At 32.7% G+C, this 283,513-nt stretch overlaps 5 protein-coding genes, 2 long non-coding RNA genes and 1 pseudogene across 8 annotated transcripts; 5 read left to right on the top strand and 3 right to left on the bottom strand.

Annotated features, from left to right (window-relative positions):
- Window positions 1-10,223: 10,223 nt before the first annotated feature.
- On the bottom strand, window positions 10,224-12,801 carry LOC141904314 (uncharacterized). Its single transcript, XM_074792894.1, has 5 exons — window positions 12,766-12,801; window positions 12,632-12,680; window positions 12,278-12,580; window positions 12,099-12,179; window positions 10,224-10,309 (listed from the first exon to the last, which is right to left on the bottom strand). The coding sequence occupies exons 1-5, from the start codon at window positions 12,799-12,801 to the stop codon at window positions 10,224-10,226; spliced, it is 555 nt and encodes a 184-aa protein (XP_074648995.1).
- Window positions 12,802-89,055: 76,254 nt separating this feature from the next.
- Window positions 89,056-93,354, top strand: LOC141904313 (uncharacterized). The gene is made up of 3 exons (XM_074792893.1): window positions 89,056-89,129; window positions 89,198-89,933; window positions 90,028-93,354. The coding sequence occupies exons 1-3, from the start codon at window positions 89,056-89,058 to the stop codon at window positions 93,352-93,354; spliced, it is 4,137 nt and encodes a 1,378-aa protein (XP_074648994.1).
- A 12,234-nt stretch (window positions 93,355-105,588) lies between these two features.
- LOC141904684 (uncharacterized) lies at window positions 105,589-106,316 on the bottom strand. Its single transcript, XR_012619178.1, has 4 exons — window positions 106,239-106,316; window positions 106,054-106,158; window positions 105,842-105,985; window positions 105,589-105,772 (listed from the first exon to the last, which is right to left on the bottom strand). It is a non-coding gene; the product is annotated as an uncharacterized LOC141904684 (long non-coding RNA).
- Window positions 106,317-109,018: 2,702 nt separating this feature from the next.
- Window positions 109,019-111,748, bottom strand: LOC141904624 (uncharacterized). The gene is made up of 11 exons (XM_074793245.1): window positions 111,710-111,748; window positions 111,545-111,597; window positions 111,367-111,437; window positions 111,178-111,266; window positions 110,998-111,072; window positions 110,762-110,831; window positions 110,573-110,686; window positions 110,113-110,181; window positions 109,723-109,764; window positions 109,579-109,620; window positions 109,019-109,476 (listed from the first exon to the last, which is right to left on the bottom strand). Exons 1-11 carry the CDS (start codon window positions 111,736-111,738, stop codon window positions 109,384-109,386), a joined length of 747 nt encoding a protein of 248 aa, XP_074649346.1. The 5' UTR covers window positions 111,739-111,748; the 3' UTR covers window positions 109,019-109,383.
- Window positions 111,749-117,547: 5,799 nt separating this feature from the next.
- On the top strand, window positions 117,548-229,128 carry LOC141904223 (DNA-directed RNA polymerase III subunit RPC4-like). Its single transcript, XM_074792786.1, has 9 exons — window positions 117,548-117,758; window positions 133,608-133,838; window positions 135,287-135,453; window positions 146,394-146,521; window positions 163,687-163,816; window positions 172,636-172,749; window positions 176,933-177,021; window positions 198,816-198,965; window positions 228,831-229,128. Exons 2-9 carry the CDS (start codon window positions 133,621-133,623, stop codon window positions 228,966-228,968), a joined length of 1,134 nt encoding a protein of 377 aa, XP_074648887.1. The 5' UTR covers window positions 117,548-117,758; window positions 133,608-133,620; the 3' UTR covers window positions 228,969-229,128.
- LOC141903278 (uncharacterized) lies at window positions 141,357-142,193 on the top strand (annotated as a pseudogene).
- Window positions 229,129-240,256: 11,128 nt separating the features above from the next.
- LOC141904698 (uncharacterized) lies at window positions 240,257-241,876 on the top strand. 2 transcript variants are annotated; one of them, XM_074793326.1, is made up of 6 exons: window positions 240,257-240,320; window positions 240,449-240,690; window positions 240,794-240,971; window positions 241,216-241,442; window positions 241,538-241,709; window positions 241,789-241,876. In XM_074793326.1, exons 2-5 carry the CDS (start codon window positions 240,610-240,612, stop codon window positions 241,571-241,573), a joined length of 522 nt encoding a protein of 173 aa, XP_074649427.1. In that variant the 5' UTR covers window positions 240,257-240,320; window positions 240,449-240,609; the 3' UTR covers window positions 241,574-241,709; window positions 241,789-241,876. The 2 variants fall into 2 exon arrangements, with proteins under 2 accessions (XP_074649427.1, XP_074649428.1); XM_074793327.1 differs by lacking the exon at window positions 241,789-241,876 and having other exon boundaries at window positions 241,547-241,584.
- Window positions 241,877-269,993: 28,117 nt separating this feature from the next.
- On the top strand, window positions 269,994-270,629 carry LOC141904693 (uncharacterized). Its single transcript, XR_012619179.1, has 3 exons — window positions 269,994-270,029; window positions 270,149-270,219; window positions 270,494-270,629. It is a non-coding gene; the product is annotated as an uncharacterized LOC141904693 (long non-coding RNA).
- Window positions 270,630-283,513: the final 12,884 nt, after the last annotated feature.

Below are 283,513 nucleotides of genomic sequence, written 5' to 3'. Positions count from 1 at the left end.
TAAATAAATGGATGATAAAGTTGATAATATTGATATTATTCCTCATGATATAAATAAAACTAAATTAAAAACATATTTAGAAAAACAAATATTAGAATTTGAAAGTGACTTAAAGATAAAAAAAGAAAAAATATTTAAAAAGTAAAATTATATATTATTTGATTATAAGTGGTTCGGTTACAATTAGTTCTGTAATAACATTTTAGCAATATTCAGTCCATTAACACCTTTAGCTATATCAATTGGCGTATTAGGATTAAGTTCAAGTGTTTTAACTGGTATAAGTTCAAAATTAAATATAAAAAGTAATAAAGAAAAAATTAAAACTAATATAAAAGAAATTAATAAATTAAAGAATACACTAGATTATATAATAAGTTTAAATGGCCATATAACAGTTGAAGAACAAGATAAATTATTAAAAGAATTAGTTAATTATTAATTTTTTAATTATATAAATGGCAGATAGTTTTCCAAAAGCTTTCCAATATAATAAATCAATTAAATATAATATTCCTGCAATAGATTTTAATAAAGATATTACATATAGAAATGAAGTTTTAGATTCATTAACTAAATTTATGTTACTGAAACTAATAATTTTAATGCAAAGATGGAAAATATATTTCATGTATATTTAATTAATTTTAAAAAATTGAAAGATGAAAAACAATGGTTATTAAAATCTAATATGAAGTATTGGCAGAACCAATTAAATTTTGCTGTTTATTGTGCAACAACAGGATGTGGAATAAGTTGGAATGATAATTTGAATAATTCTAAATATAAATTAATTCAAAGTTTATTTAGATTTCATACATACTTTCAAATCAGAATAATATTAAATGAATTAGAGTGCGCTTTACCAGGATCTAGGTATTTTAAAGAATTAGATAATAATATTAATTTATCAAAGTTTTATAAAATTTGTAATGAATTTAATATAGATATAAATAATTCTGATTTTAGAACAAAAATTGGAACAATAAGATCACTTCCTTGCCCTAAAAAGATTGCAGAATATTGTGCACTTCCCATACCATCTAATAGTTTTTATAATATCTATAATAATAAATTAGGTTATGGTAAAATAGAAACTTTGGAATTAGAAACACTAAATTATAATAAATTACCGACATTTTATGATAATTTAAAACAAGAAAACAATAATGGTTGGGTTTATTTCATTTTAGAAAATAATGAAGGTTTTACAAAATCAGGTATACAAAGAATAAATCAATCTATTAGAACTTATTTGATATGTATTTTAGGTCCGCAAGTTGAAACAAGATCACCGATAATTGGAAATTTAAATACATCATTTGATACACAGAAACAATTCAAAGTATTATTTGAAGATTCAATTCATAATGATAAAAATAGATCGATTCCAGAAAACATTGTAAGATATCAAAATTATTTAGATAAATCACATATTAGATTAAATTATTGTATAGGCCCTAATCTATTTATCATTTCTAATGATTTAGTATTAAAGATGGGAAACATAATTGGTTATAATAATCAAATTAAAACTGCAACAATAAATAATTCATTTGGATTAAATGATATAAATAAAAAGATTATCACTGCACCAAAATTAATGGAAGGTGAAAAAAATAAAAAACACATTCAATCGACAGAAACTAAAACTAAGAATATTAAATTAAATAATGATTCTAAAATTAAAGATTACAATACATCAGAAAATATTAAAACTGATATTATTCAACATGATATAATTAAACTAAATGATGATAATAAATCCCATGAAAATACTAAATTAGCTATAACTTGTATAGGAATTGTAATCGGAGGAATATTATATTTTAAATTTTAATTTTTGTATTATGTAAATGGCAGAAGGTGGAGAAGATATTCCATTGGAAGGCATGGGAAATAATAATGAAGGATATATTGATGATGAACCACAACCCAATTTTGATGAAACAAGTTTTAATGATGGTAATGAATCAGCATATAATTCTAATTTAGCAGATAGTGGTTCTAAAGCCCCATCAACAGAAGAAAATGATAAAAGAACAAGAAAGAGAATACCTACTGAAAATTTAGACCCAGGTTTAGAAAGAGAATATATTGAAGATAATGAATATATTCATAAATTCAAACCTGCATTTGAAAGATCTGGGTATAATATAAATGATAAAGTCGCCAGATTTTTAGTAAAAAAATTAAAACTTTTTAAAGGTAAATATTATCATCATTTGGATGGTGATTATCATATTGATATCACTGATCAAAGAACAAAACTAAATAAAATATTAGCGGAATCAACTTTGAGAAAATTAGGTCCAGATAGAATTAAGAGAATAAGTATTAGTAATGAAATAACTGATGTTACACGAGAAGAAAGAGATGAAAATATAAGAGTATTTAGTCAAAGAATTGATGACTTATTTGAAACAATCAAAAATAATTTAGAACCAGAAACAACTTCTGAACAGAATATAACTTCCAAAACTAGTAAACCTAAATCAAACACTGAAGTTCAAACTGAAAAACTTTTACCGAAGGGATTACTTGATGCAACAGATCAACAATTAGAAGATTTAAATGTATTTTCTAAAAAAAACAATTAGAGAAATAATAAGTATACGAAATGAAACTGATAAAATAACGCGCGAAAAACATATTAGATATAATAAAATTAAACCTTTAGAAAATAAATTATTTGACACCAGAAAAGAATTAGAACAATTAAAATTAGATAGAGAATTTAAAGTTATTGAAGAAATTGAATTTAAAAAAAGAAATGCATATTTAGAAAAAGAAATTGATGATTTAGAATATAACATAGAATTTCAGAAAGAAAAAATAAAATTATTATTAAAATCATATGATTATTGTATTAATAGATTAAAAGTTGTTGTTAAAGAGATAATACTAAAACCAAATTCTGACATATCATTGAAAGATAGAATAAAATTATTATTTAAGTTTGAAGGAAAAACAATTCTTTCAATTCTAACAGCTGTAACTATGTTATTTACAACAATTGATTTAGCAATATCAAATTCTTTGAAATCTACTCCTACTCCCAATAAACCGGATAAACCCCCAGATAATAATTCAATACAAGATAAAGTTAAGGATGGTTTAAAGAAATTAGCAAAATATTTATGGGAACTATCTAAAAAATCTGCTGCAGCATTGCCAGGAATTATTGCATCAATTGTTGGTTTTATATTGAAATCTGCTGGGAATATTCTTAACTTTGCTGCTGAACATATTATTTTATTTTTAATTACAGTTGTAAGTGCAATTATTTTTGGGTTAGTAAACATAATCAAAAATAAATAATTAATTTTTTTGTTAAATAAATGAGTGGGAGTTATATCAATCCTTCTAAGAATCATAGAATATCTAATGCTATTAAAGCAGAAAGATCTCATCATATAATTACTCATAACCCTTCTAATATTAATCCCGATGAAACTTTATATGTTAGAATTCCTAGATTAACACAAAATACTTTTTATGTTCCAAATAGTATTTATTTATCAGCCGATATAAAAGTAATCGGTAATAATAATAATTATGTTGTTGATAATGTTGGAAGATATTTGATTAAAAAATTAACTATAAAGATTGGTCCAGAAACAGTTTTCTCATTAGATGATTATAATTTATTTATGCATTATAAAGATTTATGGTTAACTAAAGAAAATAGAAATAATATGATATTTCAAGGAATCCAATCAGAAAACCAAAATAAATTAAGATCAGGAGCTAATGACGCAATAGTAACTCGTACCGCAGATAATTTGATAAAAAAGATTTATGGAAGCAAATATAAAATTCCATTAGACTTTGAATTGATAAATAATAATGCACCTTTATATAAATACGCAATTCAAGAAGACGTTATATTCGAGATAACATTTGCTCCTGTAAATGAAATTGTAATATCTAGCGTTAATAAAGATATGAGTTATAAATTATCGAATATATGTTTAGAATATGATACAGTAACTGATGAAAATATTTCAAGTATAATTCAAACTCAATACAATCAAGGATTTTCATTATTATATGATTATATTGATAAATTTAAAACTGTAACTATTAATGCAAATGATGAAATTATTAATGAGAATATTAACTTCCCAAGAAGATCTATTAAAGGTATATTAATATTTTTTACTATTGCAACATATACTAATGGCGAAATAAATGTTGATAATTATTATAATCCTGAAATAACAAAAGTAGAAATAACTATCGAAGGAATAGCAAATAAAATATTTTGTCAAGGAATGAGAATGATTGATCAATGGCCAGAAATAAGAAAACATTTTATGAATGAAAAAGTGAAATCATCTGAAAATTGTAATATTAATCAAATTGATTATTATACCGGTAATAAATATGCATTATGGTTAGATTTTAGAACAACAGAGGATAATTCATTACATGGTTCTGGAAAAAAACTACAGAACACTAAAGATGGAATACAATTATTCATGACAAAGAAAAAAGGAAGCCTAAATTTCAAAATGCACATTTTTATTATATCTGACGCGCAATTAAATATTGTAAGTTCACAATTAGATAGTGTTATGTATTAAAATTTTAACTTTAATAAAAATATATATAATAAATGGAAGGAGGTAAAGTATATAAACATATTCCATACATCGATACACATGAAAATAATGATGGTTTATATTATGTAATACCTTGTAATATAGCTTTGATATTTGATCCTATTTTCAAAATTTATAAAACTAAACTAATAGAAATCGATAATAATAAAAGTGGTGTTGTTGATAATTTAAGTAATGTAATTGATAATCATGTAATACCTACTACATCTAATAATGTAATACCTACTACATCTAATAATGTAATACCCTCTACATCAAATAATGTAATACCTACTACATATAATAATGCATTAATTTTTAATGTTAGTAAAAATAGAAATTATTGTGATTATTGTAAAGGTGAATTTTCAAACGCTCCATGAAATTGGAATAAACATATGAATACAAATTCACATATTACTAATGTTATAGAACGTGTTGGTTTAAGAGAATTTATAGAACACCCATTTAGATATGTTACAAAATTTGTTTCAAATAAAAAAGTAAATGGTAAAGAATTATATGAAGATTTTTTATTAGCAACACCTAATAAAGATGAATTAGATTTAATTGATACTAATGAAATATTAGGATCAAACGCTGTAAATGAAATATTAGGAGCAAAAACTAATAAAGATAATAATGAAAATACAGGAAAGCACATTGATAATAAAGATAAATTTGATTGGATGAATAAGCATAACAATGAAACAACTATTGATGATTCGGTAAAAAAGGTGAAAAATAAGTGTAAAAATAATAAAGAATTAGAAGAAGATACGGTAGAGAATTTGAATAAATTGTTAGGGTCTGATAGTGAAAGTGATTCAGAAATTGATTATCGAACACTCAAATAATAATAAAGGTTGAAAATTGTATAAAATAATAGTAAATAAAAAAGGGGATTTTAAGTATTTAAGGTATCTAATAGGGTATCAGGTATTAGGGTATCTAATAGGCTATCAGGTATTAGGGTATCTAATACATAGATATATAAATAGTTATTTTATAAATTTTATATTCATAGGGAAATTGTTATCTCAGTAATAATTTTGAACCTTTATTATTCTTTAATTTATTCATATATTCATCATGTAATTCAGTAGGTATTATTTGATTTTCTTCCAATGATTGTTGTATAGATTTTCTATCTTTATTGTAGAATAAAACTAGAAATCTTATATTCTCCCTAAAGTCTTTAACAATTGAATTATATTTTTGATTTAAAACCCATGTTGTTATCCCAAAATGTCTCCCAGAGAAAGCTAGATAACATAACTCACTTTCTCTAACTTTTGAATCATGTAAATTTGCGCAATCATCTACAATGAATAATGTATTTGATCCTTTATAAGTATCAATTGCTATTTTAATTCAATTATCTAAATTTTCTTTTACTGTTTTAGGATTTAATATAATAAACTTTTTCATCTTAACTATATCTCTATTATATGTTTTATTCATTTTATAAGTAGGACAGAATAATATTATATTATCAAAATGATTCTTATAAATAGTTTCTAACAAATCTAATATGAAATGTGTTTTACCACAATTGGTAACTCCAGTTATTAACATATTATGCGGTTCAAATATAAATAAATCTTTATTCATTTATTCTTTTAATTTTACTAGATAAAATCCATTCATTAAATTTATCATCATACCCTTTATATTTCACCAAAGAATACTTTTTTCCCTTAATAGTTTTTGTTTTCAATACTTTTTCTATTTTGTATTCTATTTCATCTGGATTTGGTACAAGTGATAATTCTTGTTCATAGAAATAACCTAATATTTCTGCATCTTTTAGATCTTCTAATTTATAAACAAATGGTTTAGTTAATATTATCTTTTTAATCTTGAATATTTCTTCAGTAAAATTTGGAGTATAACCTTTATAAAATGTTTTTCTATATTTAGATATTCTGACGTGTTGTCCTATTTTAAATTTAGGTTCTCCGAAATCATGTGTAACAAATGCTCCATATAAATTATTCCAAACTATTTCTGAATTATCTTCTTTTTTAGCTTGTATAGGTTTCATATTTATAGAACTATGTTAAGAATTATTAAACCCTTTCACCAAATCATCTAACACATCGATATATTTACATGTTTCATTAGCAGTAAAATATTTCCACATTCTAGTTTTCAATGTTTTATTAAATCTTTCTACAATAGATGCTTTTTTATCTGAATGTGTTGAAAAATAATCTACATCGTTATCAGATAATAGTTTTTTGAAATGTTTGTTATAAAATTCCTTACCTTCATCAAATTGTATCTTATCTGGAATAGCTTCTTTAAATATAGATTTAAAAGCATTTGTCACTTCTATACCAGTTTTATTTTTGATTGGAATTGACCATGCGTATCTACTGAATATGTCTATAACATTTAATATCCAGAAATATCCTTTGTTGTATTCCTCTAAGTTCTTCATGTCAATGAAATCTGCTTGCCATTGTTGATCGATATATGAAACCATAACTTTTCTTGTTAAATAAGTTTTATCCATTTTCTTGTGGATTTGATATGCTGGTTGATTTTGTAACCATGATTTCAATTCACTATATTTTGTACCACCATTATTAGATTTAATTTTATTCCATAATTCTGAAATACTAGAATATGATACTTCACTTTCTGGGTTATAATATAACTCTCTTAAATATTGTTCTTTTTTCATCTTATTTTAATCCATTAATAATAATTTAGATTTAGTTTCAATGACTTTATGATTTGACTTATTTTCTGGTATGATAGGTTTATTGTCATTGGAATCATCTTTATCATCAGATTTGAATTTTGATTTATATATTACACCGGAAAATATAATAATTGTGATTAACCCAATTGTAATATATAAGTTATTATTTCTTCCAGCATTAGAAGAATCAGATGGATTATTATTTGAATCAATATCAGATAAAGTCTGTGATTCATTTATATCAGTTAATTTCTTTTTCTTAGCTTTTTTTAATTCTGAAGATCGTTTACCTAATTCTCTTGCCCATTTAATTTGTTTCTCGGATCTAGCCTTTTTCTTAACTCCACCACTCATTTATTTTAGTTAATTTTTGTTCTGATTCATTTTCTGTTTCGACGTTTGGTTGTAGTACATCTGTTTCGTTCTTACCTGATTTATATTCCATAGGTTTGATATTCGAAAATGTTATGACGCCAGTAGAAATTAATGTCATAACAGATCCTAATTGAAATGAAGCATATCCGACCAATTTTTGTAATTCAGTCATAACTAAGTAGTCATTTTTCAAATCACTATATAATTTATTTTCATCATCAATTGGTATTAACTGGTTACATAACTTAGAATAACATTTGACAATACCATCTGAAATAGAATCATTTATTCGGGCTAATCTTGCTTCTTCATAAATCTTAAAATAATTCATTACTTTATCTGGTTTCATAGCATCTAATTCTTGAAAAGTTATTATTTTTCCCAAGAAATCCTTAGTTTTTCCACCGGCAATCAATAGTTCTAGATGATGCTTACAATATGAATAGTATTCATAATCTATATTACAATTAACTTGAGCACAATAAGTTACAACTGTATCTTTATTATCACTTATACCCAAATCATCTAATGTCTTTTCAATATCAATACTATTCTTATTAGATTTCTTTGACATTTACATTAGAGAAAAAAAGCAAAAAAAATATTATAAGTACTATAAAATGATACTAGTATCTCTTTGGGTTAATACTAGTTAGTTAAAGGTAAAGAATTTTAGTATTAGTTATTGTTTTTATAGTATTTTTTATTTGTGATATAAAGTATTCTTTTTTGAAAAGAAAGTATTAAAAAACAATAACTAATACTAGCTAGTTGAAGATATGTAATTTTTATTATATTTTATTTAAATTCTATTATTCTTTAACCACTCATTAAAGACTCAACGTATTGTTCATTATTTGGATCATTGTTCCATTGATCAATAAATTTCTTTGCCTTTGTTAACTGTTCTAAATATAACTGTAAATCTAGTTTATTAGATTTGATTTGATTTTCTTTCTTTTCTAAAGGCCTTAAATTTTTCCAACCCCAAATAAGTTTTTTATTGTATTCATCATTCATGTTAAATTTAGATATTGGTAACACGTGATCAATATGGTAATAATCCCCATAATTATCTATATTCATTTTATCATCGAATTGAAATATAATCCATGATTTGAGAAATTCATACAACCCAACAAATTAGATAGTGTTTCTGAATGTGTTTCTTTGTTGAATAATTGTGTTAATCTAGATCTTAAGCATTGTTTCAATCTAAAATTAAGATCTGTTTGATATCTTTCTCTCATATATTCTGCCATATAATAATTATAATGTTCTATATTACCTTCTCGATATTGTTTGGTATATAGTTTAGTGCAAGTTTTACAGCAATATTGAAAACCATCTTTGCTAATCTTACGCTTACTAAATTCTGTTAAAGCTAATTTATCTAATTCACACTTAGAACACTTCTTGTAATATATATTTATAACACCAGTGTTATTTGTAATATTGATAGTTTGTGGTTGTTCTGGTTCCATTTATTATATGTATTTTTTACTAAATTGGTTAATATTTTAGAATCCTCTTCCATTTCTTCGACCAACGTCATCCTTTTTCATTCCTCGCTGCTTTTGATAAGTCGGTTTCGATTCCTTGTTATCTAAATAATACCAGTTACAATATCCGCGTCACATGCGGGCATACAGGAGCGTTTTTGCTTAATGCGCATGCGTTAATCATAATTATATATTCATTCTATAAATTCTGTAAAATAGAAACAACACATGCGTTACATGCGTCACATGCGGCCATTGATGCCGGGTTTTGCTTAATGCACATGTGTTAATCATAATAGAAACAACTGAACACATAAGATATCAAAACACATGTGCACTAGGCAAGACCGGGCATTCAGGCCCGATTTGGATCAATGCGCATGCGCTAATCATAATTATATATTCATTATGTAAATAGAAACAACCGACATGAAATATCAAAACACATGTGCACTAGGCAAGACCGGGCATTCAGGCCCGGTTTGGATCAATGCGCATGCGCTAATCATAATAGAAACGACCGAACATAAAAATTCGCCAATCAGATTTACACAATACATTATACAAATATGTTCAATCGTTTCTTCCAATACATCATTTGATTTCTATGAATACAATTTATAATTACAAGCATTTTTTCAATTGCCGGTAAATATTTAACTACATCAACAAATGTTAAACTTAATCATTGGAGTCTTAGTGTTTTTGAAATTCTTAAATAGTTTCTTCGTCGATCTTTTGGCGATTCTATTGGTTTGATATCCATTGCTGTTGATTCCTCAGTCAGAAAGAGTATCTTGAGTTTCTCTATCACTTCTTGATGCGTATGGCGTTTTATTAATCTATAAGATATTAGCGGCAACTCTAGCCATCTAAAAGATATACTAAATACACTTAAATATATCTAAAGGTTTCATATTTAATAGCCCTAATAACTACAACAAACAGTACTTACATTTAAATTTAGAATTGTAAACTATAAACTCCTAATTTCGTTTCGATAGATAGAATATCCTGAGCACAATGTTACAGCGTCTGTTCATTTCCGGGTCGATTTCTAGAATGAACACGCCGTTGATCATGCCACGTCATCTGGTTCCGGCGCGCCTTTTCTAGAATATTCCACACGTTTCTGATTATGACATGTCATCTCTATTCAGAGTTCCAGCACACCTTTCTAGAATTTTCTCTGCACGTTTGTAATATTATGAGTCATAATGTCTCGGCGTCATAGTAACAGCTGTAACAGCTGTGAATTTATAGATTTATTCCATAGCTCTTTACATGGAATGTATATAGGTTCAAATAGAATCATGTTCTAGTATAAACAGCTATGCATTATTTCAATCACACTTTACTAACAGATAAGTCATTTCGGATCCTTGATATCAAATTCCTCAACGTATTGTTCATTATTTGGATCATTATTCCATAATTCAATAAATTTCTTTGCCTTTGTTAACTGTTCTGAATATAACTGTAAATATTCTAGTTTCAATTTATTCTCTAAATGTGTTTTATTTTTATTGTGTCTTGCTTTTTGAGATTTATCTATATTGATTTTACATGTTGGACAGTAGTACTTATTTGCTCCCATTTTAATATCAAATTTTTTTTTAAAATTGATTTTAGGAGTTCAATGATATATAGGTTCAAATAGAATCATGTTCTAGTATAAACAGCTATGCATTATTTCAATCACACTTTAATAATATTTTAAGAGTAATAGGGGTAATGGGCTTTCATATCAAAGGTTGAATGGTCGAGTTCATTAAAAACATATATTAAAAGTAATTTAAAACTATAATATATTTTCATAACCGTGTGTATTTCAGTTGAATAATAGAATAATTATTATTATTTGAATATATTTGATTATATGAATTTGTGTATTGTAAATAAATCAATTGGTCGCGGAGCGGAGCGGTAGCGAAGTGGAGCGACCAATTGACCTATGCTTTTTAAATTATTGATATCTTAGAATAAATATTTAGTTATAATATAAAATGCACACGGTTATGAAAATATATTATAGTTTTAAATTACTTTTAATGTTTTGTTTTTTAATGAGCTCGACCGTTCGACCTTTGGTATGAAAGCCCATTACCCCTATTACTATCGCGATAATCTGAAGTGAAAATGGAAAGTTACGCAAAAGAACCTCTCGCTTATAAAAAAAGAAAGAAATATCATGCAGATCCTGTAAGCATATGAGATAAAATGTGACAAACTTTCATTTTGGAGTATTAGGCCACACCAAAAGAAAACCCTGTTTCTCGGGCCCGACCGACCCGATATTTCGTCATTTCAAATAATTATTTTCGAAATAAAATAAAATTGCCTACCGACCCTATTTCAAAATTGTGGATGAAATAACTATTTTCAAAAATATTTATGTGGCCGACCGACTACAAAGCTCTCCATTCTCGTAAATATTTTTTCTTTTTCGTGAAATCGTGATGTCGGCACCGAGACGACATGATAAAAATATCTTATTACATCGGATTTAACAATTTTATTCCGGATATGGTACTTGTGTGCTCAGACAACGTTGCTAATCAGATATTGATGGCGACCTTGGATTGTAAAATTCCAGGAATTCTGTATACAATATATTATACGCCTATTCAAGATTTTGATGTTTTTCTTTTTGTAAACAGTTTCCAAGTGTGAAATATAAAACAAAAACATCAACTTCCCTTCATTATTGTGGTCGTCTAGCTGCTAAACATATTTATACTGGAAATTTGGTCCCGTAAAAATTATTTACGGCGACCTACCCACTGTCAGTAGAATACCCGAATTTTTTTTTCTATAAAAAGAAAAAAAAATCCCTACCGACCTACCCATTTTGGTGATTACCCCGCCCGAGAAACAGGATTTTTTTTGGTGTGGCCTTACCTGTAATGTTATGATCTCGTTTAGATAACCACTCATCCCATGCTTTTTTTCTATGGAAGCTGCATAAACGCACTTCAGAATCTACAATAATGTAAATACATGAATGCAAAACTTTTAGATAATACGATATTTGCACTGAATGCAATATGCATTATCAAACAATATTTTCAGTTACGTACCAGGGAAATGTGCTTCGACAGCATTAATTTCAGCTCTTGAGAAATCCGTGAGAAAGTCCAAATGATACCATTTTGGGTTCCAGGCTTTTAATACACCAGGAGCTTCTTTGATACTATCTTCACTTTCGTGTTCCGTAAGGAAAGTTCCAACAACAGTATAATTTACATTCGTCCTCACGCAAATGAAAAACAAAGGTAAAGCGTATTTCAATGTTCTATACGTCGCATCCATTAGACATAAGTCATTACCATACCGTGCCATAAGTCGCTGTTGCCAGGAAGATTGATAACAAAACAATAGGTCTTCCCGATTGTTTTCGACAATTTTTGATGGACGGAAGTATTATCGATCACCATCTTTTGACCATTGGTCAACGAGCCGCTCCACACTTTCTTGATCATTCTGAGAATAAGGTAGAGAAAATTACCAGCTAGCAGCCTTACAATATAAATAAGTCTTCAGTAAATCCAAGTAAAAACCATCTTACCGAACTATTTTTGAAAACCTGCTTAGCATTAAGCATTATATTACGGATATCATTTGGGTTGGAAAGTACCGTCTACGTGTACGGTCAGGCTGTGGAACTCCACGAAAAAGTTCTTTTTCAACGAAACTATTTAAATTTTCCTCACTCCATCATGCGTTAATTGTATTATCTTTTCCCGTACGTCTTGATCAACTGGTTCTCTTAGGAAAGCAGCCTGAAATAGCAAAAAGCATTACGTTTCACCGGTATATGATGTTGAATGCAAAGTTTTGAAATCAAGCTTATAATTCAACTGCGAAGACCAAATGCTACCTGTCCGAATGTTGGATGGTTTGTATGGTTCTCCGGTTCCGGGAACCGTACATGGTATTCAACTAAACCCACAACATTATCAATGTTGTCTGATAAGTCCTTCTGAAGTTGAGATGATGCACGTCTCCTTGAAAGGGGAGAATCATCAGCAATCTGGAACAAAATTAGATAGGCCTTTAATCTGTGCTTAGAAACACACTTCTTATGAAGACTCGTCGTAAATATTGAATAAATTCACACTGGGTCAAACCTTGATGTAGGGGAACTTCATGATTTGACTGATATGTATAGTCGCTTTGCAGCCAAGCTTCTTTGTAGGTTGCGTCTTTTGATAAAAACATGATCTGCCATCTGAAATAGATTTTTTTAGAAGAGGTACATCAATTCCAGGGACAATCAATTCCTTAAAGAGCAAACAAATACATTGGCTTATCTTCTGTCAACTTCCATTACCATTTTTCGATCTTGCTCCTCTTTAGACCTCTCCTTTTTCTTTACATCACGATCAATTCCCATGTGGCAGCTCAAGACCATGGTTGCCATAAACATAAAAGGGGTTCCATCAAATATGACGACTGGAGATGTCTTTGCTTCAACAGCAGGCGATTCCCACTTCACCAACCTTTTTTGTTTTTCAACCACGTTTTCCAATCTAAAGATATCAAGTTTGCTACTTCAAAGAGATTTTAACATTAACAATGACATTGCATTTTTATTACCATACGTCAAATTACAAAGATACCAATTAGAAAGAAGGTAGGCCTCAGTTACAGAGTAGTTAGCAGTCATAGTGTGACTAAGCACGGTGACTGACTGATGAGGGGGCGCAGTGGTCATCTCAGTCTTATCAGGTCTTACGTCCAGGGGGTTTATTTAGGGTCCAGATGGTTAAGAGGTCTCTGGAGGGGAGGATCGATCCAAAAGGGTAAGAGTTACACGAGTTTGGGATCTTGTACTGGGCTGGGGGTCCAGGTCCGGTAGGTACAGATCTCGGATCCTGCTCACTGTCTAAAAAATTGAAGTGCTAAGCGCTCCGGTTGCTAAGGGAATTTCAGCTATTTTGAACTCGTTCGATCAACGCAGTTCATTGTTAAACGATTAAACGATCCAAGCTTGGTCGAAATTTCACGAAATAAATACATTCTGAAATCACCCGATCCAAAAGTTGCCGGATTTTAGTTACTTCGCTGCCGGATTTTAGCGTGACGTAATTCTATTGTTTCTACCGATTTCCCCATGAACTGCAAACCGGGCGTACTCTGACGTCATTTTGTCTGTAAGTCAGATTCGGTTAAAAAGACACTTTCTTGAATCCACATATACGCGTTTATCAAAGGGACGTCCTCCGGGCGCCTTCGGCGCCCGTCGTCCGTCTATAAAGTGTAGAGACAGAATGTCTCTGAATAAATATTCTGAACCGACGTAAATCTCGAAAATGATTCAAGTTGATAAGGAAGAAAATATTTATTTGTAAACTGAGACTTATTTCTTAATTATTCAAAAGGAAATTTATCAGAGTTTCAGTTTCACACTCAAAGTTTCAGGCATAGATCATTAATTAATGTAGATGTAAGAAAACATTTCAATATTTTCGAAAGTTGAATACCAGTAGGTCTTGATATTTCGTTTCCACAATAAGACACCGAAAAATATCTGCCTGTCACAGTTGTTTTTTGTTATCTATAAGTGGTTCAACTCCAGAATAGGTCAAAATAGTTCCATCGTGCAGGGTTTTCTTAAATAAGGGGAGTGGTTCGGTTTCAAATTGCCGCCAGAAACCTGATTGTCGACCATTTCTCGGGTCGGCAATCGGCAATCGGCAATCAGAAACCTGATAGTCGGCCATTTCTCGGGTCGGCAATCGGCAATCGGCAATCGGCAATCAGAAACCTTTGCTTTGTGATTGATACATAATCCTAAATTTACAGTGTCTACTGCTAGACCCAAAAATACATGCAGCAATGGCTGGCATCGTGCCACGAGCGCCGCCTTTTTTGCAGAGCAGGCAGGGCTCGAATCCCGCTGGACTCAAATATTATATTTTTTTCACACAGATTACATCGTACTCGCCAACAAAATCCTGCTGCAAGATACGGAGCTGCAAGATACGGTTACGCAAAATTCTTTAAAAGAATCGACCGAAAATATTTCATGCGGTAAGTGTCACAAATTATGTATTGATCAAAGTTATCGAATAATCGCATTCTAAATGTAATCTGATTTATTTTTGTATTACAAATCGATTGTATGCTCGTTGATTGAATCTAAACATTGTCGGATGTTTCATTAAAAGTCAACTTAATCCAAACCACGCACGATCATAAATTCATTTCTCGTTCCAGAAAACAAAGCGAAGAAAAGAAGATTTACCCAGCAGGATCTCCTTAATGAACAAGTTATGTTCATGAAGGCCAAAACAAAGAAAATGGAAATGGAAATGTCCGTCTTCGAAAAAGAATCAGCATTGCGTGTTCGCCTGTTAGAATTGAAGATAAAACACTTAGAAAAAGAGGAATAATTGTGTATAAAATAGTGAATTTGTTTGTTTATTTTTCAAAAGTTTTATATATTTCATATATTTGTTAATTCTGTTATCAAATAAATTGCCTCAAAAGTTCCATTCTTTGAAATAATTGTTACATGTTCTCTCTTGTGTTAGCAGCATTATGTTGAGGATGTTGGAGTGTCAGTCGCTGAGGGAAAAATGTGGAAATTATCCCTGTTGGTAAAAATGTTGTATTCAAGTCTATGGAAAAGATCTTTTTTTATTCTAAATTTTTGATATAGTTGAAGTGATAAATAAGTACTAATCCTAAACTCCCTCAATAGTTCATGCTTCCGTCGATATGATTCTAAATCCGAAATTCGAATACATTTTTTTAGAATATTAACCAAATTTCCATACCACGATCATTTACAGGGTTATGTAAAACCCCAAATGAAAAAAGATAGTACTTTTTACGATTAAATTTAGGAACTAATATGTAGATAGATATTGTATTATTACTTTTACACTATATCTCTTCATAGAAATTTCCAAACTGCGATAATATCACCACAGAGTATTTGAAAAGTTTGTGAAATTAAAATATTTTGTTGAATTTTGCTCCGAATTCAAATTTGGAGGAATTTTACCAGGGGATACTACTTACCAGTTACCAAATTTAATATTATCAATAACCTCTAACATTTACCTAATTAGTGTCGAAAACTTGAAATTTCTAATACGTGCACATTTTTTTGATGATTTGATACTCAAGTCTGCATTAATTGTATGACAGAAAACTCATGGCATTGGTTATTGAAATTGTCCAATCATCTTGTCCAATCATCCACACACTCTTCACCAATTACAAGTAGAACCGAATCTTATTTAAAAATAAGTGTTTGTGATATATGTTCTCATATGTAGCCCTTGTTCGTCAGCGGCAAGTGCAACATGGTTTTCATCTACTACTAGTTCATAATTCACTGCATCTTCATCCATGAAAACCTCTTTATTCATTATTGCGAAATTATGCAATAGGCCTACTGCACATGCTGTTATAACCTTGCATGCTTTTGTAGGAGCTAATCTTAATTCACCATGTAAACAGTGAAATCTTCTCTTTAGCCATCCAAATGTTCTCTCTATAGTTGACCTGGTTTGTTTATGAGATCTATTAAAGTTATGTTGTTGCAGTCCATTACAATTCAAGTATGGTGTAATGAGGTGTTGTTTTAAGGCATATCCACTATCCCCAAGCAAGTGACCTTTGTAAGGGGTTCCATTCAAGTATCTAAAATATAAGATTATAATTGATTAATTAAAATACATGGATTTTTTATATTGAAGTTAGAGTAGACATTTTCTATTTAGATACCTATTGCATTTTGCGAAGTTTATTAGGCTTAAATAACCAATCGGGGCTATGCCAACAACGGCAGAAGCAACATTAAGCACTTTAGTTAAATTCAACTCCTTGTAGGCCAATATTGCTTTTACATTTACTACGCGGCCTTTAATTTCTCAATACGTTACCTGGCAAGCGAAGAGGCTCTGTAGATGAAGCTATCGTGACAACTTCCTGGCCATTGTGCAACGATATTCGTAAATAATCCTGAAAATGAAATGAATATTCTTAAAGCATAAGCTAAAAAGTATGAATATCTTACCAAAATCCCTCCCCCTCCCTTAGCCTGAGCTCAGACCACTTCCAAAATCTTCTAAAGTATATATTTCGAATCTTGTTATTTGCGAGTCAATTAAATATCTATTTTTTGTACCAATAAATTTGCGGTCTGTAAATGTATATGCTTACATATCTTACTATAGATATTAAACTTACCATCGGCATTGCAAACAGCCTGCACATTGATACTATGGTATCCCTTTCTATTAACATAATCGGCTTCATTCTCATTTGGTCCCTGTATTCGTATGTGCGTTCCATCGATGCACCCAATTAGGCTATACCAGGAAATTGCGATAAAAGATAAAAGTCCGCTTTCGTTTTTGCGATTTCAATATTTGACGTGGGAAATTTTATAAAATCATTCTTCAACGAGCATAGAGCATTGGTCACTTCGCTTATACATCTTGACACCGTTGATTTGCTCACCCCAAAACTATCAGCAATCACTTCTAAGAAGGATCCACTTGCGTAAAAGCGCAATGCTATCTGAAGTTTGTTTTTTGGTTAGGCCTAAAGGTAGACCACGTTTCGAATCTCTGTCACCGAGATGGTGTGATAACAGACCGTTAAGTCGCTCAATGCCTGCTAAACTAAATCTATATCGGTGGTAGCATTCATCATCTGTTAAAATACGGTCTATCCTCGAGGAATATGACTTTTCCTTAGCTTGTCGCCCAGCCATCAAGTAGAAAGCAGCCATTTTAAACTCTGAGTTAAGGATTTAACTCTAGTCTGACCCTGGGTTAAAATTTAACTCTTTTTTCAAATTTTAACCCTAAGGTCAAATCTAACCGACAACTATGGAACGGATTTGACCCTAGGGTTAAAATTTGACGGGGGGTTTTTAAATTTAACCCACAACTATGGAACCGGGTCCAGATGAACTTAAATTCAAATGGAAGAACATGAGCGCTAAAGCAAAGTGTATGAATTCGGAAAGAAGGAAACTAGCACACAAAACTGGGGGGGGGGGGCCACCACCTGAAAATTTGATAAAGAACGTCGACGAGACTATGGAGAAAATCATAAGCACTAACGAGAACAGAGAAGCTTGGGTCGGAATAGATGCAACACTTGACTTAGATCCTCCCTTGACTTAGATCCTCCCATGTCACTAAGTCCAGAAGGTAACATATCTTTATTCACTGACAGGGTCAATCATTTTTGTTTTTAACTTTGCTTTCACCCAACAGCATATCGTCAGATCATAGCTTGATGACGTGCTACACTTTGACCTTTGACACACATGCGCAATGGCGTCTAAATTTCTTCCTGGAACCGAATCCAAGAAAATATAAGATTATAAAACTTACGGCTTGGCAGTTACATCACAGACCCAGCGTTGCAAATTACTAATCCACATATAATCATTCTGATAATCCAGTTGGTCTCGTGCTGCGAGTATTTTCCGCACATTTCGTTTAAAAACGATAGTTTAGCAGACACCATGTGCCAAAAAATGGCTCATGGCCGGCTAATTTATGCACCGTCATAGACGTGGACTCGTTAGGTTCGAATCCCAATTTTGAACAACAGTCGGGAGCATTTTAAATTATGATGTATTGATTAATCAATCACTTTTTTCTGTTAAATTTTAGTATCAAAGATTGAGACGTTACCGTCGAACCCGATTACTCTAATGGGGGATGACGGGACCGTATACGAAGTCACCGAATCATTTTTGCCATTACCGGCAACTGAAACCAACGTTTCTGAGATGCATGTTCAAGATATAAACACTTCCGATAATATTGGAACAATTCCAAATACCGGTACGTATAAATCTGGGTAACGAAATAAATGCCAAATAAAAAATAATCTATCATTCGATACGTCATATATAGAACATCCATCACACATGAAAACATTTATATTTTAGAGAAAGCCAAGAAGAGGCGCTATACACAACAGGATCTTCTCAATGAGCAGGTGAACTACATGAAAGTAAAAGCAAAAAAAGTTGAAATGGAAATGCGACTCCTGAAACTGAAAATTAAATAACTATAGAAGGAAGAGTAAAGAAGATGTATTATGTCGTTGTATTATTTATAGATTGTTTCAATTTTTGAGTACAGATTTCGAAATTCAATTAAAAAAGGTGTTTGTTACGTATCGTCTCATGTGTGCTCCATGTAGATCTTCGGGTTCGTTTAATGGCTGCAGCGGTTCCTCCTCGTCGTATACAATATCATTGTCATCAAAGACTGGTTCTTTCATGATAATTGCTAAGTTGTGCAATATGGCACAGGCTGTTATGACTCGGCATGCCTTGCATGGATCCAGGCGTAATTCTCCATGTAGACAGTGAAATCTGCGTTTCAGCCAACCAAAATGATCTTTCTATGGCGCATCGTGTCCTCTTGTGCGATCTATTGTAATTTTCCTGCGGTTGACCTATAGGATTGCCATACGCAGTTAGCAGATATCGCTTCAACGCGTAGCCGCTATCTCCCAGCAGGTATCCACCATTGCATGGGTTTTCATCTAAGAACCTTAATATCAAATCATGAATATATGTGCACATACATTTTGACGCAGGATTCTGTTATGTACTGGGGGCATTGCTCACCTTCCGAGACTTGACGATCTAAAGATGAAACTATCATGGCAGCTGCCAGGCCAACGGGCGACAAAATCAACGAACAATCCTGAAATAAAAAGAATCTATTGACAGAACAATTAGTTTTGTTGAAATTATTTTCGATTTTAAATTAAAGTCCAAATAACCAGCATACAGCCATGTTCTTTTTGTCTTGTCAGTTTCTATACGTAAGATTTTCTCTAAGCAAGAGGGAGAGGGCATACGCGCATACACACAGCATGGGGGTTGAAGAATCATGTAACTAAAATATTGATAATAATTACTTATAAATATTGATCCATGAGCATTTGGCCCAGGGCCTACGCTAGATTGCTTCATTTCGACTCTGTAAACGGTCCTGCATGCAATGATGGATAGAAGCAGGGAACTTTTTATGTTTTTATGGGAATAATGATACATCACAAACAAGGATCAAGGGCCGGCACCGTACTGGTAAGTTAAATTTTTTGATTCTCACCAGTGAGAATCTCTCTAAGAGAGGGGTTTGCATTTGTTTCTGACAAATTACTTAGATGGTACACCGCATTGAAAAGAAAAAAAGTCACTACGCGCAGAACATTGCCAAATCGGACAGTATCGTGTTAATTTCCGGCCTTGAACTTACCATCGGCATTACACACACCCTGTGCATTTATCGAATGAAAACTTTTTCGGTTCACAAAGTCTCTTTCAATTTCATTTCTTGGAGCTTGAATACGTGTATGTGTTTCATCAAAACAACCAATAACACCGGGGAAATTTCCGACTTCATAAAAATCAGATTTCGTTTTTGCCAGTTCTGCTGGGCCTCTCGGAATATTGATAAAATCTGCTTTCTTCGAGCAAAGTGCGTCGGTTACACGAGTAACAGATCTCGAAACTGTTGATTTCGATACACCAAAACTATCTCCGATTACCTCCAAAAATGAGCCACTGGCATAAAATCGAAGTGCCATAAGAACTTGCAGTTCGACAGTCAAAGGCAATCCACGATTGCACGTTTTTTCTGCCATCAATGGTCTACATATTTCAACGATTCTAGCTCTGCACACCCGTTCTTGTAAAGCGATATAGCATCCGTGATTTCGAGTTGATTTGTAATCCATCGATATTCTTTATTCTTGGCTTCTCTACCCGCTAATAAGTAGAATGAAACTCTGAGTTAAGCATTTTAATTCAGGTCTGACCCAGAGTAATAATTTCACCCTGAGATAAGGAATTTGACTCTTGAGTTAAATTTAAGTAATTTTTTTCCATTTTAAACTCTGAGTTAAGCATTTTAATTCAGGTCTGACCCAGAGTAATAATTTCACCCTGAGATAAGGAATTTGACTCTTGAGTTAAATTTAACACACAACTGTGGAACCGGATTTAACTCTGAGTTACTTTTACCTCTGAGTTAAATGTTAATCAAGAACTGTGGAACCGTCAGATAAATTGTTAATGATAACGGCATCTCAAGTACCGTACCGTACGTAGTATTGGCGACGCCCTTGAAAAAACATCGGGTTGGGCGCCAGTCTGGTTAAATCCAGTTTGAGAGTCGGCCGTGATAATTGAGGATTGTCGATCACCAGGCATATGACCACTTAAGCCCTAGTGCATTATATACCATTATTTATGAAAATAAATAAATTAATTAAGCTAGTGTTGTTAAACTGCATTCATTCATTGAGTTGCAATTCATGAACAGTTAGTGAAATTTGCCCTTTATCTAAATTGAACCCTAAAATGAAACAATTGATTTTTGCGACGATGACTATATAGAGGGGTATCCAGTTTGGGACGATGACAATTAACTACGCAGCCACCCATGTGTGTGTGTCAGGATCGTTTAAAATCGCTAGAACTTCCACTATTTCACCTGGATTAGGATTATCAGATTGCTGGAACAGAGTCAAGCGCACGACGATACGAATTGTACAGATATACAACTAGAGTAATTAGAAAAGTGGGGTTTCAGATCAGAGGGCGAGAGGGCGAGACACCACTCATCACCACAAGTAATTTTTTTCCTAACACTCATCACCACAAGTAATTTTTTTTCCTAATAAATGGGGGAGAATGAACAACAACTAGAAAACAATAATGTCAATAAAAATCAATATTATTGTCAATATTGTAAAAAATACATCGATACATCTCATAAAACACGACATGAAAAAACTGCAAATCATTTAAAAAATGTAATAGATTTTGAAACTCCAGAAAATTCCAATGAAAGAAAAGAACGATTAGAAAATATGAATGTGGATGAAATAAAATGTGAAGTTTGTAATGAATTTATAGTAAAAAGGAATTATAATAGACATCTCGAATCACAAAAACATCACCAAAATTTGAGTAATAATGTTTTAGGAAAAGATTATTTTGATAATAAACCTCAACAAGTAAAAGAATCAACTTCAAAAACAAAATCCATTTCAAATAAACCTTACATGGAAAATGTTAGAAATTATATTGATTCACTAGAAATAAAAGATACAATTGAAATCTTAGAAACATTACATAGTAAAATTGGTCCTGCAGCTATTATATTTAGATTCTTTAAAGGTACAACAATAGAAGATTATAGTAAATTTAATGAAATAATAGAAAAAATACTAGATTTGATAACAGATGTTGAATATCCAAAAATTAGTATCTCTGGGAAAGTAAGTTTTATAAAGTCAGAAGAAAAATGAATTATAATATTCAAACACTCTCTGAAGAAATAATTTCAAAAACACAAATAAAAGAGAAGTTAGAAAAAATATTAAATGAATTTAAACGTCATATTGAAGAAAGATATTTTGAGGGTTCTGGCTTAACATTGAATGAAATTATATATTTAGATTTAAATGTTTATAATACAAAAAGAAATAAAACATCAAAAAGTAATAAAATGTTTAAAAATGATTCAAACTTTATAACAGAAAAAGATATGAAAGCATCAAGTTATATCAAATTACCATTTATAACAAAAGCAGTAATAAATATTCAAAATGAAGATAATAAATGTTTTCTATGGTCAATTATTAGTTGCTTACATCCAACACAGGAAAATGTTTGTAGAATAACAGATTATCGGAAATATGAAACATTATATAAAATTGATCAATATCCAGTAACTATAAAAATGATTCCTAAAATAGAAAAAGTTAATAATTTAAAAATAAATGTATTCGAATTAATGCAATTACCAAAGACAAAAGGTGAAAATATTAAAGATTATACATTGGAAGCTTTATATTTAACAGAATATTATGATGATGAAAATGCTATAGATTTGTTATATTACAAAAAAGATGAAAATGAACATTATATGTGGTTAAAACAAATTGATTTATTCTTTAGAACAACAGAAAGTGATCATCATCGTAAAATTTATCTATGTAGAAAATGTTTATCTAAATTTATGACTGAGAATACATTACTAAAACATAAAGAATTATGTGATAATAAAGATTTTTGTAAATTGATAATGCCAACAGAAAAAGATTATAAATTGAAATTTACTAATCATAAATTTAAAAATATTGTTCCATTTGTAATTTATGGGGATTTTGAATCGTTGAATAAAGAATTAACTGATCAAGATAGAAAAGAAATATATAACAAAAAGCAATTATTAAAATCAATGGATAAAGGAAGTGAATTAAATGAAGATATAATTCAAGACCCACCAATTATAAATACAATTAAAAAAGTTCATCAAAGAGCTGCTGCTTATGGAATTTACATAAAATCAAATTATCCCGAATTATATGAAAGTCAATATATTTCTTTTAGAGGTGAAAATGTAGTTAATGATTTTTGTGATAAAATGATTGAATTAGAAAGTGATTTTACAAAATTATTAAACAAAAATAAAAGAATAGTTATAACAAAAGATGAAATTGATTTTAATTATGCAACTCATTGTTGTTATTGTGAAAAACGTTTTTATTCATTTGATAAAAGAGTTAGAGATCATGATCATTTAAATTCAAAATATCGTGGAGCTGCTCATGAAGATTGCAATTTACAAGCTAAGAAAGTTAATTTCGTACCAATATTATTTCATAATTTATCGGGTTATGATACCCATCTATTTATAAAACAATAATCGGGAAAATTGGGTGCAATTAATCAAGAAATAGAAGAATATAATACTATGAATGGTGTAAATGTAAGAAAATATGATTTTAAACTACTAGCTAAAACATCTGAAAATTATATTTCATCTCAATTTGGTTGCATTAGATTTTTAGATTCTTATAGATTTCTAGCAAGTTCATTAGATAATTTATCAAAAAGTTTAGTTGATAATGATTTTGTTATAACTCGATATTATTATCCAAATGAACAAGATTTTAAATTATTGAGATATAAAGGCGCAATTCCTTATTCATTTTATAAAACACATGATGATTTTAATGTAACAGAATTATTAAAAGATCAATTTTATGATAAATTAAAAGAGGAGTATGTGAAAGACGAAGTTTTTGATAGAACATTAAATATTTGGAACCATTTTAATATGAAAAATCATGGTGAATTAGTTGATTTATATTTAAAATCAGATGTTATGATATTGGCTGACATATTTGAAAAATTTAGAGAAGTTAATTTGAATCATTTTAATGTTGATCCTTGTTATTGCTACTCTAGTCCTGGTTTAACCTGGCAATGTGGTTTAAAATATACAAATGTAGAATTAGATTTATTAAAAGAACCAGATATGGTTTTATTATTTGAAAAATCAATTAGAGGTGGAATTAGTGGTGTTATGGGAGATAGGTATTTTAAAGCAAATGATGAATATAAATTATTATATATTGACGCCAATAATTTATATGGTTGGGCAATGATGCAACCTCAACCATATAAAAATTTTATATTAACAGAAGTTGAAAATGGTGATAAAACTGATTGGGAAAGCGCAATTATTAGTTTAAAAGATGAAGCACCAATTGGTTATTTCTTTGTAGTTGATTTAGAATATCCTGAAAATATAAAGTTTAAAACAAGAAACTTACCTTATTGCCCAGAACATTTAACTGTAGATGATAGTTATTTAAGTGAATACCAGAAGAAAATAAAACCGAAAGATCATGTTTTTACAGAAAAATTAATACTTACTCAAAATAATAAATACAATTATATTGTTCATTATAGAATGTTAAAATTTTATCTAAAACAAGGAATGAAATTAAAGAAAGTACATAGATATATTGAATTTAATCAATCGAAGTGGTTAGAAAAATATATAGATTTCAATACTCAACAGAGAACCATATCAAAAACAGATTTTGAAAAAGATTTCTTTAAATTAATGAATAATAGTTTTTATGGTAAAACATGTGAAAATATTAGAAATAGAAATGATATTGAATTAGTAAATAATTCTGAAAGATTAAGACATTTACAATCAAGTCCTAGACATTTAGGAAATAAAAGGTTTGAAGATTATTTAACAGCAGTAAAATTAAAAAGAACATCATTAAAATTTAATAAACCTATATTTATAGGTTCAACTGTTTTGGAAATATCAAAATTACTAATGTATGATTTTTATTATAATGTTTTACAACCACTTTTTGGGGAAAAGCATATTGAAATATTATATTTTGATTCTGTAACGGCTGACACCCCAATATTATTAAAATGTAATAATAAAATATTGGTAAGAAGAATTTCAGAAATAATTCCAAAACAAAATGAATGTTATATTTCATATGGTGAAAAAGAATTAATACAAATAAATGGATTAATGGATGTTTGGACGAGAAATGGATGGAAAAAATTAAAGAATATTATTGGACATAAAACAAATAAGAAAATCTATAGAGTTAGAACTAAATTAGGGTTTGTTGATATTACTGAAGACCATAGTTTGATTAAACAAAATGGTAATGAAATAAAACCAACTGATATAAAAATTGGAGATGAATTATTACACAACAGATTTTACCCAAGAATGAATCATATGTCATTTGATGAAATAATTGATAATATTTATAATATAGAACCCGAAACATTAGAAGAAAAAGAATATTTTATCAAAGGATTTTTCATGGGTGATGGTTCAGCAGGTGTGTATAATTATGTTAGTGGAACTAAATATTGTTGGTATTTATGCAATCAAGACTTAAAATTATTAGAAAGAATTAAGAAATTCTGTGAAGAAGTTTTTTCACATAAAACATTCAAAATCATAGATGTTATGAAATCATCGCAATGTTATAGAATACATGTGAATAATCCTAAAGATTTTGCTATAAAATATAATAACGAATTCTATATTCATGCAATAGTGAAAAGTAATACTTCAACTAAAGAAAAGATAGTTCCAGATTATGTATTAAATGCAAAAAATAATTTAAGAAAATGGTTCTTCATTGGATTCTATGCAGCAGATGGTTCAAAAAGTTTCAAAACAATATCTTTAGCTCAAAAAGGAAAGGTTGCTATATCAGGATTAAATATATTATGTAGTTCATTAGGATTTAATATGAATATAGAATTAATTAAATCTAAACCAAATTGTTTTAATTTAAGACATGTAGAAAAAGAATTAACAGAAGAAGTTAAAGATTTATTTGAAATATATAACCCAACAGATTATGTTTATGATTTATCAACTGAAGATGGTACATTTAACTGTGGATTTCCATTAATAGCCAAAAATACTGACGCCTACATACTAAAAATCAAGACAAATGATATAACAAAAGACTTAAAAACATTAAAACATTATTTTGATTTTAGCAATTATCCCAAAGATCATGAACTATTTAGCAATGATAATAAAAAGATTCCTGGTAAATTTAAAGATGAATTAGGAGGTGATGAAATGATTGAATTTGTTGGGATAAGAAGTAAAATGTATAGTTACAGAACAAAAGATCATGAAGCTAAAAAGTTAAAAGGAATAACAAAACATGTGGTTGATAAACATATAGAATTTCAAGATTATATAAAGTGTTTATATAAATCAATTGTAATGAAACACAAGATGAATTGTTTAAGATCAGAAGATCATGAGATGTACATTAATGAAGTTGAAAAAACTAGTTTAAATCCATTTGATGATAAAAGGCATATTTCAGATGATGGTATAAAAACATTACCTTATGGTTATTAAAATGGATCTATATCATCAAACTCGAAATCACTATTGGCTTCTTCATTTTCATTTAATTGTTCAGGTTCTTCTTCCATTCCATTTTTCTCATTTAAATAAAGTTCTATCTTGTTCCACATTTCATCTCGCTCTCTTTGTTTCTTTTTGTTTGTTAATTCATCAAATGGAATTATTATATCGATGTTTAAATAATTTACAATCTTATTTAAAAAGAATTCATAATTTATTGAATCTGTTATTCTATTTTCCAAATGATACATTAATATTTGTTTAAATATTTTTTTTATATTTTCCATATCTTCTTCTGTTAATTTAGGTTTTTCATAATAATCGTTAAATAATAAATATAAATACATTTTCTTTTGTTTTGTGTTAAATGTTGGTGGAATAATTGTTTTTATAATATCTTTTTTAGTTATTTCACCATTTTTATTTTCTATTATTTTCATTTTTTCAAGCCATTGCATATATTCTGGTGTATGATCTTCCATAGAAAATATTTCAAAAATTTCATCTAGATAATTTAATTTTGGATCTATGAGAAAATTTCTAGTTTTTTCTTCACCCCATAAATTCTTTTGCCATCCACAATCAACACAAAATAACACAGTACCTTCTTGCCTTAAGGTCGCATAAATACATTGTGGGCATTTTTGTTTATAATTTACTGGTAATAGATCTTCATTAAGCTCTTGGTATTTTCTTACGTTTTCTTTTTTTTTATTGTTCTATTATGTAGATTTGAATTACTTGTTGTAATAATCAATTTACAATATTTACAATAATATGTTTTTCTTGTTAATTCATTATATTGTTTTTCTAACTTTTCAACTGTTTCTTCATTATCTGGTAATGTTTTCTCATATTTCATTTTTTCTAATAAATTATTTTTTCTTGCATTGAATTCAGTTTCAAATTTATTAGAAATTTTATCTATATGTACTTTACGAAATTGATGATTCTCCCAATCTTCTATATTTTCAGGGTTATATTTTATTCGACAAGGCTCACAGAAATAATCTTTTATATTATCCTTATCATAGAATAAGAAAGGTCTTTTCCAAATAATTTCAGGATCAACTTCAACAGAATTATTATTACTTTCGTAACTATCAACATTAACTATTAAGTTATTATTTTTACACTTCTCTAAATGTTTTTTGAAATAATTTCTAGAGAATGTTTTATTACAATTTGGACAGTTTATTTTAGGGGGTTTATAATTTTCATCATGTTTTTTCATATGTCGAGCCATATTACTTTTTCTTAGAAGTTCACCACAAATTTCGCATGCTATCTTCACTTCCATTTATTAAGGAAAAATTTTATTAAAATTAATTTTTAGTGATGAGCGGTAATTTTTTATGTTATAAATAATGGTAGAATTAAAAGAATACAGAATATTTATTGATTCTAGAAAACTTACAAATTATAAATCACATAATTTACTAGTTCAATTAGATAGAGAATTTAAGAATTGTGTAGATTTAAAATTAGTTAATATAAGTTTATGTAATTCTTTTCATAATATATCAAATAAAAGTCTTGATCATTTAGCTTTTAAAATTCATGTTAGAAATTTGAATAAATGGTTTCATCTTTATCTAAAACCAGGATTATATAATTTAGAAACATTAGCGCAAGAAATTAATAGAAGAGCTCGTTTAAAAATGGGTGCAGCTGCTAGATTTGAAATTAAATTTATCAAAAATGATAGTTCGAATAAAATAAGAATAAAGTTAACTAATGAACAACATAGATTTCTAGTAAGAAAACCTTTAGCTAAACTGTTTGGAATTCTCCCGGATAGAGATTATTCAAGTATCGAAACTTATACAAATTTAATGACTTTTACACATTTTTATATTTATTGCAATTTAATCGATCCTACAAAAACATTCGAAGCAACTAAAGATATAACTTGTAATTCTAGTATATTAAACATTTTACCATTGAAGAATGTTAAACAATTTGGAACGCAAATAAATTATAATTTAACAGAATGTGATTTCAAACCTTGTATTCCTCATTTTAATAATTTTAGATTAGAAATTAGAAATCATAATGGATACTTAATTGATTTGAATAACTTTCCTGTAATTTATGAATTAGTTATAAGATGTAAAGAGTAATTTTTCACCTATATAAATGAATATAACTGTTGGACCGAGTATATGTTTTGGGTTTGATTTTAAACGTGAGAAAGAAATGAAATTTAACATTAATGATGTAATTACACATATCAAAAATATTGCATTTTCTAATGAAACAACATTTGAGTATGAAACAACAATTGATAAAGAAACTTTTAATGTAGAAAAGATTACCGAATCTTTAAGATTTTATGAATTAGATGAAGATTTTATAATCGATGATATTAAAAAAATAATAATTGAAATATATACAAATGAAACTAGTAATAAAATAAATGTTGAATTAATCATAAATAAGTTAACTAAATATTTTGATGATAGTAATTTTTTTGATAAATAAATGAGTGATAATAAGTGGATAATAACTGGATTATATAATGGCGCATTACTATCAGTTGGAACGGTTGGTTATTCAATGGTATTAAAAAAAGTATTCAAAATGGGAAGTGTTAATGTTGATAGATTTGATATAAATGATATTTTAAAGTTAACATTAGCAGTTACTTTATCTAATTTAACTATTGATTATTTGGAAAAACAAAAATATATTCCTCCCATATAAATGCATAATTTTTTTTGCTAAATAAATGGCTTCTGCAATTATAACTATTATAGGATCGGCAATTGTTAACGCTTCAGCATTTACTGGTGGTGGTTATTTATTTAAACATATTGATAAAAATAGTTCATTAGGAGAACAAAGAAGACATAACTTAGCGTTAGGGAAATACAATAAAGCTGCAGAAGAATATAGAGAAAAGAGGCAAAACTATATGGATTACATCAATAAAGAATTATATGATCAGAAGATTTCACACAGAGATTTTCAATCAGTTGATGATGCAATGAGTTTATATAACGCAGTAACAAATAAAGAAAAATTACATCTATACAAACCTAAATTATCAGATTATTATACCCCAAGTAAAGAACAACAGAAATATGAAATAATTTGGATTTTAGGTGGAACAGTTATTGTTATATTTGTTGCTTATAAGTTTACTAATTAGTAATTTTTTTTGCTAAATAAATGGAAGATAAAGTTGATAGTATTGATATTATTCCTCATGATATAAATAAAACTAAATTAAAAACATATTTAGAAAAACAAATATTAGAATTTGAAAGTGACTTAAAGATAAAAAAGAAAAAATATCTAAAAAGTAAAATTATATATTATCTTATTATTAGTGGTTCGGTTACAATTAGTTCTGTAATAACATTTCTAGCAATATTCAGTCCATTAACACCTTTAGCTATATCAATTGGTGTATTAGGATTAAGTTCAAGTGTTTTAACTGGTATAAGTTCAAAATTAAATATAAAAAGTAATAAAGAAAAAATTAAAACTAATATAAAAGAAATTAATAAATTAAAGAACACACTAGATTATATAATAAGTTTAAATGGTCATATAACAGTTGAAGAACAAGATAAATTATTAAAAGAATTAATAAATTATTAATTTTTTTAATTATATTAATGGTAGTTTTCCAAAAGCTTTCCAATATAATAAATCAATTAAATATAGTATTCCTGCAATAGATTTTAATAAAGATATTACATATAGAAATGAAGTTTTAGATTCATTAACTAATTTAGAAATTTATGTTACTGAAACTAATAATTTTAATGCAAAGATGGAAAATATATTTCATGTATATTTAATTAATTTTAAAAAATTGAAAGATGAAAAACAATGGTTATTAAAATCTAATATGAAGTATTGGCAGAACCAATTAAATTTTGCTGTTTATTGTGCAACAACAGGATGTGGAATTAGTTGGAATGATCATTTGAATAATTCTAAATATAAATTAATTCAAAGTTTATTTAGATTTCATACATACTTTCAAATCAGAATAATATTAAATGAATTAGAGTGCGCTTTACCAGGATCTAGGTATTTTAAAGAATTAGATAATAATATTAATTTATCTAAGTTTTATAAGATTTGCAATGAATTCAATATAGATATAAATAATTCTGATTTTAGAACAAAAATTGGAACAATAAGATCACTTCCATGCCCTAAAAAGATTGCAGAATATTGTGCACTTCCCATACCATCTAATAGTTTTTATAATATCTATAATAATAAATTAGGTTATGGTAAAATAGAAACAAAGGATTTAGAAACATTAAATTTCAATAAATTACCGAAATTTTATGATAATTTAAAACAAGAAAACAATAATGGTTGGGTTTATTTCATTTTAGAAAATAGTGAAGGTTTTACTAAATCAGGTATAGAAAGAATAAATCAATCTATTAGAACTTATTTATTTGTATTCTAGGATCACAAGTTGAAACAAGATCACCGATAATTGGAAATTTGAATACATCATTCGATACACAAAAACAATTTAAAGTATTATTTGAAGATTCCATACATAATGATAAAAATAGATCGATTCCAGAAAACATTATAAGATATCAAAATTATTTAGATAAATCACATATTAGATTAAATTATTGTATAGGCCCTAATCTATTAATTATTTCTAATGATTTAGTATTGAAGATGGGAAATATAATTGGTTATAATAATCTAATTTAAACTGCAACAATAAACAATTCATTTGGATTAAATGATATAAATAAAAAGATTATTACTGCTCCAAAATTAATGGAAGGTGAAAAAAATAAAAAACATATTCAATCAACAGAAACTAAAACTAAGAATATTAAATTGGATAATGATTCTAAAATAAAAGATTACAATACATCAGAAAATATAAAAACTGATAATATTCAACATGATATAATTAAACTAAATGATGATAATAAATCCCATGAAAATACTAAATTAGCTATAACTTGTATAGGAATTGTAATCGGAGGAATATTATATTTTAAATTTTAATTTTTTTTATTATGTAAATGGATGTAGAAGGTGGAGAAAATATTGGAATGGATGACATGGGAAATGATAATGAAGGATATATTGATGATGAACCACAAACCGATTTTAATAAAACTAATATTGATAATGATGATGAATCAGCATATAATTCTAATTTAACTACACCTCAATATATTGACAAAGCACGTTCAAAGATAAGTATTGAAAATGAAGTACCAGAAATAACAGAAAAAGAATACAATTATAATGAAATTATTCATGAATTTAAACCAATATTAAAAAAATCTGGTTTCAATATAACAGATAATGGTATGGATAAATTAGCAAAAGATTTGAAATATTTAAATGGTGATTATTATTGGAAATTGAAAGGCGACTATTATTTTAAGATTTCAAATCTTAAAAGTAGCAGTAATGATAAAATAATAACACAATCAACTTCTAATTTATTAGAACAATCTAGAATTAAGAAAATCAATAATGATGTTATAACTGATGTTACAAAAAAAGAAAGAACTGTTAATTTTAAAGAATTTAAACAAAGAAATGCTAAATTTTTTGATATAATTAATGCAAATTTAAGACAAAAAAAAATTCCTAAAGAAGTTATTAATTCCAAAACTAGTAAACCTAATTCAAGCGAAGTTCAAACTGAAAAACTTTTACCAAATGGATTACTTGATGCAACAGATCAACAATTAGAAGATTTAAATATATTTTCTGATAAAGCAATTAGAGAAATTATTAGTATAAGACTTGCATCTAATAAAATTGCGCATGATAAAAGTATAAGAGATTTTAAAATTAGAACTTTAGAAAAAGAATTAACTGATAAAAATAAAGAAATAGAACAATTAAAGTCTGATTTAGATCATCAAGTAATTGATGAAATAGAATATAAACAAAAAGAATTACGTTTAGAAAAAGAAATAGATGATTCAAAATATAACAAAGAATTACAAAAAGAAGAAAGAGATACATTGTTAAAATCATATGATTATAATATTAATAGATTAAAAGTTATTTTTAAAGATTTGTTGATTAAACCAAATTCTGAAATATCACTAAAAGACAGAATAAGATTATTATTTAAATTAGAAGGAATAACAATTCTTTCAATTCTAACAGCTGTAACTATGTTATTTACAACAATTGGTTTAGCAATATCAAATGCTTTAAAATCTACTCCTACTCCCACTCCCAATAAACCAGATAAACCTCCAAGTAATAATTCTATACAAGATAAAGTTAAAGATGGTTTAAAGAAATTAGCAAAATATTTATGGGAACTATCAAAGAAATCTGCTGCAGCATTGCCAGGAGTTATTGCATCAATTGTTGGTTTTATATTGAAATCTGCAGGAAACATTATTAACTTTGCTGCTGAACATATTATTTTATTTTTAATTACAGTTGTAAGTGCTATTATTTTTGGGTTAGTGAATATGATATCAAAAAATATCAAGTAAACCATGATATCAAAAAATAAATAATTAATTTTTTTTGTTAAATAAATGAGTGGGAGTTATATAAGTCCTTCGAAAAATCATAGAATATCTAATGCAATTAAAGCAGAAAGATCACATCATATAATTACTCATAACCCTTCAAATATTAATCCCGATGAAACTTTATATGTTAGAATTCCTAGATTAACACAAAATACTTTTTATGTTCCAAATAGTATTTATTTATCAGCCGATATAAAAGTAACTGGTCATGATAATAATTATGTTGTCGATAATGTTGGAAGATATTTGATTAAAAAGTTAACAATAAAGATTGGTCCAGAAACAGTTTTCTCATTAGATGATTATAATTTATTTATGTATTATAAAGATTTATGGTTAACTAAAGAAAATAGAAATAATATGATATTTCAGGGTATTCAATCGGAAAACCATAATAAATTAAGATCTGAAGCCAATAACGCAGTAGTAAATAATAGCGTAGATAATTTGATTAAAAAGATTTATGGAAGTAAATATAAAATTCCATTAGACTTTGAATTGATAAATAATGATGCACCTTTATATAAATACGCAATTCAAGAAGATATTATATTTGAGATAACATTTGCTCCTGTAAATGAAATTGTATTATCTAGCGTTGTTAAAGATATGGGTTATAAATTATCGAATATATGTTTAGAATATAACACAGTAACTAATGAAAATATTGCTAGCACAATTCAAACTCAATACAATCAAGGATTTTCATTATTATATGATTATATTGATAAATTTAAAACTGTAACTATTAATGCAAATGATGAAATAATTAATGAGAATATTAACTTTCCTAGAAGATCTATTAAAGGTATATTAATATTTTTTACCATTGGAACGTATACTAATGGCGCAATAAATGTTGATAATTATTATAATCCTGAAATAACAAAAGTAGAAATAACTATCGAAGGAATAGCGAATAAAATATTTTGTCAAGGAATGAGAATGATTGATCAATGGGTAGAAATTAAAAAACATTTTATGAATGAAAAAGTAAAATCATTTGAAAATTGTAATATTAATCAAATTGATTATTATACCGGTAATAAATATGCATTATGGTTAGATTTTAGAACAACTGAAGATAATTCATTACATGGTTCTGGGAAAAAACTACAGAACACTAAAGATGGAATACAATTATTCATGAAAAAGAATAAAGGAATCAAAAATTTTAAAATGCACATTTATATTATATCTGACGCGCAATTAAATATTATAAATTCACAATTAGATAGTATTCAATATTAGAAATATAAAGTTAAAATTAAGGATATATAAATGGGTGGTAAAAAAACTCCTAATACTAAAGAACAATATTTAAGAAATTTATATTACAACCCTGAGAGTTCGGTTGCTTATTCTTCTACTAAAAATATATGGCGTAAAGTAAAACAAGATAAATTAGATAAGATAATCCCACAAAATTTAGTTAAATATAAAGATATAAATGAATTTATGTTAGAACAACCAACGTATACAACACATAAAAAAATTGTTAGAAAATATAAAACTCGTAAAACTATGGTAAGTTATGTAGATCAACAGTGGCAAGGAGATTTAATTGATATGAAAAATCTTAAAAAAGATAATAATGATTATTGGTGGATATTGAATATAATTGATATTTTTAGTCGTTAAGTATGGAGCTTCCCACTTTATAGAAAAGATGCTGCACAAACATCACATGTTTTAAGAAAATTTCTTTCAGGTGGTAAACTAAAACCAGAAAAAATTCAATTTGATGATGGAAAAGAATTTGATAATTCATTAGTTCATGGACTTTTAGATTTTCATAATATTAAATATTTTTCAACAAAATCGGATAAAAAAGCAGCAGTTGTTGAACGATTTAATAGAACATTAAGAACAAGAATGTGGAAATATTTTACAGCAAATAATACTTTTAAATGGATTGATGTTTTACCAAAATTGATAGAAGGATATAATAATTCTTATCATTCTTCTATTGGAATGAAACCTATTGATGCTAGAAAACCTGAAAATGCTGAAATTGTTTGGAATAATTTATATGGAGCATTTCTTGTAGATGATTTTGGTGAACCTAAATTTAAAGTTGGTCAAAATGTTAGAATTTCTAAGTATAAAAAGATATTTGACAAAGGATACGATCGAAATTTTACTAGAGAAATATATAAAATAAAAAAGGTAATAACAACAAAACCATATGTCTATAAATTAGAAGATTTAGATGGTGAAGAAGTTTATGGATATTTTTATGAAGAAGAATTAAGTTTAACTACTGAAAATGTAGAACAAGAATATAAAATTGAAAAAGTACTAAAAACAAAAACTGTTAAAAGAAAAAAATATTCTTTAGTAAAATGGGTTGGATGGCCAGATAAATTTAATGAATGGATATTATCAAGTAAAATTAAAAATATATAAATAAATAAGGAATTATTTATATTTGAGCCTCATAATATGTTAATTTCTGGTGTAACAAATTGTGGAAAAACTTATTTTATATTAAATTTATTAGAAACTGTTTACAAAAACTATTTTGATAATATAGTATTATTTTGTCCAACATATGAATTTAATCAAACTTATGATAGAAATATTACTAGAAATAATAAATTTATTATATTAGATCCTAAAACAGTAAAAGAAAATTTAGATAATTGTATAAAAATAGCAATTGATATTTATAAAGGATCAAATACATTATTTATCATAGATGATTGTGCTAATCTACATGATTCAAAAGTTAGAGAAAGTGAGTTATGTTATTTAGCTTTCTCTGGCAGACATTTTGGGATAACAACTTGGGTTTTAAATCAAAAATATAATTCAATTGTTAAAGACTTTAGAGAAAACATTAGATTTCTAGTTTTATTCTACAATAAAGATAGAAAATCGATGAAAAATGCACTTGAGGAAAATGATATTATTCCACATGATTTACATAATGAATATATGGATGAGTTGAAAAATATTAAAAGATCAAAATTACTATTTAGATTACAACACCCATTTAAATATGAATTTATTTAAATTCAATTAGTTTGTTAATCTAGTTGAATTCTAGTTATTGGTAGTTGTAACAAAAATCAAATAGATTTAACAATATTTTAACTAGCTTGTTAATCTATTTTAATTCTAGTTACATTCTAGTTGAATTCTAGTTGTTAGTAGTTGAAACAAAAATCAACTAGATTTAACAAGAAATAAATAAAAACAACAATATTTCAACTAGCTTGTTAATCTAGTTGAATTCTAGTTACATTCTAGTTAAATTCTAGTTGCAACATCACATAATTAATTTTTTTGTTATATAAATGGGAGGTGAAAAGAAAATAAAATCTAAAAATGGTGATGTTTCAATTGAAAAAACTTTAGATGATTTAGGAATAACAGAAACAAAATTAACTCCAGATGATGGTGCTTTAAATAATGTTACAACAAATAATAATTATGAATATTATCTTTACTGTAAACATCAATTAGAAATATTAATAGCATCTGGAAAATGTAAAAATTTTGTCGGTAAAAATTTAACTTATAATGAATTAGATACAATGAAATCAGATGAAATTATTAGATTATTTAAGATTTATGAAGCCGCGAGAACAGCTAGAATTAATGACACGATATCAGAAAATGTAGTAAAAGGTTATAGTAAATTATGTAATTATATACTACCAATTGAAAATGAAAATAGATTATATTCCGATTTAAAAAATGATTATTTAGTTATGACTGAATTAAATAAATGGATTGGATATTTATCATTTCAATTAGGTGGATTTATGACATTATTATCAACTGGAGTTATAACATTTTCAAATATTGAAAGTAAAAATATTTCTATAATAAATGAGCGAGGTGAAAGAAGTGAAGGAATTAACTGTGAAGAAAAAACCGAGAACTCAGAAACAAATTGAATGGTCTCGACAATTAGGAATTAAATCACAAGAATATAAAAAAGCTGTAAAAGAAAAAATAAGTAATAAAAATGTTAATAAAAATGGTGAAAATATTGTTATTTCTACTCCTTCTGATAGTAGAATATTTGATAAATATTTATATTTTACAGTTGGATTTGTAATTGTATTCATTTTGATTGGGTGTAATTGGTATAAGAAATCAAATAAAATTCATGATATTAGTAATTCTGAACCAACTGCTATCAAAAATGAAAGTACTTCTGAAATTCCAAAATTGATAATAAAAAAAATGGATTAATATTTTAGAAAAAAAGCAAAAAAAATAATTGAATATCACCATATCACCGTACGGCACCATCTCACTACTTTTGTCTATCACTGTGGAGCAATTAAATTGTCCAGATAAGTCATTTCGGATTCTAGATATTCATTATTTTTATTAATTTATTTTGTTTTTATTTGAATATTTGAATTTGAATTTGTTAATCAATTAACATAGTAATTGATTACTAATTTGATTAAAAATTATATCATAATTAAGTTAAAAATACATAATTCATTTATCAGTTTTCATTCTTACATTCTTTTCATTCGGAATAATTTATAATTTCAAATTTCACATATTTTTTTAGCACCAACAACATTTACTTAGGTGTTTTAGCTAAGTATATAAGGTAATTCATTCAACCACTGGAGTAGCTCTGGCCAGCAGAGGCATTTTGAAAATGCACCTTCGTCCACTCTCCGGGTTTCTCCTTCGGTTTCGAATTTCGAGGTTGGTAGAAATTACATTAGGCGCCTTTAATATAATGTGATTTCTACCAATCATTGAAGGAGATCCCGGTTGACGTGGGTCGCCGGGGGTGTAAGTAGAAATGACGGGGGATAAGCGTCCCGTGGCGCCTTTCAATAATGGGATGCTTATCCCCTGAAAACTCTGTAGGTCGAGGATAGGGCAATTTTGCTAAAACTTACCGTAAAAACATTGAAATATTCCTTTTAATCACGAGAGAATGATGACTATCCTCCTGTCGTCACGGCCGAGCTAATTTAAATAAACCTCGTTTTCAGCAACTAATGAAAACGCAGTAATTCAATACCGGCTAACTGGCTTGTGTGTTATATGTACTGCGTGCTTATTATATAACAACAGCGTTGTGCAACACCTGTTTGATCGATCAATATTCAAATGAAACACTCTCTTATAATAACATGTAACAGATGTACTGTATGATTGTAGTTGTTTATAAAACGACTAAGGTCATTTTGGATTCTAGATATTCATTATTTTTATTTTTTATTTAATCAACAATTTCCAAATCATGATGACCGTCTTCATTTTTCCCATGATATATTATTTTAAATCCTACTAAATCTTTCAATTCCTCTGTACTCAATGAAACCCATTTATCGGGTAAAAACACTTTAAATTCTCGTGATGTACTAACATTACAGTAGCTTAAATTAGCTGATACTTTCTCTCCATATTTAGTTTTTATCTTTTCTAATTTCAATATTTTATGTTCAATTTCTTTTGTAACATCAACTAACTTTTTTATTTCAAATTGTTTTTTTGCTGGTTTTATTCTGTTATTTATTGTTGCTAAGAATGCTTTTCTATCTCCCATTTATAAGGAAAACAAATTACTTGTGGTGATGAGTGGGGATTACTTCCCCTGTATATAACAAACACGCTATTAACTGTTCTCACCCAAGCCTCACTCTATTTATCCAAGTACAGTTAACACACGCGCAGCTGTTGTTACGCTCACTCACTGTTTATGTGTGTCACAATTTTACTACGTAATATTTCTAAAATTTCAATTGTATCTTTTATTTCTAGTGAATCAATATAATTTCTAACATTTTCCATGTAAGGTTTATCGATGTATTTTTTACAATATGGACAATAATATTGATTTTCATTAACATCACTTTTTTCTGTTTGGAACTCACTGTCTCCCATTTATTAGGAAAAAAAAATTACTTGTGGTGATGAGTGTTAGGAAAAAAAATTACTTGTGGTGATGAGTGGTGTCTCGCCCTCTCGCCCTCTGATCTGAAACCCCACTTTTCTAATTACTAACTAGCCGTGCACCATGACTGGGGTCCTGATTCCTAGACTTTTCATTCGCCGCTAACTTTAACCCGACCCTCGACGTCATGATACCTGCCGGTCTGCTCTCCTTCTCAACCGCACCGAAGAGATAACATATATGCTATTTTTCCAACCCTCGAACTCATTTATTTTAACTTATCCAATGAACACAATTCCCATAATGAACGATATTTAATTTTGTCTAAATAGTAATATACAATGTAAGCCGAAATATCATCTTTCTTATTTATATTCTTTATCATTATTGGTACATTCAAATTTAAACACACAAACTATTATTAATTAAAATAATAAAACTCTTTAATATTGCTTTTTAATATTACTCATTAATATTACTCCTTATTATCGATTTATCAGACTAAGGGTCAGCGAGTGTTTCATAAGTTTATTTCATAATTGCTCATTTCCACGAATTCTTCTCATGACTACAGCGCCGTGATTACCTTCAAATGATTTAGAATGCTCGTCTGATACAAGTATAAATGTTTCAGACAAACAACCATTAAGGCGGATAATGTATTATCGTACATAACGAACAAAGCGTGTGTTCTCCCAGGACATGCCAAGAAACCTACGTATACAAATCGTTTGATCTTTTTGAAAGTACAATTCAGCTGCGGATCATTATACTATGACCAAGAATAATCCCTTAATGTCTCGTAAATCATAAGTACTAGAGGCTAGAGAATGAAATGATAGACAGGAAAAACCCTAAGGAAACCCGGGATAAGACATGAAGTGGATTAATCAGAAGGAAAACTCTAAAAAATAATGAGATAAGAATTACGTATACTCATTTTCTATTATAAACTTCTAAAAATATTCTATTATTTACAGTTTCATTCAGTATAATTCTGTCTCACATACATTAATCATTCTAAACACTTAGAAATATATACAAACTTGGAAAAAACGATATATTATCACAAATCAGCACATTTTCTTTAACGCAGTCTCAAATGTTTTGTGACTTTCTCAAAATGTATCAAAAATTTAACTAATTTTTAGTTCATAAGTCCTCAAATATTCATAAATGAACAGTTAAAAATTGTTGAAACATGTCGACTCTGCCGTAAAATCATGGACTCTAAAACGATTTCGTTTTAGAGTCCATGGGCAGTCCTATCAAAAGTGGCGTAAATTTATACAAGCGAATAATTTGTTGTTTCCAAAGGTTTTTTGTTACCGGCTCGTCTACACGGTAATGGTAGAAATTCCCCGGTAAAAATCCCCTAAGAATACCAATTAAAGAGTTTATGATTTGCTGCCGCTGGTATGTTTTCGTTTGTATTGCAAAATTAAGTCCAAAATAACTGGAATCGTTTTAAAGGATTTCTGTGAAAATTTTCAATTTTTCCCCACATGTCAACAAGTGCCTTTCAAATCAAGATCGATTCCTCATGCGTAAAAACGATTGAAGCAATTTTTGCAGTTTTATTTATCTATAATTTGATACGTCAAGATTTCAGTTAAAAGGGCAACATCATCGTTTATGTTAGCGAAGCTTGGTATACAAGCAAGCTGACAATAACAAGCCACTGAATTTTATCGGTTTAGGCTTTGTATAGCTCATTATCTATAGAAAGTCAGTGATTAAGTCCTAAGTAAATATTGCTCAATTAAAGAGAATTCATTATGACAATGTACAAGTGATGACAGGCCTATGAGGCACCCGTAAATCAAAAATGTATTTCACGAATTTTGCTGTGCGATGCGATAAATTGTTGAAACTTTTTATTTGAAATATCTTTGAATTACTATTTGAAATTTGAAATATCATTTTACCAGTGCGATAACTTTTAGTATTAGTTTAGTATTAATGAAGTATTTCAATCTTTGGATAAACGTTGGAAAATTGCCGCTAAATAAACATTAGAATTTGCAAGTTTTGTAGTAACTTTGAATTGTTAATTTTACTAGACATTGGTGTATGATGAATATCACGAACAACGAAACATATATCTCATAAAAACGTTGATTGTCTTTTTCAACTTTCATCATTTCAATAACAATCAATCGATTTTTAAGTCGATTTAATTACCAGGATAGCGACTATATGCGTTTGTGCTTTTAATCAACTAGTTTCCGAATCCGTAGTATGTCAATCAAATAATAATTTTTAAGTCGAGAAAAAGTAAGATGCATTCTATCAACTAATTTCAATGTAAAGACTATAATGCTTCGTATATGAATCAATACTAAAGCATTCATACCGCAGACCACTAAATCTTAAGCTTGATTGTGAGAGGTGTTTAAACATAATGGTCACATGAGTAATTAAATGGTTGTGTCATAAAGGGAGAAATCTGCCTTAGACATAACATCCCGATATCTGGAGTTCTGGGCTTAGTAACGCATGTTTAGAATGAATTTTATCCGATATTTTTGTAACATAATGTTTTCTCTCTGCAAATTCTTGACGTTTTCTGGGTGCTAACGTTCAGTGGCTAGTAGGCTGGATTGTATTTTCCCTTATTTCATAGATCTCCATGCATATAAACTTGAACTGAACTGAATGGGAACTGAGTTCGGTTAGGAGTAAAACCTCCTTATTAACTCCTATTTCTGAATTGTATATACAGGAGTGAAGAAAGAAACAAACCCTCATACCGAATACACTTATACATATAAATGAGAATAATGCTCACTAGGACAATGGCTAATTTGCGATCGTAAATGAAAGAAATACGACTCGAATAATTTTTTTTATCATGCGTGACACGCGAATCTCTTATTAACGCTAGTAATGAGAGAAGAATCCACACGAATGAAATGTATTAGCTTCATAACGATCTTTTATCCTTGAATTACCATTCTTAATTAACACAAAACACCTAATATAAATGATTTGTATCGATTACTATAGAATTTCCATTTAAAGAATGCATTTATCAAATTACGTCCATTGACTCTGAAAATGAACCTTTAAACCCGTAAATTAGCTAAACTCGTGCCGTTAAGCTATTTAGATTTATCGCAGTCTTGTGAAAATTTGTAAGCAGTCCTAATATATTCCCTGTATAATCAAAACTTAATTTCTATGTTATGCACGTGTTTTAATTACGAATCCCCTCTACATGTTTATCGGGAAGGGCATGATTACAATCTGATTACAATTGATTGTCAACAAAGTTATAGCAATTTACTGTTAGACAAGGAAAATACAAAATCTATTTAGTTTTCTTGAATTGTATGTAGGCCTATGTCTCATACCGTCTCATTACCTCGAACAATGTGTATCGTATCACTCGAAATTCATAAATCTACCGGCTTTATGGCTTTAAAAAAACTAATTACACCCAAAACACCTATCTTTCTAAAATTTCAGGTTATAGCGTTTAGTGGTGGGAGGAAAAATTCCTCCCTAAATCAATATGCTTTGAATCTAAGACTCGGGTTCATTTTCCTTCAGTTGACAAATGACAATATTTCGAATATCAGACCAGGTCCATTTTCCTTCGTTTGACCATGGACGTATAAACTAGATTATACGTCCATGGTTTGACATAGGGAGGAACAATCCTCCCGACGTCGATACTTTGAATATCAGACCTGAAGGTCAAATTCTCTTCGTTTGACCTTGGGAGGAATATTCCTCCCAAAGTCAATTCTTTGAATATCGGACCCCATGGTCAAGTTTCCATCGATTGACATTGGGAGGAATATTCCTCCCGCAGTCAATTTTCATAATAGCGGTCCTCTTAATTGGTGACACTCAAAGAACGCGCTGCTCAGATTTCTATTGTGCGCCTATCGCGCGCTGCGCGTGAATCACTTACGTAATCTTTTCTGTAAATGTGAAGACCTCGGGGGCATTATGTTCTCTAAAGCCCAATATTATCCCAAATTCCGGATTGTTAATAGGTTGATTTTACGGCAGAGTCGACATGTTTCAACAATTTTTAACTGTTCATTTATGAATATTTGAGGACTTATGAACTAAAAATTTGTTAAATTTTTGATACATTTTGAGAAAGTCACAAAACATTTGAGACTGCGTTCTTTTCAGTATAGTGATACGCCGGTCACAATCCTCTCCTTAGTCGTATAATAATAAAAGCGATGATCGGTCCCTGGCGAGAGAACGTGTCCGCGCACAAACCCAAGTAAAAACTAGATATACCAGAAATTTGAATGAATATAATAATAGTAAAATGAATTTTATTTACCTTGATACTTAATCTAAGCTTCCCAGTTAAAACACAGTCCAGTTCCTAGCTCTAAGTTCCTATTGTACTCTCCTGCTGGTAACCCGTCCTGAATCAAGTCCCAAACAAGCTTCTAACAAGTATCTATCGAATCTCTATCGAGTATCTTTTTAGTGTCTTTTCTCTCAAGACTGCGGGTCCCTTTTATAGAAAGAATCGGCATTCTTAAATACCGACTCTCCCACTCGACTTTTGGCAAGGAGTAGCAACCTAACTGTCATGAATGTTTTGGACATATAGAATTTAGCCTTAATGATTTGCTGATCTAAAATTATTTTCAAAACTGATTTGCTGAACTAACTTTTTCCTTCCAACCCTCCTGTCATGACGCGGAATGATTTACTCACTCCTTGCTTATCATTGTTGAGAGAACTGCTATTCTCTGCGAGTTACCAACAGACGTATACAACAAGAGAAACTTTAGAGAGCTAGTATTAACATTTAACACAAATTAATTTTCATAACACCTTAGCGATTATAGAGACTTTGTTCTCAATTAACATCCAGGATATTCAAATTAAATATATTTTCGAAACTTTAGTATTTGTCTCAAATTACGGTACCACTGATTATTTCTTTTTGAATTATTATAAATACTTTTGATTCGGAACTTCATTATGATCCACTATCTTTCTTAAAATCATTCTATAACTGTTATACTAAATAAATTTGATTAGAATACGGGATAAAGCAAAACAACAATGTCTCCCCATACTTCCGTTTTTCTTTTTATAGAAAGTAGTCGGGAGTATCATGAAGTAACAGCCAAAGGTCGAACGGTCGAGCTCGTAAAAAATAAAAAATAAATTCTCGCACGCTCGAATTTATTTTTCATTTTTTTACTCACTCACCCCTTCAACCTTTAACCTGAACCCCTATTATCCCTATTACTCTTAAAATATTCATATATATGAATAACATATAAATGAATAACTTCTAAAATCAATTTTAATAAAAAATTTAGTGTTAAAATGGAAGCAAATAAGAAGTACTACTGTCCAACATGTAAAATCAATATACTATAATACATGACTCTTGATTTTTTACAAAAACACCTGTTGCTATAGTTGCCATAGTGACGCACGGCGCCTGTTGAGTATGTATTTCGACATAATGAATCATACCTCTGATATTTACTGTTGCGCAAGTATGTATTACACATACTGGATCGCCGCTCTCTTACTGAACAAACGGCATATACAGAACGATTAGGATTTATCTATCGAAACACAATTCGGAGTTAAGGTTTACAGTTCTAAATGTAAGTACTGTTTTTTGTAATTATTATGAAGTAGGGAAAGGGGGGGGGGGCACTAAATATGAAAACTTTAAATATATTTCTATTTAGTATATCTTTTAGATAGCTAGAGTTACCACTAAAATCTTTTAGATTAATAAAATGTCACGCGCATCAAGAAGCGATAGAGAAACTCAAGATACTCTTTCTGAGGAATCGACAGCAATGGATATCGAACCAATAGAAATTGGCGTAGAAGCACAAGAAATACAAAAGATCGACGAAGAAACTATATAAGAATTTCAAAAACATTTAGACTACTCCAAAAATTCCAATAATTAAGTTTAACATTTGTTGATGTAGTTAAATATTTACCGGCAATTGAAAAAATGTTTGTAAATATAGATTTTATATGTAGAAATCAAATGATGTATTGGATGAAACGACCGAACATACTTGTATAATTGTGTAAATCTGTAGGCGCAGCTTGGTGAATATTCTATGTTCGGTCGTTTCAATTATGATTAGCGCATGCGTATTAAGCAAAAGCGCGCCTGTATGCGCGCTTTTGCTCAATGCGCATGCGTTTGAATGTTCTATGTTCGGTTGTTTCAATTTTACAGAATAAATATACAATTATGATTGACGCATGCGCATTGATCAAAAGCGCGCATACAGGCGCGCTTTTGCCCAGTGCGCATGCGACACGGATATTGCAAATGGTATGATTTTGATATCAAGGATCTGAAATGACTTATCAAAAGCAGCGAGGAATGAAAAAGGATGACGTTAGTCGAAGATGAACAGACGGAAATTATCAAATAGATTTCAAATAGAATAAAAAAATTCATATATTATAAATGGAAAGTAAACAGCCACAAATTATTAATATAACAAATAACGCTGGTGTTGTTCATGTTTATCATAAGATATGTTCTAAGTGTGAATTAGATAAACAATCTTCAGAATATTATAAACAAAAGATTTACAAACATGGTTTACGAAATATTTGTTGGAAACAAAATAATGCACAATATCGAGAAAATAACCCAGAACACATGAGAGATTGGAAAAAAGATAACCGCGAACATATCAATAATTACCAAAAAGTAAAATATAATTCAGATCCATTATTCAAATTAAAGCATACTAACAGAACTAGTTTGAACAGAGTTTTCAAAAATTATATAAAATCTGATAGATCAATTGGTTATTTAGGATGTTCTATAGAATTTTTTAAATCATGGATAGAATATCAGTTCGATAATAACATGAAATTTGAGAATCATGGAGAATATTGGGAGTTAGATCATGTTATCCCATTATCATCAATTGAAGATGAATCTGAAATAAAAACAATATGTAATTGGGTGAATATTCAACCTTTATCGAAAATAGAAAATAGAATTAAACGTGATAAAATTGATAATGAATTATATAATAATCAAATAATTAAAGCTGAAAGATTTATACAATTATGGAATATGATTTAATATCGAGAATCCGAAATGACTTATCTGGACAATTTAATTGCTCCGCATAGATAGACAAAAGCAGTGAGATATTGAATAGAATTTAAATAAAATATATTAAAAATTACATACCTTCAACTAGCCATTATTTCTATTTTAATTTATAATATTTTCTTTTGCATTTCTTTTCAAAAGGAGAATACTTTATATTTTGATAAGATTCAAATAGAAATTCTTTATTTGAACTAACCTAGTCAATTTCGTATCAATAACTTAATTAACCAGTATCATTTTATAATACTTTTTAATAATAATAATACTTTTTAATTTTTTTTTTCGCTTTTTTCTCTAACATAAATGTCAAAGAAATCTAATAAGAATAATACCGATATTGAAAAAACATTAGATGATTTGGGCATTAGTGATAATAAGGATATTCCAACCAAAATTGAAAATAATATTAATTGTAATATTGATTATGAATACTACTTATATTGTAAGGACCATCTTGAATTACTAATTGCCGGAGGGAAATCTAAAGAATTCTTGGGAAAAATTGTAACTTATCAAGAACTAGATGCCATGAAACCAGATAAAGTAATAAAATATTCTAAGATTTATGAAGAGTCAAGATTGGCCCGAATAAATGATTCTATTTCTGATGGTATTGTCAAATGTTATTCAAAATCATGTAAACGGATTATACCAATTCATGATGAAAATAAATTATATAGTGATTTAAAAAATGACTACTTAGTTATGACTGAATTACAAAAATGGGTTGGATACGCTCCATTCCAATTAGGATCGGCTATGACATTAATTTCTACTGGTGTCATAACATTTTCGAATATCAAGCCTATAGAATATAAATCAGGTAAGAACGAAACAGATGGTGCCGTACGACCCCCACACGGTGAAACAGAAAATGAATCAGAACAAAAATTAACTAAAATAAATGAGTGATGATATTAAGAAGAAGCCTACATCTGAAAAACAAATTAAATGGGCTAGGGAATTAGGTAAAAGATCTGCAGAATTTAAAAAAGCTAAGAAAAAGAAATTAACTGATATAAATGAATCACAGAAATTATCTGATATTAATTCAAATAACAATCCATCTGATTCTTCTAATAGTGGAAGAAATAATTACTTATATATTACAATTGGGTTAATCAGAATTATTATATTCTCTGGTGTAATATATAAATATAAATTCAAATCTAATAATAATGATTCCGATGATAAACCTATTATACCAGAAAATAAGTCAAATCATAAAGTCATTGAAACTAAATCTAAATTATTATTAATGGATTAAAATAAGATGAAAAAAGAACAATATTTAAGAGATTTATATTATAACCCAGAGAGTGAAGTATCATATTCTAGCGTTTCAGAATTATGGGATAAAATTAAATCTGATAATGAAAATATAAAATATAGTGAACTAAAATTATGGTTACAAAATCAACCAACATATCAAATCCACAAGAAAATGGATAAAACTTATCTAACAAGAAAAGTTATGGTTTCATATATCGATCAACGATGGCAAGCAGATTGAATTGATATGAAGAACTTAGAAGAACACAACAAAAGATATTTCTGGATATTAAATGTTATAGATATATTCAGTAGATACGCATGGTCAATTCCAATCAAAAATAAAACTGGTATAGAAGTAACAAATGCTTTTAAATCAATATTTAAAAAAGCTATTCCAGATATGATACAATTTGATGAAGGTAAAGAATTCTATAATAAACATTATAAAAAAATATTATCTGATAACGATGTAGAGTATTTTTCAACACACTTAGATAAAAAAGCATTTATTATAGAAAGATTTAATAAAACATTGAAAACTAGAATGTGGAAATATTTTACTGCTAATGAAACATACAAATATATCGATGTGTTAGAAGATTTAGTGAAAGGTTATAATAATTCTAAACATAGTTCTATAAATATGAAACCTATACAAGCTAGAAAAGAAGATAATTCAGAAATAGTTTGGAATAACTTATATGGTGCGTTTGTTACACATGATTTCGGAGAACCTAAATTTAAAATTGGACATGTTAGAATATCTTAATATTGAAAAACATTTTATAAAGGTTATACTCCTAATTTTACAGAAGAAATATTCAAGACTAAAAAGATAATATTAACTAAACCATTTGTTTATAAATTAGAAGATTTAAAAGATGAAGAAATATTAGGTTATTTCTATGAACAAGAATTATCACTTGTACCGAACCCAGATGAAATAGAATACAAAATAGAAAAAGTATTGAAAACAAAAACTCTTAAAGGAAAAAAGTATTCTTTGGTGAAATATTAAGGGTACGATGATAAACTTAATGAATGGATTTTATCTAGTAAAATTAAAAGAATAAATGAATAAAGATTTATTTATATTTGAACCGCATAATATGTTAGTTACTGGGGTAACCAACTGTGGTAAAACACTTTTCATATTAGATTTGCTAGAAACTATTTATAAGAATCATTTTGATAATACCATATTATTCTCAAATGAATTAAACATATAATAGGGATATAGTTTAGATAAAAAAGTTTATTATATTAGATCCTAAAACAGTAAAAGAAAATTTAGATAATTGTATAAAAATAGCAATTGATATTTATAAAGGTTCAAATACATTATTCATTATAGATGATTGCGCAAATTTACATGATTCAAAAGTGAGAGAAAGTGAGTTATGTTATCTAGCTTTCTCTGGGAGACATTTCGGGATAACAACATGGGTTTTAAATCAAAAATATAATTCAATTGTTAAAGATTTTAGGGAGAATATAAGATTTTTAGTTTTATTTTATAACAAAGATAGAAAATCTATCCAACAATCATTGGAAGAAAATCAAATTATACCTACTGAATTACATGATGAATATATGAATAAATTAAAAAATAATAAAGGTTCAAAATTATTACTGAGACTACAATTTCCCTATGAATATAAATTTATAAAACAAGGTATTTTATGTATTTATGTATTAGATACGTATTAGGTACATATTAGACACATTAATACTTAAACCCCCCTTTTTAAAATAAATATTATTTATACAATTTTTAACCAATTTATTTTCATTTTTTCAACTAATATATGAATAAGTTTGAAAATAATAAAGGTTAATTATTATTACTGAGGTTTCAATATAAATTAAAAAAAAAATTATAATTAAAGGTATTTTCAAATAATATGTATTAGATACGTATTAGATACGTATTAGATACGTATTAGATACATAAATACTTAAAACCCCTTTTTTATTAACTATTATTTTATACAATTTTCAACCAATATATTATGTGAGATAATTAACATCATTTTCATCATCATTCTCCAATTCATCATCAGACTCTAACAATTTATTCAACCTCTCTACCGAATCATCATTAAATCTTCATTATAATCCTTTTTCATCCTATCTACCGCATCATTAATTTTTTTTACTACTTTACGTTTCGTCCAATCTATATATTCTTCATTATCAATATGCTTTCCAGTAACTATATTTTCATTGTCATCTTTCTTAGTGTTTGACTCCAACATTTCATTTACAATGTTTGATCCTAATATTTTTTTAGCAGCAGATAAATCTAATTTATCATTACTAGGTTCCTTAGATAAAATTTCACCTAATAAATCTTTATATAAATCTTTACCATTTACTTTTTAATTTGAAACAAACTTTGTTACATATCTAAATGGGTGTTTTATAAATTCTCTTATACCAACAGGCTCTATTACATTAGTAATACAGTCAAGCCCGCTTTATTCGGATCGGTTTTACTTGGATTTCGACGTATCTCGGATGATTTTTAAAAGTCCCTTCAGTTTCTTATTATAATACCTTACATAATGTCACTTAATTCAGTTCGTATTATTCGGATTTTTGGCTATTCCGGATGAATTTTCAAGTTCCATTTGTCCATATCCTTTGAAATCTTACCACTTTATTCGGATGATATATTTTAAAATCGAACAGAGCACAGCGACAGTGCCGTGCGACGCGACATGATGCAATCCACGCTCAATAGTCATAGTGATGTGCTGCATTACTCGTCGCTGCGTTGCAATATACAGTATATGATCAGGCAACAGTCTATTAAAATAGGCTAACGGTATTGATTGTTGCGATAGTAGGCCGTAAGCCCAACCCGACAGTCACCGACGTTCATGGGGCTTTGGATGTTCCAAACAGATTTGCACTGGCCAAGTCTACCGACGAGAAATTCGTTGATGTAGTATTGGTTTTCTCTCGGAAATGTGAGAACTTTCTTCAACGGGACGTCCCGAAACGCGCTAAGCAGACATTGATTTCTGCCTTCTTTGGAGAAAAAAGACTGAGACTGTTTATATTGCGATGGCGTATGGTTAATCATGATACAATGTAATAATCCATACAATAAAATATATATTTTGTTTCGATTTAAAATCAACACTCATTGTTGTCATTTTCAATGGTAGAGGCATGGTAAATTGCTACACAAAAGGCTATCTATTTAATTCGGATTTCACATAACTCGGACGAATTTTAGCGGTCCCGAGTGATCCGAATAAAACGGGTTTGACTGTATATGTAGCTGTATTCATATGATTATTCCAATTTGATGGACTGTTTGAAAATTCACCTTTACAGTAGCCACAATAATTTCTATTTTCACTAATATTTAATATTATTTCATAATTAGGCGTAGAAGGTAAAACATTATTTGATGTAGAAGGTAAAACATTATTTGATGTAGAAGGTAAAACATTATTATCAATTTCATTACTTTAATTATCAGCAACTCCACTTTTATTATTATCGATTTCTATTAGTTTAGTTTTATAATTTTTGAAAATAGGATCAAATATCAAAGCTATTTTACAAGGTATTACATAATATAAGCCATCATTATTTTCATGTTTATCAATGTATGGAATATGTTTATATACTTTACCTGCATCCATTTTTTATAAATTTCTTTATTAAAATTAAAATTCTAATACATAACACTACTTAATTGAGAATTTACAATATTTAATTGCGCGTCAGATATAATATAAATGTGCATTTTAGAATTTTTGATTCCTTTATTCTTTGTCATGAATAATTTTATTCCATCTTTAGTGTTCTGTAATTTTTTCCTAATCCACCCATTGTTCCAATTTTTGCTCTAAAATCATTATTTGAATTAATATTAAATTCATTACATATTCTATAAAACTTAGAATAATTAATATTATTATTTAGTTCATTAAAATATTTTGAACCTGGTAAAGGACATTCTAATTCATTCAATATTAATTTTATTTGAAAATAAGTATGAAATCTAAAAAGTGATAACATCAATGGTAAACTTGGTTTATTTAAATGATCATTCCAATTTATACCACACCCTGTTGTTGCACAATAAACTGCAAAATTTAATTGGTTCTGCCAATATTTCATATTGGATTTTAATAACCATTGTTTTGCCTCATTTAAATCTTTAAAAGTAATTACGTAAACATTGAATATATTTTCCATCTCTACATTAAAATTATTACTTTCAGTAACATAAATATCTAAATTTATTAATGAATTTTAAACTTCATTTCTATATGAAATATCTTTATTAAAATCTATTGCAGGAATATTATATTTAATTGATTTATTATATTGAAAAGCTTTTGGAAAACTATCTACCATTTATATAATTAAAAAATTAATAATTTATTTATTCTTTTAATAATCTATCTTGGTCTTCAACTGTTATATTACCATTTAAACTTATTATATAATCTAGTGTATTTTTTAATCTATTAATTCCTTTTATATTAGTTTTAATTTTTTCTTTATTACTTTTTATATTTAATTTTAAACTTATACCAGTTAAAACACTTGAACTTAAACCTAACACACCAATTGATATAGCTAAAGGTGTTAATGGACTGAATATTGCTAGAAATGTTATTACAGAACTAATTTTAACTGAACCACTGATAATAAAATAATAGATAATTTTACTTTTTAAATATTTTTTCTTTTTTATCTTTAAGTCACTTTCAAATTCTAATATTTGTTTTTCTAAATATGTTTTTAATTTAGTTTTATTTATATCATGAGGAATAATATCAATATTATCAACTTTATAATCCATTTATTTAGAAAAGAAATTACTAATTTATTATATATAAACTCATTGCATCATCAACTGATTGAAAATCTCTATGTGAAATCTTCTGATCATATAATTCTTTGTTAATATAATCCATGTAATTTTGTCTCTTTTTTCTGTATTCTTCTGCAGCTTTATTATATTTTTCTAATGCTAAGTTAAGTCTTTTTTGTTCTGATAATGAATCATTTTTATCAATATGCTTAAATAAATAACCACCACCAGTAAATGCTGAAGCGTTAACAATTGCCGAACCTATAATAGTTATAATTGCAGATGCCATTTATTTAACAAAAAATTACGCATTTATATAGGAGGAATATATTTTTGTTTTTCCATTAATCAATAGTTAAATTAGATAAAGTAACTGCTAACGTTAATTTTAAAATATCATAATCATATATCATATATCAAATCTATCAACATTAACACTTCCCATTTTAAATACTTTTTTAATACCATTGAAAAACCAACAGTTCCAACTGATAGTAAGGCTCCATTATATAATCCAGTTATTATCCACTTATTATCACTCATATATTTTTCAAAAAAATTACTATCTTCAAAATATTTATTTATCTTAGTTATAATTATTTCAACATTTATAGTATTATTAGTTTCATTTTCATATATTTCAGTTATTATTCTTTTAATATCATCAATGATAAAATCTTCATCTAATTCATAAAATCTTAAACATGAGAAAGAAATGAAATTTAACAGCACTGATGTAATTACGCATATTAAAAATATTGCATTTTCTAATGAAACAACATTTGAGTATGAAAAAACAATAGATAAAGAAACTTTAAATGTAGAAAAGATTACTAATTTAATTAGAGAATCTTTAACTGTGGATTTCCATTAATTTGCTTCAATACTGACAGTTACATACTAAAAATCAAGACAAATGACATAACAAAAGATTTAAAAACATTAAAACATCATTTTGATTTTAGCAATTATCCCAAAGATCATGAACTATTTAGCAATGATAATAAAAAGATTCCTGGTAAGTTTAAAGATGAATTAGGGGGTGATGAAATGATTGAATTTGTTGGGATAAGAAGTAAAATGTATAGTTACAGAACAAAAGATCATGAAGCTAAAAAGTTAAAAGGAATAACAAAACATGTGGTTGATAAACATATAGAATTTCAAGATTATATAAAGTGTTTATATAACTCAATTGTTATGAAACATAAAATGAATTGTTTAAGATCAGAAAATCACGAGATGTACATAAATGAAGTTGAAAAAACTAGTTTGAATCCATTTGATGATAAAAGGCATATTTTAGATGATGGTATAAAAACATTACCTTATGGCCATTAAAACAGAAAATCAATATCATCATACTCGAAATCACTATTGGCTTCTTCATTTTCATTTAATTGTTCTTGTATAATTTGTTTAGGTTCTTCCATTTCATTTTTCTCATTTAAATAAAGTTCTATCTTGTACCACATTTCATATCGCTCACTTTGTTTCTTTTTGTTTGTTAATTCGTCAAATGGAATTATAATATCGATGTTTAAATAATTTACAATCTTATTTAAAAAGAATTCATAATTAATTGAATCTGTTATTCTATTTTCCAAATGACATTAATATTTGTTTGAATGTTTTTTTTATATTTTCCATATCTTCTTCTGTTAATTTAGGTTTTTCATAATAATCGTTAATAATAAATATAAATACATTTTCTTTTGTTTTGTGTTAAATGTTGATGGAATAATTGTTTTTATAATATCTTTTTTAGTTATTTCACCATTTTTATTTTCTATCATTTTCATTTTTTCAAGCCATTGCATATATTCTGGTGTATGATCTTCTATAGAAAATATTTTAAAAATTTCATCTAGATAATTTAATTTTGGTTCTATGAGAAAATCTCTAGTTTTTTCTTCACCCCATAAATTCTTTTGCCATCCACATTCATTAAAAAATAACAAAGTACCTTATTGCCTTAAGGTCGCATAATTACATTGTGGGCATTTTTGTTTATAATTTATTGGTAATAGATCTTCATTAAGCTCTTGGTATTTTCTTACGTTTTCTTTATGTTTTATTGTTCTATTATGTAGATTTGAATTACTTGTTGTAATAATCAATTTACAACATTTACAATATGTTTTTCTTGTTAATTCATTATGTTGTTTTTCTAACTTTTCAACTGTTTCTTTATTATCTGGTAATGTTTTCTCATATTTCATTTTTTCTAATATATTATTTTTTCTTTCATTGAATTCATTTTCAAATTTATAAGAAATTTTATCTATATGTATTTTACGAAATTGATGATTCTCCCAATCTTCTATATTTTCAGGACTAAATTTCATTCGACAAGGCTCGCAGATATAACCTTTTATATTATCCTTGTCATAGAATAAGAAAGCTCTTTTCCAAATAATTTCAGGTTCAACTTCAACAGAATTACTATTACTTTCGTTACTATCAACATTAACCGTTGCGTTATTAATTTTACACTTCTCTGAACGTTTTTTAACATAATTTCTTAAGAATGATTTATTACATTTTGGGCAGTTTAGTTTAGGGGTTTATAATTTTCATCATGTTTTTTAATATGTCGAGCCATATTACTTTTTCTTAGAAGTTCACCACAAATTTCGCATGGTATCTTCTCATCCATTTATTAGGGAAAAAAATTACTAGTGGTGATGAGAGGTAATTTTTTTGTGTTATAAATAATGGGTGAATTAAAAGAATACAGAATATTTGTTGATTGTAGAAAACTTACAAATTATAAATCACATAATTTACTAGTTCAATCAGATAGAGAATTTAAGAATTGTGTAGATTTAAAATTAGTTAATATAAGTTTATGTAACTCTTTTTATAATATATCAGATAAAACTCTTGAACATAGAGTCTTTTTAATTCATATTAGAATTATAAATAAATGGTTTCATCTATTTTTAAAACCAGGGTTATATAATTTAGAAACATTAGCCCAAGAAATTAATCGGAGAGCACGACTAAAACTTGGAAGTGAATATAAATTTTCAATTAGATTTATAAAAAGTGATAGTTCTGATAAAATAAAAATAAAGTTAGATGATGAAAGCAAACATGCATTTATGGTAAGGAAACCTTTAGCTAAACTGTTAGGAATTAAACCACAAACTGTTACAGGAAACGTAGACGGTAATTCAAATATAATACCTTTTACACATTTTTATATTTATTGCAATTTAATTGATCCTACAAAAACATTTGAAGCAACTAAAGATACAATTTGTAATTCTAGTATATTAAATATTTTACCATTGAAGAATGTCAAACAATTTGGAACGCAAATAAATTATAATTTAGACGAATGTGATTTTAAACCTTGTATTCCTCAATTTAATAATTTTAAATTAGAAATAAGAAATCATAATGGATATTTAATTGATTTGAATAACTTTCCTGTAATTTATGAATTAGTTATAAGATGTAAAGAGTAATTTTTTCATTATATAAATGAATATAACTGTTGGACCGAGTATATGTTTTGGATTTGATTTTAAACGCGAGAAAGAAATGAAATTTAACATTAATGATGTAATTATACATATCAAAAATATTGCATTTTCTAATGAAACAACATTTGAGTATGAAAAAACAATAGATAAAGAAACTTTAAATGTAGAAAAGATTACTAATTTAATTAGAGAATCTTTAAGATTTTATGAATTAGATGAAGATTTTATCATAGATGATATTAAAAACATATTAACCAAAATATATGATAATCATGAAACTAGTAATGAAATAAATGTTGAAATAATTATAAATAAGACTACTAAATATATTGAAGATAGTAATTTTTTTGGTAAATAAATGAGTGATAATAAGTGGATAATAACTGGATTATATAATGTAGCATTACTATCAGTTGGAACTGTTGGTTATTCAATGGTATTAAAAAAAGTATTTAAAATGGGAATTGTTAATGTTGATAGATTTGATATCAATGATATCTTAAAATTAACATTAGCAGTTACTTTATCTAATTTAACTATTGATTATTTAGAAAAACAAAAATATATTCCTATTATATAAATGCATAATTTTTTCACTAAATAAATGGCATCTGCAATTATAACTATTATAGGATCGGCAATTGTTAACGCTTTGGCATTTACTGGTGGTTGATATTTATTCAAGCATATTGATAAAAATAGTTCATTAGGAGAACAAAGAAGACATAACTTAGCATTAGAAAAATATAATAAAGCTGCAGAAGAATATAGAGAAAAGAGGCAAAACTATATGGATTATATTAACAAGGAATTATATGATCAGAAGATTTCACATAGAGATTTTCAATCAGTCGATGCTGCAATGAGTTTATATAACGCGGTAAGCAATAAAGAAAAATTACATCTATACAAACCTAAATTATCAGATTATTATACCCCAAGTAAAGAACAACAGAAATATGAAATAATTTGGATTTTAGGCGGAACAGTTATTGTCATATTTGTTGCTTATAAGTTTACTAATTAGTAATTTTTTTGCTAAATAAATGGATGATAATATTGATATTATTCCTCATGATATAAATAGAACTAAATTAAAAACATATTTAGAAAAACAAATATTAGAATTTGAAAATGATTTAAATGTTAAAAAGAAAAAATATTTAAAATCTAGAATTATATATTATTTGATTATAAGTGGTTCGGTTACAATTAGTTCTGTAATAACATTTCTAGCAATTTTCAGTCCATTAACACCTTTAGCTATATCAATTGGTGTGTTAGGATTATCATCAAGTGTTTTAACCGGTATAAGTTCAAAATTGAATATAAAAAGTAATAAAGAAAAAATTAAAACGAATATAAAAGAAATTAATAAATTAAAAAATACACTAGATTATATAATAAGTTTAAATGGTCATATAACAGTTGAAGAACAAGATAAATTATTAAAAGAATTAATAAATTATTAATTTTTTTATTATATAAATGGTAGATAGTTTTCCAAAAGCTTTCCAATATAATAAATCAATTAAATATAATATTCCTGCAATAGATTTTAATAAAGATATTACATATAGAAATGAAGTTTTAGATTCATTAACTAATTTAGAAATTTATGTTACTGAAACTAATAATTTTAATGCAAAGATGGAAAATATATTTCATGTATATTTAATTAATTTTAAAAAATTGAAAGATGAAAAACAATGGTTATTAAAATCTAATATGAAGTATTGGCAGAACCAATTAAATTTTGCTGTTTATTGTGCAACAACAGGTTATGGAATTAGTTGGAATGATCATTTGAATAATTCTAAATATAAATTAATTCAAAGTTTATTTAGATTTCATACATACTTTCAAATCAGAATAGTATTAAATGAATTAGAGTGCGCTTTACCAGGATCTAGATATTTTAAAGAATTAGATAATAATATTAATTTATCAAAGTTTTATAAAATTTGCAATGAATTTAATATAGATATAAATAATTCTGATTTTAGAACAAAAATTGGAACAATAAGATCACTTCCTTGCCCTGAAAATGTTGCAGCATATTGTACACTTCCCATACCATCTAATAGCTTTTACAATATCTATAATAATAAATTAGGTTATGGTAAAATAGAAACAAAGGATTTAGAAACATTATATTTCAATAAATTACCGAAATTTTATGATCATTTAAAACAAGAAAACAATAATGGTTGGGTTTATTTTATTTTAGAAAATAGTGAAGGTTTTACTAAATCAGGTATACAAAGAATAAATCAATCTATTAGAACTTATTTGATATGTATTTTAGGTGCGCAAGTTGAAACAAGATCCCCAATAATTGGAAATTTAAATACATCATTTGATACACAGAAACAATTCAAAGTATTATTTGAAGATTCAATTCATAATGATAAAAATAGATCTATTCCAGAAAACATTGTAAGATATCAAAATTATTTAGATAAATCACATATTAGATTAAATTATTGTATAGGCCCTAATCTATTAATTATTTCTAATGATTTAGTACTAAAGATGGGAAATATAATTGGTTATAATAATCTAATTAAAACTGCAACAATAAATAATTCATTTGGATTAAATGATATAAATAAAAAGATTATTACTGCTCCAAAATTAATGGAAGGTGAAAAAAATAAAAAACATATTCAATCAACTGAAACTAAAACTAAAAATATTAAATTGGATTATGATTCAAAAATAAAAGATTGCAATACTACAGAACATATTAAAACTGATAATATTCAACATGATATAATTAAAATTGATAATGATAATAAATCCCATGAAAATACTAAATTAGCTTTAACTTGTATAGGAATTGTTATGGGAGGAATATTATATTTTAAATTTTGATTTTTTTATTATATAAATGGATGTAGAAGGTGGAGAAGATATTGGAATGGATAATTTTGATGAACCTGGCATAACTGATGAACAACAACCTGATTTTAGTGAAACAAGTTTTAATGACGGTAATGAGCCAGAATATAGTAATAATTTAAATATGCCTGATTATATTAAAAATGCAGAATCACAATTAAATCATGAAAATTTAGACCCAGATTTAGTAAAACACGATTTAGATAATTTAAACAAAATACCTAAATTAGAACGTATAATTGAAAATTCTAAACTTAACATAAATGATGAAGACGTTGGACCTTTAGCAGATCAATTAAAATTTTTAGATAATGGTAAATGGTATTATCATTTGAAAGGTGATTATTATATTGATATCACTTATAAAAATAATAAAAATAAAATATTAACAAAATCAACTTTGAGTGATTTAGATCCAGATAGAATTAAAAGAATTAGTAATAGTAATGTAATAACTGATGTTATAAAACAAGAATTAACTGGTAATGATATAGACGTATTTAAACAAAGAATTAATGAATTATTTGAAATAATCAAAAAGAAATCAGAAACAGAAACAACTTCTGAACAGAATATAACTTCCAAAACTAGTAAACTTAAATCAAATAAAGTTCCAATTGAAAAACTTTTACCGAATGGATTAATTGATGCAACAGATCAACAATTAGAAGATTTAAATATATTTTCTGATAAAGCAATTAGAGAAATTATTAGTATAAGAAATGAAGCTGATAAAATTGCACATAATAAAAGTATAAATTTAATTGGTTCTGCCAATATTTCATATTGGATTTTAATAACCATTGTTTTGCCTCATTTAAATCTTTAAAAGTAATTACGTAAACATTGAATATATTTTCCATCTCTACATTAAAATTATTACTTTCAGTAACATAAATATCTAAATTTATTAATGAATTTTAAACTTCATTTCTATATGAAATATCTTTATTAAAATCTATTGCAGGAATATTATATTTAATTGATTTATTATATTGAAAAGCTTTTGGAAAACTATCTACCATTTATATAATTAAAAAATTAATAATTTATTTATTCTTTTAATAATCTATCTTGGTCTTCAACTGTTATATTACCATTTAAACTTATTATATAATCTAGTGTATTTTTTAATCTATTAATTCCTTTTATATTAGTTTTAATTTTTTCTTTATTACTTTTTATATTTAATTTTAAACTTATACCAGTTAAAACACTTGAACTTAAACCTAACACACCAATTGATATAGCTAAAGGTGTTAATGGACTGAATATTGCTAGAAATGTTATTACAGAACTAATTTTAACTGAACCACTGATAATAAAATAATAGATAATTTTACTTTTTAAATATTTTTTCTTTTTTATCTTTAAGTCACTTTCAAATTCTAATATTTGTTTTTCTAAATATGTTTTTAATTTAGTTTTATTTATATCATGAGGAATAATATCAATATTATCAACTTTATAATCCATTTATTTAGAAAAGAAATTACTAATTTATTATATATAAACTCATTGCATCATCAACTGATTGAAAATCTCTATGTGAAATCTTCTGATCATATAATTCTTTGTTAATATAATCCATGTAATTTTGTCTCTTTTTTCTGTATTCTTCTGCAGCTTTATTATATTTTTCTAATGCTAAGTTAAGTCTTTTTTGTTCTGATAATGAACCATTTTTATCAATATGCTTAAATAAATAACCACCACCAGTAAATGCTGAAGCGTTAACAATTGCCGAACCTATAATAGTTATAATTGCAGATGCCATTTATTTAACAAAAAATTACGCATTTATATAGGAGGAATATATTTTTGTTTTTCCATTAATCAATAGTTAAATTAGATAAAGTAACTGCTAACGTTAATTTTAAAATATCATAATCATATATCATATATCAAATCTATCAACATTAACACTTCCCATTTTAAATACTTTTTTAATACCATTGAAAAACCAACAGTTCCAACTGATAGTAAGGCTCCATTATATAATCCAGTTATTATCCACTTATTATCACTCATATATTTTTCAAAAAAATTACTATCTTCAAAATATTTATTTATCTTAGTTATAATTATTTCAACATTTATAGTATTATTAGTTTCATTTTCATATATTTCAGTTATTATTCTTTTAATATCATCAATGATAAAATCTTCATCTAATTCATAAAATCTTAAACATGAGAAAGAAATGAAATTTAACAGCACTGATGTAATTACGCATATTAAAAATATTGCATTTTCTAATGAAACAACATTTGAGTATGAAAAAACAATAGATAAAGAAACTTTAAATGTAGAAAAGATTACTAATTTAATTAGAGAATCTTTAACTGTGGATTTCCATTAATTTGCTTCAATACTGACAGTTACATACTAAAAATCAAGACAAATGACATAACAAAAGATTTAAAAACATTAAAACATCATTTTGATTTTAGCAATTATCCCAAAGATCATGAACTATTTAGCAATGATAATAAAAAGATTCCTGGTAAGTTTAAAGATGAATTAGGGGGTGATGAAATGATTGAATTTGTTGGGATAAGAAGTAAAATGTATAGTTACAGAACAAAAGATCATGAAGCTAAAAAGTTAAAAGGAATAACAAAACATGTGGTTGATAAACATATAGAATTTCAAGATTATATAAAGTGTTTATATAACTCAATTGTTATGAAACATAAAATGAATTGTTTAAGATCAGAAAATCACGAGATGTACATAAATGAAGTTGAAAAAACTAGTTTGAATCCATTTGATGATAAAAGGCATATTTTAGATGATGGTATAAAAACATTACCTTATGGCCATTAAAACAGAAAATCAATATCATCATACTCGAAATCACTATTGGCTTCTTCATTTTCATTTAATTGTTCTTGTATAATTTGTTTAGGTTCTTCCATTTCATTTTTCTCATTTAAATAAAGTTCTATCTTGTACCACATTTCATATCGCTCACTTTGTTTCTTTTTGTTTGTTAATTCGTCAAATGGAATTATAATATCGATGTTTAAATAATTTACAATCTTATTTAAAAAGAATTCATAATTAATTGAATCTGTTATTCTATTTTCCAAATGACATTAATATTTGTTTGAATGTTTTTTTTATATTTTCCATATCTTCTTCTGTTAATTTAGGTTTTTCATAATAATCGTTAATAATAAATATAAATACATTTTCTTTTGTTTTGTGTTAAATGTTGATGGAATAATTGTTTTTATAATATCTTTTTTAGTTATTTCACCATTTTTATTTTCTATCATTTTCATTTTTTCAAGCCATTGCATATATTCTGGTGTATGATCTTCTATAGAAAATATTTTAAAAATTTCATCTAGATAATTTAATTTTGGTTCTATGAGAAAATCTCTAGTTTTTTCTTCACCCCATAAATTCTTTTGCCATCCACATTCATTAAAAAATAACAAAGTACCTTATTGCCTTAAGGTCGCATAATTACATTGTGGGCATTTTTGTTTATAATTTATTGGTAATAGATCTTCATTAAGCTCTTGGTATTTTCTTACGTTTTCTTTATGTTTTATTGTTCTATTATGTAGATTTGAATTACTTGTTGTAATAATCAATTTACAATATTTACAATATGTTTTTCTTGTTAATTCATTATATTGTTTTTCTAACTTTTCAACTGTTTCTTTATTATCTGGTAACGTTTTCTCATATTTCATTTTTTCTAATATATTATTTTTTCTTTCATTGAATTCATTTTCAAATTTATAAGAAATTTTATCTATATGTATTTTACGAAATTGATGATTCTCCCAATCTTCTATATTTTCAGGACTAAATTTCATTCGACAAGGCTCGCAGATATAACCTTTTATATTATCCTTGTCATAGAATAAGAAAGCTCTTTTCCAAATAATTTCAGGTTCAACTTCAACAGAATTACTATTACTTTCGTTACTATCAACATTAACCGTTGCGTTATTAATTTTACACTTCTCTGAACGTTTTTTAACATAATTTCTTAAGAATGATTTATTACATTTTGGGCAGTTTAGTTTAGGGGTTTATAATTTTCATCATGTTTTTTAATATGTCGAGCCATATTACTTTTTCTTAGAAGTTCACCACAAATTTCGCATGGTATCTTCTCATCCATTTATTAGGGAAAAAAATTACTAGTGGTAATGAGAGGTAATTTTTTTGTGTTATAAATAATGGGTGAATTAAAAGAATACAGAATATTTGTTGATTGTAGAAAACTTACAAATTATAAATCACATAATTTACTAGTTCAATTAGATAGAGAATTTAAGAATTGTGTAGATTTAAAATTAGTTAATATAAGTTTATGTAACTCTTTTTATAATATATCAGATAAAACTCTTGAACATAGAGTCTTTTTAATTCATATTAGAATTATAAATAAATGGTTTCATCTATTTTTAAAACCAGGGTTATATAATTTAGAAACATTAGCCCAAGAAATTAATCGGAGAGCACGACTAAAACTTGGAAGTGAATATAAATTTTCAATTAGATTTATAAAAAGTGATAGTTCTGATAAAATAAAAATAAAGTTAGATGATGAAAGCAAACATGCATTTATGGTAAGGAAACCTTTAGCTAAACTGTTAGGAATTAAACCACAAACTGTTACAGGAAACGTAGACGGTAATTCAAATATAATACCTTTTACACATTTTTATATTTATTGCAATTTAATTGATCCTACAAAAACATTTGAAGCAACTAAAGATACAATTTGTAATTCTAGTATATTAAATATTTTACCATTGAAGAATGTCAAACAATTTGGAACGCAAATAAATTATAATTTAGACGAATGTGATTTTAAACCTTGTATTCCTCAATTTAATAATTTTAAATTAGAAATAAGAAATCATAATGGATATTTAATTGATTTGAATAACTTTCCTGTAATTTATGAATTAGTTATAAGATGTAAAGAGTAATTTTTTCATTATATAAATGAATATAACTGTTGGACCGAGTATATGTTTTGGATTTGATTTTAAACGCGAGAAAAAAATGAAATTTAACATTAATGATGTAATTATACATATCAAAAATATTGCATTTTCTAATGAAACAACATTTGAGTATGAAAAAACAATAGATAAAGAAACTTTAAATGTAGAAAAGATTACTAATTTAATTAGAGAATCTTTAAGATTTTATGAATTAGATGAAGATTTTATCATAGATGATATTAAAAACATATTAACCAAAATATATGATAATCATGAAACTAGTAATGAAATAAATGTTGAAATAATTATAAATAAGACTACTAAATATATTGAAGATAGTAATTTTTTTGGTAAATAAATGAGTGATAATAAGTGGATAATAACTGGATTATATAATGTAGCATTACTATCAGTTGGAACTGTTGGTTATTCAATGGTATTAAAAAAAGTATTTAAAATGGGAATTGTTAATGTTGATAGATTTGATATCAATGATATCTTAAAATTAACATTAGCAGTTACTTTATCTAATTTAACTATTGATTATTTAGAAAAACAAAAATATATTCCTATTATATAAATGCATAATTTTTTCACTAAATAAATGGCATCTGCAATTATAACTATTATAGGATCGGCAATTGTTAACGCTTTGGCATTTACTGGTGGTTGATATTTATTCAAGCATATTGATAAAAATAGTTCATTAGGAGAACAAAGAAGACATAACTTAGCATTAGAAAAATATAATAAAGCTGCAGAAGAATATAGAGAAAAGAGGCAAAACTATATGGATTATATTAACAAGGAATTATATGATCAGAAGATTTCACATAGAGATTTTCAATCAGTCGATGCTGCAATGAGTTTATATAACGCGGTAAGCAATAAAGAAAAATTACATCTATACAAACCTAAATTATCAGATTATTATACCCCAAGTAAAGAACAACAGAAATATGAAATAATTTGGATTTTAGGCGGAACAGTTATTGTCATATTTGTTGCTTATAAGTTTACTAATTAGTAATTTTTTTGCTAAATAAATGGATGATAATATTGATATTATTCCTCATGATATAAATAGAACTAAATTAAAAACATATTTAGAAAAACAAATATTAGAATTTGAAAATGATTTAAAAGTTAAAAAGAAAAAATATTTAAAATCTAGAATTATATATTATTTGATTATAAGTGGTTCGGTTACAATTAGTTCTGTAATAACATTTCTAGCAATTTTCAGTCCATTAACACCTTTAGCTATATCAATTGGTGTGTTAGGATTATCATCAAGTGTTTTAACCGGTATAAGTTCAAAATTGAATATAAAAAGTAATAAAGAAAAAATTAAAACGAATATAAAAGAAATTAATAAATTAAAAAATACACTAGATTATATAATAAGTTTAAATGGTCATATAACAGTTGAAGAACAAGATAAATTATTAAAAGAATTAATAAATTATTAATTTTTTTATTATATAAATGGTAGATAGTTTTCCAAAAGCTTTCCAATATAATAAATCAATTAAATATAATATTCCTGCAATAGATTTTAATAAAGATATTACATATAGAAATGAAGTTTTAGATTCATTAACTAATTTAGAAATTTATGTTACTGAAACTAATAATTTTAATGCAAAGATGGAAAATATATTTCATGTATATTTAATTAATTTTAAAAAATTGAAAGATGAAAAACAATGGTTATTAAAATCTAATATGAAGTATTGGCAGAACCAATTAAATTTTGCTGTTTATTGTGCAACAACAGGTTATGGAATTAGTTGGAATGATCATTTGAATAATTCTAAATATAAATTAATTCAAAGTTTATTTAGATTTCATACATACTTTCAAATCAGAATAATATTAAATGAATTAGAGTGCGCTTTACCAGGATCTAGATATTTTAAAGAATTAGATAATAATATTAATTTATCAAAGTTTTATAAAATTTGCAATGAATTTAATATAGATATAAATAATTCTGATTTTAGAACAAAAATTGGAACAATAAGATCACTTCCTTGCCCTGAAAATGTTGCAGCATATTGTACACTTCCCATACCATCTAATAGCTTTTATAATATCTATAATAATAAATTAGGTTATGGTAAAATAGAAACAAAGGATTTAGAAGTTATATTTCAATAAATTACCGAAATTTTATGATCATTTAAAACAAGAAAACAATAATGGTTGGGTTTATTTTATTTTAGAAAATAGTGAAGGTTTTACTAAATCAGGTATACAAAGAATAAATCAATCTATTAGAACTTATTTGATATGTATTTTAGGTGCGCAAGTTGAAACAAGATCCCCAATAATTGGAAATTTAAATACATCATTTGATACACAGAAACAATTCAAAGTATTATTTGAAGATTCAATTCATAATGATAAAAATAGATCTATTCCAGAAAACATTGTAAGATATCAAAATTATTTAGATAAATCACATATTAGATTAAATTATTGTATAGGCCCTAATCTATTAATTATTTCTAATGATTTAGTACTAAAATTGGGAAATATAATTGGTTATAATAATCTAATTAAAACTGCAACAATAAATAATTCATTTGGATTAAATGATATAAATAAAAAGATTATTACTGCTCCAAAATTAATGGAAGGTGAAAAAAATAAAAAACATATTCAATCAACTGAAACTAAAACTAAAAATATTAAATTGGATTATGATTCAAAAATAAAAGATTGCAATACTACAGAACATATTAAAACTGATAATATTCAACATGATATAATTAAAATTGATAATGATAATAAATCCCATGAAAATACTAAATTAGCTTTAACTTGTATAGGAATTGTTATGGGAGGAATATTATATTTTAAATTTTAATTTTTTTATTATATAAATGGATGTAGAAGGTGGAGAAGATATTGGAATGGATAATTTTGATGAACCTGGCATAACTGATGAACAACAACCTGATTTTAGTGAAACAAGTTTTAATGACGGTAATGAGCCAGAATATAGTAATAATTTAAATATGCCTGATTATATTAAAAATGCAGAATCACAATTAAATCATGAAAATTTAGACCCAGATTTAGTAAAACACGATTTAGATAATTTAAACAAAATACCTAAATTAGAACGTATAATTGAAAATTCTAAACTTAACATAAATGATGAAGACGTTGGACCTTTAGCAGATCAATTAAAATTTTTAGATAATGGTAAATGGTATTATCATTTGAAAGGTGATTATTATATTGATATCACTTATAAAAATAATAAAAATAAAATATTAACAAAATCAACTTTGAGTGATTTAGATCCAGATAGAATTAAAAGAATTAGTAATAGTAATGTAATAACTGATGTTATAAAACAAGAATTAACTGGTAATGATATAGACGTATTTAAACAAAGAATTAATGAATTATTTGAAATAATCAAAAAGAAATCAGAAACAGAAACAACTTCTGAACAGAATATAACTTCCAAAACTAGTAAACTTAAATCAAATAAAGTTCCAATTGAAAAACTTTTACCGAATGGATTAATTGATGCAACAGATCAACAATTAGAAGATTTAAATATATTTTCTGATAAAGCAATTAGAGAAATTATTAGTATAAGAAATGAAGCTGATAAAATTGCACATAATAAAAGTATAAGAGATTTTAAAATTAGATTTTTAGAAAAAGAATTAACTGATAAAAATAAAGAAATAGAACAATTAAAGTCTGATTTAGATCATCGAGTAATTGATGAAATAGAATATAGGCAAAAAGAATTACGATTAGAAAAAGAAATTTATAATTTAAAAGATAATTTAGAAGTACAGAAAGAAGAAATTAAATTATTATTAAAATCATATGATTATAATATTAATAGATTAAAAGTTATTTATAAAGATCTGTTGATTAAACCAAATTCTGAAATATCATTAAAAGATAGAATAAAGTTATTATTTAAATTAGAAGGAATAACAATTCTTTCAATTCTAACAGCTGTAACTATGTTATTTACAACAATTGGTTTAGCAATATCAAATTCTTTGAAATCTACTCCTACTCCCAGTAAACCGGATAAACCCCGAATGATAATAATTCTATAAAAGATAAAGTTAAGGATGGTTTAAAGAAATTAGCAAAATATTTATGGGAACTATCTAAAAAATCTGCTGCAGCTTTACCAGGAATTATTGCATCAATTGATGGTTTTATATTGAAATCTGTAGGTAATATTCGTAACTTTGCTGCTGAACATATTATTTTATTTTTAATTACAGTTGTAAGTGCTATTATTTTTGGGTTAGTGAATATGATATCAAAAAGATATCAAGAAAAAATAATAAAGAAAAAAATAATTAATCTTTTTGTTAAATAAATGAGTGGGAGTTATATAAGTCCTTCTAAGATTTCTAGAATATCTAATGCTATTAAAGCAGAAAGATCACATCATATAATCACTCATAATCCTTCAAATATTAATCCCGATAAAACTTTATATGCTGAACGACGTTTTCGGTCCGAAAAGTGCTTTTCCTGACGATTTGAGCGCTTTTACGCATCGACATTGTCGTTTTTCCGATAGGGGGAATATTTGATACGAAAACGTCTTTTCTCGCGCTGTACGACGTTTTCGCGTCGAAAAGTGCTTTTCCTGACGATTTGAGCGCTTTTACGCATCGACATTGTCGTTTTTCCGATAGGGGGAATATTTGATACGAAAACGTCTTTTCTCGCGCTGAACGACGTTTTCGCGTCGAAAAGTGCTTTTCCTGACGATTTGAGCGCTTTTACGCATCGACATTGTCGTTTTTCCGATAGGGGGAATATTTGATACGAAAACGTATTTTCTCGCGCTGAACGACGTTTTCGCGTCGAAAAGTGCTTTTCCTGACGATTTGAGCGCTTTTACGCATCGACATTGTCGTTTTTCCGATAGGGGGAATATTTGATACGAAAACGTCTTTTCTCGCGCTGAACGACGTTTTCGCGTCGAAAAGTGCTTTTCCTGACGATTTGAGCGCTTTTACGCATCGACATTGTCGTTTTTCCGATAGGGGGAACATTTGATACGAAAACGTATTTTCTCGCGCTGAACGACGTTTTCGCGTCGAAAAGTGCTTTTCCTGACGATTTGAGCGCTTTTACGCATCGACATTGTCGTTTTTCCGATAGGGGGAATATTTGACACGAAAACGTCTTTTCTCGCGCTGAACGAGGTTTTCGCGTCGAAAAGTGCTTTTCCTGACGATTTGAGCGCTTTTACGCATCGACATTGTCGTTTTTCCGATAGGGGGAATATTTGATACGAAAACGTCTTTTCTCGCGCTGAACGACGTTTTCGGTCCGAAAAGTGCTTTTCCTGACGATTTGAGCGCTTTTACGCATCGACATTGTCGTTTTTCCGATAGGGGGAATATTCGATACGAAAACGTCTTACACAAAATACTTTTTATGTTCCAAATAGTATTTATTTATCAGCCGATATAAAAGTAACTGGTCATGATAATAATTATGTTGTCGATAATGTTGGGAGATATTTGATTAAAAAATTAACTATAAAGATTGGTCCAGAAACAGTTTTCTCATTAGATGAATATAATCTATTTATGCATTATAAAGATTTAAGGTTAAAAAAAGAAAATAATATGATATTTCAAGGCATCCAATCAGAAAACCATAATAAACATCAGAAGCTAATAATGCAATAATAACTAATGCTACGGATAATTTGATAAAAAAGATTTATGGAAGCAAATATAAAATTCCATTAGACTTTGAATTGATAGATAATAATGCACCTTTATATAAATATGTAATTCAAGAAGATATTATATTTGAGATAACATTTGCTCCTGTAAATGAAATTGTATTATCTAGCGTTGTTAAAGATATGGGTTATAAATTATCGAATATATGTTTAGAATATAACACAGTAACTAATGAAAATATTGCTAACACAATTCAAACTCAATACAATCAAGGATTTTCATTATTATATGATTATATTGATAAATTTAAAACTGTAACTTTTAATGCAAATGATGAAATAATTAATGAGAATATTAACTTCCCAAGAAGATCTATTAAAGGTATAATTATATTTTTTACCATTGCAACATATTCCAAAAATAATAAAAGATCAAAATTATTATTTAGATTACAACACCCATTTCAATATGAATTTATTTAAATTCAACAGGTTTGTTAATCTATTACATATTTATTTACATTCTAGTTGAATTCTAGTTATTGGTATTTGAAACAAAAATCAAATAAAATTCAGCAATATTTTAACTAGCTTGTTAATCTAGTATATTTTTAGTTACATTCTAGTTGAATTCTAGTTATTGGTAGTTGGAACAAAAATCAACTAGATTTAACAAGAAATAAATAAAAACAACAATATTTCAACTAGCTTGTTAATCTAGTTCAATTCTAGTTACATTCTAGTTGAATTCTAGTTGCAACAACACAACTAATTTGTTTGTTATATAAATGGGAGGTGAAAAGAAAAGAAAATCTAAAAATTGTGATGTTCCAATTGAAAAAACTTCAGATGATTTAGGAATAACAGAAACAAAATTAACTCCAGATGATGGTGCTTTAAATAATGTTACAACAAATAATAATTATGAATATTATCTTTATTGTAAACATCAATTAGAAATATTAATAGTATCTGGAAAATGTAAAAATTTTGTCGGTAAAAATTTAACTTATAATGAATTAGATACAATGAAATCAGATGAAATTATTAGATTATTTAAGATTTATGAAGCCGCGAGAAAAGCTAGAATTAATGACGCGATATCAGAAAATGTAGTAAAAGGTTATAGTAAATTATGTAATTATATACTACCAATTCAAGATGAAAATAGATTATATGCTGATTTAAAAAATGATTATTTAGTTATGACTGAATTAAATAAATGGATTGGATATTTATCATTTCAATTAGGTGGATTTATGACATTATTATCAACTGGAGTTATAACATTTTCAAATATTGAAAGTAAAAATATTTCTTTAATAAATGAACAAGGTGGAAGAAGTGAAGAAAAAACCGAGAACTCAGAAACAAATTGAATGGTCTCGGCAATTAGGAATTAAATCACAAGAATATAAAAAAGCTATAAAAGAAAAAATAAGTAATAAAAATGTTAATAAAAATGATGAAAATATTGTTATTTCTACTCCTTCTAATAATAGAATATTTGATAAATGTCTATATTTTACAGTTGGATTTGTAATTGTATTCATTTTGATTGGGTGTAATTGGTATAAGAAATCAAATAAAATTCATGATATTAATAATTCTGAAACAACTGCTATCAAAAATGAAAATACTTCTGAAATTCCAAAATTGATAATAAAAAAAATGGATTAATATTTTAGAAAAAAAGCAAAAAAATAATTTTTTTAATTAATTGAATAACACCATATGGGTGCTGTACGGCACCATCTCACTACTTTTGTCTATCTATGCGGAGCAATTAGATTGTCCAGATAAGTCATTTCGGATTCTAGATATTCATTATTTTTATTAATTTATTTTTTTAAATTTAATCAACAATTTCTAAATCATGATGGCCATCTTCATATTTTCCATGATAGATTATTTTAAATCCTTCTAAATCTTTTAATTCCTCTGTACTCAATGAAACCCATTTATCAGGTAAAAATACTTTAAATTCTCGCGATGTACTAACATTGCAGTAGCTTAAATTAGCTGATACTTTCTCTCCATATTTAGTTTTTATCTTTTCTAATTTCAATATTTTATGTTCAATTTATTTTGTAACATCAACTAACTTTTTTATTTCAAATTGTTTTTTGCTGGTTTTATTCTGTTATTTATTGTTGTTAAGAATGCTTTTCTATCTCCCATTTATAAGGAAAACAAATTACTTGTGGTGATGAGTGGGGATTACTTCCCCTTGTATATAACAAGCACGCTATTAACCGTTCTCACCCAAGCCTCACAGCATCTATCAATCCGGGCACAGCTGACACGCAATCACTGTACTACAGTAATAGCACACGGGTTAATAACCGTTCTCAGTAGCGACTCACTGTATCTATCTATCCACGCGCTGTTGTTGTTACGCGCACTCACTGTATATGTGTATCACAGAGCAATCGTCCGTTCTCACTAGAGCCTAGCTGTGATGAGTGGTGTCTCGACCTCTCGACCTCTGGTATGAAAACGCCATTTACTAATTACTTATGATTTATATGAGAAATAAAGATAAATGGTTTCATCTATTTTTAAAACCAGGATTATATAATTTAGAATCATTAGCGCAGGAAATTAATAGAAGAGCTCGGTTGAAAATCGGGGGCACTTCTGTATTTGAAATTAAATTTAATAAAATTGATAGTACTAATAAAATAAGAATAAAGATATCTAATGAACAACATAAATTTATGGTAAACAAACCAATGGCTAAAATGTTAGGAATTAAACCGCTTACAGTTACTGGAAACGCAGAAGGCATCTCAAATATAATACCTTTTACACAATTTTATATTTATTGCAATTTAATCGATCCTACAAAAACTTTCGAAGCAACTAAAGAAACAATTTGTAGTTCTAGTATACTAAATATTTTACCGCTAAAAAATGTTAAACAATTTGGAACTCAAATAAATTATAATTTAACAGAATGTGATTTTAAACCTTGTATTCCTCAATTTAATAATTTTAGATTAGAAGTAAGAAATCATAATGGATAATTAATTGATTTGAATAACTTTCCTATAATTTATGAATTAATTATAAGATGTAAAGAGTATTTTTTTTTCACTATATAAATGAATATAACTGTTGGACCGAGTATATGTTTTGGATTCAATTTTAAATGTACCATCTTCAATTGATAAATCATAAACATAATCTGATGGGTTATATATTTCAAATAAATCTTTAACTTCTTCAGTTAAATCTTTTTCTCTGTGGCTTAAATTAAAGCAATTTGGTTTAGATTTAATCAATCCAATAATCATATTGAAGCCTAATGAATTACATAATATATTTAACCCTGATATAGCAACTTTTCCTTTCTGTGCAAAGGTTATCTTTTTATCCTTTGTAAATTTTTTAGCACCATCTGCTGCGTAGAATCCAATGAAGAACCATTTTTTTAAATTATTTTTTTGCATTTAATACATAATCTGGAACTATCTTTTCTTTTGTTGAAGTATTACTTTTCACTTTTGCATGAATATAGAATTCATCATTATATTTTATAGTAAAATCTTTAGGATTATTTACAAGTATTCTATAAACTGCTGATGATTTCATAACATCCATGATTTTAAATGTTTTATTTGGATAAACTTCTTCACAATATTTCTTTATTCTTTCTAATAATATCAAATCTTGATTGCATAAATACCAACAATATTTATAACCCCAAACATATTTATACACACCTGCTGAACCATCTCCCATAAAAAATCCTTTGATAAAATATTCTTTTTCTTCTAATGTTTCAGGTTCTATATTATAAATATTATCAATTATTTCATCAAATGACATATGATTCATTCTTTGGAAAAAATTTTTTATGTAATAATTCATCTCCAATTTTTATATCAATTGGTTTTATTTCATCACCATTTCGTTTAATTAAACTATGATCTTCTGTAACATCTACAAACCCTAATTTAGTTCTAACTCTATAGATTTTCTTATTTGTTTTATGCCTAATAATATTCTTTAATTTTTTCCATCCATTTCTTGTCCAAACATCCATTAAACCATTTATTTGTATTAATTCTTTTTCACCATATGAAATATAACATTCATTTTGTTTTGGAATTATTTCTGAAATTCTTCTTATCAATATTTTATCATTACATTTTAATAATATTGGGGTGTCAGCTGTTACAGAATCAAAATATAATATTTCAATATGCTTTTCCCCAAAAAGTGGTTGTAAAACATTATAATAAAAATCATACATTAATAATTTTGATACTTCTAAAACAGTTGAACCAATGAATATAGGTTTATTAAATTTCATTGACGTTCTTTTTAATTTAACTGCTGTTAAATAATCTTAAATGTTAAATAATCTTTTATTTCCTAAATGTCTAGGACTTGATTGTAAATGTCTTAATCGTTCAGAATTATTTACTAATTCAATATCATTTCTATTTCTAATATTTTCACATGTTTTACCATAAAAACTATTATTCATTAATTTGAAGAAATCTTTTTCAAAATCTGTTTTTGATATGGTTCTCTGTTGAGTATTGAAATCTATATATTTTTCTAAGCACTTCGATTGATTAAATTCAATATATCTATGTACTTTCTTTAATGTCATTCCTTGTTTTAGATAAAATTTTAACATTCTATAATGAACAATATAATTGTATTTATTATTTTGAGTAAGTATTAATTTTTCTGTAAAAACATGATCTTTCGGTTTTATTTTCCTCTGGTATTCACTTAAATAACTATCATCTACAGTTAAATGTTCTGGGCAATAAGGTAAGTTTCTTGTTTTAAACTTTATATTTTCAGGATATTCTAAATCAACTACAAAGAAATAACCAATTGGTGCTTCATCTTTTAAACTCGCAATTGCGCTTTCCCAATCAGTTTTATCATCATTTTCAACTTCTGTTGATATGAAATTTTTGTATGGTTGAGGTTGCATCATTGCCCAACCATATAAATTATTGGCGTCAATATATAATAATTTATATTCATCATTTGCTTTAGAATACCTATCTCCCATAACACCACTAATTCCACCTCTAATTGATTTTTCAAATAATAAAACCATGTCTGGTTCTTTTAATAAATCTAATTCTACATTTGTATATTTTAAACCACATTGCCAGGTTAAACCAGGACTTGAATAACAATAACAAGGATCAACATTAAAATGATTTAAATTAACTTCTCTAAATTTTTCAAATATGTCAGCCAATATCATAACATCTGATTTTAAATATAAATCAACTAATTCACCATGATTTTTCATCTTAAAATGGTTCCAAATATTTAATGTTCTATTGAACACTTCATCTTTCACATACTCCTCTTTTAATTGATCATAAAATTGATCTTTTAATAATTCTGTTACATTAAAATCATTGTGTGTTTTATAAAATGAATAAGGAATTGCACCTTTATATCTCAATAATTTAAAATCTTGTTCATTTGGATAATAATATCGAGTTATAACAAAATCATTATCAACTAAACTTTTTGATAAATTATCTAATGAACTTGCTAGAAATCTATAAGAATCTAAAAATCTAATGCAACCAAATTGAAATGAAATATAATTTTCAGATGTTTTAGCTAATAGTTTAAAATCATATTTTCTTACATTTACACCATTCATAGCATTATATTCTTCTATTTCTTGATTAATTGCGCCCAATTTTCCCGATAATTGTTTTATAAATAGATGGGTATCATAGCCTGATAAATTATGAAATAATATTGGTACGAAATTAACTTTCTTAGCTTGTAAATTGCAATCTTTATGAGCAGCTCCACGATATTTTGAATTTAAATGATCATGATCTCTAACTTTTTTATCAAATGAATAAAAACGTTTTTCACAATAACAACAATGAGTTGCATAATTAAAATCAATTTCATCTTCTTTTGTCATAACTATTCTTTTATTTTTGTTTAATAATTTTGCAAAATCACTTTCTAATTCAATCATTTTGTCACAAAAATCATTAACTACATCTTCACCTCTAAAAGAAATATATTGACTTTCATAAAATTCGGGATAATTTGATTTGATGTAAATTCCATAAGCAGCAGCTCTTTGATGAACTTTTTAATTGTATTTACAATTGGCGGGTCTTGTGTTGTGTCTTCATTTAATTCATTTCCTTTATCCATTGATTTTAATAATTGCTTTTTGTTATATATTTCTTTTCTATCTTGATCAGTTAATTCTTTATTCAACGATTCAAAATCCCCATAAATTACAAATGGAACAATATTTTTAAATTAGTGATTAGTAAATTTCAATTTATAATCTTTTTCTGTTGGCATTATTAATTTGCAAAAATCTTTATTATCACATAATTCTTTATGTTTTAGTAACGCATTCTCAGTTCTAAATTTAGATAAACATTTTCTACATAGATAAATTTTATGACTGTTAAAATCACTTTCTGTTCTAAAGAATAAATCAATTTGTTTTAACCACATATAATGTTCATTTTCATCTTTTTTGTAATATAACAAATCTATAGCATTTTCATCATCATAATATTCTGTTAAATATAAAGCTTCCAATGTATAATCTTTTATATTTTCACCTTTTGTCTTTGGTAATTGCATTAATTCGAATACATTTATTTTTAAATTATTAATTTTTTCTATTTTGGGTATCATTTTTATAGTTACTGGATATTGATCAATTTTATATAATGTTTCATATTTCCGGTAATTTGTTATTCTAACTATGCGTAATATCTTCTGTTGGGTGTAAGCAACTAATAATTGACCATAGAAAACATTTATTATCTTCATTTTGAACATTTATTACTGCTTTAGTTGTAAATGGTAATTTAATATAAGATGATGCTTTAATATCCTTTTCTGTTGTAAAGTTTGAATCATTTTTAAACATTGTTTTACTTTTTGATGTTTTATTCCTTTTTGTATTATAAACATTTAAATCTAAAAATATAATTTCATTTAATGATAAACCAGAACCCTCAAAATATCTTTCTTTAATATGACGTTTAAATTCATTAAATATTTTTTCTAACTTCTCTTTTATTTGTGTTTTTGAAATTATTTCTTCAGAGAGTGTTTGAATATTATAATCCATTTTCTCTTCTGACTTTAAAAAACTTACTTTCCTAGAGATACTAATTTTTGGATATTCAACATCTGTTATCAAATCTAGTATTTATTCTATTATTTCATTCAATTTACTATAATCTTCTATTGTTGTACCTTTAAAAAATCTAAATATAATAGCTGCAGGGCCAATTTTACTACGTAATGTTTCTAATATTTCAATTGTATCTTTTATTTCTAGTGAATCAATATAATTTCTAACATTTTCCATGTAAGGTTTATTTGAAATGGATTTAGTTTTTGAAGTTGGTTTTTTTACTTTTTGAGGTTTATCATCGAAATAATCTTTATCTAAAACATTATTACTCAAATTTTGATGGTGTTTTTGTGATTCGAGATGTCTATTATAATTCCTTTTTACTATAAATTCATTACAAACTTCACATTTTATTTCATCCACATTCATATTTTCTAATCGTTCTTTTCTTTCATTGGAATTTTCTGAAGTTTCAAAATCTATAACATGTTTTACATGATTTGAAGATTTTTCATGACGCGATTTTTGAGATTTATTAATGTATTTTTTTACAATAAGGACAATAATATTGATTTTCATTAACATCAATTTGTTCTGTCTTATTCTCTCCCATTTATAAGGAAAAAAAATTACTTGTGGTGATGAGTGGGGATTACTTCCCCTTGTATATAACAAGCACGCTCTTAACCGTTCTCAAGCCTCACAGCATCTATTTATCCGGGCACAGTTGACACGCAATCACTGTACTACAGTAATAGCACACGCGTTAATAACCGTTCTCAGTAGCGACTCACTGTATCGATCTATCCACGCGCAGTTGTTGTTACGCGCACTCACTGTATATGTGTATCACAGAGCAATCGTCCGTTCTCACTAGAGCCTAGATGTGATGAGTGGTGTCTCGACCTCTCGACCTCTGGTTTGAAAACGCCATTTACTAATTACTATCATAAACCCTCTATGTTAAAAAGTTTTATCCGATATATTATAAAAAGGATTAAACTTACATTTACTAATTTTAAATCAACACAATTCTTAAATTCTCTATCTAATTGTACGAGTAAATTATGTGATTTATAATTTGTAAGTATTCTTGAATCAACAAATATTCTGTATTCTTTTAATTCTACCATTTATTTTACATATTTTATTCGAAATCTATTTCATGGTGCCCTTTTTGTGCCCTATATGTATTTCCTTTCAATCCTTCATATTCTTATAAGTGGATAACTAATTTACTACCATATCTATTAGTAACTGTATCAATAATTGTAATTAGATATTTTTTATGAATTGTTAATTCTGTTAACTTCTTAAATTCATAATCTACTGATTTGACATTTGAAGTATATTTTATGCTATCTAGAAATGATTTGTTGTTCTCACTGTGTGCTTGTTTACTCACCATTTATAATACATATTTTAATTAAAATTTGATTAACACGCTAGAATTCTTTTCATAATCTATATAATATTCATATTTATGAACATTATTAGAGTAAATAGGAATAAGTTGTTTCATATCAAAGGTTGTAGGGGCGAAAAAATAAATTCGAGCGTGTGATTCTCGATATTAAATTCCATAAAATATTCTTTAGCCAATTATCAAAGACTCAACGTATTGTTCATTATTTGGATTACTATTCCATAATTCAATAAATTTCTTTGCTTTACCTAATTGATCTATATATAATCTTGAATCTAGTTTGTTAAATTTTATTTTATTTTCTTTCTTTTCAAGAGGTCTTAGATTCTTCCAATTCCACACCAATTTCTTATTGTATTCATCTTCCATATCAAATTTCGATATTGGTAACACATGATCAATGTGGTTATAATCCCCATAATTATCTGTATTCATTTCATCATCGAATTGATATATAATCCATGATTTTAAAAATTTATCTGAGCAATCTAGCAAATTAGATGGTGTAACTGAATGCGCTTCTTTACTGAATAATTGTGATAATCTAATACCTAGACATTGTTTCATTTTAAAATTAAAATCTGTTTGATATCTTTCTTAATGATATTTATTTTGATACGCTTTAACGCGTTCTGGATTATTTTCCTTCCATTGCTTAATTTTATCGTTGCGTGCTTCAATATTATCTATAATATTGTTGATTATTCTGATTATAACAGCTTTTGCAATTATGACGTAAACCATCTTTACCAATCTTACGTTTATAATAATCTGTAAATGGCTTACTTATTTTACATTTGCAACATGTCTTCTGATATATATTTATAACCCTATTTGTAATATTGATAGTTTGTGATTGTTCCTCCATTTATAAAACATATTCTTATTAGAATTGATTAACACGTTATAATCCTGTTCATTATTTCCTTTTCTTTCTCTTCCTCTCTTTTAAATCTAAAGTATTCATCTAAATTGCAACCATACGCGACTATATGAATTCCATCATCTAAAATATATCTTTTGTCATCGAATGGGTTCAAACTAACCTTTTCTATCTCTTCAATAAACATCTCGTAGTACACAGATCTTAAACATCCCATCTTATGTTTTCTAACTTCTTCATTGAATATACAATTGATGTAATCTTTGAAATGAATATTCTTTTCTACTACACTTTTGGTTATTCCTTTTAACTTTTTAGCTTCATGAGTTTTAGTACTATAAATATACATTTTAGATTTAATACCTATAAATTCTATCTTTTCGTCACCTCCTAATTCATCTTTGAATTTACCAGGCACCTTTTTATTATCATTGTTAAACAATTCATGATCTTTAGGATAATTACTAAAATCAAAATGATGTTTTAATGTTTTTAAATCATCTGTTATGTTATTAGTTTTATCTTTAATATGTAAGAATCTGTATCAAAATATAAGATTTCTATATGCTTTTCTCCAAAATGAGGTTGTAATACGTTATAATAGAATTCATACATTATAACTTTGATATTTCTAAAACTGTAGCTCCAACATAAATTGGTTTATTAAATTTCACAGATGTTCTCCTCAATTTAACTGCAGCTAAATTTTCATCAAATATTCTGTTACCTATGAACTTAGGATATGTTTGTAAATGTCTTATTCTTTTACCATTACTAACAAACTCGATATCATTTCTATTTCTAATATTTTCACAAGTCTTACCATAGAATGCATTCTTCATTAGTTTGAAGAAATCTTTCTCAAAATCAGTTTTAGCTTTAGTTCTCTGTTTGGTGTTAAAATCTATATATTTTTCGAACCATTTAGATTGACTGAATGAAATATATCTATGTACCTTTTTTTAGGATCATTCCTTGTTTTAGATAAAACTTCAACATTCTATGATGTACTACATAATTATATTTATCTTCCTGAGTTACCATTAACTTTTCTGTATGAATATGATTTTCGGGTTTAATTCTTTTTTGATAATTTGATAATTCATTATGTGTCACAGTTTTATGTTCGGGACAGTAAGCTAGATTTCTAGATTTAAATTTTTTATCTTCAGGATATTCCAAGTCTACAACAAAGAAGTAACCAGTCTCTGAATCATCTGCAATATCTAGAATTATTTTCTTCCAATCAAATTTATCATTATTTTCATGTTGTAAAACTTCACTTATTTCAAATACTCCATCAGTGGTTCCATCATTGCCCAACCATATAGATTATTTGCATCTATATACAATAACTTATATCCAGGGTTATCATTTACATTGAAATATCTATCCCCTAATACACCTGAAACTCCTCCTCTTATAGATTTTTCAAATAATAATAATTGATCTATATTTGTTAAAAAATCCATTTTTATATCTGTAAATTTTAAACCACAATCCCAAGTTAATCCTGGTGATGAATAACAATGGCAAGGATCAATATTAAAATATTTTAGGTTTACATCTCTAAACCTTTCAAATATATCAGTTAATAATAATACATCTGATTTTAGATATAAATCTACTAATTCTCCATGATTTTTCATTCCAAAATGATTCCAAATATTCAATGTTCTATTATAGACTTCATCTTTAACATATTCATTTTTTAATTCATCATAGAATTATTCTTTTAATAATTCAGTTATGTTAAAATCATTATGATTTTTATAAAAACTATATGGTATTGCTCCCTTATATCTCATTAATTGAAAATCATCATTATTTGGATAGTGTTGCTTTAATATTCTTAATTCGTGATCAACTTATGATTTTGATAAATTATCTAATGAACTACCTAAAAATCTATATGAATCTATAAATCTTAGACACCCGAATTGGAATGATATATAATTCTCTGATGTTTTAGCTAACATTTTAAATTTATATGTTGGTATTTTATCTTTTGATTTAATTGAATTTAATCTTTCTATTTCATTATTGAATTCTTCTATTTTATGGAGTAACTTTACGATGAATAAATGAGCATCATACCCTGATAAATTATGAAATATAACTGGATCAAAATTGATTTTCTTAGCTTGTAAGTTACAATTCTCATGCGCTGCGCCTCTAAACTTTCCATTCAAATGATCATGGTCTCTTACTTCTTTATCTTTATAATTTAATATCTTTTCACAATAATAAAATTTATTTGCAAACTCAAATTCTTCTTTATCTTCTTCTGTCATAATCATTTCTTCATTTTCATTTAACTTTTCATAAAATTTTATTTCATACTCGATTAATAAGTCAAAAAAATGATTGATAACATTTTCATTTCTGTAATTATAATATTCACTTTTAATTAGTTCAGGGTAATCAGATTTAATATATAATCCAAAACCTGCTGCTGATTGATGAATATTTTTAATAGTATTTGTTATTGATGTTTCTTCTGAAAAATCATTTTCATAGTTTAGTTTCTTTCTTTTATAATATATTTCTTTTCTATCTTGATCAGTTAGTTCCTAATTTAGAGATTGAAAATCTCCATATATTACAAATGGTACTTTATTCTTGTAATCATATTTTTTGAATTCTAATATTTAAATCCTTTTCATTTGGTAAAACTATTTTACAATAATCATGATTATCACATAATTGTTTATGATTTAATAATGTGCTTTCATTACTGAATCTATGTAAACATTTTCTACATAGATATATTTTATTGTGGTTATTTTCTGTTTTAAAAGATAAATCGATTTGTTTTATCCACATATAATGATTTTCATAATATAATATATCTATAACACCATTTGAATCATAATCCTTTGATAAATACAAAGGTTCTAATGTATAATGTTCAATTTTATAACCTTTTGTTTTTGGTAATTTGATTAAATCAAATACATTTATTCTTAGATTATTTTCTCTTTCTATTTTTGGGATATTTTTAATTCTAACAGGATAATTATCTATCTTATAATTATTTTCAAATGGTTTATAATGTGTTAATCTAAAACTATGTTGTTTATAATCTTCAACTGGGTGTAAGCAACTAATTATTGTCCATAGAAAACATTTATCATCAAAATTTTGTACATTTATTACAGCATTAGTTTTAAATGGTAGTTTAATATAACTCGATGCTTCAATATCTGGTTCTTTATAATATGATACATTATTTTCATCAATTGGTATCGATTTAGTTAACTTTTTATATTTTGTGTTATAAACATGTAAAGTCATAAATATTATTTCATCAAATATTACACCAGATCCTTCAAAATATTTCTCTTCTATTTTAGTTTTTACTTCATTATAACATTTATCTAATTTATCATCTATATGTTGTTTTGAAATAATATGTTGTGAATGGGAATTTATATTATATATTGGTTTATCTTCAGATTATATAAACTTTACTTTAGAAGATATGCTAATTTTAGGGTATTCAACATCTGTAATTATTTTTATAATATTTTTCATATTTTCTAAATGTTTTTTATTTTCTTCTAATGTTTTTCCTTAATGAAATTTAAACTCAATAGCAGCTGGACCAATATCATTTTTAAATGCTTCAGTTATCTCTATTTCTTCTTTATTATCTAATGAATTAATATAATTTCTTACATCTTCCATGTATGGTCTTTTATTGTTTAATTTATTTCTTATTCATTTTATTGTCTTATGTTTCTTATCATTGTCATTATCAAAATAATCTTACCCTAAAATATAATTATTAATATTTCTCATATGACTTTTAGATTTTGAATGTTCATTATAATATCTTTTATCACTGAATGATTGATTACATGTATCACATTTGTATGTTTATTTTTCATTCTTCTTTTTCATCTAATTTAGTTTCTAATATATCATCTTTATATTTTAACTTTAATTTATTTTCTAAATGTGTTCTAGTTTTATTGTGCCTTGCTTTTTGGGATTTATCCATATTGATTTTACATGTTGAACAGTAGTACTTCTTATTTGCTTCCATTTTAATACTAAATTCTTTATTAAAATTGATTTTAGAAGTTATTCATTTATATTTTATTCATATATATATGAATATTTTAAGAGTAATAGGGATAATAGGGGTTCAGGTTAAAGGTTGAAGGGGCGAGCGAGTAAAAAATGAAAAATAAATTCTAGCGTGCGAGAGTTTATTTTTTATTTTTTACGAGCTCGACCGTTCGACCTTTGGCTTGAACCCCTATTATCGCTATTACTAGCGTGATTCTTTCACCAGCCGCATAATCAATGCAACCCATTGTTCCGACCCAACCAAATACGGTTCCATCTATTCTTCAGTTTATAAAAAGATTCTGAATGTTTGCCAGATAACGCAGCAGAAGAACCGAGAAGGAATTATTTTTACAACAGGCTGATTTATGGTCAGCGCTGATAGATCAAAGCATTAAACAACAACCTGCTTACTACATCTTACTACGTTTGTTGTCTGACAACCATTAACCACCAACGCATACATGAAATCGACATTACAAACATTTTTTAGCTACTACGAAATCTTGCTGCGGATCAATAGCATCTATCATAAACTAATTTCAGACAGACAGGACGGATCTCGAGATTTAACTGGAAGATCTCACGAATTAACACAAGAGGCGCATATGTGTGAAATGCCTCTCAAAAACTGTGGAACACGTTTTTGTCCATTATCAAAGTCCTGACATAGATTTTTTAGCTGTTCTTGCAAGTCCACAAATTTCTTACGAACACGTTTCGCTGGGCGTTGCCCAACGTTGTCAAGATCAATCAATGCTGACACGGAAGCATGGTCCATTTGAAATGCATTTATGGTTCTCCAAATTGAGGGATGACGATATCCCACCATGTTAAAATATTTACAATTCCAACATTCACAGATATTATTGGTCACATTCCACAACTCTAACGAATACAACGGATTTATCCTCTTCAAGCGCATTATTCCATGAATACTTTTATGTCCACCATTGACATATGTAGCATCAAAATAACCTAGTAATTCCAATACATCATCTGGCGCAACACTACAGATATATGTAAGTCCTTCTTTAACATATGCCACAGGTAGGAATGCTAAACCGAAAATCATTCCAACAAACAGACGGAACTCCTCATCCTCTCGATACTGCTTTACGAGTCCTAGTTGCTGCACCTTTCTCCAAACCGACTGAGTCAAATGGAAGAAACACCCTTTCATCTGAACCTGATCACCGAACAATTTTCCCACTGCGTTGTGTACTGCTTTCTTAAAATCAGCCATGATGACTTCTGGCTCCGGGAAGATGCTTCTTCGTTCACACTCGTCTAAGAGAATCTGCAAATACAAAAAATAAAATACTAGGTTACATCATGAAACTAGATATATGAAGTTCTATTTAATATGAGATGGGCATCTTGTCACTGTCTTTATGGTCTATCAATGACATTACCAAATCATATTCTACACCAGCTGTAAATAAACTTGAAAAATGAATATGTAACTAACCTGTAACATTTCCTCGTATGTAGCTTGGTCTTTCTTTTCTAATAAACAATAGGCGACCGTAACTGCTGTTTCCCCAATCGGGACCCGTATCACGTAAACTTGCTCGAACAGTGATGGTGCCATGGCGAACTTCCCATCCATAAACCATTCTCGAGCATTCCCAAGTCTTTCTATACCATCATCCGTGGCGAATACTACAACCCTCCGTCCAGTATGTTCATTGTCTTTCCGATTTCCACTGCCTTCTGATGTCTCCATCCATTTACAATCTATCACCAATTCATTCAAATCTTTTGGTAAGTTTCTCCGTTTCTCGCGTCTTATCATCTGCTTACAGACTGCCGAACTTGGTAACTGGGCGAGAACATCTTCTTCATGTATAGACGCTATAACATCAGAGTATATTTGTACTGGATTTGCTGCTACCGAATCTGCCGCCTTTCTTTTCATCCCCAGTCTGGTCTTAGTGACAGCTATTGCTTTGTCATCTGTGGGATGGTCGTGTGGCACAGTTTCTCTCGGATTTTGCATCTCTGTGTCTGTTACTAATGTTCCCTTGCAGCCACGTGATCGATTCTTAACACAATTCCATCTTATCTGCTTCGGTGTCGAATATTTCTTGACGTACATGTAACCATTGAGACATATCTTGAATCCACCTTTAGAAGTTTTAACTATTTCTGATGCCATCTTAACGTATTGATAGCTGTTAAGAGGCTGATCTAATTTGCTGAGTTTTGGCCCCATTTTTTAACAGTATAGCCATGAGTGATAAGTGTTCAAGTAATTAAAAAATCATAATTGCATCATGCTAATTAATCAATAACTTAATTATTGACACTGGACTGAAATTTGTTCTTTAATTAATTAACTCACTTAAGTTTGCATTCAGATGTATAGATCAGTATACATAATGTTTATAAGATGCTTTAAAAAACTAAATATCATGGATTTGCAATTTATAGTTACCATTGCTTGTAAAACACAAGTTCCCTCAATATTTTGGAGGTGTCGCCCTATTGAGAATATTCCCCTTTTAAACATGGTGGTCGTGCCAAAAAAATGGCATTTTTGTTTGAATTTTAGAAAATAATAGGATAATTTACCAAACATTCCGCCCGTTCCGATGATGATTAAAGGAGATATATATTATTTACCACTTCATATATTATTAAACACAATTTTCCGTGCTTCGAATACATTATTATATGAATCCCACAATTTATCCGAAATTTATAAATACAGTCAAACTCGGTTAAGTCATCATCGTTTTATTCGTCATTTTGTTTAAGTAGTCAGTTTTTGTAAGAACCAAATATATTCTTCATTATTCCAAAGAAAATTCTGTGGTTAATTCGTCTCTTATAAGTCATCATTTTGTTTAAATCGTCGTTATAATGTCGGTACAATTAGTCAATTTCCACGTAAAATGCCCCGGTTAACTCGTCGCGGGAAATTTTCTGAATGCTACTGAATCAATACATTCCAATGTACATATATTGGGGCCTACTACTGTTCTGAGTGAATATGCGCGGCGGCTCTTATGCAGTATAAAACACAACAATCGATATAGAGTCGTAGATAATACTGTTCAGCGTACAGTCTGAGTTAGTTTCTCACGTGGTAAGATGGCTCCTAGAAAGTTGCAGACTAAAACATACCAGGAGAAATATGACATTTTAAAGTTTGTGGAAAAAAATCCGGGTATGAAAAAGATCGATATAGCGACGAAGTTTAATATCAAGCTTCTTGTTTAATCTATTTGAGTTCTAGTCAATTCTTGTTAACCAATAGCGTGAATAGAAATCAAATAGATTTAACAAGAAATTCAATAACTTTAACTGTTAGTATCACTCTTGTATTATTTCATTGTTTCTCTTATTGAATAAGCCAACTAACTTATATCACTCTTGTATTATCCTAGTCAAATGTAAAAAATTTACAATATCATATTTGAATGAATTAAAACATAAATTATTTCTTCATTTTCAGAAATAAAACATAATATGTATTTAATACCATTAATATGTATTTAATACATTGATACCTCACCCCCCCCCTTTCCAATTAACTAAAATTTCAGCCAATATTTTATTTTCAGCTAATTTAACAGTCTTATTCGTGATTTATCATTTAGTTTATGAATATACAATCTACACAATTCAATACTTAAACAGTTTAACAATCTAGTGGGTTCATTGTATTACTCTGTTAATAATGATAAATGTAAATATATAATTGAATATGATTTATACTTTTCCAAATATATATAATAAAACTATTTATGTACTAGACGTACGAGTAAGAATCCAAGATTCTTACTTTCTTGGCAAGAATCTTACTTTCTTGCTCGTACGTCTAGTACATACATATATAAATTAGTTTTATGATAATTATAAATATAAATTATTAATCTAAATATAGAAATAGTTATAATATTATCTATTTTTATATTTTCAACCAATTTAACAGTCTTATTCTCAATTTGAATTATGAAATTTCTCATCTAATTCATGAATATATTTATGAGTCTTTAAACTCTTTTTATTTTTATATCTTTTATTACATATTTCACAGCATTTAATATTATTCAATCTATCTGAAATGTAATTTATGTTATCTTTCAATTCTGTATATCTAATTTTACAGCTATCATAGAATTCTAACAACTGTTTTATACTATAAATTGAAAAAGAAAATAAACCTGTAAGCATAATAATTGATTTTATATTCTGTTGATTTTTATATATTAGATGTAATAAGTTTAATATATTTTCACTCATTTTTATAGTCAAAATATATGAAATTAAAAGATGCTGTTTTAATCCTCTAAATCATTTTCTAAATTAACTTTTTTATTCTTTTTATTTCTGTGATTGTTTCCATTTAACTTCTTTAATTTTTTACTCAATTTATTATTTTCATTCATCAAATCTTTCGAAATATTCTCATAGTTAAAATATAATGCTGCCAATATTAAACCTCCAGCAACTAACTAATGTTTCAAATGACTTTTCCCAGTTGGAATGAAACCATCCATTTATTTAAAAAAAAATTATTAAATTGATAAATATTTAATATTTTAGAAATATCTAAATTTTATAAGTTTCAAATCAAATAACAATTAAACTTACTACCTAACAGTTATTCATTAAACTAATTTCTCTATGCTTTAACTACTTTATATTTGAAACATATAGTTTACTCTTATTTCAATATATATTTATTATTCTTTTCATAATTGATATGTTTAACTGTTTGATAATGTTTTGATTTATGTGATCTTAAATATTTGCCGCCACAATAACAATACACTTTTTCATTAGGATTGAATTTTCTAAATTCATCATCTAAATTACATTGAACTGCAACATCTTTATATGATTTTTCATTATCTAATTCACATTGAATTCCAATATTTGATGAATTTTCATTATAGATAATTTGTTTATTATCAAAATTGAAATAATACAATTGTCTTTTTTCAATTCTTAAGTTAATCAAATCATTATAATCTTTTGAAAGTATTAAATCACTTTTTCTTTCATTGAAAGGAGTTTTAAGAATATTAAATATGTTTTCATCTAAAGTTCCTTTAAAATTTAAAACTGTATTAAACAATTTAGGATTTTTAACGCCATTATCAAAAGTATCTACTAGTTCAGTAATTAAATATGTTTCATTTGATAATATTTGATTAATCATAGTTATGTTATCGATTTTATAATGTCTTGCGGACACTAAATCTGTTGCTGAAATATAATTTTTATTGTTTAACTGTGAAAATGATTTATTGGTTTCATTGCTTTCGATTTTAAAGTTGGGTTCTTCTTCTTCTTTCTTCATTTTTATAACAAATTTTTTATTAAAACTCATTCAAATATAAATATTCACTGTTTTAAATATAAATTATTTCACTCACACTTTACTGACACTTTTTATGTTTAAAAATAAGAATCTAACACATATAAATATAAATATTCACTGTTTTAAATATGAATTATTTCACTCACACTTTACTCACACTTTTAATGTTTAAAAATAAGAATTTAACGCGCATAAATAAAAATATTCACTGTTTTAAATATAAATTATTTCACTCACACTTTACTCACACTTTTAATGTTTAAAAATCAAGAATTTAACACATCTGAAATGTGGAAGTCGTTGGTCTTTAATACTTGACTTCGAGGAATTCGCAACAAGATTTCCAGAGGATTCTCAATTGGTCGTAACAAAATGGGGGCTCGTCCTTACTGAACGTCGGCAAATATCATTCAGCATACGTAGTACTGGTTCTCGACTCCGGATGAAGTCTTCGTCTTTCTATTAAGGTACCGTGTGAAATTTATTGTTTTGTGCCTTATTTGACTTTATCCGTTATTCATCATGTCGTCAGTGGAAGAATTTCTGAAGTCACCGTCGAGTGAATATTTGGATGGACTCAGAAAAACTGATCTCATGTCTGTTGCCGAACATTATGATGTTTCGTGTAAAAGAAGAAAGATGAAATTAAACATATTATTGCCAGTTATTTGGTTGCGAAGGGTATATTCGAAGATTCGGAATGCAAGCCTATTTCAGAAAATACAGAGATTCGTGAATTGGAACTGCAATACGAGACACGCCTGAAACTTCGTTTGAAAGAAATGGAACTGGAGTACGACCTGCGTCTGAAAGAACTTGAATTTAATAGCAACCGTCATCGAGACACGGACTTCGACGTTACGAAACACATCCGTCTGGTACCTGCATTCAATGAAAAAGAAATAGATAAGTACTTTTTATTATTCGAAAAAGTCGCGGTAAGCCTTAATTGGCAAAAGCAATTTTGGCCACTCTTATTGCAAAGCGTTTTAGTCGGTAAAGCTCAAAATGCTTATTCTTCTTTGTCACCGGAAGATAGTGCTAACTATGAAACCGTTAAACAGTCAATTTTGCGTGCGTACGAATTAGTTCCTGAAGCATATCGGCAAAAATTTCGAAACCGAAAGAAAGATGAAAACGAAACTTACGTTGGGTTTGCACGTGAAAAAGAGGTGCTTTTCGACCGTTGGTGTGATTCAAAATCGGTTAATCGTGATTATGAAAGTTTACGTCAAGTTATCTTATTAGAAGAATTCAAACGTTGCATTTTTCCTAGTTTACATACGTATTTAGATGAACGGAAAATTGATAATCTATCAGAAGCAGCTAAATCATCTGATGAATATTCATTGATTCATAAAGTTAATAAAAATCAACAATTCAAAGCTAAAGTTCAAACGGTTGGTAATTCTACAGTTAGAAAGGATGTAAATAAATCCATTGTGTGTCACTACTGTAAAAAGCAAGGTCATATTATGTCTAATTGCTTTTAAGCTACAAAACAAACGTGAAAATGAGAAAACTTATAGTACATCTTCACCTCAGTCTGGTTCCGTTCTCACTACAACACTACAATTTCAAAGTAAACCTGAAATGCATTCTACTTCGGTTAAGTTGTATGATCCTTTTGTTTCTGACTGTACGGTATCTATTGATTCATCTCCGTCAGTGAGTGTTAAAATGCTTAGAGATAGTGGTTCATCGCAAAGTCTTATTCTAGAAAATACGTTGCCATTGTCTGATAAAACATATACAGGTAGAGATGTCTTAATTAAGGGTGTAGGCAATGAAGTTCTGAGTATACCATTACATAAAGTTCATTTAAATTCGGCAATAATTAATGGATCTTTCGTTGTTGGGGTCTGTACTTCTATACCGGTAAAAGATATAAAATTCTTACTTGGTAATGATATTGCTGGAGGAGAGGTTAACTTAAATCCAGTTGTTAGCTTGATCCCAAACTGTGACGAGGCGACAGAGAATTTGATTGAAATAACGCCAGGATTATTTCCTGCTTGTGTAACGACTCGTAGTAGGTCTAAATCTTTGGAAACAGAAATCTCTGAATTGTCTGGTGATAGTGCTGAAAATTTAGCAGTTGATTTAGATAAAACGTTTCTTCAGAAAATATTTGAAAATTCTGCTTGTGATATACCTGACTGTAATTTGTTGTCTAAAGATAATTTGGTTGTTTTACAGTCGTCTGATCAGAGTTTGACAAATATCATGAATAGTGCTGTTGATTCAAAAGAACAACTTCTAGATAGTTCTACTGGTTATTTCTATCAGTCCGGTATATTGATGCGTAAGTGGCGACCGCCTACGGCGCCTGCTAATAACGATTGGCAAACAGTTTATCAAATTGTTATACCTGTTGAATATCGTTCTGATATATTACATTTTGCGCATGAAACTCCATTAGGAGGTCATCTGGGCGTCAATAAGACGTATAGTAAGATTTTGAGACATTTCTTTTGGCCTGGTTTGAAAAGCTCAGTAGTGAAATTCTGTCAAACTTGTCATGATTGTCAAGTGAGTGGAAAGGGGAAGTCAGGAATTCCATCTGCTCCTTTAATACCAATTCCGGCCATTGGTGAACCATTTTCAGAGATAATTTGTGATTGTGTAGGGCCTTTACCGAAAACGAAATCGGGTAATCAATACTTACTTACTATCATGTGTAAAGCGACTAGATTTCCTGAAGCTATTCCTTTGAGAAAAATTGATACACCTTCAATTTGTAAAGCTCTGGTCAAGTTTTTCACATTGTTTGGACTTCCTCGATCGTTACAATCTGATAATGGATCCAATTTTATGTCTGGCATTTTCCAACAGGTTATGTTTCAGCTAGGTATATCGCAAAGCAAGTCTAGTCCTTATCACCCCGAATCACAAGGAGCTCTTGAGAGATTTCACCAGACTTTAAAGTCTATGTTAAGAGTATATTGTAATGAGAACGGAAAGGATTGGGATGAAGGGGTGCATTTATTACTTTTTGCGACGAGAGAGTCGGTACAGGAGTCTCTGGGTTTTTCGCCCTTCGAATTAGTATTTGGACATCAAGTGAGAGGAGTGCTAAAACTTCTTAAAGATCATTGGTTGTCGGATGTAAAGGATATTCCTTTATTAAAGTATGTATCTGATTTCAAATCTAGACTACATAACGCGTGGAAATGTGCTCGTGAAAATCTTGCAGAAGCACAAATTCAGATGAAACATTGGTATGATAAGAAATCTAGAAATCGAAAATTCAACTGTGGTGATAAAGTTTTAGTACTCTTCCCTATTCGGACCGATTCATTGACTGCTAAATTCCACGGTCCGTACATAGTTCAAAAGCGATTAAATGATGTTGACTATCTAATACAAACTCCTGATCGCCGAAAAGAATTGCAATTGTGTCATATAAATATGCTTAAACCGTATAATGAGAAAGTGGAATCTTGCATGTCTTTAAACCAACCGTTAGTCTCAGAATCGTATTCTAGTGTTCAAACTGTAAATAGTTTAGATGAAATTGATGATGATTGTTGTGAATTTGATAACTATTTGGACCGCTCTAGTTCGGGTAGTAACAATGTTAAGGAAACTGTAACTAGTGATAATTTTCTTGAAAAGATTAGTTGTCATTTGGAGCATTTAGAATCTGACGAAAAGGCTCAATTAACTCATTTACTAATTGAGTATAAACATTTGTTCACAGAAAAACCTGGTTTAACTGATCTCCTTAAACATGATGTTGATGTTGGTAATTCTCGTCCTGTTAAACAACATCATTACCGTCTAAATCCTGAAAGAGCAGAAATCATGAAGGAAGAAGTGATCGAAATGCTGAAATTAGGAGTAGCAGAACCTAGCGACAGTCAGTGGAGCTCACCATGTATCCTTGTGTCTAAACCTGGCGGTAAGTGGCGTTTTGTCACTGATTATAGGAAAGTTAATTCACTTACTAAAACAGATTGTTTTCCGATGCCTAGAATTGACGATCTTATTGACAAAATCGGCAAAGCAAAATTTGTGTCGAAATTTGATCTAAATAAAGGGTACTGGCAGGTTCCACTGACTGACCGTGCGAAAGAGATATCTGCTTTCGTAACTCCGGATGGGTTGTATCAGTATAAGGTTATGCCCTTCGGCATGAAAAACTCGGCCGCTTCTTTCCAAAGGTTAATGAATAAAGTTGCGAAAGGGTTAGTGTGTGTCATTGTCTATTTGGACGACATTATTGTCTTTTCTACCGATTGGAATGAACATCTCGAACAATTACGTGGTTTGTTCCAAAATCTGACTGCTGCTAATCTCACCATTAATCTATCTAAGAGTGAATTCGGAAAAGCGACTGTTAGATACTTGGGTCACGTAGTTGGTCAAGGACATGTCAAACCAATTTCAGCTAAAATTCAAACTATTATTGATTATCCGGTTCCTGTAGATAAAAAAAGTATCATGAGATTTCTTGGAATGGCTGGATATTACAGAAAGTTCTGCAGAAACTTTTCTTCAGTAGTTCAACCATTAACAAATTTACTGAAGAAAGACGTTAAATTGTTCTGGTCCAAAGAGTGTCAGATTGCTTTTGAATCTGTGAAGAGTTTGTTAACTTGTAGTCCTGTCTTATTAGCACCTGATTTCGGCAAACAATTTAAATTAGTTGTGGATGCTTCCGACATTGGCGCGGGTGCGGTATTAGTTCAAACTGATGAAAACGGTATTGAGCACCCGGTATGTTATTATTCTAAGAAGTTTGCTGGTGCACAATTGAATTACTCGACAATCGAGAAAGAATGTTTGTCACTTATACACGCTCTTTCCAGAATCTAGTTGTACTTAGGTCTATTACTGTGATGATTGAATTTTGAAGAAGGAATTCCGAATTATAATAAGTCTTAATGAGTAACGGCTGAACATTTTGCAGTTCATTCTATAGTTTATTAAAGTGCTATAATAAATTTGACTGACCCTTTTAAGGGGGGCGTCTGTTATGTCCATGTATGTGAAATGTATATAATCTCCATGGTATTCTATCTTGTATATTCATATTTCTCTGTTAAACTGTCTGTATAACTTCTATATATAATGTGTGCTAAGAACCACTGAACTGTACTGTCTGTTCACAGTCACGGTCTTCAATATAAATATCTGGTTTTGTGAACATGCAGGCAGTTCGAGAGTTACGGCCAGACCAGTACTACGTAAAATAAATTGCTGTTATCTGAAATGTGGAAGTCGTTGGTCTTTAATACTTGACTTCGAGGAATTTGCAACAAGATTTCCAGAGGATTCTCAATTGGTCGTAACAATATAAATATAAATATTCACTGTTTTAAATATGAATTATTTCACTCACACTTTACTAACACTTTTAATGTTTAAAAATCTAACTCATACAAATATAAATATTGAAATATGTTTAAAATATATCTATTCTATAAGAGCTCGTTAATTACTCATTACTTTTATATTGAATAATCTATCAATTTATATGTTATTCATATATATTTTATTCATGTATATAAATATTTTAAGAGTAATAGGGGTTTAGTTGTTCTAGGTTAAAGGTTTAATGGTCGAGTTCATTAAAAACAAATATTAAAAGTAATTTAAAACTATAATATATTTTCATAGCCGTGTGTATTTTAGTTAAATAATAGAATAGTTATTATTATTTGAATATATTTGATTATATGAATTTGTGTATTGTAAATAAATCAATTGGTCGCGGAGCGGAGCGGTAGCGAAGCGGAGCGACCAATTGATTTAATACAATATGCTTTTAAAATTTAAATTATTAATATCTTAGAATAAATATTTAGTTATAATATAAAATACACACGGCTATGAAAATATATTATAGTTTTAAATTACTTTTAATATTTTGTTTTTAATGAGCTCGACCGTTCGACCTTTGATCTAGAACAACTAAACCCCTATTACTCGTATGCAGCAAAGACTAAGTTAAAAGGAGAGAGTGCGCGAGGCCACGTGGACATACTAATGTCCATGAAACAAATACCGACAATAACAGTAAGCGACATGGCGGATGCCTTGGTTAAGCACGGAATCAAGAGAGATCCGAATATGTTCCCTTCGTATGATGGCCGGCTTCTTGAGCCAACCGAAGATAATATTCGAAGGGCGAAAGAAAACAAGCTCGACATTAACTTTGAATTTTTGGAAGATGCAGTTTTTGAGGCAAGTCGGTATACAACGCCAATATACGACCACATGTATGCGAACAATGGTCATCCAATAACCAAAACGTCAAATCGCTACGTGTTATTGGATAGATTCCACGAGTCGAACAGCAGTTCAGAAGCCGACAATTTGCGTCGGATTAATCATGTCCGACAATTACGTGGCTGACTAAATAGTCAGTCAAAAGAACAAATCAACAACCGAATTCGTCGCGATATCTATTTTCTGGACGTGATGAGCCCTGTAAAACACGTGTTTGTAATGCGACTGATCGTCCACTTGTGGAACCAGAAGATAAATCGAATCAGCTGATTGCCGAAATAGAAAAGTGCAGTGATTTTGGTCGGATTAAATTAAATGGTAATGTAAACTATGATATATAAGCCCTTAGACGATAGATATCGATGCCATTTCTATAACCCAGACCATAATCAATTTTTGCAGCTTATACCGAACCAGCCGAAAACGACGTGAACGCCGAAAACGATGAACAGCAACGAAGAGACGTCACCAACGACATGCCAAACGATTGTAAGTTCCATGAATTTGTGATATTGAGGGCTTTTCAATAGATACCGGAATTATTTAAACAAACAATTTTGCAACTTCTATGGAACGAGACCTAGAACCAGCCGAAAACGACATGAACGCCGAAAATGATGAACAACAACGAAGAAACGTCGCCAACGACATGCCAAACGATTGTAAGTTCCGTGAATTTGTGATATTGAGTGTTGCGAGAAATGTGATTAGTCTAATGATTAAAATCAATCCGTTTGCAGGGAATGATGGGTTCGACGAAGCGGAGCTTGAGAGAGCATGTCGAGAGCCACTGCATGAATCGAAAGAGCGATATCTACACGAAAAACGATTGGAAGAGTTGTTGGAATTCCATAAATTGAGGATAATCCCGGTTGCAGACGGTAGCTGTTTCTGTTCTGCAGTGATTACCCAACTCAATAGAGAAGGGTTAGATCTAACTGCCAACGAATTGCGGAAAATGGTAGTTGCCTACTTACGAGATAATAGATTTACTTCAGTACGTGCTTTATGTTGTGTCTGCGATAGACATGTGTTCTATTTCGATTTGTTTAAAAAGGGAAACGACCGATATACTAGTATTTATATGTACGCGACTGCTATTTTCCAAAATGGGATAGATAGATACGAATTTATAGATGGTAACACCACGTGGGATGAATATCTCCGAGATATGAGTTGTCAGACAACATGGGCTGATGCGTTAGTAGTAAGAGCTACATCGGAGACGTTAAAGAGAAGGCTCATGATATACACGAGTAGGGCGAATTCTACCATAACAGCCGTTGAACCCGAAGAGGGTGATGAACGCTGTCCAATAAATATCGGACACATACAGGAATTCCATTATGTTGGACTTGCAAAGAAAAAGTATGTCCCTAAAAGAAATATTTCGACTGAAAACCAACGGAAGACAAAACCCGTAGCAAAGGTAATGTCGTACTACCTTCCGCAAAGCAAATCGAATATTGAAACTATTTGTATGTGCATTATTTTGAAATGTTTGTTATGTTTATTCACAGAGGAAAAGCGTGAATTTCGTTTACTCTTCGCCAAAACGTAAATCACGGAATCGCAGCCCTGGAATCTACTGTGTGTACAGGAAACCAGATGACGGAAGGTATAATTTGATGTACATTTCTTGAAATAATTGCAACAACTTAACATATCACTGGTTGAACGAATTCAGACATATTCAGAGTTCTGGTTTATTCCATTTCAGACAGTATATAGCATGCGAAAGATGCGATGCATGGTTCCATCTTGCCTGTCTCCGAAGGAGGAAGAGTCGTCTCTTGAAGAAATGGATTTCTCTTGCGAAAACTGTAGAGCGGTATAGAACTCATCATTTTATTATATGTACAACTCGTTCTAATCATGCCGGTATCTATCTCATTGGTCAATATGTTTTCTTTTAGGTCCCGTTGGCATTTCTTATTACTCAAGTGAGTGTTTGCAAACTTAAATGCACGCATAATCGACGCGTATGGTAGATTCATATATCATATCATAAAATTTATTTTCGTTTAAGATTGAACATCTCAATGAGAGGATCTAGGTAACGATGAATGCCCCCATCGACAGGTATGCAAATTACTCGGCATAAAATCGAAGATAGTAGAATTGAATTAGTATTCAAGCCATTTACCCATATTTTATATGATTCATCTTGTTTGCAGTGACAATCCTGAGCATAGACGGCACGTTGAATTTCTTTCGAAAAGACAAGATAGGTCAGAACATGGTCTGAAGGGGTTTCGAGCTGGACTTCTACCAGTCGAGGTACGTTCTGATTCAATTGGAATGAATTGGATTGATATACCGGTACATCATAATTGGATTTTCAAAGGAACCAAGATCGGAATGATTTGAAAATATGATACGTTGATTTTTTAGGCAGCTGAATATCTTGAACAATATTTGGCTGAAATTGGTCGAGAAAAGGTTCATCGATAAAAGGTTGGTAATTCGTATTTATCGAATATGGTCGGTGTTTGTACCATCTGTAATCAACGATCAGTTTCCAGCGCTCCGTATACAACTATGTATTTCTCAGTAAAGCCAAGACATTCAGTGTATCTTGAAGCAGCATTTCGTGCCGATTCGATGTAAGTACTAGTGCTACGAGAAATACTGAAATTCCAATGATCTTGTTTCAGCCAAATCGATGGTCATGTTTACCTTTATTTTCAGGAGCGCCGTTTACTACATTAACGATGTAATCAAGTAGGAGATTGTGAACACATTAGTGATGAGATATCGAAATGTCTCATACCAAGAAAGTGACAATTTAGGTCGTCGTACTGAGACGAAAAAGTACGCCATCGTACTACACCTAATGAAGAAATTCTTTAACGATGGTTTTTTGTAACAAATACACAAATACATGCTTTTAACCGTATAAAAAAGTTATCATAAGAAACTTACATTAATGAATCGAATTCATTATCCTCCGGTTTTTACCGGTTTCAATAGTAAACAAGTAAGTCAAATTAGAAAGTAAGTTTCATGTTTTAATATTGTAAATAGCATTCTCCTGTATATTCTCATGTTTTAATATTGTTCATAGCATTCTCCTGTATATGTTCATGTTTTAATGTTGTAAAAAGCATTCTCCTGTATATTTTAATGTTTTAATAGTGTAAAAAGCATTCTCCTGTATATATTCATGCTTCATTATTGTAAAAAATTATCCACCCGGTATCAAAAATTCTTGTATTAAATTGTTTTTTGTTTTTGAAATAAGTCACAATCAAACCGATTGTTTTTGCTTCCAATAATGTAAAAAATAAATTATCACAAATTCTTACCTTAAATGATTGTAAACAAGTAAGTCACTATCATATTTCAAGACATCTGATCTAATTTCTGTATATTTCTATGTAAACATAAATATAAATTCATAAAAACAGCGTAGGTATTTTTTTGTTTTAAATAAAATGTTCCGAAAGCGCTACGTTCTGTTCGAATCGGCTATCTCTCATCGGTTCAGTCAGCAAGATTTTCACTTTAGCGAATCGACCTGTCACCTGAGCGGTTCCTGAACTTCGCTGAAAAAGCTGAAACACTGAAACGCTGAAAAAAAAACGCTGAAATTTCAGGGAATTTCCGAAAAACGCCGAAATTTCAGGGAATTCCCGAAAAACGCTGAAATCGTGCTAGGTACTTTACTAACACTTTTAATGTTTAAAAATCTAACTCGCACAAATATGAATATTGAAATAATGTTGTAAATATATACTTTTATATTGAATAATCTGTCAATTTAAATGTTATTCATGTATACGTATGATTATTTTAAGAGTAATAGGGGTAATGGGCTTTCAGGTTAAAGGTTGAATGGTCGAGTTCATTAAGAACAAATATTAAAAGTAATTTAAAACTATAATATATTTTCATAACCGTGTGTATTTCAGTTGAATAATAGAATAATAATAATTATTAAAATATATTTGATTATATGAATTTGTGTATTGTAAATAAATCAATTGGTCGCGGAGCGGAGCGGTAGCGAAGTGGAGCGACCAAAGATTGACGAGATTTCAATGCGGACCGAAAACCGACGGTTGAAAAGTCAATTGAGCTGAGAAATATATTCCGAGGGACAGACAGGACCTGATTCCAGAAGGGATTTTTTATGATTAAATGGGAAGGGTTGGTGGATTTCTGTGGCAAACAGCATTGCGTGATCGTCTTTCACGAATATGGAAGTTTACGTTAAATATTTCGTCAAATTCTATGATATTATTCTTTGATTCTGCGATTTTGATTGCGCAGTTAAAACCTTGAAGTTTGTCTGATTTTTACAGAAATGCCGGTTTTTGCCTCTAAATTGGAAAAAGCTAACCCGCGACTATCTGAATTCTTCTTACATCGTTGTGACCGTTGAGATCTGAATTTAACGGCTGTATAGTCAACTTTTGTATAAAATGCATTTTTGCTCCATTAATTAACGGTCAAACATGCTAAGACGCTGTTCAACGCATGCCCGTAATGGGAAAAACAATTGACTTTACTGATCAATTTTTACAGTGAATTTGGAAAAACCTTTATCTACAGTTGGTAAATGATTTTTACATCACGAGAATCACATTATTCTAGAGTAAATTTATTAATATTCAACTTTTTACAATAAAACATTATGTAAGATTAACTGCCGTTTAAATCAAATCACTAACACAAAACTCAATAGCGCGCGAGCTCCAACAATGCGACGATGGCTGTCATGCGCAACAATGGATTCACGAGAAAGTTCGGCATGGGTCAGTATTGGTCAAGATTTGGTCAGTTGAATAGTTGTTAGATGAAAGCCTACACCATTTCTCATTATTTGACACCAAACACGACTTTGCTTCTAGAATAGACAAATTACTTTAAGGTCAGTATTGGTCAAAAATTGGTCAGTTAAATAGTTGTTAGATCATAGCCCGCACCGTATCTAATAGCTCGACGCCCAAACACGATTTTATTGCTTTACTAAACATATAAATTACATATGGTGGGTTCTAGTTGGTGGTAACTGGTCAGTACTGGTCAAGCATTGGTCAGTTAAACAATTTTTAGTTTAATGTCCACATCATATCTAGTTATTTGACACCAAACAACTTAATTGTTTGCAAAACAGATAATTTACTATATAGCCAGTACTGGTCATGCATTGGTCAGTTAATAGACCAAGGTCCACGCCACGAGTTATTTGATACTAAACATGATTGTGTCGTTTCCAGAAAAATATCTGTTGGGCAATTTGTGGTCAGCTCTGGTTCGTTAGTTCTTATTTTGCGGGCATTTTATCTCGAACACCGAAAGACTGGATTACTAATTAATTCAACAGACCATTAATTAATGGAAATGAAGATCGGTGTTAACTAATAGTCCTTAGTCTGAATAAAATGTATGTGGTATTATATGGGTGCTATGGTGCTGTACACGGAACTGTAACTTTTTACTTTCACTACGTAATTGACTATGATGTTTTCAAGTGGTCTTAAGTAGGCCTACCGCTAATAGCCGAAAGTCGTTGATTTATGTGAAATTTACATACAGCGCCACCCGTTGGTAGTAAAACTAACCCGAGCAATACGGGTGTTAAATAGATACGCTAGCAAACCGGCATTCTCATAATGGTAATGCCATACTTTTAGTCAATCTTGAAAATGGTTTATCGCTTAAAACCAAAAAATTCGAGGTTTTGAATAAATTTTAATAGTTTCGATGTTTTTGCGACAGCGCCACGGCGCTGGAGCATATTAAGTCGATCGAACCACCTGGTGTCTTCCAATACCACCACCTACGTAGGGCATACTCTTTTATGACCTCCAAAGTCTCCGTCCGAAATCTCCGGTTGGCTCCACACAAAATCCGAATCACACCACCTCGACAGAAAGGAGGTTTCGGAGACTCCAAAAAGTCACGTGACCAATAAAAGAGTACGATTGGAGGCAAACGGATTCTCCGATCTGATAAAAGAGTTCGTCCCATGTGGGCTCAAATTCAAGTTCGAATATAATTTATTGATACTCATCATCTATACTTAATTGTTACTTTATTCAATACTTTATTGTTCCCAGTACTGCAAATACATCGGATTTCCGCAATTAAGTAGACAGAACACAAATAAAATTAAGAATCTTTTAGTATTCAGAAAACAACGTACATCTTATTATTCAACATTGATTAGCAATGAGATAATTTTTTTGCGACACTCACGCATTCCCTTTCAAGGCTGATCGGCTCTTCCCTGAAAAATTAATTGCTGAATCGACGTCCCGCTAATGATGAATACTATTTTTAAATCCCCTGATTTCAAAATTCAAAAATATAGATTTATATGAACCTTAGGTCTACCTTGTAATTAACAAATTATTCGAAAGCAAAGATCTTGCATTCGAGTTTATTCATTTTAAGCAGTTTCTTTATTTCAAGCCCCGGATTGATTGTCTAAATCTCTTTGCTCTTCTCGTGACTTGTATTCAATTAAATTTTCTATTCTCATTCTACAATTTGTACGTGAATACTATCAACGGTAGCATTTGTTTCTTTTCGTTTCGTTTTTCATAATGATTTTGTAATTTATTTAAATCTTCATTTTATCGCGACGGGTGCTTTCGCTTTTAAACTGTTCGTTTATCACTTCCGATTTTTTAATCTTCATTAATTTATTCATTCTTTATGACTTCTCTCTCCAAAATCGGAATAATTGTACCCTTAGACGCTTTTGATCTTGATTTTTAATGACTTTGCAAAACCACCTGTCGCAGTATATTTCCTTTTAGAAATATGTTGCGTGCCGAATAGGAATCGTGCCATCTGAGAATATATGCGCACTACTCTAAATTTAAAATCGCTTTGGCGAAACGATGATTTTAGCGGGCTACCGGCGCGAAGCGCCGGTAGCCCGCTAAAATCTTTCCTCTTTCCTCTTTCTTTTCTCCCCCCCTTCTTCCCATTTCTTCTATAAGAATTGTATAGAAAATGAATTCATAGATATCATCTGATATCATATCCGTTTCTTTGCTAGAATTTTAGATGATATCAGAATATTTGCCTGCCCAGATTAGGCAAGCCGCAACTATATACTTTTTTTCTGAAAAAATAAGCTTTAGAGAAAGACTAATTCCTTGCTTAAAAAAGAAAAAGCAATCTTAATATGAAAATTAACAAGTTGTCTTTTGAGTTCTGATATGGCTACCGCCTGCTTTTCGATTATGCACATCTTTTTCCCAAAATATCAAGACATCATATATATAGTTGCGGGACCCATCAAAAATTAGGAATATTTTATAATTCCATGTTTTGATGATAAATTGTGACTTATAGCCAACCGCTTACTTTCTGGTAAAATAGATCGTTACGCTGTAGAAATGCGCTGTTCAAGGATTTACGAACAGAATTAGGCCTAACATCCCCAAATGCTTCATTCATAATTCAAAATTCCGTATAAATGTTAAACATTCGCGCTCGCAACTTGATTTTTTTTGTCATGGTATTTTGATGAGCTGAATTTTTGGAAGTTTCAATTTCCCCTACGCCACCAACTAATGATTTGTCTCGGTCTTGTATAAAGTTTTTTCATGAAATGTTTAATATTAGGGAAATTTTGTTCGTCACCTAAAGCAATTTTCAAAAATTGATTGGATATCATAAGGTGATTTCTAACAATGCGGTTCGTAGGCCTACAATCATCCTCCCAGATTCGGTATTCTTCATGTAAAATGAGATGGCTCCTAAATTCAACTGCTTTCAGTTTGACTTTGATTTCTTTTGGAAAACGGCGATTTCATTTCAAAATCATATAGGCCTTCCTCGTTATCGGAGTTGCAATATTTCTATTTCTTGAAGTGACGGCTTTGTATGCGGACGATATGACAATCAAAAATAGGAGATAATCATATTTTTCTATCTACTAACAGAATAATTTGATTGAACTTCTATGGTTACGCGTTTTCGAGCGAATATGCGCCGAACCTTAACGCCGAACCAATCATTTTTCAGACTTCCTATTATATCATATTCAATCGTGTGGTAAGTTTATATACTGGCATGTGTTACTGCAACTAGGCCTGGGGAACAGTTGGATCACCGAAAAAACGTATCTGCTGCAGATTATCTGAGCGCTTGTATTTTTTTTTCAAATTTTCTGGCACGACCGAGACAATAGGCCTACTCTAGTGCTCAGCTGCTCAGAATCAAATTGTTGCAAAAACATCAACAAACACTATCAAATCGATGCTCACTCAAATAAAACGTACACTATCTTCAGTTTGTGACAAGAATGAACAAGGAGATATGTACCTTTATGAATAAAGATACACGCAAAATTATAATTTTTGAAATTGATAATGATCATATATAGTAATTCATGGGACTAACTACGCTATAGTGTACTCCCTATTGAATTCAAAATACATGTATGTGTTAAACTGAGGCAAACATACCAACCCTGCCTATGCCAACTAATACATATCACATCACTTTGGCTAGAGTTGAATGATCGATAAATCCATAACAAAATCACAACTAAAACAAAATTCAAATTTGAAGTCAGATCGCTATGGGGTCCTGAAAGAAGCACCCATATCATAGAAAACCATTGTCATTATCGAATGTGGGCTATATATTCTGTAGTATAAGTGTGTGTCGGTGTAATGATTAGGCCCGGTGTCACAGTCTTTCTACACTAATTGCAATGATTAAAATTTTACATAAGGCTTTATCCATGTTTGAAGGATTGTTCAATAACAGTTACATAAGCTAGATAGAGGAAATTTAAATATTCAGGCCCAGCTAGTAAGCCTGTCTTTAAGGAGCGCAATTGGATTGATTAAGATAGGATCCATTGCGCGTTGATAAAGAATCAATAGATATTGCGGCATTCTAAATTAGATTACGTATTTAAAAACCGCAAGTTTAGGCGTTCAATTGGTCCTAACATTCATTAGAAACATCAAAATGATACAGCGTTTCGATACTCGTCATAAAGTACATTGGCTGCATCAATTTGGTGAATTTTATATGGCAAGCACAATTTTTCTAAATTTGTAAATGTTAAAGGAAAGTTTAAGGTGCTGGACCAATAATTATCTACACATTTGTTTGGGTCAAAAATATGCCTCCACAAGGTGAATGATATGGCAAAAATTAAGAACATTCCAAATCAAGACACATGACAGTCATTTTTGGGGGAAGATGTAGACTTTTCCCACCATAATTCGAACTTTGAATATTAGTTGTTCTTTGTATCCCCTTTTCAACATCCTTTTTGCGCCGTTTAAGGAGGCAAGGTTAGCAGCCATCCTAATTTTTTGGTGAGCTTCCTTAGTTGCTAGCTCATTAGCAACCTTAACTCTCTTTATTGGCAGCTCACTAAAATCAAATCCCTAGAATGGAAGTGGTGCATTGGTTAGCCAGCTTAAAATAAGGCCAAATGTAGTAAGTAGAGTTTAGGTTATAGCAAAGTGACAAGTTTTGTGCATTGTTAAAAAGGCTTACTTGCGAAGTGGTTGAGGCATTTGGTTCCATCTGAAAAAAGTTGAGTGATATACAGATATGAAAATTGGTAAACACTGCACTTGCAATAAATGTCGATTTTCTGACACTTGAAAAATTGTTAATTTTTTAAATATACATCTCTTAGAAATGCCACAAAGTTTACATTAATGAAATACTGTAAGTATCCCTTTATAAAATGCAAGTTGGCAGTTATCTTTTCTCAGGACAAGATTTCAATGAGCCTTATTCTGCAGGAGACGAGATAGACATATTTGTATTTAAAATTAAATCGAATATATACACAAGATAATCAATCAAGCATGTACACACCGTAATATCTTCATCACTCTGAATTGTTATGGCCTATGAAAAAGAATATGGATTACTGATACTTGTTAAGTATTATAAAAAAAACATGCATTAAGATAATATCTACAGCCTGGCTCTGTTTACAAGATGTTGATTAATTTTGAAAGGTATTTTGACTTTGTGATACTACTGTATTTGAAACTTAATTTCTTACTACACCCTACAGGGCCATAGGAACGAATTGTGGCCCATAATGACGGCGTAGCAGGCACAAAGCACTAAATGGTCATAAAATTTTGAAAAATTATATCATTTAGGTACATTCTGAGTACTTCCTGGTTGAAATTAGGAATGATATAAGCTCACAGTTTCACCATTTCTGCCACTACGTAGGTACTATGGAGACCTACCCTAGGCATGTAGGAAGTCATAGGCAAGAGTCAGAAAATGGGGGGGGGGGGCATGGCTCCCCGGTTCCTACAGCCCTGCCCTAAAATAGATTTTAGTGAGTATTAGTACATACTTCTGCATTGCCCTCCTCTTCGTCATTATGTTCATTTGACTATAATCAAATACAATTTCTTATAAGGACTGAATAATGATATAAATACCATTTGCTGAAGTAACTACAAATTTTACCTGAAGTGCAATATTTGGGGGTTTTTGCCCATACACACATTCATAGGGGGTACATTTTATTCGTGTGGAATACGTAGTGTTGATCATATCTAAAGAAGCAAAAAACATTGAGCATATAGGGGAAGCATATTATGAATTAATCAAGATATCGTGTTCAATTTTACTTACACATAATTCGTGGTAAATAATGATGCCATGGAAATTCTCCTTTTGCAGTGAAAGACGCTTTGAATGAGGCAATTTTATCAGCCACGATACGATGACCCCGTTCTACTAAGCCCTGGCTCTGGGGATGACGAGGTCTACCATGGACAATTTTACAGCTGGAGGGCCATTCAGACAGAAGATCACCCAGTTCCTGGTCAGAAAATTCACCTCCATTATCACATTGAAGAATTTTGGGCAGCCCAGTAAAACTGAATAGGATCCTGAGAGCATCTTTCACATCAGTCGCAAATTTCCCCTTCAAGGGCCACAGAAAATGAAATTTGGAGGCATGGTCAATAGCATGCAATATGAAGCGATAACCTTCTGTTTCTTGACGTTGCATATCAATCAAGTCAACCTGAAATGAATATACATGTATGAATTAACGATAATAGTACTCAGACCTTAAATAAAAGTTATGTCTTACCTGAATTCTTTCGAATACATTTTGGCTAATGATCGGAATGACTGGGGCTCTGCCAGTTTGCGATGATTTCAGTGTGCACACTTTGCATTTTTTCAAGGTATTCCTTACATGAATTCGAATGACACCGAAGTAGTTTTCTTGAACCTGAAAGTTGATCTTTTGAATAAGTGATTAAAGATATGATTAACTAAAACCTCAGGGAATAATTTTACCTTTTTAAATGTAGCATTCTCTCCACCATGCCCAATAGCCTCGTGACAGGATAATATGATTTGATCAAAATCTTCCAAAGGGATAACTCTGAGTTTCCTTGAAACCTGAAACAACCCATTTGGAGCAAATGAATAACTTCTGTACATACTGCAATAAAATGATATTTTCCATGTAAGATACGTACATCACTTTTGCATGGTGCAACTACATTCTTATCACCGTTTTCCTCCTCTTATAAAGTAAAACCTTTGGTTTTGACCTGCAAAATAAGACGAAGCATCACTTCATAAATCAGTTCTATTATGAGAAAATTGTAGTGATACAAGACGTCAAGCATTCACAACGAGAACATTTACCTGATGTCGGAATTTGGCTAAGCTTTGGCTGTTGGGAAAATAATTCTTAACATCTGGATGCATTGGGTTTTCAAGAAACTGTTTGACAACATCCAGATATTCTTTATCCATAACTGAGCTATTTTTGGCTAAAAAATGAAACACCTCTATTCACATTCATACATAGGCCTAATGCCTTATGAAACCAATCATTTTAATTTGTGGCCTAGCAGTAAGGAAAAAGATTCATTCCCACCAGGAAATCATTTCTGATTTTATAAAACAAAGGTATTTTATAAAACAAAGGTGAGAATGTATCTGAATAACCCATGCTATCTTAGCTTACCTCTTTTTTTCACATCAGATCTTTTCACATCATCTGTAATTCTGTTATAAAATGAATGAAAATTTATTGTAGCGAATAAATTGGCCAGCTTTTAGTCTCAAGTATCTTACGTAATAAAATGAACAATTTTGTATCCTAAAACAAACTAAACCATAAAGCGAATCTTAGGTTTAACCACCAGCATTTGTGGGCATTGAATAATATTTTGTACCAATTGTGCTCTTTTTTTAATCAATAAAGTTTTCTTGGTTAAACTAGTTAAACTGACAACTTCGAAAAATATTTGACAGCCAAAATTTCAATATTCAACACCCCCTGATGAACAAATACAGCAATAGATGACACTGACTTTTAAATGCCATAGTGCCAATCAATTGAGCATATATACCATAATATTCCATGGTTAACATATAGCAGAAGCCATCGCCTTCTAACTCAACATAACCATACCATATCATGGGCTACCAATGTGCAATTGATTGGGTTAACAAAATATGCATACGTACCAATATAAAGGGAAAATATTAAATTTAATATCAAACTATCCGTGGTGGGGAGAGAACAAAAGACCACAATTCCGAGCAAGGAGATGTATCCTACGATAATGCAGTCAATTATTAAACATTAAGACTATCAAGACCTGTTGAAATTTTTCCTGAAAAACCTTTTAGAATATAATAAGTTTCATAGATAGACTTACTTAGATGATGCTTTCTTAGCAGAGTCATGTGCTTTCTCTGAATGATCTATAGGATTTGAATCTGAAAATCTATCATTAACATGGGATGAAATTCTAGTTTTCTAATGAGCATGTCTCAGTGGAAACGTCATTTCTCAAAACATACTTATCATCATCTGGCATGTGATCACGTGACACAGAAGCTTTAGTGCGACTGTTTGAGGCCTATCAAATATAAAATGTAGAGGGTTGACAAAACTATAAACTACATTCAAATATGGATGCACACAAGTGAGTTCAATATGGATGCACACGAGCGAGTGTAAGAGGAAAAAAATCAAGGGCTATAATCTTTAAAAACTAGGTGCGCAATCAGAGTACGTCTGGAACCAGTCCAGTCATTCAACCAAATGGAGCAATGAACATCGATGAAACTCCATGAACTAGAGGACTGCAGATAAAAGCATCGGTAAATGACAACAATGCTTAGGCCAACACATTTTCAGGGATTTTTCACATGCTCTTTCTTCTTTCTCACGAAAAGGTCAGACTCTAAAAAAAGAGCAATGTCTTTAGGGGGGTGCACGTGCCCTCTGCGCAAACCCCTGGATCAGCCACTGACATATCTATATGTACGCACATATAGTGATTGTCCCTATGGTGCCAGTGAAGCCAATGTAGCATGTCCAAAATATCAACGAAATCCTATGCGCCAGAATCTAAAGGCTTCTTCGTCAGGGCGTGGCTATCTACAAGGGTCCGCCATCGTCAAACAGTCCCGGGGAGTGGTAGTGAAAAGGGAAAATGTCATCCTCTGAAGGTTGATGAATGAATAATGGCCGACTCCAGGAATAAAAGGTCTAAAAGGGGTAAACTAGTGTCCGAGATGAGTGCGAAATCTTTCCCAGGTGACTACATTATCTAAATGAAGTCACTTGACCAATCAGGACGAGTGTCTGCCAGGTACTCAATCAAGTCAGGGTCCTTGACACGATACGAGATCAGTCATCCAAACACCGGCTCCTACTTCTCTGGTCCTCGGAGGTGTAGTGTCATTCCAAATGCCTCCAGCACATCACTACTGCAACCAGCCTCTTTGACTTGCCCTCACTTACTATGGTCTCACACATAAAATAAGCAAATCAAAAGAGACTTAGTCTTGAAAGATAAACAATATGAATAATGAGAGAAATCTCACAATAGATTCAGCCAAAAATGTTAAGTTCTTGAGTAAAATTCTATATACATCGGTATAATCTGATGATGGCTAATAGTATTTAGCATATATGTTGCTCAAAATATATACCACTTTGCTATAGAACTTTTCATTTTGGGCTGATTCTATTCTGGGATTTCTCTCGTTAGGCATTGGCTTCCTCCTCTCCTGACAGTGAAAACGAGAAGAATTATAAACTTAACATATATCGATTATTATTTCATAGTTAACTTGTTCATTTTACAATTTTACAAATAAAATATGCGAATAAAAAAGAATACAATTCATAAATGAGTAGAGAACTATACATTCATCTTAGTTTAATAATCCTATGTACATATTGCACATGACTGGATACAAGTAGGCCTAGCCTTCTGAAATTTAGCATGATACACTACATCCTCGCACTAATAAAGTAGAGTAAAATGGGCCGCCAAGTTCCACAAAAAGTTTTAACTCTTAAATTGATTTAATTTCTTCATTAATTCAGTTTATCTTTTTTTGATCGATTTTGGCTTTAATCCTTTTTGTGAAACTGGGCCCCAGATGGATGGAATAATTAGAAATATACGTACCCGGTAATAACATTCTAATCCTTAGCCATCACATACAATTTCATAGCGATACAATAATCTAAAGGTGTGAAAATGATCAGACTCCATTGCAAGATTCAAGATTCAAACAAGTCACACTGATCTCCACATGAAACCGACCATTTTCCGACACCCGAAATACAACATCTAAACCTACAACTCATAAACACATACAGGGGCGGCTGGGCGACGTGTAAAATGTTTCACATACCTGAGGATCGGGTTGGTGTGAATTATCTGCTGTAGTCCTTGTCTGAAAAATAATATTTAGACTCATTACAAATATATATTGCATCCTAAATTCCAAGTTATGACACATTTTTAGAAAAATCAACGTGTAAAATGTTTCGCATACCTCAAGATCGGGTTGGTGTGAATTATCTGCTGTAGTCCTTGTCTGAAAAATAATATTTAGACTCATTACAAATATATATTGCATCCTAAATTCCAAGTTATGACACATTTTTAGAAAAATCAACGTGTAAAATGTTTCACATACCTGAGGATCGGGTTGGTGTGAATTATCTGCCGTTGTCCTTGTCTGAAAAATAATATTTAGACTCATTAAAAATATATATTGCATCCTAAATCCTAATTACCGTTGTATCGTGCATTACTGGCGAGTTTAACCCTTAACCTTCTGGCAGCAAGATCATTTGCATGTTGATGAAATTAAACTTCCGATTTTTGAAAGAGGGGGTACACTGGGTGGGGTCATTTTTGGGGGGCCCAGCGCGAAAAGTGAAATCACTTCCGGGTTCGGATTCACGAGTATAGGCACTTGCCATGTCTTAAGAGGCCCAGTGTGTCGACTCAGTAGCCTGCAGCAAGTTAAGGGTTAACTACATAAAGTTGAATATTATATGACAAAATAAGAAAGAACACATACTGGTACTTTTATATAAAATAGCATGTAAGCATTCTGGGATAGGACCCAATCCTTATTGGCTCTCAATACCTAAAATAAAGATTAAGTTACGTTATATTGTGCAAATGAACGGAACTAACTTCTCTGTCCTCATTTGATATTATGACAAAAATATACAGGATGTATGCTTGTTTTTCATATAGAGCTCCTGTGGTTCCAAAGGGTTTGTCCGCAGCGATTATTTTATGATAATAAAACTTTTGAGTCACTTTTGCCTGTAATTGCACATTTTGCATTGGTTTTTGTTATATAATGTGACAGAATGGGCATGAACCAGATTAAAGAATTAGGTGCTGCGTCAGAATGGTGATTCGCCTTAGTTATCTGACTCATGTTCAAGACATAGCTGCCAGGTGTCTGATGAATAATCAATAAATGATAAAATATTCCTGGTTGCAAATGATCAATGGATTTACAGTACCTTACTGTCATTTGTTTCAAACCATTTACCATCAATATCGCAAACAAAAGATATATAATGTCCTCCTTCCAAAGAAGAGCCTTGATGAACCGCAACACTGCAAAGTTTAAAATTCTGAAAAATATGTGACAGTGTTATTTATGTGCAGTATTCCTAAAAAACTAGAATATCTTCAGTAAATGAGCATACCTCGTTGTGGAAGCTAAGAACTTCATCAAATCTCACAAAATCATTTCTTTTTTCCAATGTCTTACTGAATCTTAAAAGGACAAGACAGTCTATTAGTTATAACTCCACCAATTAATTCTAGAGATACTGTTCATACCGTATGCCATGCGTAAAATACCATTCTACAGGGTGCCTCAAAAAATGTGTTTTCAGTTACACAAAAGCAGTTTAAGCAAATTGACAGATTAAGTATTTACCTGTTAATTTGAATAGCTAAACATTCAGGAGCCTTCAAAGGTTTAGTAGATTTCCTTGCAACCTTTAATTTGCAACTTCAATGAAAAACGATGGAAATGAAATCATAGCTAAAAGATAATACCTATAAATATGGAATCAGTACTTATGATCACTACATGAAATAAACATAACAAACTCACTGGGAACACTCATAGTCATCCAGTTCCTCACTACAAAAATATGAATTAAGTAACGAGACAAGGGTTGTGACTCCTTTTCCTTTATCCTTCTGAAATACAAAGAAAATCTCTAATGTCATATAGGAACTATTTATAGGAAACATATAGAAATATTCAGCGGTTTAAGGGACCAAAAACACAGCTACACACCCCAAGTGATAGACTGAGGTTTGTGAATCCATCAGTTTGTGTTGATTCAGTAGAACAGGATCTACAGATGACTGAAAGAGAAAGTCATAAAATATTCAAACAGGGCTTACTGATGTGAAAATTAAGTGTAGTAAAAATGAATGAATCATTGCTTGAAAAGCTTTGCTACTTAAAATACCTTTTGTTTGAAGAGAACCATGGAAAAACTTAACAATCTGTTTAAAATCAGAACTGAAAAAATAAACACACATTATATTCATCATCTATCTAGCCTCAATTTTTTGATAACTATAAACATAATTGCATTCGTTCATTCGCTCGTTGCTTCATTCATTTTGTTTACCTTGAATTTTCATCTTCAATTCTACTCATCCAACGAATGAAGAACTCATGGGCATCACACTGACGTCTTGAGTAGAGCCCTATATCTAAGATAAAATGGGGTGAAAATCAGTTTGGTTCAGTAAAGGAAAGTTGAAGAAAGAAGTGAGAAAGAAGCAAAACCACATTTTTTCCAGTTCACCACGGTTGTGTATGAACACCAAACCATCCAGCTCTTCATTATAGAACAGATAGGCAAGTGTCTCATTCCTCGAGACATCACCTACATATTTTGATCATAGTAGTGTATAACATACATGAATAGCATAAAAGTCATGAAGCGAGGCAACATATATAAAACAGAAAACAGATGAAATAGGAGTGAAATATTCAATTTGCACTGGTCATTGTGGTCACCTCAAAGTCTTCAGATACAGAAGCAAGTGGCAATGAGGCTCTAGTCATTTAAGACCCTACTCAAAATTAGGGGATACCTATGGAATTTCCAAGAAAATAACGCCTATGTGACTGTCATTGGTTTGGCAAGAAATCATACTATAATTAAATATCATATCAAAAGTGTTTGATACAGGCTATTCCTAGTATAAGCCCATCTGATCACTTTTCCTGAGATAGGCACATAAAATGTTTTCCTAAATCGCTGCAATAAGGTGAAAAAAGACTTTTGGTGCAACCACACAACTAGGACACCACGCCTACTGGCGAAATGCTTGACAATCTGAAAATAATCAAATACCACATTATTCCGTTATTCGCCTGGTGATCATACTCAGAAACGAATTATGTACCTTGAAACTCACCCAGCACGAATTTCAACACATTATAATGGCAAACCATAATCACTACCATTAGGAAGCTACAGGTCTCAGAATTCAGGGCACAAGTGACCTTTTTTTGTCAAAATATCAAGGAACTTCATTGAAGCATATTCAAGATTTCCCAGCCAGCCATCTGGAATTTGATCAGGCCAGTTTTTGGCTCCAGATGCATCTAAAGTAGCTATTAACCTAATATCAAAACAAACCATTGAAGCATCAATTACAGTTCAATTTTCCACAAATTACTGGGGCCTGTCTACAAACAATGAATGAAAAGTGAACAAATTAGGCCCGCTAGGATTTAAGTCCCAAGTGGGTTAAAAAGCATTTGCATTGTAATGAGACATAATCATGTGGATTACTTAATACTTAATACCCTGAGATGAAGCCTATATGTGTAGAGTATTTACATAGACAATGTGAAGCAAAGAAAATTGATGAAAAACAAATAGGAAGATTATATAATATACCAACCATTTTGCCATTATTCTGTCAGGAAAAGGAAATTGAAATATAAACATTAGGTCAAAAACACTTTAATTCTCAAATTACACAACTAATCTAGTTCATGAATTAGAGATATTTTATTTCAAATGACTAAAAATTGCAGTATAATGAGAAATTTTGATCAAAGTAAATACTTACTAGGCAAAAGACATTTCATGGCACTAGGATTCACTACATGACTAATATTTGCTGATGTACTTCGCAGAACTAGACACAGATCCTCCAGTGTCTGGGTGAAATTATCCTGCTTTACCTCTAAATCAAAGATGTTATGTGTCAATTCTATGAACAATAGGAATGCTTGGCTGTGAGACGATTAGACAAATTAACTATCATCCCACCCTTAAGGCTGGCTTGAGGCTGATTAGCGGGATATGAGATCCTCCCAGTTGCTTCCCTGCTTTTGTCCGGTTCCGATTACTGGCAACTGCACTGGATCACATGGTCATGAGCATTTTGAGGATAGATTTAAATTATTTTGAATTGCGAAATATATTTCCAGTTGAAAAGCAGTTTCGTTAAGACTTTTATCTTTCTGATTCTGTTTTGAATACAATGTGTAAGCGACATCATATAAAGATGGCCGCTCACTACGTAATTCTACCAATTTCGTTTCTAGATCTTTAGTCCAGTCAACTGCAATGCTGGACGTTTGGTTTGCGTTTGAAACTACTTGAAATTACCGGTAAATATTTGTGACATGATACAAATGACACTAATGTAGCAATCAAAATTTGTACTATGATCATTCGGTCTCTAATTGGCTGGTATTCCTGCGCTCAGTTCCATCGCGTCAAGTCAGGAGAGGGAGGTTGTCATACACATAGGATAACATATATACCGGTACCCATCCTTTATATGGGCTAAGCATAAAGTCAAATTATGGCTCCTCACCGAAATTTGATGATGATTAGGCCTATATATCCAATCATAGAACTCATCATGAGCTACAATTTTGCAAAGTGGTGACAATTTTGCAATTGTGGTAAAAATATGCCTAGGTAACTTGACTAAAATTGTACCGATATGCATTAGGCTATTCCTCAGGCATTGATATTCACAGGGCTCTGCCCCAAATGACATCCAAGTCAAGTCACGGGGCCGTATATTTTGGTGCAGCTGAAAAGTAGCGATACTTAAAATAATATATATAGATGATGATAAATATTTCAGTTAGATATATCATAATAGCATAGGCTATATGGTATCTATAGTTAGTCTGAATACCGGTGGTCGTTTCACGAACGCCAGTTAACTTCGAATTCGAAGGTGATAATAAAAAATTCTTCGAATTAGGCATAGATCATTTGATGATTAAATCTGTTTCACTAACACAAATTAGCGAAAAATTAACCAATTCAAATTATCTCAGATAATTCTGAATTAGTTGCCCATAATGCATTAGTCCTATAACATGAACAAGGTTTCATTCATAAATATCGTAGGATTTTTTGGTTGTACAATGAAATTGTATAATTGATCGTTCCGTATTTTCTTTGCAATTCTTTCTCCAATGAGATTTTCAATAGGCCCTAAATCTAAAAATGTGTAGGTGATATATGATAAATATCTTAATTTGCATTTTTGAAATGGGCATCGAAAATTAACCTAAAAATTTTTATTCGAATTGGGCAACTAACCCAAATTAGAGGCTTAATCCCTGTATGTAAAACCGGGCCCAGGGAGTTAGGGTTAGTTTAAGGGTCCGTTTTACACTTAGAGAGATGAAAGGGTTAGGGTAGGGTTGAGATACGATACGTTGAATGCTATATGAATTGAAAACTTACAGCCAGATTGCAAGAACGTATTTTATATTTATATTTAGAGGATATATACACTGGTCCGGGTTCGAATCCCGCTCTATTTTCTCTAAATCTGTTCAAATTTTCTTGAATTTTCAAAGTTTTGCATTTGCGCAGCATCAATTAGGCAATCAAAACAAGTCATTGGAAAAATGACATAGTCTAATAATAAGAAACGCAGCCAATATTTTGCCCTAACCGGCGCGATTTTATTGTTACATTTCATAGCCATTGGGCATTGGCAAAATAGCATATCGCTGTGGCTACTCGTACGGACCCGTACGGATTACTCTGGAGGCTATTCATACGGAACTAGGATCTGTTTCACCAAGAATCTTAGTGTCTGATGTACCACAGGATTGGTTACACTAGGATCGTAGAGCGACGGAGATCACTGGTGGAGACAACTACTGCCAGTGCTGGGTGAAGGATCTGTACGCTAATAACTGTCGCTGATTGGCCGATAAACGCCCGCCATTCAAGGAAAGTGTGGAGAATATAGTTAGAGAACAATAGAGTGGATCAAGCGAGACTCGAACCTGGGCCAGTAAATAAACAGCACAGCATCATACCACTAGACCACTGAGCTCACTGACAGTCAGCCGAATGTTTTGACTAGCCTGACCGTACGAATAATTCCACAGTAATCCGTACGGGTGCGTACGAATAGCCTACGGAATTATTCATACGGGCGCGTACGAATAGCCTACGGAATTATTCGTACGTGTCTGTACGAATAGCCACTTGGTTTACTAAAATAATGCTGCATTATTGGCAAAATATCCACTTCCATTCTTTAAAGCCTTCAAAATGGGCTTTATCAGTCAGGAACACTTTCCAAAAACGGCTTATTCTGCCAATTTCGGCGTTTTCCGCCAATAACGGCAGAATCAGCCATTTATGGATTACTCAGTTTTAAACTGCTTCTGCCAATTTAGCCGAAATCGGCGTTTTCTGCCATTTTTGGCTTGTTCTTAAAAAACGCCATTTCCGCCGTTTTCAGCTGTTACAGTTTTTAAAACTACATCGCCAGGAACGGCGTTTTTAGCTTAGATAGTTTTACAGGTGCTATTTATAATGCTTAGTTCGATGGGAGTCCCTATTATGACATCATCGCTTTTCTGCTGGCATACATTTGTATATTTGCGCCGAAAAATTAATCTCATTGATCCGTTCCAGGCTTCAAGAAAGAATTAAATATAAATGTATGGGTTTCCGATGGCAAATGTATTTGAATTCTGTTCTTTCTGTATACCTGTATTCTATGAAATAAATATATACATACATGTATCCCAAATTGTTTCGAAAATGTTTGTTGTATTTTGAAATGAGTCTAGATACAGCTGTATCGATTTTGAGTTGTAACGTCATCGGCCACCAATTCATTCAATCATTATCCATCACAAGAATCCATCAATTAGCTTGGAGGCATCGAAGATGTTAATTACCTTCAATTAACCAACATCATATGCAGTCCAATATATCCCTCAACCATTCTATGCTTTATTAGGCAAGATAAGACCGTGGGCAAAACTTAAAACTAGATTTTTGATACACTAGTTTATACATCCATGATTGATTTGTCTTATGAGAATGATAATTATAATAATACTAATTTTATTTTTATTTTTAACATATAATATTTACACATCCGTTCACCTCAGCAAATTAATTATTTTATTCCGAAAAAAGTACCGCGTAGACACTAGGGGAAACGTCTAAGTGGGTGGGGGAATCCTCATATATAACAAGGGGACTGCCAATAATGGCTTAATAGTTTATGATTATAAAACTAACTACGCCAAAAACGGCGGAATACGCCAGAAATGGCGAATGTTTTTATGTGTACCCATGGCAACGTTTACTTGAAAACTTTATAATAGTTTTTAAAACTAGTTCCCAAATTTATTTTTAACAAAAATCATGATTAATAAACTTGTTTCATGCTGTAGTAGTTTTGAGAGTTTTCCCGGAGTTTTTGGGCTTCATATGACGTAATCATTTAGAAAAACGTAAATTTGACCACTTTACCTAGCTCAAAAATTTCCATCCTAGCGTCATATGAAAGCTTATCGTCTGCTCGAGATTATGACGTCATCGGCAACATGCGCTAATTGAACCGGAAGTGCGCAAAAAACTTTAAAGCAAAACTCGAAACTTAGTGAGCTGAAACTGGCTGATTAAGCCATAAACGACTGTGAAAGTTTCAAAACTGAGTGATCCATAAACGGCTGATTCTGCCGTAATTGGCGGAAAACGCCGAAATTGGCAGAATAAGCCGTTTTTGGAAAGTGTTCCTGACTGTTTATATATACTTACGACATCTATTGAAAAGCTCCATTGAATTCTGGCTTTCTGCGGACTTTTTAGAGAACAGTTTGAAATGTTCTGCTACACACTTAACCGATTGAATAACGCTGTTCATATAACAAGACTGCCCATAATTAGCAAGACCACGAGTGTATTTTGAAGGCCTCTTAGAAAATGCCCAAGCAGTAGAACCTAAGAACATCATATTGTATGTTGAAAACTGAAAAAAAAACTGTTAAATCGCTGAGTCGAAACTTGTCGAAAAAGTTATTCCAACTTGGCGCAAGTATCCGTGGCGCCTCCTACTATTGCCAACGTTTCAGTATAGGATGTTGTTTGCATTTTGATTCTTACTCTGGCATGCACTTCCGCCGATAATTCTTACTTGGCACGATATTCCCACTTGGCGCATAACGAATATACCTTGTAAACCTTTTAAGATCCAGATCTGTGTCACATATTTTATTATATTGAATTGAATTGGACAGGCGACCAGTCTATCTAAGTATCGGAACCGCTCAATAAATTAAATTTAAATCAATTGAAGTAATTCTCGATATGCCGCAAAATCATCAGAATTTAACATATAGAAGACATTTTCAAAGTCAATAAGGTAGTCATTTAAGTTTATTTGATACATTATTTTCGAATATGAACAAGCAACTGCTGCATGCATGGTACCTTTGAGTTAACCGCTGCTAATTAGGCCTGGAGGACGATAGTCTTGTATATTAGTAGTTAGTAGTGGTACACAGTCAGTACAGTCGAGTCGTACAGCACAGCCACAGGGTTCGTTAGTCAGTAACCTGTCTGTGGTTTAGTTTCACAATCGGATATTTTCACAAACCACAGTCAGGAATGGGAAGGTCATTTTTGTATGAAATCTTCGTCAGCCAATTTGACTGACGAGTAATTTGCCTGGCATTTCATTGTCTCTTAAGACTAAGATATCCGTCTATTTTTTGTTGTAATCGACGCACAACAGATTCGTAGTTTGTCTGATACCTATAACACCTCACCTGACGATCTTAATCCATGTGCAAATCGGCCGTAAAGTGAGGGTAAATTTCCGTCGGGTCAACAGCTGCCATTTTGAAAATTACTGGAGGTGCTGGCACCTGTGGACTAAGGCCAGGACAACAGCACAAACTAACGAAGCGAAACGACGAAATTGAAAAAAATTAAGAAATCAACACTTATTCACATTTTTCTTTTACCAGAATTTATTACTTCATTATTTATTATGGAAAACATGAAGATTTGAAATATAAGTTGGAAAACCATCAAAAATAAAAATTGTCGTTTCGTCTTAAAAGTTTTATATAAATCCTTGTAGGTCCCCTTGTCTTATCATGCCACATGTGCAATACAGAGAAATGGCGGCCAATGGCGAAATTGGTGGAGAAATTAATTAATTTCTCAAAATAATGTTGATTAACCACTCGAAACATACATAAAATTGGATTATTTCGAAAGGTACCAGTGTTAGTTTGTGAATTAAGCCATTAATTGTGGACTGAAGTGAATAGAAAGTATACTTTTGAAGTGTTACTTTTTTCAACCGTGTTTTGGTCCTTGTCATCCCTAACGTTGGTATAAGCCCATCCGATTATAAAAAGCTTACCACCAACGATTAGGTAACTAACTAAGGGTTCGTAACACTTTAAAACACTATCAACTTACCTCAAACTGACTGTTCTGTAATCATATTGAAGTTAACTATTGTTTGGGCAGTTTGCCTCATTTTATTACCGAGATGACGTAATTTACCGAGATGAACTGAGATGACATGAAATATAACATATTTATTTATCAGGTCGACTTGTAATGTCTATTTCAATTAGTCTGAATACCAGTCGTTGTTATGATTCCGTACAACGTCTGACGCTAAAGTATCATATAGAGGTTACCTCCTGTTAATTGCAATGCAACTGACTGTTCTGTAATCAAATGGAAGTTAACTATTGTTTGTGCATAAATTTGTAATCCTAAGTAGCTTTTGACGATCGTAGTAGCTCAAAACTTTTGACTAGTCCCTCAAAAAATAGCTGAAGTGAAGCATCATAACAAATATTGCGGCTTTTCGTGGTGCATGATTGGAGTGTAAATTATGGATTCGGACTTAAACTTGAAATGACATTGATGCCAAGCAGATAGGCCTATTATTCGTGTTTCAAATTCTAAAGGTTAAAATTGACCAAAATTTATGCGTTTTATCAACAAAAAATAACATTTAGGGTAATTTTAGAGAGACATAGGCCTATCGTATTTTCACATTTTATCAATTTAGTCCGTATTGGAAATCCCGATTGTGACAATCAATTCAAATCAAATCAATAAATTCTCCAGTTCGCGATTTAAATCATCAAAAATATTATTATAAAACACCTTTTCAAGGGTAACTAATTAATTTATTTGAGTACAAATGGTTAGATTTGACACTAGAATCAGTTGTTGCATTTAAATTAACAGGGGTTAACCTCTATATGATCCTTTAGCGTCAGACGTTGTAGAGAACCGGTCACAATGACTGGTATTCAGACTATTCGACTTGCATATGTATTTCTACGGGTATCCTGTAAATTTACCTGACATCCGGAAAATCCCGTAAATATACGTGACTACCATCTGACTCAGACTGGCCAATTATATTTAGCCTCTCAAACATTTATGTTACGTTGTTCGTGATTGGATTAGGTTTAAAAAGGCTAGAAACTATTTATTCTTTGTTTCTCAATATTGATGTGTTAGTGGCGATCGCTACAACTGTTTGAAGTGACTCGCACAATTATTTTGCCTTGCCTTCCTTCAGTAAATAGAGCCGTGGTATTTTATCATAGCACGTGGGAAGCTGAATCTTTTCTAGGTTAAAGTAAACTTGTATACAAACGATTTCACCATGTACTACAAGATTCCTGCATGGCATTTGGGAGTAATTTTTTTCAAAGATGATGCCCCGTGTACGCTAGATAGTCTCATTCAGAGCGTTGTAAATTATACTTACAGCAGGTATGTAAACTTATAAAAACATTCTTTTCAGTCAAGATATCACTGTTGAATATCTAAGAGCGAATTAAATCATCATCGTGACGATGTATAAAAAGATTATTGACTTTAAAAAAAATTCTTACAGCAAGCCCATCTCAGTTTCAAATTTTCTTGTTTTCAGTGAACGCCAACGAAATGTTTTTATCATTTCTTTGTCTTCCAGTAAGATGAGCTTCAAGGGTTGAGCTTCAAGGCTAAGTGTTCAGCGAATGACAGACACCAGGAGTGGGGCATAGGCCTAGATGAAGGAGCAAATCGCACATTAATATCGAAAGTTTTCAATATCAATCAAAGAAAGCCATTTCTGGAGTTTAGCTAACTACCCCTAATCCTAAGAGGGAGTTGCGTTTTCACAAAGGGTGTATCGAACATTTCAAATCGGCACGGCAAGATCTATTTCTGAACCAAAAGGAGACCGGAGTCGAGATGAACGTATAAATCAAAACTACGATAAAGATTCCTGCACCAGTACGCAATCAGATCCGGTGATTGTCATTCCAATGTTAGGAGAGTGTCCGGAGTTAGACATCACAAATTTGGCAGAAGAAACTAGATAAAATTGCTGTAGCATTAGGTTGATCCTTGAAGCCCTATCTTCAAAATGATGTGGTTAAGTTAGGAGAACTCAAAGATTTTCAAAAATTGAGTGAATTAGACAATAATAGTTACTTGAGAAACTGCAATGGTACTCTAGTTACATTTTTATGTGGTAGGCCTATTATGCCGCAACCATCGATGGAGGACACGAGAAAGCAGTATATATTGAGCAAAACTGTTGAATCGGTAACAAACCTGAGTTATCCTGTTTATGTGATGCCCCTTCATTTAAGAGAAAGCATACTTTCTTATTCATTTGGCGCTGGTTTTCTCTCCATGAAAGTACTTTCAGCCGGTTCTCATGCATCTTACGACACAGTAAAAAAATGGTTTCTGAACTTGGTCAGTTTCGGGATGAAATGAAAATTCAAGGAGACATAGTATGCGCATTTGATAATAACCAAGTGTTGCAGCGACGATGGAAAGTTATATTGGAAAATAAGATCTTCTGCAATGTGGTTCCAATTGTCACTTTTTTCAAATTATAGGGTAACTGACACTTTTTCAAGAATTTTCTACTATTGCAATAAAATGATTCATTATAGTATACTATTTAGATTGACAATTTGAAAGGTCAGAAAAAATTTCAATTTATAGTGATATTTGATGATTTTGATTTTCGCGCGCCTTGTTTTGTTTACATCGTTGCGGAAAAACACGTGTACTGCAGGCTATTTATAGAACCTACATCATTAAAGGGAGCAGCTCAATAATGGCGTCTATAGAAATGAATAGAAAATCGGACAATGGGAGCGATTCATCTGAATTTAATGCCACTTTGGCATCAAATTCAGATGAATCGCTTAGTGAATTTGAATGGCAGGAAACAAGTGACGAAGAGGAATTAATGATCGGGCCGTATTTATATGAACCGGAGGCAGAACCGATGTGAAACGGCAATGGACCCAGACCAGAGGTAGTGGGAGACGACGACGAAGGCCAAATAAACCGTTTGGAACTGGATAATCTGAATCAGTGGTATGTTTATATAACAATTAACTTAAAAATATGTATTTTAAGATTCATTAAGTCGTAGATTTCACTACAGGTTTTTGAGCATTGTTGGCGAAATAGGAGAATCTTATCATGTTCGTTTCAAAAGCTCAGTGCGATTCAATGTTGTTGTGCTGGCACAACACTGTGCTTTCGCTTCAATCTGTTTGAACCCTTGGGTCCTGCCGCTGATGTGGACCGAATTTAAACGGCAGTACGGACAGAAAAGTTTTGAAGGGCCAGCAAATGCGAAATTAAGACATATAGCGTACAGATCATTTGTTCGGTGGTGTTGGGGATATTTGGGCAAGGAGAATAGGAGAATTTTGCCTGCTTTTGTCGTTTCGTGCATCGGTGCACATTTCCCTGAGGACGGTTATGAGGAGGACCATGTATTTAAAGGATTTCGTAATGTGTCGATTAATGGACCTTAATGAATTAAAATGAAAGAATTCAACTTAAAAATTCAAACAACGTTCATATATTCTTCTTAACTTATGCTTTTCTTAAAGATATTTTTATAAAACAATGACATCGCTTAGATATGAAATATAAATTATTATTGCATATTTATAATCTATCAAACTTTTTGCTATCAATCCATTGAGTTCTAATTTAAACAGCTGATCACAATTAATTGTTCAAGTAAGGAGCAGTTGTTGTTAATGTAGATAAAGTAGATCAATGATTTTATTTTCAGTTTCCCATCAATTTTCTACAGATCATTTATTGAGTGAACTGGTGTCTACAACTTTCACTTAAGACATGTTAGCTTAGTTTCACCATTAATCTTTCCATGCAAATGTAGATATTATGTCTTCATTACCTGAAAAAGACATGAAAAATAATTTAGGTTGAATTATAAATCGAATAAAAGATATACATGTTGTATCATGATTCCGGATGTTGAAAAACATACTCGGTATCTTTGAACTGCCACATTTCAAATATATTTCTTCGTACATTATTCCTCAAATTAAATCATCCGTTTGGGTCATCATTTTTTCAGCAAGTCTGAAAAGAATGTATTTTTGTTAAGAAAATCAATATGATTGTCATGTTTTCATGTGCATGTATTACAAGATTATTTGAAATTATACCTTTAATACCTTCAATACAAATGTCAAGAGACCATCCAATCATCTCTTAGTGTTTTTGAATCTTGTCCTGTGCATTGCGATGCCTTCTTCTTAGGTGATTCTTTGTTTGTTTGATGTGAGAGTCGGTGGTACTATGATTATTTTCCTTGGCCTATCTGCTTCTACGTCCTCGAGTATCTTGTTCCAGCAAATGTCGCCATATTCTGAAATAAAAAGCACTGTTGGCCAACAATGTGTTTGGTAAAATGAATTATTTACATAAGTTCAGTTAATCAGTGTTCTCCATTGTAAAAAAATTCATAGGGGCGGTACATACGAGCGCGAGCACTTATCGGGAACGGGGTCCCGGGGGCTCTCCCCCAGGAAAATTTTCTATTTGTAGGTGCTCAGATGCGTTTTCCCAGCATTTGGGGTCATAATCAAATAGTTTAAATTCGGTAATTTTAATAGCCTTTGGCTAGAAAGCGATCATCGGCAGTTTGCTTGAAGCACTTTTCTGAAGGAGATTGGTAGTCCTACTTGCATAAAATAGTACGATGTTCTTCCATTCATATAACTAGATTTGTCAATAAAGCTCAGCAAGCCTTTATTTATTTCCATTTGGTAACCTAATGTTTGAAAAAAAATTTGGTAATCATAATAAAAGTTTTTCTACGGGCATTGAGACTTGAAAAATTGAGGCCACTGTTTCATTAAAAATCAGCAAATCTTTTTTTATTTTTAACATGCCGGGAAATCCCAGGATATTTATAGGCCTGACCTGAGCGGCGCCGCGTGTGAGCCGTTTCTACAATTATTGACGTATGTAATAAGTTTTTATGGCATGAAGCGTTTGTCTGGCTCATTATTTATACAATTATTGACATACTGATAATGTTTAATGCTATATGATCGTTTATCTATGGTGATATAAGACCAAAGATCATCACTGATGGATTTTCAAACTATGTCGGCTACAGAGGCGGCTAATCTTTTCATAGGGGCGGACGATCTTTACAGGGGCGGACATGAAAATTTAAGGGGCGGGCTGCCCCTTAAAAACCCCTAATGGAGAACACTGGTTAATGACTTGAATGTTCACCATAAGTGGCATCAGCCAGTAGTTTCCGTAATGTGTGGGTGTCCTTGTATTTTGTATAGAGAATGCTATATTTTTTTGTCCAATCAATCTAACATCAGTTGATTGTCTAGGCAGAACCCCCACAGGTCCTTTGCCCCCCGAATCAGTGCATCTGACCTGGGATTCCCCATTTTGTTCACTTGTGACACGGCGGTTATGTTGTCCATACAAAAATTGACATGTTTGTGACATGTTTGCCCTTCGTGAATGACCTGAGAGCCAGTTCCGCCGCCTTTAATTCGAGCACATTGATTGCCTGGATTGTTCCTCGATCGTCCAAGGGCCTCCTGTCCTCACTCCCTTGCTCACCGCTCCCCAACCAAAGTGGGATGCATCCGTCGTTATTTTTAAGTCCAGGGCTAAGTGGTCTATCCACCAGTTCAGCTCTGTCCGACACTGCGGAGTTAAGGATACCATCGATTCGAAAGAGAGGGTCACCTTCAGTGACTGCCCTTGCAATAATTGAAGGTGCCTCACTGTAACGGCGCCGGAAACACCGCCCGACGACTGGTGGAGAGAAGGATTCCTATCACTCGACAGAGATCCCTTATCGTCACCGATTCTGAAACTAGGAGAGCTTTGCAGCTGCTCCTTATGGCCATCACCTTTCCCGCCGGGATTGCCAGACTCATATCCAATGAGTTTATCAGAAAACCCAGAAAGACCATGGTCTGGGACGGGTCGAGAATCGACTTCCCCCAATTGATCGTGAACCCTAGTTTTTGCAACAACCACAGGACTGTGTCCCTGTCCTTGATCAACTGTTTCGGGTCCGAATTTAGAATGAGGATGTCGTCGAGATATATTATTAATCTCACCCCTAGCCGTTGTAAGAACCCTGCAATCGGTTTCAATAGTTTGGCGAAGGCACGAGGTCCTGAGCTTAGCCCGAATGGGAGGCACGTAAATTCCCATAGCTTTCCCTTCCAAAGGAACCTTAGGAATTTCCCGTGATCTCTGGCGATAGGCATAGAAAAATACGCATCTTTAAAATCGATCTTCATCATGAAGTCCCCCTGTTTCAGTAGACTCTGAAGACAATGAATGCCTTCCATTTTGAAGTGACGATACCTTATATATCTGTTGAGGGGCTTCATGTTGAAGATTGGGCGAAAGCCACCATCATTCTTTGGTCTCAGAAACAGATGACTCAAGAATTGTCCCTGGGGTAGGCTTCACTTCCACCACTGCCTCTTTCCAGATCATGGCTTCAATTTCCTTTTCCAGAGTCGCATTTTCGGTTTCCGAGAAAATCGGGGCTGTAGGGGCCCTCCATTGAGTTTGGGTTTCCAACAAGTCCAAAGGGTACCCCTTTACCGTCCGGGTCCCTGGTAAGCTTTGTCCAGTTCTCCAGGCAATGTTGGATCCGTCCTGCTTGTAGTAAGTTTGACAGGTCTGGTGAAACCAGAACCAAGTTCCTTGCGTCTGTCCAAATGTTTGTACTTATTTCCTGTAAGCTTAATAGAGAAATTGGAGGATTTACCTCTAGGCCTTGCCTTAAAATTCTGTCCACCTCTTCCTCTCCTCGGGAAATTGGTCTGGCCTCTAGGGAGCGTTTGCTTGTTTCGCTGGTCCCCTGAATTGACACGCCCTCCTCCTTGGCCACAGGAAGATGGCTCTCCATGAAACCGCTGTTTCGTGACCGATCCCAGCCTCTTCAAGTCTCTCATGGATTTCTTTAGTTTGCCGGATTTGGCTAACTTCTCGATGAATTTCGATCCGAAAAGGAATTTCTTCTCCCTATTCAGGAGTTTTCGATACTTCCTCAGAAGGGATTCCGCCTTCTTCTGGTTTCTCGTCACTTTGGATAATATATTCTTTGGACGGATAAATGTAGTTGTAACATGAGCCTGACCCATCATGATCATGGTCTGCTCTAGGAGGGTCGTTAGTAACGAGATATCCAGTTCTCCTTCCTGGTTCTGCCTGACATCGGTTAAGAGGCTCATCAGCTAAGAGGCTCAAGGCCCTCGACAGCGGTCCCATGCTGGAGATGATTCTCTTTGCGATCCTCTTCAGACCTTTGTCGACAGGGTTGACGAACTTCTTAGCGCTGTCCAGGATCTCAGTGATGTCTTCGTCCGCCTCTTTTACTCTCAGGGCCTAATGCTTTGGTACAGGGTTCTCCTGCAAGATCTTTTCCTTTATTATTTTTTCACTTACAAAATCCTGGAAGGGAGCCTCCACAAATGAGGCCAGTTCTCTCAGAACAGCTGAGGCTTCATCTTCCTCCAAGGAAAAAGATTTGTAAGCTGAACCTTCCGCGATATCTGATGGCGACAAATTGACCGATTTCTGCCTCTTTGAAGAGCCCTTTCTCTGGGCCTTCTTCTGCTTCTTTGAAGAGCTGAGGTCCAAATCCAAGCTGTCAAAGTCTGAAGGAGACTAGGGAGAAGAAGGACACATAGTCCTCCGACCCAGAATCAGACAAATCGAACTCTGGTTTGATACAGGGTTCCGCATACACTTCCCTGCCTTCATCTTCACCAGGTTTTGCATAATCTTCAACCAAATGTTGTTGAAGATTATGCAAAACCTGGCTCTCAGTCTCAGCAATGACTCGCCGTCTCTCCCTCTTCTCAAACACTTTTCATCCAGGCTTTTGTGGTGGCGGGAAGAAATCCTCTGGTTGAGATGTAGATTCAGTGGTTTCTATCACAGTGTGAATCGATGGCATGGCTCTTTGTATCAGCTACAATCTATTTCAAGCAAAAGGCAACCGTTAATTCACAAGACTTGTGAAATATTCATTTTGTAATTGTTGTTAGTGAAGTAAGGCACTCACAATAATGACAATAAAAGTCTATTCTACAGTGCGCTGTGGTCTAGTAGTAGTTCAATGAAAAGATTTTTCTATTGTCAGACAATGTAAGCTGACCTAGAAGGCATGGTTTTACAATCACGCTTAGTAAACAAAAGTTAAACGGCATTTTGACATAAAAAATTATGAATTGGATACCGCGCGTGGGAATAATAAATTGTTTTGATTTGAATTTGACTTGAAAAATGCGACCCTTTTAACAGTGATTTTCAAGCCCTTACAACAATAATTCTCAAACCATGTGTCTAATAAATGTTAAGATGACTGAATGGAACTTACCTCTTTGCAAATTGTGCATCATACTGCATTTTATTAACGGAATCATCGTTGGTAAAATGCCGGTAACACAGGACACTGTTCGACGTTGGGCCGCTCCAATTCAATCGCTTTAAACCTACAAAAGAAGCCCATTTTCCTCGAAAAACAGGATTCTTCGGAAAAAGAAATATTCCGACACCCGAATAATCGCACCCAAAGCAAACACAACGATTTGACATTTAGAAAAAGCAGTGAAAACACGCCGAGTAGTATAAACGCAACGTTATCTCATAGAAGAGAATTTTCAGTGCTGCCTTTATTGACGTCACAGCGCCGGAGATCGACGGAAATTGCCAATGATTATATGCCAATATGGTTATGCGATGTATACAACGAAATGAGGTCAAAAATTGTCTTACAAAATCATGATTTTTGCGGAAACTACACATCTTTAAACAGAACTATTTCAAAATCTTCTTTAGTTCATTTGAACTTATCGAATTTTGAAATAAAATAAAAAGTGTCAGTTACCCTTTAACAATGCCGGTAAAGTTCAGTACACCGCTGCAGCAAAACATGGATTCTGGATGTTGAAACCATTGGACATGGAATCTTGAGAATCTTTTTCTATATGAACAGTGGACAGATATTTTATTAAATGTTGCAAGCGAACAAAGTTATCTCGAATCTGGGGAGTTTAAAGATTCAATTGACAAGTTGTTTGAATCTAAGATGAAGGACGAGTAATACAAAACATGCTATTCTTGTCAGAAAGAGAACATAGATATTAAAATGATCGTTTGTCCAAACTGTCATAAAAACCTAAAAAGGTCGAAATTGGAGCATTTTGGAATAGAGGAAACAACATTTACTGAATCAAAATTGGAACAGAAACAGAAATCAATGAAACTTGCCAGGCTCTCAGCCAAAAGGAAAGCGGATGGAAGTTACATAATTGAAAAATCTCAAAAGGAAAGTTCCCATGAATCGAACATGCATGTTCATGTCAATGAAACCAGTGTTTCTGAACCGGTATTTGTTAACCCGTGTAGTTACGAGGCAATTCGAAAAGTCTTAAAGGAAATTAGTCAAAGGCAAAGATCGCAAAATACTCCCGAGTTTGACCAAATTGATACCCGAGAATGGATAACTATTTACTGCGATGGTTCGCCATATAACCTTGCATTGCGTTTGATAATGAGCACATACTCATGCATACTATGTAATGAGGATGAATTTGCTGGAATTGAAAAAATTAGAAATCACTTATCGGAGTACCACGGACTAACCGATTCGAATTATTTCCGTGTACAGTACGAATGGGTAAATCTTTTACCGGGTCCCGGACATATTGAAATGAACATGGTGAAAGGACTATTCGATACATGGGATATCTTTTGTTAAGGAACTGGTTATGGACATGAATTTTAAAAGTGAGAAAGCACTCATGTGTGCTCGTAAATGCAGTGATCACCACAAGAGCTGGTCACTTCTTTTGAAAGCCTATAATGCACTGGTTAGAGAGTTAGCTGTACCTTTTGGAGAGCCAAATACTTTGACTCCTACATGAACTGTGAGGATACACGGAGATCAGCGAGATCCACAGTCCCATTTCTCAAAGCTCCCATTTTCATTTTTTGCGAGGAAAGAGAAGAATATGAAAAAATTTACAAACAAAACGACAGAACAACTCAAGACAATTATAAAAGAAAAACTAGAAGCCATTTTTGACAATGATGTTAAAGAAGCCCTTAACGAATATTACCGAAAAGAGTTTGATAAAAAGGCACCTAAATCACTATATATAAGTTTTTGTGAGGAAGTCTATGAATACTTGGACACAGAACAAAGTGAAATTCGAGGTTTCACATTGGACAACGATGTTGATGGTACAAACTGATACGAACTAATAAATGCACCCTGTAAAAGTAAAAAAATTTATCATTAATTACTTAGTTCTGAATTACGTAGAATATACATTTATTTCCGTAAAATATCAAATGATGATAAGTTTTCTCAATATCAATCTTTTCACTTCATTCTATTTTACGTTACATATATTTGCAATGGTCGCAAAAATAATCTTTAACGGCCACGTTTTCTGGTGAAAAGTTGAAACATGGGTAATGTACCCAAATATCACAACCATCTCCATAGCATCAAATCCATTGCTCATTCTCTTCTTCAATGTATGAGCCGCAGCAAATTAAACATCTGTAACTCGTGATGGCCAGTTGTTTGGGTTTCTGTTTTGCTGGCTTGATAATTTTCTCCCATGATATCTAGTTTTCTCTTTGAACATATTTTGCCTTTGCCTTTGGTACTGATGCTTTTCCCCTTGAATGTCGAGACAGATGGTACGGGATCAGAAACAGTATTATTTGAAATCGATGATAGGGAACAGCTTGAGAAATTTATATCACCGGGTGAATTCTTTGATGGAGTTGAGTATACTATTTTGGAAGGAATACATATGATTGAAGTATCTTGAGTTTGCTCTACATTTTCTTCGGTTTTCCTCAGCACCCATGTTTTGCCTGACATCTCCCGCTTTTCTATAGTGTCACAACCCTTGTCTACTCGCTTTCTCGACGATTTAGCCACCAGGTTGACTTTCTCATCTTTTATTAGGTCTGCCCACCACTTTTCGTTGTTCGTGTACACAGTCAAACTCGACGCATCTTCAAACAAGAAGAAAATATTTCCGCCAACCATGGTATGCAGCTCGTGGAGCCCTTTCATCGATCACATTTTGTGCTTGAGCGTATTTTACTATTTTCTATAAATTCTACATTAACAGGGCCTGAATGCCTCTTTCCTTTTCCTGGTACTGCGCTTTAAAATAAAAAGATAATGCTAATTATCATCTCAAGAAATATTAGAAAATAAATTATATGCTTTTATAATTATATTTTCATCAGCCTTATATTAATAATTTGCACATTTTGAATATAATTGAAATTAATAAATTAGTACCTTTTCCTTAAGAACCATTTCCCATAAACATAGATTGTGAAAGCTGAAACGAACTTTTTAACTGTATGTATAACTAACTACATGCTGTTAGTATGAACAGTTAAATGAAATGCAAAAATAACACTGAAATTTTTAAAAAATGAATAATTGATGATCTTTTGATTGAGATTGTTTTGTTTTAATTACCGTTTTTTTTTTAAATTAATTTTTATCTTCTAATCTACTAGCGGGCCCTAAATATTCTTAAAAAACACCCAAAATGATACATTGGCATTACTAGTTGTTTTAGCTAGAAATAGCCCGCATATATTTGAATCCGTCTTGGTGATGCCACCACATGGCTAGTCAACACTGATTCATTCAAGATCAATTCTTAGACGGTGTTTTATTTAATGAAACTGCGCTTAATGAAATAAGGCAGTTTCTACAGATTGATAAGAGAATATTCTACCTGAAATGACGAATTATAGAATAAAAAATTATCGATATTATGCACAAGTAAACTTTGTGGCAGAAAGCAGCATTAATCTACAGGAAGTCACCTATATTTACGTGAGTCACGTTAATTTACAGGATACCTGTAGAAATACATATGCGAGTCGACCTGTTTATTCCTTATGGATTTTAACACTTGAAATCATATTATATCAGTAATAAATGCCTGCTAGAGTCATATTTCACGTATTTTGTTGGATATTTTTCTAGAAAAAAAAATTTAACTCTTCCAAGATGAGATCGTCGATCAATCAAATTCAATGAAATTTTATTGCCTACCAAGATGCTGATTTGAAGTCAAAATTTTTTTTCACAAAATATCTGGAAAAATATGTAAAATATGACTAGAAGGTATTTATTTCTGATATAACACTATTTCAAGTGTAAAAATTGATAAGGAATAAATAAATATAATTGATTTTTATTCAATTTGATATAATTTGAAGTAGAAGTATTCCCAAAAAGGTGGTCAAACATTTTGTTGTGAGTATACTAAGTTGCAATGCTTATATCAAGTTTGTGGAAACAGTCACTCGTAATATAAAAGATGGATTTACCCTATGATTTCAATCAAAATTAACGCTTCCCAGTACAAAATTAAATCCAGCAAGGCAGAAGCGTGTTATCGCTGCATTGCATCTATATTTCTATATTATATTGGTACCTATGTACATTTTGTTACAACCATCAATTGCAAAGTTGTAGCTCATGACATGCTCTATGATTCTGGTGAGTTTCAAGGTCATTTGGGTTTTGCATATGATCACCAGGGGGCGGTGAATAGTTGAATTACTTAGAATTTCCATATTATATCGGTACCTAGGCTTTTTTGTTACCACAATCAATTGCAAAATTATAGCCCATGACATGTTTTATCATTGTGGTGAGTTTCAAGTTTATTGGGTTCAGTGTATGTTCAATACATAAATGTTGGATAATAATGTGTATTCAATTATAAAATTGTCAGGTTGTTGAGCATTTCAAACTAAAACCTAAATTAGGCATGGTGTCCATGGACCCAAGTCAAACTCGAACAGGTGGCACTTCACCTTTTGTTACCAGTATTGCTGAATTTGCCCAGTAGGCCTAATGCATGGAATGCAGTAATCTAGTATGAATTTAGAAATATATATCATGAACACATTATTGGATGTACATATGCACTACGTGTCATTTAGCGTCCTTGATGTGGAAATTGATAGGTTTGTAGGTGTGTAATTCTGTAACAAATTTTTCCGAGAAAGGTCGAAATATTTCCCTAGTTAACGTGATAAAACTACGCAATAAATCGCGAGAGACGAATGAAATATAAGTCCCACAATCACAACTTCAAAAGCAATTTTTATCTCATTTGATGTTGTTTCATTGTTTACGAATATCCCTTTAGAGGCTACTTATGATTTCATTCAACGCAAACTTCCGGGCCTCCACCTCGATTTTCCCATTTCTGTTGAATGTCTCATTGATTTACTTGAACTGTGTTCCAAAAGTATGTATTTTCATTTTAAAGGGAATTTCTTTCAACAGATTTTTGGATTTGCTATGGGGTATCCCCTCTCTCCTAACTTAGCTAACTTATTTTTGGAACATGTTGAAACTGAAATTTTGCCTTTATATATAGATATCCCTCCCAAGCTTAGTTTCGTTATGTTGACAATGTTCTTTGCTTGGTTTCTGATAATTTTAACCTTCCCTTATTTTCAGAGTTCTTAAATTCACGTTACCCTAGCCTTAAGTTCACATTTGAATGGGAATCCAATAATGTGATTCCTTTCCTGGATGTTCTTATACACAATTGTTTCAATCTTCTCCATTTTTCAGTTTATCGCCTCGGAAACCCACCCACTAATTCATATTTGCATTTCTTTTCCTTCACCAGTTTTAATATCAAGTTGTCTGTAGCCCCAGGATTGTTTCTTCGGGCTCTGTGACTTCTTCGGAATTTGTGACCCTGAATTTACTGAAATTTTATATGTACCGGTATGCAATTGTCTTAACGAATTGGCTTATCCAGATTATGTCTTAGACCTTGCGCTTCGTAAAGCTAAAGATCCCTTAAACCTAATTTTATCCGTGTTGACTAACTCTGTTCAACGTAAGTCTCGCATTGTTGTCCCTTATGTCCCATGTTTACACAAATTGAAACCCACTCTCAAAGCGCTTAACACTGATATCATATTCAAGTATAATAACAAAATCTCTAGTCATTTATCCAAAAATAATACTCTGTCCACATACTCATGCCGGTGTTTATAAAATCCCTTGCCTAGATTGTGATAAATTTTATATAGGTGAAACTGGTCGCTCCCTCAGCATTCGTATTAAAGAGCATAAGAAAGATATGATTAATCAAAAGCCCCAAAGTGCTGTAGCTACCCATGGTTGGAGTACTAACGGTCATCAATTTGATTTTGATAATTCTCGTATAATTTTTCCGTCTCACAGTATTACCCGACGCCACATAGTTTCGTCGCCTTTAATAAATTCCCATTCAAATTCCTGTGTCAATGCCTTGGTTTCTCCCCCCATGATAAATTTTTGTCCCTATACATTTCCTCTCTGGTCAATATCACCTAGTTTCATGTGCAATAGTGTGTGCCATTCTTTCTTGTATATGATGTGAAATGTCATAATTTTAGTCACTCTTGAAAAAGGTTTTTAGGATAAAACTGAAAATTTGAGGTTTTAAATAATTTTTATAGTTTTGATGTTTTAAAATCGCTTTCGAAAGTTGTGATTGCGGGACTTATATTTCATTTCCCTAGTTGCTTTTGGCGCAATCCAAATTCTCTTTTTTGGAATTTATGTCATCCTTATGATTTCAGAAACCAATATGTGATTTCACATTCGAAACAGCTACTTAATTAAGCTGTTCTTCCACTTGCTTGTAATCAAATATTGGAAATAGATATATAGGATTGTATCATATTGTATTGCATCTATGATGATTTCTTGCTGTAAAACTGACTATGGCCTATTGCTGCAGTGTGTTCAGAGGTCTTTCGGCCATGTCACCCATTAGTTATTATTCCGTGATTTTAACAATCTTTACAGCTTTACTAAAACTATGTCTGACAAAAGCAAACAAGAGCCAATGCCTGAAATCTTGCCCGCTGCTGGAAGTACTTCAACTTTACCACGAGGATTGTTGGGACGGTCTGGAACGCCAAGTGGAAAATCTGCAAGACTACCTTCCTTACGTGGATCACGAGATCTGACTCTTGGTGGTGTGCCAAAGAAAACATTCATACCAAACATTCCAGTGAGACGAGAAAGAAAATTAGAGTGAGTATGATCATTTTCTTAGAGCATATGCATTTGGGGCCATATATGAAGCCCGTTCGCCTGCTGGGGAGGGTGGATTTGAAAATCCATACAAAATGTACAGTGGGAGCTAAGCGGAGGGGTAAACTCAAAGCGTACATACTTTTCTAAGGGTTTATGTTTACAGTACATACTTTGTGGACAAAACAATTTGATTTTGACAAATAGGTGCTATATCTGTTATGATTTCCTGGAAATTCCTCACCCTTGGTCTTTCACTTCGATGATCACTGTACATGGTCGTCGGAGCTCTGATCAATGCTGGTGAATTTTCGTTAAACCTTAGATCCTGACAAATTCAGTTTTATAAGGGGGGTCTTCGTTAAAGTATGTATGAATGAGGGGTTAATATTTGGTTTATACAGTCAACTCATCTTTATCTATGTTTTTCCCGTTTTTTTCCTGTTCAAATCCTTGATAAATTGTTCAGTTAATCCGTATGAAATTATCCATATTTTAACTTAATCTGCTCAAACATTTTGGTCCATTCCTGCATTATCAATGGGTTCCTTGGCATTGAATCTACCAATTAAATCGATGCAAATGATACAGTGATACAATGATACAGTGACGAAATTAATGACTTTAGTGTAATAAGCCGCGTTCACACTAGATTCGGTGCTTACGTAGTATCGTACTTCGCTGGTGCCGAATTCACCAAAATATGGCGCTTATAAAGCCATTTACGTTCACACTACGAGTCGCGATTTGAATAATTTCCTAGTGTGAACGCATGTATGTATGTATGTATGTATGTACGTACGTACGTACGTACGCACGCACGCACGCACGTACGTATGTATATTGATAGGGTTGGAAGAATAAGCCTATACCAATGTTTATGATGTCAACTTGTTAACCAATTGAAATTATTTTTTAATGCATGCAAATGATGATATCGAGATTTATTGGTAATGCACTTTAACCCTTTCAGTGCTGACTAATCAATAACCTATAGTGCTGGAGATAATTTGAAAATTTTGAAAAATTCCACCCTAGTGTGTTGAATAACGGGCGTACCACTATAATGCGTCTACACCGCAGAGCGGTGTATCGTTAGTTACTAATATTTCACTATGTTTGACAGATGCTACCATCGTTCAATAGAGATAATAACTAATTACTAATCGCGCAGTGCGGTGTACAAGCAAAATCCATCACCAATTCATACACCGCACTGCGGTGTAGACGCACTGAAAGGGTTAAAGAAACCTAACCTATGCTTTCAGAATGCTATAATGCTCACCATGTTTATTACTGATTAGTAGTCGATTGTGAGAAGGGATACATTTTTTTCTTCTAAACAAGAATAAATAAATGATAATCACGGCGAATACAAAATTGTTTTCTATGTCAGAATACCCTAATGATATTGATAATATCAATATGTTTCCTAACTTCTCTTTCAGTACCAAACAAGAAGATAAACAAAAAACACAATCTACTAGTGGTGGACGTCCAAGAGATGGGACCAGAGAACGAGGTGGCAGAGGTCGGGGACGAGGACGTGGAGAAGTTATCCAATCTCATTCAATATTCGAGCAAGGTCCAGCTGATGGACGAAGACCTAAAGCTAGTAAGTGTTTACGATCTTGGCAATATTTATGGTTTACCTTTGTTAGCAATAGTGGAGTTGGCATCTTTCAATTTGAGATTTTCAATTTCTTTTTTTAAATCTTCATTTTGATTTCTGCGTTCTCAGGCATACAGATGACATTCGTATTATTCTAGTGTTTTTTCCACTAGTTGATAGTGCGCGTCAAGTTTTCTATCCATGACATCCATGACATAGTTAGAGTTTAAATTTTTCATAGCTTTCATTTGTAACCATAGTCTTTTGCATAATCAAAAGAGTTTCTAGAATAGTTGACGCATCCGATATGTTAACTGAGGTATTTTTTGGCGGTTTATCAGTGATAGTTTTTGGATCGATTACAGCATTTGGCGAGATTTTTGGCTGTTCATCAGGGGATGATAGAGGGGCCTCTTTACGGTATTTGAGGCCTGTTTGGGCCTAACTGATTTATTATCATCTACGGGATAATTTTTCATGATATGCCTTTGCCTTCATGCATGGGTGTGCTAATCGATAGGCTGTTTCACATGCCCACACATATTATCGTACAGTGATAGAGCACATGCCTTATGTAAAATGCTACTCGCTAGCGCTGTCCTGTAGGTCTAAGGTCAAGGTCGCAGGAAGCCATTTTGTGAATTTCATTTCCTCTAACTCATTAACAGTTAAAGATAACTTGATGAAATTCTATGGATGGGTTATCCTAGATTCCATGGGTAACTAATTAGATTTCAGGACTTGTTGGTCAAAGGTCAAGGTTACTAGTAGCTGTTATGTATTTTTAATTGCTGGGCTCTATCTCAATTTGTAATAATTTTGTGAGATTTTTTGGATGAGTTATCAAGAGACCATCAGTAACTAATAACATTTCGGGTCCTGTAGGTGAAAGGTCATGGTCACCAGGAGCTGTTTTGTATTTTTTAGTTCTTGGCTCCTAAGATAATTTTGTGAAATTTTATGGATGGGTTACCCAAGATATTGTATGTGACTGATTAGATTTCGAGTCCATTTTGTATTTTTCATTACCTGCCTTCATGAATTGGTCAACACACACTCGGGGTGTATTTTACACTCAGACGTTTCATCTGATGTGGGGGCATCAGTGGTCTTTAGTCATTCTAGCCTTTTCTTGCTCATATCTCTCTCACAAAAATCTATGTTAAAAAATATTGCGAGCCGATCCACGAACAAAAGTGTCAACTTACTCCGCGAGGCAGTGCCACCGCTGGCATTATATGCTGCCATGACTATGGCAAGTGAGTAAATGAGAACGTTACAAAATGGAGGCCACCACAGTTGTAAGTGACTTGCCTGAAGATGCCAAAGATGACTCAGGACCACCAAGTAAAAAGAAACAAATGCAACAGGTTAAACTCTCATATTCATCAGCCTTCCCTTGTGTTAGTTGCAGCAAAAAAGGAATCAACTTCGCCTTCTGCACTGTTTGCCGCTGTGAGTTGTGTGTCCGCCAGGGAGGGATTTGCATTTGAAGAAACACTATTCTTCTACCAAACACATCGATACAAGTAAGAACAGTGTTTTCATTAATAGCCGGGTGTCGGGTCACGGACCGGTCTGTCAGTCCTCTTAGACCCAGCTGATTTTTTCAACCCAACCTCGTTCCCGAATGGATTTTGTCGGCTCTCAGCACGACTGTATATTTTCTAGTCAGAAGTATTTGTGAATATATGCTTCACACACGCATCACTCACAACTACCGCTGCGTGGTTTGACTGCTCACTCATGCTAGCTATGATAAAAAAGTGCGTGGCCTAGTTAAATTTTTCCAAGGAAAAACCTTGCGGCTTTGAATTAGTAAAAGGGAAATTCGAGGCATTGAATTCAGCAATGGTCTTCAAAATCGATTTAGGGCCTTCAAGTTTAGAAATGTTGCAAATCTTTAGATTGTTTTTGTAATAATAGAAATCTTGGCAACAGTGTGACGATGTTTAATGCGAGATATATAAATTGTATTGATTTCTTTTCACTGCTATACAGAATGTCTATTTGAATTATCAGGGAAAACCCACAACCACAAATAACCTTGATAAATCATCATGCAGTTGTGTGTGATATCGCGGAGATCGTGTCCATTGACTTATTTTCATACAAATTTCTTGGTTCAAGGGGACACTTGTTAGGCTTTTCTAATAACTTGGAGCACGGATCCCCTTTAAATTCATCATATCTAACTTTAAAACAAACTTTTCCCTAATATTTCCATCTTGACATAAGTTATGATCTATTATATGATTATTTGAAAAAAGTCAGATTTCTTCTCATTGGAATTCAATCCAGTCCATCATATCTAACATTAAAACAAATTTTTCCCTAATATTTCCATCTTGACATAAGTTATGATCTATTATATGATTATTTGAAAAAAGTCAGATTTCTTCTCATTGGAATTCAATCCAGTCCAGTTTTCATTCTTTATTTTTCTGCAGTCCATCAAAGGTTTTACTTGGAAAATACTCAAAGAAGGAAGCTATGATCCCTTCCATTTTGATAGATCCGTGATCTTAGAAATCAATTTAATATAAGATTGTAAATTTTATTTTCTGCTTCAACCTTTCATTTATGCTGGTAAAATCAGTAGGCCTACTCCAACCAATTTAAAGGCTTGAAAAATTGCAAATTTCTTAAAAAGTTGCTGCAGTTGGCAGTGAATTTTACATAAGATAAGCAGTCAATGGTGGTGAAATTCACTTTTCTCGCCTGATTTTCTTGTGCTTACTTAAGTGTGATATAAGTGCGTTTAAGTGCTTACAGTGCTCATACTTTATTTTTTCTATAGCCTTACAACTATAAACCCGTTTTGGCCTTCAGTCAAAGTTGGTCGAGACCCTGCTGTTTTACTAAGTGACCTGACGGCTAAAATGATAAATGAAAACACTGAAGAATAAACACATTTCTACATTTTTCAAAAAACCTCAGAGTGTTGATGGTACGACCAAAGCGGATTCCTATTTACCATGTTTCTTGTAAAACATAATTACCCATTGCTACTGCTGAACATGCTGGCCCTCTATTTTGTGAGATGTTCCCTGGTTGCTAAAATGCGGTTAACTATGCTTCTGGAAGGACTAAAACAACACTCATCTTTATTTTCTTTAATGATATAAACAGTATTTAAAAGGGTTAACCAGCTATAGATGCAATAAACATTTCATTTTCATTGAAAAATTCCATCAAAACTGATTGTTATTTCGGAATAAAAAAGGTTTTCTACTTAAAATTTTACTTTTTGCTTACTGCTTAATTCCACATGATCTCGTAAAAGTGTTACTTTAATGTTGCTCCTTGAACCACTGGAAATATGAAAAAAGTTAAAGGCGTCCTGAATTTGAAAATGATAAGGTTGGCGTCACTGCCTATGTATACTTTGTAACCATAATCAATTGCAAAGTTGTAGCTCATGACATGTCTTATGATGGTGGTGAGTTTCAAGGTCATTGTTTTTGTAGGTAGTCACCAGGGGCATTGAATAGTTGGATAACTTTCTATTTCCATATTATATTGTTACCTACCATTCTTTTTCAACAATGAATTGCAAAATCGTAGCTCATGTGATGTTCCTTGATCGTGATGAGTTTCTAGGAATATGATCACCAGGGGGCATTGAACAGTACAATAACTTTGTATTTCTATGATTGTGGTAAGTTTCAAGGTCATTGATTTCAGTATATAGTAACAGGGGGTGTTGAATATTGAATTATTAGATTGTTGAGCATTTGAATCCACATTCCAAGTTGGCATTAGTGTCCCTGGACTCCCAGTTTTACGGTTCGTTAGCTTCCACAGCTACATTGGAAGATGTTGCCAAGACTATCAATATTCAGACACCCTCTGATAAGTGATAGCATATCGATTTTATTTTGAAATGATATTTTTGATATTGTAAAAAATATTTTATGAAAATAGACTTTCCCTGCATACTCACCCTACCAAATTTTGGACAAAACCGTTAACAAAGAAAGGTATTTGACCTTATTTGACTACTTATTTGACTAGACTATAATGGAAAAAGATTTCTCATGGGCAATTTGACTAGACTCTATAATGGAAAAAGATTTCTCATGGGCAATGTTCTCCCCTTGGCAAACATGCTATTGTTGCCTGTGGGAAATTTATTTTATGTAGTAATCATCTTTGCTCCCCTATATGCTTCATGCGCATTCGTTGTGTTGGTGGAAAAAATTTATGTCTTTCTTCCCTGACCTTGGGTGATAATATTGTGGCTGGCTTTGTAAGGGAGGAAGGTAGGCCTGAGTACTTCTATTTCTACATCGTCAGCGCGCAAACTATTATAAAAATAGAACGTTGCATTGGAATAAACAAAAACAATAACACAATAACATCTTAAGAGAACGAATGATGAATTTTATTTCGCATAAACTCAAAGAGTTGGGAAGATAGGACTTTTACCTTGGAGAAAATGCCTGTCAAATAGGAAAAAGCAGCATCGCCAAAATTCTGGATAGAGCTACGCATACATCTTGAGGTTGTCAGATTTTGACTTATGGTTTGTGAAAACGTCACACTACCCGTGTTGGGTATGAGTCAACACAGCTGATCAAAAGTCTCACTTTGACTCTTATTAACTCTTTCCGTGTTGAATATGTTATTGATTAATGGTATTCAGCTGTTATGAATTAGTTATGAAATTTTTGTTTTGTAATATTTTTTTCAAAGCCTTATCGCAGTCGTTCTAATGGAAATAGCATAATAAAAGTTATAATTTTCTTGGAGCTTATGACCTCAGCTACCAGAATGTTATTTTCAAAATTTCAATTTAGGGTCTTGGGGTCTATGGGAAAGTCGAGTAGAACCCTCAAAACAGTAAAATTTTGCAGTACATATTTACTATGTAATACTTCTAAAAAAAGTTAGAGATATATATTCAAAAAGACATTGAGGAGAAAAATCCATTGTTTGGGGTTGTGTTTTGATATGTTATAGGGTCAAATTCCCCAAAATTGAATGACTACGCCCTCGACCCCTAGCTGGAGCAGTGATAGCTGGTGCAGGTACGGCTGTATGAGGAACCCGCAGAAAATTTTCCCCACCAGGGCGGCGCTACGAGCGGTAGAACCGCCGACTAATCTGGAAGTGGGCCTCATTCATTGTAAACGACAAAGGATCGGCAGACAAAAGGCGCTTTTATTTGTTATATTCGGTATAATGCCGCAGTGTTCTGTGCCAGGGTGCACTAATCAAGGTGGACACAAGTTTCCTTTCGGTAACAAGGCTCGTTTAAAGCAGTGGACCGTTGCGATTAAGCGGGAAGATCCAAAAATACGTGAAAAATTGTGGCAGCCTACTAAAAACGCTTGTGTCTGTCGGGATCACTTCGATCAACGTGATTACCCATCAAAGAACTATTACGGTAAAAATTCTTTGACTATGAAGCATTATCAATGAAATATCGTCATGTAATTATTCGATCTCATTGGTTTTCTGCAATTAAGGATTTGACATTTGTTTTTTTATGACAGGTTTAACTCCATCCAAGAGAGATTTACTTGAATCTGCTGTGCCCCATGTGTTTGAATGCTGGAAAAAAGAATCCGGAAAATTAGTTGTGAAAGGGAAAACTGTGCTTTGAAATGGAAAACTATCAAGGAAAAAAGTGAGAGAAGTGATCTTGAGGCTCACAGGAATGTTGCTATGGAAGTCGAGATCACCGCAGATAATTTAACTGAAGGTATATTGTCATTCTATCCAACAACGTCATGAAAACCTCTATATCTAAATTTTATGTAACCAGTAAATTTCTGAATATGAGAATCATATTTTAATTTTCAGTGCCTGCTGAAAATGAATGCGATTCTTCTCGGCTTGTAGACATTGGATGCCAAACATCAATCAAATTATATTCTGTGTGAGGTATATCCCAGGAAATGCTGCATTATTATACTGGACTGGAGACACACAATAAATTCTTCATGGTATTGCAGTCACTTGGTCCTGCTGCATTTGAATTGACTTATTATTATGGAAGGCCCTCATCTTTGCCTGTTGAGGATCAGCTATTTTTAACGTTAATAAAACTGAGGAGACATAACCCCCATCGTGAACTAAGCTACTGGTTTGGCATTAATGAAAAACAAGTGACAAACATATTTGCCACTTGGGTAAATTTTATGGCATGTCAGTGGGAAGAAATTGAATGGTGGCCTTGTAGAGAACTTGTTGGGTTTTTCTGCCCATCGGATTTCAAAAAGAAATTTCCAAAAACAAGAGTAATACTTGATGGAGCTGAATGTCCGATTTAGAAACCAAATCAAGCAGTTGCCCAACAAGCCACTTTCTCTACATACAAAAATCGTAACACTGTCAAAACAGTAGTTGGGGGGACACTTGGTGGATTAGTATCATTTGTATCGACAGCTTTTGGTGGATCCACAAGTGACCGACAAGTTATGGAAAGGTCTTACTTAGCTGAAAAATGTGATCGTGGTGATGAAATAATGGTAGACAAGGGTTTCAGTGTAGATGATGTTTTCATTCCGTTCAAGGTTTCAATAAACATCCCCACTTTTTTCAAAAAGAAGGACCGTATGTCTGTCACAACTGTTGCAAAGGACAGAAAAATTGCAAGTAAGTGTGTCCATATTGAACGATTGATTGGACTTGGGAAAACCTATAAAATTCTTACAGAGCCAATGAATCACATAGAGTCATCACTTGCTACTCAGATAATAAGAGTGGTTTTTACGTTGTGTAATTTTAGGTAGTGCATCGTTCCTCGCGATGCCTAAAATTTCAGGGTAGATCAAATGCGCCATGTTCAAGACATTGAAGAATGTGTTTTTTATGAAAGATTTTTAATAAACATAAAACATTTGTAATAAACATGAATTTGTTAAATCTTATTCCTGGTCTTACATCATCAAACTCATCTTTGCAGTGGATTAACCCAGACCATTTGAACTAGTAGTTGCGAATTCTAAATCAAAGGAGTTGTAAAATCGGGTGTAAAATTAGCAGAAAACTGACTCAAAAAATTATGGAAAATCATTAAAATCAATTTGTATACAGTATTATTTCCATCAATTTACTGAGACTGTGAGAAGTATTTTGAATAATCGAAGAATACATATTTTTCCAGTAGCGCAGGATAGAAATGAAACTCATGAAATTGATTCAAGCTCGATATCATCTGGTCAATAAACACTTGGTCTTTCTCAATCTCTCAATAACCACAAAGTCCTTCAGAGTAAATACACAAAAGTAACCTATTTTTAACGACATGCCCTTGTTTCCCTCCAATCTCGGCAAGATGCTTGTCCACGAGTTTTCTCTTCCATTTCGATCCTTTCACTCTCATATATTGTATGTAACTGTTATAAAATTGCAGTGCAGTTATTCAATGCTAAATATACTGAGAAGCATGAACAATGTACCTTCGCAATATAACAATCACAATATCCGTAATAGATTAAATTAAATCAATTAAATTGGATCTGTTTATTTCCTTGACAATTACCTTGGACCTGATGAGAAAGGCTTCTTCAGATGATCTGCCATAATCAACATTTATTGCATAAGGGTTTGCAGGTTTGAACAGTTGTAAAACCGGCATCACTTCATCATTGTTTTTTTGGGCCTAAAATTAAAAAGGTTGTATCTATATTTTGAGACAAGCAGTAGATTTGATGTGAAAAGAGGAGTCCAATCATCTGAGAATATAGTGATATGTCCTGTACCTGGTAATTGAGCATAGTATTTCTAAAGTGTGATTGATATCCAGGGTTATTTCTTCTGAACTCTGGTCGAGGGTCGTACACAAGTGTTTGTTGTCTCATCTTCAACAAGTCAGTTGATTTCATAGGAGAACCTTTATATGGTTTGGTTTTGTGAAACTGTAGTAGAACCTGAAATAAATGTTTGAAACAATCATACAGTTAAGCCTTAATATAGACTCGGGCATGACACACGCTTGAAGGGAGTATGTATTTACGATGGAGTATCTTCATATAGGCCTATGATATGTTAATGAATTACTCTTACCTGAGTACATGTTTGTACTGTAAGTAATGCGCCAGTTGTACTGAAAATATGTGCACCAAACATAGTACACCCAACATGTTCGCAATGTGCTGTGGGGCCTTGCCCAACAGCGCATTCACACTGAGCTTCCTGTACGACACCGTTATCATCCAAAATAAAATCAACAAGATATGATGTTGACTTTCTCATTTCTGCCCATATATTTCCAGTCAAATATGTCAGGTCACCAGCCATTGCTAAGCGTAGATACCTAATAAAGCTGAAACGTATTACCAAACAAAAATTAAATTGCCCAAAATCAGCTAGCTGAAACTTCTTGGTATACACAAAACTATACCTTTGTTTGTAAAGATCTTCAAATTTCTTCTCCATTTTTCGCTCGTTTTCATTGAAATACTGCTCAATTCGGCATTTCTGAAAAGGTGGCAATGCCCTTCCACCATGGATGTCTTCAAATGATGTTGCATCAGGCAGAATCATCTCGTATTCAATTTCCATTTCTTCTGTAGGTGTGGGCAGACTCATTCTGTCAAGCGCTGCAAGTCTGAAATTACATTATGAAGAGGTTTATTAATTCTTTGTTTCATTGTTTGCCTATCATATCAGCTTTTTGCGGTTACCGTTCGATGAGTTTATTCTTCCGACCACTGGTTTTTATACATCTTGTTCAGCATCTTTTTAATTCGTTTAAGGATAAATTTTTGTACTTCGAACCTGAATCCATTCCTACTGAACAGCTGAAAATCACGCGAGTATCGGCTGCAGCCAAGCGCGTATATTTCCGGTTTACTTCTGGGTTCAGCTCGGTCTAACCGCTCGCAGCGCCGCGTTGTGGCTGAGTTCTGGGGGTTCCTCATTGGTGATGCTTCCAGAGCTGTCTGAAGGAAGCGCTGATGGTGGTGGTTCCTTGTCACTTTGACTAGCTTCAAAGCTTTCAAATTCGGTCTGACTGGTGTTTTCACTTTCATTATCACTTTTGTTATCACTTTCATTATCACTTTTATCTACATTATCATTATCATTGCTGCTATCATAAATGAGATCTCTGACTTGCTCGTAAAACGTTTGTTTGCCATGATTGCTTCAAATGACTGCAGACGCTTACGAATGTATGCAAGTCTATAATGCTGTAGCCGCGTATACATTCATATATATGTATATATATATATATATATATATATATATGTATATGCACTAAGCCCTAGCCAATCAGCGACGAAGGCACCTGATTGACATCGGCAAATATTTTCGCCAACACCGGCCTGAGATAACCAATTTGACGTCAATTCTCGGCGAACCGACGTTATCAAAAAAGTTAATGAATGCAAAATTAATATTTGATCCAATAAACCAATAAATAGGTTATGACTGGTGATAGGAATGACTTAACCATATCTCAAAAACCTCTTCATGACTCTGTTAACTCTTTGCCTGCCGCAGCTTTTTTTTAAGGAAATTCTGCGCTTTGCTAGGATTTCTCTGTTGTTCAGAGATTTATAAAACAAATACTGGAAGAGTTATTTTCATCAAATTTGTTTATTTTGGTCATCTCGTCTTGCTGCAGCATTTTTTCTAAGAGTGATGCAATATGTAGCAATAAGCAGTGCAGAGGGGTATATTGCAGAAAATATGCCCATTCATGCATTTTCAGCCCCCATTTCAATAGATGATATAACTTAAAGCTGGTTTATGTCGACAAGCAACACTGCGGCCTACTGACTCCTACAGATACAACTGAGAGCAACCGTGATCGCAGCCCCGCTTAGGTCGACTGCGCTCTGATTCGCAGCAACTGAGGCCGACTAGCGGGATACGAGATCCGCCCAGTTGCTTCCCTGCTTTTGTTGATTGAAATTACTGGCAACTGCAATGGCTCAGATGGTCACGTAATAAGCATTTTGAGAATAAATTTGAATTAGTTTGAATTATTGGGAAATATATTTCTATAAGAACAGCTATTCCTTTAAGATTTTTATCTTTCTGATTCTGTTTTGAATACAATGTGCTAGCGAAATCGTACAAAGATGGCCACTCACACCATAATTCTACCAACTTCGTTTCTAGATCTTCGGTCCAGTCACCTGCTGTGCTGAAGATTTGGTTTACGTTTTGAACTACTTGAATTCCAAAGTGAATAATTACGAATGACACTAACTAGCGGTCATAATTTGTGCTATGTATATGCGGTCTCTTATTGGCTGGAACCCCTGCGCTCAGTTCTGTCGCCTCGCAGATTAGCTAATGTTGGCTGCAATCGAAAGCAGCTGTCCGCCTACCGTAGGCGGAGTAGAACATGGGCAACTAGCTGGATACGGTTTGCGACGAGTCAGTAGGATTCGGGATGACGTCAGAAGCCGGCTTATGTCGTACAGATAGAGCAGCAACTGGCGGCCTCTTTTTTTCAAAATATGATATAGCTTCCCTAATACCTACCTGTACCCTACCAAATTTTGAAACGTATATTTTTTGCCTTATTTGGCTACAAAATAATTCTTTGAAAAAGATAAAATACGATAGAAAATAGAACTTTGAACTCAAAAATAAGAAAGGCCAAACCAGATCCACTATGAAAGTAAACCGCTTTGCCCATGGACGCCTTATTCGTTAAGTACTGTAGATGGCACCTTTAGAGAGATGGTTTTTTCTTCTAGAAATATTGTAGTTTAAAATGTCTTGATGTCAATCAAAAACAAAAGAGACAAATTGTCATAAAAGCGTTTTTGATGTTTGGTCTTGGGATCATACGATTCTAACATACTCATCCGCCTACAAAATTTGGGTGCCTACAAGTGTTCTGTACACTTATCAATATATCACCATACCCTTTGATTGGTATAATGATAATAATAGATAATAACAGAATTCATACTACGTATAATAGATAATAACAGAATTCATACTACGTATACTCATCATATTTTCAGGTAGTTTGGTTGAACGGTCAACTAGAGGTGATGGTGTCTCTAATTCGTCCTCTTCTTCAAGACAGAGTTGTATAAAAACAGAATATAATGACACAAAATATGTGTTAGATAAACTACTACGCGATGATGTAAGTAATATGGCATGGTAGTCATCCTGATGTTAATAACCAGGCCACATTTTAGGTAAACAGAGAATGACTTACCCATGGATTTTATTTGGTCCTAAGCTGATCCGAGAGCACTGGTATATGCATATCTTTCAGTGCTATGGATGTGCTATGCACGCTTCTTAGGCGTCGCTTAGTGTGCGGCTGATGTGCAGAGCACGCATATTAGCTATTCTTTTCAAAATGACTGCAGCACAATGGCGATCGTATTGTTTTGAATTGTCAAAAAATCTTTCAAAAATTGTTTCGCAAATCGTCAAAATCTTGTAGATTGCTCATGGGTATCAGTGAGAAAATCGAAATAATTACTCAAAATTTGAAATTCTTTTTTATTCTGGCGTTCGTTCCATAACATCATCCCCATTACCATACAGTGCTGCCATTTCTCCATAATAATTTTACTGGTTTTTATTCTTCGATTTTTAGCTGGTTTTTTTGGGGAAAATGGTGGTTTTTAGTATGTTCAGCCATATGTATCAAAATGGCTATGGGATGCCAAATGTCAAAATTATGAGTATATATTCACAATTAGTTTTATGTGTTTCGTATGTGGAAAATATATTAATTGCAGTTATTTAAAAAAAAGTCAAATTTTGACAAAAGGCTCAGTGTTACGGTCAGAAAGAACCACAACGAAACCAGCAGCCAGACAACAAACACACAACTCATGGCATTTCATGGTATATACACGTAATATATTTCCAGGTACTTATCAGTACAACAAGTTGTCGCAGAATGAACTCCTGACAGTACTGGTCCTCTTGGTTATATCGCAATTCAATGTTCGGATAACCATGAAAATAGGAACGACCAATACTACCCAGAACCATTCAAGCAATACGATATTGAATGTGTAAATAACAAATATTTATACAGTATTATATATAACAAGCACGTAACACACCCCTCCTTAAAAAGAAATGTTGATTTGATTTTATCTTAACATTTTTTGTTCTAATCACAAATTAAATTCCACGTGACAGTGCATCAGCAACTACATTTCGTTTGCCAGGTAAATGTTGTATCTGTAGATCATACTCCTGTAGAAACAGCAGCCATCTCATAACCCTTTTGTTTTTGTTCTTCATATTAGCTAAAAACTTTAATGGACTATGGTCTGTAAATACAAGAGCTGGATGAATTTGCATGCTTAGATATACATCAAAATTTTCTACAGCCAACATTTTTTTGAATAATAGCATATGGGGTGTTCTAACTGGTTATCATCGTCATGTACAAGTACGGCCCCAGCGCCTACGTCACTAGCATCAATATACAGTTTAAACTGTTCAGAAAAATCAGGAGCTTTGAGTACTGGCTTACTTGTAAACACCCTTTTAACATTAGCAAAAGCCTGAACACATTTATCCAACCAAATATATTTCTTATCCTTCTTTAGCAATTCGGTTAGAACAGAAGTGATAGTAGAGAAATTTCTACAAAACTTACGGTAATACCCAGCCATGCCTAAAAACCGCATTAAACTACGTTTATTGTCTGGTTCCGGAAAGTCCAAAATAGTCTTAATTTTTGAATCTAATGGTGATACAAGACCTTGACCTACAATATGGCCTAAGTACTTCACCCTGGCATGACCAAAATCAGTTTTTCCTGATTTACTGTAAGATTTGCGTCGGTGAGATTCTGCAATAAGTAAGTATTTGACATACATGTTCCTGCCAAGTGTTTGAAAAAACTATAATGTCATCTAAATAGACGACGACGCAAACTAAACCACGAACTACTCTATTCATTAAACGTTGAAAAGTTGCGGCAGAGTTTTTCATTCCAAAAGGCATGACTTTGTATTGGAAAAGACCCTCTGGAGTGACAAAAGCGGAAATATGCTTCGCGCCATCAGTGAGTGGAACCTGCCAGTATCCCTTCGTTAGATCAAATTTAGAGATATACCGAGCTTTACCAATTTTGTCAATTAGATCATCAATTCTCGGCATTGGATATGAATCGCTTCTAGTAACTGAATTGACTTTTCTATAGTCTGAAACGAATCTCCATTTACCATCAGGTTTTGGCACTAGAATACAGGGCGAACTCCACTCACTGTCACTGGGTTTTGCAGTACCCATTTTTAACATCGACAAAACTTCCTGCTTCATAGCTTCGGCTTTTTCAGGATTTGGTCTATATTGACGCTGTTTTATTGATACAGCATCACCAACATCGACATCATGATTAATCACTTTGGTTAATCCTGGTTCATCCACAAATAAATGTTTATATTCGTGAATAAGACTTTTTAGATCTAATTGTTGATCGACAGGTAAATGTTCTAGTTTTGAATCTATATTTTCTAAAACAGACTTGTTCTCAGTTATAACATCTGGAAATGAACATTCCTTTTCTTCACAGAAACCATTATTTTCAAACGGTTCACTATCAGTCACGCCATTTAAGAAGACTTCCTATAAGGACAATTCTCATCATTTGATAATTCAGAAACCAGCAAAACACTACCGTCTTGCGATTCCCTTTCAAAATAGCGTTTAAACATATTTACATGGCATAACTGTTTATCCTTTCTCCTATCTGGAGTAGAAATGATATAATTTACATCATTGATTTTTTCTTCAATTACATATGACCCATGAAATTTATCCTTCAACCCATTGCCTTTAACGGGAAACAATACTAATACTTTGTCTCCTGGACTAAATGTTCGGTTTTTTGATTTGCAATCAAATTTAGTTTTCATTTTCTTCTGAGCATTTTCCAAATGTTTACGGGCACATTCCCAAGCGTTATGGAGTCTTTCTTTAAAGTTTGAAACGTACTCTAGTAAAGGAACCTTGTTTGCATCATCTGCTAACCATTTTTTCTTAAGCATTTTCAACGGACCTCTAACTTTATGTCCAAAAACAAGCTCAAATGGACTATAGCCTAAGGATTCTTGTATTGAATCGTGCGCCGTAAATAACAGAAAGGGAATGCCCTCATTCCAATCTTTCTTGTTTTCATTGCAATATGTACGTAGCATAGTTTTTAGCATTTGATGAAAATGTTCTTACGCCCCCTGACTTTGAGGATGGTAAGCAGATGACGTAAATTGTTTTATTCCTAATTTATACATCACTTGCTGAATAATTCCAGAAACAAAATTAGAGCCACGATCAGATTGTATCGAACGCGGTAAAACATATTTTGTACAAAAAGTTATCAATTCTTTTAATACAACGGGCGCTGTTTTTCACTTCAAAGGAACAGCCTCAGGGAAACGAGAAGACTTACACATTATAGTCAATATATACTCATGACCTGATTTCGTTCGTACTCTAGTAAAGGAACCTTGTTTGCATCATCTGCTAACCATTTTTCCTTAAGCATTTTCTACGGACCTCTAACTTTATGTCCAAAAACAAGCTCAAACGGACTATAGCCTAAGGATTCTTGTATTGAATCGTGCGCTGCAAATAACAGAAGGGGAATGCCATCATTCCAATCTTTCTTGTTTTCATTGCAATATGTACGTAGCATAGTTTTTAGCGTTTGATGAAAACGTTCTAACGCCCCCTGACTTTGAGGATGGTAAGCAGATGACGTAAATTGTTTTATTCCTAATTTATACATCACTTGCTGAATAATTCCAGAAACAAAATTAGAGCCACGATCAGATTGTATTGAACGCGGTAAAGCATATTTTGTACAAAAAGTTATCAATTCTTTTAATACAACGGGCGCTGTTATTCGCTTCAAAGGAACAGCCTCAGGGAAACGAGAAGACTTACACATTATAGTCAATATATACTCATGACCTGATTTCGTTTTAGGCAGCGGTGTAAAAGGTTCATTAAACGCTAACACAGGTATCAAAGGGGCAGGAGGAATAATTTGATTCGGTTTACCGTTAACTTGACAACTATCACAAGCCTTACAATGTACCTTAACATCCCCCTTGATTCCTGGCCAGAAAAAATGTTCTCAAACCTTCAAATAAGTCTTAGTCACACCAAAGTGGCCAGCGAGAGCAAATTCGTGAGCAAAATAAAGGATATCCTTTCGATAAACCTCTGGCAAGACAATCTGATAATAAATGTTCCAAGTCTTATTTGCGGAAACTTCAGGTGGACGCCATTTCCTCATCAAAACACCAGATTGTAAAAAATAACCAGAAGGACTGTCTTTCAATTCATCAACAGTATTTACAGCTCTACTAAACGAGATTTTCAAACTAGGGTCTTCTTCTTGAGACCTTATCAAGTTAAGTTTACTAATTTTATTAAAATCAGGAACTTTACTACTAACATTATTCAGCAACTTTGCTAAAAATGTATCCTCTAAATCATCTTCATTAACATGCTTCGAATCCTTTTTAACGGAATCATTATCTGAGTCACACAGATCTATAGATCGTTGCTTCATCGAACGTGTGACAACACAATCGGGGAATAACTCAGGTATATCCGAAGCCAATTGTTCAGTTTCAGAATCAAAATCTGGAATGTTGGAAACAACAGGATTTATTTTGACTAATCCACCCGCTAAATCATTTCCGAGAATAAATGATACACCAGGAACTGGCAAAAATTGGCGTATTCCAACAGTAACATAACCCGACACAGTATCAGAATCGGAGGTCACCCCTGTTAACAAAACATTCTGCCCGGTGTAAGTATCATTCGACAAAGGAATCAAACCTTCCAGTAACAAAGACTGGGAGGCCCCAGTATCCCTTAAAACTTTGATACTTACCCGGTTAGATGCAGAATCCACAGCAACAGAACCATCAATCACAAATGGTGGAAACGATGCTTTGTATTTAGACGTCATTCGACCATGAACGTCGTGTAAAGACTTTTCAGTCGATGACTTTTCAGTCGAAAGGCTTATAGATTCAATCTGGTCATTTCTTTTTTTTTTCTGCAATTTGAAACAAGAAGACATTATATGACCCGGTTGCTTACAATAATGACACGTAACATTCGATTTATCTTGAGTCGATTTACCAGCTTAATTTACTGGGTTCAGTCTGTGATCTTTTTTACTGGAAAATCAATGTGTTAATGCATAATCTTCAGCTGATACGGCAGCGATTGTATATCAACGACCTTTTGTTTATCCAAATGATTACGAATTTCCGGACTAACACAACGTTTAAACTCTTCAATCAAAATTAATTGTTTTAATTTCTCATAATCATTTTGAATTTGTCTAGAATCACACCAACGGTTAAACAATGATTGTTTTTCATGTGCGAATTCCACGAAAGTTTTGAAATCATTTTTCTTTCTATTTCTAAAGTTTTGTCTGTATGCCTCTGGCACTAATTCGTAAGCTTTAAGTATCATTGATTTTACAGTATCATAATCAGCACTTTGTTCGGGTGACAGAGCTGAATACACCTCTTGTGCTTTACCGGTTAACACACTTTGTACTAATAATGACCAACAGTGTTTTGGCCAATTCAAACTAACAGCCACTTTCTCGAAATGTAGAAAATACTTATCCGCATCTTTTTCGGCGAACTTCGGAACCATTCGTATCTGTCTGGAGACATCAAATTCCGGTTGAGGAACGGCGTGTTGAAAATGCTCGAATTCCAATCGTTTTAAGGTCATCTGTTGTAGCTCCATCTCAGGAATTTTTAGTTGAAATTGCCATTCGCGTTCCTTCTCGCTTGTCTCAAATTGTAGTTCTAGTCGTCTAATTTCTAGAGATGTGTCCAGCTTGAGAGATGTGTCTTCAGCTTGTTCCGAAGATTTCACGGTAGAATTAATTTCCTTAGCGTCAATGTATTCAGACAACATAGTCTTAATCTCTTGCTTTTTTAAGTTTGACTTAATATTCGGAAGTTCGAATCAGTTGGCAAGTTTTAAAAGATCAGTTTTGAGCATACGCCCAAACAAATCCCACGACGGGCAAATGAAAAAGGAATCTACTATATCAGCCGACGAATTAGCCATGGTTGTAATACAAAAAGTCTGACGGGGACCAAGGTAATAAATAGCACAGTACCTTTGGCTCCGGAGTTCATTCAAACCAATACAAAACTGCTTCACTTTCCCGGACGAGCCCCCAATTTCTGTTACGGTCAGAAAGAACCATGACGAAACCAGCAGCCAGACAACAAACACAACTCATGGCATTTCACGGTATATACACGTAATATATTTCCAGGTACTTATCAGTACAACAAGTTGTCGCAGAATGAACTCCTGACAGTACTGGTCCTCCTGGTTATATTGCAATTCAATGTTATGTTCGGATAACCATGAAAATAGGAACGACCAATACTGCCCAGAACCATTCAAGCAATACAATATTGAATGTGTGAATAACAAATATTTATACAGTATTATATATTACAAGCACGTAACACTCAGCACAGGGCAAAAATAGGCCTCAGTAGCTAAAGTGTTAAGAGCTTGCAGCTGCTGACGTCATGACAGCTGACATCACAGTAACCATATGATGCACTTGGCGCTGATGATACGTTATCTGGTGATTTTCAATTTATAAATATCGATTTCATAGTGCAGGCATCACACTGGGCCGTATTTATGTCCTAATTTCTAATGAACTCTTGTTTAAAAAACTTATTTCTCTTTGGTACGATGTTGCAAACATGTTCTCTACAATGACGTAATTGAAGTTTGATATAATTCTACTGTAGGCCTAAACTGCTGCTAGAGGGTCATGTCTGTGTGCAAAATGAAACAGTACATTGTATATCAGTGCTTCGTCTAGCATTAAAAAAGGGCGGGGTGCTGATTTCAAATGAGGGCATTTTTGCGCATGATTCCATCGGAGCAGGGGCACATAATGACGCACTCACATCTGTTTTTGTGGCAACCTGCAATGTTCCCTAGTGAATAGAGGTACCCCCTACTATGATTGAGGACTAAAACTATGTTTAACTCTGATTTTGCCATAATATGATAGACAGGGCATTCAAAATGATTTGAAATACCTGTTGCAGACAAAGAAATAGCAGTTGCAAAACTTTCCCCGCTCACTGACACCTTGCTTGCTTTAACGGTGTATTTAGTTATTTTGATGTTACAAAAGCTTATTTATTGAAAATTTCATGTACATGCTTAAATCAGATTCTTAAATCAAATTAATTGATTTGATAGTTTTAACACTAACAAATTAATAAATCACTAACTAGTGATTGGCAAGTAACTGTTGATAATTCGAAAGCAGCCAGCTTAGGAACACATTAATGCTATTAGGCTGCCCAAACTCTTTGCAAGTGTCTCTGTGAGTTCACCTTGTGCATATAAAATTTGTCTAATAGTCTCGAAAACAAGATCCAGAGCATCAACGATGTGTTCAAAATGAAACAATCCATCGAATACACTACCGGCTTTACAACGACAGTCGCTAGAATAATTGGCAGTAGTTTGGAAGGCAGCTAATTTCCTGGAAAAACTTAAACTAGGCCACGGGTCTAAGGCACGTTTTCACACGATGCACACTGACTGCAGTACATTTAAATATAACCAATGATCACAGCTTTTATACTATCATTGATATCAGACGAGATATAGCCGTTCTACTAACAGGAGTTCTACTAACAGTCGGATCCGATGGCCGACGGCTTATTTAGAAAGCCTGACTCATTACTCGTGACTGAAGAGGGCAGGAGGGCAGACCTACGGCAAGTGGTGAGGGCATAAGGGCGAGTTTGGGACACATCTGAAGGGCACAAGGGTGGCTATTTTCGGGGGCGGAGCGGACCGCCCCTCTAATTTTGGCAAGATGAAGCACTGTATATATGCGCGCTTTTATGTTACCAGCTTTAATATAGTCACTAAGAATGTTAGGTAGCTTATTGGAACACTGCCAGTTTCTTGGAAAACTTAAACTAGGCCACACGTCAGGCTTGTTTTCACGCGATGCACACTTGCCATCAAACATACATAGTTCATCATCATAGTGGGTCTGTCAGTCAGCTGTTTTTATCAAAAATAAGATTTATTTTATTGAATCGCAGGAAAAAATATTCACTCGGTACATTTAACAGAAATTAAGTCTTCACAGAATAAAAAGAATTTCATGAAGCCAATCAGAGATCAGGTCTTATCAGGATAGCTGTAGATATAAGATTTTAGATATCAAATCCGGGTTTATGTTATGGCTAACAATTAGCATTTTGATAAGTCTTGAGTCGAATCAGTTTGACAATGCGACAGAAAACTTATCTTTGACAATTGTGTAAACAGTGTTGTCAAAATGTTACTGAGTAGGAGGTGATTTTATTCGTCGGTCACTGTGCTACTACCAAACATGTACCGCGATTCCTTAAAAATTATTTTGATAGAAATCACCGTCTAGTACCGATAATACGTTTTTAGACCCAATGAATCAACACGTAGAAGCAACTAAGTATCAGCTTTCTCTTCACAAATAACAGAGTTAAAAAAGATACCTTTTTTTAATAATCTTAAATATCATTCAACTTTTATTCGCTCTTCTAGATACACCACTCGCATTAATCAGAATTTACATGCACGTGGTGCGTTAGAAATCCAAAGCCAGAATATGGATAATGTGTATCTGTTTTCGTCTGACATCGTTCATTTTGGAATAATTCTCTTGACTGAGTATAAACATACCTCAGTTTGGTCTTAATACAACCAGTGAAACAGTGCAGTCTAAATAAACCTTCTTTTCAAATATCCATTTTACAATGCAGCATTTGTTAAATTAGTTGAAGGTTTATTAATGGTAACATTCGCAGAAATCGTAGATGCGGTCTCAACTGACGCACTGCCTGGCGTGCAGGCCCGATGCACAAGTTAATGCGATGGGGTCAGCAGTCGTTGTTGATAGATTAATTGCCCACGTAGGTTCTCCATTTTCTCATTTGGAAGTATCGTCAATTTGTTGAGTGACGATAGTAATAGATTATCACATAAGCCTACCAGGTACCGGTAATGGAAACATGCGTCCGGTGCCTTGTCCAACGAGGGGTATCCTGTGGAAAAACAAGGTTATTATGTATAGTGAAAATTTAAAAATTCTGTGTTTTTGGAAAATTCTGCGATTCCGTGATTCCGCGATATGACAACACTGTGCACTGAATGGTCAGTAGCCCTTTACAAGACGCTTGTATCGATGTATTGTTTAAAGGGTAACTGACTCTTTTTTAAAGATTTTCTACTTTTTACGCTAAACGATATATCATAGATTTCATAATTGGAAAAATCTTTTCAGTCTAGTCAGAATTGATGATTTTGATGTTCGCGCACCTGTTCAGTGTATACATTGCTTCTGCTGAACGCGTGGTACTGTGTCTATTAATAGAACTACGTCCATAAAGTGACGGCTCGGAAATGATGTCTATAGAAATGAATAGGAAATAAGCTACAAGAGCAATTCAACTTAATTTTATACTTATTTGGCATTCGAATTGAGACAAAATGCCTCTTGATTTTGAAAGTCTACATATCAATGATTATAATTAGCTGTTGAACGGACCTACTGTCTAGTAGACAGCAAGGAACACGGATGTTTAAATCATCGTTTTGTATTACCATTTAGTGATAGTAAGTAAGATCATGGTTAGATCTAAGAATATTTTGACTTATGTACTGATGAAACTTAGAATTAGCCGCAAGAACAATTTCAATTCTTTTCTTGAAATATTGGTAGCGGCTTTGGTCACAAAATTAGAATATTTCCTCATCCATCCTATTTTAAAACTTAGAAATAATGTTTGTGAAAGATTTGTGATGTAATCTTTCAAAACTCATCTTCAGCGTGAAACTTTAATCGAAAAACATTATTCCTTTGAATATTTGTTGTAAACGCTGTAGAAATTTATTGAAAGTTTTTGTAGAGTTTTGAAGTGTTAGTTTTCAAACTACTTAAGTCTTAAATGACTATGAAAAATAGTAAATAGTAAAGAATATGAATCTATTTATTCTTTAGCGAGATCGAAATCTGTGATCGCTTATAAGACACTGTTTGGTATGCTTGTGGTGCTGAACTATAGGTGAACTATGGAGCAGCAGTAACAGTGCTGAGAGTTTAGCATAGTGTACTTTAATAGCTTCATAGCAGCGGATTGAAATCTGCATCTTCAATTTGATCGATTTAGCCTATTCAAATTACTCATTGATTCTTTGAAATAGGTTTATGTAATAGACAATAGATCCTTTTACCTCACTGGCCACTTTGAAAGCTGTACAACAATCTGGCATTGGGATATAACAGAAAATACACGCAGTTTCCTTAAAATTCAACGCATTTCTATAGATGCTATTTCTCAGCTCTGCCTTTAATGACATTGCAGCGCGCACCTGCTGATTTAGTCGATGCTGAACAGTAAGCGATGTAAACAACGAAATGAGGTCAAAAATTGTGTTACAAAATCACAAATGGCGCGTGAACTAAACATTTTGGAACAATGGTTGAAGATGAGTGTATAGATCAATAGAATACATCATATTTTGAAATAAAAAAAAGTGTCAGTTACCCTTTAAGTATGTAGCTCATGAGGTTCTCTCATATAGTTCTCCAGTACACCTATAAGACGCTGGAAAACGCATTTGTATTTTGTATTTTCATTTGCAATCTCAAAAAGAAGACTAGTCACAACATGTAGTAACACATGTGAGCAAAGATAATAATGAGATTGCCAGGGACCAAACAAAGAAAACTGTATTTTGGCAAAACTATAGAGCAGTACATTGATGAAAACCAGCGATGAGGATATAATTGAATATAAGTGCAGAATGTTTAGGATAAAATAAAGATTTTATGTTATTTTTGAATAGAATTATACACCAATTACAGGAAAGGAGGTGACACTTAAAATGATATTTAAAGGAAGAAACAGACAACCAAAGGATGAAAAAGACAACCTATTACAAATTTGATGTGGGATGCTATTCCAGATTTTGGGACCAGAGATACTTATGGAGAATGACTTATGGGTTGTGCGAAAATACAGTATAACGACATCCTGTGCATTGCGTAGAATTCTTACCTGTCTCTCGTTTGTAAAAGACAATAGATACGTGAATTTATCGGGCACTAGATGATGGCACTAGTTTATACATAAAGACCGCTGTAAGAAAATTATTGATATCAGTTAGGGTAAGAAATCTGCCAAGTTTAAACAGAGGGGCCATATATGCAAGAAATGGAGCATTGAATACTACGCGAATTGCTCTCTTTTGGAGAATGATTAATCGATGGTGTCGAATAGGGTAGGTCCGTGCCCACACTAGGTTGCAATTAAGAAAATAAGGGAGTACAAGGGAGTTAAATAGGGTATTTAGAAAGCATCTTGGTAGAACTCTACGGGCTCTTTACATCAAAACGATTGCTCGTGAAACATTAGAAGAAATATAGTTTATATGACCAATGTACCTTGCTGTCAATTAATACACCTAAGAATTTCGAGGTATCAGCTCGTACAATAATCACATCGTCTCAAACTATATTGAAACCCTGGGGGAGACGAGCATTACCAAAGATTATATAGTTTTTTAAATCTAAATCAGGAAGAGAGTCGCTTTAGTTCATTGTTAATTGTATTAATGAGACCTATTGGGTCTTTATTCCTGTAAAATATAGTAGTGTCATATGTGGACAGGATGAAGGTCAAGAGTTGAGAGGTTTTAGTAATATCGTTGATGTAAAGTAAGAATAGAAGAGGTCCGAGAATTGATCCTTGAGGTTCTCCACAATTAATAGATTTTTTTGAAGAAAACCCACCGTTGTAGAAAACATACTGTGATCTATCTTTTAGATAGCTAGTGAACCAAGATTGGGGAACACCATGTACACCAAGTTTCTGTAATTTACTCAGGAGTATGCCCTGGTTGATTGTGTCGAATTCTTTTGAAAGGTCGATGAATATTCCCACAGTAACGTAACCATCTTCAGTTAATTTGGAAATTTGGTCAGTGAAGTCAAGAAGGGCATGTTCTGTGAAGTAACCCTTCCTAAAACAGAGGCGACGGAAGCAATTAGTAGGTGCCGAGGCCATGAAAAAATAACTTCATCAGAAACAATGCCTCTTAACCGATGAGCGAGCACCGAAGGTGCGAAGGCCCATGAGGGGGGTTTGGGGGTTTGCGGAATAAGTTAAATAGGAAGTGGATACTTTGCCAATAATGCGGCATTATTTTAGAAATCCTAGTTTACCAATAGCTTTACATAATAAGATATACTTAATATTAATGAATGAAATAGGCCTAACAACAAAATCATTGGGTTTATGATTAGGGTTTCAATAGGATTAGGAAGGGTCCAGGGGGTTAGGTTGGGGTGAGATTTAGGGTCCGTTTATTTTATTCCAAATGTATTTCATTAATAGCTTATAGCTTACCCTACTACACTGGGTTCTGGTTTTTCTTCATGTGTTCTTTTTTGATTTGTAATGGTGCCGATGCTGATGAGGTTGTTGCCGTCGTGCTCTCGATGACCTTACCTGGATATTCTAGACCGCTTACGAGGCCTTTCCTCAGAATCATCGCAATCCTGTTTTTTTCCTGCTGATAACGTAATTGGTCAAGTTGACATGATAGTTTTACATAAATCTCTGAAAACAATTTACGCAGATCCCATGCTCTCGGAGTGTAACAAAACTTCCGGTGCTTATGTCTAAACGAAAATGGTCCTGCTAAGTACCAACGCGCACTGGTGAAAAGCTCACCACGTGTACGCTGCGTGACGACTTTTCCTGCTGTCTAACTAAATGGATGTCCTGTGCATTTTTATTGTAATCGGAACAAATATCATTGTAATTTTCAAAATTTCAAGATTGCCATATCCCTTATTAAATTAATGAATTATGTTAATCAATGAATATCAAATAATCGGGCCCCATGGATGCGGCCTGCTCCTTGATATTTTCAATAACTGAAATGAAAAAAAATAAACCCTTTATATTGATAGCCACGGCTATAATTGCCTTGGCTTATTAAATAACAGATTCATCTTCGACGAAGATCGTATCGCGTGAAGCCGTCATCGCCTGTCAATTGTTGAGTGTAACAGATAATTCATGTCGCGCTACAAATATAAGCTTAAAGAATAAACAAACGGAAGAATGTTCAGAATAAACATCAGCCAGAAAAAAATGTTGTTGACAACACCCGGCTGTCGTCACCAGACTCTTCATGGGAAAAATGTGCACCAATAGTTGGTTCAAACATAGAAAAACTTAATGATACGTAGTTCTAGGACTAATGAACATTTGTATATTTTTTATTTGCTCCAGTGGTATAATATCATCTCTAAGCGAATGTCAACATCGGCGTTAATTACTTATTACTAGACGTAATCCGAGCAAAGTTGCGTTACTACTCGGCAGAAAAATCGTGCTCGGCCGAGTAAGTCAATCTGATCGGCGTAATTACTCGGCCAGATAATTATCTATTGTTCGGGTAGCATATAAAAACCCAATGACAGATACGGTCAAATCATTCAGAGGTTGGTGCGTTCACATAGAGGTGTGTCAGCAGTGTCAGATGGTCCGAGCAAGTCGCCGAGTATCATGCCTTCGCTTGGTATTTTTGGTTCGAAGAATGAGAACCTAAGCTATCGTCAAGTTGCAGTCATTAAGTCACATGACAGGATCGGAAGATTTTTCTTTTCAGATTGAGTGATACGCCTCAATGAAATAGGTCCACATATGTAATTCGCTTGCCTTAAGAATATTATAATTATCATGATAGATGAAACGGAAAACAAATTGAATTTTTTTAAACAAACTTCTCTAATGGAATATCAATTTCTTTTCATAATTTGCCTTTGTTTTAGGCCTATGTGATTTATAATTCGTACATCAGACTTCTTCGAACTCAAGGACTTTGAAGTCCTCTTGTATATTTACAATGCTGAGCAGAGTTCGGAGCAGCTCGCATTTGCGCGGGGCTACTAACGATTGAAACCGAGCAAATTTCCGCGCAATGATTACAGAGCAGCTAGTTTTGCGCAGCGTTATACAATAAAACCGAACAGAATGCCCGCGCTGTATACCAGGCAGCGCAATTGCGCAGTTCCAAGCAATCTTTTGAAAACAGGCATGTTTTATAGCTCCATAATGATGTTATATAAATCAATAGTTTTCCTATTGGATGTTGCCATTTTGTTGAGCGGTGGATTCTTAGCAACTAAAAAACTTGGATTTTCTATTCACAGAACTGTATTCAAAGCATAAAGTCTATTCACGAGTTGACGTGCGGCTTTTTCTCCACATCAAAGAGCAGCTTCTGCTGTGAGCTGTCAGATAGCTGCTACACAAATGATCCAACACAGATGTGCTGACCCACTGTAGTCCAGCGTCCACCAAGAGGGAATAACTACACATACACACACACAACTTGCATCTCCACCAACTCAGTTCTTTAATAGGGCCTATTACACATGTCAGTTTAAAATGCAAATGATTTGGTTGACGAATTCATTATAAATATCAGCAATGATTCTTTGTCTGAATTAGATTCAAACTATATATTATAGATGCATCCGCAAAAGAGAGTGACTGGGTAGAAGATTGGAGTTCAATGTGTGCTATCTTATTATCTAGATATAATATAATGCCACTACTCTATGAGTGAAAACCACAAAAATATCAGTTGTGTAAATGCCTAGAGCTTTGTGAAAATATATTACAAAAATATGTGACATGACATCTGTTAAACTCAGATATATCTTCTTTCGTTGAATATTCTGTGAAATGAGCAAAATCCTCGAAAATTCTCTCCTTTCTAACAACTGTAACTATTTTATCTGGATCACTGCCAGGCTTTGCCATCCATCAACTCTACGTCATCATTCAATAAGAGTGTATAAAACAACAAGATGAACTTAAATTCTTCTACATTCCTAAGACTGCATGTCTTGTGAAATCTTGCTAGTTATTCACTCTTGCTGAATTTGTGTACAAAACCATAGCAACAAGCCACTAAACTGGCTCAGCATGCACTCTGCAACAGAGTTCACTACTGTAAACTGATACCTCTGTGGTCAAAAAGCCGCATGTCAACTCGTTGTGAAAAGATTTTACAGAGTTCTGTATACAAAGCATATAGGGTTTAACAGTGCTTATGAACCTGTCACGTATCATTGCAAATCAAACAAAGTCGATGTTTATAATCCGGTCGTTTTACAATCACCTCTACTGCTAGTGGGCACTATCGAAACCAGATCTGTTGGGAAAATACATTGCAGTGAAAAAGATATAATGATGTATAGACAGACCAATGTGGTACATGTAATCATAAAAAATGAAACGAGTGCCAGTGGTATTGGGCCTAATGATTATGCCTTGTTTTAAATAGCCACATGATCAGGGTTAGATTAAATAGGCAATCATTCAGATAGTATACTGGGTATTTTATGGGTTATGGGTTTAAATTATAGTTCATACACAATATTAGCTAATTCATAGAACTAAGGATAATCTCTGCTTAATCCTTACTAAAAAGCCGAGTCGCAAGTGATACAGAGGTTGATACAGATTAACAGAGCCAGAGGTTGGCTAGTTCAATGATCAAAAAGTTAAAAAGTGCAATAGTGAAAAAACACTGTAGGGCCACACAAAGAAATACCCTAGTTTCTCAAGAAAGTCAAATGCCGCCCACGTCATGAAAAAGTCCCTGATGAAAATAAAAAGACATGCGCTCGCCCGCATCGGCGTAGCTTCAATCGTCTTTTTTTAAATAAAAATTTTAAACCCGATCACCTGCATAGCTGTAGTGCATAACGTGGGTTTGGGGGTAGAGTTTCTATTTCTTCAAATCGCTACTAGTCCTACAGTTTTAATCGGATCAATTCCAAATTTGGTATGAATGTTCTATGGACCTGGGCCTATAAAGTTCCAGAGCGATTCTTTGGATTCGTCCCCCAGGGGGCGCCCCTGGGGGTGGAGTTTCTATTTCTTCAAATCGCTACTAGTCCTACAGTTTAAATCAGATCAATTCCAAATTTGGTATGAATGTTCTATGGACCTAGGCCTATAAAGTTACAGAGCCATTTTTTGAATCTTCCCCCAGGGGGCGCCCCTTGGGGTGGAGTTTCTGTTTCTTCAAATCGCTACTACCGTATTTTCCGGCCAATAAGCCGAGGGCAGTTTTTTAGCCTTAAATACATGGATTTCATAAAGCTTCGCCCAATAAGCCGAGGCCCTTCATCAGAGATTTTAATTCACTGATTTGTCAATTAGTTCGTCTTAATCGACGATTTAAGAGGCTGACAGTAGCGCCCGCCGATGTGTGAGAGTGCTGTGTATACTATCATCGCCGAGTGACTGTGCTATATATAGACTCACTCAGCTGATTACTATACACACAGCCATACACGCAGTACGCGGCTCACTGCTGATTTGCATATATACTAATGTATGAACTGACACGTGGTAGTACGATGAACTCGCGCGTTATATAAATGTATACCCTTGCCGCTGTGCGGTGATAGAACAATCAAAGAAAAAAATAAAAATAAAATAGTTCAAAATAGATTATAATTGGTAGTAAATAATGACCTCAAATAAATATCGACCACTTTGCTTGATTTTGACGATCATTGAGAGCATTAGAGTGGCATAGATCAGGAAGTGATTTTTTATGTCGGATCGTATCCGCCCAATAAGCCGATCACGATATTTTGGGTAAAAATCTGAGGCTAGAAAATCGGCTTATTGGCCGGAAAATACGATAGTCCTACAGTTATAATCAGATCAATTCCAAATTTGGTTGAATGTTCTATGGACCACAGCCTATGAAGTTACAGAGCCATTTTTTTTATTAGTCCACCAGGGGGCGCCCCTGGGGGTGGAGTTTCTATTTCTTCAAATTGCTATTAGTCCAGAGTTTTAATCAGATCAAGTCCAAATTTGGTATGAATGTTCTATGGACAAATACCTACTAAATAGTACAGATCCCTTTTTGGATTTGGCCAAAAGGGGCACCCCTAGATATGCAGCTTCCATTTTTTCAAATCACACAGCAGAGCTATATAAGCCGATAGGCTCCTTGTAATTCAACTTTTTCAATTAAAGAAGCAATAAAAATAGAATTCGCCTGTCCTTGTCACTTTCTAGAAAAAAAATCTGATGACAAACTAGGGTATTTCTTTGTGTGGCCTACTCGATCCATCCAATTTCCGTGGAAATAGCTCTTTACGATTTCATCATTTTATTGTAGTTTATTGTGTACAGTGGAGAGGAAGATAAATCTATGATACCAATAAAATTACCTTTATGTGCAAGTTCAAAGGAAGAAGTTATGGAAATTAAAAAGGAGAAGAAACCGATAATAGATTCAGCTGTCAAAGGTAATAGATGATTTACCATTACTCATGACATGCAGGTATTTAAACTGTTACTCTACCAATAAAAAATCCTGTACATTTAGAATAAAATGTGGAAATTTTTTCATTCACCTCTAAGCCGTTAGGAAGTACTGGGATAAAATTTCAATGAACTTTTCCCCATTGATCTTTGACCTTTTTACTTGAAAATGATTACAGCCGTTAGGAAGTACTGGGATAAAATTTCAATGAACTTTTCCCCATTGATCTTTGACCTTTTTACTTGAAAATGATTACAGCCGTTAGGAAGTACTGGGATAAAATTTCAATGAACTTTTCCCCGTTGATCTTTGACCTTTTTACTTGAAAATGATTACATCACTAGTGAGTCATAAGGAAACCCATTACCATGTATATCATAACAATTGAACCTGCTTACTATAGATACGATTGATTTCATCTTTATTCGATATTGCAAATCTCAGAACAAATTGATTTTTGTTCTCAACATTAAGATGTACTCGTGGTCCTTTTTGGCTCACTTGGGACTTAAATATGCTTAGAGAAGAGCATTTAAAAGGCAAATGCCATTAAAATTTTACTTTCCATGATGACTTAACCAGTCGAAACTTTACTTTATGTATAACCCCTGAAATCGGACTGATTGAAAAAAGTAGCTCCAATTAGCCATAAATTAGTCATTTATTCAACCCTCACTCCCTGCGTATAGTTCACATACAACCCGCAGTGGCGCCATTTATGATGTTTTCTATGACAATCAACACCAGCACGTGTGCGTGCTAGTATGCGTAGCCTATGTATAATCGATGTAATAAATATTTGTTCAACGTATTCACAGACCAACAGCGCTACTCCCTTATATACGATTATCATATCATATACAATGGTAGCAACACTACACTGTATTAGGAGTTTTGTTAATTGAAATCGCTCTGTCCGGAATGCGGCGGACCCAAAGTAAACGACCAACACGGTGTAGTAATATGAACTCGAATATCTAACGGCTTTATTCAGAGGACTGTTTATAGCGTACATGATTATATGGTCGGTAAACAGTTGATTGAGAATAGATTGTGATATCATTGGATGCCAACTTGAGAATATTGTATACAAAACCATAGACTGTAACTTATAATATATTGAAATGTAGAATATAGCATATCAGTCATGACACGCTCCCATAACGATAAAATACTACATCAAATGCCTAGTGAAATGACTGGAAGCCGTAAGCATTTGTCAGAGATGATGTCAGAAACACACACATGCTTACATAAACAATAAGAGTGAGCACATGCTGAAATTGCCGTTGTGTAAGTCACATTTCTCAGTAATGGCTGAACAAAAATTCAAACCAGTAGCATATTTAATATTTGAGAATACATCGCATTTGAAAATGACTTTTAAACAATATTCTTTTTGATGACATTTTCTCTTTACCCCTTTAACCGGTGTGGATCACCTGTTTAACCTGATGTTATATTATATATGTTGTATATCAAGACTTGGTTTGGTTAACTAAAATACAAAGAATACATCTACATGAATTTCAAGGTTGAAAGACATAATTGTTACATAAGATATAAGCTATATAATATATTATTTCAATAGACAATCACTAATCTAATTATTTAACTTAAACATCGAATGCAGAATTAAAATATGAGTTCTCTATAGGCCTGTTTATTTCTTTAAACATTTAATCTAACTTATTAGTACAAATTACAGAACAATCAATTAATATATCAAAGTCTAATAATTCTAGAATAATACACATTCAAATTGAGATACCTAAAATCATAATTCTTAAGAAGTAAAATTTTCTTACCAAGTTTTAGACTGATCTAGCTCTTCAACAATAATGCAACAATCCTGACACAACTTGCCCGTTTGATAATCTTTGCGGCAATCCAACTAAACCAGAATTCGTGTGATTTGAATATCAGGAAAGTACCCACATTGTATGAGTAAAAATTACCAGTTTCCCCTTAGATAGGATAAAACATTAGAATTTCTCTGTATGACTACTGCTTATTCAGGGAAAAGACATTAACAGAAGGACTTATCCAACAGGAACTCAACCACAGAAATGTCATTTCAGTGCTCAGTAATTACAACAAAGTTAAAATCCAATATATGAAATAGATAAAACTAATACTACACATTTCTCAAAAAATACAATTTATTATGAAAACATTGTTTTGACAGTCAACTACTGGCAAGTATTTTTCGGCCTGTCATTGATTTTTTACCATGCAAGGGGAAAATTTAGTAACTCAGTTGATGTGAGAGATAACCCCATAATAGTGTGTATTTTATGAAAGCTCTTTTATCAACCTTTTGAATGATACCAGATTTGTGAATTTTGGGGGTTACCTTCCTAGTCTGAACCCCTGGTCAGAGACCTTAATAACCAGCACGATCATCAGATTCATCCGAAGAGGAATATAGAATACAAATATTATATTTATACTCGTACTATTCTTCCAATTCTTGTGTTCAAAAGTGAAATATATATATTATAACACTCATCCATTCATCCAATTCATCCAACTCATGCACTCATCCATCGATATGTATATGAAATTAATCTTTTTCATTTTCAAACTTAATTTGAATTATACAGTTTATTGTTAAGCTCATGAATATATTTATGATTCCTTAATGATTTTTTTATTTTTATATCTTTTATTACAAATTTCACAACACTTAATATTATCGCCATGAATCAGAAGCAATCCACTTCAAATTTTATGAAGTGAATATCATAATTATTATTTATCCGATATACACCAAAAAACCTTTAAGAGAAAGGTATTTGGCGTCGGATTCTGTACCGAAAATCCCAGATTGTTACACTGCATAGTTTTTTTAGTAGGGTTCTTTTAACATTTTGCCTATAAGCCATTTGATTGACACGTGGGGCTGGGCTTGTGATCTGCCGATGACGTCAGATGTAAACAATAATATAACCACGTGCATGGCGCACATGGCGCAAACGTGGCAACAAATTAGATTTTTTGGCACCAAAACTTTTTAGATTTTTTCTTTTGTCCAATGATTTTTCAACTGGAGCCAACTGCTATGCCATTAGATTGTACAATTAAGTATTCGCGTTTTATAGACTCTCTCTGAAATAATTCTTGTCCAGGGGACATGTATTGAAATATCTATTGTCGTTGTTTTTGTTTTTTTTAATTTTTAGGATATAAACAGCCTAGAAGAAACATCATCTGGCAGACACACATTTGATTACAGATCATATCCTGTTATAAAATGTGTTTGATAAATATTTTACTCAAGTTTTCTTGCCATTAATACTTCCTGACTACTTTTATTTTATGGTTATCTAAGTGCAAGGCAAACATTGGTGGGGTTCCTTTGGCCCTCCGAATATATAGGACCAAAAGGGGTATTTTATGCCATTTGGATTTATTTTTGCTTAGAAAATTTATTCAAATACTTTTTGGCGGGCACATTCAAATTCTGAAGGGTAGGACTAGTCCAACCCCTAAATCCACTTGCATTTAGTCTCAACGTTAAAACCTTCACCGGCCTCCTACTCAATTTTTTGATTAAATGTAAAACTTATGGCAGAATTTATGGTTGATTCCTCGATTTTTGAATCTCAAAGAATAATTTTTGAATTACACAGTAGGATGACACTTGAATAGCCGGTATTCAAATTTTCCAATCAATGTGAGAGGTGTCTAGGTCTATATACGTTTCACAAACGAACGTCCTCTTTTAAAGTTTCTTTCTAGTTAAATATTAATTCAGTAATATTTTTCACTTGAAAACGGAAACGTGCAGTTTTAATCAAATCTTTAATAGGAATAAAATTTCTAATTGTAAAATATTTTTCTAATTCATTTAAATCGATATCTTTGAACTGTAGTATCTGTTCATTCATTTATTAGCCATTTTTTTATTAAAATTGATATTTTCTTCAACTCGTTAATTACTCGTTATTTTTATATTGAAAACAAGAATTTAACGCATATAAATATAAATATTCACTGTTTTGAATATGAATTACTTCACTCACACTTTACTCACACTTTTTATGTTTAAAATTGATTTTTATCATTCGAAATCTATATTTGATCTTATTTTTCTAGATTATTATGCTAACATTTTACTCTCACTTTTAAAACATGAATATTTTAAGAGTAATTGGGAATATGGGCTTTCATCTCAAAGGTTGAAGGGGCGAATGAGTAAAAAATAAAAATAAATTCGAGCGTGCGAGAATTTATTTTTATTTCTTACGAGCTTGACCCTTCGACCTTTGGTATGAATGCCCATATTCTTAATTACTATTGGCCATTACTACTGAAGACCTTCTCAACTTCAAAAATCTGACCCATATGACACGTGGTTTCTATACCTCCTAATACATGCCAAATGTGTGATATATCACTTTATGCGTGTTAGACATTGAAGTCTGGTGTCGCCATCTGCTCACAAAAAAGTGAGTTAAAATGCTTCACTGACATCAATACACTATTCTATTCACTGTAGCTGGTCTATTCAAATGGGTTGCTAGTGACCGATTGCTGGTTTAAGGGTATCAGTCAAGCATGACGCAATTGGTAGCCATCTTTGTGTTGTCACTCCTCATTTGTAGACAGAAAAAGTTTTTGAGGGAGATATCTACAGTTTCAACTTATAGTCATGATTTCTCATGTGTTATATCACTGTCATAGGAGTCATCTCCTTACATGGAATCAAGCTTTCCCAGATTTTTGTTCTCGCCATTCAAGTTCTGGAATTACTCCTTTGATGGTTGGTGCTAGTCAGAACCGGAAATTGGAACCTAAATCTGCCATGTTTTAGTTCATTTGCAATTAAGATCTCTGTCAAAGGTGTAGACAGCTTTACCCGATTGTTAGCTTAGGAATTGGTCTAGTATGGACATAGCTTACCATTGGGGGCATCAGAGGTGTACCGGCCGACTCATCTAGTGTTAAGGGTCATAGCTATAGTTTCATTTGATTTTTTACTTGCCCCTTGATACGTATCGAGGTTTTGACATGAACAAGTGCAAAGAACCCGTGCAAAGACGGCACGTTTTATCATGATTGACTTGATAATTATGCTTCTTTGGTGAAAACCACAGGCATTCTTTTAGCTTGAATTGGCCCCTCTTATTCATTTGATTGGTAGATTTGACTTGACTTGATTTCTAGGAAAGCACGATCAGTATCTTTTGTGTTTTTTCGGTACCAAAGCACACAGATCGCGCCAACCCGTGACAGTTTCCCCATTACTTTTGAGCCAGCAGTCAAACTTTTCAATTTATTCTATAATATGTATGGATATTATGTGGTATGTGATCTCTCATACCATGTGGAACCTCACAAAATCGGATTTAACTAGTGCCCGTTGGACACTGGGGTGGCCACAGGTAACAGAACTACGTATAGGTAAGATGCTTGTAGAGATGTTTTGACTCATTTTTACAATATGCCTGAAATATATTTTTGGGATTTATTGGGGCCATGTAATAATTGTTCTCATCAGGTAGGTTTAGTCCCACCTGCGTGCATTCATCCGTCCCATTGTTAAGATATCTATCCGGTATTTAAAGTACATCCAGTCGGCCTAACAGGGTTTCAGTGCCTTAGATTTCTAAGTACAGCCTATTGGCTCGCACTGTATCCTTTGGAACCAACATCATGTATAAATATTAAAATACTGAAAATACTAAGCAGCAAACTAGGTATAGGTCGAGGTCTAAATATTGTAGTGGTAAATTCCAGGATTTAAAACGATCTGATACGCCGATTTCTTACTGCACCGGTATTTTAGCTTCTGCGGCCATACATTCAGCCACCCTTTGATATGTGACATCATACCTGTGCCTACCTGTACCCTACGAAATTTTGGATGTGGACCGTAAACAAATGTATATCTTTGGTCTTATTTGACTACAAAATAATCCTCTAAGAAAGATAAAATACAATATTTAAACTTGTAGAACTTTGAAGTCACGAATTAAAAAGATTTTTCAAGCAATGCCCTTACCCCAAACAACAGCTTTCAAGGTAAACCACACTTCGCCCATGGGCAATTTATTTTACGTTGTAGCAAATCCCAGAACAAATCGATTTTTGTGCTCAAAGGTAAATTGTACACAGTTGATCCTACTGGACCCAGGGTCCTTAATCAGATGTTTGAATGAATTGTAAACTTTCAAGCGGAAAAATATTTCTTTTAATGGTAGAAAATATCTTGATACGACTGTTGTTGCCTTAGATTTTTTGACATGGATCCGTGCCGCGTAGAATGATGCTTTATTCCAAAAAGCCCCTTAGCACAGATGATTTTGGAAGAAGTTGATTGGCATAGTTAGATCTTGAAAGCTCTTGGTAGGGCTCTATTCATTGTTGAAGAAATGGAAAACTATTTTATCGAATATGAATCTATTTTAAATGATTGCCCATTAGCACATGTTTCTTTATATATTGTGAATCATTGACTCCTCCTCATCTGTTACACAGTAGAAAGGTAACTTACCGCAAGGCTGTTACTTGGGTGCACTTTCAGTGACACAAAAAGCAACAGTACAACTTTTGAAATTTCTAGCCTGATTTTCCTGCAAAAAGTGCTTATTTTTGTTTGAAATAAGTGCTTATAAGTGCTTACTTTAATCATAGCCTTACAACTATGAACCCTGTCTATCTATCCTCAATGCATCCGTCTAAAAACTGACCCGATCAAAATCAAGATGGCCTACTGGAAGCCATTGTCGTTCGCCAAAATCGGCACTTTTTACACATTTTTGAAGTTTTCAAGGGAGATTTTGAAAAGTGCTTTGATCAATTATCTTGATCTTTCACATAGGTTTGTATCCCCCATGGTGCATTGCTAGGCCGACGGAGTGGGTGCGATTTCGGGGGCCCTGGCCCAACCAATTTTTTTTCACCAACATTATTTTTTTGGGGCCCTCTTTTCGTTTGGTTGTTATCACTTTGAGCGGCCTGGAATTACGCTGTTCTCTTTGACAACAGTGTTCACCCGGACGAGTTTCATTATGTCCGTTATTCATATAACATAATATAGCCGTACACAGTGTACAGGGTGCGATTAAGGCCATCTGCGCGCAAAGTTTAGGTAAATTAAGCTGCATTCACACTAGATTCAGCTCCTAAACAATCTAAATTTTATGACCGAGTCAATAAATATAAGACAGTTCTCAGGTGTTATTTCGCTCTGTTTCTACTTTTTATGAGTTTGCCCCAGTAAACTCGTAGCATCTCCTGATGTAGTCACGTGTATGATTAAGTGGAAGGAAAGCCGTGTGTTTTTAACAATAGCTATATAGCAAAATTTTGTTTATTTCCTTATCTCTGAAACTTTCCACGTTATCACGTCGTGTCATTTCGTGGGGAGCAGTTGGTGGGACGGTGTTCCCCTCCCAAATTTAGTTTCTGGGAATATTTCCTCTCCTTCTGGCGAGTAAATTTTTGTAGACTACTACTTGATATAGCAATCCGCTTAAACATTAGGGTAATTTGATTTATTTAGCCCTTTAGGTCTCCCCTTCCACTGGTCATACCGTGACACTGATTAAATTTAATTTTGTTTCAGGGTTTTTGTTCCTGTGCTTATTTTTACTTTTCTTACGCTTTGTCGAGGAAACCGACTCATCGGCGCATAAGCAAATTATATCTGTATTGAGATTGTGTGCACGGAATTATTGTACACGAACGATTGAATATAAGTGAATTTGTGATACTGGATTATTAGAACGTTTTCTTAGTCAGTTGGGCATCCAGCGACCGCTCTGGTCCCAGTCACAATTGGTTATGAATAGGGATATTATTTCTATAGAAATCTGGTGCCTCATTTCTGAATGCCATCAGTTGGCCCATGCCCACGTGACTAATTAGGAAATATCCGACATATGACTATAGTACATCAGTAGCTAAAATAAAAAAGAACAGAAAACACAAGAAAAAATGTCGCTCTCAAAAATCTTGTTATTACCAAGAGTTTGCTGATGATGGTATGTTTTGGAAAAAATGTGAAAATCCTGAATATTATAATTCCGGGCATTTTGATCATTTCATATGCAAAAATATATCAAATCCAATTCAATTTTGTTTTATCGAACAAATTTACATAAAGTCTAATTCTTTTCTCTTCTGCATCCAAATCAATAAGACCAAGGAAAAAGATTGATCTGAGGTATTTGTTCCTTGCATCTGTATATTGACAAATTTAACCCACCGATTGCATCAGTTGCTATGCATGTATGTGTAAAGCAGGCTAGCGCTTAGTATCCTTTGGGGCTCTTGTATTGGTACCTGGGCATATTTTATAACCATAATATGCTGCATAATTGTAGCTAGCGACATGTTCTATGAGTGTGGTGAGTTTCAAGGTTATTGCTTTCTTAATATGCCAACCAGGGGAGGGGGTATTGAATATTGAGTTTTTCTGTTGAACATTTCAAACACTTCCTCAGTAGGCGTGGTGTCCCTGGAACCGTAGTTATTTATTGTGAAGTTTTCAAGGGAAATTAATGCTTTAATCAGTTATATTGATCTGGATGAATACGCTTCATTATTTTCTGAGGATTGAAGAGTGGTGTCACACGATCAATTATCTTGGAAGTGATAGTTAAATGATGATAGGTTTCGAAACCACAGGAAATACTTGCAAAAGCATTGTGTTGGTTTAAAGTGTGAACATTGTATGTTCACTTAAATGACAAATGGCCACAATGAAATAGGTGGTTTTGAGTGATATGATATAGTCAGACCCTATCCTCATTATTCTAATTGTGAATGTTTTTTTTTTCATTCCAATAGTGGAAGAGCAGAGTACAGAGGATAATACGACAACCGCAGTAAAACAAATGACTCAAGCGATGAAACCATCTCAAATAACCCCAGCTGAATTGTTTACGAATTCAGAAAAATCAGGTTGTTGTATCTTGTCTTCTCTCAAGAATTAATGAGAACATGATCAGTGCTTCATCTAGCCAAAAATAGAGGGGCGGTCCGCCCCGCCCCCGAAAATAGCCGCCCTTGTGCCCTTCAGATGTGTCCCATGCTCACCCTTGTGACCTCATCACTTGCCGTAGGTCCGCCCTCCTGCCCTTTTCAGTCGCAAGTAATGAGTCAGGGCTTTCAAAATAAGCCGTCGCATAAAACTTTTAGTAAGTATCCTGCGACTGCTATGAAATATCTCGGCTATGAAATACCTCGTATGATATCAACGATAGTTGCTCATGTGATCAGTGGTTATATTTAAATGTACTGCAGTCAGTGTGCATCGTGTGAAAACGTGCCTCAGACGCGTGGCCTAGTTTAGGTTTCCAGGAAATTGGCTGACTTCCAAACTACTGCCAATCATTCTAGCGACTGCCGTTGTAAAGCTGGTAGTGTATATTCGATGGATTGTTTCGTTTTGAACACATCGTGATGCTCTGGATCCTTTTATCTAGACTATGAGACAAATTTTATATATGCAAGGTGAAAAACTTTGTTCGGTGAACTCACAGAGAGACTCGCAGAGACAATTAGTTTGAGTAGCCTAATAACAATAATGTGTTCTTAAGATCGTGAGAATGTGTTCTTAACCCTTCGTGAGCGCACCATTTTTGACAAGTTTTGCCACCAGAGCGAAGCCATTTTTGGGGTAATTTCAGGCCTTTTGACCTTAAGTTTTTAACTGCCTGCCACAGTAAAACTACTAAATGGATTCACATATAACTTTCAGATATAATGTATATTGACCACAGGATTATTTTACACTGGTCATCATGGCGATTGTTGTCGTTGCCATGGCAACGGTGAAATTCAAAATGGCCGCCGCGTGTATAGTTTCTCATTATTTTCTCAGAAAAAATCCAATTCTGCCAAACTGGGAAAGGTTATGGTTTCAAAACAGCACTAAAACAACTGCCAAACATGTTTTCTATCAGGCAATAGTCATAAATTGTAATTCTTTCATGTACTTTGGGAAATTTTGAACTTATGTGGTAGCTAGATCAAGTACCGAAAAATTTGAAAATTTGACTGAAGTGCAATGAATGAAAGTTTATTAGTTTTCATAACTACAGGAATCCATATAGGGTATATGCATATGGAAATAGAATACCTGTATGTGTTTATATATATATAAATATTTATAAATATATATATATATTCATATATATATATATATATTTATAAATATATATGTATACGTATATACACGTTCCGAAAATGATACTTATCAGTATGTACAATATGTATTTTTCATGTTCTTTCAAATAAAAACACCATGAATGTTTCAAGTTTACTGTTTGTTACATTTTTACAGTTTTCCACCACTGAAATTTTTGGTTTTTGTTGCTGCTTTCTCTTTTGGGGCCTTATAGTTCACAACTGAATGATATCGCAACATACACTCTGGGTGGAGGGGTGGGCGGTCCCCACATTTGCCGCACATGTATACTGTCTCATTACGAAATGTTTTGCCCAGTTTTCGATCAGAGCACACTTTGCATTCTTTGGGGTTGTCTCCTTTCAATTGGAAATGTTGGGCTCCATCAAGTCTTTCAGGTCTTTGTCCACCATCAACAGGTGGTGGTACTCGGGCATTAGCCCGGTGTGGTGACATTTCATCGACCAACGCCAAGCGAAATTTCTTCGTTGACAGAATATCCTTCTTGTCAATGCCACGGAGTTCACAATCCTGCCGGTAGAGGATGTGAGCATTCACAATCGTAACTTCGAGGAGATGAAAGAATACTTTCCTCCACCATTTTACAGATATTCGCTCGAAGTTATAGTAGCAAGCAAGCTGGTCGTTGACATCGACGCCACCCATGAGTCGATTGTAATCGGTGACACATGTAGGCTTGTGGCGTGGGGGGTCACCGGCTTTCTTTGCAGGAACATCAGTCCACTCATCAGGACCATGGATACTTGATATCATGGTAATGACACGCTTGTCTCTCCATTGGAGTACCATAATATCGTCTTTCCTTGCCGCCCTCGAATCGCCACGCTTCATGCCCTTGGTGTTTTTCATGGGCGGAGGCAGGCCTTTACGGTTAGGCATCATTGTACCCAGAATGGAAAAGCCATTGTCAATGAGCTTTTCTGCTAGAGCCATGGTCCAGAAAAATCTGTCCATGACTAATATATGACCAGGAGTGTCGATGACATCAACAAGATTCATCACAGTCTGGGCAACTTTGGTCAGTTCCGCATCATTTGGAGCATCACCGGCACCAGGGTCCTTCCCCAGATACATGTTCATTTTGTACTTGTATCCAGTACTGGAATCAGCTAGGGCATACATTTTCATTCCCCACTTGATGGGTTTTTTTGGGTTGTACTGTAAAAACCCAATGCGGCCCTTGAATAGAATCATGGTCTCATCAATTGAGATCCCCTCGCCGAGAGTAAAGAATTCTTGACTTTTGCTGTTGACATGCTCAACAAGCCATGCTACTTTGTATCCTTTGGATGGCAAAGGCTGTCCTGCAGCTATGGGCTCTGCCACATGAAGATTCCAAAACAAGAGTAGAAACTTATCACGTGGCATGCTGTTATGGAAGAATGGGATATTTATGGTACGCCGTGCTGAGAAGTAGTCCCAAATCGATGGCAATCTGATGACACCCATGTTGATCACCATCTCAAAAACACAAAGTAAATCTTCACGAGTAGGTGTTTTCCACTTTCTCAGCCTTGAAGATGGTTTTAGGTCTCCAGCCACGTCAGTTGCAGCAATTTTCGCTCTGGTTATGGTGTCGGTGTTTTGACAAATTCGATCGAGCACGTGATTCGGCCAAAATAGCCGAAAGTAGTCAATCGGCTCATGTCCTACCATTCTTGGAAGCTGAAATATATAAACATATATGTGTACTAAATAACTGTTCTATAACCAAACTAATTATTCTGAAACAGAAATGAAAATTCTGGGTTTGTTCCCTAGAACTGGAAAAAAAACGGTCAAAAGCGGCTCCCGACTATGGTCGGGATAAAAAATTTTTTACAATAGGTCACCCCTGACAACAATTTTCATCATAAAAAGATAAGAAAACTCACCGTTGGACCTGGGTTTCCTGTAAATTCTTCACTAACAGGATAATCCGGTCTATCACCTTCAGTGATATCCTCCCAGTCCTTGTGGTCAAGGATTCGATGCTGCAAATTTTGGGGTGGGGCAACGTTATCCCCTACCCCCCCATCACCATCGTCCTGGCTATGTTCCAATTCACCGATTCATCGCTGCTCACTTCGACTGACCCTCTACTTTCATCGTTACTAACAACTAAACCGTTTGAAGCAACGCTACTGGTTGAAATATCCGATAATTCATCACTATCTGAGTCTCCTTCAAAATAGCTGAGTGCAGCATCAAGTGTTATTCGTTTCGGCCTGGAGGCAGCCATTACTACATGTATTAGTACGTCACAGACACTTGTTCAGTTAGTGTACACCGTGCGCTATCGATTTACAACGCAGATTAGTTTTCCGGTAAGCCACGGGTGGCAGCACCTCCTAGAGCAATCGGAAACAAAATTTCCGACTAAAGTCGGGAGACGCTTAGTTTCCGTGGTTCGAGATTTCCCGACTATAGTCGGGAGCCGCTCACGAAGGGTTAAGCTGGCTGCTTACAAATTATCAACAGTTACTTGCCAATCACTAACACTATCAATTTAAATCAATTAATTTGATATTTCTAAGATTTGCTTTTTGAGATTGCTTTTTTCTGCTTTTTTTGTCTGCAACTGGTTTTCCAAATCATTTTTCCTTATCAGATTAACTATTGTTCATTGACAGGCATAGGTGTAAGGATGTACTGTGGTCAAGTGTGTCACTCATGGCAAAATCAGAGTTAAACATAGTATCTAGTCCTCAATCGTAGGTGGGGGGTACCTCGATTCTATGCAATAGGGAACATTGCAGTTTGCCCCTAAAACAGACGTGAGTGCGTTATTATTTGCCCTTGCTCCAATGGAATCACGCACAAAAATGCCCTTATTTGAAATCAGCACCCTGCCCTTTTTTAATGCTAGATGAAGCGCTGATGATAATGTCTAATCTTATATATTTTTGTGAAAAATGACTGCCTTTTTACGAGATTATGAAACTATATTTTTAGAGGAAGGAGAGTTGCTGTTCATACAGTTGCCAGATGTATTACCTGGAACTCCTGCATCTATTGGACTTGATTCTGATAAAAAAGATAGAGTAAGTATGGGGTACATTGCGTGTTATATATCATTCCTTACTACTTTTTAGTTAGTATAGGCGTCGGCCATTCATAACAGAAATCCAGAAAAGTATTGATATCTATTCAATATATATTACCTCAATTTACAACATTAAACCTCTTCACTACAGCAGATAATGTAACGTACGGTATTTGTGACGTAAAAATTTGTCATGCATGGTGAGAGGTCATTATTTGCAACGTAGATATACGTCACAAGTGGTAATGAAGAGGTAAAGGAACAACTTTCAGGAATTAATCTTATTTGAGAGGTTTTATTTTGTTGTAATGGGTCCAAAAATCGAATTTTTGTTTACAAATGGGGTTGTAACACTTATACGAAGTCATGCAATCAACTATGTTTATGTGCAAAATGTAGCTTATTCATGCGGCTAAAAATCTGTTTGAAATGTCAATTCGTCAATTTGTCAAATTTTTAAGAACATTCCAATGAGCATTTTGTTTCATAAAACTTCTAGACGTCTAATTGATGTAAAATAAATGCTCCCTGCAGTTAGCTGATCTCCTGCAGCCAATCAAAGTAAGGGCATATTAGATTATACGACGCAGACAAACCAGTCTTTTAATCTGCTCGAATTTTTGTGTGCCATTTTGTAGTATTTCTCATAACTTTCTCATTTAATTGGACAGTTTCATTGTATGTTTACTTTTAATTTGATAATCGTCGTATTGATTCAATCTCCCCACAACTATTTTATTATGCAAAAATTAGAGATTCAATCGATACGCTACATCGTGGACGGGCGCTCATTTGAATTGGCCCAAACCCGTCGCCGCGCTGATTGACATTAGATTGCTATTAGATTTTCTTTCGGTTTAGGGTTTATCGTACGAAATAAGTAATTATTTATAACATAGAGTACTGTTCACCCAGCCCTGGCAGTGGTTGTCTCCACATTGATCTCCGTCGCTCTACGATCCTATTGTAACCAACATTGTGGAACAACAGACACTAAGGTTCTTGGTGAAAGAGTACGATACTCATTTGCCCCACAATTCATTCCACATCCCATTGGTCCTGCATCTGATTAGTCTAACATCTTAATGGTCCCACAATTATTTCATTTGACTTAATGCATCTTGAGATATAAAGATCTGTGGATCTCTTGTTTATTAAGTCATATTGTTTTGTTCACTTCTAGTCCGTTTGTCGGTCTGTCCGTTGACCAAATCCAGTTATGTTAGACATTCAATGCACCTATGAATGTGACCCCTCGGTTGTGTTAGTTGTAAAAAAACAGAACTTATGTGAACTCGGAACCCTTAGTTCCAAGCAATGAACACAAAAAGCCTACCATCAATCAAGTGCAAACATGCTGTGTGCACAGCATTGTAGTTACCATTGTAGTTACTGAACTGCTCACCCAGTACGGTGCTAGGTTGCTACGGTAGACTAATACATACATGTGCCTAGTTTATTAGGCCAGCCGTAGGCTGAGCCTATTGCTATACAAATGGAGCGAATTTAAATGACATGGTTTCTAGAGTAAAGGCTCTTTGACAGTGCAACTTAGCATATATTCATAAAACCATTCATTAGAGCATTACCATTTTCCAACCCCGATGAAGCTGAATTTTGAAAGAGGGCCTCGTTGAAATTTATACGAGCTTTTTCGCGAAAATCTGATCGCAAAAATATCTGTTTTAAAAAGCCAATCAGAAAGCAAAGCCTCCTCTATGATTGGCTTAGCCTCTATTCAAGTGTACCTGGTGGACATTTACACACACCAATAACCTTGAAACTTAACATAATCGAAGAATGTCATGAGCAGCAACCTTACAATTGACTGGTATGAAATGAAATGCAAATGTTCAAATCAACTCTCCCAGGCAAGGACAACATGACTGACATTAAATATCTTGATTATTAGATAAAAAGATTAAATTACCATGTTTAACAATCACAACATGTGTCTAACAGTGCTTCATCTAGCATTAAAAAAGGGCTGGGTGCTGATTTCAAATAAGGGCATTTTTGTGCGTGATTCCATCGGAGCAAGGGCACACAATAACGCACTCACGTCTGTTTTAGGGGCAAACTGCAATGTTCCCTATTGCATAGAATCGAGGTACCCCCTACTATGATTTTGGCGAACAAGAATGGCGGCCATCTTTATTCTGGTCAGGCCAGTTAACTAGCAGAATTTGTATCTAGGGTCAGAGTTGCCACTTCTCCGGATTTCTCCGGAATTCCGGATTCAAAAAAAATCCAATTTCATTTCCGGATTTTCGGGAGAAGTCAAATAACCACAAAAGAAAACACCGCGAAAAAAATAAATCAATTCGGGATTCGACCCTAAACATCAAAACGTGACGGCTCCGTAGAGGGTTCAAAAAAGCCGTATTGTGCTGCCACGTAGTGGCAACAACCCTGCAGTACACGATTAAACCAAGATGACGCGACGATCGAAATCGACTGACGCTTCGTTTGTTTTTGGCTCTGGTTTATATATGAGGTGTATTTGACGGAACCAATCGCTATTTGAAAAAATGATCTGTAGGCGGTAATGAAAGTGAGGCCTATAACGCGTATTGCGCCAGAACGCATCTCCTGGCGTTCTAATTTTGAAAAATTTTCCGGGGGAGGGCCCCAGACCCGCCGACTTATTTTCCAGATTTTTAGCTTCACATAAGTGGCAACTCTGCTAGGGTAAATACATGTATAAACCAAAGATCAAACAATCCTCTAGAGCGTCTTGAAAACTTCCCAAAATAATTGGATTGTCTTCAGGTGTACAGACGATGGACGAAATGTTAACGCAATAGATCCTTACTTATAAGTTTGAAATTCATTTCAGGAGAGTGATTAATGTATCGCTGTAGCAGCGTTCTCCACGGGTCAAATTTATAGCAGGGGCAGTATGATATATTATCCTTGTTCTTCAACGACGACGCGACGACTGAGGGAGGTTTGGGGGCCCTCCCCAAGAAAATTTTTAAAATTTAACGCCCCGCAGAGTGTCTGAGACAGAAAATCACACTGGAATTCGTGAAAAGTCACAGATGGTTTTTATGCTGGACGCCAAATATCACAATAAATCTATCAACGAAAACTGGGCGAGTGGCTCAGTTACTATGATGGTTGTCTATTTTTAGAGAAACTGACGACGAACTACGCACTGAAGAGAATGAATGCATGAACAAACACTTACATGCAATTTTTTTAGAAAATAAAGCGAGACGATTTTGAAGTGTAAAGTCTATTTCGATGAAATCAAATGGGACATATAAGATAAGATATTTTACAAGCAACAGCGCCGAGGCAGCGTGGCGTGTAGTGAGAAGAACATGCCTCAATACGTGGCTTAGTTGTAGTTTTCCAGAAAACCAGGTACTTGGCACTTGGCCAGGGATATGAATACAATGTCACACTCACGTTGAGGCTTGACTATCACCGCTACATATAATTTTTTTTTATGTGTTACCTTTACTCAGCTCAAAGAAAATCCTACTAGATATTATATGACACAATATCAATGATGCAGTCAACAAAAATGTATATAAACATCATTTGCGCATACATTTATTGATGATCCACAGACGCTAAACAAACTTTATTGATCAGAGACACGTGCCATATGCAGCGAGCACTCTCGTAGATATTGATAGTAGGCTCCGAACACTGAGCTGCCAATCATTCTAGAGACCACCGTTATCTTAGAAGTTGGCTACGTTCCAACTACTAGAACATTTCACGCATCCGATTTCATAACTTTGTAGGCACATCTTGTTGATTTAGCTTCCCGTAAATTACGCATACCACAACGAAACCGAAAAAAAAAATTTAAGCAGGGCAGTAAAAAACATTAGGCAGGGCACTGAGGTTTTAGCAGGGTAGCATTAAATTTTAGCAGTAGCCATCATTCTATTTTTAACTGATTTTCATCACTGATAATTCCCACGCGTGTTGTGACGAGAAACACGGTTACATTTTTGAATGGCCGTAACAACATACAGGAAAATTCGGCTAAAATGTTAATGAAACACCTTGTAGACTCTTACCTCCTCATTATGTTCACAATACAATCCTTGAACGTTTCTCCCCCAACTTTTTTTAGTCTCTGCAACTAAAATGATAAAAAAAGTACCGTCTTCGAAGTACATGCTACCAGTGACGAAGTAAATTTTAAAAGAAAGTTCCAGTGGTGTGTTCAGAGGGGTGCGCCTTTGTCAAGGTTCCCAGATATTTCATGGCTCCAGGATAAGGGAGTCTTCAGAAAGTAAGCGGGTAAAAACATGGTACAGTTGATTACATCATAAGTGCCAATTCACTGAAATAAAACCATTTCAAAATGTTCCGAACCGCTCTGCACCTTTTGGTTGGGCTTAGGTGCCCTTTTAGTTATGACACGTCCTATATGGTGTATCCCTCCCTCAATCAGACCTTAGATCCACCCTCATTACCTTGTAATACTGTTATCTAATAAGCCGCATCTAATCACTATTTAAGGTTCATATTAATGAAAAGATTTACCAACAGTACATGTTCCTGTGGCTCCCTTAATTTCTCCTCCAAAGCTTGGAATTCTTCTATATCATTCATTACAACTAAATGGAAATCCTAATCTGCCGATTCACGCTGATCTAAAATCCTATTCATTTGACACTTAATGTCATTCAAAGCATGTAACACTTAGCGCTGAAATTCTGAAATAAATACATTTTTGAATTTTCTATAGACACATGCTTACAAAAAAAGCTGTAATTAAATACTGGGGGTACAAGAACGCCAAGCCTGCGTGGTGAAATGCTTGACAGGTAGATATTTTCAATATCTAACACCCACTAATGATTTAATAGCATAATTAAAGAGCTTTAAACTCATTTCAATCATAGACTTGGCTTTACGAATTACACATAGTTGAATGATTTTGAGATGTCACATTTTTTTCCAATGCAGTGGCCAATATTACCAAATATCAATAGCTGCCAGTCGGCCATCTTGGATCTTATCATGCCTGTTTTTGGGTTGCATATGCATCTAGGGTAGACTCATATAGGCCTATATAAACCAAATATCAAGAAAATCCAAAGAAATGTCTTCAAAATTCCCAATAACACTGGATTCCGTCAATGCACAGATGAACAAGAAGATGAAAAGTGAACAGCACAACCCGCTGGGATTTATGCCCTAAGTGGCTAAAAATGAAATGACCCTGTAAGAACATGTTAAACCAGCTTATGGTATAAGGCCCAGCAGGATTCATGCACAGATTTTTATGAAGGGTTTTAGAGCCCCATAATTTCATGCATATAAAATCTTTCAACTCGTGTCGCCAAAAGAATTAATATAAAATCATTTCTTCAGTCAAAATGTTAATTCTTACTATGCTGTTGACATCGGGAAAAGATCCCCTGTCCTCAGGTGCTGGTGAAATGCTTTTGAAGTTGAACGGATTGTTGGCGTTATTCTCAAATGGTGAAGAATTTCTCGAAGAAGCTGGTGAAGGACTTCGAAATGCTGAAGGACTTTTGAAACCTGTAAGGAATTATGGAACTTATTGTACAATTGAGAATCGCGAGCGCCAATACTGGACAAATTTAAATTTCCAACCACCTTTGTATGCTCGTAGTGTTTAAAACGAACTCTAACTCTCAGACATTAACTTACTTTGAGTCAAAGTCAATGTTTACTGTTAAAATTATAAAGGGAATTTGGGAGATGTAGAGTGACTTCAAGATGGGGGGCTTATTCGTAGATTCAAAGAACTGAAAGGGGGTTTCCGGGTTCATGAACACACAAAATAGTTCATAAGAATTGAATATGCAGAGAAACATCTTTTACATTTCAAATTCTTTAGGTAGCAAAATGTTGCGAGTGTGGGGATAGATAGCTTTCTAAAAAGGGGTGTTACTTAATTTGAAAACATACCCTCAGTTGAAACTGTCGGATTAGTTGGGGTTGGGTCATCACTAGTCTGAGAAAATCTTGTCTCAGCTTTTGTAGAAACCGCACCTGGAAGACAATAAAAATATATTCAACATGATCGTCAGATTTACTTCTGTCACATGTTATCCTTATTTTCAGGTATAACCACCCTTATAAGTTTAACCGGGGGTTTCGGCAGTTGAACCTGAGAATTGTCTACAAGAAACAATTTAAGTTAATGATATGGATCGGTCTACGACCAATTATGTTCTAGCCTATGTCCTAAGCCACTTTCTCAGATAAAAACGAAAGAAAATCTGGTAGATGATCCTAATTTTTAGAACTATTTTACCCTTTGAATAAAATAATTCATTTTGCAATTTTTCAATACATATATAATTCTTTAAAAGAAGTATCTTGAGTTCTAGTGCTCAAAAGACACTTGAACCAGACTTATTTTAAATTTTACCTTCATTTTCAACATCGGATATATCCGATTCTAAGTCATCTGCAAAAATATCAAAGAATAACAATGAAAAATATAGCTGCATAGCAGCAATAACGGGTTTCTACCTAATTGGTTCATATGACGAACTGGGAAGCGTACGAAGATTTCATCGAAATAATTCTAGCCCATAACATATGACTATTGCCAAGAAGCGCAACCTGATGCAACATTATGCTGGATATGTGGATATTAGGAGTCCATTTGTCAAAGCATCGAAGCAATACAGTCCAACTTATTTATGTCTCAGATGGAGCGCGCGGGGCAGGGTCGTCATTATATTGCTGACATTCAAATTACACTTACACAGCGCAACGTTTTTCAGTGTGTAAACTCTGTCGTACTCTGCATTATAGGACAGTGAGGAATTGAATTTTAGCCACCTGAGCCCTTGGCTTGATTCGAGCAAAAGACTTTAAATGACTTCACAGAATTTGATTATGAGTCTAGGATTTTCTGAATTTTGAAGAATGCTTTCTCTGGTTTTGAGATCAATTAAGATTCACTCCTGAATACATTAGTAAAAAATTTGTCAAATAGATTCTTATTTTATTGAAAGAAATTCTACTGAACACAGATTTTGAAATTAATTATGTGTCGATTGATCTAGACGATATAATTACAGCTAAATCATCTGATGATCAACAAGGTGGAGTTTTCATTTATCTTCGGATAATTTGTCTACACCTGATGATACAAGCATTTTGGCGACATCTTTTGAAACCTCAACGCTTTATCTGCGCGCGTCAATTAGTCAGCCACAGCCGATTTTCATGCCATCTGACCTCTTTCCACCTGTAATTAAGCAATCTAATGTAAGAATTACTCAGTTATGTAATATCATAGAGGAGTGAAAGTATAATAAATATTTAAATTGTGCGTTTGTCGTGAAACATCTATTACTACTGTCTCGCAGAGCAAGATTCGGTATTTTTTTCGGTATGTGGATTCGGTATTTTAAGGGCTATTCGGTAAACTCCAAAACAAGTCTCTGATAAACTTTTAAAAGCTTCATATCAAGGGTATATCGTAGGACTCTTGATGCCCGTGAATTATCATCCCATAATAAACAATGAATCCATTTCTGCATGTACACTAGCACGACTGATTACTGATCCAAATATTTTAAACATGACATTAGAAAAAAACTATTACAGCATCCGAGACGCTTAATTTGAAACGTGCACTTGCACACTGTGGTTTAAATATATTCCCACCAGCTGCAAGAATCGGCAAAAGAATTGAAGACCATAGTGACCAGTTCATTCCACGATTAGCTGGAAGGAAAGTAATCGAAATAAATAGTCGTATACATAGTGTAAACCAGTCCCTTACTAACTACTAAGGCTTTCCAATGGCTCTACACACTACATTAAGGGCCTAAATCTATTCTAGGCGTATCCCCCCAAAAAAAGCTAGGCATTAGGCAAGTAGGTAGCCAACAATGATCATTGCTTTGCCGAGTACTCATTTGCTATCATATGTACTCATATCATAGCACCACCCAGTGGAAAGGTAACCTTAACTGCAGTTAGACCAAGAAATCATGTCTAACATTCCCTGGTTAGTGGATTCTCACCTTGAATTGCATAAACTCTCCTGTCGTTGTCATTGATCCGAGTTGTCAAGTGAACGCGGAAGTCAAATTCCATAGGAAAATCCCTACCATACCTGTCCATATTACGTTGATTTGAGCCAGAAATCTTCAGGAAATGTAGCCAACGTAAATTGATTTACTAATAGAATTAATCAATTGACTCCTAAAACTCGCCATAAATTTGCGATAAATTTTTGCTGAAAATGATTTCAACCATCCGCCATGTTGGCTGCATATTGTCCGCAGTAAATGACGGATCCGGAGTAATTGTAAGTCTGAATTCGCGATTTACGGTTGAGTTTGACGCTCGAGGTCATCCGGTAATTTGTAGGCTTTTCGGGATGTACTTTTATCAATGGATGACAATGCTTTGCGTTATTCTTGTCGCTGTTTGGACCCGGTAATTACACAGGATTAATTCATAATAAATTACTAAACGCAAATTCGAAATGGTCAGGCACTGAGTTATATTTCTGACAGAAATGAAAATTACGTTTATAAGCTGTTAGTGGTCGAATCTGAGAGGAGCCATCGGCTGCCATGCAAATTCAGATGGAATTTTGAGACGAAATGCCTTCAATGAATCAGATATGAGATTGATTTGCCTCACTGGGAGACGCACTAACCGAGGACCCCTTTTCAAATATTTCAACATACGCTTTACTACACCCAAACATGCAATGTGCATGTAATCAAGCGGAAAAGTGTCAATACAGTTAATCCCAGCATCAATGATTGGAGATCTTCCATGTGCCTGATGGTCCTCATATACCATTGAATTGAAATTGTCCAATGTCCTCTTTTCAAATCTTTCTTGACTAGAAAAGATAACTCTTCCAGATTTATATTCACCCTTGATTTCACACCTTTCGCAAGCAAAATACCAACTATACATTTAATAAATGTACGTGCAGGTGCATCACACACAAATACAGTTTTGGATATATGGTACAAGATATCATTATACATAACTCCTGTATCCTTCAACGCTGAATATTCTTAAAAAAATCATGGAGATAATCATCTACATTATTCGGCTTCTGGGTTCCATAAAACAAAGCCACAATGAATGGTTCACATCGGTTAAACATGCCTAGGATTGGCCAAAATTGAGTATTGGTAGACTTGTGCAATGGAATGCCATCTATGTTGACTAATAAACAAATTGAGTTTGTGGTTAAGAGTTCTAGTTCAGATAGGCGTTTTTTATACCACATTCCGGACGGTTCCTGAACTTCTCTGAGACACTGAAACGCTGAAAATAAAACACTGAAATTTCAGGGAATTCCAGAAAAACGCTGAAATTTCAGGGAATTCCCAAAAAACGCTGAAATCGTGCTAGAAACCGACGATACACGTTTCGAAAATTTTTCCGGGCCCGGTGTCTGCTGCCGGGTCCTAAACCGTGCTTTAGTCTTCACCGATTTTTTCGGGTTATAGAGATACGCCTACAAGGTCGTTGTCTTCGGCTCCCTTCAACATTTTCAACTGGCATCAGATCACAATTAATAGGTTAGTAGCTTGAAAATGCATATGGCCGGACCATAGTAGCTATAGTGAAGGAGAGGTCCCCCATAAATGTTGCCATAATTTCGGCAAATGAGATAGTGGTCTGAGCTCAACTTTTGATCGATTGATGGAGGACCTCATTTCCTTGACAAGAGCCGGAATCTTCAGTTGAATCAGGAGGAACAATAATTGTTCAGGACAAACTGTATAACATGATACTTACTAGCCAAAAATTAGTTCATCAAAACTGCAGTTCCAAAAACTACCATCATGCTTCCCCAAAATGGAAAATAAATGAATAATATTTTACTTCCATTTGTCTGTGCATCATGATATAGATTGTTGTTATTGTTTTTTGTGCATGTATGTACCCGTATGAGCTAACAATGAAGTTTTCACTTCATTTGAATAAATTCTTAACTACAGTAATTCTAATTCTCAATTGTTTTTATTATTGTTTGGTAACTCCTTGCAACTTCTCATTTCCACGTTTCATACAAGAAGTAGTTGAATGAAAGTACAGTTAGGCTGAACCTGACAACCCATAATAAGTGCTAGCATTGAAATTTGATTATTTCGATTTTATTTTCGGTGTCATTGAAATTCGTAAATAAAGGTTCAACTGTCATTTTTCTTAAGCATAGCTTCGATTGGGTTTAATATTTCTACATTTTCTACAAGGAGGCCTTAAAGGGTCGTCCCCGGGTAGAGGTCAAAACTTGGTTTACTTTCTCAAGTTGCTGGAGACTACCATCTGCATTCATACCTCGATTTGTCTGGCCTATGAGAGTCGAACAACATTTTCCCATACACAGGCTTGGCTTTAGTGTAGATGAAGGCTAGGCACTGCACATTGTGGATTAACTGGAACTCTAAACTCTCAAAATAAAACCAGTCGACAAGAAAGATCCAATAATTGAACGTTAATCTAACTATATTAATTAACAGCTTAAGTTATACATTATACATTTTACACAAAAGAAATCAGTTCTACATTTTATCCGAATCAAGTGTTAAAGCCACAGATTCGCTTAGCTTGGGCTTGAATTCTGGTTCCATTGCTTGGTATTCTATTGAAATCCCCTTTGTTACCTCGGAATATCGGTTAGCTTTTAAAGACTACAAATTTGGTCCCAGGAAAACCAAGTAAGGCGGGGTACTACTGTACATCAGCTGTTGACTTATTTTTCTCAGGTTGAATCAAGTTATTACTGAAATAGCGTTTGTTTTATTTTATTTTTTAAAATTGCGTCGTTTAGCTATCCCTGCTGCAAATTTCACAGTTGAAGTTCACTGGTGGCATCTGATTGCATGAAATATAATCACTGCTGCTACAAGAAGTCTTTTCTCGGTATCTGTATGTCCATCTTAGCAAATCAACTTGAATTGGTCCATGATTCCTCCTTTTATAGATAGTCTAAAAATAAGAATTGATACATTTTTCTAACAGATGCTATGTCATTTCTTGAAAAACCTGATGATTTTCTCACCACAGCAAATAAATTATTTGAAATTGTTAAATCTATTCCATGTGAACAATGAATTAAAAGAAATTAAGTAAGATCCCTGTCCAAAAGCCGCATCATCATTATAACTAGCTATCAAATTTAACTTACCTCCAGTCTCCAACAGAGAACACCACAGTGGCCCATAGTCATGTGTGACGTGTTGACAAAAGAAAAGTGGTTCTCCTAATCATATTTTATATACCGTATTTTCTGGTGTATAAGTCGAGTTTTTGAGACCAATGTTTCAAAATTAACTAATGTTAAAAATCAAAAAAGAAAGAAAACCGCGTATATTCATTGTACAGTGTTTATATAAGCCGCGATGCTGTGGCAGCGTGCCAATAATCGATACACAGCATTCTAATACTAGACTACAGGCGCGCGGCATTCAATGTATACACTATACATTCAACACGTGGATACAAACAATGAGCACTAATCCGGTAATTTAATATTAGAAACAACAGATCCCAATGATTTAATAATGCAAACAGTGGTAAAGACTCTCAACTACTATGAGAATGACATCGGCACTGTTTTCAATGTGACATATGTATACACATGAAGAAGCGACTCGACTTTTACACCGACTATAGCCCTAGCACAACTTTTTAAACTGAAAATTTGACCTCGACTTATACACCGGGTCGACTTGTACACCGGAAAATATGGTACATTGAAATGTTCAAATAAGATTTTTTCATCTTAGTAAACCACATTCTTGGAATATTCAGCATAGTGTTTAAAGTTGGCTTGTGTGGTTGTGATAGGGTTTTGATTCATACTGTTTATGCATGTCTCTATAACCAAACATTAGGTAGAGACTAAAGCAAAGGTTCAGGACTCGGCAGCGGTCCCGGCCCAGAAAAAATTCAAAACGTGTATTGTCGGTTCCTAGCACGATTTCAGTGTTTTTGGGAAATTCCCTGAAATTTCAGCATTTTCTTTTAGGCATTTCAGCGTTTCAATGTTTCAGCTTTTTCAGCGAAGTTCTGGAACCCCATTCCGAACCAAAGTAAATATGTCTTCCATCACATTTTTCGTCGTGGGTGACCTTTCTTGGCGTTTCTAAAAGAGTACGAAGGTCTCCAGGAAGTTCATGTCCAGATTCACGCAGAATTCCAAATAGTTCATTACCAGCAGAGCATGTAATTCTATTTTTGACTGCCCACATCGCTAATTCATCTCGAAAAGATGGACATGCATCATCTTCATTGTTGTTTTCATTTTGATCGTTATCAGATAAACTCGAAGATGATTCACCATCATTGTCATCATCGTCATCATCAGATCATGATGGTTTTTGTTTATGGTCACCAGAGGGCATTGAATATTGAAATTGTAAGATTGTTGAGCATTTGAAACCACTTCCCAAGTGGGCATGGTGTCCCTGGACCCCTAGTTATTCGTTAACAGCGGCATGTGCCTTTCTTCTTACTTCATTTCGAGGAAGCATGAAAATACCGAAAATGATTGTCTCAGTTTCAATTAAATGTGACCATATAGTTGGTTTTATAGGTTTAGGGAGCTTATAACAGTTTTTTTTGCATGGAAAATTTCCCTTTTTATTTCAACTATTTTATTTAAAAAGGCAAAAGAAATAAAATTCGCCCGCCATCGTCAGTTTCTAGGAAAAAATGATAATCTGACAAGAAACTAGGGTATTTCTTTGTGTGGCCTTATAAGTACTGAATTGACTGCCTCAGTCTGCATTTAACACAGCATATGGCATCGATTACAATGCTTTGTTTTTCATTTCAAAATTCTCTAAGCGCTATGAGATTTTAAACAAGTTGAATTGATTTTTGAAAATAAAACTTCATTAATGATTATTCATTATCATTTATATAATATAAGGATTTCTTAATCTGAAATTTACTTCATTGATGCAATAATAAGACAAACATCGGCCCCACGGGGCACTTTAGCCATTAATATTATCGATGCAATGGATTTTTCATATTAATACACATTCGGCTCACATGAAATTTACACAGTACAATAATCTTTTTTTAAAGTAACATTGACAGGAAGATGGCAGCAACCAATACTTCAGATCATATTTCTTCCTTCATCTCATTTATTCGAACATAAGAAAAGGAAATTCGGATTGGATGAGGTTTTGTTCAATAAAATAACATTTAATTGGATTTTCCCTTGCATAGAATTTGATTGAATTTGCAATACAAGCACCTTGGCTAATGAGCACAATACGGCCATCCATGCCTATCACCGATTTGATACGAAGCAATTTTTCCCAACCCTTGCACAGTTGTCTGGGATATTTTTGTAGTGCATTTAAGAACTCCCAAAAACCAAATCAGGATTTTACAGGAATCGATCTTGAAAATCAATTTTTAATTTAAAAATAAAACCCTGAAGTTAAAACAGTAGCCGATACCACAGGATCACGTGAAATGCTGCTGATTTCTGCAGATTCTAGACAGAGCCTTTGCCCTCTGATTGGCTCTTAAAATCTGCTATTTTGCAATCAAATTTTCCAAAAAACCGATGTAAATTTCAACGAGATTCAAAATTCGGATAGACTACTTAGGAATTTGAGAATGGATAATGCTCAAAGTATGATTCATACGTTCAATTGGAAATCCTTTCATGTGAAAACTACGGCATTTAAGTTCACTCCATTTGTATGGTAATAGCCTATGACTGGCATGAAAACTGAGGCTAGGTCGAAGGAAAACTGTATGCCGGTATTTGTTTAGGCTAAGCAGCTATGGAGAGATGGAGTATGATGAAGGCCTTAGTTACCGCCAACAAAAAACGCCCCCCCCCCCACGTTTCATCAGAGAAAATAGGGGCCTACGTGAATCTCACATCGCACACAAACCAAACTGACAAAATATTGAAGTGAGCATACTCCAAAAAAACTGTGGGGCGGGCAGTCACAGATTTATTGATTTATTGTACATGATTAATGATAAAAATGAAGAAAATGCATTGAATGTTATTGGGAATTCTAGCAGAAAAACTGAAAATCAGGATAAATTTCATATGAATATTTTAAGCTAAACTGCAATGGCATAACTAGACTCAGCTTCAGCACGAACCCCGTTACACACAGGTTTGTTACAAGTTTTCCTGCGCACCAATCAGATTGCATTTTGTATCATTGCCGAGGAAAATTTCATGGATAAATGGAATAATAAGGGCTAAAATGAAAAAGGGAATCTGATTGGCTTAATATAATTACAGTAGGCCTAAGGTGTGGGTGCAATCATGTAAAACAGCACGCTCCTCGGGCTAGTACTGCTGGGTTTCATTCAGAACTGTAGAGCTAGGCTATGTCTATTATGAATACCTACTGATCGCAAGCCAGTGACAGTTTTCATGGGCTTGCATGCTTGCAAGCCCATATTGCTATCACACGGATTATTAACTTGCTTGGGGAGTCGATAACTTTCTTGGGTTCTGATATTTACACACATTTATGCAGTAATAAAATCTAGGTTCCTTTCGTATATTGGCTATATTGGTTGTCGTTTTCATTGTTTTATGATTTTGTTTAATCGTTTTTGTTATTTCAGCAGCGCATACCAACCTTGTTTCAGCGTGCGTGATCAGTCTTGAAATTGGTATTCATGCGCGGGATAGTGCTGCCGACAATTTAATTCATTCTTTATTGACATAAAATTTCACAAAAAAACATTTACTTTCACGTTTTTTAAAAATTCTTTTAATTTTCTTTTACTTTCATTGGGTGCTTGCGTTAGCAGCCATTTGTAAAATCTCTGTATGAACATTTATATTTTTCAGTTTAAATATCTAAAACTTAAGAACTACTTTTCAGTAAAATAAATTCTGAATGGAATGGAAGACTGGTTCCCTGTCTCTTCAAAGAGCTAGTGGGCAGTAGCCTATGGTGGCAATAAACTTTATCGGATGATCGTAGTGGATTGTCATTTGAAGGAAATGTAACTTAATCTTGCTTAATGTCTTTATTATTGTAAAAAGAAAAATCGTGGCTCTTATCTATGTTAGTCACATTTTTTCTTTCAGCTTTAAATTTTTCTATGCAAAATCATTTCCACACAATCCGATAAGTAATCTAGCAAATTATCAACATGATGATAGATTCTGTTAAGACACTTCAATATTCAAAATATAGCTGCAAAGCAGCGATAACGGGTTTTCTGCACAGTCTTAGAATCCTGTTCAACGGTGGATTTCGACAAAGCATTTGATAAGGCACAACATCAGCCATTACTAAACAAGCTATAAGGAAACATTATCAATGATAGGTCGCTCAAATGGCTCAGCAGTTATCTCTGACGAAAACTTGTAGCCAAACTCAACGGAACGCCTCATCTGGGAATTAGTCGGTCTAACTAGTGGATTCACGCAAGGTAGTATCCTAAGTCGTCTTCTGTTTAATGTCCTGACAAATGACATACACAGTAATCCAAAATATACCACACTGAGTAAATTTCCGAAACGACCTTAACACGCCGTTCGACCAAAAACTTTAATGTTCCCACAGGAAAATCTTGTGGGAATGAAAACTATTCTGTTTGATCGAACAATAAGCTTTTTGTTTGAACCAAAACTTTTCTTCATTCTGACAAAACTAGGGGTCCAGAGACACCATGCCCACTTGGGAAGTGGTAACGAATGCTCAACAATCTAATAATTTCAATATTCAACGTCCTCTGGTGACCATATACAAAAACCAATGACCTTGAAACTCACCACAGTCATAGAACACGTCATTTGCCACGATTTTGTAATTGATTGTGATAACAAAATATGCCTCGTTACCAATTTAATATGGAAATACTAAGTTATTCTACAATTCAACGCCCCCTGGTGACCATATTCAGACCCAATGACCTTGAAACTCGCCACAATCATAGAACATGTGATGAACTACAACTTTGCAATTGATCATGTTAACAAAATATGCCTAGGCACAAATATAATAAGGAAATACTAAGTTATTCTACTATTCAATGCCCCTGGTGACCATATAGAATAACTAATTTCCTTAAAACAGACCACAATCATAGGCAATGTCATGAGCTACAACTTTTTTTGCAATTGATTGTAGTAACAAAATATGCATCGGTACAAATATAATATAGAAATACTAAGATATTATATTATTCAACGCCTCCTGGTGGCCATGACAAAAATTAATGACCTTGAAACTCACTACAATCATCGAACACCTTATAAGCTACAACTTTCTAATTCATTGCGGTGGCAAAATATGCTTAGGTATCAAGATAATGTCGAAAAACTTATTCCCACCTACGAAAGAGTACTGGTGACACCAAGATGGCCACCAATTGCGTCATAATTGGTTGATCAAAAATGCCTATCTCAGCTATAAAACATCCCTTTCCAAAGAATACCCATCAGCAATTGCAATGAGAAATGGAAGACCAGTAGGAAGCTACAGGATTCAGAATTTGGGCCAAAATTGACATTTTTGGGCACTAAAAAGGTCATAGGACGGCCATCTTGAGTTCGATCGACCCAATTCTTGTTATGCTCATGGGCCCTGGGGGGATTCAAATATATACGAAAGATCAAGGTAATTGATCAAAGCGTCTTCAAAATTTCCCTCAAAAAGTTCAAAAATGTATGAAAAGTGCTGTTTTTTGGCAAACATCAATGGCTGCCAGTCAGCCATCTTGATTCTGACAGGGCCAGTTTGTGGGCTGAAGATGTGTCTAGGGTAGATACATGTGTAACCCAAATATCAAGACATTGCATTAAAGCGTCTTCAAAACTTCCTAAAATAACTGGATTCCGACTACGGACGGACGGATGACGTACGAAAAGAGAACGCAAAAGCCCGCTAGGACTAAAGTCCCAAGTAGCCTAAAGATGTGTTCGAATAAAAAGCTATGTTATTATTGAAATGAAAAACTTTTTGTCCTGGCAAAAAAATTCTGTTGAGCGAAAACTATTTTTTTCGAACGAATGTTTGAATGAAAACAATTCTGTGCTATTGAACGAAATACCTAATACTTTTGGTTCGGAGAAAAAACTTTTTACAACATACTTGTTCAAACGAAAAACTTAATGTTCTGACAAGAAAATTCAGTTCAAATTAGAACGATTCTGTTCGATCGAACGATTGTTCGAACGAAAAACCTTTCGTTTGGACAAAAAAAGTTTCTTCAACTTTGTTCTGACGATTTTTTTCAAATTGATTCAATCGAACAGAATATTATTGGTTCGGACGAAATAAATTTTGTTCCGACGAAAAAATTTTCAAGCGAAAGGCCTTTTGAACGAAAAAAAGATATTTCTGGGGCTCCGCAGTAACTTAAAGCCGGACGTAGGTCGGCCTTGCGACGCAATGCGATCCTCGCGTTGCATTGCAAGTTTTGGTGGCGATACGATTGTCAGCGACTTCGTGCGACTAGTTTCTGCCAGTTGCAAGAGCGCGTAGGTCGGTTGTGACAGTCGTGTCGCGTTGCATCACAGAAAATAGTCGCAAGGGAGCGTAGGGCGATGAGTCGTTGCGACACAATCGTCGCTGGCGGTCGCAGTGAATGGTGTCGCAGTGAGTCACAAGCTGTCGCAAGGCCGACCTGTGCCCGGCTTAACTTATTAGGAATTAATAAAAAAACAGTTTCATTTATGATGAAAAAACTCAAATGAAAAGTCTGGCTTATAAAGCTGTCTGCTCAGGCGAAATTTTCAAAAAAATCCTCATTATTGGCAATAAAATAGATAATTGTGATTGATCGTTGCAAGTCACTACCAGTTAATCACTAATTAACATGCATTTTAATAAATCCGATTCCTCCTTTACAGTGAACTTAGCTTTAACCTATTTGAGGCTACTAGCCTATGTAGGCCTAAGTATATGCGTAGGCCTAACATCCGGACAGATTGGTCGTAGGCCTATTGAATAACAACCCTCCTAAATATCGTAAATTTTGTTATGAAGTTAAATCCAATGAGTCCGTTAACAAACGCAACATTCATACTGTGAATGCGAGTCCAGCATACGGATAGGAGTGTGTTATATACTTGTGTTTAGTAAATACCTTGTGCATTTGACAAAGATCGGTATGTACTGTTGAAAATATAGAGTATTGATAAATGGTTGAAGCCCGCGGCTGAATGAAGTATTATATTGTTTCTTTTGATACATCGTCGACATAACAGCGTTTCTCCGCTATATCTCTTCGGCGTGTTTAGTTTAGGCCTACGACTCCCCGGTACTCTAATGATTTATCTTAGCAAATACAAGGTTAATTGAAAAAAGGTATGGTTAAAGGTATTGCCAAATCACTGGTAGTAATAAATAAATTTGTACTCGATTTGATTCTCATGAGGAGGAGAAACTCTCAGCTGATTTCCGGAACGACGATGTAGCGACACACGTCGATCAGTCGATGTTTACGGCTCGACAGTGCTTTTAGAATCTAAAGTAGTAAATTTCCTGTGTATCGATAATATGATTTGATGAGGTGAATGCGCTATTGTTTAAATTAGTTTTTTAAAAACCGCGGCTGAATGTGCAATCTTTGGGTAATAAATTTGTCAATTTATGCTTGAATTGATAATCGACTTGACAAGAAACGTGCGGTTGATTTCGGAAAGACGACTTAGAAAAACATGTCGGCTCTTTGAATGGGGCTCAATTTTCGATGTTTACGGCCCGACAGTGCTTTTGTAACGTTGATTCTTCAAAATGCGCACGGAGTATTTGTAGATCGAAGTGAGCTGAATGATATCAGACGGATTGTATCGGCAACAGCAGTAATGTAAAAAGCCTATGTACTTTTGGCTAAAAAAGTGTGGAGAAAAATAATAATAATAATAATAAGAAACACGCGAATCTCAATAGGGTTTTCTGTGATGTAACAGAAAACCCTAATAACAAATCCAAAAGCTTGCACTAACTTGGTCCACGTCTACAATAAAACCATTCCGATTCCCAGTCCCTTTGTGTAACATTTCATGTAATGATGTAAGACCTATCTCTTGGCTCTTTAACAAGTAATCAGTTCAAAGTTCGATTAATTCTACAACAGAAATACAAAACCACCAAGCAAGCTTTCAGTACAACCATGTCAGCAAGCCCATTTTTAGAATTTCTTTCTTGTTGTCACTTGAGTGTACTGATAAACTACACCAAAAGTCGATGGTTCTCTGAGCGTCGCAGTGTACTGTAGTTAGCGCTGTGGTGGCGTAGTTAGCGTATTGTCACTGTCACTGTCAGTGTGACCGAGGGAAAAGTTTTGCGTGTGTATCGTTTCTCAATTGCTTCAATCCACCAGCGGCCGTGTTATGAAAAAACAGTCACACCATATCGGCCTATAAGGGCATATATTTCCATTCATATCAAATAAGTTACAATAGCTTACCTTTATTTGAAACACTGCGGGATCTCGGGTGACTCTCTGACTCTCCTTTGCCTGATAATCAAAATGGCTGCGATGTTACAACATCGGATCGATTGATTCGGGTCGGTGGGGTTCGAGTCCCATGATTTCAAGTCCAATGCAAAGTAGTGCATACATCGCTAAGGTAACGCTGGCATTATTCTAATTTCCCAATAATTCAAGATAGTTGTCTCTTCAATAAAGAAAATATAAATATCACTTCGATTTCTAACCGGAATTTCTACGTGACTTGCTCCGTGTTCGAATCCCATTGATAAAGATTAATTTTAGCACAAAGTGTTGTTTTCGTATTAATTACTATAAGCACATAGATTTTTTCAAAATATAATGAAAATGATTCAGTAATTGTCTTTTTGGTTTTCCTATGCCGTCACTTTGAGCGGGTGCGTCCGCTTTTTGGTGGTACGTTTTTTTATGCTAGTAGTGGTGCTGATTTGTATGAGCGCAAACGGTCCATGACATGAGCGCCTAGCCGCATGCAAAGAACCGGGATCGTAGCTATCGATTCCTCGGAGATTTCTGCCGAAAACGATATTTTTGTCGGCGGATTTTTCCAATCCTCGGGTTTTATGGCGTAAACACCCGTAACCTACATTTATGACGTTTTGACGGAGATTTCTTATTAACGGGGTTCCCTATGCACCGCAACAACAAATCAGATCTACGCACACCTGCTACGGAGTCCCGTCGATAGACTGTTTAGTAACACATTTTCCTTGCCAAACTTGTATTCTAAATCTATATTGTATGAATAGGAATATTAATTTGAAAATATTTTGCATTCTAAAATTTATTTTTAGTGCACCAGTGCTTATTTTGGTGAATGAAATCTGCATATGAATATGCCGATGAATTTTACGCAATACTTATTTGCATATAGAAAACACCGAACAGGCGAACTAGTATTGTTTAGGATATAACTAATCGTCATCAAATGTAATGCTACGGTTGGCTGCTGTGATCCCGTTTATGCCTAGGCATTGTGTGGGGAATTCTTGAATTCTTGAGCGATTTGCCTGCACATTGTCATGACGCTCCATTCCCTCACCGTACCGTCACGGCTGCGGTGCGATGAAATCGTCGATGAAGTGGCGTAACTGCGACTCGGATCATCTTTCTGACTGGGACCGAATTTACTCGTATCCCTACAAAGTAGGGGCACATCACTCACTGGCTGCCCAGCGATCTGTTTTCATGAACTGATAGTATGCATTGTTGATTTCACGCAATTTACGACGTACGCTGTCAGAATTTCGGTTCGATATCTATCTGTGGATTTAATCGTCGCGATCGGGCGAAAAAATACGCTCGTGTGCCCTTGGCTGTTTCTTTTTCTGACATATGTTGATTTATGTCGTGCATTTCATAAGGCTGCGGTAAACCTCTTGGCCCATGGGCAATTATTTAAAGAATGGAACGTGTTTTATACCTATGTTGATACAACTTTGAAAACAACATCTTAAGCGACGTAAACGCAACCATCAGGATGTAAATCCACGTTCGTATTTCGATGTCACGGTCTTCAACGTAGGATCAATGTCGAAAATTGGTTGTGTGCCCACTGGGAATTGTGCAAAGTCTGGGAAAAATAGCTTTTTCTCAAATCGGATGGATGACCTTGATATGCTAATTAGCCATGTGCTCAAACTGCAAATTCAATCAAATTTTATTCTGCAAAAAAAAGATCAAATCCAATTCAATTTTACTTTATTGAACAAGGTAAAACAGCAAATCCAATTCAATATTGTTGGGCAAATTTCAGAAAATTCAATTCTGTTCCGCATTCAAATCAATAGGACTAAGGGAAAAGATTTATCTGAGGTCAAAGGAAAACTGTATATCGGTATTTGTTTAGGCTAAGCAGCTAAGGAGAGATGGAGTATGATGAAGTAAGTAATTGTTCCTGCCAGCTCCAGTCGCTGTCTGGGACTGCTACTTATGAAAACACGATTCAATTGTGTAAATTATTAGCCTGAGATTGACTATAGTCTAATAGCTGGGAGTGTAGGACAAATTTAACCCACAGAATGCATCATTTGCCATTTTATGAAAAGCTGACAGGCTGGCCATAGTGTCCCTTGGAGCTCTTGTTGATTTCACAGGTTAACAGTTTTATTTTGGTCAGCTTTTAAAACATGGCGAATTTTGTGAATATCGGCTATAAGAAGCATCAAATAGCCTTAGAAGCTTCAAACAAATTTTCTCTTGTGGTTTGAACCTTCCATGCTTGTTTGGTTGTTAGATAGAATTTTCAGGATTTTTTTATCAGCAGTAGTACTGGGATTCCAGTTAAAACTTTTTAATTAGAAAATGTAATATTGATCTTAATATTGAAGATGAATATCTCATTTATTTGATCATTCACTATTTCAGAATGAAGATGTAAATAAAGGAACCAGTTTAAAAGATTTTCATGATGGATCTGTTGGAAAGATTGTCATCCATAAATCAGGAAAAACCTGCCTAGTCTTAGGCAATATGACACTAGATTTAGCAACGGGCACTCCGTGTAGCTTTTTACAGGTAAGAAGTTAGATCATCTTTTAAATCTTAAAATTTTTCCTACCAGGTCAGTACCGCTAATCAATTGAGGGGTTTTTATGCCCAAAACGCTTTGTGGGAGGGGCGTTGTGCTTGCATTTTGCACCTTTTCAGGACTTGAATACATCACAGACAGTCACATCATGTGATAAGAGCATGAGGGATCTGGTTTACCACCACTTAATGCACTTCATAACTAGGCAATGTTTAGTAACCCATGTTCCTTCTGGCGTTTTGTTTCCAGGTTGTGTTTTGATCATAGCTAAGCCATGGTTTGATTTCTGACCATTCTGTGATGAAATCAAAGTTGTCTGCAATAACTTGAATATCTATCATCTGCCATCACAGATGCAAAAGTAATTTGAAAATGCTTGAATTCATCGCACGATGATGTGCCACCAAAATTATGTAGCTGGTCAAAGATGTTACATAGCTGATTCAGAAAAAGGCAATGATACTTGTAATGAGGTAACTCGGCCACTCACTCAAAATCTTGATGTTGAGATGATAGGATTTAAATTTCCAAAGCAATGGCCTAGATATCAAAAGACATTTTGACAATGCTATGGACTTGGTTAATTGTATATTGAATGCTATCAAATTTCTAGAAAGGACTCTATGGATATTGTGTACAAAGGAAAACAGATTATTGAAAATACCTGGGAGATCACTGTTGAAATAGCCATACATGAATTGACCGAGACCATTATTGTGAATACCAAACAAATCTTTAAAATTTCTTCACTATGGAATGATGGGGAAGTGTGTTCAAAATATCCACTTCTAACTGTTAGTCTTATTGCCTTTTTAGCCTACTTTGGACTTCCAGCAGGCTATCGAGTTCACTTCATCGTCTGTCCATTCATTTGTTCTCACAGACTTGAAATTGTGTGGCTGGCCATCAGCCCATTTGTACATTATATGGCTAAAGCAGTATGTGTGGCTGACCACACAGTGCAAAGAAAAAAGTTTCTTAAAAGTCTCTGTGTGGCTTATTTCATGCTCCTTCAACTATAGACAAATAGCCACTAGAAATTTGTTCTTTTGCCTTTTGTGACATGGTTTTGCCATGTACTTGTAGCCCGAGATGTTGTAATGGGTCACAAAAATCGAGGTTATAACTTTGACACGAAGTCATACAATCTACAATGTTCATGCGCAAAATGTAGCTTGATCATGTGGCTAAAATCTGTTGGAAATGGAATTTTGAATATCGCGTACATTTAAGAGAAATCGACGAATTTATGGCGATTTTTAAAGAAATTTCAAGGAGCATTTTGTTTCATAAAACGGCTAGAAGGCCGATGCACAACGTTACATTGAAGTAAAATAACTGCTCCCTGCGGTTGGCTGAGCTCCCTCTGTCAATCAATGTAAGGGGATATTCGATTGACGCAGACAAACCGGTCTTTTAATCTTCTCATCTATTAATCTGCTCAGTTCTAGTTTCTCATTTCCCAGTCATGGGAGAGTCTTATATGTTTATTTTTAATTTGATAACCGTAGTATCGACTCCGTCTCCCCATATCTATTTCATTATGCAAATAACCGAAGATTCAATCGATACGCTACTTCATGGAAGATTATGCCCGCACAATCGAATAGGCCCAAACCTCGTCTCACTTCAAGTTTATAGTAAGCGATGTTTTACTTACTATACAACGGCACGCATAATTCTTTAAGTATGATATCCTGACAATGTGTTGAATTCGATAAAACCTCACTTTGAACGCTAAAGATCACTAGAAATGTCAAAATGCCAAAAACCACAAATTTAGCGATGACGCTCAAAGCAGCTAATGGAAGTTATGACTGGTGCCGGGTGTCATCACTTTGTTGTTGAGTTCAAGACTCTAAGATGAATTTTTTGCAGGCTACACTGATAAATATGAAATAATATTATGAAATAGAATTGATTTTTGAAGGACTACACTCGTAGATTCATAATAAAAATATGAAAAGTACCACGACTCGAACCAGCAATCAAAATTGGGTCGTCAAGTGCTGCGACCATGTGATACCTGGCAACCAGTCTTTACAGCTTCAGCCGTCGCAAAATGTTTTTTGATAATTTTAGGACACTTATAGTGATTTCTAGCCTTTGCAGTGAGGTTTTATCATATCCAACGTAGCGGTAGGATAACATATTTCAAGGATTACGTGTGACGATATATAGTAAGTAATATCACTGATTGAAAACTTGAAGCGAGAGATTTTCATTGCAAATGAACTGGAGCATGGCGGATTTAGGTTCCAATTTCCGGTTCTGACCAGCGCCATCAAACAATTAATTCAAGAACTTGAATTTGTCGATATCCCGTATTGCCGTGATGATTGCTAATTAGATTTCGATGATGTTGTTCACCGAAATCAGCAGATTTTACACATCCATGAAGTGTTCAAGGAAAACCTTAAAGATGCATCAATCAGATGGTGCCTATACATTACAAAGATAACATTCTGCGCCCGAGATATAAAGATCCGTGGATCTCTTGTTGATTGATTGTTGTGTGTCGTGGTATGTCTTAGGTGGTAGGTGAAAAAACCCAATTTATATTACATGCATCTCGAAGATTACCTCCACAGTCATTTTGGTGTGTAAAATAGCCATTTTGGAGCCTGTTCCCACTACAGTCTACAGCCTCAGTCCAATTAATCCCTCATTAGCATTGGTTGATGTCTATGACGTCATGCCAATGCTAGTAAAATGGATCGAAAGTTGTAGTAAAAAAACGCCATCTCTTCTTCTCATTTTCAAAGTCACTTCAAATTGTAACTCCTTTCTCGTAAAACATAAGACACAGCTGAAAATGACTCAAAATAATTTTTAAATTATTCCCTTCAAGATAGCGTCGCCAGATTTCTGATTTAATGGCCCAAAAAGTTATTCTATCGCATTTTTCTTGTTAGTCTGGTGGATGAGAGGGGTTGGGCAATCGCGTAGTGATATGTTCGCATTGACATTGGCGGAAAAGAATAGGGAAAGGCCTCTTCTGAATAGAAAAACATAAAATTATGTACCTCCTATTTATGAATATCATAGCGTTTGAATATCACTGTTATTCCAACTATCAGTACCCACGGGATTAATTAGGATTAATTCTCAGCATCACAATACGTATTTCTAAAGCAGTGGTACGACAGGCGTAGTCGTGACTGAAACCCGTATAGGTAAGTTATGTGAACGTGCGGGAACGCCTTTGCTTAAGTTAAAACCATTTCATGATGACACGAAACATCAAACAGTAAACGGTAGGCTACCACCATGATACAATATCACCAATAAAGATAGATCATTTTATTCAATTTTACCAGAGTTGTTTATCAGCGGAAAATATTGTCAAGTACGCCGAGAACAACCATGTCATCAATCAGTTGACTGACAGTTGGCTATATTCTACTATAAGTTTTCAGTTTAAGATGCCCTGCCCTCCTGCGCATTCACGAGGCGGTAGCAGCCCCTTACGCACTCGGCAGATCGATTTGCTTTGTAGTGCGCACTGGGAAAATTAACTTTTTTTCCATGCATTGAACAACAGTGATTGAATTTACACGTTGTTTGTTGTAAATTGCAATATCGCGATGGTTATTTGCCGCTTCTGTTGTTTTTGGGAATTGAATCGAGCGGCCTCGGTAGCTCAGTGAGATAAGGTGTGATGCTGTTGCATCCACTATCAGTGCTTAGTGTCAAGTGGTGTTCGAGTCCTGCTGACTGCCTACAGTGTGTGGGAAACACTTCAAAGGCCGTCCCGTAGAGAGGTTAAATGAACAATCAAATAGGGTTAAAAACCAAAGTCCGAACGACGTTAACAAACAAAAAGACAAACAAGCAATCATCAGCCTGCCTCACTAGTGACACCAACGCCGGCATAGCTCACTGTGCGACGTTTTTGTGCGTACGTTTGTCCGGGTAATCTACCTCTTATGCATCGAGAGTATTTGCATTCAGAAAAATCGTTCTGTTTTTATGCCCCCACAAAGCATCATGGGGCATACTGTATTCACTTCGTCGTCCGTCCGTCTGTCTGCAGTGGTTTCCGTGCCCGAGCAGATACACCCTTCGACAGATATTCTTCCAATTCAAGAGTTGTCTTGTACTAAATGAGGTTAGTAACTGATTAGATTTTGGGTCCTCTACATCCAAGGTCAAGGTCGCAGGAAGCCATTTTGTGAATTTCATTTCCGGGTTCTAACTCATAAACGGTATAAAATAACTTACTGAAATTCTATGGATGGGTTGTACTAGAGACCATGGTTAACTGATTAGATTTTGGGTCCTGTAGGTCCATGGTCTAGGTCGCAGGAAGCCATTTTGTGAATATCATTTCCAGGCTCTAACTCATAAACGGTTTAAGATAACTTACCGAAATTCTATGGATGGGTTATCCTAGGGACCGTGGATAACTGGTTAGATTTCAGGTAGTGTTGGTCAAAGGTCAAGGTCACTAGAAGCTGTTATGTATTTTTCTTATCCGGGCTCTATCTTGTAGATGGTTTGAGATGAATAGGTGACAATTTTTGGATGGGTTATCCTCGAGACCTCGAGAACTGATTACATTTCAGGTCCTGTAGGTCAAAGGTCAAGTTCGATAGGAGCTGTTTTGTATTTTGCATTTCCATGCTCTTTTTTCATAAACGGTATAAGATAACTTTGTGAAATTTAATAAATGGGTTACCCTAGTGAGTGACTGATTAGATTTTGAGTCCTGTAGGTCAAAGGTCAAGGTCACTGGAAGCCGTTTTGTATTTTCATTTCCTGCCTTCAGAAATAGGTCGACATACACTCGGGGGTGTATTTTATACTTAGGTGTTTCACCTGATGTGGGGACATCAGTAGTCTTCAGCGACATTCTAGTTGTTTTCATTATTCAGCAATAGGGACTAACAGTTCATGTTAGAAAAACCACAGTCAGTCGAGATTAACCTTACAGTTGTACATTGAATACGAATCTTGTGTAGGCGAAAGTGACGAAATTGTTTTATTAGACAGGTTTTTGTATAGAAATACTGATTGATATAAATCTCTCGGCTGGGACATCAGAATGAACTAGTTTCGTCTTTAACAAAATTGCATGAATGAGGTGTAACAATACAAATAGCGAAGGCTAATTCGTTCGGCAGAAAAAATGAAATACATTCAATTCTTATGTCTGTGGTCCTTCCAATCCACATCGTCATAGAACATTTTCCAGCAGATGTAAAGCATTAACCACTTAATACCTTACCACAGTATAATCTACCAATGCTTCAAGGCCCATGGGCCTCTTGTTGGAACTGCATTTCTTTTCGCAAGTACAGATGGCCTTTACCTATATTCATGCTTCACACATGTGCGTGACACATACTCGCTGCAATGTGGTGTATTGATCTGTGCATGTATATGAAAAACACCTTGTGTGGCCCAGTTAAAGTTTTCTTGGTAACTTCAAATGATTCAACTGCCAGAGCCATGAAAAGCAGTGAATTTTATAGAAGGGCTGTAAAATTGGGATAGAGGGGGTGTGAATCTTGGAAATCGTTCGATTTATGAAAATAAGTTGTCTAACCAACTTCGTACACAGTGTATAGAAATCGTCACACCATGAACATGGAGAGTGTCTATTTGAGTCAGTGGTGAAAATCCGCTATCAAGTATATTCATGATGAATGACCATGCAGTTGTGTCTGTGTGATGGAGAGGTTAGCGTAAAAAATTATCTTGGTAAAAATCGCCAATTCTCCAAAGTAGGTAAAAATCCCCCTCCTGAATGTAGTGTAAGTAGATACAATCATTTGGTCAATTAATTAATATTATTGATGTATATATATCCAATTTATTTTTGTGGAACATCATAAGGATATCATGAGTATACAAACTATAGTATATACTATTTGAATTAAAACATACTACAAATTTACTGTTCGTTAATACTTAATTAGTACTTAAAGTTATCGCACAGCTTAATGAAAGGGTTCATTGCACTTTTCAAATATATTACACTAGCTTGAATCTAAAATATCTACATTTATAAGTTCACTATTACTTATAATTCATGAAGTCAACTAGAGTTCACAGCTCAAAAATATTCCAGTTCGAATGTTAAGATATTTCAAATAAAAAGTTCATTATTCTTATTAATTCTAACAATTAATTTTATTCTAACAGTTTATTTAAAGAATTTATCCCAACAAAAGATTCCATTGCGCAGTTCAAACACATTTCAATCTCATTGCAAATGAACAAAATTGGAGAAACATTTTGTGGACACTCACATTTGCGGAGAAAGAAAACATCAACCCGATTCTTAGACTGACTACAGATAACTGCTTTATTCAGCATAAAAAGGGGAGGATATAGCATGCAGAGTTACAGGATTTCTATTGGCCGAATATACATAGAGCTTACATCTATCAAAACCCCATGTGGTCTACCACACATTTTGCTTTGAAATGTTCTTGAAAATCACCAAGTGGGAATTTTTACCTACTTCCAATATTTGGGGATTTTTACCTAGGGAATTTTACCTACGACCGATGGAGATCGTATCAATAGACAGATTTTCATGAAAACTTCTGAATTCAATCAAGGGGTACATCTTAGGCTTTTTGGTTTACCTTTGTCAGCGATATGAAATTGGCATTGAGCCAATTCATGTAAAATCGCGGTACGTTTAATTATGTGAGCATATGTGACGAAAAAAACGTTTGTATTGACATCCAGAAGAATAGTAAACAATACTAATTTGGGTTAAAAAACACCGTACTGGTGGACCAACATTGTGTAGTATATAGTTGAAATCGAACACACAAATGGATGCTGCTTGTTCGCTACGATCCTGCCTCTGTGCAGAATGTAGACTGTGGCCTCTGATTGGCGTACTAGTAGTAGGGTCTGAATCACGGCCCCTGTCCCGGTCCCGGCCGCACACGTCTTAAACACGGCTGCGGCCACTTTTTTTGTTTAAATGGTCAAATGAAAGGAAAAAAGAATATTAAAAAAGGAGAGAGATTTTCTTAGTCTTATCAAAGGTTCAAATTTAGACTATTTCAGTTTTGAACGGTTACGCTTCAATCGACTCTGTCATTGGCCAACCGATTATCTAATTGCTGCTTGATTTGCGAGCTAGATTTGAATAAATTTTGATGAAATAATACAGTTTGTTAGTGGGAGTTTTTTACGTAGTGGCTATAATCCCAGTGGGAAGGCAGGAATCTGGGCCCTGAGACCACCCCTAAATCTGCCCATGGAAAAAATGTTGATGGAGAATCAGATGACAGTCTCATTGATATGATTTTGTTCAACCAGGAAACCCCTAAGATAACACTCCGTGGTATATGGGATATCGACAAATTCAAGTTCTTGAATTACTCGTTTGATGGCCCTAGTCAGAACCGGAAATTGAAATTTTTAGTTAGCGATATTTTACTTACTATACAACGGCAACGCATAATCCTTTGAGTATGATATCCTGACAATGTGTTGAATTCGAAAATTTTCAGTTTAAAAAGTTGTGCTAGGGCTATAGTCGGTGTATAAGTCGAGTCGCTTCTTCATGTGTTTACATATGTCACATTGAAAACAGCGCCGATGTCATTCTCATAGTAGTTGAGAGTCTTTACCACTGTTTGCATTATTAGGGTTTTCTGTTACATCACAGAAAACCCTATTGAGATTCGCGTGTTTCTTATTATTATTATTATTATTATTTTTTTCCACACATTTTTTGTCAAAAGTACATAGGCTTTTTTACATTACCGCTGTTGCCGATACAATCCGTCTGATATTATTCAGCTCACTTCGATCTACAAATACTCCGTGCGAATTTTGAAGAATCAACGTTACAAAAGCACTGTCGGGTCGTGAACATCGAAAATTGAGCCCCATTCAAAGAGCCGACATGTTTTTCTAAGTTGTCTTTCCGAAATCTACCGCACGTTTCTTGTCACATCGATTATCAATTCAAGCATAAATTAACAAATTTATTACCGAAAGATTGCACATTCTGTCGCGGTTTTTAATAACTAATTTTAACAATAACCCATTTTCCTCATCAAATTATATTACTGATACACAGGAAATTTACTACTTTAGATTTTAAAAGCACTGTCGAGCCATAAACATCGACAAATCGACGTGTGTCACTACATCGTCGTTCAGGGGCTGAGAATCAAATCGAGTACAAATTAATTCATTACTACCAGTGATTTGGCTGCGGGCCTCAAGCAGTTAATTTAGCAATACCTATTTTTCTTTACCAAATTAACCGTGTATTTACTAAGGTAAATCATAAGTGTACCGGGGAGTCGTAGGCCTAAAGTAAACACGCCGAAGAGAAATAGCGGAGAAAAGCTGTTATGTCGACAAGGTATCAAAATAAAAGAATATATTACTTTATTCGGCCGCGGGCTTCAACCTCTATATCAATACCATCAATATTCTATATTTCCTACAGTACATACAGATCATTGTCAAATGCACAAGGTATTTACTAAATACAAGTATATAACACACTCCTATCCGTATGCTGGACTCACACTTGACATTCGGAGTAAGCGTTCGCTGTGGGGGAAAGGAGATCGTTCGCTGTGTTGCTTGAAGTGTTTATCGAGTTTTACGCGGCTTAAGGCCTACCGGTACTGAGCTTTACGGTCTCAAACAAACACAGTATAATTGTTGCGTTTATTAACGGACTCATTGGATTGAACTTCAAAACTAAATTTACGATATTTAGGTGGGTTGTTATTCAATAGGCCTACGACCAATCTGTCCGGATGTTAGGCCTACGCATATACATAGGCCTACATAGGCTAGTAGCCTCTACTAGGTTAAAGCTAAGTTCACTGTAAAGGAGGAATCAGATTTATTAAAATGCATGTTAATAAGTGATTAACTGGTTGTGACTTGCAACGATCAATCACAATTAACAATTTTATTGCCAAAAATGAAGATTTTTTTGAAAATTTCGTCTCAGCAGACAGCTTTATAAGCCAGACTTTTCATTTGAGTTTTTTCATCATAAATGAAACTGGTATTTCATTAATTCCTAATGACTTAAGCAGGGCGTAGGTCGGCCTTGCGACGGCTTGTGACTCACTGCGACGCCAATCACTGCGACCGCCAGCGACAATTGTGTCGCAACGACTCATCGACCTACGCTCCCTTGCGACGGGTTGCGACTTTCAGCAAAGCCAGTCACAAGGAGTCATAACCAACCGTAAGTTTTTTATTCAAACAAGCATATTGTAAAAAGTTTTTTCTCCGAACCAAAAGTATTAAGTATTTCATTCAATCAAACAGAATTGTTTTCATTCAAACATTCGTTCGAAAAAATTGTTTTCGCTCAACCGAATATTTTTGACGGGACAAAATGTTTTTCATTTCAACAATAACATAGCTTTTCATTCGATCACATGTTTTTGTCAGAATGAAGTAAGTTTTGATTCAAACAAAAAGCGTATTGTTCGATCAAACTGAATTGTTTTTACTTGAACAAGATTTTCTTGTCGGAACATTAAGTTTTTTGGTCGAACAGCGTGTTAAGTTCGTTTTTTGGAAATTTACTCGGTCTGGTTTTTGGATTACTGTGTATGTCATTTGTCAGGACATTAAACAGAAGACCACTTTGGATACTACCTTGCGTGACTCCACTAGTTAGACTGACTTGTTCCAAGATGAGGCGTTCCGTTGATTTCGGCTACAATTTTTCGTTCAGAGATAACTGCTGAGCCATTTGGGCGACCTATCACTGATACTGTTTCCTAATAGCCTGTTTAGTAATGGCTGATGTTGTGCCTTATCAAATGCTTTGTCGAAATCCACCGTTGAACAGGATTCTAAGACTGTGTAGAAAACCCGTTATTGCTGCTTTGCAGCTATATTTAAATCATTGGGATCTGTTGTTTCTAATATTAAATTACCGGATTAGTGCTCATTGTTTGTATCCAAGTGTTGAATGTATAGTGTATACTTTGAATGCTGCGCACCTGTAGTCTAGTACTAGACTGCTGTGTATTGATTATTGGCACGCTGCCACAGCAGCGCGGCTTATATAAACACTGTACAATGAATATACGCGGTTTTCTTTCTCTTTTGATTTTCAACATTAGTTAATTTTGAAACATTTCGAAACTATAAGAAATTATTTTTATCAACGTCCTAAATTCTAATTGGTATATGAGTGTAGCCTAACATAAATTAATATTCCATTTCATTATGGCGACCTTGAACTCTAAACATCGTCTGTTTAAAACGATATCGAAAGTGTCGGAAAATACGGTACCAGGACTCGAACCAACAATCAAAATTGGGCCGTCAAGTGCTGCCACCATGTGATACCTGGCAACCAGTCTTTACATCGTCAGCAGTTGCAAAATGTTTTTTGATAATTTTAGGACATTAGTTGTGATTTCTAGCCTTTGCAGTGAAGTTTTATCATATCCAACGTAGCGGTAGGATAACATTTTTAAAGGATTATGCGTGACGATATATAGTAAGTAAAATATCGCTCATTGAAAACTTGAAGAGAGAGATTTTCATCGCAAATGAACTAGAGCATGGCGGATTTAGATTCCAATTTCCTTTTCTGACTAGCGCCATCGAACGAGTAATTCAAGAACTTGAATTTGTCGATATCCCGTATTGCATTAAAAGTTCCACGAAATTTACAGGCACCTTTCATAAAGTTTTCAATTTCTTAAGCATATATGCAGTATTTATGTTAAGATCATAGTAGTTGACAGACCGCACGAAGAAGCAGCTCAATATTTCAGGGGCCTCAGGTTTTTTCGTTCTTGGGTTAAGTATAACATATAACCTAAGACCTATAAACTAAAGATCTAAAACTAAATAGTAGTGTTTACTTTGTGTACGTTGTGCATTATTTTTTGCCAACACCTATACAATACCCGAAAAGCTCATCTGCTAATTTACTTTGGGGAAACTGAGATATTTAGTTCATTTAGTTCCTTTTTTATTGAATATTATGTATCTACTAGTGGGGTAAAACGAACAATATAATTGTTTGCGTTTATTTTCTGAAATTTATACCAATTTATAATAAATAATATACAATTTATAAACCTGATGTTTTTACACATATACGTTGCCATAATTGATCAGAGGGGAAGATAAAAAAAAGCATAGCTTGTAGGATATACCACCCAAAAAAAGAAATGTTACATAGAAGAAAAAGGTTCATTCACACTTCCATGCACTCTGTCACACATACAAAAATCAACTTATCCCTAGCTTTACTTTCCGTGTTCTTGCTTGTTGGAGTCAAGCTTTTTCATTAGAGCACAGTGTTCAGTTTCCGTAAGATCATGATGGCAAGTTGTCTTAAGATTCACCAAACAGAGCAAAGTAAATTCAAATAGAACTCTAACCGATTCATTTACTTGCAATAGTATTAGTATAAAATGATATACTTAAATACTGCATCATCGTAAATGGGGCCAGCCGTGTTTAAGACATGTGCGGCCGAGATCGTGTTTCAGACGTGTGGCCGCGGCCGGGGCCGTGTTTCAGACCCTACCCGTACAAGTTTCGTTCTCGTGTGGCAGTGGTCTGGTGTTAAATTGTCGAGTTTTGATGGTGTTATTCGTAACTGTCACTGATTGTCTTCGATTGAAACTGTTTCTAACCCAACCACATAAAAGATTCTTTCTAGTCTGTTAAATAAATTCTGAATTGAAGACTGGTTCCCTGTCTCTTCAAAGAGCGAGGGGGGCGGTAGTCTATGGTGGCTGCTCCCGAAATAGTCTGGAGCTAAATAAATATCACTTGAAAGTGTCTCCACCTGGCAGATATTGACAGAACTTTATCGGTAGTACAGATATAAACTTAATTTCAAGGTCGCTAAGTGTTTTTTTGAAAAATATTTACGTTTTTACGTAAAATTTACGCTATGAAAATCACTGATGTGTAATACAGCGCTATGGAAAATGCCACAAAAACAAAGCAACTAAGGTTAGACCAAGTCGTTGGTATTTTTGATCAGGATGACACATTCGGATAGTCGAGTGATGAAGCGTCGGTTAGTAATTTGGATTTTGAGGGTGATGATGTTGACAGTGTCAGTGACCATAGCAACGCCAAAAATAATTCGGATGACCATGACGATAATAACAGTGATGGTGAGCAGCCAGCAGGTGATTATTGTTTTATAAATAAAGATTATTAGTATAGATTAGTAAAGGATAATTTTGAAAGGCCTTTCTGTTTAAAGTCTAGTAAAATAAATAGGATAGTCACACCATATCTCAAGTGTTTCGTTAGGGTAGGCCTATACTCTTTGAAAATAAGCCTACCTTTGTGTAAATAATCTAGTTAGGCCCGTAGGCTTGTAGAGGCCCGTAGTTGGACGTATTTTTTTTGGTTCAGTTCTATCGACCCAGCTTTGTTTCATAATAATAAAAATGGCCTAATTTTTGTGTTTTCTAGTGCCTGAAGATGATGATGATGACGAGGGCGATGGTGTGCCACCTGTTTTTTGTAGAGGAAGGGAATGTGGCCGTGGACAATGAGGTTGTGGTCGGGGATAAGGAGGACGTGTTCATGGAAATCGGGGTCGTGGCGGTGGACTATGAGGATGTGCTGGGCATTGTAGACACCAAAGACATGGACATGGACAAACTGCTCAACCTGGTATCCAGTGGCTAAATACTACCAAGCAAACTCATTCATTTCCTTTCACAGATCAGCCTGGGATAAGACGTAGAATGAATGCAGACTCTACTGAACTGGATTAATTGAAACTGTATTTGACTGATCACATCATTTCTTTGATTGTTTGAGAAACCAATCGTTATGGTAACGGTAAAAAAAATGAGGCAGACCCACAGCATCTTCTCGTGTGGATGTATTCATGGACTGATGTCGATTCTGCCATAATTTAGTGGTACTTTGCTTTGTGTATAACAATTGGTTTAGTGAAGAAACCGGATTCACCACTCTACTGGTCAAAGGATACCACGTTAGAAACCCCATTTTTTCCAAGCATTATGTCTAGAAAAAGATATTAACAACTTGTATCATCGATCCATTTAAAAAATAATGAGATCCCGAGACCAGCAGACAACCATATTTGGAAAATTAGGCCTTTTTTATGAGTATTACATCTAAGTTCTCATCTAACTTTACTCCCGAGCAGTGTGTAAGTATTGATGCAGCGCCACTTCTACACAGATGTAGACTAACTTTGAAAGAGTATTATCCCAAGAAACGCTCGAGATTTGGTGTGAAATCCTATTAACTTTGTATCGGCTACACCTGGAAATATCAGATTTACACTGGGCAGGATCGTTACAAACCAATTGCACTTGAACACGGAGTATCATACAAAGTAGTTATGGACCTAGATCAGGGATACATCCTAACAACGGACAATTGGTATTCAAGCCCAACATGGTTTACTGCTCTGTACGACAAGAAAACTTGCTTGCGGTACAGTTCAGACGAATCTTAAAGACATTTCTACCAACCTGGATGTTCACCATGATGGGTCCCCATTAGCTAAAGGGGAAGTAACACACAGGTCTTCTGATAAACTTGTTGTATGTTGGCGAGACAGAAAATAATGTGAATATGATCTCAAACTATCATGACGAGTCGGTTCAAGATACAGGAAAGAAAACTAAAGATAATGAACCGATAGTCAAGCCAACTGTTATCCACTGTAACAAACAGATGGGCGGCGTGGATAAAAAAGACCAAATGTTGAAAAGCTATGCAATACAACATAAAACCCATCGTTGGTAGATTAAGTTAGCCCTTCATCTAGTGGACATTTGTATTTACAAATACAGTCAAACTCGGTTAAGTCATCATCGTTTTATTCGTCATTTTGTTTAAGTAGTCAGGGCCTGCTACTGTTGTGAGTGAATATGCGCGGCGGCTCTTGTGCAGTATAAAACACAACAATCGATATAGAGTCGTAGATAATACTGTTCAGCGTACAGTCTGAGTTAGTTTCTCACGAGGTAAGATGGCTCCTAGAAAGTTGCAGACTAAAACATACCAGTAGAAATATGACATTTTAAAGTTTGTGCAAAAAAATCCGGGTATGAAAAAGATCGATGTAGCGACAAAGTTTAATATCAAGCGGCAGACTCTAAACGATTATATTAAGAACAAGGACAATATTTTGAGTTGAGAATCCTGACGCGAGAAAAAGGCAAATCAAGCGGGACAGAAAACCAACGTATGCTGATGTAGATCTTGCATTGAACCTTTGGTTCTGGCAGAAAGCACAGATTCCTGACCTGAGGCTTGATGGTGAAATGTTATTGAAAAAGGCGCGCGACTTTGCCATCGAGTTTGGATATGAAGAAAATCCAGCTTTAATTAGTTCAAGCTGGATTGATAGATTCAAAAAACGGTATGGAATTGTGCAGGTCAGTAAGTCAGTAGAATCAGCAGGGGTTGACTTAGCGATTGTGAACGAATGGAATGAGGGAACATTAAAAGATATTTTGGAAAGATTTACTCCTGACAACATATTTAACGCTGATGAAACGGGACTTTTCTGGCAAATGCTGCTAGAAAAGTCCCTTGGATTTTCGAGGCAGAAAACCCATGGTCGAAAATAACCAAAAACTCGTATAACCGTGCTCGTCGCTAGCAATATGTCTGGAAGCGAAAAACTAGCATTCTATGTGATCGGAAAGGCAAAGAATCCGCACGTATTCAAGAATGTACAACACGTACCGGTGCAGGACACGGCTAATAAAAAAGCCTGGATGACCGGAGACTGGTTCGAAAGTTGGTTCCGTAAATTGGACCGTCGCATGCTTGTTGAAAGGAGAAAGATTGCAATGGTGTTAGACAATTGCTCAGCCCACCCACACATTGAGTTGGACAATATCGAACTGTTTTTCTTACCGCCGAACACGACGAGTGTCACCCAGCCTATGGACAGTGGGATCATAAAGAACTTGAAATTTCATTACCGACATGTCCTTGCTACACGATTAGAGGCGGCTGAGTCTGATGCATCAGTCCCATTAAAATGGGATCTTCTTGACGCCTGTATAACTCTTAAAGCGGCATGGCGAAAAGTTAAACAAGAGACGATCGTAAACTGCTACAAAAATGCCAATTTTATCGTCAGCACTCCGGATGTCGTTGAATTGCCTGTTCCTAGCACCTCATCTGATGCTGAAATAAGTCCAGATGAAAGTGAGTCGTCCTTCTGTGTCTCGATAAGACTAACAGCCAGACATTTTCCTTCACACTGTCTTTAGTATGAAAACAAAGGAATATACGTAATACACATTGATACTTCTCGATGGGTTCTATTATTATCTTGAAGTGAATCACATTTTAGTACCGTAGGATATACACACGTTTTAAATTCCGACATGGTGTCTTCACGAGTAATGAAAAATCAGGGTTTCATACCAGAGTACGGTATTTTCCTTTAAAATGGGAGACAGTGAGTTCCAATCAGAACAAATCGACATTTATAAAAATCAATATTATTGTTCTCATTGTAAAAAATACATTGCTAAATCTAATAAATCTCGGCCTGAAAATCTGCAAATCATAAAAAAATGTTATAGATTTTGAAACTCCAGAAAGTTCCAACGAAAGAAAAGAACAATTAGAAAATATGAAAAAAGATGAAATTAAATGTAATGTTTGTAATGAACTTATAAGTAAAAAGAATTATGATAGACATCTTGAAACACAAAAACATCTACAAAATTTAAGTAAAAATATTTTAGGAACTGAATATTTTTATGATAAATCTCAAGTAAAAAGATCTATTAAAAATCCAGTTACAAAAACTAAATCTATTTTGAATAAACAATATATGGATAATGTTAGAAATTAAATCGGAACAACAATAGAAGATTATAGCAAATATATTGAAATAATGGAAAAATAATGGATTTTGTAACAGATGTAAAATATCCAAAAATTGGTATTTCTGGAAAAGTAATTTTCATAAAACCAGAAGAAAATAATGGAATATAACATTCAAACACATTCTGAAGAAATAATTTCAAAAACACAAATAAAAGAGAAATTAGTAAAAATTTTACTGAATTTACATGTCATATTGAAGAAAGATATTTTAAAGGTTCTGGCTTAACATTGAATGAAATTATATTATTAGATTTAAATATTTATAATACAAAAAGGAATAAAACATCAAAAAGTAATAAAATATTTACAAATGATTGTAAATTTTCAACAGAAATGGATATTAAAGCATCAGCTTATATCAAATTACCATTAGCAACAAATTTCAATCATATACAGCTGTGAAATCTTTAAAAATGGAGTATCTAAACAGGGAAAATTCTGTTAAATTCAACCTGAGACCCTTTGGAAAGGAAAAACTATTGCATTTTGGAGGCATTAAATGGCAAAAACGTCGACGTAAGCAAAGTTTTGTCAATTAAATTAACTAACGTTAACTACATTATAACTTCTCGTGTTTCTGATACAAGAAACTTGATTACTTCTAGAGAATTGCCTATACATGGCCGTTATGTTACGTTTAGTGATGTCTATAAAAACTATTATCAATGTGAAAGTTGTAGATGCGGTCATTGAAATGGATGATACAATTATAATCGCATTTATCTCGAAATATGGTGATTTTGTGGATAATTCCCTAAAAGGGGGTCTTACTAGAGGAACAAATATGTTTACAGGAACTAGATACCTACAGTTTTATTATATAAAATATAATAATGATATATAAAAATATATATAATTACTAACCATACGGTATATATATATATATATATATATATATATATATATATATATATATATATATATATATATATATATATATATATATATATACAATAATAACGATTTTTTAAACTACTTAGTTCCAGCCATATTGTTCTCATTCTTCTACTAGGTGAATGATAATTATTTTCTGGTGTTTTCTTATCTGAATTTTCATCTGAGTGTTTTTCTATAATTTCTTTAGGTTCTTCCATTTCATTTTTCTCATTTAAATAAAGTTCTATATTGTTCCACATTTCATCTCGCCCTTTTTGTTTGTTATTTCATCAAATGGAATTAAAAAATCGATATTTAAAAAATTTACAATCGTTTAAAAAGAACTCATAATTAATTGAATCTTTCATATTATTATCCGCGCAATAATTTAGTATTTTTGTGAATGTTTCTTTTATATTTTTCATATCTTCTTTTGTTAATTTAGGTTTTTTGTGACAATCGTTAAATGATAAATATAAATACATTTTCTTTTCTTTTGTGTTAAAATATAATGGAATAATTGTTTTTAGTACATCACTTTTAGTTATTTTACCATTTTCACTTTTCTATTATTTTCTTTTTTTCAAGCCATTGCGTATATTCTGGTGTATTAACTTCTATAAAATATATTTTAAAAATTTCATCTAGATATTACAATTTTGGTTTTTTACGAAAGTTTCTTATTTTTTTCATCGCCCCATAAATTTGTTTAATAACCACATTCATTACAAAATATCATACAATCTTCTTTTATAAAATATTCGTAAACACATTGTGGGCATTTTTTCCATCAAATTTTGGTAAAAGATGTACATAAATTTTTTTTTATATTTATTTACGTTATCTTTATTTATGATTCTCCCAATCTTCTAAATTTTCAGGACTAAATTTTATTTGATAATGCTCGCGGAAATGATTTTTTATACTTTTCTAATCATCAAATAAAAAAGGTTTTCCAAAAAGGTTTTCCAAATAATTTCTTGTTCAATTTCAACAGAATTATTATCGTTACTATCAACGTTAACTCTCAATTCCTTAATTTTACATTTTTCTGAATTCATTTTGAAATAATTTTTTGAAAACGTTTTATAACAATTTGGGCAGGTTATTTAAGGGGGTTTATAATTTTCATCTCTTTTCATGTGTCTAGCCATGTGACCTTTAGCTTGAAATTCAACACACATTTAACAAGGTATTTTCCCTTCCATTTATGTAGGAAAAATTTTGTTAGAATTGGTTTCTAGTGGTTCGAGGTAATTTTTTTAATGATGAATGGTGGTATTAAAAGAATATAGAATATATGTTGATTCTAGATAACTTACAAATCTTTAATCTCATAATTTACTAATACAATTAGATAGAGAATTTTAGAATTGTGTTGATTTAAAATTAGTAGATGTAAGTTTATGTAATTCTTTTTATAATATCACAGATAAAACTTTTTATCATAGAGGTTTTGGAATTTTGTTAGAAATAAAAATAAATGGTTTACTCTATATCTAAAACCAGGATCATATGATTTATGAACATCAGCGCAAGAAAATAATAGAGGAGCTCGTTTGAAAATAGGAGAATCTACTGAATTTGAAATTAGCTCTAATAAAAGTGATAGTTCTAATAAAATAAATATAAGGTTAGCTAATGATGAACCATACCAATTTTAAGTTTGAAAACCTATAGCTAAAGTGTTAGGAATTATCCCAGATAAACCTTATTCAAATGTTGATAGTAGAGTAAATATAATGTCTTTTACACATGTTTATATTTATTGCAATTTAATTGATCCTACAAAAACATTTGAAGCAAATAAATGTACAACTTGTAATTCTAGTGTATTCAGTATTTTACCATTAAAAGATGTTAAACAATTCGATACACAAATAAATTATAATTTAACTGAATGTGATTTTAAACCTTTCATTCCACCTTTAAATAATTTTAAATTAGATATTAGAAATCACAATGGGTATTTAATTGATTTGAATAATTTTCCTGTAATCTATAAATAAGTTAGAAGATGTAAAGAATATTTTTTTCACTATATAAATATGAATATATCAGTTGGTCCGAGTATATGTTTTGGATTTGGTTTTAAACATGAACAAGAAATTAATTTAACATTAATGATGTACTAACTCATATCAAAAATACTACATTTTTTAATGAAACAACATTTGATTATGGATCAACAATAGATAAAGAAACTTATATTGTAGAAAAAATTACTGATTTAATTAGAAATTCTATAGTTTATGAATTGGATGATGATTTTATTATTGATATTAGAAAAATAATAACTGAAATATATGAAAATGAAACTAATAATATTATAAATGTTGAAATAATAATAACAAAAGTAAAAAAATATTTTGAAGATGGTAATTTTTTTGGCGGATCAGAGGTGGATAATAAATTGATTATATAATGGCGCATTATTATCAGTTGGAACTGTTGGATATGCAATGATATAAAAAAAAATTATTTAAAATAGGATATTAATGTTGATAGATTTGATTTAAATGATATTTTAAAATTAACAATTGCAGTCACTTAGTCTAATTTAACAATCGATTATTTAGAAAAACAGAAATGTATTCTTCCAATTGATGTGTAATTTTTTTTGTTAGATAAATGGCATCTGCGATTATAACTATAATAGGATCAGCAATTGTTAACGCATTAGTATTTACTGGTGGGGGTTAATTTTTTGATAAAACATATTGATAAAAATGGTTCATTATCTGAACAGAAAATACATAATTTAGCATTAGAAAAATATAATAAAGCAGCAGAAGAATAAATAGAAAAAAGACAAAATTATATAAATATTAATAATGAATTAATTATATAATCAGAAAATTTCACATTCAGTTTCTAATCAGTTGATGAAGCAATGAATTGATAATTTAAAATTACATCTATATAAACCTAAATTTTCAGATAATTATACACCAAGTAATGAACAACAAAAATATGAAATAATTTGGATTTTGGGTGGAACAGTGGTTGTATTATTTGTAGCATATAAATTTACTATTTAGTAATTTTTTCATGATAACAATGGAAGATAAAATTGATGGTGTTAATATCATTCCTAATAGTATAAATAAATCTAAATCAAAATCATATTTAGAAAAACAAATATTAGAATTTAAAAATGATTTTAAAGTCAAAAAAAGTATTGGAAAAGTAAAGTTATCTATTATTTCATTATTAGTTGTTCTGTTACAATTAGTTCTGTAATAACAATTTTAGCAATATTCAGTCGATTAACTTTTAGCTATATCAATTGGCGTTTTAGGTTTAAGTTCAAGTGTTTTAACTGGATGAGCTCCAAATTAAATATATGATTGGTAAAAATATGATTGGAATAATGATTGGAAAAAAATTAATAGATTAAAAAATACATTAGATTATATGATTAGTTTAAATGGAAATATAACAATTAAAGAACACGATATATTATTATTAGAATTAATTGATTATTAATTTTTTTATTATATAAATGGTAGATAATTTTCTAAACGCTTTTCAATATAATAAATTGATTAGATATAATATTCCAACAATAGATTTTAGTAAAAATATTTCATATAAAGATTTAGTTTTGAATTCATTAATTAATTTAGATATCTATGTTACTGAAACAACTTGTTTTACTTCTATATATAATATATATAGAATAGAATCTAATATGAAATATTGGCAGAATTGATTAAATTTTGCAGTTTATTGTGCAACAACAGGTTGTGGAATAAGTTGGAATAATCATTTAAATAATTCAGATATAAATTTGAATTATTCGGACTTGAAATTAATTCATACAGTATTTAGATTTCATACATATTTTCAAATTAGAATTATATTAAATGAGTTAGAATGTCCTTTAACGGGATCAAAATATTTTAATAAAATTGATAACAATTTAAATCTATCAAAGTTTGATAAAATTTGTAATGAATTTAATATAAATATGAATAATTCTGATTTTAGAGCGCATGGTAAATTGCATGGTGTTGGTGAACAGTCTGAAATAAAAAGAATTGATTATATGCATAGAGTTGGAGCTTATCATCATTATAAGATTGATATAATAATGGTTCGATTAATTTCATTTTAGAAAATTGTGAAGGTTTTACAAAATCTGGTATACAAAGAATAAATCAATCTATCAGAATTTATTTGATTTGTATTTTAGGATCACAAGTTGAAACAAGATCACCAATAGTTGGAAATGATCATACTTCATTTGATACACAAAAACAATTTAAAGTTTTATTGGAAGATTCAATTCATAATGATAAATATATCTTAATTCCAGAAAATCTTAATAAGATATCAGAATTATTTAGATAAATCTCATATAAGAGTAAATTATTGTACATGTATAGGTCCTAATTTATTGATTATATCTAATGATTTAGTGTTCGAAATAAAAATAATTAATAGGTCATAATAATTTAATAAAAACTGCAACAATGAATGATAAATTTGGATTATAAGGTGAAAAAAAAAAACTGAAATTAAAAGTAAAAATATTAAAGTAAATGATGATTCTAAAGTATAAGATAACAATACACCATGAAATAATTAAAAGTGATGATAATAATTAATCACATGAAAATGCTAAATTAGGTTAAACTTGTGTAGGAATTGTAAGAGGAGTAATATTGTATTTTAAATTTAAATTTTCTTATATAAATGGATGTCGAAGGTGGAGAAGATTATGAAATGGATACTTTCAATGAACTTGGTAGAACTGATGAACAACCCCCTGATTTAACTGATGCAAGTTTTAGTAATGATAATGATCAGCATATAATTCTATTTTAACAGGTACCCGTTCCGATAATCCAGAGGGATTCGATAGAATAAATAAATCGAAAATCAATCCTGAAAATGATATACCAGAAATAACAAAACAAGATTTATGAATACAGTCAACTCCGCATAAGTCGTAGCCCTCGGGGCTGACGAGTTTTCTACTACTTACGTGCTGTACAAGTTACGTGTAAATCGTATTTTTACAAGTTATCTATAGGCGGGCCTAGGTCGGCCATGCGACGCGACGCGATCGTCGCGTCGCAAGTGGCCGCGCAAGTCGGTTGCGATGCGATTGTCAGCGACTGTGTGCGACTAGTTGCTGCCAGTTGCAAGAGCGCGCAGGTCGGTTGCGACGCGATACACGAAATTTTTATCATGTGGTAGTGAACTTAATAATGGCACCAAACAACCAGAAGGTATGTTTTTTCGGGTACTCGCTGTCAATTACTAGGCCTAAGCCGGGAAAAGTGGTTCACAAAAGGAAAATGCCTGATCGATCAACAGAACGCTTTAATGCCTTTATTTTCAGTGCAATGATTCTTATCCCATCCACAACGGCTAATCAGTCATCCTAAATCGATAGGCTATTTAGAAGTAGGCCTAGTAGAGATTTAGATAAGACTAAGTCATTAAACTTTGTCCGACTTGAAATTCTTAGTCGTGCTACGTAAAATGTTAGGTGCCCGCGAAAGATGGAACGGAAAACATTATCGAGTGGCCAGTCGGCCATCTTGATTCTGACAGGGCCTGTTTTTGGGCTGAAGATTTGTCTAGGGTAGATACATGAGTAAGTCGAATATCAGGACATTACATTGAAGCGTCTTCAAAACTTCCCAAAAGAACTGGATACCGTCTACGTCTAAAGTCCCAAGTGGGCTAAAAATGATACCTCATTCTCCGCGATGGCCGGGTCATTTCTCTGAAATATTATTATAAAAATTTGTAGGCTGTTCATTTCTATAGCGGCCGGGTCTGTTATGGTAAAAAGCAATGTATAGGGTAGATAGGCGGCCGACCAGGTCAACTTTTAAGCTAGTAGAGCAGAGAAACAAGGTATCAAATTTTTTTAGCTTAGGTCTAAGGTATACTGTACAATAATCACAATAAATAAACTTACGGTAAACATACTGTATAATAATCAAATATGTTTACAGTCAACCCCCAATATACCGCCCACATCGGTGCAGAACGATTTTGGCGGTATAGAGAGTATGGCGGTATATCGGGGCTGTTTTACTATGTATTTGTATAGAGATGTACATCGAGAAAACCTAGCAGTAGGCTGGATGGCAGTATATGGGAGAGCGGTGTATCGGGGGTCGACTGTAATACATAGATACGTGTCATAATTGTAATGGAGTATATGTTGGTTCAGCATTCATCATCATATCTGTATATCGATGTGAAGGATTAGGTACTTGATGGTAATAACTGGCCATCGACGGTAATTTTGAATGTTCCACGGCATCTAATAGAGCAATTTCTCCTTCGTTCAAAGCTTCATTAATTCTATTGATAACCTGCAGTTTAATTCTTTTGTTCGTAAATTTCTTAAGACATGCCCCAATATATTCTCCGAATAGGTCATCTTCCCCTTTCTGTTCCTCAGCTGGTAATTCAATGGGTTTAGCGATGTCTTCGTATAACTTTTCGAGCAGCTCTTCCTGTCGTTTGGAAGATTTGATATCTTTTCGTTTGTTTGGTCCTGCATTTTGAGTTTTCAATTTACGCCCAGATGGCTCTTCGACCTCATCAAATTCATTTTGCTCGTCACTGCGATCAAAATTTTCATCACCATCGTCACCATCAAACTCATCAGTTACCGGTATATCATCTTTACTGATCTAAAAACATGAAATGAATTTCATTTATTTAGTTTTCAAAACGTCATTTTTTCCAGCTTCCACAAACAGAAGACGATTGGTTGGAAATTGCAGGAGAATTTTGGGACAAATGGAATTTTCCAAATACTTTGGGAGCACTCGATGGTAAACATATAGCAATCACTGCTCCAAAGAAATCAGGCTCCGTGTATTATAACTATAAACACTTTTTCAGTCTCGTTTTGCTCGGTCTTGTTGATGCTAAGTATAGATTTATCTATGCTGATGTGGGTTGCAACGGAAGAATATCCGATGGTGGTGTTTTTGAGGGTTGTTCTTTGGCTGAAGCTTTGCAAAAATGTCTTCTGAAATTCCAGCTAGCAGAGAACTTCCTAATTCAAATATAAAAATGTCATACCATGTTGTAGCAGATGACGCTTTTCCCTTGAAAGACTATATCATGAAACCCTATCCTCATCGAAGTATGACCCGACGAGATCGAATCTTCAACTATCGATCATCTAGGGCGAGGCGAGTAGTTGAAAATGCTTTTGGCATCTTTGTGATGAGATTCAGAGTATTTCTGAATAGAATCAATCTTTCACCAGATAAGATCGATAAATTAGTGTTAGCTGCTTGTGTCCTCCATAATTATCTATTATCAAGTGGAGACCACATAGCCTCAATACCAGGGACCCTTGATTTAGAAGATACAGACAATGGGATTATTCAGGAAGGAACCTGGAGAGAAAGGGGGAATTTGACAACTGCCTCACGACCAATACCATGCAGTAATTACGCGGGCTTAAAAACCAAAAGAAAAACGTGATACATTGGCTAATTATCTTATCAGCGATGATGGGGCAGTAAGTTGGCAAGATGAAATGATTTAACCTGGTTGATTTAGTTGGTAGCAAAACGAATATGATTCCATTACAAAGTTACTATGGTTCTCTTGATGTATTTGTGTTTTAATTGATTGTGGTGTAATAAATTTGTACCTCAAATGATGAAGATGTTTCTCGTTGTTTAACATATGTCCTTAATAATTTCAATTGGTTGATAAGCCATTCCTGCCGGCGTGTTAGTTTCTTTCTCTCACTTCCAGATGCTGGTTCCTTAACTAGACGGGTGAATTGAGTTCGAAGCCTCCTATAAGGAAAATCAGCTAATTCCGAGCACCAGTTTAAAAGCCCCTGGCCTGTGGACGAACGATATCATCATGTCAGCAGAGACTGTTATGATGAATGATGAGCGAGGCTGGGCCGGGTCCCACGGCAGCAGGTTCGGGTGAGGGGAGATAGTAAGAGGCGAGGAAGAGTCTCATTATTCATTAATTACCAGATTTCTCTAAAAGAAATGCCATTTCAGACAAATCTTTTTCTTTTTTATTGCGGTCGCAATAAGCTTTTGATTCCGTGTTAAACAGGGACGGTCGCTCTTGCCACAATTCGATTAATCGTTCTTCGTCTGCGTCGCTCCATTGGCATTGCTCTGCCGCCATTTTGCAAACAACTGCACAGCCTTCAAAACGCATCTCGCAAATAATGCGATTGTGGGTTCGAATCCCAGTATTACTGGAAAAATCGCGTCGCTCCCAGTCGCAAGGGCGCGTAGATCGGTTGCAACGGTCGCGTCACGTCGCAGAAAGTAGAACATGTGCGACTCATTGCGACTGGCGTCGCTGGCAGTCGCAACCCGTCGCAAGGCCGACCTATGCCCGCCTTATAAGTCGTGGTTTTATACGAATTCCACGAATAAGCCGTGAAAATACGATATATACGACGCTCAGTTTCCAGCATGGTTCGTCATGTTCCCAGTCATATCCTGAGCTGACAGTGCAGATCCTATATCGCTGAAAACCATATTCCCATAGAATTGTCACCTGACTACAAAGTTCTAAGACCACATGCGTTCCCACAAGGGGGTGCTGCAAACATTGACACAGCTGATTCTTTCCTATCATTCCTAATGGCAGCAAATTTGATAATGATAAATTATTGAAAATATATATCCCGTGGATTGACACACGTAGTGAAAAGTTATACAACATTTACTTAATGGCAGCTGACGTTTTGGGGGTGTATGCCTAACTTTAATATACACCAGTCTTATAATTATATCCAAAGTGACCATGGTGTCCCTGGACCCCTAGTTTCATGTAAAAACCCCAGATACACAAACCTCTATGTCCCATTCACCTATATGTATATATTACAACATTCTCCATTTTTCCACCAGGCGCCAGTATTTTCCTCGAAAGTGTTTTTCATGTTATCTGCTGTGGGCATATCGGCCTATGACTTACACGAGGTATTTTGAATGGAATCAGAAGATTTGCCTTCCAAAATTGATACGACTTACATGAAAATACGACTTATGAAGTACGAGTTATTAGCATAATTTGATAAGGTTTAAAGAGGAAAAAATCGGGACCAAAATAATTATACGAGACAAGTGATGAATCGACCAATTCCATGTTGACTTATGCGGGGTTGACTGTATAATGAATTAATTCATCATTTTAGACCTATATTTGAAAAATCTGGGTATAATATAAATGATATAGGTGCGCAATATTTAGCACCACAATTGAAATTTTTTGATGGTGAATATTATTATCGTTTGGAAGATAATTATTATATTAATATCTCTTATGAAAATCAAAATAAGATATTAGCAGAATCAACTTTGAGTAATTCAGAACCATCTAGAATTAAAAGAATAATTTATAGTGATGTTATAACTGATGTTACAAAACAAGAATTAGACCAAAATAATATTGTATTCAAACAAAGAATTGATGAATTATTTCAAATAATGAAAATTTAGAAACCGAAACAACTTCTAACCAGAATATAAGCTCTAAAACTAATAAACCTGAATCAAATAAAGTGCCAATTGAAAAACTTTTTCTAAATGGATTACATGATGCAACAGATCAAGAATTAGAAGATTAGATATATTTTCTGGTAAAGCAATTAGAGAAATAATAATAAGTGTAAGAAATGAAGCTGATAAAATTGCGCACAATAAACTGATTAGAGATCATAAAATTAAAACTTTAGAAGATGAATTATCTAAATTTAACCAAGAATTAGAACAATTAAAATTAGAAAGAGATAATTAAGTTATTGAAGAAATTGAAAAAGAAATGCATATTTAGAAAAAGAAATTGATGATTTAAAAATATAATATAGAATTTCAGAAGGAAGAAAAAGATTAAGGATTAAAAGTTATTTTTAAAGATTTATTATATAAAACCAAATTCTCAAATATCATTAAAAGATAGAATAAGATCATTATCTAAATTAGAAGGTATAACAATTCTTTCAATTTTAACAGCTGTAACTATGGTATTTAAAACAATTGGTTTAGCTATATCAAATTCTTTAAAATCTACACCAAATCCTAAACCACCTGATTAACCACTGAATGATAATGATTCTATACAACATACGGGAAGTATCTAAAAAATCTGATGCAACTTTACCTGGAGTTATAGCGCTAATTGTTAGTTTTATTTTAAAATCTGCTGGAAGTATTATTAGTTTTGCTGCTGATAATATAATAATATTTTTAATTACAGTTTTAAGTGCAATAATCTTTGGATAAGTAAATATGATAAAAAATAAATAAAGTAATTTTTTTTCTTAATGAATGGTGAATGGAAAATATATAGATCCTTCAAATAATTCTAGAATTTCTAATGCAATTAAAGCAGAAAGATCTCATCACATAATTACACATAATCCTTCTAATATTAATCCTAATGAAACTGTATATGTTAGAATTCCGAAATTAAATCAAAATACTTTTTATGTTTTAAATAGTATTTATTTAGCAGCTAATATAGAAGTAACTGGTCATGATAATAATTATGTTGTAGATAATGTTGGTAGAATTTAATTAAGAAATTAAGTATAGAATTTGGTCCAGAAACTGTTTACATTAGATGATTATAATTTATTTGCACATTATAAAGATTTATGGTTAACAAAAGGGAATAGAAATAATATGATATTTCAAGGTATCCCATCAAAAAACCAAAATAAATTGAGATCAAAGCTAATAACGCAATAGTAACTAATGCTGTAGATTATTTAATGAAAAATATTTATGTAGTAAATATAAAATTCCATTAGATTTTAAATTAATAACTGATAATGCACCTTTATGTAAGTATGCAATTCAAGAAGATATTATATTTGAAATAACTTTTGCACCTCTAAGGCTAAACAAAAATGATACCATGTTTCTCCGCAGCGGCCGGGTCATTTTTGTAAAATATGATAAAATTTATAAACAGTTCATTTCTATAGCGACCGGGTCTGTTATGGTAAAATTGATCACGATTTAAAAAAAAGTAATGTATAGGGTAGATAGGCGGCCGGCCGGGTCAACATTTAAGCTCAGCAGAGCGGAGAAACAAGGTATCAATTTTTTTTAGCCTAAATTAGATTTTTTTATCTAGTGTTAATAAAGATATGGGTTATAAATGATCAAATATATTTTAAGAATATGATGCAGTAACTGTTGAAAATATTGCTCACATAATTCAAACACGATATAATCAAGAATTTTCATTATTATATGATTATATAGATAAATTTAAAACTGTAACTATTAATGCAAGTGATGAAATAATAAATGGAAATATCAATTTTCCAAGGAGATCTTTTAAAGGTATATTAATATTTTTTACCACAATATATTCTAATGGTGCAATAAAAGTTGATAACTATTATAATCCTGAAATATCAAAGTAAGAAAATAACAATTGAAGGTGCAGCAAATTAAAATATTTTGTCAAGGAATGAGAATGATAGATCAATTGGTAGAAATAAAAAAATATATCATGAATGAAAAAAATAAATTAGCTGAAGATTTTAATATTAATCAAATTGATTATTATACTGGTGATAAATTTGCATTATGGATAGATTTAAGAACCACTGAAAATAACTTATTACATGGTTCTGGAAAAAAATTACAAAATACAAAAGATGGAATACAATTATTCATTAAAAAGAAAAAAGGAGGTCTCAATTATAAAATGCATATTTGTATTATTTCTGATGCGCAATTGAATATAAAAGATTCTCAATTAGATAGTATTCAAAATTAAAATATATAGTTAATATTGATGATATCTAAATGGGGAATAAATAATCTCCGAATCCTAAAGAACAATATTAAAGAAATTTAAATCATAATCCTGAGAGTTCGGTTGTCTTTTCTTCTGTGAAAATATTTGGCGACAAATTAAACAAGATAGATTAAATAAGATAATCCCACACAATTTAGTTAAACATAAAGATATAAATAAATTTATATTAGAACAACCAACATATACAGCACTTAAAAAAATTGAAAGAAAATATAAAACCCGTAAAACTGTGGTAAGTTATATACATCAACAATAGCAGGGAGATTTAATTGATATTAAAAATCTTAAAACTTATGATAATTGGTGGATATTAAATATAATTGATATTTTTAGTCGTTATGTATGGAGCTTCCCACTATCCAGAAAAGATGCTGTACAAACATCAAAAATTTTAAGAAAATTTCTTTCAGGTTCAGTGAAACCTGAACAAATACAAAAGTGATAATAGAAAGAATTTGATAATTCATTAGTTCAAAATCGAATAACAAAGCAGCAGTTGTTGAAAGATCTAATAGTAATTTAAGAACAAGAATGTGGAAAAATTTTACAGCAAATAATACTTTTAAATGGATTGATGTTTTATCAAAATTAATAAAAGACTATAATAATTCTAACCATTCATCTATTGGAATAGAAAACCTGAAAATGCCGAGATTGTTTGGAATAATTTATATGGAGCATTTCTTGTAGATGATTTTGGTGAACCTAAATTTAAACCGCCTTGGTTGAGCGTGCGTGAACAGGCTTGAAATTGGTATTCATACGCGGCATACTGCTGTCGACAATTCAATTCGTTCTTTATTGACACAATTAAAATTTCACAATAAAACATTTAGTTTCACATTTTTGAAAACTTATTTTAATTTTCTTTTACTTTCATTGGGTGCTTGCAATAGCGGCAATTTGAAAATCTCTGTATGAACATTTGTATTTATCAGTTTAGATATCTTAAACTTAAAAACCGCTTTTCTGTAAAATAAATTCTCAATTGAATTGAATTGCAAGACTGGTTCCTTGTCTTTTCAAAGAGCCAGGTGGCAATAAACTTTATCGGATGATCGTAGTAGATTGTCATTTGAAGGAACTTTTTCTTGTTTAATGTCTTTATTATTTTAAGAAAAACTGTGGCTCCTATCTATTTTCGTGTTCGCTTCTCTTCACCTGAAGTCATTCGAGTTTTTCTATGACTCAGTGGAAATTGACTCAGTTGCTTGTGAGCTCCATGGTTCACTCTCATTTGTACTCATGTGAACTTGGAATGGCCATTGAGATTTAATTTTTCCTTTTAATCCTTCATTTTACAGGAATTGGTAGCCGTTAAAATCAACCATGACCGCACTAATGGGAATATGATTGAACTGGGATCAGTGCAACATAGACTCACATGTACACCAAATTTTGAACAGTTATTAATTGACTTTGAAATGACTTCGTCAACATGAAGAAAATTTATGCTACATGAATTGGACACATTGTTGCATACCCATATGCTATCAGTCGCGACTGATAATTTTTTAATATAACTTGTTCACTTTGATGGCAGATTCAGATGAAGGAAATATTCATAAAAACACGAATAAAAGATGCTACTCATTTAATAGATATGGTTCTTGGGGTTTTTTTTGGAAAATATTTCAAGCACTGCTTCCATATGTAACGCACTTCCTGATGGTGTTGGCAACGTTCGTACGTGGGGGTCTAAAACTAAAAAAAATGAGAAACGAACTCAAATTACAGCAAACTCTTCAAATAAAATACAATTTATATAGCATATGTTTATTAAGACATGATAAGTGATTATAGCAATGAAATATTACTTAACCCTTCCAGTACTGGCCATTTTACATGGTAAGATACTGAGATTATTTTGGGTGAAACTAGTGTCTCCAGTTAACTTAACAATACTCAGAAACTACTCAATTTAGATTAAAAACTATACACCGAACTTGGTGCATTGTGGTCATGTGACCAATGTTGGCCATCGTTAATTCGATATTACCGCAGAAAATTTCTTGAATCGAAGCCTGGAAAATTAGTAATCTTCAAAATACAGCCAATTTCCATACAGTTATAGATCACTACACTCCTTTTCATTGAAGTGATGATAAAAGAAATTAATGTGATCAAAATATTTCATAGAAATATGGTAGGAAAGATAGAACTTGACCGAAAACAATATCGTACTGATCGGATAATGTTTGATCTGAGTGACCCCTGGGTACCTGAGACTCCACAGATAATGGTGAAATCTGTCATTTGTGTTCTTCTCTTCTTCAGAAACAGTCCATGAAAGGAGTAAGAAGCAATTTTGCATCATTTACCTCCAATGAAATCCTAATTGCTAATCCTATATGTATCTAGGTGACTAGGCCTAGGATTCCTAGACCTACTGAATCAAAAGAATTATTGCTTAATAATTATTATCAGTATTTACCAATACCTTCATTAACAGATTATCCCGCTAGGCCTACTTAGGCCATATCAGAGCCATTCTCGCCATTTGAATTGAATTGAATATCATTATTCCACTTCACTTACTGTTAGTGTCCACTTCGGTGCCATTTTGCCTTTTGTTTTACCATTAAACTTGGAAATTTTCTCACAAAACCTACCGGAGCACTATCTATTAGATGTTTACTAGCACCAGGAACCGTTCGAATGCAATAAGGTTCGAGTCACAACATAACGTTACGTGATGCAATCTAAAATAAAGTGACCCCCTTCGAGGAAAGGGCTCTGTTTATTCTGTGTGTTTTACTGGTTTCCTGGAAAGGTTAAAAGGTACTGAAGGGGTTGAACCAAATTTCACCTAACCCTCTTTCTCATTATAGGGGGTTAGAAATAAGAAAAATAAACCAATGGTCCAAGGGACCAGTGGCTTCAAAAACCTACTGGTCCTGCACCTTATCTACTGGCCCTTGTGAACCGGTACTTAATACGCTAGTAATAAAAGACAAACAAAACACCTATTATACGCATACACTCGCTCTCGTAACAATGACATAACAACGAAAAGTAGATATAGATTCATTCACAATACTGTACCCTGACTCATACACAGACCCATCACACAGACAGAGAGTGTTCATTCAGAAATTAGAACAATTCAAGTAGCACAGTGGCTGGAGATCGATCACAGAATTCAAGGGACCACTTAAGGTACGTAAGTTATTGGGAATATGGGCTTTCATACCAAAGGTCGAAGGGTCGAGCTCGTAAAAAATAAAAGTAAATTCTCGCTCGCTCGAATTTATTAGCATTGGTTGACGTCTATGACGTCATGCCAATGCTAGTAAAATGGATCGAAAATAGTAGTACGAAAAAATAGCGCCGTCTCTTCTCATTTTCATAGTAAATTCAAATTGTCACTCCGTTCACGTAAAACATTAGAAACAGCTGAAAATGACTAAAAAAAATGTTTCAATTATTCCCCACAACATATCGTCGCCAGATTTCTGATTTAATGGTCCAAAAAGTTATTCGATCGCATTTTTCTCGTTCATTATCTGGTTGATGAGAGCGGGTTAAACAATCGCGTAGCGATATGTCCGCATTGACATTGGCAGTAAAGAATCGGGAACAGCCTTTTCTGAATAGAAAAACATAAAATTATGTACCTCCGGTTTATAAATATCACAGTGTTTGGATATCACTGTTATTCCAACTATCAGTATCCATGGGATTATTTGGGATTAATTCTCAGCGTCAGAATACGTATTTCTAGAGCAGTGGAACGGCAGCCTACTCGTGACTGAAACCCGTATGCGATCGTGCGGGAACGCCTTTACTAAAGTTAAAACCTTTTCATGATGACACGAAACATCAAACGGTAAACGGTAGGCTACCACCATGATACGATATCACCAATAAAGATAGATCATTTTATTCAATTCTACCAAAGTTGTTTATTGGAGGAAAATATCATAGTTAAGTACGCCGAAGTAATAGGGAATATGTTGTTTCATACCAAAGGTCGAAGGGTCGAGCTCATAAAAAATGAAATTTCATTTTTTACTCACTCGCCCCTTCAACCTTTGATATGAAACAACATATTCCCTATTACTCTTATAATATTCATATATATGAATATGAATAACATCTAAAATCAATTTTAATAAAAAATTTCATATTAAAATGGAAGCAAATAAGTACTACTGTCCGATAGATTAATATAGATAAATCTCAAAAAGCAAGACATAATAAAAACTAAATCTCACTTAGATAGACAGAGTAGTGAGATAAGGATTGAGCCATATTCATACTACCCGTTGATATCTAACATTATATCATACAACGCTGTAAAACTGAAAAACACCTGTTGCCTACTTACGCGCGGAATTATTAACGATCGTTTACTGCAAACGGTGACAGATGGTGCTTGTTAAGGGGTCATTCATTCATTACGTACGCATTAGGGGAGGGGGAGGGGGTCAGTGCAATTGCGTATTGTAATGCTTAATGTATATGAAAAAATGGCCGATTTTGCGTACAGAGGGGGAGGGGGGTTGGAAATTTCAAATTTTATGCGAACGTAATAAATGAGTGATCCCTAATTAAATAACTGGCAGTTTCGTATGCGCTAGTACATACCAGGACGCATTAACACTGAACCAGAGACCGCTCCCTCAAACAGACACACATATACAGTTATAATATCTATCCCATTTCGGATATAATTCGGAGTTTACAGTTCGCGAGTTAAATTTAAGTACAGTTTTTGTTGTTATTGAGGCTACTAAATATGAAACCTTTAAATATATTTATATTGAGTATATCTTTTAGATAGCTAGAGTTACCACTAATATCAACAGCAATGGAAGTCGATCCAATAGAAAAAGGCGTAGAAGTGAAAGAATCACAAGAAGAGATCTTTATATAGAACTATATATCTTAATTATTTAAAAAAGCGAAACATTTATGGGACAATATCATTTTCGGGGATTATTTAAATAGGGGTTTTTTAATGTTTAATAAACAAACTGCGGGGATTTCTTGGGCTTCTTGGGTAAAAAGAAATATAAGTATTAGTTCCAGGCATGAAAGAAAATTAAGAAGCGTAGGTAGATTATTTAAGTATAAAAGATTCCAATTATTAAGTTTGTCATTTAGTGAAGTAGTCAGATATGTGCCAGAAATTGAAGAAATGATTGGAAACAATCCTGAAATTGAAGAGTCCTGGTTGGAATTATAGAAATAAAATGATGTATTAGTTGAAACTATAAATTTTGCCAATACAACGGCCGAACATACCTGTATATGTATTGTGTAAATCTGCTTGGTGAATGTTCTATGTTCGGTCGTTTCAATTCTATAGAATGAATATATAATTATGATTGGCGCATGCGCACTGATAAAAAACGGGCCTAAATGCCCGCTTTTGCTCAGTACGCATGCGTGTGAATGTTCTATGTTCGGTCGTTTCAATTTTTTAGAATGAATATAAAATTATGATTGGCGCATGCGCACTGATCAAAAACGGGCCTAAATGCCCGCCTTGGACATTGCAACTGGTATGTTTTTGATATCAAGGATCCGAAATGACTTATCAAAAGTAGCGAGGAATGAAAAAGGATGACGTAAGTCGAGGACGAACAGACGGAAATTATCAAATAGATTTCAAATAAAATAAAAAATTCATATATTGTAAATGGAAAGTAAACAGCCACAAATCATTAATATTACAAATAACGCTGGTGTTATAAATATTTATCATAACATATGTTCTAAGTGTGAATAAATAAACAATCTTCAGAATATTATAAACAAAAGTTTTACAAAGATGGTTTACAAAATATTTGTAAAACATGTTGGAAACAAAATAATGCACTATATCGAGAAAATAACCCAGAATACATGAGAGAATGGATAAAAGATAACCGTGAACATATCAATAATTACCAAAAAGTAAAATATAATTCAGATCCATTATTCAAATTAAAGCATACTAACAGAACTAGTTTGAACAGAGTTTTCAAAAATTATATAAAATCTGATAGATCAATTGGTTATTTAGGGTGTTCTATAGACTTTTTTTATGCATGGATAGAATATCAGTTCGATAATAACATGAAATTTGAGAATCATGGAGAATATTGGGAGTTAGATCATGTTATCCCATTATCATCAATAGAAAATGAATCTGAAATAAAAACAATATGTAATTGGAAGAATATTCAACCTTTATCGAAAATAGAAAATAGAATTAAACGTGATAAAATTGATAATGAATTATCAAATAATCAAAGCTGAAAGATTTATACAATTATGGAATATGATTTATTATCGAGGATCCGAAATGACTTATCTGGACAGTTATAGTAATTGCTCCTATAGATAGACCAAAGAAGTGAGATAATCTAAATCCAAATTTAAATAAAATATATTAAAAATTTCATATCTTCAACTAGCCATTATTTTTATTTGTATTCAAAATCGATTATTTCTTTTCAAAAGAGAATACTTTATATTTTGAATAGAATTGAATAGAAATTCTTTATCTTCAAATAGCTATTCAAATCTAGTTAATACTAGAATTCTTTAACTTAACTAAGCTAGTATTAACTAAAGAGTTACTAGTTTCATTTGAAGAATAAGTATAATATTTTTTCGCTTTTTCTCTAATATAAATGCCAAAGAAATCTAATAAGAATAATACCGATATTGAAAAGACAATTGAGGATTTAGGTATTACAGATAATAATGATACAGTTGTTACTAATTGTGCTGAAGTTGATAATAATATTGATTTTGAATACTATTTAACATGTAAGCACCATCTTGAACTATTGATTGCTGGTGGAAAATCTTAAGAGTTTATTGGGAAAATTATAACTTTTCAAGAATTAGATAATATGAAACCAGATGAAGTAATCAAACATTTCAAAATATATGAAGAAGCTAGATTAGCTAGAATAAATGATTCTATTTTTGATGGTATTGTCAAATGTTATTCAAAATTATGTAACCGGTTAATGTCAATTATCGATGAAAATAAATTATATATTGATTTAAAAAATGACGACTTAGTTATGAATGAATTACAAAAATGGGTTGGATACACTTCATTTCAATTAGGATCGGTTATGACATTAATCTCTACTGGTGTCATAACATTTTCGAATATCAAACCTATAGAATATAAATCAGGTAAGAACGAAACGGATGGTGCCGTACGACACCCACACGGCGAAACAGAGAGAATCAGAACAACAATTAACTAAAATAAATGAGTTATGATATTAAGAAGAAACCTAGATCCGAAAAACAAATTAAATGGGCAAGGGAATTGGGTAAAAGATCTGCAGAATTAAAAAGAGCTAAGAAAAAGTAATTAACTGATATAAATGAATCACAGAAATTATCTGATATTGATTCGAATGATAATCCATCTAATTCTTCTAATACTGGAAGAAATAATTACTTATATATTACAATTGGGTTAATCACAGTTATTATATTCTCTGGTGTAATATATAAATCTAAATTTAATAACAATAATGATTCCGATGATAAACCTATTATACCAGAAAATAAGTCAAATGATAAAATCATTGAAACTAAATCTAAATTATTATTTATGGATTAAAATAAGATGAAAAAAGAACAATATTTAAGAGATTTATATTATAACCCAGAGAGTGAAGTATCATATTCTAGTGTTTCAGAATTATGGGATAAAATTAAATCTGATAATGAAAATATAAAATATAATGAATTAAAATTATGGTTACAAAATCAACCCACATATCAAATCCATAAGAAAATGGATAAAAATTATTTAACAAGAAAAGTTATAGTTTCATTTATTGATCAACAATGGCAAGCAGATTTGATTGACATGAAGAACTTAGAAGAACATAATAAAGGATATTTTTGGATATTAAATGTTATAGATATATTCAGCAGATACGCATGGTCAATTCCAATCAAAAATAAAACTGGTATAGAAGTAACAAATGCTTTTAAATCAATATTTTAAGAAGCTATTCCAGGTAAGATACAATTTGATGAAGGTAAGGAATTTTATAATAAACATTTTAAAACATTATCATCCGAAAACGATGTAGATTATTTTTCAACGCATTCAGATAAAAAAGTATCTATTATAGAAAGATTTAAAAAAACATTTAAAACTAGAATGTGGAAATATTTAACTGCTAATGAAAGATATCAATATATCGATGTGTTAGATGATTTAGTGAAAGGTTAAAATAATTCTAAACATTCAAGTATTGGTATGAAACCTATACAAGCTAGAAAGAAAGAAAATTCAGAAATAGTTTGGAATAATTTATATGGCGCGTTTGTACCGCATAATTTTGGACATCCTCCCTCTGCAGGGACTCGAACCTGATGGCATCGCTACACTCAGCCACGGCACGAACCCCTGCATCAGTAGACCGTGTGCGCAGGTACATGCGCAGCTTTCCGAACGAAAACTGGCGGCACCAATCAGATTGCTTGTTGTATAATCGTTGAGGCAAATTTCAAGGAAGAACTATAAATGGGAAAACCCGGGCTAAAATAAAACGGGATTTCTGATTGGCTAAAAATCACATCATCTGAACTGCGCATGTATCTGCGCACACGGTCGATTATGGCAGGGTTTCTTGCCGTGGCAATCTCGATGCCATCAGGTTCGAATCCCTGCCGGGGAGGATGAATTTTGGAGAAACTAAATTTAAAATAGGAATATTTAAATATCGAAAAACATTTTATAAAGGTTATACTCCAAATTTTACTGAAGAAATATTTAAGATCAAAAAGATAATACTAACTAAACCATGAAAATTGCAATTGATATTTATAAAGGATCAAATACATTATTCATTATAGATGATTGTGCAAATTTACATGATTTAAAAGTTAGAGAAAGCGAGTTATGTTATTTAGCTCGGGGGAGACATTTTGGGATAACAAAATGGGTTTTAAATAAAAAATATTATTCCATTGTTAAAGATTTTAGAGAAAACATTAGATTTCTAGTTTTATTCTACATTAAAGATAGAAAATCAATGCAACAATCTCTGGAAGAAAATCAAATTATACCTACTGAATTACATGATGAATATATGAATGAATTTAAAAGTAATAAAGGTTCAAAATTATTACTGAGACTACAATTTCCTTATGAATATAAATTTATAAAATGCGGTATTTTAAGCATTTATGTATTAGATACGTATTAGACACCTTAATACGTATTAGATGCGTATTAGATACGTATTAGATACCTAAATACTTAAAACCCCCTTTTTAATATATATATATATATATATATATATATATATATATATATATATATATATATATATATATGTATATTATTAGGGTTTTCTGTTATTTCACAGAAAACCCTATTGATATCCGCGTGATTATTAGGGTTTTCTGTTACATCACAGAAAACCCTATTGAGATTCGCGTGTTTCTTCTTATTAGGGTTTTCTGTTACATCACAGAAAACCCTATTGAGATTCGCGTGTTTCTTATTATTAGGGTTTTCTGTTACATCACAGAAAACCCTATTGAGATTCGCGTGTTTATTATTAAGGTTTTCTGTTACATCACAGAAAACCCTATTGAGATTCGCGTGTTTCTTATTATTATTATTAGGGTTTTCTGTTACATCACAGAAAACCCTATTGAGATTCGCGTGTTTCTTATTATTAGGGTTTTCTGTTACATCACAGAAAACCCTATTGAGATTCGCGTGTTTCTTATTATTAGCGTTTTCTGACTTTCGTCGAAAACCCTCTTGAAATTCTGTTGATTATTATTATTATTATATATTTTCCGCCGATTTCGTCAAATAAAATTCATCTTCATTCAGATTCGGCAACTGACATCTTCGAAACGAAATGTATAAATTGATACTGTAATAACGGTCTCTCTGAACCAACAGATTGTCTGAATATACTTTCCATCCTATTTGAAACTTAAAATTACTTATTAGGTTACTGTAAATAAAGAATTGAATTGTTAGACAACAAGCACCGGCGAAATAACAGTTTGTGACGTCATTTAGTAAGTAAATAAAGGAGGGCTCCGAGAATTTCCAAATCACGGGGACTATACTGGGGTTAGACCATTCAACCAAAAAGAGGATTGCTCCGATAATATCCAAATCATCTCATTTTATTTTTTCCATCGAATACCCGGTAATTAATTTTTCCTTTCGATCGCATGCATCCAGAAAACCCGTTTTCGCTGCTTTGCAGCTATATTTATTATTAGGGTTTTCTGTTATTTCACAGAAAACCCTATTGATATCCGCGTGATTATTATTATTATTATTTTCTTCCACACTTTTTTTACTAAAAGAACAAAGGCTTTGTTACCTTGACGCTGTTGTCGATAGAATCCATCTGATATCATTCAGCTCACTTCGATCTACAAATACCCCGTGCGTATTTTGAAAAATTATCGTTACAAAAGCACTGTCGGGCCGTAAACATCGAAAATTGAGCCCCATTCAAAGAGCCGACATGTTTTTCTAAGTCCTCTATCCGAAATCTACCGCACGTTTCTTGTCACATCAATTATCAATTCAAGCATAAATTAACAAATTTATTACCCAAAGATTGCACATTCTGTCGCGGTTTTTAAAAACTAATTTTAAAGGGTAACTGACAGATATTTTATTCTGGCATAATTTCCTTGGAAAAAATATATAGAATACGGATTTGTAAAGGTTTTTTGCTCTAAAAGTCATAGATCTATTAATAAAATCTATAAAATAGTACTTAAGTAACTGCATTTTCTTGCGGTGTGTTGAACTAGTTTCCGCAAACAAACATCGGCAATTTCCGGAATTCTCAAGTGCGTGACGTCACTACATGTACCAGGAAGTCTTTTGTCTCAGCGTTCATCTATACAAATGATTATTTACATGTTTACTTTTCCAAAATGGGACTTCGCTGTGTCGCTTATGGGTGCAGTCATGGCAGTGCTGACAAAGCAAGTACATTCTACTGGCCAAGTGATGATAAGACGAGGGCCATGTGGACGAAATTTGTATGCTAGAAGCGTTTAAACTGGACAGGGCCGACCCGGTATTCGGTCTTATGTCGGTATCATTTTGAAGAAACAGCTTGTGCAAATAAGATGATGTTTGACGCAAAATTCGCGAAAAAGTAAGCTTCATAATAAAACCCTTGAAATATAAATGAATAATTCCAGCCCATATGACTGGAACCTCCTGATTTAGGAGTATAGTATAGGATTTGGATGATACTGAAGATTTATTATTTTGATGAGATGGTCCCCGGACAACCTGGCCTGTAAAAAGCTATAATAGCGCTTTCATCATATGCAGGCATCGTACTACAAAAAGGGACCATTTCACAATATTAAATCTATGAATTACTGAGTGAAAAGTATCTTTATCTTATAATAATAGACTACTCCATTTATTGAAAACAAGATTAAACATAGCTGTCCTAAAAGGTCATAGGTAGCACAGGCCACAAATCAAAATGAATATCAAAATGCAACATATAATATCATTATGAGAGCTTTGCCAAATGAACTGATTTCTGAAGAAAATGTTTTATTTATTCAGGTTACTGCTAAAGTCAGGAGCTGTACCAACAATTCATATGCCGGTACAGCCAAGTCAATTAAACTCAGCTGACGAAATGCTTTTTTCACCCCCCAGACCAAAGGGCAGGGCTGCATATGAAAAAAAGAGAAAGAAAAAGAATATTTAACAATGTGGCGAACCCTCAAAAAGCCTCAGCTGTAATTCCCGATGATGAATCTTCGTTTCAAGACCCGGACTGCCTAGTTGAGTCCAACATTGCCGCCAAATCTAAAGAAATTGGCATACAAAGTGCATCAGATTGTGTGTCGAAAGGTGAGTATCTTTTTCAGTAGTGCCTTTTTCATTGTTGATACTGGTTTTTCACAGAGCAAAAGTTTAATTATTGATCTTTTGATAAATTCAGCTATTCAGACGCTTAAGACACCAGCAAAACCGAAAGTAGTAGTAAGGTACAAAACAAAACCTGTTTATGTATTCAAAAAAGTACGCCAAACCTCACGGGGGGTTCAGATAACTCCTGCAACAAAAAGTAAGCACTGCATTTAGGAAATATTTTCAATATAATCAATGATTGACTAATTTCTTATCAGATTTGATCACAATCCTATATCAATACTTATAATGAAAAAGTAAAAAAATTTCATTTAGGCCTATAGACTATTTTAAAGTTTTCAACCATGCATTTCAGCGATTGCCACAGGGGTAAATATGAAGAGGAAAGGTCGGCCCCTTGGAAGCAGCAGGAAGACCTTTGTTGTTGATAGCAGTTCGTCTGAGGATAATGATTCTGATGATGAATACATTCCATCTGAATCTGACTCGGGTAGTGATAATAACTATGATTCTGATGAAGAAAATATTATTTTTGATGAAATGAGGTAACTTTTTTATGAGTATGTCTCAGGTAATGCTTATTGCTGATGATTACTAGTGCCACCCTACAACGATCTATCTATCCAATTTTCAGAGATGACAGCCAGCTAGATTATGGGAAACAAGCTAAAGTAATCGTTTTCGAGCATAAACTATTTGAACTTTTCCGTCATTGTAATTCTTGCGGTGGTTATAACAAGATAGAGAAAAGAACCAAAGGCACATTACTAGTTGTTCAAACAACATGCCAGTTGTGCTGGAAACAGAGTAGTTGGCAGAACCAGGATTATATTGCAGGGAAACCAGTTTTGAATATTTTGATAAGTGCGATGATCTTGCTTACTGGAAACTGGCCAACAAAATCTATACGGTTGTTCGAGTAAGTCACCAGAGATGTGAACTTCTGATATTGTTAAATATTCAAAATTGTGTCCTAAATTCATTTAGGCCTAATATCCTCTGTTTCGATGGTTGAAATTTGATAGTGGGAACATAATTTTTTTCCAGGTTGCTAAATATTGCCATTCATTCAACGAGATCGTTTTTTCCGCTACCAACGAAATTTCTTTCATGGAGCAATTAACCGGGTTTGGGAAGTCAGCAGAAAAACAATTTTGGATGGTCTAAATGGTGAGCGATTACTCGGTGGTGATGGGAGATGCGACTCCATGGGACACTCTGCCAAATTTGGGAGTTACTCCATCATGGACATCGAGGCGAAGAAAGTTGTTTCACTGCAACTAGTGCAGGTAGATATACTGACGTAAAAGTTTTCAGATTGAAGTTGTGAGTTAAAATCTATTTTTTAATAGCCATTGATAAAAAATGCCATATTGCGCAATTCCTTTCTAGTCAACTGAAGTTAAAAACTCAAATGCCATGGAGTTGGAGGGCCTAAAACGCTGCACAACAGAATTAGGGAATATACCGGTAAAGGCATTTATATCAGATATGCATTTGCAGATTGGAAAATGGATAAGGACAGTATGGAAAGTTAGTCACTATTATGACTGCTGGCACGTTGTCAAAAGTAAGTTAAAAAAATCTTTGCATAAATGTCTGTATAAATTATAAATGCAAAAATACAAATTTGACTCAAATCTATGATTTTCAAAACTATTTGATTGAATTGATAGATCAGTTTCGAAAATTGCGCATAGAATTGAGTCAAAATGTCAAATACCCTCTTAGTTTTTCTTCACATTTTGGGTCTTTCAGCAATCACTTTTTATATCGTTGGATAGCTTGAAAAATCTAATAATCTATAATTTCAGGTATAACAAAAAAGTTAGAGAAATTAGCGAAGACCAAAGCCTTTGTGGACATTCAAGACTGGGTGAAATCATTAAAATATCATCTATACTGGTGTGTTTCGTCTTCCCCGAAAGACGATAAGGAATCAATCAAGAAAAATGGCTCTCAGCTGTGGAACATGTTCAGGGGGTACACGTCAATTGTCAACACAAACCTTATGTGGCTCAGAAAAAGTGGTTGTTACCAGGTATTTAATTGAAAACCATGTACTAGATAGAATAGTTCTATACCCAATCCTGATTTAGAAAAATGTGGAAGTAATCTATCAATTTAATCGTCTAGGTACGCCAGCAGGTGACAAGATTGAAGAAGTTTTGAAAGGAACAAGATTAGTGAACAAGGTCACCAAAATGTCACCATATGGACAGACAAGCCAATTAGAATGTTTACATTCTGTCTTCAACCATTTTGCCCCGAAAATGCTTCAGTTTTCATACAGAGGACTCCTCTCAAGGTCAGGCAAAAGCTCAAAACTGAATTATGCTATTAATTCTATTCTAATATGCTATTAACATATTTTAATATCATTCTAGGCTCCACATTGCAGCAATGCATTTCAATGAAAACAGCTCCAGGATGCAAAAACTAAAAAAAGATGGAACTGGTCGTGTGTCATTGATATACCCAAAATATAAGAAACGTCATGTGCTTCGATTTTTGCTAAATGATGCAACTTATGGTAAGAAATCCATATTAGATTTGCACTGACGTCTGCAGTTAAATGATTCAAAGATAACTTTGTCACTTAAGGTGTCTTAATGTCAATTGAATAGCATATTTTAAATCAGTATTCTATTTTCTTCAGATTATGTCAATGATTGTTTGAATGAAATCATAGGAGATATCAAAAAGAAACAACATACAAAAAAAATATTGTTAGAGCTCCTCAAAGCCTGACCAGTGGTCGAGAACGAGTTTCAAAGGAAGAGGTGTTGGAACTGCATCGTAGTAGATTTGTAAAGAATATGAAATGAGTTGAAAATGAAATGTAGAAAGATGAAAAATTTTTATTCTGTGATAAAATTTCATATAGAAAATTTAATACTGAGGTTATTTAACTAAATGAAATGCTATGGCAATCAGTCTTCGTTTTCTTCTTCTAACGCTGGCCATCGGAAACCTTTGTACAAATCCTCATCCCCATCTTCAGAAGGAAAATGAGCCCGGATGCAGGAAACGACACAGGACGGCAAAATAACACGATTTTTTCTGCCACAGTATCCCAAACACCATCGGGTAAATTGTCGATAGGCTATGTGTCTACACTTCTCTTCGATGGGTCCTTCAAACGCTTTATTTCCATATTGTTGTTTGAATGTTAACCAGGCTACCTGCAACACCCATCTATCTGTACAAACAGAGGCAAATGCATTAGTGTCAGTAATGCATTTAGGAACGGCCTCGTGGTGTTCAAATTCCAAAATTTCTGCCAATTTTTGAGTGACCTCTGGACTCTCCTGGCAACAGCTACATTCTGGTTCTGTGGGCAACACCTGGCAGTGAGTACACGAACACCTTAAAATAAAAACAATCATTGCGAAAATTAGACTTGGGTTCTAGAAAGTGTCCATAAGTTCAGCTCGGCCCTAACCTTATAGATTTCTACTGACAAGAAAATAACAAGCAACCCAGTACGGACACAGTACACGACGACGGTACAATGCTATGAAAATTTATTTTTGGTCTTATTGTTATTGAATTGCATGGCATGCATCAATGATAAAAAAAAACAGGGTAAGTTTCTATTAGGGTTGGTTGTTTTAACCATAAAATGTGCATTATCAAAAATGCATTTATATATAAAGATACAAACACATATTAGCAAATATAAAACCCACCATTCGTGTAAATTATCCAGGTTCAGCCTATTGAGTCTGTTGGGATTGTTCGACGGAACAATGGATTCATTTGTCTCATCTGGCTCCGGTTCGTATAGATACGGCCCAATGACTTCTTCATTTTCTGAATCTCCAGGGTCCAGTTCCACAGTTCCGAGTTAAGATTTAACTCCGAGTTAACTCATCGAAAATGAACTAACTTTAACTCAGAGTTAACTCTAACTCACAATTTTTATTTTGGATTACTGTGTATTCCATTTGTCAGGACATTAGACAGAAGACGACTTAGGATACTACCTTGAGTGACTCCACTAGTTTGACCGACTTATTCCAAGATGAGGCGTTCCGTTGATTTCAGCTACAAGTTTTCGTTCAGAGATAACTGCTGAGCCATTTGGGCGACCTATCATTGATACTGTTTCCTAATAGCCTGTTTAGTAATGGCTGATGTTGTGCCTTATCAAATGCTTCGTCAAAATCCACCGTTGAACAGGATTCTAAGACTGTGCAGAAAACCCGTTATCGCTGCTTTGCAGCTATATTTATTATTATTATTTTCTTCCACACCATTTTTACCAAAAGAACATAGGCTTTGTTACCTTACCGCTGTTTCATATACAATCTGAATATAAAATCGTTCAGCTCACTGAGATCTACAAATAGCCCGCGTGTTTTTTCACGAATCATCGTTACAAAAGCGCTGTCGGGCCGTAAACATCGAAAATTTAGCCCCATTCAATGGGGCGACATGTTTTTTTCCGATTCGTCATCCCGAAATCAACCCGCAGGCCGACTGTCACTTCGATTATGAATTCAAGTATAAATGAACTAATTTATTGCTGCAGACATCACATTCAGTCGCGGTCTTCAAACAGTGATTTTAACAATAGCCCATTTTCCTCATAAAATCATATTACCGATACACTGGAAATTTACTACTTTAGATTTTAAAAGCACTGTCGAGCCGTAAACATCGACGACTCGACGTGTGTTACTACATCGTCGTTCCGGGGATCAGCTGCGAGTTTCTCCTCATCATGAGAATCAAATCGAGTACAAATTAATTTATAACTACCAGTGATTTGGCTGCGGGTTTCATGCAGTTAGTTTAGCAATACCTATTTTTCTTTACCAAATTAACCGTGTATTTACTAAGATAAATCATACGCGTACCGGGGAGTCGTAGGCCTAAACTAAACACGCCGAAGAGATATAGCTGAGAAAAGCTGTTATGTCGACGAGGTATCAAAATAAAGAAATATATTACTTTATTCGGCCGCGGGCTTCAACCTCTATATCAATACCATCAATACTCTATATTTCCTACAGTACATACCGATCATTGTCAAATGCACAACGTATTTACTAAATATAAGTATACAACACACTCCTATCTGTATGCTGGACTCACACTTGACATTCGGAGTAAGCGTTCGCTGTGGAGGAAAGGAGATCGTTCGCTGTGTCGCTTGAAGTGTTTATCGAGTAAGAGTTTTACGCGACCTTAAGGCTTTAGTATAGTGGCTGATAAGACGAATATGCAAATGAGGGCGACATAACGACAAAACGACAAAACTAAAATAACGCGAGAAAACAATGATTTTGATTTTGTCGCCCGCGAAAAATTCAATATTTTGACTTTATCGCCCACGACAATTCATTACTTTGGTTTTATCGCCAGCGACAATTCATTATTTTGGTTTTGTCGCCCGCGACAATCCTTCTTTTTAGTTTTGTCGCCCGCGACAATTCATTATTTTGGTTTTATATTTTGTTTTTGTCGCCCGCGACAATTTTTTGTTTTTGTTTTGTCGCCCGCGACAATTCAATATTTTGGTTTTATCGCCTGTGACAATTCAATATTTTGGTTTTATCGCCCGCAGTAATTCATTATTTTGGTTTTGTCGCCCGAGACAATTCATTATTTTGGTTTAATCGCCCGCGACAATTCATTATTACGGTTTTATCGCCCGCGACAATTCATTATTTTGGTTTTGTCGCCCGCGACAATTCATTATTTTGGTTTTGTCGCACGTGACAACTCAATATTTTGTTTTTGTCGCCCGAGACAATTCATTATTTTGGTTTTATCGTCAGCGACAATTCATTATTTTGGTTTTGTCACCCGCGACAATCCTTCTTTTTAGTTTTGTCGCCCGCAACAATTCATTATTTTGGTTTTATCTTTTGTTTTTGTCACCCGCGACAATTTTTTTTGTTGGTTTTATCGCCCGCGATAATTCAATATTTTGGTTTTATCGCCGGCGATAATTCATTATTTTGGTTTTGTCGCACGAGACAATTCATTATTTTGGTTTTATCGCCCGCAACAATTCATTATTTTGGTTTTGTCGCCCGCGACAATTCATTATTTTGGTTTTGTCGCACGTGACAATTCAATATTTTGTTTTTGTCGCCCGAGACAATTCATTATTTTGGTTTGGTCGCCCGCGACAATTCAACATTTTGGTTTTGTCGCCCGCGACAATTCAATATTTTTGTTTTATCGCCCGCGACAATTCAATATTTTTGTTTTATCGCCCGCAACAATTCATAGTTTGGTTTTATCGCCCCCGACAATTCATTAGTTTGGTTTTGTCGCCCGTGACAATTCAATATTTTGGTTTTATCACCCGCGACAATTCATTAGTTTGGTTTTGTCGCCCACGACAATTCTTTATCAGTCCACTTGGGACTTTAGTCCCAGCGGGCTATTGCGTTCACTTTTCGTCCGTCCGTCCATCCATAGACGGAATCCAGTTTTGAAGACGCTTCAAGGTAATGTCTTGATATTTGGTTTATACATGTATCTACCCTAGACACATCGTCAGCCCAAAAACTGGCCCTGTCAGATTCAAGATGGTCGACTGGCAGCCATTGTTGTTTGCCAAAATCAGCACTTTTTAAACATTTTCGAAGTTTTCGTGGGAAATTTTGAAAATGTCAATTTGGTTTGCCATTTCTCATTGCAATTGCTGATGGGTATTTTTTAGAGAGGGATGTTTTATACCTGGGACAGGTATTTTGATCAGCCAATTATGACGCAATTGGCGGCCATCTTGGTGTCATCAGTACTCATTCGTAGGTGGGAAAAAGTTTTTCTACATCAAATTGATACCTAAGCATATTGTGTTACTATATTCAATTGGAAAGTTGTAGCCCATAACGTGTTCTATGATTTTGGTGAGTTTCAAGGTCATTGGTTTTTGTATGTGGCCATCAGGGGGTATTATATCGCTAGTATTAGTATCGGTATATTATATTTGTACATAGGCATATTTTGTTACCATGATCAATTGCAAAGTTGTAGTTCATGACATCTTCTATGATTGTGGTGAGTGTTTAAGGACATTAGTTATTCCATATAGACACCAGGGGGCGTTGAATAGTAGAAAAGCTTAGTTTTTCCTTATTAGATTGGTACCTAGGCATAGTTTGTTACCATGATCAATTGCAAAGTTGTAGTTCATGACATCGTCTATGATTGTGGTGAGTTTTTAAGGACATTAGTTATTCCATATAGTCACCAGGGGGCGCTGAATAGTAGAATGGCTTAGTATTTCCTTATTAGATTGGTACCTAGGCATGTTTTGTTACTATGATCAATTGCAAAGTTGTATTTCATTACATGTACTACGATTGTGGTGATTGTCGATTGTGGCGACAATTCATTATTTTGGTTTTGTCGCCCGCGACAATTCTTCTTTTTGGTTTTGTCGCCCGCGACAATTCATTATTTTGGTTTTATATTTTGTTTTAGTCGCCCGCGACAACTTTTTTTTTGGTTTTGTCGCCCGCGACAATTCATTATTTTGGTTTTATAGTTTGTTTTAGTCGCCCGCGACAATTTTTTTTTGGTTTTGTCGCCCGCGACAATTTAATATTTTGGTGTTGTCACCCGCGACAATTCAACATTTTGGTTTTGTCACCCGCGACAATTCATTATTTTGGTTTTATTGCCCGCGACAATTCATTATTTTGGTTTTGTCGCCCCGACAATTCTTTTTTTTGGTTTTTTCGCCCGCGACAATTCATTAGTCTGGTTTTGTCGTCCGCGACAATTCAATATTCTGGTTTTATCGCCCGCGATAATTCATTATTTTGGTTTTATTGCCCGCGGTTTGAATAGTATTGGTTATCATACTAAACTATTAGGTGAAAGAAGATCACAAGAAAGATGCATGGCTCAAATTGTTTTCAGAATTAGAATCAGAAAAGTAATTTAAAATATGAATATAATACCCCTTGTGTCTTTATTGTCTTTAGTAGGCTTAGTACTTTTAGTACATACAGAATAAATCTTTATTTTATTAGTAGTGAATAAAATTATTTTTAAAACTACTAAACTACTAAAGACAATAAAGACATAAATATATATACATATTACTGTTTCAATAATTATATTTATTCATCTGATGGATTTTATATATTACTGTTTCAATAATTAAATCTATTTATCACGCATATTTATTATATATTACTGTTTCAATAATGATAAATATCATAGATTTATCATATATAAAATTATTTATATATTTATTTTTCTAAGTACTAATAAAATAAAGATTTATTCTTTATGTACTCAAAGTACTAAAAGTACTAAAGATAATAAAGACATAACAAACACACATAGATGTAATAAATATCATAGATTTATTTATCTCACATATTTATTATATATATTTGATTCAGTAATGATAAATCTATGTGTGTTTGTTATGTCTTATATTATGTCTTATCTTAAGTTAGTAGCAAGCATGACTTCGTGTCTAAGTTACACCCGCATTTGTAGGCAAAAATGCGATTTTTGGACCCATTACAACAATTAAAATTTAAAATAAAATATTCCTCCTATTACGATTCCTATACAAGTAATATCATCGATGATAATTTAGTATTTTCATGTGATTTATTATCATTATTACTTTTAATTATTTCATGTTGAATATTATCAGTTTTTATATTTTCTGTAGTATTGTAATCTTTTTTTATTTTAGAATCATTATCCAATTTAATATTTTTAGTTTTAGTTTCTGTTGACTGAATATGTTTTTTAATTTTTTCACCTTCCATTAGTTTTGGAACAGTAATAATCTTTTTATTTATATCATTTAATCGAAACTTATTATTGACTGTAGCAGTTTTAATTAGATTATTATAACCAATTATATTTCCCATTTTTAAAACTAAATCATTAGAAATAATTAATAAATTAGGGCCTTTACAATAGTTTAATCTAATATGTAATTTATCTAAATAATTTTGATATCTTACAATGTTTTCTGGAATCGATCTATTCTTATCATTATGAATAGAATCTTCAAATAAAACTTTAAATTGTTTCTGTGTATCAAATGAAGTACTATCATTTCCAACTATCGGGGATCTTGTTTCAACTTGTGCACCTAATATACAAATTAAATATATTCTTATAGATTGATTTATTCTTTGTATACCTGATTTTGTAAAACCTTCACTATTTTCTAAAATGAAATCAATCCAACCATTATTATTATCAATTTCATAATTATGATAAGCTCCAATTGTATGCATATAATCAATTCTTTTTATTTCATACTGTTCACCAATACCTTGAAATTTACCATGCGCTCTAAAATCGGAATAAATATCTATATTAAATTCATTACATATTTTATAAAACTTAGATAGATTAATATTATTATCCAATTCTTTAGTATAATTAGATCCAGGCAAAGGGCATTCAAATTCGTTTAATATAGTTCTGATTTGAAAATACGTATGAAATAATTTTAAATCAGAATAATTCAAATTTTTGTTATTTAAATGATCATTCCAACCTATACCACACCCTGTTGTTGCACAATAAACAGCAAAATTTAATTGATTTTGCATATATTTCATATTAGATTTTACTTTATATATACGATATTCTTCTCGAGTAAAAGTGACTTCATATGTATGAAATATATTTTCCATTTTAGAAATAAAAAACTTCGTTTCAGTAACATAAATTTCTAAATTAATTAATGAATTTAAAATTAAATTTTTATATGTAATATTTTTATTGGAATCTATTGCAAGAATATTACATTTAATTGATTTATTATAATTGGAAAGCTTTTGGAAACCCCATTTATATAATAAAAAAATTAATAATTAATTAGTTCTTGTGATAATTTATCTTGTTCTTCAACTATTATATTACCATCTAAACTTATTATATAATCTAATGTATTTATTAATTTCTTTTATATCAGATTTTATTTTTTCTTTTTATATTTAATTTTGAACTTATGCCGGTTAATACACTTGAACTTAAACCTAAAGCTCCAATTGAGATAGCTAAACGTGTTAATGGTGAGAATAATGCTAGAAATGTTATTACAGAACTAATTGTAACTGAACTACTAATAATAAGATAATATATAATTTTACTTTTTAAATATTTTTTCTTTTTAACTTTTAAATCATCTTCAAATTCTGATATTTGATTTTCCAAATATAATTTTAATTTAGTTTTATTTATATCATGAGGATAATATCAATATTGTCAACTTTATCATGTATTTATTTAGAAAAGAAATTACCATTAGTAAATTTATAAGCAACAAATAATACAATAACTGTTCCACCTAAAATCCAAATTATTTCATATTTCTTCTGTTCACTACTTGGGGTAAAATAATCTGATAATTTAGGTTTATATAGATGTAATTTTTCTTTATTTGTTACTGCGTGATATAAACTCACTGCATCATCAACTGATTGAAAATCTCTATGTGTAATTTTCTGATTATATAATTATTTATTGATATAATCCATATAATTTTGCCTCTTTTCTCTATATTCTTCTGCAGCTTTATTGTATTTATCTAATGCTAAGTTATGTCTTCTTTGTTCTCCTATTGAACTATTTTTATCAATATGTTTAAATAGATATCCACCAGCAGTAAATGCCAAAGCGTTAACAATTGCCGATCCTATAATAGTTATAATTGCAGATGCCATTTATTTAGTAAAAATATTATGCATTTATATAGGAGGAATATATTTTTGTTTTTCCAAATAATCAATTGTTAAATTAGATAAAGTTACTGCTAATGTTAATTACAAAATAAATATCATTGATATCAAATTTATCAACATTAATACTTCCCATTCTAAATACTTTTTTTAATACCATCGTATAACCAACACTTCCCACTGATAATAATGCTCAATTATATAAACCAGTTATTATCCACGTCTGATCCGCCATTTCTTTAGAAAAAAAAATACTATCTTCAAAATATTTAGTAAACTTAGTTATAATTATTTCAACATTTATTTCATTACTAGTTTCATTTGTATATATTTCAATTATTATTTTTTAATATCATCGATGATAAAATTTGCATCTAATTCATAAAATCTTTAAGACTCTCTAATTAAATCGGTAATCTTTTCTACATTAAAAGTTTCTTTATCTATTGTTTTTTCAAAATCAAATGTTGTTTCATTAGAAAATGCAATATTTCTAATATGTGTAACTACATTATTAATATCAAATTTCATTTCTTTCTCACGTTTAAAATCAAATTCAAAACATATACTCGGTCCAACAGTTATATTCATTTTTATAGTGAAAAAATTATTCTTTACATCTTGTAACTAATTCATAAATTACAGGAAAATTATTTAAATCAATTAAGTATCCATTATGATTTCTTACTTCTAATCTGAAATTATTAAATTGTGAAATACAAGGCTTAAGATCGCACTCAGCTAAATTATAATTGATTTGTGTACCGAATTGTTTAACATTTTTTTTATGGTAAATAGTTAATAAACCAGAATTACAAATTGTACCTTTAGTTGCTTCAAATGTTTTTGTATGATCAATTAAATTGCAATAAATATAAAAGTGTGTAAAAAAGTGTGTGAACTTCAAAGAAAAAGTAAAATGGCTCGACATATGAAAAAAATGATAAAAATTATAAACCCCCTAAAATAAACTGCCCAAATTGTAATAAATTATTCTCAAGAAATTATGTTAAAAAACATTCAGAGAAGTGTAAAATAAATAACTCAACGGTTAATGTTGATGGTAACGAAAGTAATAATAATTCTGTTGAAACTGAACCTGAAATTATTTGGAAAAGACCTTTCTTATTCGATGACAAGAATAATATAAAAGATCATTTCTGTGAGCCTTGTCGAATAAAATATAGCCCTGAAAAAATAGAAGATTGGGAAAATCATCAATTTCGTAAAGCACATATAGATAAAATTTCTAATAAATTTGAAGCAGAATTCAATGAAAGAAAAAATAATATATTAGAAAAAATGAAATACGAGAAAACATTACCAGATAATGAAGAAACACTTGAACAGTTAGAAAAACAATATAATGAATTAGTAAGAAAAACATATTATTGCAAATATTGTAAATTGATTATTACAACAAGTAATTCAAATCTACATAATAAAATAATAAAACATAAAGAAAACGTGTAAGAAAATACCAAAAACTTAATGAAGATCTATTGCCAAGAAATGCCCACAATGTATTTATGTGTACTTAAGACAAGAAGATCCTGTGATATTTTGTAATGAATGTGGATGGCAAAAAAATTTATGGGGTGATGAAAAAACTAGGAGATATTCTTATAGAGACAAAATTAAAATATCTAGATGAAATTTTTAAAATAATGGAAGATCATACACCAGAATATAAGCAATGGCTTAAAAAAATGAAAATGATAGAAAATAAAAATGGGGAAATAACTAAAAAAGATATAATAAAAACAATTATTCCATCAACATTTAACACAAAAGAAAAGAAAATGTATTTATATTTATTATTTAACGATTATTATAAAAAACCTAAATTAACAGAAGAAGATATGAAAAATATAAAAGAAACATTCACAAACATATTAAAATATCATGTGGATAATAAAATAACAGATTCAATTAATTATGATTCCTTTGATTGATTATATTATAATTCCATTAGATGAATTAACGAACAAAAAGAAACAAAGAGAGCTAGATGAAATGTGGAATAATATAGAACTTTATTTAAATGAGAAAAATGAAATGAAGGAACCTAAACAATTAAATGAAAATGAAGAATAGTGATTTCGAGTATGATGATATTGATTTTCTTTTTAAATGGCCATAAGGTAATGTTTTTATTCCATCACCCAAAATATATCTTTTATCGTCGAATGGATTTAAGCTAGTTTTTTTCAACTTCATTAATATACATCTCGTGATCTTCTGATCTTAAACAATTCGTTTTATGTTTCATTACAATTGAGTTATATAAACACTTTATATCATTGTATATGTTTATCAACCACATGCTTTGTTATTCCTTTTAACTTTTTAGCTTCATGATCTTTTGTTCTATAACTATACATTTTACTTCTTATCCCAACAAATTCAATCATTTCATCACCCCCCAGTTCATCTTTAAACTTACCAGGCTGCTTTGTATTATCATTGCTAAATAGTTCATGATCTTTTGGATAATTGCTAAAGTCAAAATGATGTTTTAATGTTTTTAAGTCTTTTTTTATGTCATTTGTCTTGATTTTTAGTATGTATGCATCCGTATTGAGAAAAATTAATGGAAATCCACAGTTAAATGTTCCACCTTCAGTTGATAAATCATAAACATAATCTGTTGGGTTATATATTTCAAATAAATCTTTAACTTCATCTGTTAATTCTTTTTCTACATGCCTTTAGATTGAAACAATTTGGTTTAGACTTAATCAATGCAATATTCACATTAAAACCTAATGAATTGCATAATATATTTAATCCTGATATAGCAACTTTTCCTTTTTGTGCAAATGTTATTACTGGAGAACTCGTAAATCTTTAGCACCATCTGCGGCATAGAATCCAATGAAGAACCATTTTCTTAAATTATATTTTGCATTTAATACACAATCTGGCACTATCTTTTCTTTTGTTGAAGTATTACTTTTAACTATTGCAGGAATATAGAATTCATCATTATATTTCATTGCAAAATCTTTTGGATTATTTACATACATGTATATTCTATAAACTGCTGATGATTTCATAATATCCACGATTCTAAATGTTTTATTTGGGTAAACTTTTTCACAATATTTCTTAATTCTTTCTAATAATTTCAAATCTTGATTACATAAATACCCACAATATTTATTGCAACTAACATAATTATACACACCTGCTGAACCATCACCCATAAAAAATCCTTTAATAAAATATTCTTTTTCTTCTAATGTTTTGGGTTCCATATTATAAATATTATCAATTATTTCATCAAATGACATATGATCCATTCTTTGGAAAAATCTTTTGTGTAATAATTCATCTCTAATTTTTACATCAGTTGGTTTTATTTCATCACCATTTCGTTTAATTAAACTATGATCTTCTGTAACATCTACAAACCCTAATTTAGTTCTAACTCTATAGATTTTCTTATTTCTTTTATGCCTAGTAATATTCTTTTTATTTTTTCCATCCACAACTAATAATTGACCATAGAAAACATTTATTATCCTATTTTTTAACATTTATTACTGCTTTTGTTGTAACTGGTAATTTAATATAAGATGATGCTTTAATATCCTTTTCTGTTGTAAAGTTTGTATCATTTTTAAACATTGTTTTACTTTTTGATGCTTTATTCCTTTTTGTATTATAAACATTTAAATCTAAAAATATAATTTCATTTAATGATAAGCCAGAACCCTGAAAATATCTTTCTTCAATTTTTCGTTTAAATTCATTGAATATTTTTTCTAACTTCTCTTTTATTTGTGTTTTTGAAATTATTTCTTCAGAGTGTTTTTGAATATTATAATCCATTTTTCTCCTGATTTCATAAAACTAACTTTCCCAGAAATACTATTTTTTGGATATTCACTGTAATAAAGTCCATTGTTTTTTCCATTATTTCAATAAATTTACTATAATCTTCTATTGTGGTACCTTTAAAAAATCTAGATATAATAGCTGCAGGACCAATTTTACTACGTAATGTTTCTAAAATTTCAATTACATCTTTTATTTCTAGTGAATTGATATAATTTCTAACATTTTCCATATAAGGTTTATTTGAAATAGATTTAGTTTTTAAAACTGGTTTTTTTACTTGTTGAGGTTTATCATCAAAATAATCTGTTCCTAAAACATTATTACTTAAATTTTGTTTGTGTTTTGCGATTCGAGATGTCTTTTATAATTCCTTTTTGTTACAAATTCGTTACAAACTTCACATTTTATTTCATCCACATTCATATTTTCTAATCGTCCTTTTCTTTCATTGGAATTTTCTGGAGTTTCAAAATCTATAACATTTTTTATATGATTTGCAGTTTTTTCATGATTAGATTTATCGATGAATTTTTTACAATATGCACAATAATATTGATTTTTTATTAACATTATTGTTTTCTGTCTGGTACTCACTATCTCCCATTTATAAGGGAAAACATTTACTTGTGGCGATTAAAAAAAGCAAAAAAAAAATTTAATTCATTAAACAATTAAATAAACCTGGATCATCTGAGCGCGGTCACCTTCCCCCTGTAAATAGCAAATACACTATCAACCGTTCTCGTCAATGCCTCACTGCATCGATCTATCCGAGCATGGCTGGTTGCGCAATCACTGTACTACTCTTATAGCACAACGCTGCCGACCGTTCTCGTTAGTGCCTCGTGCTCTGGTACGAAAACGCCATATTACAATTACTCATTTTCAACTAATATATTATGTGAGTTTGTAATAACTAACATCATTTTCATCACCATCCTCCAATTCATCATCGGACTAACATTTTATTCAACCTATCTACCGGGTCATCAATAGTCACTACTTTCCGTTTCATCCAATCTGTATCTATATAATCTTCATTATCAATAAGCTTTCCAGTAACTATATTTTCCTTATCCTCTTACTCATTAGTGTTTGACCTTAATATTGAATTACAATGTTTGATCCTAATATTCTATTAGCATCAGTTAAATCTAATTCATCTTTACTGAGTTCAGGTTCCTTTGATAAAAATTCGCCTAATAAATCTGCATATAAATCTTTACCACTTACTTTTTTGGTTTACCTTTGTCAGCGATATGATGTTGGCATCGAGCCAATTCATGTAAAATCGCGGTACGTTTTTTTATGTGTGCATTTGTTTCATTAGTTCTCAGCTTAAACGACGTATAATCGATGCGAGACATGGCGAACCTCCGTCGATGACATGGTCAACTGAGTTAAAATTCTACGAAAAACTGTTTTTGGCGGGAAAATTCTTAGCTCTCGCGTATAAAATTGCAATGAGCTCGGTTGGGGGGCGTCGTCTCTACGAGCGAATGGGATTCGCTGTTTTTTTGGATATACGGGGAATTCCGGCGCTACTAAAATAATCATGGGAAAGCCATAGAATGGCGTACGTTTCATTGGACTAGGTGCCGTATACGTGTTAATTTCAAATGCTCATTGCTGGTGAGGATGTAATTATTTCACACATCCGCCATAGGTATTGTTTCATTTTAATACCCGGTGATTGTTTTGATTGAGGTGTAAGCGAATATTTACTTACACGAGGCCTCCACGTGCGCACGGAGTGCTACACGATACACACACAAGCTCGTACAGTACACTACTAAGGGTGATGCTGTAACGCGTGCACGTTCGACATGAAAATAGGCTGAATAATCGTAGCAGATGAGCGCTGTGTTTTCTGTTAGATAGAATTTGTAATAAATTGTAATTTCTTGTGACCTGAAAATACTAAGCAGCAAACTATGAGGTCTGAAAATTGTACTGGTAAATTCCAGGATTTAAAACGATCTAATAGCCGGTTTCTTCTGTACCGGTATTTTGGCTTCCGCGGCCAACATTGGAAGAGGTTTCCAAGACCCGATATTCAGCCACCCTCTGATATGTGATATCATATGAATTTTAGGCCATCCCAAAATAATGGTCTGTTTGCCGTAACCCGACCAACCCGACTTCAGAGGTACGAGTGGAAACTATTTGACGTATGAGCTACGTATGTTTGAATTCAAGTGAAAACATGCCTTGACATGTGGCTTAGGAAACTGGCAGCGTTCCAATAAGCTGCCATTCATTCTAATAGTGACTATATTAAAGCTGGTAAAGTCTATCCCAGTGGTTATGACCGCGGCATTTCACTCTCAAAGAGCCAGTATCAACAACAATTTAATTGATACTGACAGCTTTAAGTGGTCAAACTCACCATGAGCATCGCTGACTCGCTGGACCCCAGCTGCTTGTTGCTATGGTTACAGGCAAGAGTGAATAAAGAGCAAAACTTTTCCACACTTAATCCAAGAAAATGAAGTAATAAGCAATGAAAATTCAGTTTTGAAGTCTTGTTGCATTCAAGAGTGAATATTTTCGCTGGATGCTGAAGTCAGTGTTTACATTATGAAGTGTTAAAACCAATTTCCAAGTTGAAAGATTATATTTAGATGGTGTTTCAAGCAAAACAACACCACTCGACTCATGAGATGATTCCAGATTATATATGCTCACACTCTGAGGAGTTAATAGATGTACAAAATCAATCAGATTGAATTTGCCACATGACATGATTGTTCCCAAAATGAAACTAAAAATCCAAGAAAGGATTTTGTAAAATTATAAAAATTGGAATTTTATATCCTTTAATGAATGGCCAGTTGATGGTATATTATTCACTCTTGAATGCAGTAGTCGCTTGACCTCAATTACTCGTAAGGCTGAGTGATAAAAACCACAGGGATCCTGATATGTTAGTGTAACAACTCTTTGATGCACCGCGGTCATAACTACTGGGATAGACTTTAACGTAAAAGCGCGCACATATTCAATGTACTGTTTCATTTTTAACACAGAGATGACACTCTGGACGAAGTTATAATTTTGGAATAATTCTTGAACTCTACGCTATTAGACAAATTTCCCGCGCACAACGTAGATGATTTTTTGCGATATTGTTTCCATGTAAAAAAGCCCAAAGGTGCAATTTTTTTTTGTTGCCCAAAAATTTTGTAAAATAAAATTTCTACCTACCTACCGACTCATGAAAAGTGTCATGAAAGGTTGAGTCGGTGTTACGGCAAACAGACTATTATTTTGGGATGGCCTTATTTGAATATTTTTTCATATTGTGAAACATATTTTTTTGAAAATATAAAATAGTTTCCCTGCCGCGCCTACCTGTACCCTACAAAATTTTGGACGTGGACCGCAAACAAATGTATATCTTTGGTCTTGTTTGACTATAAAATAATTCTTTAAGAAAGATAAAATACAATATAAACTTCTAGAACTTTGAAGTCACGAATTTAAAAGATTTTTCAAGCAATGCCCTTATTCCAAACAACCTCTAGCTTTCAAGGTATACCACACTTTGCCCATGGGCAATTTATTATTTGAAACAAACTTTGTTACATATCTAAATGGGTGTTCTGTAAATTCTCTTAAACCAACGCGTTTTATAACATTAGTAATATGTACAGCTGTATTCATATGGTTATTCCAATTTGATGGACTGTTTGAAAATTCACCTTTACAATAACCACAATAATTTCTATTTTCACTATAATCTAATATAATTTCATTATCATATGTAGAAGGTAAAACATTATCAGATGTAAAAGGTATAACATTATTAGATGTAGAAGGAATAACATAATTATCAATTTCATTACTTAAAATATCAACAACACCACTTTTATTATTTATCTATTTTACTTATTCTATATTTGAATTCATTAAAGTATTCTCCAAAATACTTACTATATTCATCATAAGGTATTACGTAATATATATATATATATATATATATATATATATATATATATATATATATATATATATATATCTCATATCAGTTCACTTGGGCTTTGTATTTCATATATTCCTCCTTCCATTTATTATAGAATTTTTTATTAAAATTAAAATTTTAATACATAACACTATTCAATTGAGAATTTATAATATTTAATTGCGCGTCAGATATGATATAAATGTGCATTTTGAAATTTAAACTTCCTTTTTCATGAATAATTGTATTCCATCTTTAGTGTTCTGTAATTTCTACCCAGAACCATGTAATAAATTATCTTCAGTTGTTCAAAAATCTAACCATAATGCGTATTTATTACCGGTATAATAATCAATTTGATTAATATAACAATTTTCAGATGAAAAAATTTTTTTCATTCACAAAATGTTTTCTAATTTCTGGCCACTGATCTATCATTCTCATTCCTTGGCAAAATATTTTATTTGCTATACCTTCGATAGTTATTTCTACTTTTGTTATTTTAGGATTATTATAATCATCAACTTGTATTGCACCATTAGAATATGTTGCAATTGTAATAAATATCAATATACCTTTAATAGATTTTCTTGGGAAGTTATTATTCTCATTGATTATTTCATCATTTGCACTAATAGTAACAGTTTTAAATTTATCAATAAAATCATATAATAATGAAAATTCTGCCAATTGGTTCTGCCAATACTTCATATTAGATTTAAATAACCATTGTTTTTCATCTTTCATTTTTTTTAAATTAATTAAATATACATGAAATTAATTTTCCATTTTAATATTAAAATTATTAGTTTCAGTAACATAAATATCTAAATTAATTAATGAATTTCAAACTTCATTTCTATATGTGATATTTTTATTAAAATCTATAGCAGGAATATTATATTTAAATGATTTATTATATTGGAAAGCTTTTGGAAAACTATCTGCCATTTATATAGTAAAAATTAATAATTAATTCTTTTAATAATTTATCTTGTTCTTTAATTGTTATATTACCATTTAAACTTATTATATAATCTAGTGTATTTTTTAATTTATTAATTTCTATATTACATTTTATTTTTTCTTTGTTACTTTTTATATTTAATTCTGAACGGTTAAAACACTTGAACTTAACCCTAACATACCAATTGATATAGCTAAAGGAGTTAATGGACTGAATATTGCTAAAAATGTTATAACAGAACTAATTGTAACCGAACCACTAATAACAAAATATTATATAATTTTAATTTTTAAATATTTTTTCTTTTAAATCATTTTCAAATTCTAATATTTGTTTTTCCAACTACATTTTTAATTTAGTTTTATTTATATCATGAGGAATAATATCATTATTATCAACTTTATCGCCCATTTATTTAACAAAAAATAATATATAATTAATTAGTAAATTTATATGCCACAAATATAACAATAACTGTTCCACCTAAAATCCAAGTTATTTCATATTTCTTCTGTTCATAAATTATACATAATAATCTGATAATTTAGGTTGATATAGATGTAATTTTTCTTTATTTGTTACTGCGTTATATAAACTCATATCTTCATCAACTGATTGAGATTTTCAATGTGTAATTTGCTGATTGTATAATTCTTTATTGATATAATCCATATAGTTTTGTCTCTTTTCTCTGTATTCTTCTGCAGCTTTATAATATTTCTCTAATGCTAAGTTATGTCTTCTTTGTTCTCCTAATGAACTATTTTTATCAATATGCTTAAATAAATACCCGCCACCAGTAAATGCTAAAGCGTTAAAGGCCGAGGAGTATGGATGCTAGTTAACCGGGTGGCAAACACTTGAGATCGGCCGTCCTACTTTTACAGTATCTTGTTTATAATGTTTAGAGTGAGCGAGGTTGGCTCACAACAGAAAAGCAGGTCACACACAGTTAAATTTGACAAATTCATAAAAGTTTTCATATTAAGTTCTGAACTAATTTTAAATAATGTCATAGTGGGAATGAAAATCTGATGCTAGCGATCTTTTTTTGTAGAGATAGGGCCAAGATTAAAGATTTTAGAGACATTTCAAATTTTTTGAAAATCATTAATTTTTATCCGATTTCGATGAAATTTGGACACAACATTGATAGTTGATAGCTAAAGTAGTGTACGAAATTTCAGACTGATCCATTGACCATAGAAAAAGTTTTGATGTTGCCAAATTTTGGTACTATGAATGAGGCTATGTTTTGTTTATGTATACTGATGACTATAGGTATCAAATTACTGTTACTGTGCTCTGTGAGCTATACTAATTCACCGGATAACTCCTCCCTCTATGTCATTCAAAGATTCAAATTTTGAAGGAAATACCAACTAAAAAGCTTAATTTCTCGTAGAGGAGGGCCTAAAACACATTTTTGACTGCAGAAATGAATATATTACACATTAATACATATGTCTGACAAAAAGGAGGGTCAAAATCGGATAACTGACAGAGAAAATAGGAGATTTCTAGTTTCAACCGTTGGAGCTCTCTACTGCACTCTTGCTTCATGGGTACTGCCATCTTTGACATCTTTGATTGGGCTTTTATACTGCTCCTCGGCCTTTAACAATTGCTGATCCTATAATAGTTATAATTGCAGATGCAATTTATTTAGTAAAAAAATTACGCATTTTTATAGGAGGAATATATTTTTGTTTTTCTAAATAATCAATAGTTAAATTAGATAAAGTAACTGCTAATGTTAATTTTAAGATATCATTGATATCAAATCTATCAACATTAATACTTCCCATTCAAAATACATTTTTTAATACCATTGTACAACCAACAGTTCCAACTGATAGTGAGGCGCCATTATATAATCCATTTATTATCCACTTCTGATCCGCCATTTATTTAGAAAAAAAATTACTATCTTCAAAATATTTAGTTATCTTATTTATAATTATTTCAACATTTATAATATTATTAGTTTCATTTTCATATATTTCAGTTATTATTTTTTCAATATCATCAATAATAAAATCTTCTAGTTCATAAAATCTTAAAGACTCCCTCATTAAATCAGTAATCTTTTCTACATTTAAAGTTTCTTACTTATTGTTGTTTCATAGTCAAATGTTGTTTCATTAAAAAATTTAATATTTTTGATATGAGTTATTACATCATTAATGTTAAATTTCATTTCTTTCTCACGTTTAAAATCAAATCCAAAACATGTACTCGGTCCAACAGTTATATTCATTTATATAGTGAAAAAAATTATTCTTTACATCTTATAACTAATTCATAAATTACAGGAAAATTATTTAAATCAATTAAGTATCCATTATGATTTCTTATTTCTAATTTAAAACTATTAAAATGTGGAATGCATGGTTTGAAATCACATTCAGCTAAATTATAATTTATTTGAGTTCCAAATTGTTTACATTTTTTAATGGTAAAATATCTAATATTCTAGAATTACAAATTGTATCTTTAGTTGCTTCAAATGTTTTTGTAGGATCAGTTAAATTGCAATGAATATAAAATGTGTAAAAGGCATTATATTTGGTGTAGAATCAACATTTGAATAAAGTTTATTTGGTGTAATTCCTAACAGTTTAGCTAATGGTTTTCTCACTATAAATGTATGCGGTTCTTCATTACCTAACTTTGTTCTTAATTTATTATTATTATCACTTTAAAAAAATCTAATTCCAAATCCAGCAGCTGCGCTCATTTTTGTTTTAGCTTTTCTATTAATTTCTTGCGCTAAAGTCTCTAAATTATATAATCCTGGTCTTAAAAATAGATGATACCATTTATTATTTCTCCTAACGTGAATCATAGAAGAATTATGATCAAGACTTTTATCCGATAAATTATAAAAAGAATTACATGAACTACAATCTACACAATTCTTAAATTCCCTATCTAATTGCACTAGTAAATTATGAGATTTGTAATTTGTAAGTCTTCTAGAATCAACAAGTATTCTATATTCTTTTAATTCTTCCATTTATTTTACATATTTTATTCGAAATCTATATCATGGTGTCCTTTTTCATTCTTACCTTTATATATGAAATAGAAATCACCTAAACATAATTCTTTTAAATCTTCACTTGATAATCTATGAAATCTATCTGGTAAATATGTTCTGAATTTATATTTATTTCCTTTTAACCCTTCATATTCTAAGTGAATAACTAATTTATCTCCATATCTATTATTAACTGTATCAATATTTGTAATAAGATATTTCTTATGAATTGTTAACTCATTTAACTTCTTAAATTTATAATCTACTGATTTGACATTTGTAGTATCTTTTATTCTATCTAGAAATGATTTGTTGTTCTCACTGTGTACTTGTTTGCTCACAATTTTAATAACATTTTATTAAAACTGATTTTAGAAGTTATTCATTTATATATCTTATTCATTTATATGTCATTCATATATATGAATATTATTGGGAGTAATTGGGAATATGGGTAAATAATGGTGTGTTATATACTTGTATTTAATAAATACCTCGTGCGTTTGACAATGATCGGTATGTGCTGTAGGAAATATAGAGTATTGATGTTATTGATGTAGAGGTTGAAGCCCGCGGCCGAATAAAGTAATATACTCTTTTATTTTGATACCTCGTCGACACAACAGCTTTTCTCCGCTATATCTCTTCGGCGTGTTTATTTTAGGCCTACTACTCCCCGGTACACAAAAGATTTACCTTAGTAAATACACGGTTAATTTGGTAAAGAAAAATAGGTATTGTAAAACTAACTCCTTGAAACCCGCTGCCAAATCACTGGTAGTAATAAATTAATTTGTACTCGATTTGATTCTCATGATGAGGAGAAACTCGCAGCTGATCCCCGGAACGACGATGTAGCGACACACGTTTACGGCTCGACAGTGCTTTTAAAAAATAAAGTAGTAAATTTCCTGTGTATCGATAATATGATTTGATGAGGAAAATGTGCTATTGTTAAAATTAGTTTTTAAAAACCGCGACAGAATGTGCAATCTTTGGGTAATAAATTTGTTAATTTATACTTGAATTGATAATCGACGTGGCAAGAAACGTGCGGTAGATTTCGGAAAGACGACCTAGAAAAACATGTCGGCTCTTTGAATGGGGCTCAATTTTCGATGTTTACGGCCCGACATTGCTTTTGTAACGTTGATTCTTCAAAATACGCACGGAGTATTTGTAGATCGAAGTGAGCTGAATGATATCAGACGGATTGTATCGGCAAAAGCGGTAAAGTAAAAAACCCTGTGTACTTTTGACAGAAAGTGTGGAAAAAAATAATGATAATAAATATAGCTGCAAAGCAGCGATAACGGGTTTTCTGAGCAGGCGTGCTATTCATAATTTGAAAAGTGGATAATAGAAATATATCAATGCGGGATACGCATTTGATGTGTCAAGTCACACCAATACGGTTTAACATAACATAACTTATAGTTATAGTCAAATTGGGGGTTACTCGGGTCGTTTAGTTGTCTGTGGAGTCGAGTAGATTGTTTACCCGTCTGTAACATTGGTTACGGAAACGACTCGTCAGCTTGATGAGTTGTATGTATTATGATTGTGCGCCACCTGCATTTTCCGAAATAATGTTCATAGAATTATTCGAAGGGACGATTGAAATCAATTATCAACGTGCATCTGAATATGTAATAGTCCTTGGTAACTTTCCGTTGCAGAGGGCATAGAAAAGATTTTGAAATTATTCAATTAAAATATGAATTTTATTTATGAAAAATAAACTATTATGGTCAGTACAAATTGAAAATGCACAGTGTATTTTTAAGAACAAGCTTACATAGCTTACAGAATACATCACGTTAATTTGAATTTTATAAGTGATGGGTAAAAATCAACGTGTGACCGAAAAAATGTAGTTAATTATTTTACAATATCGAAATATGTGCTCTCTTTTTAAACTAATGGAGTGATACGCAATTAATCACATGGCCTGTATTTAAAGATAGAACATACAAGTTGGATATTTATAAGTCGAAATATGTGAACAAAAACTAAAACTTTGATGTCAGTGACCAGTATGGAATTACACAACGACAATTGGCTTTAAACTCAACAAACATTATTAAAGAATGTTTCAAACAAAATGCTTTATATAACAACATGAATAAACTTGTTTTACAAAACAAGAAAGTACATTTTGAACTTTTTAATGGTCGAATCCCATTTATTCACAGTAACCTGTGATTTGGCGATTCTCGGAGCATCCGTCCTGGTGACGTCACTAACAAGTGGTCACGGCTGTTTGCGTGCACTCATTTCTTTGAAAATCTAGCGAGCGGGTACCGGTGCCCGGACGCTTATTCGCAGAGCGGGACCACGTGACGCTGCGCCCCGCCCCTTCGCGCTGAGAACTCGTGTTTACGGGCCTTAAACACTAGCATCGAGTGTCGCTTATTCTCAGACCTTATAGAAATATCAGTCAGCAGAGACAGGTTCTAAAGATCATAGAGTGCATCGCTGGAGGATTTCCGATCCATATAATTGAATTTGAATTGGTGCGATGGGGCTCTCAATGCGGAAGTTTTTGTCATTCCGAATTTTTCAGTCGGCGACGGACGTTTATCGTTGTAAGTGATGTAATATGTAAAAAAAATACAAGGAAACCTATCTCAATTTGTTTTAAACGATGCAGCGGAACTAATAAGGAACCTTTCGATATATAACATGACCATAGTACACTATCCCTGATGGAATAATAAGCTCCACTCGACAAACTCGTTCCCGTGCATTTTTATCTCTGTTTCAGCACACAGCCCCTCTACCCCTGTTCGACCAACTTTGGGCGTTTTCCTTTGAAATATAAGCCTAATTGTAAAAGATAAGCATTAATCTAAGTTAATGCTGCATCTTTATCATGAAACCTAAGAAAGATTATTCTATTATTTAGGCCTATTCAAATTTTCTGTCCATTACCACGTGGAAAAAAGACCCAGTCAAAATTGTGCATCACGCTTTGACAAAGACATTGGTTCTAGGCTATAAATTTTACGACTCAAAGGAATCTTTTTCTCAAAAAAAGCCGCTTTTAGTTTGATGCAAAATGTCATTTGCTTTTAAAATGTGTAACTAGGCCTAATCAAAAGGATATTTCAAAAGCAAACTTTGCCGGGCCGAGAGCCATATTGAATTCAATTTTTTCCGAACCATTATGCCTCTTTCATCATAACATTATTTATCCTATTTCAAGATCTTAGGCTTACAAGTAGAGAGAGGGCCTACGTTGGGTTCAAATCGGAATTCTAAGATTTATTTCATTTAATTCCAGGTTTTCACTGTAGATTATTGGCATGTGGCATTGTAGGAGTTCATAGTTGTTTGATAATCCATCTTTTGTGTAAAGCTATTTGAGGGATTCGAAACCGACATTTTGTAGCTTTATTACGGGGCCGGTTGCTCAAAGGTTGTTTAATTTTAACCAGTCGTTAAGACTAACGACTGGTTAAAATCCCTAACGAGTCGTTACTTAAACACTCGTTTAACGACTGTATAGATCAGTTGCTCAAAGACTGTTTAAGCCTTTGGTTAACTAACGAGTCGTTATCTTTTTTTTAACTAGTAGTTAAGTCCTAAACAGTGTTTAGCCTCATTTTCAAAATGAAAATGGCTGCAAACATGGAATCTGTGTCAGTTAAACCTGCTCAACAAAACAGTAGAAATAAAACTAACTTCGGTGTAAAAGAAATCGATCTGTTAACTAGCCTAGTGAGAGAAAACTACGATTTATTGACCAGCAGCTTCACAAACAGTGTTACAAATCGGAAAAAAAAACATGATAAGTGGGTGGAGATAAGTAAGTCAGTGAGTTCTCTTTGAATTTGTGAGAGGACACCTGCTGCTGTAAAGGAAAAGTGGCGGCAGCTTTGTGTAACTGTAAATGCCACAGTAGGAGGCTATCAGCGGGAGAGCCGGAAAACTGGAGGAGGACCTGCACCTACTCAGCCGGCACCAGTTATCAACGAGATTATTGCCATCCAAGAGCGAGGAAATCCATCCTTTTTTTGGAATAGAAGGTGGTGTGCAAACTACCTTTTTGAGCGATTTAGCAACTATTGGTGAGTTAATCTATCGTGTATCATTTTATTCAAATACTATTAAAAGGGCTTTTAATGATTTTTGGGTCTAATTTGGTAACATATTTTCAATCGTCTGCCTTTGTTTTGGTTTCTAGCCAACGATCTTCAGACCGGCTTCTAGTGACTGTGATTTAGTTCGCACATGTCATAGGCCTATAAGAGCTAATTAAAGCCCTCTGGACTTACTGATTGTTTAAATGCTTACCTTTACATACTTTCTCAATGTCTGATATGAAAATCAATGCTAGATTCCGGCCATTATAACTGTTAACTTAGGCAACATGACAGTCATGTACAGTAAAGTTCAAGAAGAACTCAAACTACTAGTGAAGGGTGTACCTAAATTGCGGTTACGGATTTGGAATTTGGCTCGGTCCAATTCAATTCTATGTCAATCAGCTTTTTATTACCTCATCTTACTCATTGGGTTGATTTCTCATTTTCAGATGCTTATGAATTACAAAATTACAATCGCTGATTTACAGAAATTCGGAACCAGAGCCGAAAGTTACAGAGGAGCAAGAGAAGCTGACACCTACGCTGCCGGAGTCAGTAGTAGCAAAACTGCCAAAACGGAGGAAGTTTACCACTGATGACCGATTGCAGCTTCAGTGCGAGTTGCTGATTGTCCAGAAAGAAGTGGCAGAACTCCAAAAACAAAAATTACTTCTGGAAATTAGAAAATTAGAAGAATAATTTAAAGATTCCGTTTCATGTTTATAATTATCCAATACAACGTATGATTTAATGTTTTCTTCAATTTTATTAAAGATTGTTCCCATGATTAGATTGATTTTAGTCATTGAAATGCCTGGCCGCAAATCTGGCTCTGAATGCCACGCCATCAACATTTGGTGGTGCAAAGACGTCATCAAACTCCATTTCGTCGACGAAATCTGCGGGCTCTGGTTCATTCAACTGTATAGCTATGTTGTGTAGTATGGCACAGCACAAAACGATCTTACAGACACGTCCGGGTATCATTCTAATCTCTCCGTGTAGAATGTGGAATCGGCGTTTAAAGATTCCAAAAGCCCTTTCGATGATGCTTCTGGTACTTTTATGAGAGCCGTTGTACCTTCTCTCTGCCCTTGAGTGCGGATGTAAAAACGGAGTAAGCAGAAACCTCCGGCACGCATATCCACTATCTCCTAAAATGAAGCCATCATATTCTGGATGTGCTTCCAAATATCTAGGAAAGAAAAAATCAGCCATCCCTAAATCAAGTTGTGAGTTATAGATGGTGAATGGTTCTAAGCTTCAATAAGAAAAGATTCCAATGATTGATAGCAATTCTCAGTCAAATGGACTTTTTCTTAGATTTCGACTCATGGGAAAATTATTTTCCTTCTGGTTTTTCCAATAACGTAACACTTTAGAATATGCAAGATTTGATTTCTGTGAAAAGGTTATTTTTATAGTTCATAAATTACAGAAACAAGGGAGGGCGAACACATAGTTCAAGTGAGACGGAGACATTCATACCTGCTGATTGGAGATGATCGGAATATATGACTATCATGAGTCGATCCAGGCCATTTTGCAATGATGTTGGTAAATCTTGCAAGAAAGAAGAAAAACAGCGTGATCAATAGGCCTACTAATAGACATTTTTTACGTATAATCACTGAGGGTAAAGTTTGACACAAACATAAGTAGGGTATGCTTCATGATGGTAGACCTATCTTGGGATTCGAACCAGTATTGAAGCGGGGAAGATTAGGGACTGTATAGTAGCGCCTTCTACTGTAATGCTAAGACTGAGATAAAACTGTCGCTTGCTGCATCTAGTCGCAAGTACCCGGAAATATATAAATTACGGGAGAAACAAAACATTAACTGGGAATAATATTTTACCTTTGTGATCACATATTGCCTGAACATTGATGCTATGAAAGCTCTTTCTGTTGACGAAAGCTGGCTCATTTTCTGTTGGAGCCTGAATGCGAATGTGCGTACAGTCGACGGCACCAACAACGTTCGGAAATCCGGCCAGATCAAAAAAGCCTCTCTTCAGGTCATTCAAATCGTCGACTGCCGGCCATTTAATGAATTCATCGGCGTGTTCGCAAATACTATTAACGAACCGCTGTACAATACGTGAAACTGTACTCTTATGCACACCAAAACCATCACCAACCACTTCCAAGAATGAACCGCAGGCGAGAAATCGGAGTCCTATCAGAATCTGGTTTGAAACACTAATTGAATGATTACGGTGAGTTGCCCTGTTCATATCGTCTCCGACTAGGTTTTTGATGAATTCCAGACCATGCCGACCAAATCTGAATCTTTGCCGCAATTGATCATCAGTGAATTCCCCATATTGCTCGAAATTATCACAGGGGCTCGTTACGATAGCTGGGGGTCCAAAATCAAAGATTTGACCCAGTATCCTAGGTACCACCTATAAAAAAAAGAAAAGGGAGCTAACATTTTGACATACTAGAATTGACCTTCTCATTTCAATCGCTCATAACTTCGTAACCCATCGACCGATTCGCTCGAAATTGGTTTTGTTTCATTCCTAAGAGGTTACTTTTTCGTTTGAGACTTTCCGCGACAAAATCGGATAAGAGACACCCGAGAAATCACGACTCAAATCCGAAAAAACGAGTCAAAATAGCCAAAGCCGGAATTACTAGGACGTCTCGGAGTAGTCGATTCCCGACGAAAAACGATGAGTTGACGCGGTTCCCGGACGTTAATCTTCACATATCATACATCGCTGGAAAGCTTATGAACTGACCTTATTGAAAAATGCGTTTATTTGATAATCCGTTCCGAAACCGGCGACAAGCGAGGTGATAATACGCACCGAACCGATAAATACGCACTTTAAGCGTCACTGAACCGCCATTGAGGGTGTGACGTCACGGGCTCTGAGGACTGATAAAATCGCGATACGTGATTGGTCGACTGAATATGTCAATTATCTAGCGTTGCATGCTGGGATTTCTCATGACGTCACGCAGTTAATGGCGGCCGGAATACACTTGGAAATCGTATTTATCGCATCAATCTGGATTATCAGCTCGCCAGTCGCGGGTATCGGAACGGATTATCAAATAAACGCGTCTTTCAATAAGGTCAGTTCATAAGCTTTCCAGCGATGTATGATATGTGAAGATTAACGTCCGGGAACCGCGTCAAATCATCGTTTTTCGTCGGAAATTGAGCACTTCAAGCCGTCCTAGTAATTCCGGCTTTGGATATTTTGACCCGTTTTTTTCGGATTTGAGTCGTGATTTCTCGGGCGTCTCCGGTCCGATTTCATCGGGGAAGGTCTCAAACGAAAAAGTCACCTCTTGGGAATGAAACGAATCTAATTTCGTGTAAATCGGTCGATCGGTTACGAAGTTATGAGGGGTTGAAATGAGAAGGTCAATTCTTGTATGTCAAAATGTTAGCTCCATTTTCTTTTTTTATAGGTGGTACCTAGGATACTGGGTCAAATCTTTGATTTTGGACCCCCAGCTATCGTAACGAGCCCCTGTGGAAATTATGTCTAAAATGTCTTTCATTTTGAAAATTTGGAAGAAAGCAACCTATGTCGTCGGCCATTTTTGTTGATTTAACGTGTCGTTAGGTGAGATAAACAACCTACCTTGGACCGTTTAACTATAACGGTCGTATAAGTGATTTAACCGACCGTTAAATCTTTGAGCAACCGGAAATAACGACTGTTTAATTTTTAACGACTCGTTTAGCAATTTAACGACTGTTTAAGACATAAACAACCTTTGAGCAACCGGCCCCAGATGTTTATCATGACACGGTTCATTTTGGGGGTTTTTCAGCGAGTTGGTATGCTGTCGGTAAAAGTAGTTTGAAAATTCGTTTCATGTAAGTAAACAGCTATTTGAAGGATACGAAACCGAAATCTGTATTGTGAATTTTTTAGTTGTATTTTGTTTGATTCTAGGTGTTTATCATGAATAGGACATGATTCATTTTGGGAGTTTGTCTGCGAGTTTGTATACTGTCAAATGAAGTTTCTTCGTCAATTTGTCGTAAGTAAGTATCAATCTATGGGTTATATATTAGGGGTTCGATACAGAAATTTGGTGAATTCCTCAGATTTATTTTAATTTATTCCACGTTGTTATCAGAAAAATATGTACTTTATTTCATAGATTTGTCTTTGATTGAAAACTAAAAATGGATGATAGTTCTAAATTTGATGTTGATTCACATGACCAATCTAGTAAGTATGGCTCACTCGTCTTTTAGAATAAGAAATCATTAATCCTTCAATTCAAGTTGCTATTCAACCTTTTATACAGATATTTACCTTATCAATATAAACATGTATTTGCCATTAGCCATAAAATTCAGTAAAACTTTTCCCGTCCAGATTTTGAAACATCATTTGACTCAATGTTTCCTCCTAGAAAATTGCTTTAGCTCATTCCAATGTTCGCAGTAAAAGTGAATGTATGATTCCCATCCATCAATTTTGTCTTGTTTCGTATTTTTAGCGAAATCATCTCGAAAAAGTCTGACGTCGAGGCAGTTGGTGGCCAGAAAAAGAAATATTCTTGGGAAATATTTAAAGACGCATGGCAAACACACTTATTGTTCACTTTTTTCCTATCCTTATTTTGAAATTGAAGTATTGTAATAAACTATTGGTTTTATTTTTGTCGATCAACGCAACTAGTTTTGTTGTTTTCTTAATTAACATTTGATTTGGATGGTCATCTTGCGTAGGAGTCAGTTTGTCATCGAAGCAATACAGTCTAACTTGTTGACGTCTGTTGCAGCGGGGCAGGGCGGTCATTATATTGTGGACTTATCCAAATTACACTTACACAGCCCAACGTGTTTCAGTGTGTAAACTCTGTCGTACTGGGCATTATAAGACAGTGAGGAATTGAGTTTTAGCCACCTGAGCCCTCGGCTTGATTCGAGCAAAAAGACCTTAACTGACTTCACAGAATTTGATTATGAGTCAAGGATTTTCTAAATTTCTGAATGCTTTCTCTGGTTTTAAGATCAATTCAAATTCAATCTTCAATACATAAAAATTAGTCAAATAAATTTTTATTTTATCGAAAGAAATTCTACTGGAGACAGATTTTGAAATGAAGGATATATCCAGGCAAATAATTACAGCAAAATCAACTGATGATCATCTAGGTGAAGTTTTCATTCATCTTCGGCTAATTTGTCTACCCCTGATGATTGAAGCATTTTGGTTACTCGCGCCAATTAGTCAGCCTCAGTCGATTTTCATGCCATCTGACCTCTTTCCATCTGTAATTAAGCAATCAAATGTAAGAATTACTTAGTTAAGGAGCGAAATAAAATATAGATATCTTAGGAGACTAATTTAAATCATGAGTTTGTTGTGAAAATCTATTACTACAGTCTCGTAGAGCATAGACACCAAGCCACGTGGCATTGGTATTTTATTCTATTCAGTTTACTCCAAAACAAGTCTATGATTAACATTAAAAAAAGCTTCATATCAAGGGTATGTCACAGGACTCGTGACGCCCATGAATTATCATCCCATAATAACAATGAAACCAATTCTGCATGTACGTTAGCACGACTGATTACTTATCCAAATATTGCATTACAAAAAAAAACAATTACGCAATACGTCAAGTACTTACCGCATATGAGACAGTTGCGCTTCAGTTAGAGTGTTAAGTTACGTCTTTGGCTGTCAATGTCGAAAAAGCCTAATTTGAATCAAGCATTTGCGCACTGTGGTTTAATATTCCTGCAAGAATCCACAAAGGAATTGAAGACCGTAGTGACCAGTTCATTCCACGAATAATACATAGCTGGAAAGAAAGTAATCAAAATAAATTGTCGTGCACATTCAGTGTAAACCAGGCCTAAATCTATTCTACACGCATCCCCCCGAAAAGCTAGGCATTAAGTAAGTAGCCAACAATGATCATTGCTTCACCGAGTACTCATTTGCTACCATACTCATATTATTAAAGAAATCATTTAATACATTCCCTGGTTAACGGATTCTCACCTTAAAATACATAAACTCCGCTGTCGTTGTCATCGATCCGAGTCGTCAACTGAACGCGGAAGTAAAATTCTGTGCGAAAATTCCTACAATTTCTGTCCATATCACGTTGATTTGAGCCCGAAATCTTCGGGAAATGTAGCCAACGTGAATTAATTTACGAATAGAATTAATCAATTGACTCATTTTAGAAATCATGGTTTCGTGAAATTCATTTAAGTCCTGAAACTCGCGATAAATTTAAGCCGAAAATGATTTCAACCATCCACCATGTTGTTTCATTAATAAAACAATTGTTACGCGCCGGCACTGTACTGATATGTGTCCTGCCTGAATGCATGGTGTCACTAGGATTCGAACCCTCAACCTCTCAGTTGTGAGTCAAACACCTTATCCACCCTGCCACAGGACAGGACGCGTCTTTTACCGTTAGTGGGAGTACGCGACACGGCGAGTGGCAATTGCCGATCCTATAATCGTTATAATTGCAGATGCCATTTATTTAGCAAAAAATTATACATTTATATAGGAGGAATATATTTTTGTTTTTCCAAATAATCAATAGTTAAATTAGATAAAGTAACTGCTAATGTTAATTTTAAAATATCATTGATATCAAATCTATCAACATTAACACTTCCCATTTTAAATACTTTTTTTTATACCATTGAATAACCAACAGTTCCAACTGATAATAATGCTCCATTATATAATCCAGTTATTATCCACTTATTATCACTCATTTATTTATCAAAAAAATTACTATCTTCAAAATATTCATTTATCTTAGTTATAATTATTTCAACATTTACAGTATTATTAGTTTCATTTTCATATATTTCAGTTAGTATTCTTTTAATATCATCAATGATAAAATCTTCATCTAATTCATAAAATCTTAAAAGATTCTCTAATTAAATTAGTAATCTTTTCTACATTTAAAGTTTCTTTATCTATTGTTTTTTCATACTCAAATGTTGTTTAATTAGAAAATGCAATATTTCTAATATGTGTAATTTCATCAGTAATGCTAAATTTTATTTCTTTCTCATGTTTAAAATCAAATCCAAAACATATGCTCGGCCCAACAGTTATATTCATTTATATAGTGAAAAAATTATTCTCTACATCTTATAACTAATTCATATATCACAGGAAAATTATCTAAATCAATTAAATATCCATTATGATTTCTAATTTCTAATCTAAAATTATTAAAATGAGGAATGCATGGTTTGAAATCACATTCTGTTAAATTATAATTTATTTGAGTTCCATATTGTTTAACATTTTTTAGCGGTAAAATATTTAATATATTAGAACTACAAATTGTTTCTTTAGTTGCTTCGAAAGTTTTTGTAGGATCGATTAAATTGCAATAAATATAAAAGTGTGTAAAAGGTATTATATCTGAGATGCCTTCTGCGTTTCCAGTAACTGTAAGCGGTTTAATTCCTAACATTTTAGCCATTGGTTTGTTTACCATAAATTTATGTTGTTCATTAGATATCTTTATTCTTATTTTATTAGTACTATCAATTTTATTAAATTTAATTTCAAATACAGAAGTGCCCCCGATTTTCAACCGAGCTCTTCTATTAATTTCCTGCGCTAATAATTCTAAATTATATAATCCTGGTTTTAAAAATAGATGAAACCATTTATCTTTATTTCTCATATAAATCATAAACCCTTTATGTTCAAAGGTTTTATCCCATATATTATAACTAGGGGTCCAGGGTCACCATGCCCACTTGGGAAGTGGTTCCAAATGCTCAACAATCTAACAATTTCAATATTCAACGCCCCCTGGTGACCATATACAGAATCCAATGACCTTGAAACTCACCACAATCATAGAACATGTCAGCAGCTACGATTTTGTAATTGATTGTGATAACAAAATATGCCTCGTTACCACTTTAATATGGAAATACTAAGTTATTCTACTATTCAACGCCCCCTGGTGACCATATTCAAAACCCAATGACCTTGAAACTCACCACAATCATAGAAAATGTCACGAACTATAACTTTGTAATTGATCATGGTAACAAAATATGCCTAGGCACCAATATAATAAGGAAATACTAAGTTATTCTACTATTTAACGCCCCCTGGTGACCATATAGAATAACTAATGGCCTTAAAACTTGCCACAATTATAGATGATGTCATGAGCTACAACTTTGCAATTGATTGTGGTTACAAAATATGCATTGATACGAATATAATATAGAAATACTAAGATATTGCATTATTCAACGCCCACTGGTCGCCATATACAAAAACCAATGACCTTGAAACTCACCACAATCATAGAACACGTTATGAGCTACAACTTTCTAAATGATTGTGGTAACAAAATACGCTTTGGTATCAATATAATGTGAAAAACTTTTTTCACTTACGAACGAGTACTGCTGACACCAAGATGGCCGCCAATTGCGTCATAATTGGCTGATGAAAAATACCTGTCTCAGGTATAAAACATCCCTTTCCAAAGAATACCCATCACAAATTGCAATGAGAAATGATAAACCAGTAGGAAGCTACAGGACATTTTGGGCACTAAAAAGGTCATAGGACGGCCATCTTGAGTCCGATCGACCTAATTTTTTTTATGCTGATGGGCCCTGGGGGAATTCACATATATCCGAAAGATCAAGGTAATTGATCAAAGCGTCTTCAAAATTTCCCTCAAAAAGTTCAAAAATGTGTAAAAAGTGCTGATTTTGGCGAACAACAATGGCTGCCAGTCGGCCATCTTGAATCTGACAGGGCCAGTTTTTGGGCTGAAGATGTGTCTAGGGTAGATACATGTGTAACCCAAATATCAAGACATTACCTTGAAGCGTCTTCAAAACTTCCCAAAATAACTGGATTCCGTCTACGGACGGACGGACGAACGGACGACGGACGAAAAGTGAACGCAATAGCCCGCTGGGACTAAATTCCCAAGTGGGCTAAAAAGAATTACATAAACTTACATTTACTGATTTTAAATCAACACAATTCTTAAATCCTCTATCTAATTGTACTAGTAAATTATGTGATTTAGAATTTAACAGTTTTCTAGAATCAACAAATATTCTATATTCTTTTAATTCTACCATTTATTTTACATATTTTCTTATTCGAAATCTATTTCATGGTGCCCTTTTACATTCTTACCTTTGTATATGAAATAGAAATCACCTGAACTTAATTCTTCTAAATCTTCACTTGATAATCTATTAAATCTATCTGGTAAATATGTTCTGAATTTATATGTATTTCCTTTCAGTCCTTCATATTCAAAGTGGATAACTAATCTACTACCAAATCTATTAGTAACTGTATCAATATTTGTAATTAAATATTTCTTATGAATTGTTAATTCTGATAACTTCTTAAATTTATTATCTACTGATTTGACATTTGTGATATCTTTTATTATATCTAGAAATGATTTGTTGTTTTCACTGTGTGCTTGTTTACTCTCCATTTATAATACATATTTTAATTAAAATTTTATTAACACGCTAGAATTCTTTTCATTATCTCATTCTCTTTTGTTTCTTCTCTTTTAAATCTTAAGTATTCATCTAAATTGCAACCATAACTAACTGTGTGTATACCATCATCTAAAATATATCTTTTATCATCAAATGGGTTTAGACTTATCTTCTCTACCTTTTCAATAAAAATTTCATGATCTTCAGTTCTTAAACATCTCATCTTATGTTTTCTAACTTCTTCATTGAATAAACAATTGATGTAATCTTTGAAATGAATATTCTTTTCTACTACACTTTTGGTTATTCCTTTCAATTTCTTTGATTCATGAGTTTTAGTTTTATATGAATACATTTTAGATCGAATACCTATAAATTCTATCATTTCTTCACCTTCTAATTCATCTTTGAATTTACCAGGCACCTTTTTATTATCATTGTTAAACAATTCATGATCTTTAGGATAATTACTAAAATCAAAATGATGTTTTAATGTTTTTAAATCATCTGTTATGTTATTAGTTTTTATCTTTAATATGTAAGAATCTGTAACAAAATATAAGATTTCTATATGCTTTTCTCCAAAATGAGGTTGTAATACGTTATAATAGAATTCATACATTAATAACTTCGATATTTCTAAAACTGTAGCTACAACATAAATTGGTTTATTAAATTTCATAGATGTTCTCCTCATTTTAACTGCAGCTAAATATCATCAAATATTCTGTTACCTATGAACTTAGGATATGTTTGTAAATGTCTAATTCTTTTACCATTACTAACTTACTCAATATCATTTCTATTTCTAATATTTTCACAAGTCTTACCATAGAATGCATTATTCATTAGTTTGAAGAAATCTTTCTCAAAATCAGTTTTAGCTTTAGTTCTCTGTTTGGTGTTAAAATCTATATATTTTTCTAACCATTTAGATTGACTAAATGAAATATATCTATGCACTTTTTTAGAACCATTCCTTGATTCAAATAAAACTTCAACATTCTATAATGCACTACATAATTATATTTATCTTCCTGAGTTACCATTAACTTTTCTGTATGAATATGATTTTCAGGTTAAATTCTTTTTTGATAATTTGATAATTCTTCATGCGTAACAGTTTTATGTTCGGGACAATATGCTAGATTTCTAGATTTAAATTTTTTATCTTCGGGATATTCCAAGTCTACAACAAAGAAGTAACCAGTCTCTGAATCATCTGCAATATCTAGGATTCTTTTCTTCCAATCAAATTTATCATTATTTTCATGTTGTAAAACTTCACTTATTTCAAATACTCCATATGGCTGTGGTTCCATCATTGCCCAAGCATATAGATTATTTGCATCTATATATAATAACTTATATCCAGGGTTATCATTTACATTGAAATATCTATCCCCTAATACACCTGAAACTCCTCCTCTTATAGATTTTTCAAATAATAATAATTGATCTATATTTGTTAACAAATACATTTTTATATCTGTAAATTTTAAACCACAATCCCAAGTTAATCCTGGTGATGAATAACAATGGCAAGGATCAATATTAAAATATTTTAGGTTTACATCTCTAAACCTTTCGAATATATCAGTTAATAATAATACATCAGATTTTAAATATAAATCTACTAATTGTCAATTTGTTATTTTAAAATGATTCCAAATATTCAATGTTCTATTATAGTCTTCATCTTTAACATATTCATTTTTTAATTCATCATAGAATTGTTCTTTTAATAATTCAGTAATATTGAAAACATTATGTGATTTATAAAATGAATATGGAATTGATTTTATTTCATCTGAATTAAATGATCCTTTAAAATCTTGTGTAACATCTACATCTAATATATTGTAATTTTTTTCATTCAATAATTTTTCAATATTATCCATTTTTTGATTGCATAATGAAATTTTAAATACTGCTTTATAATCTGTTAATTTTAATTCTTGATTAATTCTACTTAAGATATATGATTTTGAATTATCATCATGAATTGTTAAAACACGTGTAATTTTTATAGCTAAGTTATCCAATATAATATTTCCATGATTAAAACATTCTATTTCATAATGGGTTATCTTTCTCTGATTAACATTAAGAAAAGTTGGCCTATTTTCTTTAATAATTTCTTTTTCTAACATGATTTTATAAAGCATTATATTATCGCAAAATATATCTGACGTTTCAATTAATTCATTATTTTCAGATTTATAATACTTATGTATATTTACTCCTGAAATATCAGCTAAATTATTGTTAACAGTTAAATAATACAATATTGAATTCATATATTTATTATTCATGTCTTTTGCGGGAACTTAAATCAATCTTGAGCACATTTATATATCAAATTTTTATTAAAATTAGTTAAAAATTGAAAAAGAGTTAGAGTTCGCTGAAACCTTACGCTTTAAAATATTTTTTTACCCTTATTGGGCTGATATTTTCTTCAACTCGTTAATTACTCGTTAATTTTATGTTAAAATAAGAATTTAACACATATAAATATAGATATTCACTGTTTTCTCGACGCAAGTTTTCACTTGTTAATTACTCGTTACTTTTTATGTTAAAATCAAGAATTTAACATATTTAGATTTAAAGTAATAGGGTTTAAGTTGTTCTATATCAAAGGTTGGAAGGTCGAAAAATAAATTTGAGTGTGCGAGAATTTATTTTTCGACCTCATGACCTTTGGTATAGAACAACTAAAACCCTATTACTGTTAGTGCATTACATGATTCCGCTGAAAGAGATCTATTCTCCAAGTACGATGCACTTAAGAGTTGAAGTCTGGACAAGTTCTTGATTTCTTGTTTTGAGTAGAACAACTACAGCTCCCTGGTCACTATAGTGAAAATGATACTGATACTATCTCATGGCCAAAGCCAAGTTGAAAGGGGATTTTGTTTCAACAAAGAAATCCTCACTACAAGTATGAAAGAAAATACACTTGTAGCTCAGCGGTCAATTGTGGACCATCTACGTGAAATAGGTGGATTAGAAAAGATTGAAATATCTTTCGCATGCCTCTCATATGTTTCTAATGCACGGACAAAATACCGCAAGTACCTGGATGACCTAAAGAAGTCTAGCCAAACTTCTAGTTCTGCTGAGAAGCGGTAATTGGTTACAGATGAGATATCAGTTGTAAAGCAGAAGAAACGTCATCTTGAATCAAGTAAAGCTACTCTGATAAAATCTGCAGATGAACTCTGCGAAAAGGCTGAAACCAGTAGAGAAATAAAAAAACTGTTACTAGAGTCAAATGCACTCAGAAAATCAGCAAAAGAAAAGGATGCTGAAATAACAGAAGCTCAAAAGAAGATTGAGCAGCTGGAACAGCAACTAAGATCAGATGAACTAGCTTAAGAACTGTTAGTAGTGTTGTACATAGTTGTAAATATTTTGTCTGGTAAGTGTAAATTTACATTTCAGGGCGAGTTTCTGGAAATTCATGGAATTTTGGGGTTGAAATTCCTTGATTTTCTGGAAAGTCATATAATTTTATGGCTGTTTGTCAGGGAAAGTCATGGAAAATTGACTAAAAATATCATGGAAAGTCATGGAATTTGGTTGATTTTAATGTGCAGGAACCCTGTTACTGCTCCCTCCTCTCTAATTCTGTTATATATACTGTGAAATAAATCCATTTATTTATTCACTTATATTGAAATATCTATTCAAGTATATCTGTGTATTACCGGTAATGATGATTTTGCATTATATGTAACTGAAATTGTGAAGGAAAATAAAGATGATGATGATGATGACCGTAAAAGCGTCTTATAAAACCAGTGCTACGATCTCTAAAACTCTCATATACAACATCGTTGCGAATCATCATTATTGTCTAAAGCCACCTGTCAGTGCGAGTTTCAACAAATCAATAATTGTAAATGATAGCGCTGGCGCTGCACGGAAGATTTATATTTAGAATTTGCGGTCGCGCATTCATTCAACAAGGAATATATATATATATATATATATATATATATATATATATATATATATATATATATATATATATATATATATATATATATATATATATATATATATATATATATACATAATCAATAATAAAATTAGTCATTGTTTCAATCCACGCACTTTGTGTTGGTTCTGAGCAATGGATAGGAAAATTATAGATAGGGGCTCCGCTTTGGACCCCTCAACCATTGACTCAGGGATTAAGTATAAATGGAACTGGTCCTGGTTGGAGACTGAGGTTGAGGAAATCACTTTGAACTAGTGTATCAGAAAGGTTAATATACCTGCTAAAGCTATTTGCCTATGGTGTAATGCTGAAATCAAATATGGTGGAAGAGGAAAGGCAGCACTGTCCGATCACTGCAAATCAACGAAACATCGAGATATTATCATGGTAAGAAAGACGAATTATTCTTTACCCGGATCAGGTAGATCTCATTCATTTTTCAGTCGCAAATTATTATTAGGCCTAATTCATGGATTTATCATTTAATTCCAAGATCCATCCATAATATGGAGCCTACATTGACGGATAATGGCCTTTCTTGTCTTGCAGAGAAATCTCAGGGTCGAAATGAACCATATGGTATCCACCCCATGTTTCAGAAATGTTTATCATCAAGTTCCAGTCATAACCGGCCTGCACCCGCACCGTTGATCCCTATCCAAGACCATATTCATAATTCTGAAGCTATTTTACTCGGATTCATTGCAGAACATAATTTACCATTTTCAATAGCTCCGGATTTAATAAGACTTTCAAAATCATTTGCCAAGGACAGGAATGCTTTGTCTCGTTTGAAAATGTCTCGTATAACTGCATCATATAAAATGAAGCAGGGTCTTGCCAAAACTTTAGTTGATGTTCTCAGCACCGACTTGAATAAAAACTACTTTTCGTTAAATGTGGACGAAGCAACGAGTTTGAATTTTAAAAAGGTGCTGACTATTCTTGTCAGTTATTACTCGCCCAGTGAGAAGAATGTTGTTTTCCGCCATCTGACATCAGTTGAACTTGTCACCGCAAACCGCGAAAACATATTCAATGCAATTTTGGGAGAGTTGAACAGACGAGGAATACCATATGACCAACTTGTGTCGGTACTGTCCGATAGCTGCAATGTAATGAGGGGCAAGGAGAGTGGTGTGGAGACCAGGCTCCGTGAAGAGATCCCGCACCTTCTAGATATTGATGGCGACTCTGTCCATCATGTCCACAATGCGTCTAAACAGATCACAGGCTGCTTTGGTAAAATTGTAGAAACTTTAATCTCGGACTTGTATAATGATTTAAAATGGTCTTCCGATTTGCGCGATTACATGATGGAAATTAGCTGCCTCATTCGCGGAACATTTACTATGCCAGAAAGATATGTCAGTACTAGATGGCTGTCTGTACATGATGCTGCCGTTGACCTTCGAATGAAATTCGATTTGTATACGATATTTTATTATGTCTTCTTGGATTCAGGAGATCAAATTACGTATCTGAGCCGTTGTGTAGAAATGGGGTGTCTCGGAGGCGGCAAACACTCGCATCAGAGTAATACAGACTTCGATTGGAAAGATTATAGTGGACGGAAAATCTAGAAAGCAACGCATCACATCCAAATTATTTGTTGATCGTAAACAAATGCTCTATATGAACTTCCTAATATCAGTCTTTCCCGTTTTGCAGAAATATGTTCTCAAATTCCAAAAAAACGAACCATTAGTTTCTAAGTTGATAGACGAGCAGGTTAAATTATGTAGAAATTTTTTGTGCTGCTTCGTCAAGCCTGAGCTGATTCCGGTATCCGACAGAAAGTTAGCCGAAATGGATATTGATGCCAGTACAATGTCGGCAAAAGATATGTTTATGGGAGACCAGGTACCAAAAATTATTGAAAAAAGTTCAACAGACCCGATTGTTAGGGACATCTACCAAAAAGTTCGACAAGCACATGTATCTGGCGCTAAATACCTTTTGAGCAAGTTGCAGTTGAATAACAAAGCACTTCTCAGAATATCTGCGATCGATCCAGCATGCCGTGGTCACCAGCTCACTCTATGTTATCTCAAAGACCTACCTAATATAGCACCAAATATTTTGAAAGAGGATGAGAAAGACGAGTACCTTTACGACGTGCATCGGTACAATGGTGGCCAGTTACTGTCTGTGAATGAGGAACAAAATATCGCTGATTGGTTGGACTGACTTAAATGATGACTACCCTATACCGTCGAAGATGGCTTTCGCACTGATGAGTTGCTTCAGCTGTCCACTAGTGGAAAGCTCATTCAGTGAGATGTATGATATTGTCGACTCCACGACAAATAGGATGCACATATCTACGTATAGTGCATTGCAGACTGTTAGACATTCGCTGGCTGAAAAATATGCTATTGATTTCTTTGACCGGAATGATGTCAAACATGATCAAATTTATCCTGGCTTGGCAGTAAACATGTCTAAAGCTGCTGAGCGACACAAGAATGAGCTCGAAGAAGCAAGGACCCAACAAAAACAAAGGTTAACTAACCATCAAGCTCTGGAAACGACCAGAATCGCCAAACGAAGGGCACGGACATTGCAAGTGCGCTTCAAGCGAAGGTAAAACGAGCAGAACGTCTGGAGAAAATTAAAAAATTGGGGAAAAACGGAGAAACAAGTATCAACACAATTAGGACCATAGTCTGATCGAAGTGTTACAAACTATTTTTAATTTCACTTCGTGTTATAGGCATTTGAAAAAAATCAATAAAAAATTTTGGTTTGTATGCTCATATTAGTTTTCCTATAATTGGTGAATCATTCAACAATTTTTTTATAGAAAGTGAGTAGACATTAATTTGTTAACATGCGATTGATTTATAAAGAATTTACACATGCATTTTGGAATACAATATGCTTTTATCAGAATTTTGAAACATTTGGAACAATAACCTAAAATATTTTTGAAAAGTAACGTACTTCCTGCGTAGCAGCACCATTCGCATTCAAATTGAGGGAATTACCGCTATAAAATATTTGAAACATGCAGCTAGGGATTCGAACCTAACTGGTCTCACTATATGTATCTAAGATTTGGATATTGTCGGAGCCATCCTTTTCATTGACTCCAGACATAAACAGCAAACGATCGACCGCGCGTGGTAGCAGTCTTATTTTGTCATTAGTCAATGCTGGATAATGGACCTCAGATGGGCCAAGAACCCCTTGAATTTTCACAAATTTTCTTGGGGGAGGACCCCCAACCCCCCCGTAAGGGGCTTAGCACCTTTGGTGCTCGCGACTGCAGTTTTTTGTAGTTTTACTTACTTCCGCGTTTTTCAAAATACCATGTTTTCATCCCTTATAGTTTAAGTCTCTAATAGATCTTCAGTCTTTATTTTAGTCATGCATAGTTTTTGTCTCGCAAAGCACATAGGTCTTCGGCCTTCGTTTTAGTAGTGCATAGCTTTAGTAACACCCAACCACCAACGTCGAGCATCATTTTAAGAAGTTCTTTACTCGGCCGAGTGACTGATCCAATTTCGCAATCTCACTCGACTTGAAAACAGTCAACCTGCCTCAAGCAGGACTGTAGGAACTGTAGTCAATTCTAGATTATTTGACTGAACAAGGGCACAAACACGCCCATTACAAGAAAGCGCTCTACACAATTCTCTCTCATTTTCCTTAGCAGTCAACGATTCATTTTCCAAAATTAACATGGATAAGCTACGAAGATGTTCCATGTGTAGACAGTTATTCAGGTCTGCATTTTATGCCTGTGTTAACGGAACTGGTTCCTTATGTACCTTCAGAGCTGATCCGGCCACCTGACGACTCGCATACTGCCGTAGAAGCGTTCAAGCTTTAGTAATGGGACTAATACTCGGTCTAGATGTTTAGTTCCAGAAATTAGTGATGACTCTGGGGAATCTGATGATGTGGAAGACTCAGATTTAATAAAGTCTTTCCTGAAGCCAGTATCTACCCCATCACAAATTATTACACGCGGAGTGGAAAGACATTT

The sequence above is a fragment of the Tubulanus polymorphus genome, chromosome 4 (genome assembly GCF_964204645.1).
Source record: "Tubulanus polymorphus chromosome 4, tnTubPoly1.2, whole genome shotgun sequence".
NCBI classification, from domain to species: Eukaryota; Metazoa; Nemertea; class Palaeonemertea; order Tubulaniformes; family Tubulanidae; genus Tubulanus; species Tubulanus polymorphus.
The sequence above is the reverse complement of the archived record's forward strand: the minus strand, read 5'-3'. Positions and strand labels throughout refer to the sequence as shown.

Bases quoted from the DNA above. Each gene is read 5' to 3' on its own strand.
- LOC141904698 (XM_074793326.1), top strand. From the start codon at position 240,610: ATGGGACACTCTGCCAAATTTGGGAGTTACTCCATCATGGACATCGAG. The intron at 240,972-241,215 runs GTAAGTTAAAAA...CTATAATTTCAG, and splicing joins CTGCTGGCACGTTGTCAAAA to GTATAACAAAAAAGTTAGAG. The intron at 241,443-241,537 runs GTATTTAATTGA...TTAATCGTCTAG, and splicing joins GAAAAAGTGGTTGTTACCAG to GTACGCCAGCAGGTGACAAG.
- LOC141904313 (XM_074792893.1), top strand. From the start codon at position 89,056: ATGTCGTCAGTGGAAGAATTTCTGAAGTCACCGTCGAGTGAATATTTG. The intron at 89,130-89,197 runs GTCTGTTGCCGA...TATTATTGCCAG, and splicing joins CTCAGAAAAACTGATCTCAT to TTATTTGGTTGCGAAGGGTA. The intron at 89,934-90,027 runs GTTGGTAATTCT...ATTGCTTTTAAG, and splicing joins TCAAAGCTAAAGTTCAAACG to CTACAAAACAAACGTGAAAA.
- LOC141904624 (XM_074793245.1), bottom strand. From the start codon at position 111,738: ATGAGTAGAATTGAAGATGAAAATTCAAG. The intron at 109,765-110,112 runs GTATGTGTTCTT...ATTATTTTTCAG, and splicing joins TATTTTATATAAAAGTACCA to ACAAGGACAACGGCAGATAA. The intron at 109,621-109,722 runs GTATGTGAAACA...ATTATTTTTCAG, and splicing joins CACACCAACCCGATCCTCAG to ACAAGGACTACAGCAGATAA.
- LOC141904223 (XM_074792786.1), top strand. From the start codon at position 133,621: ATGTCTGACAAAAGCAAACAAGAGCCAATGCCTGAAATCTTGCCCGCT. The intron at 135,454-146,393 runs GTAAGTGTTTAC...TCATATTTTCAG, and splicing joins TGGACGAAGACCTAAAGCTA to GTAGTTTGGTTGAACGGTCA. The intron at 172,750-176,932 runs GTTGTTGTATCT...CTATATTTTTAG, and splicing joins TACGAATTCAGAAAAATCAG to AGGAAGGAGAGTTGCTGTTC.
- LOC141904314 (XM_074792894.1), bottom strand. From the start codon at position 12,801: ATGCTTAATGCTAAGCAGGTTTTCAAAAATAGTTCG. The intron at 12,581-12,631 runs GTGATCGATAAT...ACAATCGGGAAG, and splicing joins TGACCAATGGTCAAAAGATG to ACCTATTGTTTTGTTATCAA. The intron at 10,310-12,098 runs GTAAGGCCACAC...GGAATATTCTAG, and splicing joins ACGAGATCATAACATTACAG to AAAAGGCGCGCCGGAACCAG.